We start from the raw sequence: 282,207 nt of genomic DNA, 5'->3' as shown, positions 1-282,207 counted from the left end.
TTTGACGCCTAATGAATCCACAATCAATCATCGGGCGCCGTTCCTAAACAAGCGTGTGACTGGCCATGGAGCAAACAGCGTCGGATGTCGTATTTTCGTCAAATCTCAGGAGTCCATCTTTCACCTCCTGCCAACCTCATCGTGAGAAGTGCTTCTGCTCTGTTCTACCTTTCATACAGCGAGCTGACAAGACAGACTGATCGCATTGTGCTTAAGCTCAATCAAAGAAATGAACCATATGCCACGTTCAAGGTGCTGCGTGAAGTATCAAGACGACGAGTTGAGCTCCCATGAATGATGTATAATGGGGTAAATATGGCAGGGAAAGGTAGGATGAGATGGATCAACTCCCACAAGAAGCTGCTCTGATGTGATGTTCAGGGGCACAGGGCATGGAAACATTGTCCTCAGCTGATACAAATGTTTTGGTGTATTTTAGGATTTCCAAACCCAGACCAAGTGCAATATCTCTCCAGTTATGTAGCAAACACTGACAGTTATTGACTGGAGTGTTGTCAGCTACGTGTAAGAGGCCATTACACAGTCACTACAGCAAATGATGTTTATGTTCTCACACAAATTTGTCGTATAAATCAACCAGAAGCAATCATTACAGTGTCGCCCTGAGTGGAAATCACATTACTGTGCCCGTCTTCCAATTTTTTAATTGGCCCATTTACAGTGGCCGTTACATTTGAAAATTTGAAATGACTGGTTTGAGAGAGAGAGGGTGTTGTGTGTGTGTGTGAGAGAGAGAGAGAGAGTGTGTGTGTGTGTAAGTAAGTGAGAGGTGATGCATTTCCTCTTGGTAAACAACATGGATTTTGAAGTGAATGTCAAGTGCATCAAAATTGAATGTGTGTGACGACAGTCCTTTCAATGGAACACACAAACACACACAGCACACACTGCAGTGAGACTTCAGGTTTGTGCTTAGTTTAGATACGACACATTCTCAATTTTTGATGCTTTTTCCTCACACACTTGCTCGAGACACCAACAGGGAATTTCTTGTTCTGTGCATCTGACGGCTTCATCCAGCCATCCCAGCGGCTCTCAAACTGTGGTTCGTGTACCACCCGTGGTACCTGAATCTCCCACTGGTGGTTAAGAACGGTAGTGGTAATCAAGAATTAGTTCCATTCATCCCCGAGAGATTTCTGCCGCCAAGCACAAATGCATCCGGATAAGGATGAAGAGGAGGCGCAGCCTAATAATAAATGATTAAATTAATCAACAGCTTTTGTTATGCACTCATGTATGTATTCACAAGACTTCACCTCAGCAGAAAACTGTGCAACAAATGTGCTATTCCTCTGTTATGGCACCACTGTCACCATGTGCACTAACACCTCAGAACAAAAACAGTGTGTCGCTCTGAATTAAAAGCTCTAGAGGAGGAGGAGGAGGAGGAGCAGGCAGAGTGGAGAGATTTACTATTTCTCAGCTATTTCTTATCCACAACGATCAAATATGTAAAGGATCTTCGGCATGCACATCAGACAGACAGACTGTGAGTTTGTCATCCTCGTTTGTAACAACATGGAGAATGCAAACAGATGAAAACTTCTGATACTGCCGCACCCAAATGTCAAATCCGACAAATATTACGAATAATTTGACACCGTCTCCAAGGCACTGTCTGAAAATGACCCGTCCTGCCATGTTATGACCAAGCACCCTTTAAATAATGAGCCGACAACCGTTTAGCACATTCAGCAATGAGAGGACGTCACATTACAACGAGTGAAACTTTCTGACGGTCCCTTGCCAAATGTTTGTCTGATTAGGACTGCAAACAAATCTGGAGTGGACAGCGGCGTCCTGAGTGGAGATTTCCATCCACCCCCTTAGCTCGGTTTGCGATTATTGCCGAACGACTCTGTGAACCGTGAAACGCAAACCCACCAAAGAGAAATTTAATCTGCAGACAACAAGAGAACAGAAGGAGCCTCACATTGAGTTTCTGTCTGTGGATATCAAATCGAGTTACTTCATTTGAATAAGACAAGCGTGCACAATGGACGGACAGCAGCTCACTGAGGGACATTATTATTACCCCCCCGCCCCTCCGGCTGCAGACCCACACTGACCGTAACAAACATCACAGTGTGCTCCCAGACAAATTCAATAAAGTTGTGGTGTGTTTTCATCTTGTTGCCTATAAAACAGGATACTAGTTTACAGGTGTTTTACACACACACAAACACACACACTATTTAGATCATCACAATCTCCACCAGTCTCAGAACACACACAATCACTTTTGCAATAGATGTGATGTTAGAGGGAGCATCATCATGAATAAGGCTCAAGTAAATACGGCAAACAAAAACAGCTGTGATTCTAAATATAAAGACACTGTTAATTGAACGTTTAACATTTTACAGTCCATTCTATTTGTGAATTTGCCACAAAGATCGATTTTAATTGGTTTTTATCTTCTACAGACATTTCCAGGGGCTGCCTCAAGTACCACCAGTGGTGCGCGTCACATAGTTTGAGAACCAGCCATCACCAACCATTAACATGCTGTGGTCCATGCTGTCAATGTTTTAACTTTCTCCCTTCATCCATACTAGTTTCTATTTTGGCATGTGTTTCTATTCTTTGTTACACCATTTTAATAATTTTGCCCAATATTTCTAATACTATACTATAGTTCCTGAACTTCAATGGAGCTTCATTTTCTCTATTAAATTAGAAAAGTCGCTTGCGTTTGTTCTCCACAAACTACTGAGAGATGAAGTCTGTAACGTAGAAATGATCAAACATGACATTTTCTTATTAAAGAAGAGAAGCAGCTAAATGTTTTTGATCCACCACAATCCAGAGTGAGGAAGATGAGGGACTGCTCTGCCCCACACACACACACACACATAGAGAGGAACTGAAGAAGGACATGGGTATAGAGATGCGATGCCCCCCATCGCATCTCTATACGAGCGAGAGAGAGAGAGAGAGAGAGAGGCACCGATCTAAGCGGCTCCAGATAGTGTGTATCACCAAGTCCACTTTGCCGGAGCGAATCATCAGTTCAACAGTCAAAACAACAAACACGGACACGACGCACGATCACGGAGCCACGCAGCGAAAGCCTGATACATTTAAGCAGAGAAGGCAGTTTAACAGCGTGATGCCTCTGTGTGTGTGTGCGAGTGTGTGTGTGTGCGTGTGTGTGTGTGTGTGTGGTAATGAGGCTGTGTGGAATGGAGCTCGTAGTTGGCCATGGTGGTGGACAGTGTGACAGCATGCCGTAGGAGGAGTACGGGCTGTGCGTGATAAAAACACGGAACTAGAAAAGCCCCCCATCATCAAAGCCCCATTAGGAGCAGGTTTCTGCGGGGAATGATCGCCATTAGGAGCGCGCGTGGTGATAATCGACATCCCATAATCTCCAACTGTGACCGGAATCACAGCCGCGTCGGGTTGTTCGTGGATTTTCCATCGTTACCTTGTGTCCCGTTGAGGAAATCACAACCCCTGCCGTCCCGGTCCTCCTGGTTCTTCTTCTCCTTCTCCTCTGGTTCCCGGTCCTGGTTCTGGCGTGCGGTCTCTCCGCGGTCCTGCTGCGTGTCGATCCGCGGAGCGAGCAGCCTGCCGGGGCCGGAGACTCTGCACATCGCGGAGCGGTGACCTACTTCCGAAGTGGCACGCTGGAGATAATATTCATGCGCTGCGTTCGTATTCGCGTTGCGCCGGGACATCCGCCGTCATGTCCCCGACATAATCCGCCCGGGACTCCGCCGGCTCCGACCTGTCTTTTCACACACTTTCAAGGCTTTTTCATGCCCGTTTATATGCCTAAAACAACGCCAGGCACTTGGTTTAAATTTTTATTTTGAACCGGAAAATGTCGTTTAATATCGGTTTAAATATCATTATAGCATTAAGAAGGACAATTATAAATAACTTCCCTCAATCTTTGATCATTTCTTCAAACTGGGGTCTGATTGGAAAAAGGCCGAAGCACTATTTAGAAAATTCTGAGGTCATATTGAATCCAAATATATGCAAAAAAAAATCTGATTTCTCTTCTGTTAATAAGAATTTTCCATTTCTCTGCTTATCTCTTATGAACCTCAGAGTAGCAGGGGCGTATCCAGGATTTTGGAAGGGCGGGCAGCATACCAGGGACCCAAGCAACCCTCAAACAAATGCAATATTCATGCTAATTTAGCGTTAAAGTTAGATTTTTTTTCATCAGTGGACCGTACTTCAGCACATTAGCAAACAAGGAATCAAATCCTCGTCATGGAACAATGAATCTTTATTTTGCCTACGCACGCTCCGATTATAAAGATAAGAGGCCTACATGTGAGTAGGAAATTTAAAAAATGTAACCTGATGTGGCCTGAAAACAATCGGATGACAGCGAGGAAGAGGAAGGTGGAAACAGTGATGAGTTGTGCACATTCCAGTATCCATACAGTAGGTCTGCTGGAGGACAGATATAGGAGCTGCTGGAGTATTACAGTGCCACCACAGGAGACACAAAGTATATATCAGTACTGCATAGAACCACAACGCCATTAAACCACACTGTAAGCCCGAGTAGGAGAGGCTCTGTAATATAAACATCATCCAGTCCGATATCACTATCATCTCATTAATAATCACCACACCCATAGTATTAAAGTCTAAAGAATATGGTAGTGATTTGTTTCTGTCAGACAGCAGATGATGGAAGCATGCGTCCCTCTTAATTAGGCTCATTTACTGTATCCTCTTCTCTTAATGATACATGGAATCCAATAATGTTCATGAATGATCACCACTCATCATTTATTAGCCCGCTGTTATCATGACACACACGCACGCGCACACACACCCACATGCCTGCTGAGGATGACGAACACTCTGCAGTGTATCACCGGTTTGATAAAAAAACTCTAATATTTGCAAGGTTAACAGCAACCAGCATCAGAAGTCGCCGCGTTATCAAGTTGGCATCTCGTCAGAATGAAGCTTAATTGGGATAAATGCTGATTGTCCTCATCAATATCAGCTTTACAGTGTGTAATTAACAGCTGTAAACGAGCTGAGTGTGTTGAGTTTAATGAGGCGTGAGCACCGGGGAGGCGGAGGGAGCATCGACTGCTGAGAGCTGACCTGCACCACATTAAACACACTGCCGAACACCAACACATACACACATACACACACACCGCGGAGAGAGACACACAGCACCAATCGGCAGAAATCTAAATTAATGACGAAAAGCTAATACAAATTAAAGCGTCTGACAAAAGACAATTTGCAATAATTAGACAATGATTTGGACATTATTTCTTCTAATTAGACACTTAAGCATGTGAGTCTGAACGATAGTAGATGCTGCTGAGGATTGACATGAAAACCTTACGGTACGGTTAAGTGCAGCCTTTAATTTGTGCACATCAGTCAGTCTGGGCACTGGCTTCAGGCCTGTTTGAAGGTGTAAATCCCTTTGGAGGAACATGCAGAGGCTTTGATCATCTTAAGAGTTTTGATCGTGTCTCACTAATAGTGAGCATACCCAGCGGTCGGTGCCCACGTCTCCTGTTCACGTCTAGATGTGATTTGTTTCCTCACACATGAAAAGTCAGACAAACTATTTTTTTTGATGTAACAAATACATGGGAGAAGACACGTGCAAGAAATATCAATAACCATGATGAATCCACACAGTGGGAGGCAGATGATGTGTGAAGTCACACCTACTGAAAAGGGAAATTGCCATGGAAAAACAAGATGTAATACAAAAAAAGTAGCAATCTCTCTAAATTGAATAGCAGATTTGCTTTCGTCAAAACTCAAATTTGGCTCCCAAAGTGGATCTGATTGGATGGTTTTGTCCCCTCTGCTGTCCTTAAGAGACATGTATGACATGTAGTCTAGATCTACAATAAACCATAGAAATCCATACAGCAAGCTAAAGTAATCTGACCTAAATATGTACACATCTGCCTTTGAAATGCACAAACAGGTCAAATGTGTCCTATTCTCTGTCACATAAAAGGCCTACATCTGCATCCAAGCTCCTCTGAGGTGATCTGACTGTGATAACACAGCACAATCAACACTACCTCGACCATCTATGGATGCATTAGGGAGAGCCAGCCTCCAATCCGCTGATACTTTAGTTCCTTCATACACTTAAAACCCTATTGTGATCAAATCCAAACAGGAAGCGCAGAAACCTCTTCCCAGCAGCACGCAGCTGGGCTGGGTAGCAACAAACCAGTTACACTCGGCGAAGGCACCAATGTGTTTATCATGTCAGGTTCATAATACACCAGGGGGAGGAAACGAGGCGCACGGCATATTTTGGAAACAAAGAGACACGTCGAGCTGCTTAATAGAGTCTAGGTTAGGTAATCCCATTAAAACCATCCCAAGCATATGCACAAGTCTGATACGGATGAAATCCCGCAAAAAGGACAATAAGTAGAATATAGTTTAGACTATAAAATGACAGGAAAGGCTGCAACGTACTGTCAAGGGTGAAACAGTGATAAACAGCAATACAAGAATAATCATGTGGATGAGGTGGAAATGAAGCTCCCGGGCTATAAAATGATGTTTAAGCCTGAAAACAGCCAAGACACTGAAGGTGTGAAAGCGTTTCTTTAGACGCAGCACAACAATGTATAATAGGCGCTATAGTGTGCAGATACTGTATGATGAAAACAGGAATCTCCATGCACACAGAGTTCATCCGCATCATCAGAACACGGAGCAAAGCGTTCTTTCTGAGTGTCAGCGTGCAGCCTACAGATGTAGACATGACAGTTGAGCAGCAGAAGGGAGACAGGACAGGAAGTGTAATTAGCTGCTTCTACTGTTCCTCTTCAAAGAGACGGGGCAAGATGCCAGACAGTCTGACTGGCAAAGAGGGAGAGGGAGGGAAAAGAGAAGAGAGCCAGCACCAGAGAGGAAGAGATAGAGAGGAAGACTGAAGTCTCTGAGATCGAGGCAAAGCGCCGGAGAAGAGTGGCAAGGTGGAGAGGGAATCTAACGCCTCACATCTCATTCAGCAGGGAATAGAAAAGTCAAACTTCACAGATATCAGAGGGGCAGATTCTCCACATTCACTCGCCGGGCTTCTTTGCTCGACAGGCCCACATACTGTAGATGTGACAGAGCCAGATCGAGCAAACCAGGGGTAAGAAAAGTTAAGTCTGTGAGAGAGAAGTACATGGGGGGAAGGGAAGGGAGGAAAGAGAGAGAGAGAGAGAGAGAGAGAGAGAGAGAGAGAGAGAGAGAGAGAGAGAGATGAATCAGGACAGCACAGAGAGGGACGGAGAGTGAGTGAGAAAGAGGACGATAGAGACAGAGTGAGATTGTCATCATCATTGTGAACAATGACGCTCTGATGCAGGAGGCCTGTCGCTGTATTTTCAACCAGCTGAGGAAGGAGAGAGGAGGAGGAGGAGGAGGAGGAGGAGGAGGAGAAGGAGAGCGCCCGCCTGCCCACCTGCCAGGGCCTCAGTCAGGCTTTTAGCATCTGCCAAACTGAAGGACGCTTGGTGCCATGTGCTTTTCACTGAAGGAGCCTGACGTTTGTCAGTCACACTGAGGGCTTCTGTTCTGTTCTGCCTCAGCCAAACAGGCTTTAAACCCCCCCCCACACTCCCACCCCATGTAAACAATCCCAGTGAGTGATAAGTGAGAGAGAGCACGGCTCTATAACCGCCACATCCACTGCAGCTGTGGGCTGACCGACAGCTGACGCCTGTCTGTGAGCCTCTGTGCTCGCTCTCCTTCCTCCCCACCAAGCCTGCCTCCTCTTCTTCTCTGTTTCCATGAAAAAGACCTGTAATTTTCACAGCTGTGACTCCAGCACAGTGCCAGGCTGAGTCAGAGAGAGAGAGAGAGAGAGAGAGAGAGAGAGAGAGAGAGAGAGAGAGAGAGAGAGAGAGAGAGAGAGAGAGAGAGAGAGAGAGAGAGAGAGAGAGAGAGAGAGAGAGAGAGAGAGAGAGAGAGAGAGAGAGAGAGAGAGAGAGAGAGAGAGAGAGAGAGAGAGAGAGTTTGGGGCTAATGGGCTTTAAGAGGGCTACAGACAGCAGAACTTTGCTAATCCTGAGCCCCCATCGCGTTTTCAATTCAGTGAAACACAAAACAGACTGCAGGACTCATTACTATAAAACACACCAGTACAAAGAGAACGGGTGTAAAGGTGCAATCTGTGACCCCTCTGTGAGCCTCAACCAAAGGGACACCCCACCAACAAAACACAAACCAATGCCAAATGGAAGCAACAGATGATCGACAGCTATGACAACACAGGATGACTAGAGAGCAACAAACTGAGTTCATAAGCAGAATAATGTGGCAGAGCAACAAATGTTAAGGATACTTGGCAACAATTATCGACAATTGACCAAAAGCAAGACCCTGTATATGCCAAAGCGTTCAAAAGCAACACACCATGCGCTTTAAATTAGGAGTTACTAGGCCTGATGCTTAAATGTTTGTTTACATCACTAAAGCTTGAGTAAACAAGCTGATATTTTCAGTTACGATCAGCTGACAAATACATGAAATGCCACTTTCCCGCCTAAAATCAACTCATCTGTTCAATGATGTATGTGAAGTCTTCTCAAATTTGGAATTTAAGAAGATGACGATGATGCCGAAGAAGAAGAACCTGTACATTGATGCTATAACATACAGTATTTTACTAGATTCATATTTAAAGTTTGGACATCTGAGTCTTTGGACAAAGATCTAATGGATCTATATCAGATAAACCTCATGAGCCTGCAAATTCATCTGATCCAAATTGAGGAACATCAACAATCCCAAAGCCCATGAGCCTCTGCTTTGGGGGATATCTCTGTTAGTTTCACATATCATCTTTTCCTACACATCAATAGTTTAAATGTGGGGTGGAATTGACATTAAAAGCTGGTGTTGTTTGTTGCTTCGACTCTCTATAGTTACAGTCCAGTAACACCCATCGCTTTGTCTCCTCGACTCTATTCTCTGCTGTCCTTTCATCCAGCCACATGCAGTCAGGACGCGTTTGTCCCCGCGGGGAGGACGACGACATGTTCGGGTGACATCCGGGCCACAAAGCGACACTCTGAAGTAATGGGATTACATGTCCACGATCCATGTGGTGTGGTCGTGCACTTCGAGTCAACATGTTGCTCTGTGCTGATGATAGACTCGTCACACTGACTCGACACTAATCTGCCTCCCAAACTGTCACAAGATGCTTCAAAAACACTTTTATAATACAAAATATAGGATAAAATCGCCAAAAACACACAATGTACACGCATTTCATCTTCGTGCACAAATTATCAGGAACAATCTGGATTATTAAAGTGTCTGCGGAAGTTAAAGACTTTGTTGCGCTGTTTCAATCTAAATCCCCTTCTGAAAATATTGACTACTAAGTTCTTAGTATCTTTCATCAACAAACTCCACCAGATACCGACGAGCCTCCCGACTAGTTTAACTCGGAGCGGCTTGTGTGACATTTTTCAAGATCGCGAAGTGGAGAGTGACTCGATCGGAGCTGTACTCACCATTTAGAAGAGGAAGAAGAAGAGGAAGACGGTCGAGCCACCTGCACAAGTGACGGCGGAGACACGGGAGGTCTGGAAAAGTTGCTTTTTGCGGGATGTTTTCTACGGACGCGGCGGGAGGGATCCGTTCATCTCGCTGACATGTTATTCCAAAGAGTCTCGTCGCACGATCTTGTCGGTCTTGACACTTTCAGTTTTTCCGTGTGTGTGTTTCACTGACGAGGCGATCGGAGTTGAGGTCCAAAAAAGAGGCTTTTTACAAATGAAGATCACCTCCGCGGGGCTCAGCGAGATGCGTCAGGTGTACTGTTCCCGCAAATGAAGCAGGAAAACGGAGAGCAGGGCGCCCCATGTTGAGTTGCGTTGCTCGGCAGAAGGCTTCTCCTCTTCCCCGCTCGCTCACTCTCTCACTCCAAACTGCGCCGCCCGGAGCTCCACGCGTAACAATCCCCCACTCGTTTCACGCTGTATCCCGGTTGTTAAGACAAAATGTGGCGTAATAAGCGTCCAGCGGCGTTACGGCGAACTACGACTTCACTTCAGCGTGTTTTTACATAACAGCATCATCCGCTTTTTTATGTTGACGCATCATGTTGCGAAAACATGGAGTTTCTTAAAGGGCCACGGACGCACCGCCCGGCCGTCCACATGTCGCGGTCCACGGCAGCGGCGGCGCGTTGGACAGATGTCTTCCACCGGCGTCACGCCTTTAATACCTGTTGTCTCTTTTGGACGGACGTGTGGAAAGAGAGCGCCGTGCTGACAGAAGGAGCTCTGCCTGTCACTTACACACCACTCCTGTGTTGTGACGTGATAATGGCGTTCACTCATGAGCAGAGACTTTTACTGTCTTTTATTGGACTTCCTTCGCACTTCCATTTTCCAAATTGAACTTTTGGGGAAATATGGGATATTGAGTTTGTAGGCTTAATTTGTACATGACCGCAGGGTATTGTAAACCAAGGGTTCTCAAACTGTGAAACGTGTACCTCTGATGGTACTTAAAGCGCCCCCCTCCCCTAGGAAAACAAATCTATCTGTGCTATCTCTATCTGTTATTCTATTCTAGGTCAATCCTCCTTTAATTAAGAACTTTAACTTTTAACGACATGGCTCTGTGTGTGTGTGTGTGTGTGTGTGTTTGTGCCAGTTGTTCCACGTGGTTTTGAGGCATTTTCAGGCAGATTTAGATTCAGTGTCTGTACTTAATTGGTGCACCTGTTGTTTACAAACAAACTGCAGCTTCAAAGGATTTGAGCTGTCACTCAAACTCCTCGTAACTTCTTCATGCATTCCCATTTTTCGGGCCTTCAGGCATAATTCTTTCAGGGTTTATTCCTTCGTACTTTACCCAGGCCTTTCGAAGTTCTTCAATCTTAAAAGAAATAGAATTGTTACACATAGACATCATCCATCTACTCTCAATATGGCTGGAACCTCTCTCTCACACACACACACACACACACACACACACACACACACACACACACACACACACACACACACACACACACACACACACACACACACACACACACACACACACACAGAGCAAACATTTACGGAGCCCTACCAGATAAAAGAGGAAGGCTAGAGTCCTCATCAGGTAATCACTGTGTCCTTGATTTTCCAATTAGACAGTTGGACCACATTAACTAACAGAGAGCGAGGATGATTATGTGTGACTCAAGGACACACTTTTGTTACTGGAATCAAAACTGAAATACTCCTGTCAATGGTGTCGTGACTAACCTGCAAACCCCCCTCAGTCTGAAAATTGCTAAGAATACTTTACATCGACTCAATCCACAACTATAATCCACGCATCAAACCATTTTGGAGAAATGCTGTTGCTTCTGTGATGATAGAGAGTGATGTTGACAGTCCAAACTAGATTTACAGGCGGGAATGATATTTCTCAGAAGATTACTGTCTGCCAAAATGTCAGCAATGAACACAAACAGCATTTTTCAACTTTGCAGCCAGTTGCACGACTAGCATTTATCGTAAAGTTCAAGTGTCTTACCAAATCATTTCCAGAGAGTCATGTCGCCAATTAAGAAGCTTTCCCCTGCTCTGGTTTACAACTCATCTCCAAGACTCGCAAATATCAATGCAGTAGCGCCAGGTAGGAGGCTGAACACTCGCAAGGGAATGTTAACTCTCAGAGCCCACGATGCAACAGTTCCTTCCGTGTGAATGAGAGAAGACATTAATGTTTTAACCTGACTGAACCTGACTTATTTGCCTTTAAGGGGAAAAACATGAAGGAGAGCTCCCATATATTATTCAAAATGCACTTGAAATTGTTCAATCATTGTCTGAGATAATGTCTCCCTAATGGATTTTCAGGAGACAAGTGTGTTCAGTGGATATGGAGGGACTGAAGAGATAGCCATATACGTTTGTGATGGTTTGGGATGATGATACCCCTGAAACACAAATGTATCCACTCTCTATGGCAAGCACAGATTCCCCCCCCCCCACCCACATAGTGAATGGAGCAGCCTCTCTCTCCCTCTCTCTGTTTGAGCTCTTGCATTTCTGCAGCGTGGATGTCGAGAGCTGAAATGTCACTCTTTCATCTCCACTGGAGGGTTTAACAAAGCAAAGCAAAAAAAAAAAGGAGCCCTGAATATCGTTAATCCTTCAGCCTACAGTGCAGTGTTTTATCAAACAGAGTCAAACATCGCACTGTGAAAAACACTCACTATCAAAACCACACAGCAATCACCTGCACATCAATCAGCCCCGGAGTCAAGAGCGGCTGACAGTGATGTAGAGGCGGCAGATGGATTGGAAGCAAAAAGCTGACGATCCATCACGCCAACAGGTGGACGTGGCTGATCTGTGGTGACGGACAGCAGATTAGAGTGGAATGAGAAATGCCGGGTGCAGGAGAAACCAAGCATGATCATTCAAGATTAATTCATTAGAACGATACGGCTGGATCTCGCTCTCGACACCAAACATAAATCGTTGCATCTCTATTTGTCTCTTTGTGCTTTTATCCGCTTCCTCGCCTATTGCGTTTAATTCCACGCGGCTGTCGGAGGAGAGCGGGGTTTCTCTCTGAACCGCCTCTCCTGAGGTTTCCTCCTCCTTTCTCTTTTATATTTGAGGTTTTTTTAGGGAGCCCAGGGTCAGGAGCCCTTGGAGAATTGACTGCAATATTAAACTTCACTGAAAAGATTATTTTCTTGTAGCAGAACCTTTAGAATGCATGTAAAAATAGAATCCGTGTTGGAACTTTTTCAATCAAATCAGAAGACATGGCAAAAACCTCATTATGTGTGTGCCTGCTAGAATTGAGAAGAAGCCACAGACTCTTCTCTTTATGACCTAAACGCAGGATTTTTTGCCATAGTTTCAGGGCAATGACGCATTTTCTTCATGTGGGTCAATATTTGTGCTGAATTGCAGTTAAAACACTGTAAAAGATCATTTGAAGAGCGACAGGATTGACCAAAGGAATTTGGGAAACCAAAGCGGCCTCCAGTTCCTCCGGGGCTCGCTGGAGAAGACCCACACACACACACACACACACTCACAGTATGGCTTTTGTTTTGCGTTCTTCCCTGTAATTGCCACTGAAACATTTGTAGAGCAGAATGCATTAAATGGCAGATTTTGAACTCCTTCAACATGCAGGATTAATTAAAAAGTTTCGAAATTGATTCTGAGAAACCTTGGTGGAAGAACAGAGAATAGAAATAACCTCTTCAGTTTGGCACCAGTTTATAAATGAGGCTATTCAAAAAGACAACATCCAGTTACATTGTAAAAACTGTTAGTTGGGTCAAATATAGCGACCTTGTCTGGGCCTGTCGAGCCTTGGCAGAGGTCTGAGCTTTAATGAGAGCTCTTCAAGTTTTCACATCAGACGAAGGAGCAAATGTCACGTTTGATTTGGATTCAAATGAGAGTCGATTTCACGCTCAGTTGTGCTTTAACTTGGAAATTTATGTTTCCTTATGCAGCAATCGAGCAATTTTCGAAGGACAACGATGCACAAGGAAGACCAGAACAGAAGTTACTCCACAACAAATGTAAATTGGATTCTCTTATTCAAAGCAAAACAACTATATTTGTTACATATACCTAGATGATCAAAACACAAACATCGTACACATTTCTCCTCATTTAAACTCAACACAGTCAAGTACGTTTGCTCCCACAGACTAAGAAAAAGGTTTCCACTTTAATTCTCCCCTTCTAACTAAATAAGCAACCTAAGCTCTGCTGCCTTATTGTTAAACATCTTTCACTTGAAGAAAAGGAATTCCAAAGTATTAATTATGATTCAGTTCCAAGTTATTTACAAAAAACAACTTAACAATGAATGATAACATGAACGGAGTCTTTATATCTATTTTTTTACCAGATACAGGAGTGCATTGTCAAATTACTGCAAACCCCAGAAGTGGAACAGAGAGCGTGTACCGCAGTTATTAGGTGATTAAAACGTCGCTACAGGCTGAGCGTCTTCACAGCCATCCAGTGTTCAAACACACGGTTCCATGTGATAAATGATTACAGCACACATTAGATAGGATCACTAGGAGCACGAGAGAGTTTCCACGTTTATGTAAAACAAAAAGGCTTGGTGTGAAGTTAATCATTGTTCAGGCGAGAGGAAAACGTTACTGAATGTTCTCAGGTTTGGTTCCGCACCTGAAATACACCGAGCTCCTTCCTGTTATTCACTATCACTTGGTAAAACGTTTAAATAAAGGCTGGGCAAGTGGATTAGGATGTGAGTGGATTAGAACCCCATCTGGGTCGAGTGGCCAGTTCTAAAGGGAGTGTTATAACCAGACCCTGACATAAACAACAACAGATATGTTTGGAGAAATGTATAAAACAGTAACTTTAGCTTAATTTCATCCCGTGATAGGAAAACCTGTGAATCTCAGAGAGTATATGTTCAGTCAAATGTTTTTGCCTGGGGAGCAGCTGGTGTTCCATTAGTTATCAAGTGACGTTGAGACACAAGACATCCTAATTCAACACTTTGACACTTAAATACTAAATCCATGATCAATATACAGGGATGGTTAATCGATAGCAGAACAGTGGAATGGACATTGCTTTTGTTTTACCTCTTAGTTAGTCCGTGTGGCCTTTTTTGTGTTAATTTGTACTGTAAAGAAAAGCTGATTTCCAGGGTCAGGACAGCAGCAGCAGCATTATCGGTTCATATAAGGCCCAGGGTGTGTCTACATGTGATCCTCCTTCACATCAGTCCGGAGGATTTTCTCTCCACCTCCGCCTACTTGAACATGGAGTTGAACCCTCGGCCGATAATGAGCCTGCGGATTTCACTGGTGCCCGCGCCGATCTCGTAGAGCTTGGCGTCCCGTAGGTATCGGCCCATGGGGTAGTCGTTGATGTAACCATTCCCGCCTGTCGGACAAAATAAAAGGGAATGCGACTGAAAACGACCGATGGGACAAACGCGAGACGCTTCTGTGACACAGAGCGAGTTGTAACAATATTTTAAGAAATAGATAGAGAATAGATGAACATGTCCTTCCTCTACAGATAAACACCAGGACGGCTGCCTTTCACTTACCCAAACACTGAATACCATCCAGAGCGACCTGAGTGGCGTTCTCGGCACAGTACAGGATCACTCCAGCACAATCCTGTAACAACAACGACGGTCAATGCAGTCACTGTGGGGTCGGATGGCAAAGTCAATGGGGATTCTGTGAGAAGGTGAAATCTCCTCACCATTGCACTGAAGTGTCCTCTGTCGCAGGCCCTGGCGACGTTGTACACGTACTGCCGACAGGAGCTCAGCCTGGTGTACATGTCGGCCATCTTGCCTTGCATCAACTGTGCGGGGTGAAGCGGACAAATGTGTCACGAACTGGAATTCGGCTTAACCCAACATGAAGCTTTATTACAGTTTCCATGAATGTGTGTATGTATTAATGTACGTATGTATGTATGTATGTGAGGGTTCAAACCTGAAAGTGTCCGATCTTCTGTCCGAAAGCTTCTCTGACGTGCAGGTAGGGAACAGCGAAGTCCAGAACTGCCTGCATGATGCTGAGCAGTCACCGTGAACAAATCAGTTTTGGAATAAATAAAAAAAAAAGAATAGATCACATCAAAGAAACAATAATTCCTCCAATCCTGTGTGAACATGATTAAACAGTCATCATCATCTGAGTGGGCGGCGCTGCCATGACCCTCTCACATCATTTGCAGTCGCTGCCTCGGGGGTTGGAGGGATTGTGAGACACAGATGTCAGTGAATAATGTGGATGACGTCATTGCCACCTTGTCAACACAGCTCGGACCAAATTGCTAGGATTATTCAGGCACACACACACACACACACACACACACACACACACACACACACACACACACACACACACACACACACACACACACACACACACACACACACACACACACACACACACACACACACACACACACACACACACACACACACACACACACACACACACACACACACACACACACACACACACACACACACACACACACACAGCTCCCTTGTTGCTGTCGCAGGCTCTTATTCATTCAGTGATTGAATGAATGAATTGATGAAGAGAAACATTGACACACATTTGAAATGAATACGACAGAAAATTGGGCGAAACGTAATTTTACATTGATGTCTCTCCTCCAATACAGCACAGATGAGGCTCACTGATTGGCTCATTGATTGTTTGTTTTGACTCATTTTGGCTGGATTTCTGGTGTGGACGTACCCGAGAGGACCCGACGACAGGACCAGCCTCTCCAAGTCCAGGCCGCTCATCAGCACGTACACGCCTTTGTTCAGCGGCCCGAGCACGTTCTCCTCTAAAAACAGGACACATTCCACATCAAAGTCATATAAAAGGACCCCTACATGATAAAAGAGAACGAGGCTTTTCCATGTGGCTTACCCAACAAAAAACACACACCCACACACACAGAAATGAGCCACAACTACAGGAGAGATTCATGGACTCTTCTATTTTAGTGCACAAACACACACACACCTGGGATTTTGCAGTCTTCAAAGATGAGCTCACAGGTGTTGGATCCTCTCATGCCGAGTTTGTCCAGTTTCTGTGCGGTGGAGAACCCTGGCGTCCCCTACAGGATGCAAACAAAAAGCACGTGCGGCGTTTAGGAATCTTCCATTTTCCCCCTTTATGTTGATACTTGTGGGCCCCACACTCACACACCTTCTCCACCACGAAGGCTGTGATGCCTTTCTGATGCTTCTCTGGTTCCGTCTTGGCGTAAACGATCAGGACATCGGCGTCCGGCCCGTTCGTGATCCAGAACTTGTTGCCGTTCAGAATGTAGTGGTCGCCTGTGGCAACAACACGAAATGGAGATTAACTGCCAGCTGTGACCCGATCCAGTTATTTAATAGGGACGGCGGCGGCACTGCAGGTCAGACTGAGTGAAAACACACACAAGGCTCGCTGTGATTTTCAGCTTTGTGTGCGAGCAGCCCCTCATCACCTTTATTCACTGAGTCATCTGGACAGGAAGTATTAAAGGGGGAGGCGGGGTCTCTCTGATGTGTGTTTGTTTCTAAAGATTTGTTCTCTTCTTTGAGGGACATGCAGGCCTCTGATCTCCTCCTTGTTTGATCTTTCTTTGTCCTTTATGGCAGTCGGGTGAACTGCAGTGACAACAATCATGGCTTCTTTGTCAATTTCTAGGTCTACCTGTGCAATCTACCCGCCCCCATCCTCCCTTCCTCTTATGTTGCCTTCAGGGTGTTTGCATTTCCAGTTCCATGCCAATTTGAAATTAGTGTTTGTTTATCTTGCAGTTTGTTGTTTTCGTTTGCTCTGAGCCATTTTGAGGCTTGACGCCGTTTTTATTTCCATTTTCTGGTGGACATGGCTGGCTGCCATGGCACCCTCCCCCCCCCCCCCCACACACACACACACGCTCAGCCCATCCTCTGCACCCACTGTGGCATGGCAGCACAGAGGAAATCACTAAGTTGGAATTTTATGGAACACATACAAGCTGTTGATTTCATTTAAGCGGGGTCGGCAAAAAGTACTGCTCATCTGTGCAGCGATGTGGGCCCGCAAATTGTTTCATTTGTCTACACCAGTGGTTCCTTAAAGCACTTTTGAACTAAGTACCACAAAAACATCCATGACCCGCCGCAACAACCAGTCCCCAACTTCACAAACAACCCGTAAATATTCCTTAATTAAACCCATTTTATTCGTAAATATCTTCCACATGTTGCATAGTTTGAGAACCAACAGCCTGCACACCGACCTCCAGACGGGAAATCTATGAAGTGGAGCGGTCGTAAAACTAAGACCTTCAGCACACACATAAATACTTGTGGCCATTGCTCACTGGCTGTTACAATGAGGCAACAAAGAAAGAGTGAAAACAAACTGCCGTGAGAGATAAACATCACTTTTTATCCCTGAGCCGCCCGTCAGTAAGCAGTTATCCTCTGACGCCTGCTTCACACTGCCTGCATCTGCAGTGCAGAGGCGCCACTGCTGAGTGACTGCTGCTGCTACTGCTGCTCCTGGAGTGTGTGTGTGTGTGTGTGTGTGTGTGTGTGTGTGTGTGTGTGTGTGTGTGTGTGTGTGTGTGTGTGTGTGTGTGTGTGTGTGTGTGTGTGTGTGTGTGTGTGTGTGTGTGTGTGTGTGTGTGGCATGCAGCAGCTATATGGTCTGAAAAGTGCTCATCTAGTCTACGTCATTACATCATAAATTGTCCACAAAACATCCGCAAATATGCTCAGGAATGCAGCACGGATCCCTCAAACCTGTTAAACCTGAAGCGAGAGGTGAGGCGTCCCATGCTGCCGATGAGATGCAGACACAGGCAGCACAAGAGGCTTCAAACTACAAACCTCAGCGACACAGCGTGACATAACACGACCAGAGGTTATGTTACACATGGGGACATTGATATTTGCATTTACAAAACCACACATTTGAGGTTAAACATACTGTTTGCTAGTAACGTTCTCCGTCTGTGAAGTACAAACATGCCACTGTGTCATAGTCTCAGCTTCAGCACTGATCTTACCTTGCTTCTTTGCTTTGAGTTTCATGGACACGACGTCAGAGCCGGCGTTGGGCTCGCTCATGGCCAGAGCTCCCACATGCTCGCCTGTCAGTAACTAACAGGGAAGACCACAGCCAGAACAGAGGATCAGAAATCAGCATCTTTTGCGCTTAAGACACATTTTCAAGTCATGTATAAACAAAGGGTATTAGCTGCATGGTGCTGACCTTTGGCATGTACTTCTCCTTCTGTTTCTCGTTGCCATGGCGCACCAATTGATTGACGCAGAGATTGGAGTGAGCGCCGTAGCTGAGGGCGACGGCCGCTGACACCCGGGACATTTCCTCCATCACTATGACATGATCCAAGTAACCCAGGCCCGTCCCTCCGTGTTCCACTGAAGACATGGAGTGAAAGAGAGAAGATTCATTGTAAAAGCCTATAAAAGATTTCCAATAACAATAAAAATCCTCCCCATGTTGTACCTGGAGCGGTGATGCCAAGGAGTCCCATCTCCCCCATTTCTTTCCAAAAATCCTGGTGGAAAGATGAAGCAGCCAGTTAAACTTCAGTATAAAGTGAGAAGTAACAATATCATTAGTTGGAGCTCTGATCTGTTCAACTCACCCGCATTCTTGGAAATTCATTGCTCCTGTCGATGGCGTCGGCGTGGGGAGCAAGTTTCTCTGCCAGGAACTTACGAACCATCTGTCTGAGCTGTGCAAAGGACGCAACACGAATATTAAAACCACAGTACTAGGTAGCAGTACAGTACATATTGTATCCAGTACTCTACATTATGCGTCCAGAACCCGAGTGGCTGTTCTGTGGACTCTGTGAGCAGATGCACGTCTGCCAGGGTGCAGAGCAAAAACATCCAGATTTAGACATTGATGTACCAGGTCCCATTATGTCATATGGAGACTTTCCAATAATAATAAACTACTTTTGTTTTACCCAAATCATGCAGGCCGAGTTCAAAGGTAATCTGAAACTCTAAATAAACACTTGCTGATTAATGTATCTGTTTAATTGCATCCGACTTGGCTACAGAGTTTACACATGAAAATACAAGAGAGTTTCCAAAGCATCAGATCACTGTGAGGCCGATCACCAATAACAGTGGAGAGCTCAGGGTATGACATCATCATTTCTCCCTTTCAGATTGTTGAAGAAGACAGACCGGGGCACTTGTGGAGACAATTACAAGGTAGAAGTGCAACAAAACCACATGCTGACTTTTATAAACACTCAGACTGGAGGTCAGACATGTTCATCCAATCAAAAGCTTCATATGAAACCCACCCACAACATCCGCCAATCACTCTGCTGCCTCAAATACCTTCCTCATAACAAACATACCTTACCTTAGGCGATGCATTTCACACTCAAATTACACCATTTATGTTTAATCTGCTGGCAACCTATCAATCAATGCGTTTGTTGCTGAGTCAAGTCGTTCATCTGGTCTAATATGAGCTGGAACTGGTCTGCGTCACTGGTTATATTGTGTACAAACAAACGTTATGAAAAGCGACTGTTGTTTGTGATATCAGTGGAGTTAAATCTGCTTAAATTGTCGCAAAGTGCTTCTCTCTGCTGATAGCTGGAGTTGCGTAACACCGATACGTTGGCTGCGTCCTTCGGTGACCCTATTCAGTCTGCCAATGATAACACACAAGCAGAGACACACACACACACCTGGCTGCAGTCGGCTCTTACTGAGACAGTTCTGGACTTGTTGTGTTCACCCTCTCATGCATGTTTAGCGCGTTTAGCTGATGCAGCTGTGATGCTAACCTGTATCTGCTCGTCGGTGAGTCCATTCACCACGTCGTCCACGGGCACCGCAGATCCGGCACAGCCTCTCCTCAGAGTCGGGAGCCCGGAGATTCTCGAGCCGAGACGGAGAGCGCTTCTGACAGCAAACATGTTGTTGCTTGAAAGTATATTTATGTTAGTGTAGAGACCCCCGGCTCACTGTCCTTTAGCTTACTTTCCTTCTTCTACGTTTGGCTCACGCAGGCAGTTGGCAAAGCTTTGAAGCCGCATTACCGCCACCTACTGGTTTAAAGAGGGAAGTCAAGTCAAGCCATGTCGAATTTAATAACAAATAAAGTGAAGCACATATAGATAAATTGGTTGAAAGATGGGTGGATGCGTATTGAGAGAAGGTGTAGCTTCAACATGACAAAAACACAGTGTCTCTGCTGCACTATAACATGAAAATACTTTATTACATATGAAAATACATGTTACATATGAGAAACACAAAGATATACTACCAAAGTGTACTGGCACATTATGCAACATACACTTGATGTTATGCAATACCAATGATTACAGACAGATATCAGACAGTATCTTATACACCACACCACAGTATGACAGATAGTATTCATTACAGTCTGATATGGTGCAGATTGAGTCAGTTGATCAAACCACAGTTTAAGCCACATGGGTGAGAATAAATCACATAAGTATTATTTTTAAACAGCTGGAAACAATAACAACAATCATAATAAAAATGATAATGTAACATGATTGATGCTGCATGTTGTAGTTCTGTTTGAACTGCAGGAGGCAATGTGCTCCTACATTACAAACTCAAACTCAAACAGGAGTTTTTCTAACATCTCAATTAAAGCAATAAAACGATGTATTTCAATTGTTGTGTTTTTTCATATTTGCTTCCTTTTTTTCTGTAACCTTTACAGCAATGTAACATATTTCTACCTGAACATACTGGAGGTCCCAACCACAGCAACTTCTCATCCAAGCAATGATAATAAAGATACACTTTTTTTTTTAATTTATCATTTAATTTGGCAGTTACGATATGTCAAATATGAAAGTATGTGACCCCTGTAGTGTGTTAGTGTTCTTGGATTATGGCGGATTTTGTGTCGTTTTATTTCGAGAACCATAGAATGGAGTATGGAGATGATCAAAATGAAACTTAATATTGGGTTTGAGTTTATAATCTAAATAGGAGAAACCTTCATTCTTACCACCTGAGTTATGAAGTGTTTACTAACTCTTCCAAGCTAAATTTGCATGAGCTAAGGATTTATTTGATTTCCAAAAAGACGAAAACAACAAAACTGTGTGTAGATTTTAGTGTTTGACAGATTCATAAGAGTGGATAATGGTTTGAGTTAGACCCTTAAGCAAGTTGTATCAAACTAATTGTGACTCTTTAAAATCAGGAATCGAAATGATTCATCCTCTTTCTATACATTTTAATGTCACGAATAAAGACCTTTTTATTTATTTTACATGAGGCATTATTGACCTTGATGCACACTACACTGACGACAGTTTTGCCAAAAAAACAAGTTGTTGTTTTTCAGGGGTAAGTTTAATTGAAAGTTTATATAGGAGGTATGACACAGAATGAGGAAGTAAATCCTTCGCGTGTCTAAATCTGTATTTTGTAAATAAATAAGTTAAAAGTTAAAAATGGTGGTGTTTTTTTGTTTAATAGAAGAAACCGTCTCTCGTGAGCTTATTTCTTTTAGGCAGGAAGCGAGAAAAATAATGCGGAAGATGGTGAACCCTATGTGCTGCAATTCTGTGTGTGTGCGTGTGTGAGTGCAAGTGTGTATAACCGCGTAAACAGCCAAGCACGCCGCCAGCACGCAGGGGTTCCCCAGGCGAGCAGCGCGCAAAGAGCCTGCATGCAGACTTTTTGACGAGTTAATCAACAAAACAAAGCTACGCGGATTCGCTGAAGCCGACTGGGCTGCAACACCGGAAGATCAAACAACCCGCAACGAGCTGAGCGTTTGTGAAAAGTGAGATGACCAGATTTGATTGGACAAAGTGACTCGGGATTGCGCCTCCGCCGTGCGCTCTCGCCTCAATCCAAATGCCCAAAGAGTGCAGAAGAAGGTCCTCCAAGGAGGCTGGGCTTCCAGGGACTACTGGAGTACACGACGGCTCACGCTCAGAGAGAAGAACGTCCAGCAAGCCGCCCCAGACCTGCGATGAGCGTGCACAGAAAGCCGCTCTAGTCGCCCCAACGCCCGCAACCCAAGCGCAGGCTGCGATGACGGAGACGCGCCCGGTACCCCAGGTCACCATCACCCCGGAGGGAGGCGGCTCCTCCCGCGAGATGCAGCAGGCGGACTGGGAGGACGAGGTGGACGGGACCCTGCGGAGAAAACTGTCTAACTCCTCCATCTCGTCTACAGGTTCTTCCGCGGTGGAGTCCGAGGATGACCTGCTGAGCGACAACGAGAGCAAAAGCAAAGGCATCGTCGACTTGGAGCACCTGGTGGACCCCGGAGAGGTGAGCTGGTCCATGACCTGACGTGGGTGGGGGGGCGAGACCTTATAGGGAGGCTGTAAGAAATTTGAGTTAACGCTGTTTCCATGCGATCACCAGCAAGTAGGAACATGTTATTTCCCCTGTTTGGTTTCATTGATTTGATATTACAAAATAGGAACATTTGACCCCTTTAGTTGACCTCCAGACATCATTCCATCATAGGCATTCCATTAAAACCTTGTAAAGAGGCAACATTTCCCCTCATCTGACAACTTCCTGCAGTGAAGCCTGTCAGAGAGACGAACTGATGGAGTTTGTAGAGAATCAACAAACCCCAAAAGAAATGTCTACTTTCTATTTGTAAGTGTTTTTAAATTTTTCTGTTTGTAGATTTGGGAGATTTCTTCTTTTCTTAGGCGCCTCGGCCAGATTTGTGTGTTCAGACACGGATCAGATCCTCCAGGAGACAGGAAATTCAATTATCTCCTTTGAAATCCAGTTAAACCTGCGTATATCTGATGGGCGATCAAAGCCTCTCACATCACCTTTATGTCCCCTGCTGGCATGTTATGAACTGTAAGCAAGGAGAGACTTTGACTGCAGAGGGTCAGTATGCTGAGGTTCAAAGTCCTCACTGATCCATACAGAGTATTTGATAATAGTCAGCAGTATTTGAATGATGAAGTTGATCAGAAGTAGACCCGTGCTTGTCTTTCTTTACATTTGGCGTTGGCATATGAGCAAAATAATGTAATTACATGGGGTGATGAAATGTTTACACAGTGGATCCCTTTTCATTAATCCTTTATTTACAAATGTGTGTTTTTTCTTTACCTTGGCATCGAATCTCTCGACATTTAACTCTCCCTCCTTCAGCAAACACACTGGAGTGTTGAAGGTTCGGCCTTTAGTTCAATAGATGCTGAGGGTGGAAGTCTGTTTGCTTTTAACATTCCTGTCTGTCAAACGCCACAGGTGTGTGTGCGTCCATTCAGATGTGTCATTTTTGCATACATACATGTTGTTCAGCTCATGTTGTCTTAGGAGCTTTGGGGAGGAGAACACATGAATACAGCTTTGGGGCTTTCACATCATCTTTTTGTGTGTATTATAGGGAAGTGGAGAGTGATCACCCTGACTCACACTGCTGCCTCTGCCTGTTCGCTCGTTAACAACACAACCTGCTGTTCGTCTTTATTCTCACTTCATTAGGCTCAGGTTCAGTGTGTGTGTGTGTGGGAGAGAGTGTGTGTGAGTGTTTTTATGGTCCAACCACTTCTCTTTGCCTTCTCCATACAAGGTCTGTAGCTGTCACTTTCTTTTAAACAGACTGAATACACATTGCCTGTTAGGCCACTGTGTTACTGTGTGTGTGTGTGTGTGTGTGTGTAAGAGAGAGTGTAGAGTATTTTTCACTGTTGCCTGCATGCGGGGTCGTCCAATCGGCTGAGAGTCGCTCACAAACAAAAGCCCCCTCTAGCCTTTTTTGACTCTTTGGTCTGTGAGACATCACAAGTACAAATGGAAATATGTCGGACATGTCCGCTCTAAAAATAACCACTTTTAATGGAACATTGTGGCCCCGTCAGCCCCCTCCGCCCACCTACAGAGACACGGAGAGAACATCTTATTGGGCAATTATGTTTTGTGGTCCTTTGCCAATTTGAGCCTTGGCCTTTGACATTTCACAAACCGCCACTTCAGGAAGTCAGAAACGCTGGCGTATCAGCACTTAAGCCCGCAGGCGCACATCCACGTGTAACAGAGACGAGGAGGTGAATCACATTAGAATGCTTTCAATGGAACTATCACAGAGGAGAGAATGGAGTCAGACAGACGGACTCAGATTCATTTGATCATATTGCAGGGGTTTGCGTTCCACTGGTCTCCTCAAAATTCAGCCTCTTCATAAGTCAGCCCACATAAATGTTACTTTCGACTTCTGTGATCAGATCTGTATGTTTCTCTGTAAGTCCATCAGGCATTAGATGCAAATGAAGTTGATAGGATCCTACAGAATCCAACAAAAAAGCAAGTCAGTTCCTTTACCTTTACATGATTTGTTCACGTCTTAAGTCTTGAGCGTCACTCACATTAATTCTGGTCCATCTATGAGAGAGAAGCCAGCATGATCCTAATCAGTCTGAACTCAAACGGCTTCAGCCATCCGGGCTGCTCATGACATTGATGTGTGATCAACAACAATTCAAAAGTTTCAATGTCAAACTTTGTGTGAAATATAAATACAAGCCAGAGAGCTGCATGGTGTTTATGTTTATATCAAAACAGATCCATTCCATTCCTCCACTGGCGTTATGATGATTGCAGCGGGCACACAGCACCGCCAGGCCTGGACAAAAGACCTCTCCTTCCAATAATATAATGACATAAAAGACAGAGTAATGACTGTAATGAACATAATATTTATACAGATCTGTCACTGCAACTGTGCATCGTACAGAATCAGCATCATCTCAGCTTGGTTGTTAGATTTTAGCACTTAGCTTCATCTGCCAGATCCATAACAGCAAACTGCTCTCAGGCCATAACAACAATATTTAGGATGAAGCAGGGTAACTATTCTATAGAAAACAATCTTTCTTCTTGGCCTTTGTGGAAGTCGGCCTCTCACGCCTTTGCGCTCAGATATTATCAGTAAACAGCGCGAGTCGGTCAAACAGAGTTAAGTAGCAGCGAGTGAAGCGTATCGCCTGACATTTCACACAGACTCTGAGTGCTGCGGTTCTGCTGTTCACATGGACGGCAGAACAGAAAAACACTTAATCACTACAGGCAGAATGTTTCACTGGCGTCCCCGTTTCATTTCCTGTTTTAATCAGAACACGTAAAGAATGAAGTGACCTCACCCGGGAATTTATTTATTTACATCTTCTTTTATGTTCCTTCTGAGAATGATGATTATGTCAGAGGTAGAGTTTGCAGTAAGTGAGACGGTTTTAGTTGTACAGACTAAAACAAGCAGTTTGGAGCTGTTAAACATAAGTGTGAAGCACTTGTGAAACACGCAAGCTGTTGCTGTGTTTGTTTATGTGTGTGTGTGTGTGTGTGTGTGTGTGTGTGTGGGAGAGAGAGAGAGGGTGTGACAGAACTCTTAAAGTAAACAACCATTAGCCAGTATAATTTGAGCAACAAAAAGAGAACCTAATCCTCCCTTCTTGATGCCGTTCCAGGTTGTTTAGGCTTCATGCCATCATTTGTTTTTTCAGCTCAATGTTTTATTTTTTAAGGAGACACCAGATACAGTTGGCTGGTCACGGGGAGCTGTAGGGGGCGCTGTGCAACGTCAAAGGAACTGACCCGACCTGAGGACATCACGAGGGGTTACTTTGTGTCCATGACTTAAAGCCACAGTAGTCGTCTGCGAGTGCTTTGACCTTTCAAAGTTGTTGTGGTCTCCAGCTCCGACTTGAAATGACTCTTGTGATGACATAAAGGTCGGGTTGCCAGATCTTGCAGTATAAAGCTCCCTGTGACCAGTCAACTCAAATTCAACCTTCACATCTCACTGGAGTTACGGCAGTTTGACCAAACATCACAGATCATGCCTGGTTGCACCTGTGACTCCCTTTCATTCTGATTTCCTGTTGTACGTACGTTGTAAATGTAACAGAATGATGCCCACAGCAGACAATGGCGATGATGTCGTTGATAAGTGCTGATTTCGATCTTCTCTCGAGCAGCCAGGCTGGAGATGCAGATACGAGTTTCCACAGAAGTGGCATTTAACTGGCCTAGTTTTCTGGTTTCACATAGTGGAAAATCAAAGCCGGGCATCAGCGACCTCACGCCGGGACCTCACAGAATCTGATGGTTCTGGTGAATTAGCCATCAGATTAGCCTCTATACCCCAAGCTCTAAGAAATGTGAATTTCTGGACCGACAGAGTTAACTACACGTGGAAATCTCAGTGTGAAATGTTTTTATCTAACCACGATTATTTAGAAAGAAGCTGATTGTTTTGTTCTGCTCTGCTCTGTTCTGCTCTGCTCTGCCAGCTGACCAAGCCGTGGTGGAAGTTAAAGACGGTCGTCTACTGGCCCTTCGGCGCCACACACAGGAGACGATTAAACTGGGTTCAACTAGCCGGACATAAAGGTGTGACGTGTTCAGATCACAGTCAGGTTTCATTTTGAGTCCAGGCTCTTCATCTTCATCATCATCATCATCTCATCTCAGGTAACTTCAAAGCAGCAGATGAAGGCAACATCCTGAAGAAGTTCTCTGAAAATGAGATGCAGTGTTTTGAGAAGCTGAGAGTGGACGCACTGCTCCCGTACGTGCCCGGTTACCACGGTGTCGTGGAGAAAGATGGGGAGTCTTTCCTGCACATGACTGACCTGCTCGTGAACTTTGACCTTCCCAACGTCATGGACTGCAAGATGGGAGTTAGGTAAGAAAACCGTCCTCTTTTACATCCTATTTAGTGGTTGATTGATTGATTTAGATTTTTTTAATATATAATAATAATAATGTCAGATGTGCTTATTTATGTGCTTATCTATTTATATATTAATGGAGATCTGTTGTTGGAATGAAGTGATGACAGCCTGATGTCTGTTTGTGCTGCCTGAAGCGTTTTAGTTCTACAAGGGAACACCTGTTGTAACTGCAGGCTGTATGTTTGGCTTCCTGCCACAGCATGCATGGTGCTCCACACACACACACGCACACACACGCACACACACATTAAAGCACACAGTGTTTTTGCCTCCATATGCAGACAGGGACAGTCACTTTGTGAGCTCCATTTCCGGTTCAAACAACAAGATAGACACACACACACACACATACACGCGCATACGCCCACACACACACTCACTCACTGCTCTCTACCCTCTGGTTCTGTATCTGTATTGTATATTTATGAAACTATGCATTCATTTACTTGTTTGTATACACAGACACATCCAGTTCATAAACACACAGTAATGCAAACATCAATGTAAAACTGTTGCTTATGTCTCATCAACATCTGTGTGTCTGTTTTGTATAATTAGTAAACTACACAAACATATATACACACACACAGCGCTCATATACGTGCTCATATACTTTCACACACACGGAGTGAGAGAGAGAGAGAGAGAAAGAGAGTGAGAGACAGAGACAGAGCGGAGAGAGAGAGGGTGTCCCTGGAGACTCCCCTTTGTCAAAAACAGTCAAACCACACAGTTGCACAACCGCTAATTTGCACAAACACACACTCAGGCGTTTACACAGTGAAGCAGGCAGTCGCTGGAGTTTCCTCTCAGCTTCCCTCTTCTGTACAGAGGAAGTTTAACTCACAAACTGAAACTGAAATTTACCTCTGTAGGCCATCATAAACCAAGTGTAGCTCTGCACTCACACGCTGTTCAGCAACAACATCTAACAACCATACAGGCGTTCAGATAACAATAACTTTGTGATTACAAATTGGGCCTTTTCCTCTGCATCACAACACAACATTCCATGTGTCTAATACAAATTTCTTGGGGTTGTGAATGCAACACAAAACCTGGAAATGGAGATTTTTGCAATCCTCTATGCCGTTGCAGGACGTACTTAGAGGAGGAGCTGGTCCGAGCGCGGGATCGTCCCAAAATGAGAAAGGACCTGTACGAGAAAATGATGGAGGTGGACCAAGACGGGCCGACGCCCCAGGAGCATTCACAGCGGGCCGTCACCAAGCCCCGCTACATGCAGTGGAGGGAGACCATGAGCTCCACACGCAACCTGGGCTTCAGGATAGAAGGGATCAAGGTAGAATCTCAAGTGTGTGCAATCTGTCTGTGTGTGTGTCTGTGTGTGTGTGTGTGTGTGCCAGGGACGATGTTATTGAGGATCATCTTTCTTCTGTTCAGAAATGTGACGGCACGTGCCGCACAGACTTCAAGAAAACCCGATCGAAGCAGGATGTGATCCAAGTGTTCAAGGACTTCACGGGAGGGAACGTCGGCATCATCGTATGTGACAGTTACACACATCAGACGTTCTTGTATGCACAGACACACAAAGCAAACTCGTAAAGCCTCACACACACACCAACTACAAACAGGCCTGTTGAACCACCATCATGTGTGTGTATCAGTGAAATGATCACACAGCGGTAAGTTGTGTGTGAGCTTCTGTTAAGCCGTATTGTGTTTGAACAGCAAAAGCAAATATACATCTCGTTACAAAGTGAAGGCTGGAGTCAACACCGATTGACTCACAGTTGGAGGTTCCCAAACATGGCGGTGATGGCCCCATTACATCACATCGATATGTTGTTGTTCATCATGAGTTCAAATCGTTCAAGCACTCAACCTGCAACACACACACACACACACACACACACACACACACACACACACACACACACACACACAACTGCCCAATGTTTATGAAGTGAATCTGTCTCTGTTTCCCTCGTGGTGCAGAAGTCCTACCTGGACAGACTGGTGGAGATCCAGCAGGCTCTCAACAAGTCAGAATTCTTCAAGAGACATGAGGTGATGATTGATCGCCGTGGTGACTGATGAACGTCTACGTAAACACAGAGAAACAGAGAAGGAATGATGAAGTCTTTGTTTCCCGCAGGTCATTGGCAGTTCTCTTCTCTTTATCCACGACCAAACGGGCAAAGCAGAAGTCTGGATCATTGACTTTGGAAAGACCACGGTTTTACCAGAGGGCAGGACGTTAAACCATAACGTGCCTTGGCAGGAGGGGAACCAGGAGGACGGCTACCTGTGGGGACTGGACAACCTCGTCCAGACGCTTGAGTCTGTAAACAATGAAGACAGCAGCCGGACAGAGACGGATCATGCATGAACTTTGACTTGTAGATAGGTGGAAGGAAATTTGAAGTGTTGATTTGTTTGGGGAAGTTGTCAAATACAGTAAGATACGAGCAGCACCAATTGTAATCCTGGGCTCTCTTCTATGAAATGACTACAAATATTGAAAAAGTAGGGAGACTGTGACACTGACACAAAGCAGAGGTGGAAACGCTGCAGAGTGGAGGACAGCCGGTGAATTTGTCACTAGTTACTGAACGAATGAACAAAGGAGCTGACACTAATTCCACCTGGAAGCGCAGGGTTGCTGCTTTTTAGCTTGGGAGGATGTGACAGAACAGGAAAGGAGCAGGAAATCAAAATCAAAACAAGATTAAAAAAGTGAATAATCACAACTCAAACTGTCACAATCCACCTTCCATTCCTCAGTGTAGCGTTAGAGGAGGAGAGCTCAGCCATAACACTGACATATGCATCAATCTATGCTTCATCCCCTGATTCAATCCCTTTAATCAGAATCATAATTACAATCATTTCATGAACACAGATGCTGCATTGTATGTTGTAGTACATTTTGTATTCTAGTATATGTTTTGTTCAGGTCGTTGTCATTATTCCTTAAATCACGACATAGCAAATGTTGTATAAATAAATAAAATGCAAAAGTTAAGGGGAAGTTAAAGGGAGAGGATAATGTTTTAATATTAAATAGTAAAACACTATTGTGGTATCCACATATGTTAATGAGGGCTGATATACTGTACAATAAAGACATGTAGATCACTGCGGCTCTTCATTTCTGCAGCATGTAAACTGTGTAATGCAGCTGTGACCGATGAAAGCACGGAGAGAATGTTTATGTATACATAATGAATATGTATGTTCATTTATTTGTGGCACAGTTAAGATGAAAACATGAAAGACAGGAGATTGCATAGATGGTCTTTGCTCGTTTTGGTTGAGGTATCACACACACACACACCCAGATAGATAAACAATAAAGGGGACAGGGTTTACAATGAGTGTTAAATTAAATGTTGAAGGACCTGAAAAAACACGCGCACAAACAGTGAAGGGAAATGTGTGGATGGTTGGAGGTGTAAAAGTCATCAATCAATCCGTATTTCTTAATGGCACATATAACTGTAGGAAACTAAATGAGCCTTATGGTTATCTACCTTTTCTAAAAGCTGAACTGGAGTTTGTTGTCAAGGGAAACGCTTCTGTCAAACAGAAACCAAAGTAAACAACTCTCACGTCAACAGGCCTGAGATAAAAGCTACAGCTAACCGACAGAACCCTCCACACGATGTCACTTCTCTCTCAAAATACTCAAAAAATAAACTATATTTAGGATTAATATTTAGATAAATATGAATATCACTAAAGCTACAAGCATGAGGAAGATTAAAACAAGCGGTACATCAAAATATCAACAGTAAAATAGATTTTCACAATTCAATCTTTCCGGACTGAAGCAGCTGGTTTGGTATCCTAAACTTGACTACCGCCCCCTGCTGAGTAAACGTAGGTACTACCGGTGGCGGTAATTAATGGCAGTGATCGACTATGAACGGATCCATACTAAAACACACAAATCAACACGAAAAAACGCTAAATACGAAACAAATGGAATGGGTTAGTCCAGTGTAAAGACGTTTATACAAAAATAGCTAATATTTTCACAGCTGTGTGGTCGTCGTCTGCGTTTCCTGTTTGGAAATGTTTGGATGTCGGCACAGAGGAGCGAGTTGTAATTTAAATTCTGTAAAGCCGATAAAGAGATGAATCTGTAAACATGAATCACTGTCAAACATATTTCCAGAAATAAACCTTATTGTGATGTCACATTTAAGGGGTCAAAGTATACAAGGGTCACGTAAACAAATGCTCCATACTATTCACACAACTATAGACCAATGAAACGCTGCATTCTATGTTTGGTGAATCCACCAATTCAAGTGATTTGCTACCCTAAACTAAGATTAAAGCATGTGCATGGACATTATAGCAATATTTTTAGGCTTTTCATGGTGTTAATTTACATTAGAAACAACAAAGTCCAACTGACTGATCACCAGAACTAACACGCAACACAAACTAACACACGGAAAACACAAAGAAACGTGTTGAAACTACAGCAGGTCTATACAGCCGCCCCTCGCCGCCATTGTCCAGTGTTCTGCTACCAGAGAGCCGAAGCCAGAGGAAGGACTCTTATTCCAGCTCTGCTTACATAATGCTGAAGGCCTTGAGAGAGTGTGTGTGTGTGTTCCAGCATTGCAGGAGCTCTAATGAGTTTCCTATACGCTCTTCCCACAAAACTCCAGAACAGGGTGCGTTCATGTTTGTGTATTAAAATGCCGAATCCAGCATAAAAAGAGGCCCTGGGCATCAGAGAGGAGTTTGATCCTCCATCCAACCCCCCTGTGGAGACGCTGTGAGCTCTGTCCTCAGATTGGAGTGACGCTCAGGTCTTCAGACAGAGAGAAGCCGGAGTCTCGGTCGCGCGTGGGTTTTTCCGGTTTGGCGTGTCTCCTCACATCCTCGTGGCCGTAGCTGGCGTGGCGCTTCAGCAGCAGTTTGGGCATACATGAAGAGGACGTATGGTGGCCTGATGAGGCTTTGCCAAGTCCCAGGATGGAGCCTGTGGAGACGCTGGGGGCGGAGCTGGTGTTTGTGATGGCCTCCCGAGCTTTAGGCACAACCAGTGGCAGGCTCTCTGCCTCGTAGCTTTGCTCGTCATAGGCGTAGTTGACGTTGCCACAAGGGAAACTCTGGAGCTTAGCAAGGTCCATGCCAGCTGCAAGGGATCCAGCCGTTATGCCCCCTGCTGGGCTTTTATGGGAAGACATGGCTGGGGCAGCTTGAGGGGGCGCTGTTGAGGGGGAGCAGAGGGTGGAAGGGCTGGGATGGGTGCTATTGGTGCCATCGCATCTTGGCTCAGCGCATTCTGAGGTGCGAGTGCAGGCCTGAGGAACCTCTGGGTTTGGGGAGCTTGAGAGCGGCATGGACTGAGTGTGAGCCAGTGTCTTCTTCCCCCTATTGAAGTTCTCCAAGACCCAGGAGCCGTAAGTGGGGTTCCATAGGTTCTTAGTCTTGTTCTTCAGCCTCTGACTCCCTGAGGAGGAGTTGTTTCTGGAGCACGGTCGGTGTTGGAGCGGCTCGGTGTGGAGCCACGGGCCTCCGGTGCAGACGCCTCCAGGGGCGGGGACGGGCTCGGCCCAAGAGGGCTCCGCCGCCTTGTGATGGACAGGCTGTGTTTTCTGGAGGAGCAGATGTGACTTTGTGGGTTGAGGGGTAAGTGAGGTGGGACACAGGCCCAGAGCGGAAAGGCCGAGCTGGGAGGAGGAATCCTGGGAAACGGGGCGCGAAACCAGGAGTGGAGTGAGGCTGCTGGAGGTGTGATCAGAGGGACGGATCACTGCGCCGCCATCGTCCTCTGTAGTGGGACCATACTCCACTGGCAAGGGTGTGTTGATCACATCTGGGTCCTGATGGAGAGGAGGAGGGGTGTAATACCAAAAACATTAACACGGAAGGACAAAGGTGTGGGAAAACAATAATTGGCTTAACAAACAATGACTACTGGCAAGTGATGCAGGTGTTGACAGGTGTGATGTTAAGTTTACCTGAGTGCAGTAGTTGATTCTCTCCAGGATGGTTGAGAAGTTGGGCCTGTGCTCTGGACAGTGCTGCCAACACTGAGTCATGATCCGATAACTACACAGCAACAAAGCAGCGGTGGGACATAAACACAGTGTGAATATGTACAGATCAGCTTAGAGGTTATTTAACTGTTTATCTGATAAAGGTAAAGGTAAGATTGTGTAATATTCAAAGTAAAGAAAGGAAATGGAAGTGTATCAAACATTCTGGAGGTTTACATTGGTGTTCTGATACTCACACGGGCCCTGGACAGCCTTTGGGAGGATCCATCCGGCCTCCGCTGGTGACGAACTCCAGCACCTCCTGGTTGGTCTTGCAGGGATACGGCATGTAACCCAGAGAGAGGATCTCCCACAGCAGGACCCCAAAAGACCTGCAGGGGGAGCCAAACGGACTGGATTGGCTGAAATGTATGCCTGTGTGTGTGTGTGTGTGTGAAATAAGTCTGCTCACACATTCATTCACTCAAATTGTTGTGCCTCTTCCCTTCCCTTTGCGTTGTAGGTCTTAATCTAAAAGATCAAAACATGCCTCATCTAGAATATAAATATAAATGTTCATAATTGTTTTGTGTCTCTTCTTGTGTGTGTTTTGTTTACCAGGTATCAGTCTTGCAGGTGAAGATGCCCTCCATGAAGGCCTCGGGTGGCATCCATTTGACTGGCAGCATGGCACGACCACCTTTCCTATAATAGCTGGCCCTGAGGAAAAAGAGGGAGAAGAAGAAGAGCAGCGCCATCAGGAATGAGATACGGGCATTTATTACCCATTTCAAAGAAGAGGCAAACATCACCAGGCCACGAACCCTCTAAGTACATTTAGAAACTGAGACCCATGGAGGAAAATTAGATCTCTTTTGAAACGCTCCTCCATTTACCATAATCAGTCCGGAGCTGCCTGGACTCCTGCCCCCGCAGAGACGCATCATCATAAAGCATATTGACGGCTTTACTCCAGTGTGCGGGCTGCATACATATTCACCTGTATATGTCTCTGGCCATGCCAAAGTCCCCGATCTTGGCCACCCTGTCCTGGCCGGAGCAGGTCAGCAGGCAGTTTCTTGCAGCGATGTCTCTGAAAAATGCAAAGATGGTTTAACGCCCAGACCCCCAGACCCGGTCTCTCTGGGTTCAAACATGTCCTCACCCTCACCCTCATTATATTTCACTATCATACAATAAAAAGACCCAGGCCTGGATAACACACTGTTATTCTATACTTGTGTGTGAAAAGTGGTCGACGCCCACACTCAGCTCCCATTCAAACTAAGCCCTCTGCAGTGATGACAGAGGGTGCGGGGCTTGAACCTGTGTATGAAGTGGTTCTCCTCCAGGTAGCGACAGCCGCATGCGATGTCTCTGGCCATGCGCAGCAGCTCCCTCATAGTGAGACAAGAGGACTGGCCCTGGGGAAAGGACAACACTTATCAGCACCGGATTTCAAATCACACACACACACACACACAGAATAATGTGTGTAGACGTACAGCTCGCGGCCTGTTCTGTCTCAGGAAGCTCTTCATGTCCCCGCCGGTCATCAGCTCCAGCAGGATGAAGCGAGGTAGGATGTTCAGGCTGACGCCGATGCAGCGCACAATATTCTCGTGGCTGAACTTACTGCATGGGGGAAACAGGAAACAGTGAATGACAAGTGGCTTTGCATGGGTCTGCAGACAAGTGTGTGTATGTGTGTGTGTGATTGTGTGTAGTGTGAAGACTGTATATGTGTGTTTGTTTATAGTCACAGGAAATCACTCCCTGAGATCAAAGAATATATTTAAACACATTTAACAGTTGTTGATTTACATGTTCATACACACACACACACACAAGCATGCTGTGAATGATCTAACTAGCTAACAGGAAACAGCTGGAAAATGAAACCCAGAACAAGCAGCAACCTGACGAGAAGCTGCGACACCAACCAAGCTGACTGATGAAGATGATGGATTTTGTTTTGGTTTCCATCTTGTCTGGATGCACCTGTTGCTTATCTGAACAGTGTGTGTGTGGGTGTGTGTGTGAGAGGTGTGATCGTGTAATAAACTGCTTCAGGTGTAGTGATGTGTGAGCCGGGTTGCACAGCTGCAGTTTGTGACTCAGCGTGTTTCCATCCCAGCGTACCTCATAATCAACGCCTCCATCAGGAAATCCATTTCATCCTGCTCCGAGCAGATTTCCGGGAGAGTCTGTGTGGAGAAGAAAAAACGGGGAGAAGCAGAGAGGCATGTGTTAGACTGTGTGTGTGTGTGTGTATGTGTGCAGGTGCTCATCAGCAGACCATTGAGAAGCTGGCACCCCCCTGTGGAGTTCATTGTAATGCTGAGCTTCCAGCACCCTGCTGCTGCTTTTACGTAAGAGTGCCTGGAGGCCTCTAGGGGAACAACTCCGTGGTTTCTCCCTCATTGGTTTCATGCAATCACGCCGTCGCCTGTGGTGTTTAGTTGAGGAGACACTGACCTTTATGGCCACCTGCATGGGGACGTTATCACTGCTCATCCCGAGAATTCGTCCTTCGTAGACTTCACCGAAAGCACCGTGACCAAGAGCTCTGTATAGAAATAACACGGTCAGCTTCCAATGCTAAACACAGCCTAGGACCATCAGTGTGTGTGTGTGTGTGTGCGTGTGTGTATGTGTGTTTTGTGTACCTGAGGAGTGTGATGTTCTTGCGCGGCACCTCCTTCAGTTCGTTGAGCGAGGCGGCCTTCCCGGCGAAGCAGTAGTTGGGGTTGTAGTCCGTCATGATGGTGGAGGAGCGGATCTTGCTCAGTTTGTACTCGGGGCTCTGCAGACGGCCCCTCACCGCTTGCAGGTCGTTCTTCCGCCGGTACCACACTGAGAAACGGCGACAAAGGCAGAGAGGCAAAGTGGCGTTATTTGGAAAGAAAGTCACTACCTGAACTGTAACCACGACGACCGGCCGGTTAGGAGCGGTAACACAAGGAGGGGAGGAGCTGCATGGTAGTGCTGGATGCTTGTGTTGATATGGGCGATAAGACCTTTGTGACATTATGAGGTTCTATCTGTCATTTAACAACAGAAAGATAACGTGCTTGATAACGTGCTTAACTAATTTGTCAGATAGAACCTTTGTGATAGTGAGGTCAAACTGTCCTCTCCTTGGTTACTGCTCCCACACTGTCTTTTGCCAGGGAGTTTGGACTCACCCGCCGTGGAGGACGGCCCTCGTCCCCGATGCAGGTTGGTAGTCTGCCAGGGAGGGGCCGTTGCGTGCAGGTAAGGGATGCCGTCGAGCCTTCGCCCGGTGCAGACGCTAGGGGTGGCCGGGGGGGGGGAGGGAGGGGAGGGGGGGTGGTAGATAGGGTGGGAGTGGGTGTGGGTATGTTGCGGAGGAGGGGGTGAGTGAGATGGGAGGGGAAGAAGAAGAAGTAGAAGAAGAGGAGAAAGAGGTTAAGAATGGGGAGGAAGAGGAGGGAGAGGAGATGGAGGGCAGGAGGTGGGGCACCCAGGGAACAGACTACCTCCCTGCATTGGGGAGAGCTCAGGTGAAGAGACACCATTAACCTGGTGTGTGTGTGTGTGTGTGTGTGTGTGTGAAGCTCGTACAGTGATAACAACAGCAGCACAAATCATTCAGTCATATTCAGTCAAGGCTCTTTGTTTGTTTAAGTGCTTAATTTATTCACTGACAAACTCAAACTCACACACGGCTGCTACACACAACGCAGTTAGTCAGTCAGTTAGCTCAGCAAAGTGTCACACACAAGAACACAGTGTGACAAAACAGCCGTGTTACCAAGACGTGTTTACACCAAATCAAACCTTGCGTCACGTTGTGCTTTCTGTCTTTCATCTGAAAACCAAACAAATGACGAATATCTGCTGACTCTATCGCTTTTATATCCGCAGCGTATTCTAGTGCTAGACAGGGTTCATCCTCTGAGGAGCATGAATGCCACTGGTGATATCTGGCTGAACTCCGACCCATGACGCTGCTTTTGTATTTGTCGTGCTGAGGCAAAAAGGTGGAAGGTAATTTGACGACCCGAGTACAGGGAAAGCTTTTGCTCCGCTTCATACTAATCAATCAAAATGTGAGGATTTCCGTCCCATTTCTCTTCAACAGACGAGTGTCAATAAGGCGTCCGTGGTGCAAAAGCTGGTAGTCCCTCACTGTCCTATATTCCTGCATATGTGGCTGTTAATACTACATACATACATACATGCTGCATCATATAAAGTGTCTGTGGTTAATAAAGCTGCTAAATGGATCTGGATTACAACATAAGTCAATGTGAAATATTACACCCTAAGTTACATAGCAGCTTTTCTACCTCAATGATCTTTTTTGAGACGAAAGATAAAAAAAATGAATGAATGCCATTACTATATTTAGTTATTAGCTTTGTGTCTCTTATCCCTCAAATGTTAAACCCATCAAAAGTAGTCCATTGTTAATTCCCTAATGATTCCTATATTAAAGGTGTGTACTTGTGCAAGAGACCTCGGTTAAGCATTTTACAGAATATTTCACTTTGATCTGTCGATTGTAGATATTACATCATATTTCTAAATGCTAATTCACTCCCTGTCCTCTCATCACATCCCAGTGTGTCGTTACACTGCACAGCTCAGCCGACACGCCAGGGGATTTCTGTCAATCAAGGAGAATCTTTTTACATTCTATTCCCCCCCCCTGCTGTGCGTCACCATCTTCTCACAATTACGTCTGAGCCTCACTGTCGAGGCAAAGTCTTTCAATTTCAACTTCAATTTACACTGAGGCGTTTGCAGCGCGTTCTCCTACCACACCTCCATTCAATGACAGAAATCAATCATGCGCTTGTATCTCCTCGTTATCACATTTTCCAAAACATCACCGCCGCGACTTGCTGGTGATGAAACTTGTCACAATGCGGTCGATACATTTTGTCAGTACGGTGTCAATCATCTTTCCCACAGTTCCTTTATCCGCCAGAGTCAGTGGAGGACGTTTAGAAGCTAATCGAAGGTGAACGCGGGACGTGGGAGCGTCTGTGCTGTGCTCATAGGCGGTGGAAGGTGGAGGGCACAGACTGGACACAGAAGTGGACGAGTCTCTTACTCAGGATGACGCCGACGCAGATCAGCGCGATGCCGCTGGCGACGGTGGAGGCCATGACCGCCAGGATCAGCGTGGTGGACATCTGAGAGGCTGGACCCTGAGGGGCTGCTGGGGAGACAAAGGGTGAAGTCATGATGAAGACGAAGGTTGGTGACTAGACTGGTGTTTGGTGTTGTGTGTTAGCCGGGGACGATGCTGGTGTTTCCGTACCTACAGCACCTGTACACGTCACATTGTCACTGGCCAGGACTTCGTCATCGTGGCACAGACAGAAGATGAGGTGTGTGTCCTCGTCTCGCTCGCAGCTCTGCGTCTGACAGTGGCTGCAGTTCAGCTGGACTTTGATCTCACACTCGCCGTGACTCTCCATGGCTGGGAGGGGATGACACACACACACACACACACACACACAAACACACACACACACACACACACACGGTTGTAATGCAAAGATGAGGCAATGAGTTTGAGAGGGGACTTGATGACTCTGCAGGTTTCTACACCACAGAGGGAATACATCAGCTTCACTTTCAAGAAATCACAATTTTGCATGTATGTGGTAGAATTGATTGTGTAGATGTGTGTAAAACGTGTTCTTTGCATTGTCCTGATGTCAGCTGCATTGTGCTCTATTTTAAAATTTCAAATAAATTCAATGAATCAATCAATGGACAACAATGTCTCGCTCTTCACAATGGAGGTCTGTTTGTGTGGAACTCAAGGCAACGAGCTCCATGAGGCTGTGAATTAGCTGCACGCACACACACAAAAACACAACTATGCATGAGCACGAGGGTGAACGCCTCTCACTCCGTCTCTGTCTTTGTCTCTCATTGCGTGTCCCATATTATTACATCCCTAATGTCTTCTGTCCCATGGATTCTTCCTTTTTTCCCATACTCATTAAGGTTTAGGGAGTTTTTCCTCGTTTTCCCACAGAGCTTTGGGCTTTGATATAGTGTGTGTGTGTGTGTGTGTGTGTGTGTGTGTGTGTGTGTGTGTGTGTGTGTGTGTGTGTGTGTGTGTGTGTGTGTTATGAGACTCAGCCTCACCCGCTAGAGGTTGGAGGAAAATCTCTCCCATGGGATGGATGAACGAGACTCCGTCCTGGCCGTCAGATGTGATGTCGTCGGTCAGAGCAGCGTCACCTCCTGTCAAACAAAGAGTCGTGAACCGTCCAATCACACGTCACTACTCGTCTCCTCCTCTTCCATCCACCCAAACACAGACATGGAAAAATGAAACGTCTAATTATACTTTATGTCTGTAGATGAGTCATACACTTAAAGTGATGATATTTTCTGAGTTCTTCTGCCAGGAAGTGGTGATTAGCATGGCAGTGAATTATCTAATTATACTCTATAATCAGGAGTCCTTGAGGACGCGTGAAAATATATTATTGCAATACGTTGTCTCAGTCAAGATCATCTATCTCTGTTAGGACACACTAAAGCCACTGAACATAATTGAATTTTGAGTTAAGTATAGATATTTAGACACTTAAATCTGGACGCTCTGACTGATTGACGTTACCTCTGTACCCTCCTCCGCCTCCTCCGGCGGTGCAAGCCCCGCCTCCGCCGCCAAAGCCTCCGAACGTGGACCAGCTGAGCTTAGAGAGAGCCAGGGGACACGAGGACCCGCCCTGGGCACCCTCCACCAGAGACATGCCGGCCCTCACATAAGGACTCGGGCCGTCCCTCCATCCTCCTCCCCCACCTGACAGGAACAATCAGAACAAAGCTGTTACAGCAGAAACTTTTATTTGGATCAAAATCAAATCATGGCGGTGTGTGTAAAGTTATGTTCTTGCAACCTGTGAATCATGTTCTGCTGAGGATTATGGTACAATATTGAATCAATATAGATCTATAGTAAATAGAAGGGAAAATGTTCTTTTGCAAGGCATTAAGAGTTCATTAATGTGGAAAAAGCCTTGAAAATGACAGAAATCCAACAAATAATTTTCTTGTTTATGGATTGATGTGATGCTGCTGTGTGAAGACAAAATCCATTCCATAGTTTTGAGAGCGAGGAAGGACGCAGAGGGAGCATTTGCTGGCAGCGGCGTAGATCAGAGGACAGGCTGCTGGATTGCAGCCCAAAACTATGAGCAGATTGGATCCCGTCATGGAGGTTTTTGTCTCCTGGGTTTTGAATCCGGTACGAAACAGGAAGCCAGCAGGAGGCGGCTTACAAGTTCATCACATGGGGGGGGGGGGGAGCGAACCTACAGGATGAGGCTTTGGCTCCAGCCCCAGCCTGGCAGTGAGTTTTGATGAGTCTGACACCACGACAAAACTAAACCAGCAGGTTGTTGTTGTGATTGTGGCGCCCTCACTGCCCTCCGCTTGTTCAATGTCAGCTTATACAGGAATTAACATATGTTGATAAAAATGTATGTCAGGTGTTTTGTTGTTGTAGTTCTACACAGCTGCCAGTAGATGTTACTAAACGGCCACATGCAGCTTATTACGTCCATAAATCTGAACATGTGACTCTTTACGGTGACACGCAGAACCAGATCAAATCTCATGTGACGCAGACTGATCAGGACAGAGCTGGTTAGCAACGTTCTGGTACACACAGACACAAAAGAAGAACATACATAACACACGAGCCCCTCGAGGCTCAGATCTTATCTACACAATCCTACAGAGGTTTCGATAACGATGAGGCTGCAGACAGTCGCAGAGGATTTACGGATTAACAGAGAATGTTCCAGAAGCATTTCCAGACACATGCAGATCCTCTCGGGCAATGAAGAAAGATCAAGACCTGTCAAGACACTCAAACACACTCCAGAGAGCTTCCAAGCATCCACACAAGCCAGACATGTGTTCTGTGTGTGTGTCTGTGTGTGTCTGTGTGTGTGTGTGTGTGTGTTTGTGTGTGTGTGTTTGTGTGTGTGTGTGTATACAGAACAGACTAATCCCCTGGCAGCATTCAATTTCACCTTCTAGAGGAATCAAAGAAATGCACATGAGGCATCACATTCTAGAGGAGAAGCGTTGTCGCCGTGCAAAACTTGCCGGGAAAAGCAGGGAGAGACTCTGGATCGGGTCACAGACGCGCTGCATGATTTTATGGCCGTAAACGGTGATTATCTGATGCATAAACTGCAGAACTGTGACCAAACCCAAGCTCAGAGGGCCTCGGTTTTTATCTTTGGATGCATTTTTGGAAAATAAGCTCACTGTGAAACCAAACTGCCTCAAAGCCAACGTTTGACTCGGCCCATCATTTCTTGTGTTGATTCCATTTTTCTTCATCAAACCGTATTTACATCCGTGCAATTTTTTTCACCTCATGTCTCATCTGCATTAGAGGCATTAGTGTTCATGCTTTGACAGCATCAGTCGTACCTGCGGCACTGGTTCGTCCGTTGGTACTGGGCGCTACGGTGTCGTTCTCGTACTGCTCCAGTGGAAGCTGGTCCAGGTCGGCCTCTGGGTCCTCCAGGTAGGCGTTCCCTCCTCCGCCAGCTGCGATCAGCAAAGGAACCAGATGGCCGCCCTCCATCTGAGCATACGTCAACATCAACATAGAAAGAGTTTCACCTTTTCTCAGCTTTGTACACGCTCAGGGGTTTAATCACAACATTGGCAAAGCAGATGGGAAAAGATTTAGTTTTGATAAAAGTGTCAGTATCAGCAGCAGAGAAGATTCCTGAAAAATGTGGCCAAAGATAGCTCCAGTTCTTAGAAGAGAGCACGTTTACATTCTTTTTATGCCTCAGACACAACTCTAACCTCTGTCCCGTCCATTTGAAATCAAGGGTGACAGTCTGAGACACTGCTGAATCGTTTCAGTACGCCTGTAGACATTTCCGATGCCTATCAGTGTGTGTGTGTAATGAATGGGCACAAAGTATCACACAGACTCTCCATGCAGATACACAACAACAACCGGGACCACACAGAGTATTCTTGAGTACCGACGCTCACCTTAAAGATGTAGGTGGCTCCCCCTCCTCCGCCTCCTCCCCCGGCCCATTCCGCCGCGTTTTCGCCCCTGAAGCCGTCTTCAATCTCAGACGACTCCCCCAGGCAGATCTTCTGGGTCAGGGGGTTCCTCTGCACCCCACAGGAGAGGGAGAGTTGTGTGTCAGGAGCACAGAGAGCAGGAGGAGAACATCAATCTAAGCCACCTCGGACTTGGAAATGCAATCCCACTCGGTTACCACGCGTATGAACAAATCCCTCCACCCTCCCTCTGACCCCACTCACCCCCGGGCACGCGTCCTCTCCCTGGTGACCCACCAGGATGTAAAGTGTATCTCCTTTCTCCAGAGGAAATATGGCAGAAATGAAGACGCCGTGGTTGCGCTTGTTGTGGTTTTTGGCTCCTTTCCCTCCTGCAGCCCCATAGGCGGAGATCCTGCAGGACGCATAGATCAGCTTGTTTTGGCTTCGGGTCGCAAAAGTGTCATTGCACCACAAAGCGATTAATGCTGTGACTAGAAGAAATCAATGTTTGGGACGGCTTCTACATCGTAATGGCGAGACAGCGGCGTCCACGAGCTATGGATTAGACAGTTTCCTGAGGTTTTATATGGATTTGTTCTTTGCAAACAGATGTACTGTGTTGATAGTGGCCGAGAGAAAGGTTCCATATGATGTAGCACGAGTACTTCAACCCGAGTTATATGCTGTGATTTATGGGGTGTTGTTCTCTTGCAGCAGGTCCATCTATTTCTCTGTGGCTGCTGTGACAATGAGGTCTCATGATCCACGCCGCAAAAACAAGAAAAGTCCAAAGTTCAAAGTCTGGATCTGGCAGGATAACAATCAGTTACACACAGCATAACTGGATTAGTTTAGTCCTCAAGCATAGAGTCACACCTATCAATTCACATGCAGTCCAGCTTTCTGAGTCATGCAAAGACACAGACACATGAACGTCAGAGAAGAAGCTGGAAGGACAGAGATAATAAAAGTGGAGACAATAGTTGAACCCTTTCTGTTCCAGCGAATCAAAGCCGTGTCCTCTGTTACTTACATGTATCTGTTAGTCGCAGGTACCCTCCATGTTTGGACTCCTCTAATGGAGCCCTCCTTCCCCACGGTCACGTTGATGTTTTTGTTCCTGTAGGTGCTGTCACACTGGGCCTGGGTCGGGCCATGGGGACCGCTGGCACCGCAAGAGTTAAACCACCACGTCATCAAAGAAACCTCTGGAACACGAGGGGAGCATAAGGGCAGGATTGTGAGACTGTGGTAAGTGTGAATGTGTAAGGAGATTAAGGAGAAAAAAGGAGGAATCCATGAATACCAGCTCTATATACTTTGAACAGAATGCGAGATTAAGACGCAAATTTGCACATCAGAGCGCCACATGTGGGAGACCATCTGCTAGGCCGCTGCAATTCTACGAAAACACTGAACGCAGAGCAGATTGAGAGAGCAATTCGGGCAAAAAAACCCCAATGCATCAGAATAAATTGGACGAGCGTACAAACCGCCTTGTATGTAAAACGCAGCGTGCAAATCGGATTAAGAAATGACACGGCAGATAAAAGGACGGCAGGGAAGTTTTCCAGGTAGCAGGAGGTGAAAGCTGGAGTGGCTGCACACTAACCTGAGGCCGACGGCTCCGGGAGGGGGCTCAGGAAATCCTCTAAATTCGCCAAGGGCAGATCTGAATTGAGATCTGAGGAGAGAGACAGAGAGAGAGAAGCCGAAACAGATGAGAAAAGAGACGAAGGAGTTAAGGATTTATGGAGGATGGTAGAAGTATTGAGATTATTCCTGTGCATCCCCGACCGACCAGAACGTGTTTATGATTTATTGGTGCTTGTAGTTTCTCTTTTCAAAAGGAAACCAATGGAACCAAACCAACCAACCAACCAAAAACCCAGGCAGAGGTTTCCGCACTGCCCAGAGATCATAAAAGCAGCCCAGCAGCATCAGAGGGTCGTAAAAGTGTGAGGGCCAGACAGTAAACTACGTTAAGGCTTACTTACATTAAAAACCGTAAAGTGACCGCAGTCGACAAAGCGTTAGCCGGCTGTTTCTCCCCTCGTTCGACTCTAAACATCCAGCTGCAACCAGACACAGAGCCAGCGCCGACGACTTTCAAGGCAGCAGATCAGTGAGAGAACACAGATGTATGAGCTGAAACGCAGAATAAATCTCCTGCCAAGTTTGGAGCGTCAAGAGACTGAATCTAATCCGAATCCAATCCAATACCACCGCATCAAAATTGGATGTAATTCATGTCAAGGGAGATTTTTTTGACGGCTTCTTTCCCCCAGCAGAGACAGAGACTTGACTTTCTGCCCTGAAGATCTGCAGAATTTATTGTGGATACAGTGATTCAGACCAAATGTCAGCGAAAACAGCCTATAGCCAGGAGGACTTTCCAGAGAAAACACAGACTTTATGTTTATCATTCCTGAGTAGGACGCCTGAAGAAGAAGAACCCAGTAAACTGTCTTTCACTGCTTCCTTTGCTTTCATCCACTATATGACACCGAGCCCGTTCGCCTGTCTGCAGTAATAAAAACACAAAAGTAACGTCAACGTGTCGCAACTTGATCCTGTGTGTCGCAGCGTGGTCCTCACATTACCTGAGTCAAAGCAGGCCGCTCCGATTGCGGAATCATCAAGAGCCACGTCGGCGTTGGAGCCTCGTTCCCACTTAGCCGTCACCTTGATGTGGAACCTGAAAGCGAAGGATTCAGAAAAACATTTTGCAATATTTTCTAAAAGGCAGCAGCAGTAGTGTGAAGCCCAGTGTTTGTCAAAGGATAAATCACAAACAAGATGATTAGTACCGATGAAAGCATTATGCTGGTTGTGACTGTTAGAGACAGAGAGAGAATCCAGAGAAATGTGGGAAATCGAGGTGAGAGTGGATAAACGGAATGATTATGTCGAAAATTCACCCATGATGGAGGCTGGGCAGCTGCAGGGAAACATCTTGCCAGCTGTCTGTCCACTGACCGCTTCTCTCCCAGACCAGAAGTGAGGTCGCAGCCCCAGTCTCCTCCACAGCCACCAGCACCGTACCGTTAAACACCCCAAACAGGTACAGAGAGAAACGCAGCTGCACACACAGATAAAGGACCCAGATCACAGAGGAGTCTCTGGTAGAAGGCAATATGTTTACGTCTTTGCTTTCCATCTCTAAGCGACTGACCTGGCAGGCGTTGGAGGAGACGGGTGCAGGCAAGGAGGCGCTCTGAATGGACGCCACCTGGAGGGGATCGCTCCCTCGGACCGGCAGGAACAGGAAGTGTCCTGAGGGGGGGGGCGTATCAGAGAACATAAAGCTGAAGATTGGGGATCCAAAAAGTGTTCCTCACAGTGGGACGCTACGGAGAGAGTTGAACCCCCAAGTTTGTCTTCCGTAACACGACAGAAGGTGGCCAACGATCAGTAGCATTCTACTGACCTGGTGTACTCTGCAGAGTGATTCCCCGCACGTCCTCTCTCTCCATGACCTCGTCTCCCGCGACCCTCCTCCAGGCCGAGTGCTGGCCGTGCACAGACCAACCGCACGAGCCTCGCTCAAAGGAACAGTGGGAACCGAATGGCAACGCATCTGAGAGGAAGACACAGGCTATTGAATCCTGACTGAATCCTGCTCCTTAAACATCACACACAGTGCTCCACTCGGACCAAAGTTGTTTCCCTCTGGGTATCCATAACTCAAATCCTTTAAGCAGCTCGCACTGCATTGATTCTGTTCTTGGCTGAAGCCCTTTGATTCTCTGCATAATAAAGTGCCGCCTTTATTTTTTCTGTTAGCGAGTAGGCGAGCAATGCTTTGAAACAGACGGAGGAAGAGAATGAAAACGTTTGATTTTGAGATGGCGAGGTGGGACGGGAATGAAAGATGCTGATTGATTCTCAGAAAACATTCGTTCTGCTGGAGTTTCAAATGTATAATGAACCACTGGATTATCATGGTATGTTGTTGAACGTCTTGTGTTTGTGAATTTTGAATGCGATTTTCAAAGAGAATGCTGTAAAACCAGGATGAGAAGCTGCAAAACAGGAAACACTCACGTAATAGCGTCCATTCTGCAAATACACTGCATCCAGCCTCAGAACTCGCCCAGTAGCTGGTGCAGCCAATTTATCATCGCTTTAAACTTTAATACAGCTAATGCAAATGGACTCCAGCCTGCCAAAGCAGCACTTTTATATACTTTTCTCTGCCCACATTCGCACAAACCACAGCACTTACACACACACACCAACAAATTTGCTTTCGACACACTCAGAATCAGTCTAATTGTTTGGATTTATAGACGTCCAGATATAATTTAGATGCATTCATCATACAAGGGGAATTCTCCGAAGCCTGCAGTAAAAGTTGTGTGTGTCCATAAACAGGAGTATAAATAGAAAGTGGAGGGCTATGACGCAGCTCGCCAAAGTGGGATATCTGTAGAGAAGTAAAGTAAGTAAGCTCACCGCAGATGAAGCCCTCGTCGTCTCCTAAAGGACAGTCGGTGTGGAAGTCGCACACTCGGCTCTGCTCAATGCAGCCTCCCGTGTCACAGTGGAAGGATTCCTCGCAGGCTGCATACAACGGCGCCATACTGTTAGTGCTCATCTACTGTCACATGGAGAACTCAGACCCAACGCTCAACTCACCTGAATCACAGTTGCTGAGCTCCAGGGAGTCCAGGGCCAGCGTGGTTCCTCCCTCACCCACACAGGAGGTGTAGAGCAGGGTCACCTGGAAGGGCTCGTCCACCTGGCCAATGGCAACATCCAGAACCTCCCACTCAGCTCTGTATGAACCGATCAGAGAGACACAGGTCTGTTAAAATCATCTGGAGGACAGGAGGAATCTTGGAGGATGGGTGACCAATAGTGCTCTGTACTTGGCTTCATAATGAGATGGGTTCACTCCCTTAACAGAGGTATGTAGTGAAGTTATATTGACAGATACCTGCAGGATAAACAGCCGGCTGCATAAATGATGTCTGTTACTATTTCAAAACCTCTCTCATAATGGAATTGCTCGGCCCATTACTGCACAGTCTCTAACAAAGCCGATGCACAAATGTATTGCACATGCCCATCCATCCTTCTTCTGTCACAACCAATTATACATGAATCCACTTCCACAGGGTGCATTGAGAGACAAGAATGCTTTTAGGTCCTTTAAAGATGGCTGCGCTTCAACATGAGATCAATAGGAAAGATTGGGCTTGAACAATAGATAGACAGAAGACGGCTCTACAGTTCTGCTCCACGTGGAGAACCAAACCTTCTTGCCCTGACTTTCATCCCACAAAGGTAAAAGGTATTAGATTTGGTGTCCTTGCTCTCCCTGAATGTCTGCGTCACCTTTCATTGAAGTGAATTTCAGGTCATTCTTATTTTAACAGGCTTAACCCACAGCTTGAAAAGCACTTCAATCAGAGGAGATGTGGAGTTTGGTCTATTGACAATAATGAAATGGAAATTTTGTGTATAAACAAGGAAGAAAAGGAAATGCTCAAATTTTGGTTTTTCACCTCAGGTAATCTACGTGCAAGGTCAAGTGGAGATTTGCTTTCACAAAATGAAAGCGAGGAGGAAATAAAAGGTGATGAAATGCAAACAAGCTTAAAGTAAAATTTGTTGGAACTTTGACCTCTTTCCATACACTGATTCATACCAAGGCTTCTCTATGGCTGATTTTCATAAATTAAGTAATGAAATATATACAGGTTTTTAATAATTAACTAGAAATTTATTTATTTATAAACAACAGGTGCAACCAATTAAGCAGAGACACAGAGTGAGTCATTCTGATGGCAGAAGACCACATGTCAAACAACTGGCTCTCACGCAAAAACGTAACTGCTATCTGAAAACAGAATGAGCCGTGAGAACCAGGAGAACCTCCTGAACGTAGGGATGTATTATGGTCCAAAACGGCCAGAAAATAACCAAGAATCAGCAAGTTGAAAAAGATGTAAAAGATTTGTTCTCAGCTGAAAATGTAACATTGAGCTCGATGAGCAAAATTAAGGACCTGTTTTGACTTTAAGGCAGAAAGAGCAAAAACAATAACAATGTACCCTAAAGACAGTGAATGTATTTGCTGACCTGCCATGGTTTCGTCTGTGCTGGGTGAGGATCTCAGTTTTTACAGCAGAATCTGAGAGCCAAGGCTTCACCAGGACGCTGAGTTTCCCCACCGATGGACCGGCTTCGTACAAAGCCAGAGACAAAGCGCAGCGGCTGTCACTTCCTGCCAGAACAGGGCTAATCAAACTGTAGTCGCATTTCCCAGAAGTCCCATCCTCAGGCGACACATTTAAGAGCAGGAAGTGCCCTGGGGGAAGAGAACAGTGCAGCAAAAACACTTGGAGACATGTTTGACAGTTTTTCAGCAGCCTCAATATACTGACACAGAAATAGTTTAATAGAAAAATACTGAGATAGACAGATATCTTCAGCTAAAAAGATTTGTCCAGAGGAAATTCAAAACATGTCAAAGAGGAAGCACCTCAGTCTATCGCTTCAGTGGAATCAAATCACCTGAGCACTAGCACCCTACAGTCTCTCTTACCATCAGAGGTTCCCTCTGAGTGGTCTGCCTCAGGCATCGTGGCAGCCCCTCTCCCTGTTGGTTGCTGTGGCGACGTGGCTGACCAGTCGCTTCTGTCACCACGATTCGATGAAGTCCACTGACAAGGTGATTCGAAATCACAGGTAACTGCAAGAGAAACAGACGCAGGTAGAGGAACGGAAACAAACCAGAAGGAACACAAAGAAGTCATCTCAACTTGAAAGGGTTTTCTAGGATACTATGGTACACTTCAATCTTTACGTTCACATAGTTTGTCCCCATTCTGGAATCCTGTAAGAAGATGTGGTTACACACATGACCAAGATTTGATTATAGACACAAAATCTATGACAGCCACAGCCAAGCAACGACAAACCAGCATCTGTGATTCCAAAAAGAACAAACACATTCTCATGAAAGCTGGAGTGAAGAAGTGAGCAGGTCAATGATCTGATTTAGTTTCATAAGATAAAGACAAATGTGTTCTCTGGCTGTTTTCTTGAGCTCAGAGAAAGAAATTAATCATTTGTTGGCATGTTGGGCATTTCAGCGCATACCTACACCAAGGCCTAACAGTCATTGCATGATGGTTCCGTCTGTCAGTGGGGTTCCAATGTTATTGGCAAAATTAGACTTTTGCTACAGCGCCAACATCGGATCGGCTGTTTTCAGTTTTGTTTTCATAAGTAGTGTAGTCACTGAGTTTGTCTACAGCGGACTCATTTATTCATTTATTCATTTATTCCTTTTGAAGAATGAGCCACACAGACTCAGCTTTGGGATCCACTTATTGCCAAAAAGGACGAAATATATCTTTTCTAAACTAAATAGTAGGTGGAGATATTTATTAAAAAAAAACGGTGTTACAGAAAATGAAAATGGCGGTGGCCCAATGAATCCAGAGAAAACTGGATTTGATTCTGTGACTTACAGTTTAGACATTATAGGCCAGTTTCAAAATGTGTTGGGTTCTTCTCTGGATCATGTCCAGCCAGTCCAGAGTGAACAAAGGATGAGGAGGAGGAGGGGGAGCAGCAGGAAAATTACTGCTGCTACTACTGTGGCAAAACACCACAGGAAACACTCCAGGCTGAAGCATAACCTTTATTTAAGCATATTTTAAGCATCCTGCCATTCAAACCCTTTTCTGTCATAACTCAGATAATGGCGTATGTGTGAGCGCACTGACAAGTCCATAACTCTTACTTTGGCTGACATCTTCTGAGTCGGTGTGGTGGGGAAACTGCTGCACTGAGGTGTTCTCCTCCAGAAATCTGTCCAGGAGAGCGTGGCAGCTGCTGCTGACTGAGGAGCGAGAGAGAGAAACACAGAGCAGTTACATGTTTAGTTGATGAGGGCCGGTCAATTGTGTTTCAAGGCTGACAGACAGCACATGATGAGCCAAGTAAGAAGACGTGATGAGCTGCAGCTGTGTTCAACCAGCGCTGCTCTGCTTCTAGGCCGCCCCAGACCTAGAAGATGCTGTGATAAAACTGGGTATTAAAACACAGATATGGAGTTACTGAAGACCGAGCAAACACTCATCGGCTGACAGAATTGTCTTGAATCGAGGCCTTGTTTTGCCTCCAGGGCGACTGAAAGGGGACGACTATGGAGACGGCGAGCTTACATGTGACGTGACATTCACCACACTAATAAGCACGACCAATGGACAATGGGAGAGATGATATTCCAGAGGGTCAATGCAACTTCACCCCAGCAAAGACGTCAAACAAGAATATCACTGTTCTGTGACGCCTGCGAGGCAAGGTCCCATGGGTCAAGCAGGACAAATGTAATTATAAAAAAGACAATCCATGTAAAAAGAAAAGGAGAGGAATGATAAGGGGAGGGGGGGAGGGGCATGTGGGCGATTTACAGCCTGGCTATTCATATGCAATTATGGAATAAAGGCCGCTATGGTTGGATTTCTCAATACGGTAACTGGGGGGTAATAAAAGAGGGGAACAGAGCCCAAAATAAAACATCAGCAGACCAATGTGAAAATAAACTAATAATTTCTTTGGGAAGCCCCCAGTGTTAAACAACTGCCTTTTGATTACATTCCCGTTTATTCAGAAGGGAAACAAAAATAAATGGGATCCAGTTCAACATTGGCTTGTAGAGAGGCGAGTTAAGTGTGACTTCAGTTTGTGTTTGTGTGATGTGTAAAATAATGAGCAAAACACACATTGAAGTCATTCGCGCCATTCACGAGAGCATTTGGCACAAAGCACAAAGATGAGTCACGTTCACATCTTCACAGGAGCGAGTCTGGCATCAGAGGTGCATTCTAACGATGTGTCCGTCTCTAAACCCCGTCATTAGCGCAGCACTTAGGAGTGTAAACACGCACATAAACTTAATGACATGTCTGAAAACTAGGAACCTCCTCTTGAACAACATTTTATTGTCATTGACGGTGTAACAGTGTGCAGACTCTGACATCTCCCACATTGTCGATTCCATTCCAACTTTTACCCACAAATAATGACTCACACAACACATAAAGTATGTAAACTAAAATTTGAGAGCACCACAACATATTAATATCTCACTTTAATTGTATATTGTTTGACATTTTAAGTGTGAGACGTGTGTTTACCTTTAGATCACAGATTGTTGAGTACCGGTATTATTGGTCAGTGGGTCAGGAAAGACAGCAAAACACAATCTGGGCAATCGACTGTGCGGGAATGAGAGTCTCGGTGGAACGTCAAAAAGAAACAAACACTGCTACCACCTCCAAAAACCTCAGCTATTAAGCTCCACACATCACCACACACACACACATCATTTGGAGACCACTTGCACATACCAGCACGACCGTTTATCACAGATTGACTTTTTTTTCTCCTGTAATTTTAAATCACTCATCCGCAAAGGTTATGAGGTAATCGAGGAATCAGGCGCACATGGAAACTATCTGCAGATTTAACAATTGGACTTTAATGTGTTGTTGTACAGCTCTGAGGTTAAATGTGGTCGAATAAAGGAATAAAGGAGCACAAACAATCCAGCAATTTGGGACCAATTACTGACAGCTTTCATTACAACTTCAAATGTCAGCTGAACGCTCAGCTTGTGTTGGGGTTTAACTCGGTTCCATCCACTGGCTTTTACGACACACTTAGACCAAAAGAAATGTGAGCTTCCTAACTCTCTCATTCGTGATGGGGCTTAGTAAAATCAGAGGCATGTCATCCTCTATCAAGCGCAGAAATGGAAGAAATGAAACGTGGAGTTTTTTAGTGGAAGCACATCTCAAGGCCCTGGATTGTCAACACATAATGTGATACAACAACACAGTTTATGATTTATGTTTTCTTAATCCTTCTCATCACAGCGCTCGTGAGGGCTTGTTTAGGAATGTGTGTGTGATTTCCTTTGTCATCCGGCCTCCACTGCCATCTTTTAATCAAGCAACAGCTCAAATGATAAACAGCTTTTCTTCATCTTTGTCCTGTTTCAAATTCACTTAACAACTTCCTTATTCGCTGCAGACTCAAAGCAGACTTTGTATAACTTTTGTATTTTCACTTCCTGGGTAGTTTGTGCAATGTGACATGTGAAAGTAATCTTCATCCACTGTCCCTTTTTACTTTTTCTACAAAAAAACCTTTGTCCACTTCTGTCCAGGGGGAGGCAGTGGCTCAGTAGGTAGTGCTTCCGCTTGGGAACCGGAGGGTCGCCGGTTCGAAGCCCCTGCCGAGGTGCCCCTGAGCAAGGCACCGAAACCCTCAATTGCTCCCCCCTCTGCGAAGGGTGGTAATGTAATGTGAGTCGCTTTGGATAAAAGCGTCTGCCAAATGATCATAATGTAATGTAATGTAATGTAATGTCCAGTGCGGGCAAGAGGTACATTCTGTCCTGGAGAGCATCTTTCATCGTACTGTGTGATGGATCAGGAGTGTCCTAAGAAGAGCAGGTCAATATATCCATCACACCCTTGACCTACATCTCCATCCACACTCACTTCCTAAGACGTTTTCATGTGCAGTTAATCAGCCCGTCTGCATTTCCAAAAGAACTGAGGCCCATAAATCAATTTATAATCTAAGTGGCTGCAGCTTGTCTTAAATTAGGTCGTATACCATATGCAGCTCCTTCCCATCGCTCCCTTTACAACACAAACACCCTGCGGCATGACTTCACTTTCAGGCATTCGGCATGTTTCCCCTTGTCCCTGACAACCAGATATGGATATGAGGATAAAAGGCGGCATAACATAAGATAATATGCATTTTAATCCAAGGTGACTGGAGCCAGTTAGGCACAGTTGAGACGGAGGTTGAAATTCTAAGGGGGAAATGCTTTGACTAAAAGCTTATAGTGATGGTAAAAAGCTTTCATGATCATTAAGGTGATGCGTTACTACAAAAGAGAGACCACTCACTTCAAATAAATTAAAGGAATGAATTCATACACTGGATAAATATGTAAATAAAAAATACTTTTACCTGCAAAAACAGAATGAAAGATCTGTTCTATCTTCTCTGTAGCTGTCTTTAGCTCATTGACATCAGTTATGCTTATTAACAAGGGAATATGTGAAACCTACAGTAGGTTCGTTTGGTCCCAAACAGAGATTTAGTCCTTTGAGTAGGTTGCTGTGTGAGAAACGGGATTCCGTACCGTATGTGACAAATTACTTTGAGGGGCAAAGGGCGAGCCCCTCAAAGGGGCAAAGGGCGAGCAAAGTCAAACTTCCACTCCCACTGTGAAAGTGATGGAGAGCTGACCTTCCAACCGGAGATCAAACACGGCGAGGCCGCATGAGGACAGGTCGCTCGGTGCACTGCTGACTATGAATCATTGAAAGCATTGAGTCAGTGTCGTGGCTTTAGTGGACTTCAGAGAGGCTTTTTTCCGGCAGCGTGCTGAGGTGAAGCTCACCCCTATAAAGCGCAAAAGGTCTGTCACGGTTTAAGCAAGAACGACCAAACAATTCACTCTGCGCCGTCTGACATATTTGTGGTTTCCTTCAGACGGACGCAGAGAAGAACTGATGCTTCTTTATCTTCGCCGTGTTATTATTTCACACTGGAATCTGGTCAGTAAATTGGCCAGAGTGCAACTGGACTCGAAAAATGAAAGACTCCTGATGAATGAACATGTGACCTGTACACTGTGTTCCTCTGTTCTGTCCCTTCACTTCCTCTGACAGCAGCTTGTTTTCATTCAAGGGCGTCAAGATACTCCCAAGTTATTCTTCAGAACATGTGTGACTCAATGTCCCTGTTCAATGCAAGAGAGAGAAAGAACCATAAAAAAAACTGTAGAAATCCATTGATATACTTCTGCGCTTTCATAACTTAGACCCTGTTAGAGCGAAACCATATTTTGAATTATTCACATTATGTAATCTATTGATGTGCTTTCAAGTCTGATCATTTTTCTTGAATGAAATAATTCATCCCAGCACATTGAGGAAATGTTATGTTTAGTGATAAATATCTGCAAGGCTAAACATGTTTTCATACTGAACCTCCTGCCTGTCCTTCAGCTGTGTGCCTGTGTTTGTGTTTGTGTGTGTGTGTGTGTGTGTCATTCCACCTTTTCTGTCCTGTTCACTATCAGGCTCTTTCTGGTCATTTGAATACGAAAACATGTTAAGATAGATTCCACTGTACACAGACGTAGATGACAAATGTAATAGATGTTCGATGCCTCACTGTAACTTAAGCCACATGTTTTCTCTTTGCCCCAGGCTCTTCAACTACTGGACGGGTAACTTCAACATACTGTCCAGCATATTGGGAATACAAATTCAACCCTCCCCTTATATTGCCTTCTTCGGTACTCCGTATGACCTACACCGTTTTAACATCCCACAAAAGAAAATCATCATGTTCACCTCTTTGCTTGCCAGGCGACGCCTGCTCCTACATTGGAAATCCCTCACCCCTCCCTCTATTTCGCAATGGCTTAAGGATACAATGTACTTTCTTAGACTCGAGAAAATCAAATGCACTATGAGGAACCACACTGATAAATTCTATCAGAGATGGCAACCTTTCCTCTCCTATTTCACAGATCTACAGGCTATGCCTGACCAGTGACTGAATACCAGAACACAGAGCAGTTCCTTTTTATTTTATCATTTTATTTTGCATTTCAAGCAGTCCAGGATGGGGGTGTGTGAATGCGGGGTTGTATGACTGTGGGGTTGGGTGGGGTTTCGGGGTGGGATGCCATATCTCTGGTTCGTTCCTTTCCTGTTTGTTTCTCCCCTAGCTCTCTCTCTCTATCACAACCTATGATGTGATTTGTACTAGCCTACATTGCTGTTTGACATCATCCTGTATGTTCTGTATGTACCCTATGACATCATTGCAACTCCAGCCCACTTGTACTCTACCTCAGGGTCTATGTATAAAGGTCAACAACAATAGTAGGGATATCACATCCTTCCTCCCTTCTCTATTCCACTGGCTTTGAACATGAATAATTAATTCCTTTGCGTGTGATTTTCCTTCGCTACCAACCATATATTAATATGGATGATGCAACATTAAATTTAATTATCTGGAGTGTAATTTAGACCCCTTACTGCAGAAGGGTTGATTGACTGAAAAATCAAACTCACAGATCAATCAATTCTTCATTGTCCGTATCAATCTGCCTTTAATGTGACATCTGCGGCAGACTCGGGAGGGATTATGTCCAAGTTTCAAAGTTGTCCTTTGGCTTTGTTGCTTAAAAAAAGTCTGCCCAGCTGATATGACATCATCACGCTGCTAGCTTTCCCCCCTTTTCATGTTTAGGAATCAGGAGAGTAGGCTGGACACCGCTTTAGTTCAAAGGCACAATTACTGATGGCAGACAGAAACATTTTGAATTGCTGCATATTTTGTGTGTGTGTGTACCCCAGGGTGAGACGTGCAACTTACACACACTACTTTCAAATTCATGCAGTTGCTGTGCATAATCTGAAAAAGGAAAGTGCAATATTTCCAAAGTAAAAGCGATACGCGTAAACTACTGGTTAGATAGACAGGCCTGTTTTCACTCAGTGTGCACAGCAGCAAGGGATAGTAAAGTGGATCTTTTATTTTGCACATTACAGCATTTCAAAGGATTTAAAATAGACAACTGAATGAAAATAAGAGCACAGAAATCTGTACATAATTTTCCCTTTAACTGACAACAACTAAGTGTGAAGTGTTGACCCTAAAAGCATTCATGATGTAAACCTCACCGCAAAATCAGCGATGCCGTTTCAGTGATTTTCATTGAGTTCCACAGCTTCAAAGCCACTTTAGTAACAACAGTGGCTATGCAAATTGATTTGATCTTGCACTGTGTCCATCTACATGTCCTCTTGCCTTTCTCTGATAAGACACAAACAACTCTCCACAAGCTTTGCTGTGACCATCATTCTGCTAGACATGAGAAACAGCTTTGAGGCACGTGTCCAACAACTTAACTCCGAGGCCGGATAGCAAGAAACACTTAGAGGGAGTAGAGGGAGACTCATGCCTGTCCACAAACGTGCCAGGGCTGAAAAGATACAGATGTGACAGCAGCAGAGAGAGAAAACATCTTGCTGGGAAGAGGAAGGAAAAAACGCACACGTAAACGTCTTTGAGAGCAAAGAAGGACTTCAACATTCTGTGATTACAATGAGAAATCCACAAATCATCATCAATCACAATCATCAATCAATTCTGATTAAATTAAACTGACAGGAATTAACTAAGCAAACTAAAGTAAATGTTGAAGGTGTGTGTGTGTGTGTGTGTGTGTGTGTGATTATCGGCAAAAGCACTTGTGAGAAAGGGCAAATCAGACTTAATGGTTTAAAACCGTTGCAGATTGAGAACTTCAAAATGAACAGACGGTTCGATTGGGAGGTACACAGACACACACACACACAGAGACAGCGCCACGCTCATCAGTATTCAGAGAGTCACTGCTGTTCAGTCAACAATTAGGACAAAATCAGTGATTTGAGTTCTGAGAGCAGACAATGAGAGCAGCAATGCAGACTTTCATAAACTAGAGCTCTGCTGTTTTCTGAATGAGTAATATCCACTGACATCATCTCAAATCAGGTAGGACGTCTATTTGGAACGGCCAATGTTCAATACACCTAAAAGCATAAAGCAGGAGGATGAAGCAGAATAGGATGCAACTCCTCTGCTCAACATAACTCACAGCCCTGAATCCTGTGATACTCCAGCATGTAAACGTTCCATCATCTTCCCTCACCTGTCCTACTTTCTCTCCTGAGCCAAATTGACCTCTTAGAAAAAATGCTACTTTAACACTATCCACATGTTCCTTGTTCAACTGACACATTCAAAAGAGAAGATTGGCTGGCATATCTTGATGGAACAGGCAAACAAGGAGATGGAAAACATGAGGTTGTAGACCTCCAGCTGTGTTTGGCAGGCGGTGAAGCACTATTTCTGGCTTTCGTAGTTCCTTCCATCGTGAGCAGCAGCTTTCTAAGGACACCGACTACTCTAATTCCTACTGCCTTTATTTGACCACAGCTACATGCAGTAACTGAGGTGTGGTCTTTATTTGAAGGAACTGGGAAGTCCCATTAATCATCTGTTGTTTTTTGTCTTTTTTTGTGCCAACCTTTATTAAATGAGGAGCCATGACTATACAGCAAACTATAGAATGTGAATAATTTCCCAATAGTTTGTAGTCTTATTAAGGCAGAAATGCAAACACAAATCAGAGGATAGTGATAGAGACGCAAACACATATGTGCACACAAACACTCCTATATTTAGATTTAAATGTTAGATTAAGGCTTTGAATACCCAAATGTTTACAGCTAATGCCTTTTCCATCGCTTAACCATGGGGAAATGAGCAGATGCTTCCTCAGTGGCATGAGTCACTGTGAGGAGATGCCTGTTCTCAGTATAGTAACTTTCTGGCTGCATTCCCCTCTGTGCTATTCTGAAATATGCACCTTGGCATTTGACAAAGCGGTTAGAGAAACAGAGAATGAAGCACTTAAGTGTCTAAAGCAGTGACTGGATCTACTATACTTCATCACGCTGCAAATGGACCATCCAGTCCGGGAATGACTGCATTGCTGCTTTGTGTTCTTACTATTTAAAGCACGCTGGGAGAGTCCACGTCTAGGTTTGATCCTATCAGCTTATTCAGTAAGAATCACAAGAAGCACAACAGCAATTTAGGTTGATCGGACGTTCCTGTTGGTGAAATCCTGTGTCCAACTTTGACAAATTTCCCCAAACAACCAGCAGAACAGAGACATCGTTATAACATATGACCTGAGCTCAACCATGTGTTCTGTCTGAGAAGTTTGTACCTTCTGCTCACACATCATCATGACTCTCAATGCCACCCAGCCTGGTGGCAAAATCAAAAAGGCCAAACCGCACCGTCCGTCACACACAAACCTCTCACCCTCTCTCCCACTTTTTGAAAGTGCGACTTGGCATCATCTGCTTTTCAGAGAACAGAAGAGTGAGGCGATCTAACATCACAGCACAAGTCTCCGCAGAATCCAGTGTGAGCCAAACTCTCCTGAGGTAAACTGAGAAAACTCTTCCCGCTGTGATAATTACTGCTGAGGGTTGGCGTCCATGCCGTGCCTCTTCTCTTATGAGACAAAGGAGGTGTTTGTGGAGGAAAGTGGAAGTGCTAAAAATAAAGTTCTGCTTGGATGAGCTCATCTCCATTGGCAGATACAATCCTTTACAGCTGGGGGTGGACAATTTGGCGATAGCAAGGTGACACGTCGCTGATCCAATGCCAACGCACAGCTGCTCTCCAAAGGATCCTCATGAACAGAGATTATTAATATGCACGAGAAATCCAAGTAAAGGTTTAAAAGGTGCGAAATGCTGGAAAGACTGGGATTGGGGATGGCAACCGAGCGACCATTTGACAGTAATGGAGGGAAAATACGATTCAGAATTGAAGAATATGATTCAGAAAAGAAAGCGAACAGGACAACTTGATAACCACTACTAGAAATTCAACCTCGGGGGAGAGAAAGGAGTCGAAGGCCGACTGAACACTGTCAACACTACATTCTCAATGTACTGTGGGCCGCAGTAGTTCAATGGTCAAGGGTAGTTTGTGCACATGTAATAGTATTAGTTTTGTATACTACCATCTGTTTTATGTGTAATATCCCATCACTTACAATCAGACTCTTCTCCTCTCATATCCATACTTATTTTTCTCTGTATATTTTATTTGTTATCTATTTCCTATCTGCCCTTAAATATATAATTTGCGCAACAAATTGTTTGATTTATATTCTGTTACCCCTATTAAAATATGAACTGGACTTGGTGTCACAGTCAGAGGTGAACTAATATATACTAAGCCTGAACAAAGAACATTATCTTTATCAGAGTAAACAACACATAATACACCTATTATTAAATCAAATTAAATTAAATTATGTGTTAGTGATTCCAATTAACACAATAGTGATTTTTCAGAAACATAAACAGCATAAATAATGTGAACATTGTCGAGAGGAACAAACTGACTTTCCCTCCCTGCATGTTCTTGTTTCAGTTTTAAGTGTAAATGAATATAAAACTATAAATGACATTATCTGACTCGTGTTAAAGGAGAAAATGACACATTTACTGATATACCGATTTACTGATGATGGAACAAAAAACCTCTTTGTGTGTGTGTGTGTGTGTGTGTGTGTGTGTGTGTGTGTGTGTGTGTGCGTGCGTGCGTGCGTGTGAGGGGGCAATTAGATAAATCATTCCAGCTTCTTGAAGAAATGAAGCCACCGCAGTGCAGCCAAAGTAATTAATGCAGAAACTCAACCGGTGATTGCAATTAATTATCACTTAAAAGTGATTAGCTCGTAATTCCCTTCAAAGGAAAAATGTAAAGATGAGAGAAAAAAGTTTAACTTACCGAGCAGAATGACGATGGAGAGCGCAGTGTGTGTGTGTGTCCGTGTGTAATCCATGACTCCGTCTGTCCAAACACTCCGGGTGTAAGTTTGTTTGTCCACCTTTTAAGTCTTCATGGCTGCATCTCTCCAACACGAACGGGCTCGTAAAACGCAGAGTAAACGGACACGCACACACACACATACACAAACACACTCACACACACTGAAGTTGCTGCTCGCTGTTACTCATGACTGTGATGCTGCTGATGCTGCAGCGGCTTCTGCTGCTCCACTGACGACAAAGCTCCTCGCTCTCTCTCTCCCCCTCTCTCTATTTCTCTCTCTCTCTCTCTCTCTCTCTCACTCTCCCTGTCTCTCTCTCTCTGTCTGTCTGCCCCTCTGTCTCTCCCCTTGTGTGTGTGAGACACCAGTCAAACCAAACCATCTTGGTCCTAGAGGGACATTTATTTTGTCTCATTCTACTGTCCTGCTTGTCTTTAGTCCACAGGAGAAGTTTTCAGGCTGCAGGTGATGCTTGTGAACTGATTATGAAGTCCAAACAAAACGAAGGAAACACGAAGCAGCTATACACAAACAGACAAAGTTATGATTTTAAAGATTGAAGACATAAGAACGGTTCCTATGTTGTCATGGTGGGATCATAAACAGACCCATGCATGTTGTTGATCTGCCTCCTGTTTCTAATGGAGAACTTCAACTGGCATTTGTCACCTCAGTGTTGTGGTTTCATCGCCTCTGGTGCGCAAAGAACAAAGGAAACTACAGTTATGCATACATGGAGCAAAAGCAAAGTATACAATATTGTGCTTATTCATCAATGTACTTACAAAACCAAACCCCTGGGTCAAAAACTGGAAAGAATTCCAAAGTCTAAACACTCAAAAATTGGTCTAAAATCTGTTTTTTTAAAGAGCGAATTCAGCAGAACTGTGGCTCTACTGCTGCTTTTAAGGAGAGCAGGTACTTTTATTGTTAATTACCATATTCTGTATATTCTTAGCCAACACAAGCCACAATCCATATCATCTTATAATAACACGGCAATACAAAATGGATGAATGTGGTTCTTAATCAGATCTCAATTGCTCTGCCCAGCTGCTCCCTTTGGGTTTGGGTGAATTAGTGGACACCCTCTGAGACCACTCGCTGACTTCAAACAGGTTGTCAAAAGCCGGCAATAAGCACTTCACCGTGTTCTCAAGTGATCTTTCAATGTGGTAAGCATCTGTGATCCAACGCCACAGGAATGCAAACAGGAATGGGAACTCACAGCTTTTATATGAGTTTCATGTGATATAAACCAATAAACCAATAAACCATGAGGCTGAAACAGCTGAAAACCACAGAACTATCAGTTGTAGTGAGGATGTACTCGGTTGGAAAACACTGATTGGCCTTTACCTCAGAAGGCCATTTGAGAAAAACATGACTCCCTCCTCAGAAATCTTCAGACAGCAGAGCAATCTGTGCCAGCAAACCTAAAGGTGAGAACCATAGAGAAACAGAAGAGGGGGTGAGAAGAATCTGCAGAGTCTCTCTGTTGTCGACACAGGTACATGGCAGAAGAGCCAATCCTCTCATCTGAGGGTGACAGAGAGGCTGATGGCTCTGAGCAGAGTCAGAATCTCTGCCCGATGATGAAAGGAGCTTTTATACGGAGCGGCGAAGAGGCTAGAAGAGGACAGTTACCAGAGCCCACAGATGTTTCTTCTTATCAGCCTGATGGGGGACAGGAGGAGGACACCTTTCATGTCCCTGTAGTTGACTCTCTCCTGGAAGGGAAGTGCTCGGTGTTTAGGGTTGACAAACAACACTTCATCAAAGCTTCATCATGCTTCAAACGTTTATGTAAATGTTTTCATTGTTTCATGGTGCAACACATCCAATGACACTTAACAGGAGATTGATGTTTCCTGACTGCTTTGAAACATTTGACTTGAGATGCTTCCACCATGACTTGAAAGAGAGAAAAGTCGTATAAAATCGTTTTACTACCCTATTTTATTCCTTCAAGACTTTCCCGTTTAGAAGTGCAACTAATGACTCAAAAATAAATAGATAAATACTTTTCATTGAGGCTCGGTGGTTCAGGTTGGACATAATCCAGAGACGGATCCATTTTATTTTGAGTCTCTACTGCAGTTGTTCAATCTATGGCACTTCTTCCATACTCTTCCATACATATCTTGTGTCCTCGACTTAAAAGGAATACAGATGCAAACATTCATTACAGCTGCAATAGACCCACAAATTGGGCTCCTAAACACGATTTCAGGCTTCTTTTGTGTGTGTTTGTCTCCATGGCGATTGTGCTGCTTTCCTCTAATAGACTGCAGCTTTTCTTTGCGGCCTCCTGCGGTGTTGTGTTGCAGAACTCGACTGTTTGTGTTTTGCGTGGCGGTTGAAGTATCACAGCTGCCTTTGTGGCGTCTTCCTCCAACATACCTCACTGGACTCACTCATGGGCTTAGAATCGGTATCGAGTATTTTACGATCCTACAATATCGCCATCAAAGGAATCCGAACTCACAACAAGCTGTCTCCCAGCGTGATGGCACCTACAGGTCTGGTCTCCCGCCGCGTCCCCCTGACCTTTGTTTGACTATGTCCACCATTTCTCAGGACGATCTCAAATCTAATCATGTAATTTACTTTGAGGAACCTCATTACTTTGAATCGCCTGCAGAATTAAGTCTTTGTCTCGGGTCCCATATCATGACATTTGGACCTGGGTGGAGGGGGGGGATGTTGGTGGCAGCAGGGATGGGGGCCGGATAATGAAGGGGTCTTTCTTTTGTGGAGACAAACTCTAACGGGCTTCTTCTTATTAAACCAGCATGATGCACGTCACAGCCATTTCATAACTAACTGACGGGCACTGATTAGTCATACCTCCAACAAGGCCCAACAGTCCTCCAATTATGACTCTGTGTCTCTCAGTCATTAAATTTAACAGGTTGTTGACGAGTCCATCATCAATAACAATCTTTTGCTCATCCGGTTACAAAGTTATTGACAGAGGTTATTAACAGTTGTTGACTGTTGGTGTTGTAGTGCCACCATCAGGTCGACTGATGTTTTGTTGTTTTGCATATACATTAAGTGCAGATGTGACAATAGACAAATTCATTCAAGGGATGCAGCACCTTTTGAAGAATGAGCATTATTGGTCAAAGTGTTGGAGTGGTAATTACAGCGCCACCATCAGGCTGAACACTGCTAAAAATGTAGTTGGTTCCTCCCTGCGTCACGTCCAGCCTGAACACCAAGTATCATGAAGATCGGTTCATAACTTGGAGAAGTCCTGCTGATGAGTTGGCTAAGGTTGTGTCTGTTATCATTTGAGATCAAAATCTTGATAATGATTTTGTTTTTATGATTCCATGATGTATCGTGTGGACTTAAACTCTTTCAACAAAGCGTGTCTCTTAGGGAAAGTCTCTGACCATTTGACCGAACGCATCATTTGCCAGGAGAGAATCAGGCCCACAGGAACAGATCCATCTGTATTAACGCCACATTACCCACTGGGTTCTGGCTTTGCTACATGTTGACATAACAATGTTAAAACTAAACTATGAACATCCATTTTTCGGATTTAGAAAGTGAACGTTTGCAGCTACGGGCAGATTCTCTGATGCAGGGCTGCTGCCTTCAGACTCAAAGCTACAACTTCATGTTGGATCTCAGCGTTTTTCTTACTATTAAATCCTTCATAAATGTGTGAGCCATTCAGAGATGTCGATCTGCAAAGACAACTCAAACCACTAATATTAATGAGCTCCTCACATACTCAACAACACTGACACAGCAGAAGACTCAAGAAGAATCATGTTTAAAACATCACTTAGAATAACAAATTTGCCTCCCGGGAGCAAGGACAAGGACGTTTTTCTGTTATTGAAGACGGCTGCAATCAAACATCTGCTGCACATTTAAAGCACTTTTCCTGATGTTCTACCATATATCTAAAATATTTGACAAAATGCAATGAGGGCAGAAATGCAGCAGCATTAAAGCAGATAAGAATGAGTAGTTAAAAAAAAACACATTGATTTATCGCCGCATGTGCTGCTGTACTTTTCAAGTTCCATAACTTCTATTTTACTAGCTGAGGGAGTGACTGCTGTCATGCAGGTTTATCCACGCAGTCAAGAGGAAGCAACTCGCCTGCTCTTGATGTTTAATCTAATCATCAGCAGTCTGGGTCCTCTTGTGCTTGTGCTTGTGCTTGTGTGTGTGTGTGTGTGTGTGTGTGTGTGTGTGTGTGTGTGTGTGTGTGTGTGTGTGTGTGTGTGTGTGTGTGTGTGTGTGTGTGTGTGTGTGTTTCTGTGACAGCTCATCAAGTCTCTCCCCATTCCTCCTGTCCTAGTAAAGCAAGTCTCCAAAACTCCACAGAGGTTTTTATGTGAGAATGAAATCTTACACGTGCGTCCCATTTTTCTCAACTCTCTCGATTTTGCTTTTGTTCTCAGATTGGCACAAAATGTTTGACCATGTTGCAAGAAAGGTTCATGCCAAGCAGATCAGATTCCAGGTCTGCACGCATAAACAACTGAGTGCACAGCCCACGGCAGTGACGTTTGAGAGATTGTACAAAGGAGCACACACTAAGATCACACACAGACACAACTACATGTCTTTGATAATTAGACATGTTCCATTCGTTTCAATTGATCCCAGTGTAGTGACGCATATGATGGAGCATGTCTTGGCATGAAATCTCTGATAGTTTAAAGATAACAAAAGGGAGACAGAAGAATTGACATAATCAAAAACAATGAAGTCTTAAATCCAGTCTGAGACTCAGCTAACAGGAGTTAGAGAGACAGAGAGAGACAGAGAGGGAGCCAGAGAGAGACAGAGAGTGACAGGGGGAGAGAAAGAGAGAGAAAGAGAGAGAAAGAGAGAGAGAGAGAGAGAGAGAGAGAGAGAGAGAGAGAGAGAGAGAGAGAGAGACATATTCTTCTTATTTTGGGTATCCATGATAATAATCCCAAGAGAGTCTGACTCGCATATTCAAACGTCTAAACATCTCTGTCCTTTTTTTGTGCAAGCCTAGAAGTGACATAGAGGAGTGAGAGCAAACGCGGTCCTCATCAATAACACTCATCAGGGGCATGATGGGAAAGTTTAATGTCTGCCTTTAAAATACTGGGGCATCTGGGTTAAACATGTCAGAGGCCTGGTTAGGTACTTTGTATTACTTTAATAAGGAATCTGCAGAGAGAAACCATCCAGCACTGTCGTTTTAGAAATGTTTTAGGTGTTTTGTTTTTGGTTACTCTGATCCAGCAGAGTCTAACTGTTTACCAGGCAGGAACTCAAAAACTGAGAAACCCTCCTGATCGATAGTTAAGCCTTTGTTGTTCACAGGCAGGCTTTGGCATAATTGCCATAATTGCAAAAAGGTTGAGATAAGCTTGTTGACCTGCTTAAGTCTCTTCAATCTGTTAAAAAACAGGCCCATTAACGTGTCGATAGGAAGCCATCCAGCGGCAAACTGCCTCATTAAGGCTTTTCCACTGAATCACAGAGTGGTTAGCTGTGCGGTACAAGCCAACACACACTCACCCCAACACACAACGGAGGATTTAACATGAACCAACAATACAATAACAATACAATAACAATACCTTACGATCCAGTACCGAACATCAGAAGTCATGGCTTCTTCTTCTTCTTCTTCTTCTTCTTCTCTTTTTTTTCGGCATGTGGGAGGAAACGTTTGGAAACCTGAGATAATATAATAAAATGAAATATACAATCGGAGCTTTAGTTTCACTGCAGTAGGGTAATAAAATCAAATCAATCAATTCGAGACAAAAATAAATATCTGACTTCACATCAGAGACGTTTACAGGGGTGTAATATGAAACCACTGTTTCCCGGTGGGAGACGATAAGACTTATTACAACCTGAGGCTATTGAAGGAGAAAAGAAATTTCATAAATGTGCCAGACATGTTATCCTGGTTTGTGCTGCTTTAATGAGGTCAAAGGTCAGGGAGGTACCTAATAGCCTGATAGAGCAGCGTAGAGGAAGCTCACCTGTATTTGTTGCTTGTTTTGTGCTAATAACTCCATAAACACATCACAAAAATTTTTATAATTGTTGCAAATAATGTGAGATTCTATAAATTGAATCACAAAATTTTGCATTCTAAAAAATTCAAAGGTCCACTTTCAAAAATACGAGGATTGTGTTAGTAAACAAACTTGAAATTCTGATACCTTTATACCTCTAACTTCCATAGGAGCCATAGAACTCCCTATAAACACACAAATCAGTAAAGCTGTATTAACTGATGGAGCAGATTTACAGTAATTGCATCAGATGAGCAGAGCTTCAGATGTCTCTACATTAAAGGAGGCCATGATGACACTGAGTGCAGGATGAGACTCTGGCCTGTGTGTCCTTCACCTCGTCAGCCCGCCCTGCAGTGTTTGGCTTGAACTGGACAGCAGCTGAATCGTAAACTGAGTGATCAAAGACACTTTGTGTGTGTGTGTGTGTGTGTGTGTGTGTGTGTGTGTGTGTGTGTGTGTGTGTGTGTGTGTGTGCTTGCAGCATTACAGGTTTACATTACTGAAGCCTTTGAAAACAAATTGATTTCATATTTGGTGACCTGTAACCTCAGACAGGATGAATGAGCAGTAAATATTTTTGATTTACTCGGACGGGTCGGTTTGTTTGTTGTGTGAACTCCATGCCGTTGCTACATACCATCAGAGCAAATGTGAGTTTTGCGACGACTGGTTTCAACATTTTGTTCAGCTCCATCATCACCTTGTGGAGGGAAAGAATCTATAGTTGTTAAAGCCGCCGGCATGAATTCAGAGAGGAGAGGAGCTTTGTTTATCTCTATTCTTGCATCTTTTTTCTCCTCTCCTGGCAACATTAAAGGCTTGTAGGTCAATGGTCCCACATGTACGCACTTAACATAACAAAATACAGCTATATCAGGTATCAACAGATGATGTCATCCATACTGGAGCTTTTTGTGATTCCATAACCCTGGCTTGTAAAATGTTAGAAAAATAAAAAGGTTGGCAACTAAATCAGGCTTTCCAGGAGATTGAGACACAGTGATGCAACAGCTTAACAGAAACAAACAGAACCATATATGTATGTGTCACAATGTTTGTTTTGTTTAAGTGAGATGTTTCTGTTTCAGGCTATTCAGTCTCTTTGAACTTGAAGACTCTATTCTCTAAACCGCAGCACAAGAACACCAAACCTACGCGTCTTACAGAGGAAATGTTGCACTTTTTGGTATGACCCATTGTGTTGAATCAGTAAAAGTATGTTTTCATTCAGGGTGCAGAGTGGCGTTGCATCCAAAGAGAGTAAGGGTGGATCCTTGTGCTTAACGGCGCCTAAATGCAGCAGGAATCTGAATAAGTCACGTTGGACTGGAGGATTAAACATTAAAGATTTCAGGTCACAGCCGCAAATCCAGTTTCCACGGCTGCATTAAAACTTGGGACACCCTTCCTAAAGACTACACACACACACACGCCCACAATTTGGGCTTAACATGCAGCACTGGCCTGAACTCTATCTCTACATACTCACGTCTCCTTCGCTCATACAGTGAGGAGGAAATAAAATAAATCCAGCAGGAACGTAAACGCTCAACATACAGGAGCGAGCTTAATCTGCAGGGATGAGCCGCATGCACACACACACACACACACACACACAAACACACACACACACACATACAGCCCATATGCAGCACGCAGTGGAGAGGCATGAGAGGAAGCTGCAGCCTTGTGTCAGGGCTGAGGAGGGAAAGCAACATAGAGAAATCGAGAGAAATTGCTACAATAACACTAATGTATTGTTATTGATGACCACATAACTGTTTCATATGCATTCCATTGCTTTCTGATTATGATGGATGAGGGGTTGTGAGTGATGATAGAGTTGTCGTACCTCTTCGGCTCCACTTGAGGCACCGCGAGAGAGATCGCTCACGACCGTTTGCCTCCTCGTTCCTGGCGCCGTCTTTATATGACACACTGTTATCTGCAATCTCACTCAAGAAGCCAAACATATTAATCTTATCCTCAAGACAGCCTCATATACCAAATCTGATGTTTAGAGCGGAACGATACAGCAACAACTTGAGTGACTCGGTCAATGTGAGCAAATACGATAACCAGATTTGAAACTGGCAACAACATGCCTGATATTAAATCTAATGGAACAGAATTTGATTTAAGGCCGTCCAGCTTTACGGGGGCAATGAAACATTTGGACTCCAGGTTCCTGTTGGAGCTGTGAGAGTGGAAACTTGTTGTTGAATTTCATTTTACAGGACGCATGTTAATAAAGTTTAATATATCCCATTGGATAGAAGTTTACGTCATCTATTAGACTTGCATGTGTGTATTACATTACGGGTAATACATCCAGTGTGTCTAGGCTGCTTGTCATGAGTGTTTGCATGACCTAATTGCTTTTCTGTTGTGTGTTTACATTTGTACCTGGATGCAAAGGAAATAAACCAAATTTAAGAGAAAAAAGGGGGAAATCATCAAATTTTTGATGTGCAATGTGTGCCAAACAAACACACACACACACACACACACACACACACACTTGTATTTCTTTCAGAGGCGGCTCTACCATCAGCAGCATACATGACGGCGCCGTTATGCCACACGCAGCCCCAGAATACGGCCCATCACCCTTGGAAACGAGACCTTGTTTGTTCCCCACGGTGCATCGTATAGACGCGGCGCTTACACAGCAAAGGAATGTCACGGATGTCTGCACGTATGGAATGTCAGCACATTGCTTTCACACACACACACAAACATAATGTGTCCAGCTGGATGTGAGCCAGAGAGAGAAAGGAGGCGAGTAGGATCAGGTTGGAGACCCGGCTGTCGTAAATCATTTTCCTGTCCAGAATGTGGTGTGAATTTCACTTTTTTATGAACCCAGTAATATGTGTGTGAGTGTGTGTGTGTGAGTGTGTGTATGTGAGAGAGAGAGTGTGTGTGTGAGAGAGTGTGTGTGCGAGTGATGAAAGACAAGGAGATGAAGAAATCTGTCAAAGTGAGGTCGTTTTTATATTTGACAGTTAAATCAGAGGCGGTTTCTGACCCTTTTTGAATGAACCCGAGGCCTCGCTCAGCCAGCTGTGTCGTTTTAGATGTTTCCAAAAGTCTGCCTCAATTCAGAGAAGACACACACACACACACACACAGCTGCAGTCCAGTGTTACGCTTGGTCACAGTCTGTGGGTTCAGTAAATCCTATAAATCCTACAGCACGATCATCAGGCACATCCTCGATCAATATCTCTCCGTGTGTGTGTGTGTGTGTGTGTGTGTGAGGCGTACATGCATCACAACACATTGAGGTGGTTAACAGCTCATTATTAACACAAACCTCTTGTTCTAAAGATCACTTCAGTATCGATTGTATTAATGGGTTTATAAGGGCACACACACACACACTCACACACATTCTAAACAGCCTGAGCTTAGATCCAATTAGTTAGCGATTTAGTGACTCATTACCTCTAGGTCAGTGGCGTCCTTGCTGTAGGTTAATGGCTGTAATGGATGTCATGTCTTTTCTGCCCGGGTTCATTTCTGCGGATGTTGATGTGTTTTGAACGTTCACACGTCGGTTTGGCTCCACGCTCCGGATCCCTGACATTACACTGATCGCTCCAGATAGCAGCTGCAATTATTTACTGTTGCAAAATGGAGAATCTGGGGAACACATTGTCAGACAGAGGAAAAGTGCTTCAGGCTTACGGAGCCATTTGTCCCGTCTGATCGTGTTGTATGCTTTTTCCGTAATCGCGAGTTCAAAGGAAAAGCGACTTCTCTACATATACGTGACAACGTAACAAATAATAGAAGGTATTCAAGCTGTACAAAAGTTCCTCAGGTCCCTTAGTTTAAAGGGTGCAGACCTGAACGACTGAGGTCACGACCCAAGTGGAACATGGAACGTGATGAATCGCTCAGCGTGTTCATGTTCGGATGACGTCACAGAGGGAGAGGAGCCCGAGATCCTGCTGAGTGTGAACGCACTTAATCTAGGATCCACAAGATGTTTGGATCTATTCTTTCCAAGCACCAGGTGTCAAACTGGCACGTTAGATAGGGACACAGGACTCAGTGCTGATTGTTTGCAGTGGTCATACGTCAAACTAGCTGGGAGTTAGAGAACACCAACAGTCTGCCAAAGACAAAGTCATTCTCTTTATTCATCCCACAGTTGAGTGAGGAAATTCATCACAATAGGGCAGAGCTGGCACGCGGCTTCAAACCAACAACCTGCTGGGCTAACCACAGCATTAAAGAGAAGAAAGCACTCGTTTTATTGAGCCTGTTTGACAAAATTGTGAAATACAGGTTTGCTCAACATTCCTGGATCCAGATCAACATCAAAAGAGCGTGTTGGGTTCTTTTCTCAGGGTTTTTTTCATCAAAAACAACCAGTGGACGTGTGTGACGTGATCCCTAGCACAAACAGAGCATACACACAGTAGCATACACACCACACGTAGAGACGCTTTCATCCAAAGGTCCTCAGACAGGTTGTCATCAGAGCGGTGCCTGGCTTTTGTCTGAGGTTCGTTTCCCTGCCAGCAACACGTAAAGTCCAAACAGCAGACTCCGGTCCGGCTCCAACTCTGGTAAAACACTTCTTCTGCATGTTAATCTCGCACCTCTACACACACACACACACACACACACACACACACACACACAAACACCTCTATCAACACACACAGGGATTCTCAGGTGGTTCCAAGCTGCAAAACATCTCCTCTAACTGAAGCTTCTCGCCTTTGAAATAGTAATCTGGTGAATCCTGCCGTCTTTCATGCTGGGCCACAACCCTTCGGCTCCAATCCCAGCCTGGCTCTGCTGCTCGATTCCCTCATTAGCCAGGTGTTACATATTTCATGTTCCCCAAACAGTTGACGAGAAAGGAAAAGATTTAAGAAAAAGGGAAAAAAAACACAAAGAAACGGCAAAACCTGAGCTAAAGCGATGGTGACGACGAGTGTGTGTTATGCTTTAACCATAAAGGCTTCAGGGGTTTCCATGCACACCAGTCAGATAAGATCAAAAGCAGAGGATTGACCTGCATGAAGGGAGAGAGAGAGAGAGAGTGAGGTGGTGCGGTGACGGGCAGCTGTCCTCTTTGTGTGGGCCGCACAGAGCAGACGGTTGGCATTTGGTCGCGCTCACACACACACTCACACACACTGTCACACAGATCCGCTACATTAACATGCATGTATTCGGTTTCTTTCTCCAACGCTGAACTCGGGTGAGAATGCAGATAAAAGCATGAGTGTGTAAATATGCATGACTCTGTAGTTTACGCCAAACATTCGACATTTCTTATCTCCGTCCATCTCTCTGTCTCGGTCTCTGTCTCTCTCTCTCTGCTTGTTTTCCAGTCTGCCCGGGCTGAAGGCCGGCTTTGTTAGCGGGACACCGTCAGAGCATCGTGTCCTGCCTCTAATATAATCAGTTTCAGTGAATTACAACAGAGCCTAATGGCATTAAGACCTGGTGACACTCATTTAGTCCATTTAAGTCTCCGCTCGTCTCGCTCGGGACTACAGAAAGTTGGCATCTTAGTGGCCCCAGAGGGAGAAATGTCCAAACAGCGCCTCGCCCTGGTGGAAAAAGGGACAATCTGAATTCATAAGAAGTAAATGAATAGGAAGTAAGTGGCAAAGTGCAGCAAAAACTTCAAAGACCTTGTGTTGTATGGAAGTATTTTCCTTTTCAAGTCCTTTTATGAACTTGCTGATGTTTCTTGCTTCATTAAAATGCAGCTCAGCACCGTCCAGGGTTACAGAGAGACAGGAACACGTACACACACTTTCATTAACAATAGAGAATGTTTTATGTCTCTGTTATTTGAATAAAATAAAGTTATACAGTAATCATAAGGTATTGAAGTTAACATCGCTCCATCTTTGACACTAAAGCACAATTCTCCATTCCCTGCTCTTGTTATCTATTTATTTACTTATTTACTTATTGTCATATATAATATTCCTTTAGCTTACTTTTACGCCTCACCTTCTTCAGTTTCAGTTTGTTCTCAATGTCTCTTTAGATGGAAAACATGAAACATAACTTCAGCACATTTAATCATATATTACACTACATTAACCCTTTCAGTGCCACAGAGTCTAAATCCTAATTTCTGATGAAACGCATCAAACGCCAAAACATCATCATCATCATCAAATTCAAATCACGTCATCATCTAATTCATACCTGACGTCAAATCTATGCCGGCTTCTCTGCTTTGGATCCTTAAACTCAAAGGGTCGGCGCTCTTCAAAGCTCTTTTGGATTGGACGCCGTTCACTTGAGCAGCTGATGGATCTTCACACCGCACAACCTTTGGTCAGTATTGATCCTGACAGTTAAAATAGAAAATCAAATGATCACAGCCATCAAACTCTGCTGGACACTGTTTGATCATGCAGGACCTGTTTTCTCTCTCTCTCTCTCCCCCAAAGCCACATACTTACTGTGTGGATTGGTGACCATCAGAGTGTTGACTTATTGAAGCACTGACAGGTAAAAGCTACTTGGTTTACATGGTTTGAGCTTCTTCACAGTCATAAATCAAAGCTAAATGTCAGATAACCTAATGTGGTTTCATCTCCAGAGCTGCGGTTTGTGTTCGATTGCCTCTTGATTATTTTCAATTTCCTGCTCTGAGGCGGCAGAATGAAAGAGGATGAGATTAGTTTTCCAGCAGTGGGACGCAGGAGTGTGTCACAGTATTGTTCTCCAGTGTTCAATATGCCTGAATAATCCCGATCAATCAGAAGGGGGTGGAGAGGACAGGAAGTGAAAAGAGCGAGAAATGAGGAGAAACTTCATAAAAACTCTCCAAAGTATTTATGAGGCACTCTGTCATTGTTCCTCTGAGCCTGACTGGATTCCCGAGTGTGACGATAGAAATTCCAGTAAAGATTTCCCCCACTGTATCATTTTACCTAATGCTTCATCAACAGTGGCGTCTGGAAATAGAAACAGCTTAATCGTTGTCGTCATCATCAAAGCTATTTGTATGCAAATGAAGCGCTACTATCTGAACTTTTTTGACATATTAGGGGAACAAATATTAACAAGAACTGAGTTGTAAATTTGTGGGATTCTCAGAAGTCTGGACCTCGTATTTTATTATTAAATTACAGCCTCTCCCTGTGGATCATTTCCTTTTTCTCCACACGGTTCATTTTCTCATTTTTTTGGGATTTGGTTACCCGAGGTTGTTGTTGTCGCATTCGTCTTTCCCCTAAAGCGACAAAACAATTCTGTATGTTTCCCCCCAAAACTGAGGCCAGATGCGGAGTGAAGCGTGTGACTTCCATTAGTGCCCACAGGAGCGGCCGTTGTCTGTCACCGGGATAATTAGATGCCAACTAATTACTCCGGGAAGAAGAAGAATCTAGAGCAGCCGCCGTATCAATAGAGGACTTGTCTTTAGGATAAAAACTCTGGATGAACGTATAAATAACACGAAAAGCTGGACGATGGGGAAATGAAAACAAGAGGGAGTTTCCGGAAAATCCCTTCATTTCCTGGAGTAATACTATACAACACATTGGAAGTTCAGAGATGAAGGTTTCATAAGGGTTGAAGAGGATCCAGTCTGTGGTTCTCTTTGGGTTTGGACCAGGGAGTAAGCCCATTCCATTCGGTCTGGGATCCAAACCCAAGAGGTGGAATTCAGCGGTTTCACTGATTGATTTCTAAACAAACTGAGACAGGACTTTGTAATTCTGTTTACAAAGTTATACACCAATGAATCGATGACTAATCAGGCTTATCTATCCCGCCATGAGAAAGTTTAAAAGCTGAAGTCTGACTGGAGTCCAAGTCGCAGGTCTCCAGCTTCCGTCGTGATTGATTGAACATCGCCTTTGCTGTTTTGCTGCGGGGATCGCTGCCAACAAAACAAACCACGTCGCCAAAGTTGGTTATCTGATGAAGCGGTCCCGACAGAGCTACAAAAAAAGGACAGATATTGTTTGGCTTCATTACTGCGGCGATGACGCCTGACTCTGAATTCTCCTCCGTGATTAGATAATTAAAAGATGACACACATTCATCCTCAGTTCATTGAAACATTTTATGACAATCACAGGCACTTTTTAAAGACGTTTTTGTTTGCCGTCTGTTCTTTGTTTTGCCGGCTGCTTTTCCGGAGCAGCAGGACGCACGACGACTCCAAGCTCAATAAGAGTCACAAGGGAAAATAAACATGGATTGGAAGATTGGGCGGGACTCGAGTCAAACTGGGTCAGGGTTTGTGTTTAACCTTTGGTTGGGTCAGGCCGATTCCAGTTCACGATTCCCGTTCACGTGAAAAATCCAGCCGGTGGAGTGGAGACACTTTTCTGTGCCGATCTACTTACGTCTTCCTGCAGCAAATGCTTCTTGATCCCCTGCTGTCCCTTTTCTTAGAGTCACTCGAGGAAAAGAGCCCACATCGCATGTCTTACCATGTTGGCTCCTGATGAGACACCTCTAATGTGTCGGGAGAAGTGTCTCACTGCCGACACGTCTCCCGCCCTCGTCTCGCCTTCCATTCTTTCTCCATATACCCTTATTTGTCCATCCTCTGCTCCCTTCCGTCTCCTTTCCCGTCGCCGTTCTCTCGTACTCCCAGCACCCTCTCCAGGCGCTTCGCCCTAATGGGAGGCAACTCGTCGTAAGTGTTGAAGCCCATGTCGGAGTGCTGCTGAGGCAGGCGGAAGAGCAGCAGGTGGCTCCTCAATACCTGGACGTGAGGCGGAGAGAAGGAGGAAGAGGTGAGAAGAGAAACCAAGAAAGAATCAAGATGAGGCAGAATATGAAAGCGAAAGTGGCAATGTGGACTGAGTGAAGGGAGCTACTTTACTGAAATCAGAACGGAAACCAAGAGAGGAACTTGTTATTCCAAAGGTAAAAGCAGAGAAAGAAAGAGAAAGTAAATGACCTCATCTGTCAAGTAGTAGATTTTCCTCAGCATGCTGTGTCGAGCGGCTTCAACCTCCTGAAGAGACAAAGAGAAGAGAAGAACGTGTTCATCGCACCCACCATCTTCTCCCATCATAACTGTGTGGTTGATACTGATGAAGAGGAGCTCAGAAGGTGTTCACATCCGATATTACATCCAGTGACCTTTGACACACAAACATCTATGCACAGAAAATACTTTGCTTCCCTGTTTATGGCTTCATAACTCAGACCAACTTGTTTGACTTGTGTGTGTGTGTGTGTGTGTGTGTGTGTGTGTGTGTGTGTGTGTGTGTGTGTGTGTGTGTGTGTGTGTGTGTGTGTGTGTGTGTGTGTGTGTGTGTGTGTGGCGTACCTGCGCCGCGGCATTCTGAGAGAAGATGAACGAGTTGACGTGACACAGAGCGACCGCGTACAAAACAGGACACCAGCAGCGCTTCAGGGTCCCTGTGACTAAGGAGCGGAAGTAGAGACGGAGCAGAGGGAGCGACTCCTCGGGAGGAGATGTGAAGCGCTCTATGGGGATGGACAGCTGAAACGTGAATAGAAAGTGTGATTTATATTGGTAGAATATTGGATTTACAAACAGAAGACTAAATCATCAGCATCAGTACCTGTTCCAACGTGACCCCCAGAGACCTCAGCATGCCCACGTGCTCTCCAAAGACAGCCAGCCTCATGGTGGCGCTGTATCTCCTCTGCAGGGACAAGAGGACCCAGCAGCCGAACAGACGGTCTCCGAAGGACACGGCCTCATACTGGGCCACAAGAGCAGAGTACAAGTCCTGGAAGGAGGCCAGACCTGGAGGAGGGACGTCCAGGTCCAAAAGGTCGAGCCTGGACGGCCTGCAGAGGGAAAAGGTTTGGTTTATAAGGATCTTTGTCACATGGAAGCACTCCGTTGAAGACTCTGCTTTCTAACTCGGACATAAATGATGTTAAAATATTGACATTTAGTAAAGAATGAGAGAAATGCAACATTAGACGTTATTCCACACCTGGTGAGCAGTCTGAAGAGACCCCAGGCCAGTTTCTGAACAGGCCTCTCCAGGAACAAGTCACTGGAACACAGGAACACACAGGACAGGCGGGCCAGCTTGGCAACAGGGGGGATCACCTAGCAACAAGATAAAATATATAAGATAATTAGTTTCAATCAACCACTATCACTCTATCCCAGATTGTGTGATTCGGGTGTATTCTAAGAACACTCTGCTCCAGCTCCATATCTTTGTCAAACCTCTTTTATAACCAAAATAACCACATTTCATGGATGAATGGTGAATTTACAGACACTTATTAAACAAACCTTTAGTGCATCTTCCCTCCAAACCTCCAGCAGCAGCAGCCATTGCAGACAGTGGGTCACAGACTGCAGAGCCCCGGCTGGGAGCTCCTCCACCCGGAGTCCACCACCACTCGACAATTCTGTTCCTTCGTACAGGCTGACCAGCGGGAGGAAGGGCCAATCAGAGGGCAGCGTGGGACCCGTGAGCTCTGGGAGAAGGTGGGACTTGATCCAGGGGTTGCGTCCAAACAGAGCCCCTCGGGACGCCAGCACCGACGTCTCCAGGTGGGCCAGGTGTGTGAGGAAGCAGCCGCGGATGGACGGCAGCTGGACGCAGGCTTCCCTGAGGAGGGCGCCGACGGTCTGCATGGAGGGGGAGGCGTGATGGTGCGACTCCTCTCGCAGCTTCAGCTCCCCGAGCTCCACGGCTTCAGGCCCGCCGCTGTGACCCTCGCTGGACGCAAAGTGACATTGACAACAAAACAACAGCAAACATCAAGAATCAAATGAGACCAAATCAAGTCAGCTTCTGGTGGAAATGGTTTGACTTCTAATTTTATTCTGTGTCGTGGTAAAAACAGGAAGAGGTTCAATTTAACGGCAACTCACGATATGAAGTCTTTGCTGAAGATGACGGTGGAAAGCAGCTCATGGGCCAGGTGTTCACTGCCTGGTAATAACCATAAAAGAAGTACCAGCGCCACCTGGTGGTACAATGAAGTGTGCTTGGATACTTCTGGCTGGCTGGGAACCTGAGGACAGGGAGGAGAGAGAGCAGGGGGGGGTAATGAGGCTGGGGAGGACAGACGGACCTGCATCATAATAATGATGATGATCACGATGATGATAATGATGATGATGATGAGTCTGCATTGGAAAGTGTGTCAGACTGACAGCACAGTTGTCATGGGCTGATGATCCAATCAGGGTTGGTTTGAGGTTGGAGCCTACCAGTCTGTGTGCCAGCCGGAGCAGCAGATAGAGGAGGTGGTGTTCATGACGGAGGAGCCAGGCCCGACTGTGAGACAAGGTGGGCGTGGCCTGACTGACACTACGCAGGTAACCAATCACAGGCTCTGAGAGGAGGAGACCAGCGAACTACAGTGAGGAGAGACACAGAGAAAGGTGATTTACAATGTGTGGGAGTTCATATCTGTCGCCACACGATGGCAGCATTTCACACTGGTGAAGACTGAACCTGTAGCCTCTGTGTACTCCTCATCTTAGTGTGATGTAATATAACACATGTAACTCCTGTAGACCTACCTTGGAGCTGAGACCTTTGTGGAGGCCTGTGAGTGTGTCCAGAAGAAGACCCAGGCCTGTTAGAAGAGGGAAGGGGGAGCTGGGAACAACCAGACCTGGACGATCCCTCCATCCGGCACAGGCCAATCCAGGAAGGCTCGGCGTGGTCTCTGGGCCCGGATGACTAGACTGGACATGACAGACTACTGAAGAGGAGCTGATAGAGGAAGAGGAAGGAAAAAAGGGAATTACGTTGTTACACTAATTGCAATAAAAATGGATTCTAAAAGGCGTTGTAGATGTAGTAACACTACAGTGACTCCCCGCTAAATGACATACCTGAGATTCTTTACCAGGCTTTGCACAACATGGTGGGACATCAGAGGCAAAAGAACCTCAGACACCAGCAGCTCCAGCTCCTGAAGTGTCTCCACCGGCTTAAAACAGTTCTATGGAAGGAAGCGGGTCAGATTGTAGTAAATATCTGAGATACTGCAGGTTGTCAGATAAAACAGTGGCGGGGGTAGCAGGTATGATGGAGCGCGTGTGAGTCTGTATGGTTTGAGTACCTGTTTGGAGAGCTGGTGGTAGTAGGCCTGTAGGTAGAGCAGGTAGGCTGGTATCAGAGCCAGGCTGCTTTCGCTCTGAGACGGATTGTCGAGGCTCCTCACAAAGCCTTTCAGATGACCTAACAAGGAGGCGTGCAGCCCCGTCACGTGACCCCACGACACCGGAGGAGGAGGAGGGCTCTCTTCTCCCTGGGAACTGCACACAAGAACAGAAGAAGAAATCACTCCTCTGAAGGATCAATAGGTCCGTGGTTACAGTTTTGCTTAAGGGAAGAATGTTGCCGACACGTTTACATCCTCGTCCCTTCTTCATCAGTACCTGACCAGGCCGGCCTGGAGCTCCTGGTGGCAGCCGGCGGTGTGTGTGACCTGTGTGAGTAGAGACAGCAGTGCAGAGAGCCTCTGGATGTGGAGGGGCAGCAGGGGATCTGTGGGGGTCAGCGCTCTGTGGATGGACTGCAAGGCCTTCACCAAGGCTGGGTACAGGTCTCTGGAAGAGGAGGCGGAGGAGGAGGAGGAGGAGGAGGAGGAGGAGGAGGAGGATGAGGAAGGTCAAACTTGCATAAGATGGCAGCTCTTACATGTGGAGGAAATCAGTACATATACGGTTTATGGTAATGTTGTGGTTTGAGCCAAAGTATTTTCTGCTCCCATCACCATTAGTGCATGGATATTAAATGTGGCTGTAGTTCTCTTCAGTCTCCTGCCAGATCTTAGAATACAAGTAGCTGACATAACATTTAATGTGCTGTAAAAGCAAATCATAATAGAGTGGCTCTCTGGTCTCACATACACAAGATATCAAACGTTCTTTCATTTAAAAACCTCCTATAAGATCTACGTGAATTATGTCTATGAAACATACGTGAGGAATTAAAGATGCAAACATAACAAAAAAAAAAACGATTTTGCAAACTCTTAATCATAACAGATGGGTGCAGATAGCTGTGTTGTTGTATGAAAGCACGGTGTCATGCTGCAGAAATGCTCAGAGGAAAAAGGACAGACTGTTCCATTCAGACTCAGTGTCTCTTTTGCAGATCACATTTCCAGAGGCGGTGCATTTTAACCTAACCTTTGCAGTATCCTGACATACAGTATGTGCATCGGAAGGAACACTCACACAGATAGAGCTGCTGTGTGACCGATTTAGCTGGGAATGATTTTACTGTGACTGTACAAAACAAACTTCAAACTTCAAACTGGACGCAAAAAAGCACAAAGATGAAACTTCAGCTCTGGCATGCAGGAAGGTTAGAATGTTCACTCACATGTATGTTTGGCAGGCTTGTCCGTATCCGGCTGCCACGGCCCAAAGCCTGTAGGTCTCCGTGGCGACCCCGAGGGCCTCTGTCGGCTCCAGCAGAAGCTCGCTTGGCTCCGGGCTCAGCAGGCGGGACAGACGCTCCCTCACGCCAAAAGAGTTCAACTGAGGAAGAGGAGGAGGAGGAAGAGTGTGTTTCCATTATTCTGACCCGACATGAATATAAATGGGGAACAGAATATTGGGGACGCATTTTAATATACTACAAACTAATAAAACAACTACATAAGAGCATGAGAATCAACACCTCTGACTGAACTTTAACAAACTAAACATTAGAAGCTTTACATAAAGTTGTATAAAGAGACTATAAAAGGAGACTTCACATAAACATAAAACAAAATTGACTGAAACCCTATACATTGTTTGCACTTGCATTTTGTTGCACTTACCAGTCTGGCACAGGCGTGTCGGCCGGCAGTAGCCAATACTCTCACAAGCTTCATGGCGCTGGCCAATGGGAGTCCATAAACAGACTGGGGGAGGGGTAAAGATGGCATTGCCCAGGAAGTGGGGAGAAACTCTGACATCACCGTTTCCATCAGGCGAGGACAGTCGAGCACCTGAGAGGGTGAGGGTGAGGGTTTGAGGCAGTGAAACGGTGTGAATGTGGTTCAGTGATGTAATATTTGGGATTTGTGGTGTGGTTACCCGAGTGGCAGATGAGGTGGAGTGCCGAGCGATGCGGGTCAGGACCTCCAGGACATCCTGGACCACTGGAGGCGATGGGCGGACCACCTCAACGATGTAACGAAGCCTGGGGAGGAGTTTCATCTTCAGCAAACCCTGAAACCGAGAGAGCAACACTTATCACTCAACCTTCATCAACTTCAACAACATTTAGTATAAAGAAGTGGGATTCAGAAAATACACTGGAAAGAAATCTGTTTACTTACCTTAACCACATCCTGCCTGGCCACATCATGATCACTCTTCCTCTCCTCCTTCTCCTTGGCAGACATCCTCAGATGCTCCTCCAGGCCTTCATCCTCCTCATCTTCCTCCTCCTGAGTGGACGGCAGCATGGGAAAGGAGGCCAGACCACGAAACCAGGAGAAGGTGCAGTCCAAACATTCCTGAGTGGTAAAACAATTACAGAAGAGACATTTTTCGTGACATAATTTATGCCAAACGGCGTCCCCACGGCGTATTTGCGGTTTACTTTCAGGACCAAACCAAGAGCTTGGCTTCGTGTTGTGTTACCTCATCTTCTGGACACACGAGCAGAGCTTTGAGTGCGTGGGCGGCCGCTGACATCACTCCTTCCACCTTGTCGTCCAGTGCAAATCGCAGGAGGAAGAGCAGGCCGGCGTCCAGCAGAGTGGACATCACACTGCCTTTCAGGACAGACACGTACTCACCAGCACGAGCCTACAGAGGGACAAAGGCGGCTACATGAGTGAGCATACTCACAGGGCTGTATAGGTACTGTGTGTGTAGTATGTGTGTGTGTGTGTGTGTGTGTGTGTGTGTGTTTACCTTTGAGAGGATGTTGGCCAGAGTGTTGAGAGCCAGACTCCTCTGCTGGATGATTTGACTTCGAGACAGGAGGAAGAGTTCCTGCAGGGAGTAACCTGCACACTGGGGAGAAACTCTCTATGTCAGCATGGAAACAGATCCTAACTGTGCTTTAACAACCAAAACAAACCAGAAGAGTCTTAAAATAGTGTTTCACATTCAGTCTTGTGTGTTCGAAACTCCAAAAGACAAAGAAAAGACCAGGAGACATTTCTGTCCTCTGTTCTGTGTGTTTTGTACTTGTTGGGCACTGACCTCAGGCTCCTCCCCGTGGTGGTGCAGGCCCAGATGAGTGGGCAGATCCTTGGTGGGCGGGATCAGGGCTCCGGCGAAATCAAAACGAGCCTGCATGGCCTATCCAGGGTACAGAGCCACATTGTAGAGTCAGAACAGACGCATCCCCACCTCGACTCTCAGTGGCCGATAAAAGAGAAAACTTTGCACCCGTCACTCAGGCTTGACCCAACAGCCTTACCGTCTTGGTTCCTTTCTTCCTGGGAGCAGGCAGGTCTCCCATCCACTGCAGCTTCTCCGGCTCCAGTTTGTCCATGTGGATCCACTCTTTCTGCGGCTTCATCGGCAGCTCCTCTCCTGAATTTCACACAACGCGCCAACATATGAGAATGTAGAGAACAACAACAGCTCTAACAACAGCTCAGGATTAGTTTGTTTTTTTAGGGTGATGCAGTGGCATGAATGACTTGCCAGATCTCCCATCGCCACGGTTGCTCCTTTAGCTTTAATCAGGAAAACATTCTTTGCTTGGTCTGCGATAACTTTTTTGCAGACTGGGGCTTCTTCTGTTCCTTCTGTTAATAACACAAAGTGGAGCCGAGCCTCATCTGAGCTCTGGACTCCAGCCATGCAGCAGGAGAGCTCCACTCTCTGCGATACCTCATTAGCTAAACAACTGAGGGATGGATGTATGGATGGATGTGATGAAGCAGGAGAAGAGTGAACAGAGATGGAGTAACCAGACTGCCTCTCCACCACACACTGACCTCATGACCCGACTGCATCATCTGAGGTTGCAACATCAAATCTATCATACCTGTCAAAGAAAGTGCTGGTGGCTGTTCCTCCTCATCTATCCTGTTGCCCTCTTCCTCCTCCTCTCTCTCCATCTCAACATCTGGGGTTTTCTGAAGTGTTACAGCAGGACTGGGGGAGTCTGAATCTGGCTTCACTCTTTCAGGAGAGAAGTCTTCGATGGTGTCCTGAGGGGGCTTGGACGGGGGTTTAGAGGACAGGACGCTCTGGGGTTTACGAGCTCTGATAAAGTCCACCAGTCTGGGATCTGTGGGGTGGAAATAATCACTTTAATCATACGGAGAAGAACCTAACAAATGAGGTTTTATGAACAGTACACATTAACCCAATCATCAGCAATCAGTGTGGACAAAAGCACAACCTACCGAGGTGAGATAGGAGTTTTTTCTGTTCCTCTAGTATCTCTGTCTGAGACATGGCCTGGATCTTGGCCTGGTTTTCTCTGTGGATCCTCGTGGTCTCTGCTGAGCTGTCTGTCTGCTGGCCTCTCAGCCCCTGACCAGACACCAATCTGGGGTTCAGGACTATAGCCAAAGAAACAGAGAACAACAGGAACGTTATGAATAAATTGAGGAAGAGTGGAAGGAATTTGTATAATCTTTAAGCCCAGTCTACTTACGTTCACTTGTTGCATTACACTGATCTGTATCCATGCTGTTCTCAGGAGGGAGGCTCCGTTCTCTGGGTTCATTTGTGCGTCCAGCAGCTTCTGATGAATGGCGTACTGGTGTCTTGCCCTCTTTAAGTCTCTGAGCTGCAATCTGTCGAGCAAAGATGCTCTTCTTGCCCCCAGCTGAGGTCGTTGGCACCTGGCCAGAGTGAAAGGAAAGGTCAGAACACTAATCACTTACAGATAATTAACACTTTGAGAGATCAGGAGTGGGCGATGGTGTGTTTGTACCTTGCTGTCAGTTTGTGAGCGGTGTAGCACTTTAGGGAAAGCCACGCCTGTGAACGCTGGTAGAGATACTGGGGTTGAACTGGTGTCTCTCTCCTTTAAAGACAGAACATTAAACATTCATGGGTGAAACAAAAAGAGAAAAACATGTACATCCTATTTGCTAAATAGTCAACAGGCACTTACAATGATCTTGGATAGTACAGCACTGATGTGAGTGTCATGTGTGTCCAGCCTCTCCTCTGCATCCTCATCCTCAAAGGTAACATGGCTGGCTTTAAAGCGGGACTTCTTAGGAGGCGCTGGAGTCAAACTTGGGAGTTCATCTGGAAGATCTGCGAGAAGAATACAATGTAGCGAAACAGAATTGACTTCCTCTTAAATGTGAGATATCCCTTAGGAGTCAGCATGTATATTTCTGTTGACATATGCATGTGGCTTTATGAATTCAAAGGCCTCCTGGGACATTATTAGTGGGTCATCAACATGTCATCTGATTGCTCTAACCTTCTATCGTGACAACATCCTTCTGACTCCCTCCGTCATGCCCGTTGTGTCCTTCTACATCTCCTCCTCCTCCTTCTTCTCCTTCTCCTCCAGCCTCTCCTCTCCTCTTGTCAGGGCGGCGGATCACGTTGGCGGCAGACGGGGCGCCAGACATCAGAAACTTCTCCTGCTCCCTGAGGAGGTCTGCCTCAGAGTCGGTTGGCTTCGGACGACGCAACATGTTCCTGAAAGACACAGATCAGATCAGAAAAACAAGGTCCATCACTGGAGGGGAGAAAGGCTGTGGTGCTTCTACTAAGGACCGAGAACAAAGTTACAACCGTGGGAACAGATAAACTGTACCTGTAATACAGTGAAGATAATTACAATTAATTTATCAACACAACGCCATGGCTGCTTACAACTAGAGTGTGACCCAGGTTAGCATTGTAAGCTAAGAGCGTCGCAAAGGACTGAATAGCATTTTACCTCAGTTTAATAACTTGACTTAATATAACAGTTGAAGCCATAAGTAAACATTTCTAGTACACCGACATGCTCCCGGTTCACTACACAACATTAGCGAACAACACTTATCCGCGTTAGCAAGCTTTGTATTAGCGCTAGCGCGAAGACTTCCCTCGGTTTACTTAGAAAATACAAAACAATAAATGGTTCTTTTTCGTCGTTTTGCGTCTTTAAACATGCGCGAAGTAGACATTCGCTAACCTTTATGCAGCACGCAGGAGTCGTGATGGATGTACACAGAAGTCGGAAGAGTTTTGTTGTGACACACACAAACTCCACTTTCAAAATAAAAGCTCTCACAATACAAGTGTGTCGCCCAGACGCTCCTCCTAAGGGATGATGTCATTTAAAAACATAAACAGCATCCAGGATTGTGACAGCTAAGCAATTTGGATATGTTTATTCATTTATTATCACGTTTGATTTATTTTGTATTATATATTTTTATTATTACAGTTTATGAAATGAGTAGCGCACACACACAGACACACTCCTCCCACCTCCCCCCTCTACAGCGCATCTGGATGAATGCATTGCGGTGAGGTGTCCGTGTGCCTGATTTATGCCTGCTCCGTGTCTCACCGGGGCGGTTACGTAGATAGTGTGTCTGTTAAACTAGCGTGTGATCGAGGCCAGGCTTTGCTGATACCATGGTCAACCTCTGCTGCCTTTGCTGCGGTGAAATCCCTGCACCCCGCCCCCCTCCGGGACCTCGACGGGATCCCCGCTCCGTGCAGCAGCAGCCTGCTGGCCACGGCCCAGCCGATCCGGGTCTAAAGGGGACACAAGGACAAGGAGCAAAGGGAGGGGGATCCTGCGCCGAGGCGGTGAAGAAAGCGGACTGATCGTTCAGTCTGTCTGCCATGCCAACCGTGCAGCATGGTCTCCCCCGATCCAGACTCTGCAGAGGACCCAGCGGCAAGCGCTCCGAATGATGCTGCAGGAGAAGAAGCGCAAGAGGAAGAAGAGGAGGAGGAGGAGGAGGACTCACCAGCTGGCGTTGATGTCCTGGAGGAGGTACGCATAGACAAGCAGAGATACCCGCAATATCCAACTTCAATTTTACAAACAAAAATGTTACAGAAATGTACAAACTGAGGGTGAGAATAGTCTGACAATGTTTATGAATGAAAGACTTGAAGAACTATAATCAGTAACAGCACAGCAATCCTATCTGGCTGTGGTGCAACATAAACAATCCCAATCGAAAATGACAGTCAGTCTTATTCATATATGACTTGTTTAGCTTTATACTGTACAAACATAAGTTAATATAACAGTAGTGCTCTTTGATGGTGTATCTGAGACTTTACATCCTGATTTTGTGCTGCTGGATTTTTGACTTCCTTCTCTGTGACATCATTTGAATGCTTCCACCTGCAGCAAAACACCATTTCTGCAGGTTTTCACTGAAAAGAACATTAATCCAATGATGTAGAAAAGTAACTTTGCAGTATTGTGCTTCTTCTATGAATGAGTGTGAAGCAGCATCATAGATAGTAACAGTGTAGTAGATTTAATTATGTGTCTTTAATGATATTATCAAAAATTGGATTTCAGATAAACAAATGCATTCTTTATGTACAACCTCAGGCGGTGCAGATTATTGAATAGTCAGTCATGTCTGTGGTGTAGACCAGAACTGAATTCCTTTTTGTTCCATAAATAACTGAGGTGGAACCGACAAAGTGACATCCCCACCCCTGAGCCTGTGCAGTAATGGATGGCAGCTTGTCAGCATAAATCCACTCACTCCATAAAACACCAGACATAAGTTTCAGCTAAACAGGATCTTTGCTCTCACGTGGGACAGAGCGTCAGGCAAGCATGTCCAAGTCCCACAAAGTATTACAGAACTATAATTGCACCAAAACAAAATGGGGCCGGATTCATATTCCTGTGATTCAAATTCCACAAATGCTGCACTCCTGTTTCTATTGTTTTATGGGTAAAAAGTAGACATCATACAGCTTTGTTTACTCTCCTACTTAATGATAATAAGTTGTACTGTGAAAGCGATAGTGGGACATAGAATAGCTTTAGGTCGGTGTTTTTGCTGAATGGAACAATTTGACTTCTGTTCCGCAACTGCAAGTGCATGTGAGCACTTTCTATACTTATCTGCACCATCCAGTCAGTCGTCAGCAGAGAAGTGTGAGGACAGAGACAATGTGTGTGTGGATGAAAACGTGTGTGTGTGTATAGCAGATTGAATTCACCTGGGGGTTGGAAGCATCTTTCTGTTCAAGGTGCTTATGTGATTCTGTCCAAAGCCTCATGTTCAGCTCCATTGCAGCCCCTTCTGGCCATTTGGAACTATAGGCTTTTAGAACAGCATCACTACTTTAATCAATTTTCCAGGATACAATGGGAATTCTATTCAACCCAGAGATGATTGTTTTGGTAACACCTCCGTAAAAATATTTTGTCTGCCATCTGCATTGACACACAGCCTCTCAGGGACTCTGTATGCTGTAATTGATTTTCGGGTGAGCATTCCCTCAGTCTGATTTACTTTGTGCTTAGCTACGGAGAAGCTTTGCAATTTATAGCCACAGACGTATTCGTTTGCATTCGTGCTCTAAGTAATGATATCACTGCCATGTTTCAGAGAGCCTCATTGCTGTAAGTGCCCCATTTCTCATGCCCCTCTTTGCCTCTCTCTCTCTCTGTTCCTCTCTGTCTGTGTTTCTGCAGCAGCATCCAGTGAAACAGTCCCTGGGTGCTTGTGTCTGCCGTGAGTCCCATTGGCGCTGCCTGCTGCTGTCTCTGCTCATGTACAGCTGCCTGGGCGTGGTGGCCTGGTGTCAGCTCACCCGGGTCACCAAAATCAGCTTCAACCCTGCCCTCACCTCCTCCTTCACAGCTTCCATCACCTCATCCATCCGTGGGGCCTCTGGGATAGGCATAGGAGGACACTCAATGATCTACCATGACAGCCCCTGCTCTGACGGATACATATACATCCCCCTGGCCTTCCTCCTCATGCTCTACGTGCTGTATATGGTGGAATGCTGGCACTGCCGAGCCCGGAGCGAGCTGCAGTGCAAAGCAAACGTGGACAGCGTGTATGAGCGCGTGCTGCGGATGCGCCAGGCCCAACCGTGCATATGGTGGAAGGCCATCAGCTACCACTTTGTCAGGCGAACACGTCAGGTCACCCGCTACCGCAACGGGGACTCCTACACCACCGCACAGGTGTACCACGAGAGGGTCAACACACATGTTGCAGAGGGCGAGTTTGACTACAGCCGCTGTGGGATGAAAGATGTATCCCGTCACCTCAGAGGCTTGGAGGGACTCCCGGCAACCCGTCTGCGCTTCACCAAGTGTTTCAGTTTCACTGAAGCAGGTCCAGAAAACGATTACCTCAACCAGCGGGCCAGGTTCTTCTCTGAAATTGAGGGTTTGGACGATTACATGGAGGCCAGGGAGGGGATGCTGCTGAAGAATGTGGACTTCAGAGAGAACCTGATTGTGTACGTAGATCCAAACAGAATGCCTTGGTACACCTCCCAGGTGGCCTTCTGGCTGGCGGCCCTCTTCATGCTGTCCTGGCCTCTGAGAGTGCTGACAGAGTACCGCACTGCATATGTGCACTACCGCATCGAGAAATTATTTGGCTTGGACTACACACACAGCAGCCCCTCTCCTCTAGATGAGGCCAGGCCAGTACGAAATAACGGCTGTGCTATTCCAAGGGTGGACACACTGGACAGCACTGAACTGGAGTGGCACATCCGCTGCAACCGGCAGCTGATTCCCAGCTACTCAGAGGCCATGCTGATGAACGTGAGCACAGCGGAATCATCCTCTATACAAGACACTGAATTCACCACGTCCTCAAACTGCTTTCTGTTGGACGGCGGTCAGCCTGCACAGAGTTACGGAGCTGTGCGAGGCCAGGATGACTGCGAGCAGTGCTGTGAGCAGCAGAGCGGAAGGGGAGATGTTGGTGGAAGGCGCAGAACCGTCACAAGCTCCAGCTGTTCCTCCATCTTCTCCTGCCGCGGGGCGCTCTTGCACTCCCACCTCTCCTTGAACACTTCTCGTTTCTCTCTCTGCCGCATGTACGGCTCCCATCGTACCGTGGGTCTGTGGAGGAGCCGCAGCAGCAGCTTAACAGACCACTGCTGCGTGGACGAACAGTGCAGCAGGTCCAATTCCAGCCAGCTGGCACTCAGTGAAAGTCCACCCACTTACAGGGACGCCCGATTCTTCCCAGTGCTCATTGTGCATAGGTCAGATAGGCGTAGCAGCAATGAAAGGAGGGAAGTGCAGCATTACTACATACGGAGAGGATCCTCCTGTCTGGAGACCTCTCTGTGAAGGATTTATAAGACCAGATCAATTAAAAATTAGACTGTTATGTGAGTAATAATACCAGGCATCGCAGGGCTTGTTTATGATTAAATAGGACCAATGATTAGCTCATGACTGATCAGGATATTGCATTGTAAACTTAAGGGAAAGGAGATTTAAATATAGTCTTTCAAACAAACTTTCTATTTTTGAACACGTTTCAAAATTGGTATTGTTTTGCACGGTTGCATATTACTTTTAAAAAGATGTGGGACAAACTAATGCAGGACAAGCTGTGTGCTGTCTGCATTGAAAGGGTGTGTGTGTGTGTGTGTGTGTGTGTGTGTGTGTGTGTGTAACAGCCAACTGTGTGTTATGATGCAATGGTACCTACACGTCATCGGGGCACCAAACTGTAACCTGAGCATCCTCCTGTTTTCATCACCCATAGTTTTCTGAATGAACCACATTGTTACATTTAACTTGTACTGTGGGTGTGTAAGTTTACACACTGAAAATTGACCTGCATAGCCCATTTAGAGGCTTATGTAAGAATACACCAGTCACTGAATTGCATGTTGTTACCAAAGGTATTGTCTTTAAGCTAATTGATTGAAAGGTTAAACCAAAGACCTGTTAAATATTGTTGTGATTATTTTGAATTTAAACACTTCACCACCTTTATGGATGAGGGTTCTATGATGTGGAGAACATGGGAGTGAATCTCTAAATGTAAGCATTGACTAAAACATATTACATGGGATACTAGACAGACATCAATGACCTTTGTTAGGAATATTTGTGTAATTGAATGTGAGACGAGCTGAAGGATTGTTTAGCATCAGTGAAGAGTTTTTGATATGCACAGCAATCATCATACACAGTGTTCTAAATAAGGAACCATATCATCTATTTTTAATACTTCTGGTGAAGATAGAAGAGAATGAATGATGAGAGAGATCAGAGTTAGGTTTAGTCCTGTGATCATGTTGATCTAAGGTGACAGTGATCAGTGTCTCCGGCTCGCTGTCCTTAACTACAAGGAGAAACACTCCTGGACAGATTGAGGTGCGACTCCGCTGAACGAGCGTGTCTTCACCAGCCTTCAGCAGGAAGGTACAAAGCATACATGCATACATGTAGCATGATTCAATGTGTTCCTTCTTACTAAAGAGCCCTATACTGTCCTAAGAACAGTGTGGGGACGATTGAAAAAATAAACAATGTAAAGTTGACAGTGACTGTTATAAATAAAAAAACATTTCACTGAATTGATTGTATTTTCTTTATTCTAGTTCTTCAGGGCTGCAAGTGTCATGTCATGCTCGTCTAAAGACTCTAATATACATTATATGAAAGATTTACATCCTTTTTGGTGGTCTAAATGTATAATAATGAGAAGAAGAAAAAGAAGAATGTAAATACTTGTACATTAATTTTTAAATGTAAAGAAAGAGGGCGTCATTAGCTCTGTGTTGTCTATATGACGCGATCTGCCATATTCTACCCCAAAAAGGACATGTTGAGACTAAAAACAAGCCCCAAATAATGTCATGGTGACGCCACTACACGTGATGACGTCACTTCCTTTGCGCGGGACGCTAATGGAAGCTGAACCGCCGCAGTGAGCAGCGAAAAACGAAAAGTAGCGCGCTGTAGCTCTATTTAGTTTAGTTGCGTATCTTTTCCTTGTGGATGTTACCGAATCTCCCCGTGGACGGCATGAAGCGGCCGTGACAGAGCCGCTGCCCCGCAGAGGAGGCTGTGTTCACGGTCTGTCCCTCAACTCGGCGCTGTTGCTGTTGTTGACATCCATGTTGACAGCGCGGGTGTGTTAGTAGCTTTTCCCCCACGGAAGTTCGATTCTCTCCCGTTCGCTCTTTTCTTTACAAACTAGACCCCTAATCGTCCGTGGCTGCAATGAAGCTGCAGTGTGACGTGGAGGTGGTGAATCGAATGCTGCCCTCTTTCGGGATGAAAAGTCGAGGAAAAGGGCTCAGAGCGGTGGTTTCTATCGGAAAACATGTCGACAAGACGACCCAACGCTCCAACATATACATGATGATCTGCACGGCCAAAGACAGAGCGGGATCAAAGTACAAGGTAGGTGTTTGTGTGCTTGTGTGCTTGTGTGTACGTGTTCGTGCGTCACCGAATGTCCAGCAGCACGTGGTCTCTGGTGTTGCTGTGTGTTGTTGTTTTTTTGTCTCTTCTATTCATTCGAAAGACAAAGCAAACAAAAACGGAAAGGTAGAGGATCAATACTGACAATAATGTGACGTTATAGTCATCAAAACATTAACATACATACAGGATACCAGTCATCATAGTGTCTATAGAATAATGTCTGAGGCTGGAAAAATCATTCTTTTCAATATTTTTGATCAATCGCTTGCTCACAGTAATGTCTCATTTATAGAGACGTGTGTAATTATTCATTTTGATGAGGAATGGTTCAGACTTTATCTATCAGCTGCCCACTTCAGGTCCCTTTAGTGACGTATGGAGGCGTATCTATGGAAACTATACTATAGTCCCGCCTCTTAACGTGTTTAGTCTCTACTCTTGCCACAGCTGCTTGTTTTCACCCTGACGTTGTGTTTTTCCATTGCCGCCCTCTTGACTCATGCCAAATTTCTCTTACAGCTGAGAGACAACATAGAGAAATTCTTCACATGGTTCGTGGAGGAGGGCAAGGCCACCGTCAGATTAAAGGAACCCGCTGTGGACATCTGCCTGAGCAGGGTACAACCCACAACACCTTCACCAATACAGTCTGTGGAGCCAGAAACATGGTCCCATCCAGCATGTGTTAGCTCCAACTGTCAGGGAATGTTTCTACTATTAAAACAAGCATGAAAGTAATGAAGAAAAAGTTCAAACACTTTAAGCCATGTGGGTCAGTTTTAATCACACAGATGCAGAATGTAGCGGCGTCATTGTTTCCAGCGGCTGGAAAAATGCCTCGTGTCTGTACGCGACAATGACCTCTCACCCGGATTCAAAGCCAGCTCAGCCAGTCACATTGACAGAAGCACACGCACGCACGCAGACCCACATGCAGCAGGTCAGGGAGGTCAACGGTGAAAACAAGTTATGTCATTTACAAAGAAGTTATCCTCATCACACACATCAGATCCCTGTAGTCAGCGATTTTAGGGGGAATGTTCCATATTGAATCGAGTCCGTTCTGAAGATGATTCATTCTGCAGCAGTGTCATGTCACACACACACACACGTCACTGTGCAGGAACTGTCCAAAAACTCCATTTACACCTTTTAAACTGTCTTCTTTTCCATATATATATATTTGTGAATATAGGCTGATGCACATAGCTTGAAGAACTTCTTGTCGGCAGCTCGGTTGGCAGATAGAGGAAGTGATGCGAGCAGCCTCCCTCTCTCCACGCTCACTCCTGTGCGTGCCAGAGATGTGGAGCAGCCCAAGAGAAAGCTGGCCATCGTGTCCAGGAAGGACTACCCCTTCACCTCCAACTTCCCTTACTCGCTCGAGCAGCTGCAGGTGTCCTACTGCAAACTGTCTCTTGTGGACATGCGGATGCTGTCCCTTAAAGGTACAGTAGAGGGAGATGTTGCTGCGTTTGTTAGCCTCGGGGATTTTGCATTCGGTCAATGCGTTTTGATTTTGTGTCCGCAGCTCTCCGCAAACTCGACCTCAGCAACAACCACATCAAGAAACTCCCGGCCACCATCGGCGACCTGGGCTGCCTGGCTGAGCTCGTCCTCCACAACAACCACCTGGAGACCTTCAGCGAGGCGCTCTGCCTGTCCACGCTGCAGAAGACCCTCCAGCACCTGGACCTCAGTCAGAACCGACTGCAGTCTCTCCCGGCTCAGTTCTGCCAGCTCAGAGGACTGTCCAACCTCAAACTGGACGACAACAAGCTGGTTTGCCTGCCGTTCCACATCGGCCGCCTCTCCAAGCTGAGGTTCCTGTCGGCGGCGCACAACCAGCTCACTCTGTTGCCCGAAGACTTCCGAAAGCTTAGTCTAGAGAACCTGGACCTTTTCGGGAACCCGTTCCCCCAGGCCAACTCTCTGGACCACGTTCTGCAGCTCAAGTTCCCACTACCGCTCCAAGAACTCGCATCCAGAGCTGTGGTCAACCTCAGGTAAGGACTGACACACAAGTATCCTCACAATGCTTCACAAACTTTCTACCTGCAAGCCCCTAACCGTCGCCATCTTCCTGTTTAACCCCTCAGGATACCGTACGGACCTCACCTCATCCCCGCCCACCTGTGCCGGGAGCTGGAAGTGACCAAGTCGTGCACCTGCGGCCGCATCTGCATCAGCTACTTCGTCAGGACGGCCGTGAGCATGAACCTGCACCAGGTCTCGCACACCGTGGTCCTGGTGGACGACATGGGAGGAACCAACGCGCCGGTGCAGCAGCACTTCTGCTCCCTCACCTGCTACTCCCAGTTTTTGGACAACTGCCTGCAGAAGGGACTCAGATGAGGGGCGAGTGAGGGGAGGGGATGAGAGGAATCTGCAGTGGTGCTTCAATCCGTTTTTGTGGCCTTTGGGTGGAAAGACAGCGAACTCTATTGAGCTCGATGACACGTATTTGCAGCCAGTATCGATACACAAGCATAACTTTGTGCTGCTGCTCCATCTCTACACCTGCATTGCCTCTTTTGTTACTCGGGGGCTCCGTTACAAACTGCAGGTGGTCTTAAAGGCTCTTTTCTACGGGACAAACACTTCTTTTCCCCTTTGACTCCACATATCAGTGCTGCCTGTACCATAGATGTCTGTGAAAGGGTTTTGGTTTTTACTGTGATGATGACCCAACGTTTTTTGTATGAAACTTTGAATAAAAATAAAAGTATTCGCACTCCCAAGTCCTAAGTCTACGAGTTTTTCTACAATATTAAAATGATATTGAGATACATTGAGATGTAAAAGTCACGATTTTTCAAGTAAATCCTTTAATATTGAGACCTTCCGATGTCTTACAGACGGACAGACGGAGACATTACCTACTTGTGTCTTAACAAAAGTTACAAAGTACTACTTGCTGTATCTCCTCCTCCGCTCAGTCCAGTTCGTACATCAGGGAGTTCTGGAAGGTGAAGCCAGAAGACGTGGAATGATCGCTGATGACCGTCTCCTTCCCGTCTGCGTCAATCTCCCTCAGTGAGGCCGGAGGTGGTTTGGTGTCGAGCTCAGAGGCTTTATGGAAGATCTGCTCAGCTGGCAGGTCGTCTTCGTCGATGACATCGCTGTTCACAGGGCCTGTGGCGACTTCTTCGCTCTGAAATGCAGTGTGTGGTTCCACCTAGAATAGAGGAATAGGTTTCAATGCTAAATCGTGCCACTTTATTGTCAATATTTGTAATAATTGAATTTCTTACTTGATTTGAATGTCCTTCTGAATCATCCACGTCTTCTTCCAGCTCTCTGCTCTCGTCTGGAGCATCTTCAGGCTTCATCTGGGCCTCTGACTCTAAGCAGGAGTCCAGCTTCACCTGCTGCTCCTTTGCTGTGTCGCTGGGCCGGTCAGCTGTGGTTGAAGGTGGCTGGAATTCAATTTTAGGTGAATCCATGCACATGTTGTCAACAAGCACTGAGCTTTGATCTTGAGCTGACATGTGCAGCTGCTGGACACACAGGAAGTCAGAATCCTCTCCGCTCGCTGCTCCGTTGCGTCCGTCATCTCTCTCTTTATCGTCTCCATTCTCTTCATCTTGTCTTCCTTGCTTTTCCTCATGGCCCTTTTCACTTCCCTGCCTCTGCTCCTTCCACTTCTCTTCATCCTCCTCCTCCATCACTGCACCTCCATCAGTCTCTTCACGTCCGTCTTTTGGACGCTCTCCCAATTGCAGGTCCAATCCGTCCTCCTCAACTCGTCCTTCCTCTCGTGCACTTTCCTGTTCCTCCTTCCATTTTTCTTCCTCCTCCTCCACCGCCCTCACTTCCTCTTCATCTTCACCCTTTTCGCCCTCCATCTGTGGACATTTCTCTTCACCCTCCCTCACCTGCTCCTTCAGTTCCTCCTCTTCCTCCTCTTCTTCTTGCCTCTCACTGTCACAGACCGGCTGGTTGAGCCCTGCAGCAAACTCCAGGGCCTCCTCAGAGGGAAGCACAGGCAGCGTGACGGTCAGCTGGCCTTTCTGTTTGTTGAACTTGGCCTCTCCTTTATCTTCATCCACAGCGTAGGCTAAGGGCACCTCCACTGTGTACGCCGGCTTCTTGGACTCCAGCAGCAGCAGTTTCCCCTGCACCTCCAAGCTGGTGTCTGCAGCCGACTTCAGCAGCGGTAAGTCGAACGTCACCACGATCTCTTTGGGCCTGGGGCTCTGAGCAGAGTCTCTGGAAAGCCTGAAGTCCTGCACGTCGACGAACGACCTGTATTTGATGGAGTAGTTTGGCTTTGTTGGCTCTTTGGTTTCCTCTGGCTCAATCTCCACAATCATGGGTTTGGAACCTGTTTTGGTTTTAGTTTTGGGTGCCTCTGCAGGTTTGGTTGAGCTTTTGTCATCGGGGTATGGAAAGGAAAGAGGGTCGGGCTCCTTCGGGGGCTTCTTGGCTTTGAATCCAGCTATGGGCTTTCGGATCACGCACGGCTGTGGGGTTCCTTTATACTTGGTCTTCATCTCCGTCATGTTCTTCTCATCTAGGACCACTTTGAAAGTATCCCTGACCCCCTGAATGGCCGTGTTGTCCACCATATCCATGAATCTCTTGTTTTTGCTGGCCATGTGCAGCGTGTCCGGGTGGAAGATAACATCATAGATCATAAACTTGTTTCCTTTTGCATCTCTGTCCTCTCTCCCGGGGTGCAGGTTGTGCGGCAGGGACCACCGCTGTCCCCTCCGTCCATCCTCTGACACCCCCTGGCTGCATTCGGGCTTAGACACTTTTTCACTGGTACAGATGTTGATGTAGCACTTCTGCTTGCCGTTCAGACTCGTCCTCAGAGCCTTAAACGGCTGCGGGTGGATGAACTCAATGGTGCTCCCCCTCTCCTGCTCCAGAAGTGCGATTTCCTCCTCGTACTTCTTCCTATTCTCTGGATCCGCGAGTTCGGCAGCATAATCACGCAGCATCGACTTGAATCTATCATCTTTGAAAGCCTCGGCTAACCTTTTGAGCTCATCCTCCGTCATGTTGATGCCGCGTTTGTCCTCTGTCATGTTTATGCAGCGTTGAGCGGGAGGTTGAAACTAATTGCGTCACTTATGACCATCAGCTGTTCGAGCAACACAAGTGGGAAACAGCATGGACGCCTCCGATAAAGCGTCTGGTTTGCTTGCAATCTGAGTGATAATTGCATGCAACGTTTAGTATGAAACATCCAACACTCCAAAATGTAACTCAAAAGTAACTTGGTCTCACCTGACAGGTTAATTTGAGGATTCAATTTGGTTTGGTCGCGTTTGATTTCAACAGCAGCCCTCTGCGTCTCAGCGGTTTGAGGTCACCATGGTAACAAGAGGGACGTTGCAACAACGAAAGACTTCCCCCAAGAAACATGCGCTAGATCAGTCCAAATGTTATGACGTACAAAATTTAAATAAATGATTCATATGAAATACATATAATCATACAGATAGAAGTCTGATAGATATTTCATTTATTATATTTATTTATTTAATCTTAATGATTATCTGTTTTAATGTATTTCAATGAATAAATATATTTTCTTTTTCCCTCCAAATCTGTTCGTCGTTGGATTAATTCAATTAAAGTGTATTTATGTATTTGGTCACTTTGTAAGTACAGATAAAGAGCATAGGATGAATATATTAGTAGTAATTGTCGTATCATCGTATTTTACAAAGCAGGTTTGTTGAATTTGTTTGTACTGCAAAGCGACGTGTGTGTTTATCCACCACCAGGAGTCGCTGTTCTCCATTGCGCTGGTGGTAAGAAGAATAAGTCGGTCAGTAAGGCGAAGGGGGCGGGTGTTCAGAGGAGAGAGCTGATTGGTCGCACCCCCAACAGTTCATATTTCTCACCGTCTGATTGGAAGGGTTGCTGTTACTGGGTATGAGACCACCGTGCGTGTGTGTGTGTGTGTGTGTGCGTGTGTGTGTGTGTGTGTGTGTGTGTGTGTGTGTGTGTGTGTGTGTGTGTGTGTGTGTGTGGTATAGAAGTTATTGATTAGCTATTTAAAGTGAATCTGACGTGTTCTTTGGATGGAAGCATCCCAGCAGCACAGAGGACCACAATCAATGTTCATCCAGCATCGTTGTACCTGTTCATTTGACTGTTCACTTCCGGAATCGTAAACTAAAAATGTGTGAGGTCCTTGGGTTTAAGTCTTCCTTTATGAATATGATCAGCCTCTGTAATATCTAACATGGGGGGAGGAACAGAACACAGAGAGGTAAACATAGAGGTGGCAATTTGTGAATGAAACCCGATGGCATTCCTTATTACGCAAGACTGACTCCATCTCCTCATTGTCCCCATGTGATAGAGCTGAATGGACTAAACTCATCTCCTAATGAGCTCGAGTACACTCTCTGACTTTCCCATCAAGCGGTTTGGCTCAGAGCGATGAGCCAAACAGAGTGTCTCCAGATGGTCGCACCAAACAGCTTTTATTACAGCAAAAAGAATTGTACTCAGCCAGCAGGAAGCAACCCACAGGCCAGTCAGCACATTTAGGACATGAGTGCGTCAGCTGACCAAAAGAGGGTGGGTGGGGGGTGAGGGGGTTCGTCAGTGTGATGCAAACAGGATGTGGGAAAGTACTGCATTTCTGCTGGCGATGACTGGGAAAGATTGCTGACTGTACTGGGATCCCACGCTATGGTTACACTTACTGGAGAGGACACATGACTGCTGAGGGAAGTGGAGAGAATGAAACAACAAAAATGACTTGCTTAATATTATTTTTTATTACAAATACGTATTAAATAATATGAAACGTTAGACAGCGAGATATAATCAAGATATAATCATAGTATAGATGATTAATATTGACATTTACATTTGTTTTTTCCCCAAATATGACATATAAATGCATTTCATTGTATAAACAATACATTCACATACACATATACTGTACTGTATATCAGTATAAACACAATAAACCAAAAAGGGGCGGTGGGAGGGGAGGGGAGGTGCAGATGGTGTAATGAATAATACAAACGTCATACAAAGGCTTTGGCAAGAGTGCATACATATTATCAATTATATCAAAGTAAACAAAAAGAATCCATTTGAGAGAAATGCATGTACAAATTAGCAGTAAAGAGGAAAAGCGTCCAGTGCATGTTTTTTTCTTTTATTCCCATGAGTAAAGTAGCAGCAGCCTTGTGTGCTTGGCTGCTCCCTGTGTGTCCCTGTGGTATCTTGGAAGTAGGTAGGTTGGTGGAGCTTACAGTCTACTTTGACCCAGCAGGTACCAGCATGCTTAGTGTGGCAAGGCCGGGCTTAGAGGGAGGTGTTTTACCGGCAGGCATTTTGTTTAGACTCCTAACATCGGCCTGCCAGGAGGGAATTTTCTTTGTGGTCATGTGACGGCGGGCGTGCTTAGTGAGGTGGTCGCTGCGCATGAATCGCCGCTCGCACACGGGGCACACAAACTTCTTCTCACCGGTGTGTGTTCGCCGGTGTCGGGAGAGTTCGTCGGAGCGGGCGAACCTCTTATCGCAGCCCTCCCAGCTGCAGCTGAATGGCTTCTCGCCTAAAAGGACAGAGGAAGAGAGAGAGAGACAGGCTAAGTGAGAGGGGGTCAACAAGTGAGTCACAACGCAGTCATGAAAATGCAAAGACGTCACTGTGGCTTCTTTGAATTAAAACAATGAGCTCACTGAGTTCCCATCATTATGAATACTGGGAATGACAAGGCTTTGGAATGCTTTGCCAAGGCTTTACAAACAGGATGTAACAATCATTTGTGTTAAGTCCCATTTGACTTCACATTCCCGTGAGTCTGGGCTAAATCTATTTGGCACTGCACATGTCAGTCCACTGTAAAGTCTCACCTGTGTGTGTTCGAAGGTGAGCCTTGAGGTGTGAGCTTTTGAAGTATGTCTTCCTGCAGCCCGGGAAGTTGCAGACATAGTTTCTCCTGCGGGAGAAGTCCATCTTGGTGGTGGCTACACCACCGTTGGCCCCTGCAGGCACATAAACGGGGGCGGGGGCCAGAGGTAGCAACTTGGTATTGCCCAGGGTCATTACAGTCTGAGGGCAGTGAGAGGCTTGAGAGACAGAGGACTGAGGAAGAACGAGCATCACCGTGCCCTGGGGAACCGCAGAACCCACGATGAGGGGCTGCTGGACAGGGGTAGCATTAGCGGAGGAAGGCTGGGGGAGGATGGGCGTGGTGGTGGTCCGCATTCCAGAACTGGACGTTTGAACCGCGCTGGGGATGAAGGCGGAGATTATACCCGATTGGCTGCTGACAGGGAACATCTGGCAGATGATTTGAGAGCTGGTGACTGGAGGCGGGGAGAGGGTTACAGGAGCAGGAGTGGGTGGGCCGCTTTGCAGTTGAGTGTTGACAGGAGTGGGGGTGGAGGAACTGTCCTTACAGGGCTTTGATTGACTGGCCCGCTGCTCTGTTTTTGAGGCAGATAATGTGGGTGTGAGAGGAGCGGGAGGAGACGGAGGTGTGGCTCTACGCTCAGTCTTTGCAATGCACTGCTGCTGCTGCTGCTGCTGCTGACGGACGGTCGCAGCCTTTACTGTATCTCTGTGTTTCTCTACATTGGGGGCCACTGGAATGTGGTATTGGCAGGGCATGCTGTCTGCGGTGTGGCGGATGACGCTGGTCGCCATGGCTCTGCAGGGCTGTGACGGGAGGGAGGGGGTCTTTGCATTGACGGGGGTCGGGCCAGGTTGATAGAGGCCGGAAACACAGCATTGTGATGACACGGCCGGGATGGAGATGTGAGTGGACTGGGGCACAGCGCCTGGTGTTGAGGTCTCAACAAAACTGGGGCTGTGAGGTGGAGTCATGCACTGGAAAGAGAGAGATAGAGGGATAACATGTTAACACTGTGTGACCCAATGCTTGATCTCAATTACATATTCTGCTTTGGTCTAGTTCTATAGGGACTAGTGTGTGCATAGATAAGTATAAAAGGAGGTGAGTGGGTACAGAGCAGACTAATGACCACTCAGGTGTAAAATTATCTTTATGACTCTGCAGCTGAGTTCAACCTGCTTTACTGTATGAAGGCTAATCTTGCTGCATCACCTCACCCATCATGGTCATAAACCCCTGGTCCCAACATCCCCAGCAAACAGAAGCCAATGAGTTTACATGCAAACCTTAAAACCCCAGATATATATTTACTGAGTGATTTCTGTGCCCAATTTCAGCTCAAATTGCTTTTAGGAAGAGGAAGATCTCTGTGTTACCAAACCAATATATTTTATTCATGTCTATTCATATTTCCTTACCAGGGAGGAGAGGGACACAAAGTCCTTTGCAGGCTCTGGGAGTTCTATTGGCAGGAGGGAGTCGCAGGAGTCTGAGGCGGGGGTGAGGGGTCTGGGCTTGCAGGGGATCGACCTGTTCCCACCAAGGAAGTGACCCTGGCCCCAAGAGCTCATACACACCAGGGCCTCTGCAGCCTCCAGGTCTGTGTACTCCAGGACAGTGGTGCCGCCGCTGACCCCGCTGCAAATTGACTGCTCACTGTCATGCCTCCTTCTCTTGGAGGAGGACCCACCCTGGGCCATGTATTCTGTCTGAGGGTGAACAACAAGGAAACATCAGACAAAGGATAGGAAAGTACATTTAGTGCTGCCACATCATCGGGTTATCAATGCGTGACACAGAAACGGTGAAACGGCACGTAGAGACAACTCTGGAGATATGACTCAGGTCTGAGCCTGGCATAAACAAAGGAAAACTCTCTGTCTACTGCCAATTAGAATGTGAAGAATTTGACAATTTCTTAGATCATTTCCCATCTGCTCAGTCATTGTCCCCTATGACTCTGGTTTCCTGGTCCAAACCACCGGGCCCTAGCAGTAAGGCAGAGGGGGTCTTGGTGACTACACCCCAGCCCTGTTAGCCCTGCCTTTGGCTCCGTTCCAGGACGCCTCCCATTGCCAAATATAGACCAAACAGTGACGTGCTCCAGCGGTGAGCCATGTGAAATCCCCATAAAGCGGGTTTGCATCAGGAAGTAGTTTCTAAGACTACAACTCCACTATATAATTTGACAGTAAACAAAAATGTATCGCTGTGCCAATAAACAGACTTAAACGTGATGTAACAATGTGTCGCCTTGTGATGACCGCGTTACAATATCTGCCCGCTTCAATTTCATTTTTAAATTGTTTAATATAAATATTCAGCAACTAAACAATCAACAGGAAGGCAAAGGTGCAGCTGCGTGTTTACATTATATTGTTGATATTAGAACACTGCGGCGGTGAAGTGAGACACAATTATAATAGTAAATTCACACACAAATATCTAATTTAATTTATTTATTTGCAGTGGTGAAATACTAAAACAATCACGTGAAATAAGTGAAGTGATGTTGACTGAGCTGCTGAACTGGAGAGCAAGAGCCAAAACAAAGAGAAATATGAAGTGAAACAAAATTTAAATGCTCTTACCCCCTGCGAGTCTTCCATTTCTGTGAATTTTCGCGATGGCATGGAGGAAAAACACTGAAATATCACTTTTGGTTGTCAAAGCCAGTGTAGAACAAAGAGCCGTCGGCTGCCAGTGCTGCTGTGTGTTCCGAGGAAGGGTAAGGTTGGTTTTTTTTCTCTGACTGGCTCCCTTTTCTCTCAGCTGTGTGTGTAAAACATGGGGAGGAGGGAAAAAAAAGAAAAACAAAACTCACAACACGTACCGGCGGGTGGCAACACTCGGCCAATCGCAAACGTGTGTGTGCTGCGCCCTGGCCAATGGGAGGGGAGAGGGCGCGTGAACAGTGCATGCTTGCGGAACGGTTGGAGGAAATAACGAGCGTGTCCGTCGGTGGGCGTGGCCAGGAGAGTCAGCAGTGTCAGAGTAAACCCGGTGAACTGCCTTCCGCTAAACTAGGCGAAAGGGCGATCCAGTCTATGCTGCGTTCAGCGGCGGTGGGAAAAACGCCACGGAGGCTGCGGATAACAGCCTAGAAGTTATACAACACCGTTCCACCAAACAAACTAGATTGTTCTGTTAAATCATTTACAACGACAAGAATAAGAGAAGTGACAGCCTGCTCAGTGTGTGTTGCTTCTGGCCATTACTACTGTAAGGTTTTGGATTCGGACACAAGAAGACAGTACCTGCTATAATGAAAGTAATATAATATAATGTAAAGTTGGTGTGTAGGCTTATATCACCAATAAGGTTAAGAACGTATTTATTTATATATACAAATTGGTAAACGCCTGTGTGAAATATTACACACTATAAGAGGAATTAGGGGGAAAAATTGCTACCTCTGTGTTATTATGGCTTATACAAAAGTTTATAATAACAACAAGACAGATGTTAAAGGTCTGGTTGCAGAGGATTTTTAAGGAAGTAAGGTTGTTAGTTAGGTAGAGAGAAAGAGAACTCCATTCTTGAAGGAGTTCACGGTTTGCACTGAGCAGAAATGTGACTTCAATTACATCACAAAACACCTCACTTTCTTATGCTATAGACAAAGAAATATATTGTGCGTGTATTGACGCGGGGACATTAATCTTGTAGCTAAAAAAACATTGCATACTGGCGTTGTACTCAAGGGGAGGAAGCTTAAGGGGAACTCCATACAGGAAATTTGTCTGGCCTCTTTCCCACAGCAACTGAATGCAGCACGATGCCAGATGAACTGAGGGCTTCTCTCTTGTTTGTGACCTGCAGATTTCTCACTGAAAAAGCTGATACGCAGAAAGGAATTACTTGTCATTGCTTTGACATTTAACGAGGCAACCACAAAGCTACAAAGATAGAGAAATACTTTGTTTCCAATGTTGTCCGTTTACCGCTGCCAATGTAGCCAATCTCCATCCTCATAAGGAAAAAGATTCATGACCCCCAAATACCTTGTTGTTTCATAGTAAGCCACATCCAGGGCCTCAACCTCAAGTCTATTAATTGATGAATAACAAACAAATTAGGTTAGTGTCAAACAGCTGTTGTTGAGCTCAGGCCAAAGAAGCCGCCTGAGGTGCACTGCACACTTGGTCATGATCCTATAATGTGTTATGTCTTTGGGTGTAGCCTCATTTCAAGGAATTCTGGACTGGAACGAACCCCACTACCTCCTTGTTTTTATCCATCTGACCTATATTAGCATTTTTGCAGCAAAATGGAAAATCAGTGTCAGAACGGAACATTTCTAGTAGACATACACGTCTAAGCTGTAATGCATCAACAAACAGGTGAAAGTCAATAATGCCATGCTTTCCTTCTCTTGATAGTGAAAAGCTTGATCTACATATGTACTGTATGTGGTCTGCTTTTGGCAACTGTATTCTCTCTGTCAGTGAATTCAAATTAGTCTTGACCTACACATCTCGTTACATCACCGGCTAGGTTTAGACAAAGAATAAAATCTGTGTCATAAAAATCCCAGTGAAGTTATGGAAACTGGGATACAAAAGCAAAACCAATTTAATATCAATAAAATGACCTAATATAACTTAGAGACTTTAGTTCATATTCTGTTGTTTGCTTTCAGTTCCACAAACCTTACATGATCTCACTCTATCTCCCCTTTCTCTCTCTTAATGGTGTTTGTTTGTAGCTCGCCTGCAGCAGAAGGGAGTGAAGCAGGTGGGTTGGTCCACCCCTGGCACAGGCCGGGCCGCTAATGAAGGCCGTGCCCCGGTATGACTCACATAAGCATGACCTCAGGGAGCAACGAGGGCACGGAGCTGTGGCAATGCGGCTGCAGTGCCAGCAGAGAAGGGAAGAGGGAGGTGTTACGGAGAAAAACGAGTTCGCATGCAGGCATTGACAGGCAGCCTGCTTGTGATATAAGTGAGGCGGTCCGCTCGCGACTCAGTCAGGGAATCTGGAGGAAAGGTTACGCTATCTGGGCCGACACATGCACGCCTCCCTGTCGGGCCAACTCCCCTAACTGTGGAACTCAAGGAGTGGACTCAGAAAGGGGGGTGTTGCCCCTGCAGGGTTAAATATACCACCCAGGGGCAATATTCCACTAACAGCCTCTATTGCTCTGACAGGCAGCAATCAGAGAGTTCTGCATACGCAAGAGTGTAACTTCCACATAAAATATCTCTCCTCACAATGTCGTTATGGCGTTGATTTAATCAGATTCCACCTGTAACCGTAAATCAGATTGACGTGTACCGACAACTTTGCAATGAGAGAACGATGAGAGAAGTGTTGTTCTGTGGAGGAGGGTGGGGACATTTGTGTGCTTTTTGTTTAATTCTCGCACACATTTGAAGGTCGAAACCACAGACAATTACATGAAACATCATTAAGTTCCTAAGTGATGATATAGATAGACGTCGACAAGTCGCCATGGATACAATACCCAACAGCGCCTTAACCCCATGCTGACATCGTCTCCGCTGGCATGCGTAGATACAAAGATGATGTCACCGATAAGATCATTTCTGTCATTCAATACATGATGGAGGAGAGCAAAACTGATCCGCCCGAGTGAAAACCTCAGAGAAAATTCTTTGGGGTTGTGAAATCTTTCCGCTGAGCTCCTCTACACTTGTTTACACTTTGTTTTGTTGATATGCAGAGGGGGATTTTTGCAGATTATTGTTTGGGTTACTAATAAATGAAGTTTTCCCACGCAAGCTGGAGCTTTGGCAGTTTAATAAAGCTGCTAATGTAATATGAATATACAGGATGCATAATGTGTTCAACTGTACAGTAAGGGGTGGAAAAACACTGCTGGTTGCACCTCCTAAACACTGTGAACTGGTATCTGGGTGAAAAGACACAGCAGCAGAAAGAGGATCCAGACTGACCAAAAGAAGAACCTCCTTCCTCCTTGCCTCCTTCCCTCCTTCCTGCCTTTCTTCCGTCCTGCCTTCCTGCCTTCCTTCCTTCAGACTGACCGTTTTTCAAGTGCAAAACATTTCACTGAGGAGCTCCACAGTTCCTCTTCAGCCTTTGTGTCTTTTATGTATTTTTATTGTGTTTCCACGTCTTATAGCCGCAATAGAAGCTGAAAATGTCCTTCAAGTATTTCCACATCCAGTTGGGTGTTTACTTGCCGTGGCGCTGTACACTGAGCTGGAGAAGTTAGTGCATAAAATAAACAATGCCTTTGAATTCTTGGGCAGCGAAGCTCAAACATTTGTATTGTGCTGTACAAACTGTTAGCAGAAATGCGGTGGACCTCATGCACAGTAAGAAGGTCATGGGTTTGAATCCAAGTGGGTGAAGGATGATGGAGGATGTCTGTGGAGTTTTGACTGGAATCAGGGTTGTTGAAGTGTTTTGATTTTAGTTTTGTGTTGAATGATTACTTCAACACAAAGGCAGCCCAATGTTCTCAGTCTTTTCTCTCTCTCTCTCTCTCTCTCTCTCTCTCTCTCTCTCTCTCTCTCTTTCTCTCTTTCTCTTTCTTTGTGCATGAGCAGCCTCTTCAAGTCAACTCCTCGCTGGCTGGCGACGCACCGCACCGCCCCCTTCCTCCTCCACACGGGGATGGGAATGACAACATCCCCAGCCTCGCCTCCGGATTGGTGGGCAGGAGATTCTGAAGCCAATCTGTTGCTATGAGACTCGTGTGCTGCATCGTTGTCTGTTGTCCTGGCAACATGGGGAACAGGAGGCAGGTTTGAGGCTCCCTGGAGGAGCTCTTCAGAGAAGGTCTGGGTATGTGTGGTATTTTATGAGGAAGCTGGAGGCTTGTTAATATGTAAACGTGTGTGTCTGGCTGCAGTGGCTTTCCATACAATGTATGTATAGATAATTAAGGACCATATGGTTGTGATGTGTGTGTGTCTATTTTCATTCCATATGGGCTTGATTAGGCTTGTTGGCGTTTGTATAAACAGAATCACAGACACAATAACAAAGGACACGTCTTACTGCATTACACATCGATCTGTGTATATTACCATCCACATATACGGTGTGAGTATAGCAGGGACTTGAGTTTTATCTTTCAAATTAAATACACCTTGTCTGTTTTTAGGGCTATATATGTATATGAAACTTTGAAGCAGAGATTGACATCTAACTGCCTGCGTCAATGTTTATCTGGACCCCAGCCTGATACCAGATATGGAACACTTAATGTCTCGCAGGTAACCGGAGACAGATTACAGCCCTATGAGAAGAATGTGTTTGGTTCCCCCCCCCCAAGACAAAAAACAAACAGATCCTTTAAATAGGATGATTGAAGAGTGTTGAAGTAGGTCAGCTGAGATTGTAATTGCAATTTTACTACAGGATGAAAGCAAATACAGGTATGGTGAGATTGGACCCAACGCAGCTCAGAGCGTTGAACAAAGACGGGTGAGTTACTGCAGCATGGTGTGTAACAAAGTCTCTGCAGGGATGATGCAGTGGTGCAGAAATGACATTACTGTTAGTTTGTGATGAACAGGAAATGAGTTTTGAGGGTGTTTACCAGTAGTTTCCACATGTGTGGCTGTGGGTGTTAGACTCTGTCCTTGTTATCTTGATGTCAAATGTGAAGTGATATTCCGTGAGAGTGATACAGTTACAACTTTCCATCTGTTAGTGACTCAACTGAGCTGGAGTCTTTAACCGCATCTGTGACCCTAAATGCCTGGTGATGGGTGGGTTTGCAAGATTTTCCAGCGGCACTTTAGAATCCAAAGAAAAACAAGAGAGAGAGACATGTAACAAGATTAACCATCGAAAAGAGCCATTAAAGATGCAAACGTCACCGACACAAAGTCAATCAAGAAAGAGTGAAAGGAGCCGTGAGAAAAGCTGGTATTGTAAATCCCTGTTTGGAATAACAATTTGCTATTAGAATTACCGTGGAGAAACAGTGTGACAGCTAATAAGAAAAACAGAGAAAAAAGCAGACGTCAGACAAAATAGCTGCGGTTCAGGAGAGAAAATGGAAACATTGCAGTTCGTTCTGCTCTCTCTGCACGCTGAGCGTCAGCCATCATCCCTCACCCTCGATTGATATCACAGAGGTGAGTTGAGGTAAATCTCCTAATGTGTGTGTGCGCGGGGCTATGAGTGTGCGCAGCTCCCCGAGTCGCAGCTCACACTTCATATACGCAGGACAGACGCCGCAATTTGATACAGACTGTTGGTTTAAATGAGGACAACTCCGGAATAAACCGTCGACTGGGAGAGAGGACAAAGAAAGTGAAGGAGTAGAGAGAGCGGGAGAGGGAGAGGGAGAGGGAGAGCAGATGGCCTCGCACTTGAGGACAACAGGACAGCGTGGCAGCATTGCTGTTCCTGTTGGGTTAAAATGTAACCAGTGCCTCCGGGTTTACCTTCACTCCTCCACCCTATTGTTCTGTCTATCTATCTATCCTTTCATGCGTGAGATAAGCAGCACCCAGCAACTACACAGGCGATACATGAGAGGAGATGTGTTACGTGTGCATGTAGACGGACTGTGCTGAAGATTGTATTTCCGTTTGTGTGAATCCAGCTCTATGGTGCCTTTCACTGATCTGCCAGGGCGAGAGAGAGAGCAGAGTGAGAGGACGCTTGAATGGAGGTGTGGGAGTTCATGGCGCGGCGTCAGAGGGCAGAGCAGCTTCTCCCATCGTGTTTGTTTCCTGTCTGCAGGCTCGGTGCTCAGACATCTGTTGCCATGGACGCGCGTACGCAGGAAGCGAGGTGCTCGGCTCAGCGCCTCAACTACACATAACTGAATTTACATATACGCACCCTTGTTTCAGTCATTGCGCAATGATCCTTTTTATAGATAGAAAATCATAAAGGGATCTTTGTTATCGACACGTGGCTCACAAATTCACACTCAAAGCTACAGGAGCATTTTTATTGGGCACTTTGTGCATAAAATCCAAACACATTATTTAAAAACATTAATAACTTTTTTCCCTTGTAATGTTAGAACAACTTCATATAAAAAAAGAAACATTATATTAATAGAGAATAATAGAAATTTGGATATATACTGTAAAAAACAAAAACAATGACCCACATCCATTCACTTAATAAATATATACACATTAAGTACTGAGATACAAAAGGAGGGATCACTCAGATCCGCTGACATTTTGTCAGTGATATATACAATAACTTTCTGTTTTCATCCATTTTTAAGCATTATATAATTATTATGGCATTTGGAGATTGTTTCTCTGAACGTGTCCGAACCTAAATTTGGTATTGCACTTCCAGAACAATCTGCACGGTCAGCACGAGACATTCATTGACCTAAACTAATCAACACTCATCGGGGAGGGAGTGTGTGTCTCAGTATTATTCTCTCATGACTTAATACTTACTTTACAGGCCATTATTTAAATTGATCTGAGGACGAATATCCACTAATCTATTTAATTTACAAAAACCATGGACTCTTATGCTAAACAATTCATCAAACCTGTACAATAGGCTGTCCTATGGTATGATGATGAGGAACATTTTACACACTAAATACTGCCATGTTGTTTGGTATTAATACACAGAACCACTGGGGCCCCACCGGATCCTCCAGCATAACAAAGCAGCAACGATTGGCTGTCTTCATCTTGGGTGCTAAAGGGCGTCAGTGCCGTGGCTTTAGTGAGGGGAAGAATGCGCACGCGTCTCCGTTTAAAACCAAACACATTTCTCCTCATCATGTTCAAACCCATGTGAGAAAAACGTTGCTGAGGTCTGAGGTATAGCGGAGCAAAGATTCTGCACATTCTGAACTTTTTGAGGCAAGACTTTTGAGGCGCCACTCAAACAGAATCCGAATCGTTCTCACTTCTAGACTCAAACACATTAAAATTAACTTTAAAATTCATCAAAACGCATAACTTACACATTTAATCAGTGGTGTTTTTCTACTAAGAGCTATGGCTTTTTCGTTACTACTTGTGGGACTTGTAATAATACAGCACAGGGATGATATGATTTAAAGTTTTAGAGTCTAATAGGTGTGTAAACCACAACTCTTGGCACAGCTTGTGTCCTCCATCCTCCACGGCCTCGCAGCCTGGCGCCATCAGATTTCCGTCAGCGTGAGTTTGTACATGCCGCCTTGCTCCTCCATGGAGATCTGGAAGGTGTCTTCGTTGGAGTAATGCTTGATGATGTTGTCGTCCATGTGCACCAGAATCCTGACATCACACACACACACACACACAGGCGGGGGAGAGTTAGTGTCCTGTTTGGTTTCCGTCCTCATTTCAAAGAGTTTGCCATTTATTCAGAAGCGAATCAATTGCGAAATGTGACGATAAATGCGTTTATGTTTGGAATGATCAATGCTGAGTTCTGCACTTTCCTGCAGCATTTAATTAAACTTCAGTATACAAATGAAGGAGAGATCAATCAAGCCCTATATTGGTTACTTTGAGTCTATGATTGATCGCTAAAGCACAATTAACACAGAAATGAGTGACTAAGCTGCCATTAGTGACACATTATCATATCTCATTTTTGTTAGGTGTGTGTGTGTGAGGTGATATATTGCACAGGGAGTGTTTGATCTCCCTGCAATACAGCATTAATCAGACTAAATGAAGTGCCTGAAATGATGAATCTGGGGAAACACGTTCAGGGTTTGAGTGGCACTGACGCAATTTGCATTTGGAAAGAATGATGAATTAATGCCACACCTTCAACTAACTCTTCTGAATTAACTTAGTTTGTGGTTATTTATTCATTTTATCCTGTGTCGGCTTGTTTAGTACAGATTTAGAGTGTATTCGTCGTTGTTACTCACCCTTTCTTGCACTTCTTGTAGACTTTCCCAACCTTTTCCAGAGGCAACTCATACTTCTCTGAAATCTGGGGAGAAACACAAGAAAAGGTTTTTTTTATGTTTATAAAATGCCATCATCCTCATCCTCATCCTCACCTGAACACCAGACTCCTCCTGTGTCTCATCCCTCATAGCCCTGTTTACCTGCTTCAGCTCACCAGTGCCTCTGCTGGTTCTCTATACCCACTGCACGTGATCTATATGCTCCTTTTTTTTTTCCTTCTTCAAACTCGCTGACCCCCTCAAGTGATTGTCTAGCAGCCTCTCCCGCCTCTCTCTACGTCACACACACACATGCGCGCGTCCCTCCCCTCCCCTCAGCCCCTTCTCCCTCGCTCCACTCAGACCTGAACAGAAGGATACTTACTGCTTCCACCAGGCCTTGCAGCGTGGGATTCTTCAGCATGACTGCGTCGAACACCTCCTCTGCCTCCTTGCGCACGTACAACAGGACTGTGTGGGAGAAACAGGAGACGGGAGAGCGTCAAATCAGAGCACGCTTGTTTATGGATACACACAGTCACACAGTCACACACACACAAACCCAAATCAGAGTGCAGATGCAGTGGCTTGAAGGGTAGACGGCTTATTTGCATCAACGGTTTGACCGCAACGGCTGGGTTCATTCATGTGGGTTAACCACATGCCACCCATACCACACACTGACCTCTGACACATACTCACACACGCACACACACACATGCGCACACACACACAAACACACACAGGCACATATGTTTAATCCATTGCTAAATTTACAGATAGATTAAGCAGGGGGTCTATTTTTTAACTAAACACAGCCCCCGCCCCCTCTTAGCCTGACTGCAGGGGCTTTGATCCAGACTCAAAGCCCTGATAAGAGTCAGAGTGGCTCCCTGCCCAAACAAAGCCCACCTAAAATGTCATCACACATGACAACCCCCCCACACACACACACACACAGAAAAACAGACCCTCCTCTGAGTCACTATTCCAAAAATAAGACTGCTCTAAAATCCACTTTCTTGTATTATTGCACTCGTTTGTTGGTTATTCTTCTGCATCAAGTCAAAAAAACAAAACAAATAGGAAGTCAAAGCGGTGTGCGTAGATGCCGGTTGGAAAGCGGGAAGGGAACTGCTACGTTGCTGTATGTTGATGGGTTAATCACTCTGTTGTACTGACAATCTGCCCGCTCCATGCCAAACCACAGCTCTGCTTCAGTCGAGGTGGTTTGGCAGTGAACGTGCTTACAGACGGACAGACGTCGCACTCACACATCTACACCGGCTCCTGCTACGCCTGATTGAACGAGCGTACGATTGTGGGGTTGTAGAATAACAGCGCTTTGGTGGAAATGTTGCATCATCAAACTAATCAATCAAAAATCAAGCTGAATCCAATCTGAGAGGAGAAAGGAGGAGGGATCTGCTCTCATTACGTTCAAAGGTGGAGTCCAAAACTTATTTTCAAGTTGTTGTGCAAAAGAGTGCATAAGAGTGCATAAAAACAGGATGTAGGGTAAAGGTCACAGTCCTGTGTGTGCGTGTGTCTGTGTGTGTGTATCAAGTGAGCAGTGGTATTTTGTTGGTTCCATGGAGGCCTCTGGCGCATGTGTGTGTGTGTGTGCCTCCAAAGACTTGGAATAATCACATGGCCGAGGGAGTGTGGGGGTGGGTGCCTCCAGTGACAACAACAACAACACACAAACACACACACTCACACACACACAAACAGTGCTATAGCCTCAGAAAAGGACTTATCAGCATGTGGACAATCCAAACGCTGTACATTCACACACACACACACACACACACAATACCAGTACCTTTCTGTGGTTCGTCCACTCGAGCCATCTTGTTTGGAGGTGCAACAAATTCTTCGTCGCTGAAGGGTAATCTCTTCATGCTTGAGCTGCAGTGGAAACACAGAGCAGGAATCAGCACCTCGTTTGCACTTCACAAACAGCTTGTAGGTTTTCCACACGCACACACACACACACACACACGAGCGCACAGAGGCCTTTCCTAGAAATGACATATGCATCCCTAGGAAGGTGCCAAAGGTTGTCGCGCCACTAAAAAAGGGTGAAGTGTGAAGTAAACTCACCTCTCCTCTCCATCATCTGTGGGGAACGGCTGCAGGGCGAGAAAGAAAGAGAGAGAGAGAGAGAGTAATTAATACACAATGTTAAAGTCAATCTTTGGATGTCGCATCTGAAACAAACACCTAATTTATGATTTCAGTCTTGAGTGCAACTTCTGCCTCCGTGTTGGAACTCGGTACTGCATCGTCGGCAGAAATCAGTAAACCAGGTGAAAGGTTATGTGAGCCTGCGAGGCCCAGAAGGTCAAACACCGCGCTGACCCGTTTATTCTCGCGCTCATCACTGAGATCAGAGCCGAGTCGAGACAAACCTGCAGCTGAGCAGAGCAGCAGGTGGAGCACGCTTTGAAAACGAGGGCCTGGTTGCCCTTTAACTGTCTTTTGATTAACTTTTTGCTGTTTTTTTTAATGCATTGCAGGCCCATTGTGTCTGAAAGATGTTACAAAAGTAAGTTTGCCTTGCCTTAGTCCGTGAAAAGCATTAAACCTGTGCATAATCTGCAAAATATCGACATTTTTACCTCCTGGAAAGTCAACGTTTTATGGAAACTTTCACCCAGCACCTGTATCGATTCTGCCAGCTCAGCTGTTACAGGGACATCTATTCTGGGAGGGAAGCTAGTAAAAGCAGAGTTTATCTGAAACTGATAGCCGGGCTGTGACGAGTTCAGGCTGGTTCACTGTCAGCGGCAACACCAAGAATAATCCCTGACCTCCCTGAGCCTCAGTGGGAGCAAAGTTGAACTTGAACGAGCGAGTGAAAGCGCCACAGCAAGCATTCTACAGCGCTTGTGCTCGGGGGAAATGCTGAGATCCGCTCACGCTTCCACCAACAGGGGGCAGTGACGACTCAATAATGGACCATTTTCTCTTATAGTCTCACTGGAAACCAATGTACAACTCCAACACCTGCACGGTTATCGCTGCAGTAAGACATGCTTGTCATGTGACGTGGCCTTCTCGGGGCACCGTTGGGATGAAGATGAAGGTCTAGTGAAGCTCACTCAGGGAGAAGAAGGCTGCTGCTGGACGACTGATAAAACCTCACCTGTGCCCTGTAGTCTATACCTATGTGTTTCTGCCCCCCATCTACATCTGCATCACTCTCCTGACCTCAATCTCTCTCCTTCTGCCAGCATACAAGCAACCTTGAAGGAGTCTTATGAAGAAAATATTTTGGTTGGAGTAATTGGTCAATAACTCATCTTGCCAGTCCGTCTGAAATACAGCCCTGAGTTTCTGGGTCACATATCAGAGGCTTTTATTCCGGCAAACAGGTCACCTTGACCCTGCTCTATTTGATGAGTGGGAGACGGTTTCTGGCCCAACATTGATGCTACACATCCCCCAAAAACCCAAACCACGGCCCCAATGTAGAGAAAGGACACCGGGTTCACCTGCTCGGCACTCACATGGCGCTGGAAGGTAGAGAAGTGAATGTCGGGGATGAAGAGGACAGGCTGGGTCTCATGATCGGTCATCATCTTGAAGATGGTCACATCGTTGCGCTTCTGGAGGAGCGGCACTTTCACATCTGCAACTGGGAAAAGACACCCGATAAATGCTTCAGGTAATGCTTACGGACATCTTACTCTTTACATTCATCGATTGTAAATGTTTTTAGAGGAAAATGTTGTAAATTAGAGCGACTTAAAGTGACTTACAGGCTCCCATGCCGGTGTTGATCTCGGACACCTTCCCTTTCCGGCGAGACTGTTTCCGCTCCTCGTCGCGGATCTTCCTCTCAGCTCCTTTGTCGCAGAACACCTTGATCTGGCAGTAGGCGCGGTGGATGGGCTTGTTGCTGCGGTTGTTGTAGCTGTAGGTGTCGATCTGCAGGTTGAGGGGAAGGCCCTTCACCCCCTTCTGGGAGGAGAAGTCCGTGCTCAGACAGTTGACCGAGATGAAGATCTGAGGAGGAGAGGGCATATTAAAGTTTAAAACAAAATGATATGGCACAACTTTATCTGAGAAATTCAAATGTAAATGCAAAAAACATTCAACCGTTGTTTATGAAATGAAACCAACAGTGTTTTGTCTTGGATAATGACTTCTAAAGCAGCATTGTAATGAAGAGAAAGCTGGCAGGTTACATGTTAAATACTGAAGTGTGGCTTTCTGTAGAGTCAACAAACATTCACTGTTGTGTGGTTCCCTCTAGCGGCCAACTTTGGTCATCACAGGTTTAATGTTTTCTGACGCTTTACCTAATCAAGATAAGATAAGATAAGATAAGATAAAGTAAGATTCACCTTTATTAAACCTACATGGGGACATTGACACTAGATGTGTTTTTGTTGATTATGAATTTAAATATATAGATTTTTCTGACAGTATATATTCCTGTTGATTCCCTATTAATTCCCTAAAGTTTAAACTTTTAATTTAAATCAAATTAGTTTGTAAACTATAATTTCTATTAATGTTCAGTAAAATACAGTATAATTATAAACATATGATATACTGTTTATACACAAACACCAGTTAGTTACGAGGTATCAAATATATTTTTGTGGTAATTCCAGTAAACAGCCTCAGAGCAGGTAAACATTATGGAACGGCTGCCTTTAGCAAATACACCTGGTCTGTCCATACTGCAGGGGAATCACCAGGGGGCACGACACACACACACACACACACACACACACACACACACACACACACCTCTGCTTATACACACACACACTCACACATAGACACACACACTTTGTCAACTAAAAGTGTGTTGATCAGAGCCTCAAACATTTTTGGCAAGGGTGGTGCGCATAAGTAGGATGAGCACACTTACACTCACACACTCACACACACACACACACAGTGATGTCAAGAATACACACAAGGATGAACATCCTATGAACACAGGCCTCAAGTCATGAGACAGTTAGGCCTACATCCGGGTGTGACCGTGCACACTCGCGCCTCTGTGTGTGTGTGTGTGTCAGTTTGTGTATGTGGTGTGTTTATGTGAAGAGTAGCCCACAGAGATCCCTGGAAGAATTTGGGAGATGAGCTGCAGCGCCATTTTGTCCCTTGCCTATTCGTCAGCTGACATCAGCGGGGGAGTACAGAACTGCTGTACTTCTTCCTTCACACACTCTCGCCTTATAAGCTACAACCCAACTGACCCAGGAGGAGAGCAGAGGAGAGAAGGTGGTAGTGAGAAGGAGATGAGGCAGATAACTTCCTCATCTGAAGTCACCTCTCATTCCCGTTAAACAGGATTTTGTCCGTTTACTGTCCAATCCGGTCCCCGGGCCCCCTGTCAGGTTTCCTCATTCCTGCACCCATTGTCTCGCCTGTCTGGCGTGTAAAAATACCTCAACTCGCACACTTCTGCATCACAATGGGGGTGACAGGTCGAACCAGTCCAGATGGATGCAGACTCAATCACACACACACACACAAACAGAGACACACATCTCCACGCAACCCAACTCAACAACGCATAAGTGGAGGAGGAAGAGGAGGCGGGATGACAGCATCCTCTCTCTTCTACTTAATCCTCTCTTTTCCATAGCGACCGTTTTGGAGGAGGACAATGAACAAAGTGGGCGATAATCAGCTTTACAGTGTGAAAGCTGAAGGAAAACAGTCGCTCACAACACATCTGAATGATTGATGCTGGACAGGAGCGGCCTTGTGATCGGAGGGCGTGTGTGTGTGTGTGTGTCATGAGACTGTCTTACCTTTGCTTCCTCATTGGTGTCCCAGGTAAAGGAAATGGCGTTGTAGGAGATCTCCTCGATGTTGCCGATAGTGTTGAAGCTCTCCTTGTAATCGGCTGCAGATAAGAGATTCAGTTCAGTTAGAATGTTCTGGAAATCTTAATTATGAGCTTTAATGCAGGCTGTTGGATTGACTGATGTTGGTTCTTACCGATGTCCAGGCATCTCTGCTTGGCCGTGTGCTGCCTGGAGTGCCAGTACTTCCAGTGTTTCAGCTGATCGTCCCTGCACTTCTCCTCGCCAAACACAACCATCACCACACTCTGCAGGGCGGAACAGGGCTGGATTAGACGCACTTCTTCTCATTTAATCGCTTTCAATAATCCTAACGACGCTTCATTACTTCTAATGGAATCAAGTCTTTATTTCCGTCTCACCCTGACTTTGGTGATGGGCTGCTGCATGCCTTTGTTGTCGATCTCTCTCAGGCTGATGGGGTAGAACTGGCCCTTGTTTAGGTACGTCATCGTGCCGTCGCCTGTCTTCTGGCGCAGGGACTTGGATGCTTCCAGTGTGTACTCAAAGTTATTCCTTAAATAGTGTAAAATACAGACAGAGTCAAGAAAAGAACACAATCATAGGGTGTGTAGAAACGTGAGTCAGTGATATTCAGGAGAGTCAGAATGTGTTTTGGTGGCCGGAACATCAATTTTGTGCGATTTTTGTCACGGCGGCAAAACTGTGACCTAAAATCAGCCTTGGCGTTAGCGCCGGCTTGATAACATTGTGCGAAGCGTTGTGTCTTTCAAACACGGACGGGAGTCTGGTGTCTCCCCTGTGACCGCCATGAATGAGGCCATTCTGCGCTGTTGTGTCACAGCTGAATGGCGGCGTGGCGGTGGAAGGCGGACGGCGGGCCCGGCGGCAGTGCAGCTTACCCCAGCGCTGTGTCAAACGGAGTGTAGTCCTCGGGCGTGATGGAGGCCATACGTAACTGGAGATCCCCTGGGAAGGAAAACACCTGAGCCACACAAAGGAGGACAAAGAAGTAAGACACGGCAAAAGAGGATATTAAACAATTACGCCGCAGTGATTGAACTCCTGCTTTTCTCCATTTCCACAAATTGGATTCAGCACGTTTTCATTTATATCAGCTTACCAGGGGAATAAACTGTATTTTAGGGATTTATTTCTCTTTCTCCCACCACTTATCACAGTTTCTATAGATTTTCTGATTGCATTCTTCTCTCCTCCGGCCCACACCGTGTTTCATCCCCGCTGCTTTTTGTTCAAGTGGGGAAATAAGCCACTCGCCTTGCCTCTGTTGCATCCCTCCTTCCCTCCCCCCAGTGTGGAAGGGGTTTTGTTGGGTTAGTCCTTTTCTAAGGTAATTCCCCTCCAGGTTAAAAAGAGAAAGAGGAGAGAGAAAGGGCTTTGGCTATTGTAGGAGAAAAGTACAGCACTTTATTGTGTTGGTGAGACAATGGCATAATAACACACTGGCCGCTATTTTGGCATGTTCAAATAAAACCAGGGAAGGCTGAGCCCACCGCTGGCTCCATGGGATCAGGTGAATGCTCTATTGTCTGAGGGGAGAGATCTGAGAGAGAAGAGGATCGGAAAAGGGGGGTAGGAGAGCGTAAGGGCAGGGGGAGGGGGGGGGGGATCGGATCGGAGCACATCGACAGACACACACATACACACACACACCTCTTGGGAACTGTCCTTGTAGCTCTCGGAGAAGGTGGAGTCGGGGGGCGTCCGGGACTGCGTGCTGGGGCTGAACTGGTTGTGGGCGAGCTGCCGGTCGAAGACGCTGACGTGGCCGTCGGACTCACCGCAGTTGTTGGGCACCGTCACAGAGAAGCCGTGGGTGGGCACCTCCGTCTTGATGGGTGGGTAGGTTGGCACGGCGGTGAGGGAAACTGTAACAGTCGTGTCTGAATGAATCAACCACAAAGTCATCAGGCGTACGATCAAGCTGACTAATTCCCCTTCTTCTTCTGTTTGTATCAGGAGACGTGAACCCACCTGGTGAGGGGAAGGGGGGCCTCTTGTCCTGGGCCAGCTGCAGAATATTGAAGGGCCCCTTGAGCACCTGGATGCGGCTCTCCATTCCCACTTCTTGCAGCGGTGCGATGGTGTGTCCGGCCTGAATCTGGTGCCTGCGGAAGTAAGAAAGAAAAGCGTTTTAAAATCAGTTTAAACATCTCAAATAAAGCACGTAAGCAAACGACGGCCGCAGCTAAATAAAAAGTTGTTTGTTGTCTTCAATGAAAGTTATCAGCGGATCACGTGTGTGTGTGTGTGTGTGTGTGTGTGTGTGTTTATGTGTGTGTGTACTGATCTCATCCTCTTTAAATGGACAGATAAAAGGCCCTGAAGCTACACTCCACTCTGCCCTCCACCCCCCCCCCCCCCCTGCACATGCAAATACAAACAAGTTGAGATAATGTCCTGGAGTTTGAATCCCTCGCTCACGTCCTGATTCCCCTCCGCTCTGCTTTTTATTTACTTATTTTTTAAAGGGGGTATTAATTGAGGGCGGTCGCGTACCTTTTGTTGGGATCCACATCAGAGACCAGGGCTTCTGGCTTACTCTGGGGTATTGTTCTCTTCTCCCTGGGCACCTGTATGGGAGGGTAAACACAGCCGCTTAGCATCTGACCACATCACATCCAACAGCCTGGGTCATCCCGCTGTCTACACGGGCAGCTGGATCAGTTACATGACGTGCTCTGCCTCACAGATGTTGTCTAATGGGCTGATGTCACTTTGCGTAAAGGCAGGGAGCAGCACGATGGAGTCTGGGGACTTGTGTTGGTGGTTTTGATTGCTCTCTTATCTATAGGAGAGGCTCGTTTGTGGGGTTTGCTTGTGATTTGGTTTCAGTGATCTTCGGTTGTAGCAACAGTTGAAGGCGGGTGAGGGATCTAACCTGCTGAAGTGCCCTTTAGCCAGACACTGAGGGGGGAAGGAAGTATCGGTGGGGTGTTGTGCAATACCTTATAGTAGTCGTAGAGGAGGCCGAGAGCTGCGGCGCTGTCCTCGTCTCCATTTATGCTCATCATGGCCTTGGTGGCGGCTGTCAGTGGATTCTCCAGAAACGACTTCCAGGCTTCGTCTTCGGTGGTGAAGGAGCGTCGCTGACCTCCATAACCCGCCTCGTTCTGCAGAACCAGGACCGCACGCTTACTGCGGGAGAGGAAAGTTCTTTGAGTTATGGCGTACAAAGCGAGTGATGCAACCTTCCTAACGAACGAACGAATGAACGAACGAAGGACGGTGTGTCTTGAACTCTACTTCTTTACAGTTGAAGGAGTCAAGGTGGTGTGTGTGTGTGTGTGGGTGGGTGTGTGACCCGACCTCTGACTTTACTGCTCTTTTGTCAAGGATTAAGCGGATTCTTCCCGTCACTGACACGGTAAAGCCAAGACCTACAATCACGGCCTCGTTCAGAACAGACAAACAGGTTGTGAGACGGATCAACAATGAAGACGTTCTGTATGTGTGACCTGTTGTTCAAGCTTTTCAATGATTGTGCAACAAATCTCAGCCGTGAAACGACTCTGGGAGAAAGATGCTCTACTGGCTCGTCCAGTGTGACGACTCGCTCAATGGCGACGTGACCGCAAACTGACGCACATGTGTCCCTGCTGCATTCCTGCGTTTTCACACTGCCACGCTTCTGTTGTTGTAAGAGTAACCTGTCTCAGAAAAGTAATCCTTGAATTTTTTTTTGCTACACATGCAGTACCCGCCTGGGACGCTCCACTGCTGCTCTACGTTCCACCTTCAGCAAGGATCAGCTCTGTCAGTGTCAGTGCTTTGTAAACAGGCCTGTGAGTGGGATCAGTAAGAACCACACTTGTACTAAGCGTCTGTTTTCCACCCTGCTGAGTCTTGGAATGTGCATTTCTGTTGTATATTTGCTCACTTTTCATTAAGTTTATTACAATGACAACATTGTGGAATATGTAGAATACGCCATTAGTTAAGTTGTTGTTGTTAAAGTTGCAGCAAGGTGATTCATCTTGACTTTTAGATTCACGTCCCTTTAAGTCTCAAACCATCTTCCCACCAAATCCATCTGCAGATTCGCTGCCACAACAAAGTAATTATGACTAACTGTAAACGCAGTGGCTCGGTTTCCATGTTGAGTATCTACAACAAATGCTGCATTTTCCTCTCAATGGTCAAAGCAAAGTGATGATTAGTAATCCTAGATCTAATTGTGCCATTCACAAAACGCAACCCGATCAGATCCATTATTTACTGGACATAAAACACTAAGGACATGCAATCAGTACTAAAAACAAAAGAGCTTGATTGTCTTTTTTTTCCTCCACTGCATTGAGATTTAAGGAAGAACAATAAATACTTTCACTGATTTGTGAGTTTTAATGGACATTTGCAGGGAAAACAACACAAACTATCAGTTCTGTTTGACCATATGGCTTCATTTAAACAACTTTACATTTGTTTGTTTTTTCACCTTTTCCACTTAAATGATCAACTGTCTTATCTGACAAGTATGCAGAATATTCCAGCCTTGTAGTTTAAACCTTCTCAGACCTTCTATAGCCTATACAGCTTGCTTACATTGTCTGTCTTAGTGCTCGGGCCAACGCCTAACAGGTGTACAGTTTCACTCCTCTAACAAACTCTCCATGACATTGCCCTCAAAAAACCCCTCAAAATACACACCGATCATGAAAACATAGTATTAATCTTTAAACGGAGGAGTTTAGTGTGACCGATCACCAATAATCACCAAACGCGAGCAGCTGCAGAGGCGCGTGAGTCTCCTTTAGGGTGACATTTCAGAGCGTATTATTCCTGAACAAATATCATTAAGACTATCTACATAACTGTAAGAGCTTAGAGCAAAATCAAACACTAAACCGCCCTTGGGATCACGGGACGGGTGTTTTATTCTAACAGGCGCCTCTGCTCTCACGACAGGTGGAGGTACACCTGTACAAGCTCGAACATGACAGGTGAAATAAGCTCTCCCACACACACACACACACACCATGGGAAAGAAAGCGGCGAGATACGATCACTTTCCCACCCGCCATGCAGCTTTTAGTAGTAAACATCCCTCCATGAAAGCAAAAAGGAGCGATTATAATCCTGAGACAAATTCGGTATAAACATCAGCGCGCGCATTGCAGCAGCGCGAGGACTTCTGCTTCCCAAATCTCATAACAAACACTCCGATTCGAGGGCAAAAAGTTGGGAAAATTGCGTTAAAACTTTTAAAAATATCCTTTAAATTATTTACAGTCGGTATTGTAGCGTCAGGCTGCCGGTGTTGTGGCGTAAAAGTGGAGTCAGGACAACTTACTTGTCATGCTCCTGTGACATCTCGGTCGGTCGAACTGGACTTTCTAGTTGGTACTGAAAATCCGATCCGTCTTCTTTACGGTGGCAAACTCCTCCGAGATGAGGGCCGTGGCAACAAACAAGGTGTCCCCGACCGAGCGAACGGGTTTTGTCGGCTTTTCTCGCTTTTTGGGGGCAATGCGGAGAAATCCAGGCCGGTTTTACCTGTGACAGGGCCACGGATTGGATTACAGGTGGACGAGGGGGCGGGGCCTGGCTGTCAATTACCCCTGGACGCGCTTGTGATTGGCTCGCACGCTTCTCCAATGCTGCTGCTGCTGCTGCTGCTGCTGCCGCTGCCTGGGCTCACTCAGGGACCCGCACCCCCCACCCCCCCTCTACCGAGTAGCCGCTGAGCCCAAACAGCTGTGATTTGATCAGATGGTAACATTTTTAAACATGACGGAACATGTTTTCAATTATTTCCGGTGTACTCTATGTATAAAAATGCATTTTAATAATCGATTAATAAAACATTTAATGACAATGTAATTATTGTCCTCATTAATGGTATTTTGTGTCCCTTAAAATGTGAACAATAATATTTTCAAAGGATACATTATCAAGTTGGAGATCAAAATTGTGTGTAACTAGACTTAGTATACTTATTATTACATTATACAGTGTTATTATTGATAATCTATTTATTTATCTGTCAATAAAGCAAAAACAATGCAATAATTTGGCACCCTTTAACAACTTGAGACGGTTTGGATGTTTTTATTGCACAAAACAAGATCAAATAAAAATGTTTTTTAAAGAAGTGAGTAAATTATGTTCAGTTTAGTTTTTCCCTCCAAAACCCCAAAGCTGTTTCCTTGTTTCAGGTAACTGCTCTCATGCAAACCTTGACTTCTGCTTTGTATATAAAACACATTGTAAAATTTGTTTTCTTCTTGCTGGTTGGGCCGATTTCCATCTTGTGTAACCGTAAATGCAACTATAAAGAAATGCTCCCTTCACTTTCGCTGATACCCAATGATGGGACAGAAAGTTGTTTACATTCTCCTGGAGGACAGATTGCTATCAGCCTGAACTGCTGCAGGTAAGCAGCAGGCAAATCAGCCCTGAAACCTCCAGAATCAGAAAGCTTGGGAGTGATATGTGGCATTAGCATATAACCAAAGCAGGAGGCGACGACGGTAACCAACGGTTAAGAAAGCCATCTATCTATCTATCTATCTATCTATCTATCTATCTATCTATCTATCTATCTATCTATGAAGATGCACAAAATAAGATAAGATAAAGTTAAGTGAAAGAGGATAAAACTATGAAAATAGGAGATAAAAGCTCCTCAGTAACAGTCTGAGTTTAAACAAACAGCTCTTTCCTTTGTCAGCATCACTGAGGGGGCTTTGCAGATGCTATCAGTGATATTCAAAGTTTCTCCTAACACACAGAGGCAGAAACTATGCGATGGCAAACGGCAGTTCCCACTCTTTTCACTCACGCTCTTTGATACACACACACACACGCACACACACACGCACACACACACGCACACACACACGCACACACACACGCACACACACACACACACACACACACACACACACACAAACTCCTGCTTCTGGATCCTGGTTTACTGTTTATTTATCCCAGTGAAAGAGTGGAAGGACACCTGCTTCTCCTGGAGCTTGTTTGTGTTTGCACTGAGGACATGGGATATAACCGGGAGGGAGGGATACATGAGGATCTGTGTGTGCATGTGTGTGTGTGTGTGTGTGTGTTTGTGTGTGTGTGTGTGTGTGTGTGTGTGTGTGTGTGTAAGGGTGGGGTAGGGTGGGGGTAGAGCATGCCTAGGTTGCTGATGGTGGGTCTGTGTGGATGCTGACTCGACAGCGAAAGGCCAAAACACACAGACAGAAACAGAGTCCTGATCGAATCAAGAGATCAACCAGGATCAAAGCTGAGAACAGAGGAAGATGAAGCCGCCATCCAATGTTCTTCTCTGTTCCATGCAGCATTTCTGACAGGTCTCTCTGCTCGCTTTGGTGCAAATAAAGCCTCTTCTGCTCTCTAACGTAAGGGAACACACACCCATGGTTCTGCTTGCTTGCTGTTGTAATTAGTGTTGAATAGCCTGGGGCAGCACGGTGATGTCATGAGTGTTTGAGAAGAGAAAGACACACAAACAAAGACAGATGATAATCCACAATATGAACAAGTGGGCAGAGAATTCTCAGATGCAAGACATGTGTGTGTGTGCGTGTGTAAAGTAATATTCAATTTCAGAAACAAGGATGTAAAACGGCGAGGTAACAGTAGTTCCCAACAGTCTCTAACGACTCAAGCCCTCAAGGACGTGTAGGCGCTTTTTATCATCTCTGTCAATTTGCTTAGTGGGATGTACCCCCCACACGCACACACACACACACACACACACACACACACACACACACAAGAACACCCACACACACACACACACACGCACACGCACACACACATACACGCACACACACACACACACACACACACACACACACACCACCTCTTTCTCTTCTTCGCACCTCCTCGCCATAACTCATCTCCCTCCTAAATCGCCTCCCGATCCTAAAAACATTCGACAGTTGCCATCACGCCTCACTCTGGGCACTTAAGCCGGATGGAAATCAGATGCAAATCCGTTCCCACTTTTCTAACATGTAAGCACTTGTCCCGAGCCACAGGAGTGCATGTAACTGTGTGTGTGAGGCTGCGCTTGGAGTCACGCCGGACCGCCGGTCAGAGTAAATGTCTAGTTGTTGTTGGGTAAACGGCGCAGACAGTTGAGGATGAGCCTATAGGAACAATGAAGCGCTGTGTGATTGTGTTTGAAGATCAGTATCAGGCTGATCCCTCTCAGAATGTAACAGACAGCATATCTCAGGATGATGTCAGCCATGAGTAAGCAGGACTGTTACGTACACGTGTGTCATCTACAAACAGTGTTTTGACGCCATGGGTCCCGTTGAACGGCGTGGTCGCTGTACTTCATGTTTCTGTGTTAGGGGGGGGTTTGGTTGGAAACAAAGTGTTGGTTTGTGATGTTTCTCAGTGTTTTGCTGAGACCTGAGTTAGATGGTATCGTGTCGTTTCCTATGATGACAGTAAAAACACTCACAGACACTGAGGGCAAGGCTGACCCGCATGCCACTCCACAACTACTAATACCAGCCAGGGTTACATGCACGCTACTGCAAGTACCAACACACACACGGGAAGGAGAGAGGACTGAGGGATTCTGGGATTCTTGATGGAGTGTTTGTGTGTGTGTGTGTGTGTGTCTGTGTGTCTGTGTTTTGCTTCACAACATTGCTGATGTTATAGCCCTGAGCTGCAGATCTAACGGGCCATTCAGCCTGATTAAAGGGACCGTTATTGTTCACAGGGATGAGTAATCAAACCAAACGGAGAGACTGGGATGATTAATCATCTTTACTGGAGCAAAGGATCTTTCATTATGGGATGTTGGTTCCTGGCCTGACAATGAAGGAAACACACACACACACAAACAAATGTTGTGTACTCGTCAGCATACTGTGTTGACTTTACTCAATTCCCTCGAGGTTTAACCGTAAACCACAACCTCTATTCTTGACTAACCGACTAACCGAATCCTTACACAAACCTTAATCTTCATTCTAATCCTATACCTCAAACCAGGGGGGCGGGGGGCTGGAGCCAATCAGAGCAGCCCCTGCTCTCACCCAAGACAGGACGGTACACTAATAGAAAGTCATTCACACGCCCATTCACACCTTGTGGGGCAATTTAGTGTTTCCAGTTCACCCAACCTGCAGCTTTGTGGAGGTGAGAAGAAACTGGAGCATTCAGAAGAAACACAGATACCTGGATTCAAACCCACAACCTTCTTGTTTTGGAACACTGAGCCATTTCCCTAATGTTTTTCTCACCTTGTACTACGCAGCTCTTGTTGGTCGCATATCATTTGAAGTTTAAAACACATATCTTTGTTTCTCTTAATTGTGTGGTGTTATGTGTGTGTATCTTGGCCTGACTTTGGTTTCATTAACCTAATCAAGAATAGAGACGAGACGACCTGAGTCAAGGCCCAGACACAAGCAAATGTAGAAGGATGTTGACAAGCAGCGTTGGCCATATCATACTCGCACACATGTGATCCACAATCAAGAGCCATTTATAGTTACGTTGAACTGTAATTTAATCTGATCAGGTGTGACACTACGCTTACCTCCTTTTGTATTTACAGGCACATACACAGTAGGTGTGGTGTTGTTATAAGCTTGCTGTGTGTGCTGGTGTTTGCCTGTTTTTTTGGAATGCAGACAAACAGAACGCACGGCATTCTGACTCCATCAAGGAAGTTTGAAACTCACACCCATCGGGATTTTTTCACTCGCAAACACACAAACGTACAGGTCATGTATCGGGTGGCGTGTATCGCAGGGAAAAGTCAAGTACAACAAGCTGAAAAAGAGAAATAAGATAGATTCTGCTGCTTTACACACATTTCAGCTGAGGTTTTAGTGCATTTACTGTACGTGAGGCTTTCAATGAGTCCGAATCCGCCATAACAACAAGCTGAGTGCCGAGACTTACTCATATCAGACCTACAGGTGCCTCAGAAACACAGGAACAATGATGCATTATTCACACTGGCTGGAGAGATGGATGGGACCAGTGAGGCGACGTGACTGAAGGGCTTTATTGTTGAGGAAAAAGGTTAAGGAGATTGACAAACGAGCTCTGCCACTTGGTCACCTGGTTCAACCTCCCTTTCTGCTCAATCGAGTTTGGCGTCGCCGGGATTCGTCAGAATCGCTCACACGAGGAAGCAATCACAGACCTCTCACTGTTTCACCGATCAGAAGGTCGACGGGAAACGGGAGTTCGAAAAAGGAAACATAGTGGTGTGTGCTGTGCTGTGTCCTTATGTAGGAATCATACAGAAACACACACGCGCGCGCGCGCGCGCGCGCACACACACACACACACACACACACACACACACACACACACACACACACACACACACACACACACACACACACACACACACACACACACACACACGTAGAGAGAGACACACACACAGCTCAACACAGAAGAATCCTTCCTGAGCAGATTTGTCGTCCAACCTGAAATGTGTCTTCAAGAAGGAAGCAGGAAACAAAAGTAGATTCAAAGCGCTAAGTTTGAAAAAAAGGGTGGACATTTTTGCTTTTACGATTATACAACGATCCCAACATGAGCGGTTCCTGCATCTGTTCCTTCCTGTCTTGTTGGCTCTTATAGATGTGAAAATGAGCTGCCAAACATACCATGTGCTGACAGAAAGGCATGTTCTCCAGGGAAACTGTGGATGAAGGCGTAATTCTCTTGGCTGCCTGTAGGGACGAGGTCACAGCAGAGGTCAAGGTGTGATCAGGATGCTCTCTCTCCAATTCCCATCGATTTCATTTGACTTTTAAGAGACAAATTCACAGGCAGACTTGGTGGTAATTTGAAGAGAAGATGAAGATGAGAAATGAAGGTGCGGGGAAAGTAGAAGCAATCAAATCAGAGATGAAACACAAGCAGCAAGAAATTAATATAAATGCTTCACCAAAGGACTGTGTATTTGATTTATCACTACAATCACACACACACACACACACACACACACACACACACACACACACACACAGTGTCGCCAGGTTTATTCTGCTGCTGTGATACAGTCATCAGGCTCTCAGGGGGGCAAGTATGAACCTGCAAGAGTTTCTGTTGTCTTCAGGCCAACCGTTACTGCAGCGCTCGGCGATAAGCCTGATCTGAATATTGCGAAGGAATTGCTGCTGTTTGTCATCTCCTCCTCCTCCCCCTCCTCCTCCTCCCTCCCTCCTCCTTCACCCCATAAATGCTAAACTGTGCATTTGGGGTTTTTGAAGTGAAAGAAACCCGACGCTTTGAAGATCTGGGCTTGTATTTTTAGGGATCTGAGATGTGGTCACCTGTCTATCCTCCAAATTGTGTCTGGGAACATCTGTATAAAAAGAAGGAATGAAACAAATAACCTTTCAGCCAATATTAACGTCCAGCTTAACGCAGACAAAGCCAGTGTCAGACGCCATCACAGCCATGATCCAAACCCCCGCACTGTCTGCCTGTATTTGCTCCCATTACTCAGGGATTAGTGCCAGTGACACTGTTTGGAGGCAAGCGGCAACGCGGCCAGAAAGTCGATGTCAGGCCTCGACAAGGAGAAGGAGAACGCAGCTGAGTTTCACTTGAACTGGGGCCAAGCCTCTTCGCCTGAGGGGGGTGAACAGCAGCCATGTTTGCGCTCAGCTAAACACATTACGCTTATGATCATACAGACATTTCACATGTTGTGCAAAAACTATAGCAATAAGCAGAAATTCAGATGTGGTCTAAGTTGTTTTTTCCTTATTTGTAATGAATATTTATCCTAATCTTCAGCAAAGTTTGGATGTTAAAAAATATAAAATTCTTTATTTCTTTGGCAAAAATCCTAATTTCTTCATTTCCGACACATTGTTTTGATCTAAGCTGAATAAAAAAGTGTTTTACACAACAAGAATCCCTCTCCAAAAGCAAAAGTACATCTAGTTTGGTGAAGATCTGCAGTATCGAGTAAGATTTGATCAGATAATCATCCAGATCTGGCCACAAGTGAACATTCTTTGACCTTTATAGAAATATTTTACTTGAAATGTAGTGAAAAATTTAGTAATATTGTGGTTTCTACTGTGAAAATACATAAAATATATTATAAAGGTAAATTGAGTTCCTCATATCTGGTTGTCTTGATCCTTATTATCTTCTGCTTAAGGAAATGAAATTGAAATCTCAGTCCTTCCATAAATTAGGCTTTCGTGCGTGCGTATACGTGTGTGTGTGTGTGTGTGTGTGAGTGCTGGGTCAGAGGGAGTGTGAAACTGCAGCTAAAAACAACATCTTCACGCGGCTCTATTGTTAGGTGAACCACAGACCAGTCAAACCAGCAACACCTCTGCCCCGGTCCATCCCAGGGTGGAGCAGAGAAATCACAGCGCCTGACAAAGCTGGATTAAGATAACCGCCGCCTCTCCTTTCCCTCCTTCTTTCTTCACGTCAAGGTTTCTTATACTCGTTTACAATGTATGTTTTTCCCTCTTCAACTCTGTAAATTGCTTGGTGACGACCGTTTAAGTTTGCTGATGCACAAACTGAACAGGAAGAAGAAATGCTATTATCCTATTTTTTAAAAACACAACAACAAAGGCCACTCCTTCTGTACCAATGGAAGGAATGCAGGATGCAAAACACCTGATGATCTGTTTAAAACGGGCAACAACACCTTCAAAGTAAAGGAGTGGCAGAGAGAAAAGTGGATGACTACCAAGGATGAAATCTCATCGTGGCATCTTGTCATGTCACCTGATTTCATAATCAGTAGGATGTGTTAGTGACTGCACTGTCAGCGGTGTACCAGAGGGTGGCGCTGTATGATAACATTACTGCTTCCTCTGGTGCGGATGACAAATATCCACCTCTCATTTTGTTTGAAAGAAACAGGGTGTATTCTGTGTTTCTCCTCCCTTTGATTTCTTAAAAGCTGATTTCTGTTCCTGATTTAGACACATCTGCGTACACATACACACACACAGACACACACACACACACAGACACACGCTCACACACAACCTCACACACCAAAGAGGGCTTCATGCAGACAAGGCCTTCACTGACCCTCTATTTTCATGCAAATGTCTTCCTGTAGGACAGTGTAAAGAAGCTCTTGTCTATGGAAATGAGTGGCGGGCTGTAACTGTTCATAAAAGACATTGTTTGATATGAGGCCTCCCAGCTCAGAGGCCTCTCTCCCTCTCATTCACAAACTCTCTCTCTTTCTCTCTCTCTAGCTCTCTTTCTCTCACATTCACCCTCTCATGAATATTTCACCATTTTCATTCCCCTGTTGAGTTTCGCTGTCTTGTTTCCTGCTAATGAGTCATTTCAGTCTCTCTCTCTCTCTCTCTCTCTCTCTCTCTCTCTCTCTCTCCTCCCCCCTCTACCTCTACCTCCCTCGCCCTTTCATCCTTGCGAGTGTGGTTGGAGAGTATCGATCTGTTTGCATGTCCCTGCAGACCCAGTCAAAGCAAAAAGGCAGGATTAGTGATCACAGCATTACACCCCAAGAACAGCAGAGTGGAGGAGGCCTCACACCCCGGGGTGCCCACTTGATTCATCATCTGTGTCCTGGTGCATGTGATTCTGGAAGCAGACACACACTCCCCACCCCCACCACCTCACCACCACTCTCTCTCTCTGATAATGCAAAACGATTCCTGTCACAATTAAGCATCTATTTAATTGGGCACCACTGTGCGCTGCGTGTCTCCAGACGTCAGTGCAGGGAAATTGAGTCAAAGCGTTTAGTTAATTAAACTGTGGAGGAACACATCATTCAAAATGTAGCTTTGGTACAAATAAACAAGCGTTGGTTGGATTTCAGTTCAGTCTGTGTGAGGAATAATCCATGTACTGTACATGATTGATCATCAATATAAGGTACAAAGCCTGAGTGTACAGTGAGAGAAACAACGCACAATCAAACACAAAATAATACAAATAACACATAACAAAAATTTGAAAATAGAAATAGAACTGATAGAATAAAGAAAATAGAATGAGTTCATCTCCACCGGTGCCAAACATGCAGAGAGGTGGACAATCGCTGCTTAGACAGGCAGATTTATGGACAACAAGAGTATTTGACACAGCTGACACACACACACACGGATGGACAAAAAGGAGACAGACACTTCTCATCACAGGGGAGGAAACGGGAAACAGGATATCAAGACAGGAAGTGCAGCAACAACATTGTTCCTCTCCTGCTGTGCCTTTCCCTGGCCTTCTCTCTCTCTCTCTCTCACTCCCACACACACGTATACACACACACACACACCCCCTCATACCCAGATGTTTTCCCATGTAATTCCTCTCCTCACCAATTCTCTGCCCACTTGGTAACGGCGGCGTGCTGCTGGTGGCCATGGTAACAGCAGCTTGTCAGGCTGCTCGAAATGAATTTGCAGCATTCAAGCTACAAAAAAAGGGGACTATCCCACCGCCTGAAAGGAAAAGAGAGAGAGAGGGAGAGGGACAGAGAAAGAAAGAGAGAGAGAGAGAGAGAGAGAGAGAGAGAGAGAGAGAGGGAGAGAGAGTGGCATTCATCACCATGACGAGCGCAGTGTCGGGTGTTAATATGGCCGTATTGTCTGTGTATGTATCAGTTGCGTCCAAGAATATCACAGCCTCTTGTCCATTTGTTTTGATGGCGTACATGAATGTATAATCAACACTGTATAAAACCTATTTCACCGCATTATCTGTTTGTTCCTCCCTCTCCAAACCCCACCACACACACACACACACCCGCCCCTCTCTGTCTGGTCTCTCTCATTGTGTCTGTGTGCAGACCGCGGTTCAGTTATCACCACGTTCACGCCCTGGGACAACTGTCCTGGCAGAGTGCAAACACAGCAGACGCAGTCATATCAAGACCCACGATTAGAGGGAAAAAGATACAAATGGAGGCAAGAGGAGAATACAGGCTCCACCTTTGTTTTGTCATTCTTCCTGCATATGTGTGTGTGTGAGTGTGAGTGTGTGTGAGTGAACCAGGTGTCAGCCAGATTACAGACCGCTCGCCTGTGACACATTCTCCTGGCATCCTCGCTCTGTCTGCCTTTCCCCATTCTCTTTGTACCTCCCTCTCTCTCTCTCTCGCTCTCTCTCTCCCCACTGTATGGAACACATGACCTCATAGCAGCCCAAAGATCACACAGAGATGCCAGTCAGCACGTCAGCCAGTCAGCTTTGAAAAAAAAAAAAAAAAAAAATTTTTTTTACTGCCCTTGGTTTCCATGGCAACAGTCAAATTGAAAGGGGGAGGGAGGGAGGCAGGGGGTGAGGGAGGGAGGGAGGGACAGAGGGAGCCTGGGAGCTTATGAGCAGGTTTGTGAAGATGAATCATGACAGGATACAGACCATTTAAGGTGGCGAGATTGCTTTTGGGTGGAGGTGAGCTTCAAAATGCTCTACAGTTCTCCCTCTGCTATGGATGCTAGATCTAATCCGTCTAATCTAAAGAGAAAAAAGGCCTACAGAGGTGCGAAACAACAGGCAACAGGGGAGGAAAACGGCCTCTAAGTAGCTCACTGCTGCTCATCACTTATAGAGTCACCTTGGGAGGAGTGGAGAGGAGAGGAGAGGAGAGGAGAGGAGAGGAGAAGAGAAGAGAGGAGGGGAGAGGAGAGGAGAGGAGAGGAGAGGAGAAGAGGAGAGGAGAGGAGAGGAGAGGAGAAGAGATCTGTATCCAGGCCTCAGGTCACGTTCTGCTCTGATGACGAGCACCCCCCTCTCCTCTTCTCTCCTCTCCTCTCCTCTCCTGTTGCTAACCTCCAATCGCTGTATCCTTTCCCCCCCCATATTTGGGCCTTAAATCACTTCCTGTTGAAGCATTGTTTGCAGGAAGACAGTATGGCAGCACTTCCTTCAGGGATATCCTTTGTGCGATTGTGGTCGCAGGATATTTGTACCCACTCTGACTCTGCAGCTCATCCAAAAATAGCAGCTAATAATATCAGTAATTTCTCAGGTGAAGTAATAACTATAGATTTGTTACGTGATAACTATAGGTCCATACTTATGGTATATGATATGGCCTCTAATTCCATTGTGCTGTATTCGCTCCATGCTGCCATTGTTTTTAAAAATTATAATAGCGAGCGTAGGCAGGCAGCTTGCATTGCTATGGTGACAAGACCGCAGGAGGTAAGAAAGGCAAAGGAGTGAGAATCTGTTAGATAACAGAGAAGCGGGAGCAGATCAGATTGATGAGAGGCTAATAAAGGACATCAGATTAAAGTACGAACGAAACCTGAAAAGATGACAAAGGGCATCAACCTCTTGTAAAATCCCTCGTCAAATGTCAGCGTGTGTATACACAACAAACACTTTTGAGCTGAAGGTGTGTGGGGCACTCAAATGCAGCCCCCCCCCCCCCCCCCCCCACACACACACACACACACACACACAAACACACAGACACACACACAAACATACAAAGCGCTGCTGTGGGTTGCATTTGAGTATGACAGGGTGAGCTGCGTAAACTAGGATGATGTGTGTGAGTGAGAAACTGAATCTCTGCGCTCCGTTTTGTCGATTCCATGCCAATGCCTCGTTTCTCCGTAAAATGCTCAGAAAGGAGCTAGCAGAACAACCTGTCCTTCTGCTATTTACGCTGTTTCACCTGCTGCGTCTCATTTTTTTGCCCCCCCCTTCTCTGCTCCTCTTTTCTCTCTTTCTCCCTCTTTACCTTTTTATCAGGGCAACATTCTGGCCCAGGCCGGCTAGCTGTTGCTAAGTTTATCTCCGTGCCAATCTTTGCCCCAAAGGCATACAGAGGCAACCCAGAAAAGACAGAGTGCACTGTCAGTTAGAATAAGCGAGGGAGGGAGGGGGATGGGACAAAAACTCATGATCGCCCGCTCTGTTTTACACAAGCTGCTGTAATGCACTGCAGTGATGAGGGACTGTGGGCGAAAGCGTGTGTGAGCGAGTGTTTCTGCGAGTGTGTGGGTGTTCGTGACGGCGAGCGAGCAAGCGAGCAAGGCCCTACAGATCTGCTCTTCTGTCCCTAAAAACACGGATGACTGCGGCATCGACATTGTAGCAGCAGCCAAGGATGTAAATGATTAGAAACGATCTCGACGTCGCTCTGCTCTGCTTCGTCCTGCTCTCCCTCTGCAGTGACCTGAAAAGCTCTGAAACCGACTCAGCCATTGAATAATTAATTTAACACACTCTGTATTTTACATCAAACCGCTCTAAGAGCTGTCACGTGATGAATCTAAGAGCAGAACATACTATACTGCATATTCACACATCAGAGGAGGAGGAGAAAGCAGGAAACCAGGGTATTTATAGTGGAGAACAGGAAATGCACCACAATGCTGTTTTGGAATACTCTAAAGCTATCAGTCAATATATTGATCGGCAGCTTTAAAAAAAACAAAACAAGATGGAGGCACCCTGGTGAATAATTGAGTTTGTGACCTCTGCGCTGCCAGTTGACATCATCATTCCGTGTCTGGGGCCGAATGTTCTGCTGCATTGGAAAAGCCCCGCTGGTCATGAATATGAGCGTCCAGGAATAACACGCTGCTCGCCCTTCAGCCCTGCTGGCGAGGGAGGAAGACCTATGGAAGAGGCGCTACAGCGTGTGTTGATATTCAATACCACGGGTGATATTACGTTTTACCCTCTAAGATGGATAGAAAGGGGGAACTGTCCACATTGTCCTTTAAGAGAAATACGATTGTTTTGGGGACTATTTATGAAAATCCAGGCAACAGAGACAGTGGAAAAACCATTTCCAACACAGCCCTGACAATAAATCTAACCAACCAGCATGTCCATTGGCCTCTGGTTTCTTGCTCTGTGGTGTGGCTGAGACGGAAAGTTACTAAAACAGTCTTTATGGTACCTTGTTTTCTACTTAAAGCCACTCCCTGTGGTTCACCCAAAGGTGAAATGACTGCTGCGCTCTGTAATGTTCCCTGAGTGACGGGGAGTGACCCTGGTGTGACTGCAGCACAGACCTGAAGCTTAAAGGTGCCAAATGCACGGGTTTGACACAGAGGCAGACACCATTACAAGCTTGCACAATCACATGCGGATGTCCTCTTTTCTGGGTCTTTCTGAGGGCTTTCTGAGTCATCGGAGGGCGGGGTTTAACCGCTGGGGCCAATAGGCAGGCAGACTGTGCCCGGACATGCCCAGAGAGAAAAGCTCTCACTGCCAACGTCCTGAATCAAAAATGAATCATAGCGGTGTGATTTTAAGGAAGGATTTGTGTCACTGTCATAGATGTGAAACTATTCAGGAAGTTGGTTTTGTGGATAATAATCTCATGAGCAGGTGACAATAACCTGCAAACCAAACAGATGGAGGAGATTGACGTTTTGTTTCTCATCGCACTTCATACGTGACATGGGAAAATGTTCTCTCGCACTCCTCCCCCAGGTGAAACCATTTGCTCTCTGCATGGGCCTTCCTGCTCGGCCGCATTCCTGTTCAGTGTGCTTCTCTGCCTGGATGCAGGCTGACACAAGAACCTATATGGCCTAGCGTCAGATCTGCTGACAGCAAGCATACAGACTATTTGGGTGTGGATCTGACGAAGAGAGAAAGAATGCTTACTATACGCAGAGAAAGGGACGCCTGTCTTATCCAACAATGGACTGTATGTGTGCTGCAGAAGGAAGTTGACGTGGGCTTCTAGAGAAATGGGCTAAAAAAATGAGAGAATGATTTATGGACAGATGGTAAATGGCAGATAGAGAGGAGCACTTCAGCCTTCTCCTATCAGTGTTCCATTTGGCTGAGTCTCTGGCACTGCAGCACCCTGGGTGGGAGTATTGGAAGCCCACTTGTTGTGTAACACCTTTTCCCTCCTCCACACCGTATCACTAAACTCTGCAACAACAAGGTTGTATCACTCCAGCTTTTATCTTCTGATGCAGGATATTTCAACTTTTTATGATTTTCCTGCTCTCCCACCTCCCATTTACTGTAAAAAAAAAAATAGAAAAAAAGAGTCCAATCAATCATCAACCAACCAACCGTGCAGGAGCGCTCAGTCAAACAGAACAAAAGGACAGGCCCAGTTAGTAAATAGGCTTTAAAGTCACATTTATTATTTGCTTAATGCTAAAGAAACATAGGTGAGCTGAATTGTCAAAAACATTGTAATGTCGTAATATCCAGAGAATCAAATAAGTTAAAACTACTAAGTACTGGAGAGAATTACTAAGTACTGGAGAAAGTATTGTCCCAATTGTTATTCTGGTGGCGCAGATCACACAGCACTGTTTTAAAGTAAGGGAACAGTAAGATAATCTATGCAACCAGACTGTTTTTAACTAATAACATTGAAACCACACCGCCACCACTTCAACAAATCTGTAGTTAAATATGAGACACACACTCTCCACCATCTTCCAGGAGCATCTCTAGATATTCCCAGACCAGATGGGATATTTAATACCACCATGCAACCGCACGTCTTGTATTTCAGTACACCAAATTCTTCATATACTACAAAATGAGGCAATCTGGCCATTACATTGCTATATTGATCTAAAATTGAGGCAAATGACAGCATGATCCTCAGTATTGTGCTTACTGTTAAGATATGACATATTCACATTCTTGACATTTTTTCAGATCCAACCAGAGATCCCAACACGAAGAACATTCCATTGCTGCCGTTTCAAATCTGCTCTGTATGATGCGACATTCTACACTTCTCATTATGTCCTTCTGTCTCTGTCTGTGGCTTCTTCTGCAGCCATCTGTCGCTCCACTATTTACTGAGGTGGAATGTTTCTTGGTGGCTGAGCTCCTTGGCTGAGAAAGCTGTGGTGTGTTGCACGCATGTGTGTATGGGACCGTGAAGGGAGGGGCCCGCATAGAGACATGTTCACTTAGGTGTTTCTTCCATGCTTGTGAAAAGAGCAGGACGTAGAGAGAGTGAACATGATGGGGGGGAAAATGGGCACATCTCTGAACATGAAGCACGATTCTCTGCCAGTGATGAGCGAGTGCTTGCGTGTGTGTGTGTGTGTGTGTCTGAACAAGTTGGAGCATTGAGCATCCCTGGAAAGGCTGAGTCAGTGCTGGACAGGCGGGGAAAGAGAGGGAGAATGAAAAGACAGGGACGTGCATTATAAAAGCAGAGCAGGAAAAGAGAAGAAAGGAGACAAACATCACAGTTTTGTTTGAATTGCACTGCATCCTGTTTAAGCACAATAAAAGTGGGAATGCATCCTAAATATTTACTTACTAGCCATTTCCTCTTAAGCACACAACTCAGATTTAAACTGCACCAAATCGTAAAACTACTATTTCAGCGGAAGCCTCCAGGGATGCAAGATGAACGGACCAATATGTGAGCGAGAGTAAAATGAAATCAGCATTTAAGTGCATCACACTCTTTCAGCTCCACTTGCCCGTTTGACTAAACCGAGGAGTGTGCAGCAGATTAACGGATCAGTCATAATGTATGTATGTATAGCGTACAGAATCCCTGCTGATTTCCCGCTATTGTCGACAAGGGATTACAATGACTGATGGAGAATACGTCTGCCACAAATCTGATGGTCATAATCATAATCCCATAACGCCTCTTTAGAGCTAAATATAAATTGCATTGCTCATTGAAAGTAAAGCAATATGTTTACATTTTCAATGAATGTGTTCTTCATCCCTGAGTGTAGTGGTCTGGGATAAGAGGGCAACAATGTACATGTATTGTTTTGCCAATATGTAATCAAACTGTAAATCTGCCATCTCCATTGGTTTGAATTTCACTGGGGCGACTTAAACATAATGCACAGCACTGAGCTTCAAATCTGGTATTACAGCCACGTCACCTGACAGGCTTCACTTGGCTTTACAGGTGAAGTGCTGCCATCTTTAAGCGTTACATGTTGTACTTGTTCCTTCTTCTATGAAAGTAAAAGCATAAAAGTTGAAATCATCATGGCATTCGTTGGTTGTTATTCAGTTTTTTAGCGATGATATGAAGGTCTGTTCTACCCTCTGGACAGAGATGATCCAAGAACGATTACTCATCCATCTACAGCAGGTGCTGCATTTGTATTCCCAAAACATGGTAAGCTACTGCACAGACTGACTGATTAAACTGTAAATCTTTCATAGAAGGAGGGGAGCAGAGGAGAGAAGAGAAGAGAAGAGAAGAGAAGAGAGAGCCATTTTGTTGATTTTGATGCAGCTTGTGCATACAGTACTGTGAGGTCTGCAGTGAGGCATAGACATGAACATGTGCACCACACATACACAATCGTACACACACAAACACACACAGAGCTTTAGTATGGAGACAGAAAAATCTCTCTGGTGCTGTGCACATAGTGAGCCCAGTTGGTGCATTATTCACACAAGCAATCAAAGTATAAGAAGGTGCATGCATCCTACTTGATAATTCAGTGACATTCTTTGTTGGATTTAATTAGAGCCTTGCCATACTGAAGTACTGGTGTGTGCTTATGTATGTATGCATGTGTGTGTGTGTGATTGGATGAGAGGGATAGAGAGAGCCTAAGTGTGTTATAATTACCTCTAATTAGAACCAAGAGAAAGGCTGTGAACCAGAGCACAGAGGTCTACTTACCATCAGATGACCTCCCTCTACTGCCCAGTGTGGAGTGGAGACGGCGTCCATTTCCATCAGCTAACAAACACACAATGACATTCACAATATTCACATGAAAACACAATCGCAGCCATCGCTGATTTTATGCAACCGTCTACACAATATCTGCAATATAAAACCTGTACAAAGGGCTAGTGAGGAACAAATACTTCAAACTGAACCAACCGTGCCCCTTAAATACAGAAAAAGACTCCAATGAGCTCCATCTCTCATCTATTATTCAACCTCTTGCAATCAGCAGCTCCACACACATTCTGTAAATGTGCGGTAGTAACCTGCAAAGTCCATTTGCAGTAGCACATCAAAAGCCTGCTGAGGCTAAATGAGAGCCACTGTGAAAGTATACCAGCGAGTTTGCTTCCTGTGTGCAAAGTACATGTGGTCACGTGTGCACAGCTGCAGCCGCCGGTGTCCACATTCTCCTTACATGCAGTAGAAATTATATTCTCTAGTGGATAGTCTGTTATAGACTTGACCTATCTCTGAATGATTCCTGATCTATTGCTGCTGTAGAGGAGAAGTTGTGTGTTTCTGCACAGCTCATGCATCCACATAAGAATAAAGAATAATAGAATGCCCATAGCATCTCCTTTTTATAAAACCACACATATATGATATTGATCAGATGAAGCAACAGGAAACGTGTACCTGGGCTGTGGGAGCAGAGGATGCTCACTAATATCCACACATGCAGCTCAAAACTAGAACTGAAGCCATGGGATTTCCCAACCTATTAAACATTTCTATTAATAGCCATCTGATCCTCTGTGGACAAGAAAAACTTCATCTCAGAATGTGTCTAATAGCAGAAACAGCGTCACAGTTGTTAGTCTGTGGAGTATAAAGTGGCAGTGGTGGTTCAAACATAGATGATTAAGTTCACAGAGAGGATTCGTGTTCGAAACGAAGCAGTCATACAAATGAAAGTCAAAATAGAAACTTTGTCAACATCGACATGGACAAACACCAGATCCCTGGCACTCACACACCTGTGTAGAATTTAGGCGTCATTGGTGTTAATGTTAGTGCTTTGAGAAGTGCATGTTTGATCTTCATCTTTCATAATAAAAGTGTTGAAGGTCTGTCTCATGGTGTCTCTCACTTCTAGAACCATATCATGATCACAAGATGACATCTGACCTCAACAGGCTTGTCTTATGTTTTTTTTTTCTTTGACACTGATGCTCACATGACTCCTTGTGTGACTGGATGTATTGCTCTATGCATATGTTGAACTTTAAGCAGTGGTTACTGTATACATGTAGGCTAGCTTATGCTACTGGGACAATAGGAAAGCAGGACTTTGTGCACAAACAAACCCAGTTTACTCTGCCTGTATGATGTCATCTTCCATATTGTACAGCATTTAGCCAGGTAATGCTTACAACATTTAATAAGCAATAAGAAGAAAATGCACTTTAGGTCTTGTCTTATCATATACTTTACAATGGATATATACCCTGCAAATCAGGCAATGTAAGTTAATAATCAGTCAAACCTGGTAACAAACTGTTATGTTATCGCACATCAGGTTTACATTTTAGATTCTGTATACTTTTGGTTTATTTTGAGATTTATGCTGTTTTAATCAGCAATTGAATTAAAGCAAAAAGCAAAATTAATGAGGGGTGCTGGCAGTATCATGGTTGACCTGTAACGTGATACTCTGGCCCTTATAATTCCGTGGACTGTGTTAATCCCCAAACTGTCAGAGAAGATGAATGGGTGCAGTATCCCGACAGACAGGTTTCATAGGAGACCAACCACACATAGGGGTTTCTAAGCATTACGTAACCCTCTCTTTAAGTCAGCAGTTAGCCGATCTGTCTAACCCCTGTGACTTAGCTGTTAAGTAAGGCAGCGCTCAGACCTGAAACATGAAGTGTGAAAAGTTTAGGAGAACCATCGGGATAATGAAACGCATTTGTGGAGGGTGATTAATGGCAGCATTACACAAAATACTAGGTACGACAAATTAGAGGAAAACACAGGGATACCAGCACTCGCCCCTCCTTTTATACTCACCTATATAACTAAGAGCTGAACCAATTTTTCAAAGGAGGAAAATTCCATAGCTGTAACTGATACTACCCTAGATGGGATGTACAGAGGTCATTGTCATACCCTAAATACAACAGGGCATAGTTATAGCTGGACACAGTAGAGGATAATCCTGGCAATTTGGGGCCTGATTTACTCCAGGCAATCTGAAAATGTCTATTGGTTTGAGGTGTTCAATCTATCTATCTATCTATCTATCTATCTATCTATCTATCTATCTATCTATCTATCCATCTATCTATCCATCTATCTATCTATCCATCTATCTATCTATCTTAGTGGCAAACTCTTATTGTTCCTGCGGTGTCACATATCCCTGTACAAATGCAGTTTTCACTAATCATTTTACAAGAACTAAACCAAACCAAAATACAATTGTCAGTCTTTGTACATGCAGCTACTGAGTGCCACGCCCGCCTTCAGTGCCCTCTTCCCACAGTGTGTGAATTTCGGGGAGTGATTGGAGGAGCATCACCATGGCTACACGGTGACGTCTTCTCCCTTGCTCTAATTGGAGGAAACCCCGTGGCCCCAGCCGCTGCAGCGTTCTGGCCTGTCTAACTATCCCCAAGACCCGCCCCGTTCCTTCTTGCTTAACACCTATTGGTTCAAATGGCTCCAAAGCACTGTCAATCAATAAGAAATACGATTAACGATTGGACGAACGACATCAAGCTGGACCGCCCTCTTAGTCTGTTCCGTTGGCTTTTCGTAGCTGCTGCCATTCTTTGCCTTTCTAACCGAACTCTCGATTCACATCAATTCGTGGAGCAATTTTGGATCTCGGCAGGTCAGCAACAACGACTTGTTTGATTTTATATCATATTATTTAGATATATAAGCCCAAATTCACCGATCAAACGACGAAATTTGGCGCATTTTGTGTTTTTGTAGCAGTACCGTAAATTCTACCGAAAGGAGTGGCCGTGTAGCTATGCTAACTAGCTTCTGCTAGCTAGCTACAGCGGCCAGCTTTGTGGCGGGTTTGCCTTGTGAATCAATCTCCGCTCTCCTCTAGTTTTACTTGTCGGGGTTTTCTCCGTTATGTCGCCCTGCTAATAACCAGGCGTCCAGCGGAGATAAGCGTTGGACGTTGCCAAATTAGTGGTTAGTTAATGCTTCTGGAATGAAATTCTAGCAGCCAAATATTTTAATCGGTAACGATATCTAGCTCGCGATCCAGCGTCCAACCCACTTCATCCATAGCGATCGAGTGCTTGTTCTTTCCCACCATGATTGTTGAGATATGTTCAGTTATATCGACACTGTACTAATTGGATCAACTCTTTTCACAGCTTTTGACGTCACCAAGGAGAAGGGGACGATCGCCGTTCTTGACTTGCATTCCTGGGATTTGTGATTTCTTAATCCCCCTCGCTTCTAAAATATAAACTATGGACACGGCGGCTTTAATTCACCAGGCCAAATTGGCGGAGCAGGCGGAGCGCTACGATGACATGGCAGACTTCATGAAGTCGGTCACAAAGTCGAAGAATGATCTGTCAAACGAGGAGAGGAACCTACTGTCCGTCGCCTACAAAAACGTGATTGGGTCGAAGCGGTCAGCCTGGAGGGTGATACACAGCATCGAACAGAAGGATTCGGTAGACGGAAAGCAGATGATCTCCGAGTACCGCGCCAAAGTGGAGAAGGAGCTGGAGGATATCTGCCAAGACGTTTTGGTAAATAGCAACTTTGACCTTTTTGTTGAATCGTTTTTGTCCCGAAGCGTCCGCATGTTACCTGTGTGTGTGCGCGGAGCGGAACGCCTCCCTGCGACAATGTCGGGTCGAAGCGCGGCGGTGTTTCTGTGCAGCGTTATTGTAATTCACTCGCTTGATTGAGGCGCTAGTTGAGTCCGATTACCTCATCGGTTGTCGTTTTTGATGTCAGGTTAACGACACAACGACTACAAATCGAATATTAGCGTCTCTGTCGTTACGTTTGTACTATTTATGAAAGCTGTTTAAGATCAGTTCGTTTGCTTGAACGTGCCTCCTTTACTCATGCCCCATCTCTAAACCACACCTTTACCAAAAGCCACAGTTGGATCCGATTTAGATTTAGCCCAATACGTTGTCTCAAATATCCCCTCCTATTTCCTGTGAGAGGCTCTTGTGCTAAAATGGCCTCTTCAACAAGAGAGGACAAGGAAGTATTATGTAGTCCTCCCACAGTTTTTGCCTTTTGGGAATCTGTATTTAGAACAATGGGCTCAAATCCTGTAGGGCGTGAACTGAAAAGGTTATAGTGACTACACTAGCGAGGTGTGTCTCAAAGGGTGGGGGAAGAACACAGACGTATGAGAAAGAATGACTTCATTGCTGTGCTCAGCTGAACAGGTAGCTACTTTGTCCAAATCACCAGAAGTGTGACCACGCTCACGATCAGACACTCCTCACATTATTTGTAGTTGTGCTATGCTTTCACATCTTGTTTAATCTAATGCAGGCATTGGTGCTTTACATTATTTCTAGCCAGCCTTGATAATGGATTAGGAGATCTGGGTTGAAGCTTAGCTGTTAGACTGAAATGATTCCCCTGAGCTGCTGACACTATATAGGCAATTCAATTTCAACTAGATTCTTCTTCGACTTGAGTGGGTGTGTTTGTAAGGCCCTGACTCAGTCTACACGATCTCTGCTGGTAAGTGTTGACGGAGGGTTTGACAGCAGAGGGTGTGTTTCACACCTCATGTGTTAGCTTGTCCACACTGGCCTGAAAGGTTACGTATGCGTCGACGAAAGCGTCAGAGACTGCAAGAGACAAGTCTGCTGCATTCATGCCCCTGTGTCTTCCTGCAGGACTTCCTGCAAAGTGCAGTTTGCGAGTAGTCACTCATGTCTCATGTCTGTGTGCAGTAGTAGCCTGGTAAATGTCTGATAACTGATGTCTGACAATGTAAGATGTAGAGGTTGCAGCTGATAAGATATTAGTTTCGCAGATTTGGGCCGTTTATAATCTTGTTAGAGCACTGCAATGTAGACACTGAAATTGGAGAGTCTTTTTTTTTTTTTAATTGGGGGCTGGACCCATGAACTAGCTGAAATACATGTTCAGTCTAATCTTCTATGATAACTATTACACTTTAAAATCACCTTCTTGTCTGGGCTTTCTGATTACGTTGAATTTAAACTCAACTGCTCACAGTGCTGTTCATTGATCTGGAGATAAGCAGTGATTCATTCAGGCTGGAGGCTTCTAACAGCTCTTACTAGATGAGTGAAGGTATCTAGACCTTAGCACTCTGGCTTTATCTGTTTGCACTGTCTTGTTGGTGGCTGAAATCAGAGCTTTGTGTGGAATCTCTCTGGCAGATAATTTTCTTGTCTATTGTGCAGAACATGCAGTGAAGAGGAATGCTTTGCTCTTGAGACATTTGAGGGTTTTAGCTGAGCCAATCTTTACATTGCAATGGCAAGGGAGTGGCTGCTGGGAAGGGTTTGGCTCATGAGGAGGCCAACATCTTCTGCAGGTTTTCTAAAGGAACTCGTCTTTAAATCACTTATCTCTTATACCTATGAGTTGTGGGGGAAAACATCATTTTAACTCGGATCACCATACTTGCCTTTGGATTAGGCCCAGACTCATTTTTAAGGATTTTCATGATTTAAAATAGATCAGCAGCTCTCAAACGGTCACTGACAGATTAGACGGTGCAATCTTTCCATATCCACTGACAGGGTGATGGCTCAGCAAAGAAAAAACCAATAGGGTCTGAATTAGATCACATGTATATTTTACAGCACGTTATTTAAATAATTTCATTAGTACAGAGGCCATCATCAGCTAATCCTATCAACACATCACCAACCATGTAGAGAAGATCCCTTTAAGTCCAAATGAGCAAAGACATTTCCATGTTTCAAGCAAGGCGTTTCTGAAATGAAATGGCTGGTTGTATGATGTAACACACACAGACAGTACAGCACGACACGGTGTCATTACTTACACCATCTCTCTCTTATACTGTGGAAAGTGGTATGATATCAAGAGTGTGGAATCTGGGGCAGAAGACTGAGGGATACACAAGAGACCTGGCCTTATTGTGTAGAACAGTTTGGAAAGACTGGTGTGTGTGATATGTCACCGAATAAAATGTTTCAGGATTTCAAACTGTGCATATGCACTTTGCTCCTGATTGAGCAGCCTGTACTTGATAGCTGTCGGCCTCTTTGATTGATAATTGATGAACAGCAGCTGTGGCGGTGCTCTCTGGTGGAAAGAGGCTAATGTGATATGGGCACAACCCATCTATTTTTATATTGCATTGAAAAGGGCAGGTTGGGTGTTTAATCTTAATCCCGTTCTGTATAGTAAGTGACTTAACGTCACTGCTGTTTGAGTTCTTTGTTCTAACGTGATTGATGTGTCTTTCTCTGTCTACAGGATTTGCTGTCTGTAAATCTAATTCCAAACGCCAATGGTCAGGAAAGCAAAGTCTTCTACCTAAAGATGAAAGGAGACTACTATAGATACCTGGCTGAGGTTGCCGGTGAAACTACCAAGATTGGTGAGTGTGCAGTTGTACTCTTTTGTTCAGATGTGATTTCCTCAGGAGGTATGTATGTTTATTTATTATGGGCATCTTTAACATGTCTAGTGTCCTTTTAAAATTGTATGTGAAATCTAAAATAAGCCGCCCTACTCGTTTAGGCTGGACATCTGTATGCTCCAAATAGGAATGTGTCTTTGTGTTGCTGAGAGATGGAAATGATGTCAAGTAGGTCAGTACATCACAGCTGCATGAGCACCGAGCTCCAGTTTTTAGGGAGCACAACTCCTTTAGGGGACATGATTTGTTACAAGTTTAAGTTTAATATCCCATTTAACTCATTATCTACATTGTTTATGCCAGACTTATCCTCTCAACCCAAGGAAATCAGCATGTTAAAATGTTCAAAGGCATATTGGTGTGTGTGTGTGTGTGTGTATACAGTATATATGCACCTGTGTTGATTTTACATTAATTATTACCTTTTGTTTTAATCTTTTGTGTTTCCAGAGATCATAAATAACTCAGAGGCGGCCTACATGGAAGCTTCTAAATTCAGCCAGACAGACATGGAGCCCACACACCCCATTCGCTTGGGCTTGGCCCTCAACTTCTCCGTTTTCTACTATGAGATCCTAAATAATCCAGAAAAGGCCTGCGAGCTGGCTAAACATGTGTGTAAACACTTAACTACAAACATGTTGTGTGGATTTATTTCCCACATTATTGTAATCATGGTAGGTCCTCTTTTTTTATTTGACTTCCAGTTAAAGTTATTGATGTTCTCCCTCTTGCCAACAGGCATTTGATGAAGCCATTGCGATGCTTGACAAGCTAAGCGAGGATTCCTACAAAGACAGCACTCTCATCATGCAGCTCCTCAGAGACAACCTGACGGTGAGTCGTCCGCTCAATGCTCATCAAATTTAGATGTAGCCATCCTGGAATGTTATGGCAACATGACAATACAGAAAGCTGAATGTTTGTTTGTCTGACGAGCTTTTTTAAATATGAATGTTTCTGTTTCTCATTAGTTATGGACATCAGACAACGCACCCGAGGAGGCTGATGGTGATGCCGGAGATGCGGCAGAGAACGAGAACTAAAAACCTTCAAAATTTTGGGTCATCTCCAAGAAAAAGAAAAAACTTTGTACACATCCTTCATTCCTTATTGCTCCACTCAAAAATATTGTACCAATAAAAATCATTGCTGAAAAGAGTTGCGTAAAAATGTATTAAAAAAAAAAAAAGTCTTCACATCGAGTAAGACAAACTGGAGGAGAGGAAAAACTTCTATTCTTTTGTTTTGTGTTTCGTCCTTGCCTTCCCATATGTGCAGATTCAGCTGTAGAAAATCTCTTTACTTTGTATCAAACTTTTAGAGCAATTAAGAAGGCAGAATAACTTGAGGCCCATCATTAAAGAACTGGAAATCTAAATCCCATGAATTGAAAAAGGTTTGGTATCCCCCCCCCCCATAGGAAATGTTAGATTTAAGGATTAGTTTTCCCCCATACCTCGTTAGTGTGTGTCTCCTGTTATGTGGTACGGATACAGCAGCTGAAGTCCAACTTGAAACAAATTCCATACTTGCAGGGAAAGCCAATGCGCTAAATACGCTGGCAACAAGTACTATAATATACTGTTAAGTTGTGCCCGTTGGTTTGATCCTCTCTATCTGCTCTGGTTAAGATGCCACTTTTTTCACTGAAGCGTGTCTGTTTTGGGGGAACACAGTAAGGCTTATGTGACCAAACGCAGGGACCTTTTAATGGGAAAAAGACGATTCTGTCATGCATGTCTTTTGAGATATTACACTGGAATGGGAACAAATGCTGTAAGACACACAAGTCCAAGTGTGAAGATTAATACTTCTCAATGTAGGTTATTACTCCTAAAAGATTTTTTTTGTTTAGTCTGTCCAGTGATTGTCATTAGAGATTGGGACCACTATTTTGTTACTCATCCATTGTATTCCTCAAAAGCCTTGTGGAACTGTTTGATTCCCTATGTATCGGCTATGTAACACAAATAAAAACATTTTATAAACCAAATCCACGTTTGTCCTTCTGTTTGTGCCTTTGACTTGCAATTGTCTGAATCTGTGATTCTTGAGCAAAGCACCAACTACACAAACATGGCAGTTCCTCATGCTGAATTGGACAAAATCTACTGAATGAATGAAGATGAACATTTTGAATAATAGCTACTTGCAACTACATGGTTCTTATAGTTTTATACCATCTTCCACGCCTCTGGAGGAATTTAACTTGTAAATCTGAACAGAATATCACTGTTGTTGGAGACTTTTGGAGATTGTGTTTGAATTATTCACCATAATAAAGGAATTTCCACCAACTTGAATAGTGATGGTGTAAATTGCTATGTGGTGGAGGATTCAAGGACCACTGGTAACACACGGTCCTTTGAAAGGCCAATGGTAGAACGATAACTACTTTTGGTCATTGTACATTATCATAATTATAGTTATATGAGTGCCAGATATAAAGGATGGAACTCGAGATTGTATGCATCAGGAAAAACAATAATAAACGTTTAAACGTCACATTCCCACTATGAACAGCGGTGTGTTCGTAATGTACTGTACGTTTGGGCCGAGTGGAATGGCTGACAACAGAAGAGAGCACTGAATCTATCACCAACAACGGCAGCATCCATTTAGCTACAAGAAAACAAAAAAAAGTACTATGTTTCATTAAATCAAACTAATGGCACACATTGTCGCGCTTGTGGTGTGATGAGTTTGTGTAACTGACCGACAGCATTTGGAGAAGAGTCACTTTTAGAAGCTAAGAAGCGGATGTTTTCTACTCGGTGCACTTCCGGGTAGCTTAGCTCTACGGGCATCAAACCACGACAATGATAGCGCTTCTGTAGTTGTACGCGCCGTTTTAAGATGAAGTACACACTGTTCGTTGTTTTCATTGCTCCTTATTGGGTCAACTGCGCCGTCAAGACGAGGATAACTGAGGAAAACAGTCGCAGCGAAGAAAATCAAGAGTTTGGTGAGTAGCAAACTAAGAAGCTAGCGTTCATGTTAGCCACTCTGTGTTCACCGCTAACGTGTGTTACTCTTGTTTACGAATACGTCGATGTTCGTAGTTTATATGTACGTTGGTAGCGCATATTTGTGTATCGGTTGAAAGAGGTGACGTCATGTTTGTGACTATTGAACAGGGCCGATGTGATGTCATGCTATTAGCTGATAGCACGGGGTAGTCTCTAATGTTGCCTTCACTGACCTGATTTAATAGTACACAATGTTGCTACTGTCGTTTTAAAACAACTTAATCAACGTTTCTTGGCGGCCATGTATGATTTCCCCCGTCTCCCTCCCCGTCCTCCAGATGATCTGAGCTCAATCTTGACGGATTTTGAGGTGCTGCCCCGGTCAGGCCTCCAGCTCCACTCGGTGAGGAAGAGGGACGTCCACACCCAGTCCCACCTGGAGCGCCTGGTGAGCTTCAGAGCTCTGCACAGGTACAGCAGCACCCTCAAACCTTCCACAGGCTCCCACAGTGTCACACACAAAGCGGTTCGCTGTCATGTTTCACTTTATATATACGTCTTATCCTTTTCTCGGCTTCTTTCAGGGATTTCAAGCTCTACCTGACCACCAACACAGACCTGTTCACTGAGAATTTCAAGGCAGTGTTTGTCGATAAACATGGCAGGGAGGAGAACTATGATGTTCAGCTACAGAACTACTTTGTTGGACATGTTGTAGGTGAGTATAACACACACATTTAAAGACGAGCCTATGTAGGTTCTGATATGGGTACAAATATTTATGCAAAACAAGGAAAGCTTTAGAGAAGCCCCAGCACAGATCACAATGTACAATTGACACATCGTCTATAATTTTGGGCTTCTTCCTCTGATACTTGACTATTGATAGTATGACGACCATGGCCATAAGCTGTACCCAGTATTTGCATGTGAATGAAATAATTTTGTTTGCAGGAGAGGAGAATTCACGCGTGCAGGCACACATGGACGAGGATGAGTTTTCTGCGCACATTCTCACTGATGAAGCAGAGTACAATGTAGAGGTAAGGAGACGTCATGGCAACCAAGCAGCCAGCATCGACATGCCTTTCACCAGAAATAACGGTTTAAATTCCCCCCATCCTTGCCTTTCCTGATGTCCCTTTTCTTCCACATTTTCAACTTCCGTCCTCTTGCCCGGTCACCCCACCACTTTGAGATTTCTAACCTCTTCTCCTGTCTGACTCTGCCACCTTTGTTCTCTCTACCCCATCAAGCCCTTGTGGCGGTTCACAGATACGTCTGACGACAGCCGCTTGCTTGTTTATCGCTCCGACGACATCAAGAATCTGAGCCGCATCGTCTCTCCTAAAGTGTGTGGCTACCTCCATGCAGAGTCCAAGGACCTCTTGCCTGAGACTGCCAGGGGCCAGGAGGAGGAGGAGGTGGTGGTGGTGGAAGAGACTGGTGAGCACAGCCGCCCGTTTGCCTCTCTGGGGTTGGAGCGTCTTATCTTCGTGTGTGTTATCTTCGTGCTGGTAATACGGAAATGTGTAGGAGTAAGATTGAGTAAGAGGAGGTTGCAAATAACTAATGTTGTACAGCTTAGGCTCTATGTTAGACATGTGTTTGGGGTTGATTAAGACGAGATGGATAGAGTAGGAGGACAACAAATGTTAAAGGTGGATAGAAGGAAGGAGGAGGCTGTAGTAGTGAGACAATGGGAGGTGGGTGTTTGATTCTGTAACAGTCACTTTAATAAAAGACTTTTTGTTAACTGTAAAGCTGAGCCTATGCTGCGCGCACACACACACACTCCTGACAAGAGGGTATTACATAAAAACCAAAAGCCTTTTGATTCTTTTGTGCTGCGTTGGAAACCTAAAGCATTTGCGAGAGGAGGAAGCACTCGTTGGGAATATGAGCCGAGGTGAAGGTTCTTATGGAGGAGGCATTAAAATTCATGCAGGCTGTGCTGCCCAATGAGCGGACTGGGAGTGGAGTTGTGCACACCCACACAGCAGAACGGCAGATACAAGAGAATACTGTACCGCTCCAATGCTGCGTCTTCCTCTTTTCCTATTTATTCTTCTACAACTGACAGTTTAGAGTTTACATCGTTTTATTATCTGAAGTCCCTGCAGAATTCCTGGGTCGGGTAGAGCTGTTATTTGCTATCTGCCTTTAAAGTTTCCAGTCTTTGCGAGGAAAAGCAGCAGCATTGTGCACGTTGTGGTTAGGTGACTCTTTCAGTGGTTTTCCAGGTTGTGTGTAGAGAGCTTTTCATGTTTGCTCTGCTATAATCTTGCACTGGGGTCTCTAGTCTACAACAACCCGGTGATACAGCCGAGTCCGAAGAAAAACAGAGGGAGAGTATTCAGTTCACTGGCAAACAGAAAAAGACAGGTTGCTAAATATGAAATTGAGGCCAATTAACAGTGGGATAATGGAGCCATGGCCTCATTCTTCTACTGTCTTTATGCAGGTCTACCTTCACTCATATATGCCTGGCTCTGTTTGCCTGAGATGGAACCAAGGTTGACTGTGGTTTATTGCATTTCCTGTACTTGTACGCAACCGTTTTCTCCGCCTACCCGTCTGTCTGACTTCTTCCTATCCACGTACCTGTCTCACTGCGCCCTTTGCAGAGCCCCACCACAGAGAGAAGAGACAGGTCCACAATCACAAGAAGAACACCTGCCCCCTGCTGCTGGTCGCTGATTACCGCTTCTTCAAACACATGGGCCGTGGACAAGAGAGTGTCACTCTCAATTACCTGGTCTGAGTCCATGCCCTCATTTCTATGTCCATATTTTAGCTCCACATTGCCTTGGAAAATCTGTAATCGTTCTGGAAAACACTGAAAAAATGATTTCCGCTGCTTTCTCCCTGCTTCAGATCGAGCTCATCGACCGAGTTGATGACATCTATAGAAACACAACCTGGGACGACGAGTTCAAAGGCTACGGGGTCCAGATCAATCAGGTGTGTGTGCCACCTCTTTTTGGGATAAGATTGAAAGAATGCACCGATATTGGGGCGTTTTGGCTTCAGACACCCAAGGCTTTCAGTGCCGTGTGACATCTTCGTTTCATGAAAGCGATTCTGACCGCAACATTGTCCCTCAGTGTGTTTATAAGCAGCGTGTGTTGGAGGCTCTGAAAGCTTTCCTGCCTCATGGGGGTAATTCATTTTGTTCCACAGGCTCTTGGAATGAATGGAGACAGTGTTTGTCACACTGTGCATCGCAGGCTTTCTCACTGAAAAGATATGCATTCATTTAGCTCCTCCAACCACTGAAGAGTCTTGCCAGAGATTCAGTCTAACATTATTAATCATTCATAAGAGATCTGAGCAAGTTAATGTGCCTCTTCACATCTTCTGCACTGAAGTAATAATCCAAAAGACTTGAAACGCTACAGCGCCGCTAATGAGCCTCAACGCTGTTAAAACAGTTTGAGCCAAAGTTGTAAAGCACTAAAGATTACACTGTACTCTAATGTAATGTAATGTACTCTACGCCATGCCTTAATGAATACTGTTCTTCTTCTCAGATCATCATTAACAAAGAGCCCACCAAGCCTCTCCCAGGTCACGGCGGCAGCGGCTGGGTCCACTACAACATGAAGAACAGCCCAGTGAAAGGAAAGGAGGTCTGGGACGTCAAGAAACTCCTGGAGGTGGGAGAGAAAGCATTCGCTCCGATTGATTCAGATTTTTATTCACACATACGACAGCAATGTATATCTATTGAACAACAAGGTACACCAAGCAACACTATGCCAGCAGAATGCCAGAGTTTACTTAATGTAAACCAAGTGCACTTAGTCCTCTGGCATGCCAGATCAATCACAAGACCAGCAGACTCAGAAGGAGCTGGGATCGTGTTCACACTCCAAACAAACCCCCTCAAGACTCAGTTTGGAGCCGGACCAAGAAGTCTGGCTTAGATGCATCCTACATGTTAAATGAAGTGTTGCTGCTAGAAATCTTTGTTTTCTAACAGTGTAAATGTTTGTTATTCTTCATCTTCAGTTCTGTGATTGGTGTCAGGGGGGATAAAGTGCTGTTCTCTGTCTGCCCTTTAAAGCAATTCAGCGCAGATGTAGCTGACAACGCCTCCACCGTGTGCCTGGCCCACCTGTTCACCTACCAGGACTTTGACGAGGGCACGCTGGGCCTGGCCTACGTGGCTCCTTCAAAGCCACAGGGCCTGGGCGGCCTTTGTCCCAAACGTAAGGACTCACTATAAGGACTGAATGTGTTAGTTTATCAGCTGGACAGACTAGAGGCTGATCTAATAATGACCATGGAGACAAAGCACTGAATGATCATACATTCACACTGTCTTCCTCACATTTTGTCCCTCTGCAGCATACAGACCATCTCATTCTGTTCAGAAGCCCAGTTACCTCAACACAGGCTTGACCAGCACTAAGAACTATGGGAAAACCATCCTCACAAAGGTCCATTTTACTTTGTCGTCAGTCATACATGAAGCAAAAGCAAATGAAATGCTCGGTGCACAGCTTGTGAGTAGACACAACTTCAGTATCGATACTTTGCTCCAAGATTCACGCCCTTATTTTGTTCCGGTGCCCAGTGACGCCTCCACATCTCCAAATGTTCTCTGCTCAGAGGAAATGTGGCGATGAGGGGGTGATTGAATTAAAGGAGAAGGTGTCTTTAAGTCGTCGTTATTTGAGCATGTTTTATCAACTTCATACTTTCATAAAGGTTTTATTCTTCATCCCAATGTGATAGACGCTGTTGATTATGTAAACAAGCAGCTCGAGCGTTTGACAAATATCTAAACGGCTCCTTCCAAGAGAGAAAGACCGCCTGAACATATTTTACTTTATAATAAATGTAATTTATCATGAATAACTCAAATGTGTGTGTCCCACCAGGAGGCAGATTTGGTGACCACCCACGAGTTGGGCCACAACTTTGGGGCCGAGCACGACCCCGACAACATCGCCTACTGTGCTCCCAGTGATGACCATGGCGGCAAGTTTGTCATGTATCCCATCGCTGTGAGTGGAGACCACTACAACAACAAGGTGCAGTCCTAATGATGGATCCAATAATGAAAGGGATACAACCAGGCCATTACTAGAGGGTTTAGCCTAAAATGTTCCAGTATGCAACGAGATATTGTTAGTTAATGTCTATAGAATGATATGTGAAGCCCATTAAATGTGTCTAACTAACATCTCCTCTTTCTCTTCCTCCTCCTCAAGCGCTTCTCCAATTGCAGCAAGATCTCCATAGGAAAGACGCTGCGTTTCACAGCTCCCGTCTGCTTCAAGGAGCGCAACAGCAAAGTGTGCGGCAACTCGCGAGTGGAGGAAGGGGAGGAGTGCGACCCCGGGCTACTCCACCTTAATGATGACCCCTGCTGCACCGCAGACTGCAAGTTCAAACGTGATACACAGGCAGAGTGCAGGTATGAGAGCTGACACACACACACACACACACACACACACACACACACACACACACACACACACACACACACACACACACACAGTGAGGACTGTTGCTGTAATATTTGCTCACTTCTCTGAACACTTATGAACTTAACCCTCTCCAGATATTGTGTTTACATCAGAAAGCCTTTGTGGTGAAGGTTAAGAGTCTCACTCTCGTCTGCTCTCTTGTCCACAGTGATAGAAACAGCCCTTGCTGTAGGAACTGCAGGTTTGAGCAAGCAGGAGTGAAGTGCCAGGAACCCATCAGTGCGACATGCAAAGGCATGTCCAGCTGCACAGGTGAGCTCCCCCTGCTGGTCACATACAGCCACTGCGGCAGTCGCTGTCTGCAAAGCCATTTTCTTTTCCAACTCGGGTTACTCCAGCCTCTAACACTGTTAAACCTCTTGATCTTCCCTACATATTGCAGGCAACAGCAGCGAGTGTCCTCCCCCTGAAAATGCCCTAGACAACACCGTGTGTGTGGACAACGGCCTGTGTCATAACGGGGAGTGTAACCCCTTCTGTGAGGCCACGCAGAACCTTCAGTCCTGCGCCTGCAACGGTACGGAGCAACTCCATCTGTCCCAACAAGGGACAAATGCGTGATTACATAAAGAGACGGTGTAGTTGAGGTTGCTCGTCCTTTTCTCCCTTTTCCAGAGACGGAGGACTCTTGTAAAGTGTGCTGCAGGGGCAAAGATGGCACCTGTACCCCCTTCACCCAACCTAACGGCAGCTTCCTCTTCCTGCGCAAGGGCAAACCCTGCACTGTGGGCTTCTGCGACGAGGGCGTGAGTGGATCCACACACTGCACCATTCTACAACTTGTCATTACATCCAAATTGCTCACGAGATTGCTCACGTTCCCGTCTCATTACAGGGGAAGTGCATGAAGCAGGTGCAGGACGTGATCGAGAGGCTGTGGGACTTTATTGACAAGCTGGACATCAATACATTCGGTAAGTCCAATTGTGTGACGATATAAAGAGAATTTCATTGCAAACGGCATGAATCAGAGCTTTGTGCACTCTTTCCGTCTCGTCGTATTTTCACATTCCTGTTTTGACTCTTTCTGTCTCTCTACCACCATCAGGTAAGTTCCTGGCTGATAACATCGTGGGCTCCGTCGTGGTGTTTTCACTCATCTTCTGGATTCCCCTCAGCATCCTGGTTCACTGTGTGGTAAGTCAACACCGAGTTCCCACTATCCTCCAGGGGAACAGAGACCCGGACCGTTTCCTAAGTCTGGTCCTTCTGCGTTTCTATATTACAGGACCAGCGACTCGATCAACAGTATGAAGAGAACACCAAGTCCTTCTTCTACCCTCCGAGTGTAAGCGCCTCTTACTCTCACACCCTCAAATGGTTTGCTCTTGTGTCCATGTCTTGCTGTCACACTAACCTGACTAACACCACAGTCATTTCTTTAAAAACACACTGGCATCGATGAGGAAGAGGGATTATTGACCTTTTTCTAAATCTATATCTAGGGTTAGGCGTGACCATGTTGGTTCAGCTAAGATTTAAAAAAAAAAAAAAGTATTTTGAAACTTGCTCTCAATGTGCAGTCAACATTTAATCAACTATACTTAAAGATATTCAGGATGAATCCTGCACTGATTGGATGCAGGGGGTGATGGAGTTAGACTTAGAAAAAGGTGGAACGTAAAGCAATGTGACTTAATGATCAGGTTATGGATCAGTAAGGGCCTCAGTCTCACTGCTGGGATCCAGCTGCCCAAATGACCTGTCCATCACTTTTTGCCTTGGCCCCTCCCATTCCCATTGGAACTGCAGCAGATGGTGGAAGTTTGTAGTAGAGCTCCCGCCATAGGTGAGTGCGTGTGCCGTGGCTTTGGTGTTGCGATTGCGTTGCCATTGAGTCCATGAGGATTGCATGGTCGGTGGCCCACGTTTGGGATACTCCTGCAGTCGCGCCTTTTCTTTGCCGTAATCGCTGAGCCTCCGTTCCACATATTCAGTCTCCTGCGTCTTTCACCTGACAGATGAAGTGAGAGAAGCTGGGCCTGAGGTGAGAATGTGTGGAACGTGTGACTGTACTGGCTGCAGAGTGGCGCCCGGGCAGAGATTACTCACAGAAAGCAAGACTGCGTTTCAGGAGTATTCAAACTTGAGTGGAGAGGTTGCACCGTGTTGTCGTTTGTGAGGCCCGATGGAGAGTGTGTCAAAACATTTTACGTTTGCATCTGCTGCTGTTTAACGCCACTACAAGGAGGAGGTAATGTCCTTTAGGTGGTTGTTTCCGTTTTCCTTTCGTTTGTAATGGCTGCACAGCGTTGAGTCCTTTTTGGTTTAATGGGAGAAGGCAGAGACTGAGGGTACGTTCCATTTTGTTTTGAATGGTATTTTCTCTTGCATATAACACAAATAACCTCATTACCATAATACACTTATGCTATGATGTAACCTATGAAGATCAGACATGTAGAACGTTCTGTTAGATTAAAGTAAAAATGGAATGGATCCCAGCCTCAGCTTCACACAGGCAGCTTTGATGTCTTTGTCTCACGACGACCTCTTCGCTCCTCAGAGTCAAGAAATGCTGAGCAGCCTCGAGTCGGCATCCGTGCGCATCGTCAAGCCTCCTCTACCTCCCTCCTTCTCCACCGGCCGGACCGTGCCCTCCTCCCTGCCTCTGCAGCACCAGCAGCTGGTCCAGGCAGGGGCCCCTCCCACCGGCAGCACCAGTACCCCGGCCCCAGGCCCGAGCTACGGCCTCACCCCGGACAGCGTAGGGGGGCCGCGGATGGCCACCATCCAGGAGGACACCAGCAGCGACTCCCATCTGGGCGAGGAGGGCCTGTCGGAAGATTTCACAACCGCCGGAGTCTACTCGTCGGCTACGAAATCCTCCTACGAGGATCTGACCGATCAGAGCCCGCTGGCCAGGGGGCGGCGCCTACAGAGGCAGGCCTGCATTGACACTAAAGAGACCGAGTGCTGAGAGGAAACCATCAGCACTGGGCGCTTACATGCAACCTGATGTGTTTTAGGGAACAATCACTGCATTTGTCAATCAAATTCCAACTCAAACAATTTAGATATTAGTAGATTTGGATGAGTTCTCTGAGATGCCAGACTGCAGTCAAAAAAGGCTCCTGAGTCAAATCAAATCAACAATGTGGTGCCTTTTCCAGTCTCATGCAATGATTTAGAATTCTACATACATGTGCTTTCATTGGACCCAGGGCATTTTCAGCTTTTGCCTGTGTGTCACAAAGTTACACTGTGGCTCATAAGTGACAAACAAAATGTCGCTTTTTTTTCTCCTCTGCTCAAACGCTTGTGCACAAAGTACCGTCCGTACAGCAACGCAGCCTCACAGCCTTTTCTAATCATGGGTTAAACCTTTAAAAGGTGCAAACTAAAGAACACAGAATCTTAACTGAGATGATGTCATAATAAGCACTTACAGTATTTGTTCATACCACTGGATGATGTTGTTAATGGTTTGTTCTTTTAAAACATTGCAGGTTTGTATAATGTTGACACTTTTTTTGTACCTTTTTAAATTCAACATTGTGAGGAGCGAGCTGTGGCCTCTTCAGTATTGTGTTTTTGTTGAACATTTTGCAAAGTGTGGGACCTTTAGTTAGTCACGTTGTCATGCAATCGTCATAATGTGGTTATTTGAATATTAGGTCTCATTTCCCTTCCTCCTCCTGAAACAAACGGGTGCCTTTTCTCATTTTGTGCCTAAACGTTCCACACCTGCTTATCTGAGATTTTACAGAAATCTAGAGGTCCTGAGTTTCATTTTTGTAGTAATTATCCGAGGTGATTTGTCATTTTTTTTCCAACAGCCCAGACTTGATGAGCTTATTTGAGCCAAGCACCGCTTTGATTTATTTAACGTCTTATCACTGTTTCCTCCAAGTCCCATTATTGTACAAGTATTTACTAAAAGGTCAAGGAAACTGTTACACAAGCAGCAGATTCCCTGTGTTGTGTAATATTATTAAGTTGTTGCATTATCATGTCCCAAAAATAAACATTTTATTGTGCAATTTAGTCATGCGTGTCTTACATTTCACATATTCAGCAATTTCATCTCATCGTTTTAGCAATGTGGGATCAATGCCCGAGTGCTTTTGATTTGTTGGTGAGCGTTCTGTTCACCTTTAACGTCCAGCCGTGTATATAAAAGACTCCTTTGTCCTCATCTTCACTGGTCAGACAGAAGGCTGTTCTCTGGGCTTTTGGGGTCCACGTCCCCCCAGTAGGGCAGGATGAAGGGCAGGTCGGCCACAAGCTTCTCCAGCAGCCCCCACAGGTGCTGGGCCACAAACTGGTTGCCCTTCTCCGAGAGGTGCAGCCCGTCGGACAGGTAGAGCGTGTAGTCCTGTGGACCACGAGACGGAAACGTGACACGTCAGCCATCAAGGTTTGATTTTAGAGAAGTGACACAAGAGATACTGCACACTCATAAAAACACTGAGAAATACTGGCAACGGGTCAGATAAATAAATTATTGTTCTTGGCCATGACACAGATCCAAACGTCTTAAAATGAAACAAACAAATTTAAACTTTCATACTTAAACTAACTTTTTTGTGACGATTCTACAGTGTGATTCCTAGGCATTGTGTTCTATGTTCTGTTCTTAAAATATATATATATATAAATAACTTTTACAATTGACAACAAAGTCTTGTATGAGATTGTAAAGATATGAACAAAACAGCTCAGGGGTCATAATTAGTAATCCCTTCAAGGGATTACTAATTATGACCCCTGAGCTGTTTCGCACAGTGACATTTTTCAAAGCCCCAAATGTATCAACAAATACTACTGTTACTTAAAAAACCACCACCAGGAAGATTGGCCACAGAATTTAGTCAGTACTATCTCATTTCCTGCTTACAGTCAGACCCTTTTGCATGTCATGTGCTCCAAGTTTTATACATTTTCAAAACTAAATCCCCAGGATGAGTTCAGTAAAGACGACACACAGCGGTGATACAGACGTGTTGTGCGGCGCTTCACCCACCTGTCCATCTTTCTGCATGAGCGTCCAGAGGTCAAGGACGTCAACTCCGCACTGACCAGCCGCAGTGACGCACGCTTGGGCGTACTGACCCGCAACCGAGTAGAGACGGTTGAGAGGACATCCTGTAAGAGACGCATGCAGAGTGGGAGGCGGCCATGAGCTGTGACTGACCTCTACCTACAGGGAGACGACAGAAGAGGAACCGTGCAGGTGTGTGTGTAACCTTTCAGCTTGCACTCCTTCTCCCAGGCTGGCTCGTGAATAGGAGGAGGGGCGATGAAGATGACTTTGTCCGGCGACACCCCAGCTGAGGCCAGGAGCCGGGTTATCTCCTTCAGGTTCTCTGCGTACTCCTGCAGGGGGACGTGCTGCCGGGAGTTTTTGTCTGGACAACAGGGACAGACAACAAGAGACACAACTGAGTTTATCTGTGTCCCAAACAAGCAGATGCTTAAAATGACATCAAAGTAAGAAAACATTTACTGGAACTGAATACATACAAGCATGCAGACGAAACTTTTAAAACAGAAGGGTTAAGATGAGGGTCGATTGGTAAGTTCTGAGCATAGAATAGTATGTAGTTGCAGTTCCTCTTCCAACTCAACACGTACCAGTTGTGCTGGAAGGATGTTAACCTACTCACTAACCTAGAAATCATCTTATCAATCAATGCACAATATGTATCCGATCATTTAGAGCAGATTTGATCCATGCAGGTACCTTCCAGAGCAGCGTCGTTGGCTCCAAAGAAGACGGTGACCGCTGCTATGTTCTGCTCAGCCGGGTTCTGGTTGTTGATGAGTCGAGGGAGGACGATCTTGGCCCATCTGGAGTTGTAGCCGGAAAGTCCTCGGTTCACAACGTCGCACTTCCTGAAGAAGAAAAAAAGAGGAAAACACGCAAGACGCTCACAAGACGCTTTACAGGGACGCGAAGCCTGGGGTAGTTATGGGGACACTCACCTCGCAAGTTTGTCAGCGATATCGGAGCCCCATCCTTTGGCTTGGAATGAAACCTGACAGAACACAAACACACACACACAGTCACAGGCTGCCATTCATCCACCCGGTTAGCAGCTAACGAGGGGGGACAGAGTGGATCACGTCAAAGTCTGAAGGACGGACTGACCTGTGTGATGGAATCGCCAAATAAGATCACTTTTGGCCAAGACACTGTTTTGAATTTAGACATTACGAACCCGGATTTATTTCACGGATGTTTAAAAACTGCTCTTAGTTCTTGTTCTTCTACTATAATTCTGACAGCTCGAACTTCTGTATGTGTAATGCTGTCCCCCACAGGACGGTAGAGGAATAGATCAGATAAATACTACAGGAAGTAGAGGGACCAAACATTCTAAATAGTGAAAAAAATGTATGAATACATTGACGGAGTATTTGATTTTTGTATAATTTGATTATTTTTCTTGGCCTTTGTTTACTTTATTCATATTGCGTTACCTTCTATACTTGATCTCAGCGTAGTATTGGCGCCTTGTCGCTAGGGGGCGATGGAGTCATACGACGTCCATAATTGCAACGTCCTTCTTCGCTCCCGGTAACATGGCGGGGGTCAAGCTGCAGTTAGGTAAAGGTGTGCATAACTTTGTAAACAAATCATGTAATCGAGATTTTATGGGGACTTTCTGCGTACGAAACAGGACTTCAACGTGCAATTCATCTTTACCGACGGGATTTCTGTTAGCTGGTGTTAAAAATGACGAAGTATCAGGGACGAGAGCGACACACCGGCAGCAGGACAGTTACACAACAAAGTTACTACTCGGTACCGCTGAAAATGGAGTCGGTGCTTGTGTCGATACCTCACAGAGAAGAACCCAGAAGTACCTAACTACCCGCACGTCAAGGTCTCTATGGCGACAGCAGAGCTTGTTTCGGGGTCACGAACAGTTCGTGTGCGTCCGGGCGTACAGCGGTACCGGAGAGCGGTCTGAGCCCCTGTACAGAACCAAAACCGGCTATTATGCAATCCTCCAAGTTACGACCACCGCCACCCAGGCTCAGATTAAAACCGCCTACTACAAGCAGTCCTTCCTCTTCCACCCGGACAGAAACGCCGGGAGCCAAGAGGCGACGGTCCGCTTCTCCGAGGTGAGCGAGGCGTACTCGGTTCTGGGCAACAAGACGCTGAGGAGGAAGTACGACCGGGGGCTGCTGAGCCCGGCGGACCTCAACGGAGCGACCCGACGCTCCGCCGAGGGGCCCGGCGCTTCCGCAAGACCGACAGCGACTGACCGGTCCGTGGCGGGCATGAACAGCCAAGATATATTCGACTTCGACAAGTTCTACCAGTCCCATTACAACGAGCAGCTCCAGCGCGAGAGGAACAACCGGGTCCGTAAAGAGGAGATGCAGCAGAAGAAGCAGGAGAGAACCAACATGGCGGACGTGTGCTTGGCTCTTCTGGTGCTCTCGGCCCTGGCCATCATGTTCAGCATGAAACGGGGCTGAAATCCATCTGAGGGGCTCAACGACATTGTTTTTGTTGTATTAGTCGTTGAAGTTCCTTAAAGCCCCAACTTGACTGTTTACTTTGTTTTTATTGATGATGAATCAGGATCCAAATGTTCACACTAAATTCTGAAGTGGCTGTTTGGGTTTTATTATTTGTGATCAGATCGGCTGGCATATTATCCACCTCCATCCAATTGATTTATATTTGATCTTTGTCTGTCTGTGTGTGTGTGTTTTGACGGACGCACAAGCAAGGATTTCTCTGCAGGGATATATAGTGTATCATATGTCAATCATGCAACAGTGCAATATTGTGTGAGATGCTGCTGTCCTCTGGAAAACCCAAGAAACTAAATTCTGGACATGACTGTCTCCTCGGTCTGTGAGTACGTATGAATGCAGTGTTCTTGAGTTTGAATCCGGAGGCGTTATACTGTTTTAGCCATTGTACATAGTTTTACTGGGGTAAAGGGCAAAAGTTTGATGTGTTGTCACACTGATATTATGGTGCCTGGATCAAGCAGAACGCTGCTATCATGAGGAAGCTTTACTGGTTGATTTGGCTTTTATAAAGTCGTGTGTCAAGCAGATTGTTTAAATTTGTCTCTGAATCATGTCATCATTGTCGACTGACTCGTGTTGACATTTGTGAAATACATGTGTAGAATTGTGGCTGTACTGTGTGATGATTCTGTCTGGAGAGGCCAGTGAATGAGGTCATAACAGGAATGTAACCTGGATGATATTTATTAAAATTATGAACCGTGCCTGTTGGAGCACAATTAAATCAGTGTTGCTTGAATCTTTTATCACACACCATTAACTACATTAAACATGAAAATAACTGCAAATGTTAAAAAAAATGATTCCATCAATAGCTTATTAAACACAGTATAACTTAAATAAACACATACTAGTTAACACTACAAGTGTTAAGTGCATTAAGGTTGACTGTTCACATCATGGATTAACGTAAACATCTGCAATCTAGACATAAATCGATGTCACCAGATAAAGCGACAGTGCTGCTACACAAATACAGTAAACACAAGTGCATTAGAGTTAAAAAGGACTTTCTCCTCCTGCCCACATCAGACTACAGTTATAGAAACAAGGCCGCTGACTTGATTGGCTTCCTATTGGATGACGGTATTCTCAGATGACGGGGTTGAGGGCGTCGTAGAGCCTCTGCACCGCCAGCTCCACCATCTCCCTCAGAGAGTCGTCGTCCGAGCCGTCGTCCTCATAGCACACAGCCTGTCGGGGGAGGAGAAAACTAAACGAATAAGAAAGCGTCCAAAAGCAGCGGCGAAGGGTTTCTCACCGATCACACAAAAGCGTCTCACCCTCGTCTCCAAGCAAATCTGAACCGTCTTCCCGTCTACTGTCACCGCCACGTTTTTACCGTCTCTGAAGTCCACGCATTCCTCTCCAAACATGTCCCTGAAACACACAGAAGGGGGTGAAATAGGTCATATTCATATTCATTAGATCATATTCATCATCATATCATGGTACTAACAAGCACTCACTGCAACATCACTGCCAGTCGGGTGTGGAAAACATCCATGTCCATCACTGTGCTCTGGGTCTCCATGACTGTCGGCGAAACACAGTGTGGATTGAATGAAACACAATATTATGATATGAGTCATGTTACACAAAACCCTTCTGCACACACTATAAGTGTGTCCATCTACGTCTGTAACATGGAAAATGCAAAATGATAAAAGAACCCTCTGCAGAAGACAAATCCACCCGATGAATCATTGCCTAGTGATAACGTGTGAAATCCCAATGTTTAAAACGGGTTCAGAGTTAGAGATACAGATTATGCGGTTATTCAATTCTTCCTGTGGCCGAACCTTTCTGAGCCTTTGGGTTGGACTGGACCTCCAGCACCACGGTGGTGACGGCGTCAGCGTACATGTCGTTCAGAGGGTTCGCGATCCACTGGAAGGAAGAAGAGAGGAAAAAGCTGAGACTAAGAAGAGAGAGACTACTTATTGCTATTTTGTGCACCCGATCTATTTACACCACCACCTCATGATGAAGAAATGTATGCCAGTGTTTACTTTTCAGTTCCTCTGAGCTCATGAAGTTGCTGTACAAATGACCTCTGCAGCCTTCTGTGGGACAGGATGAAGACATGAATGAACCAGAGGCTGCAGCTGGTGTTGACCTCTCACCTCCAGCAGCACCATGCCGACCTCGTGGACCAGCGTGACCGCGTCGAAGATCTTCAAAGTGTTCTTCTCCGTGCCGTCCAGCTCTTCCACGTCACCTGAGGCGGACGAAGTTGTAAAACGTGCTCGGCGAAACTGAGAACTGCCGCAAGCGATGAACGTGGCTGATCTTACCTGTGAGGTTCCTCAGGTGGCACACCAGCAGAGAGTAGGGACCGGTGAAGGGGATGGCCTGGGTCTGCTTCACCGTGCTCATAGCCAGCTCTGTGTATGCTGCAACACACACACACACGTCAGGTAGCGGCGACATCAAGCATCCATCCGCAATTCTCTTCAATATCTGAAATCTGGACTCTGTACTCACTGGACAGGTCGGAGGGAGTGAGGATGTGATAGTTGAAGTTCTTCTTCACCAGGATGCCTGACACCCTCTGGCCCTGGACGCACCTCTTATCAGCCAGAGAGCCCATCACCTGAGGGGGGGAGGAGCAAGTGTTCAGTCACGCCACTCGCAAGTGTGAGAGCCCATAAAAGTCTCCATACCCACCTTGGCCAGTTTCTCTCCTCTGAAGTTGAGCGTCACAGCTTCTGTGTTGCGGGGGTTGTGGACTTCGATGTGAACCTGATCGTTGTCCTCGTACTCCCGGATCAGAGCAGCTTTCAGACGGGCCATCTCGTTCTGCTCTCCATGGACCAGGATCTGAGGGTAAAGAGAGCAGGAGGAAGTCAAAGAGAGTCAATGTTTGGTATTCAACATGTGACGAAAATGAATTTCAAGATGGAGGAAGAGACGGAATCATCTAAGCTCCTCCTACCACGTGCGGCGGTTTGAGAGCTCTGATGAACTCGCTGGTCTGCTGGTAGTCGGTGTGGGCGGAAAAGGAGATGTAGTCCACTGACATCTTCAGCTGCAGCTTCTGTCCCGACATGGTGGTGATCTCCTCCGGCTCAGACATAATGTGCTGCATGGCGTATGAAGTCATTCTGTGTCATTATGAATTATCTTCAATCACTGTAAATCTCTGCACTGATCTGACCTTGGCCAACGTTCCCTCCACACAGTATCCAGCGATGATGACGCCGTTCCTCTTGTCAGTGCACCAACTCTCAAAAAGCTCCCTGGACAAGCCGCTCTGCATCATACCGGGCGACGCCATCACCACACTGGGACCGATGTCATCGAAGTGATCCATACTCTGGACGAAACAGAGCGTTATCAGCAGACGAGAGGCCGGAAAGAAGAGAAATGAATCTGCTCAGAACAAACTTTGCATCTCTACCTTAAGATTGCTGATGTGTTTGAAGACGAAGGGGTTGTTGATGTTGATGGCCTTGCGGATCTTGTCGTTCATGGCGTTGACGTAGGTCTGGTACACGGCCATACACTTCTTGGCCAGGGATGAGGCATAGTAGATGGGAATGTCATGGAGCTCCGGGTGGTTCTGCCAGTATTCGTCTGAAAGAGTTGCAACAGTGTCAATGTGTGGGCTCGACGTAGAAAGACAAGGAAACCGCAAAGCAAAGCATCTCACCCAGGATGAGCAGCAGTTCCTGGGCGCGTCCCAAAGCGAACACAGGGATTAAACAGCGGCCCTCCCTGTTGACGATGTCATGGACGGTATTACAGAACCGAGCCTCACGCTCCTCCCTCTTCTCATGGATGTGCGTCCCATAAGTGGACTCCTGCCAGATAAACAGATAACATTTACCAAGCTGGGTCACCTGAGAATCCTTTAAAACTCCTATTCAAGTTGATGTGGTTGTAAATCCGATTCCGTTTTCCCGTACTATAATGAGGATGTCAGGTTTGACACTGGGGATCTCAGCGGCCATTAGATGTCTGTCTTCTTGTCGGGAGAAGTCTCCGGTGTACAGCAGCTTTGGAGAGACAGACGTACACATAATTGTTTAAAGTGAAACAGTGATTGGAACATAAATCAAACCAGGATTTGTGTGCATCATTACTTTGACTCCTGCTATTTCGATCATGAACATGGCAGCTCCCAGCACATGGCCAGCGTGGTAACACCAGAACTTGATCCCGGCCACCTCCTTGACCTCATGGAAGTTGATGGTCTCTATCTTGTCCATGCTCTCCTCCAGGTCTGTCTCGGTGTACAACATGTCATCTGCAGAAATGTTGCTGCAATATATGAAAGATAACTGAAAATTAGACTGTGACACAATAGAATATTCCATAAAATGGGAATCACTCCTCCTTCCTCACCTGACTTTAACGTAGTCTGATAGCAGCCAGCGGTAGATGGCCTTGGTGGCGTGGGTCATGAAGGTTCTGCCCTTGAAGCTGGTCTTCTGGAGGAACCAGGGCAGAGCTCCACAGTGATCCAGATGGAAGCTGGAAAAATAAAAATGCACAACGCCTCGGATGTCACAATCACAAAGCAGAGACGCTTAACAAAAACAAAAACAAGACGGGACTCACTGGCTGATGAGCAAGAGGTCGATCTCAGCCGGGTCGATTAGATCTATGTAGGGGAGAGCGTCCATTCCCTCCAGCCCAGGGTGGATACCGCAGTCCAGCTGCAGACACCATTGGCCTTTCATTATTGATATGCACCATACACGAACAATAGTTGAGAAAAATACCACAGACACAATAATTTACCATGATTTTCCTCCCTTTAAACTCCAAGATGATGCATGACCTCCCGACCTCCTGACCTGCACCCCTGTGTACAACCATTATGATATTATGATTGGATACAGAAAACAGCCATGCAACAATGCACAATTGTTTTGCAAATTGTATTTAAATCCGTATGGCCATTTTAAATAAAGATGAGTAAATGTTATCAGTCTACTCACAGTGGACGAATGTGCAGCTGGTCACTTTCCTCTGCAGGGACAATCACCTCTGCTTTGCGCTTTGTAGTCATGACGACGTTGTAGAGCAAAAGTAAAGTTTAAAATAAACCTTAAAATGATGAGCAACAGTGAAGTTTTATTCAATCATGGTGCGGAAAATGAGAGAATATGACCCAATGGATCGTTTGTTGTCGGTGTTGGTGGAATGAATGAGGGACGGTGGCCGCAGTTCCGGTGCTACTCCAAAATACAGCCGACGAGAAACAGACTCATTTATTTCTGACAGAATTATAACAGTTGCTCGGTTGTTAAAATTGGAAAAATATCCATAAATCCCAATTAATAATGTCTATTAATCAAATATGCGCACTGGAAATAGCACAAATCACTGATATGCCTGCGTGCGATTTGATGTTACCGATACTGAATTTTAGCGCTATTTTTAATGGCGTACGGCCCCTTTAAGTGCTGTTGGGTGGAGGCTGTGAAACTCAAAGCGAAGCTGAAGAGTCAAAGTGTAACAGAAACTGTAAACATAAAGCCGCAACCCGCTCCTGCGAAGCCAAACGGAGGCGACGTTACATTCAGACAGTTACGGTACAAACAGGTAGGCGGTCAGGAACAAAACGGAGATTTTGCGTGTGTGGAAGTCGTCGCTTCTTAACTTTAGTGTGGCTCTGAATACGGAGGGGACAGATCATAACTGCGGTGTCGCGTTCAGGGTGTGTGCAAAGTACGGAGATGAAATCATCTAAAAAGCTTGTTAAAATAAACATTTTCGGGTTATAACTTGGTTTTGGCTTAAGAACAGCTAGCAGTGGCGTAACATGTTCTTTAGAGGGGCCTTGGTGCACACAGGGCCCCCAAACCCACCCAGAAGTCAGACAGTGTAACAAATGATCTGGTGTCCAGTTTATTTGGTGACATACGTCATACGTCAAAATAGACAGTTACAGTCATAGTAGCAACAAACAGTATTTGTAGTCGTGTTTTCTACAGGTGGAAGTTTGAAGATTTATTAGTTTTATTTTATTTATTATAGTTTATTTATCGTCTACTCGAGATAATTGAAGCAGCAGGTAAAGGATAGGTTTATTATATTTAAGGGTCCAAACTCTTCATCTTACCCAGGGTGTTGCCATCCATGATGTTAATCATTTTTAGGGTGGTCTTGGACGTGCGTGTGTGATGTGCAGGTGGGTCGTCATGGTGAAAGATGTTCCGAAAGGTCAAAAAGCGGCACAGCAGCAGCAGCTCCCAAAGCAGTGAAATCAGCACCAAAAGCAAGGTACACACACACACGCACACGCACACGCACACACACTGAGACACAGACACAGACACACACAGGACTGCCCTCCTGCTGAATCTAACACCTTGTCATGTTGCTGTTCCTCTGTAGTCCGTAGACTCCAGTTTGGGAGGACTCTCCAGGTCCAGCACCGTCGCCAGCCTCGACACAGACTCCACCAAGAGCTCAGGTTGGACTTCTTCTTAAACCGCCTTCTTTCTTCTTTACCTCCGTTCTTCCTCCCTCGCTCTTCTTCTTCTTCTTCTTCTTCTTCTTCTTCTTCTTCCATCCCTCGCCCAGCCAGTTGTCCTCTGATCGTCTTCTTGGTGGTTTGCGGCTCTCGCAGGTAACAGCACATCCGAGGCGTGTGCCGAGTTCCGGGTGAAGTATGTGGGAGCCATCGAGAAGTTACAGTTTGACATGAGCAAGACTCTCCACGAGCCTCTGGACCTCATCAACTACATCGACGCTGCTCAGGTAAAAAGCTGGGGCTCCGATGATTCTGGTAGTTTATGATGTCACATTAAAGCCTCCATAACTATTCCTCTTCCTCTCACAGCAAGATGGGAAGCTGCCCTTTGTGCCAGCAGACGAGGAGATGATTCTGGGCGTGTCCAAGTATGGAGTCAAAGTGGCCTCATTGGACCAGTGTGTGAGTCCCAGTCTCTGTTCCAAAGCCATAGAAATGTGATTATGAATCAGTTGGGTGGAATTAAAAGCTGCTGACCCAAACATTTTACACACAAACTCTTCTCACACACATTACGCATTCATTGTGAGCTGTTTGTGTGTGTGTGTGCTGGGAGCTAAATTTTGGTCTCAGATGTGTGTTTTAGCGTGCAGTGACAGTGATCAATCGGCTTCGCTCAGGTGTGATGCATCAGTAACAGTGTTCTTGTTTGTGCCGGTGACCAGGACGTGCTGCACCGCCACCCTCTGTACTTGATCGTGCGCATGCTGTGTTACGATGACGGCCTCGGCTCAGGGAAGAACCTCCTGGCCCTCAAGACCACCGACGCCGAGCAGGAGGAGTGCAGCATCTGGGTGTACCAGTGCAGCAGCTCGGTGAGACACGGAGAGACAACCCCCCCTTTGATCGGCCCGGAGTGAAAGATTCCACCCACTCATTATCTCCGTCTGTCTGTCTGTCTGTCTGTCTGTCTGTCCGTCTGTCTGTCTGTCTGTCTGAACAGGAGCAGGCTCAGTCCATCTGCAAGGTGCTGTCGGCCTCCTTTGACTGTGCGCTGACGTCAGACAAGTCCTGAGGAGGGAGGAGAGATCTGGTCCAAAAGGAGGAGGTGAAGAAGGTTACAACCAGGAGACCACCGATCGCCGCCATTTCCCCTTTTTCTTCACTTCTTTGTCGTCTCGAAAGATGCCTTTGGTTTCCCCCCCGAACTGTGAATATGTCAGAATAATTTCTGCCCTTTACCTCATGTGACACAATCAAAATCACGCAAAGATGAAGAACAAAACGTAAGGGAAGCTTAGGAAGGAGGGAAATGTTTGCGTTAGAGCACAATCCAGTCACCTTTCTCAGTGTTGTAACTTATTTAATGTATTTAATATGCTGGGTACTTCATGGTGTAACCCTGTATGCAGCTGTGTCACCCTGGAGACGCAGTGTTAAAGTGGTACACACACATTAGAAGTCCTGTGTGTTCAAAATGATGCAGACAGTATTGGTACGAACATGAGTCACAAACTGACTTACAGGTTTATTACAAAGATGCTTTAACTGCCTTCCTGTTTTTATTTGTCTTCTGTGAATGCTTTTAGTTTGACTTTTTTATTTCTTTGTACTCAGTCGGTACTCAGACGTCTCCTGACCCTTAAAGCATTACATGTTTGGATTCTTCTGCCTTTTCTGTTTAGTCGAGTTTGTGTGCAGTGATTTAAATCTCAATTACTTTCATTACATTTCTAAATACCTAATACTTATTGGCTCTTATGACCATTATGAATGGTTTTTGTGGAAGATTTTATTTTATATTTTTTACAGTTCAGGTACTCACTTGGCTGCACTTTGTACGTAAAGAGTCTCTCCTCTGGGTGGGACTGGAGCCAGAGGATGAATCCAGAAGGTAACAGAAGTTGATTTGGTACAAAAACAAATGTGTAATTAAAGTGGACTATTTCTCACCTTGTTTGCTTCATTGTCATAAGTGAGCTTTTACTAGTTTCTATATGTTTATTTATAGAATTATTTTCAATTATAATTTTCCAAGCACACTAAACTAAAGCAAGCATGTGTTGCCCAGCAGGGGGCGCTCTGCACACACCAGTTTAACACCATTTCGATTTGTACTACAACAAAAAACTATTTAGAACTAAATAATATATTAGAAATGCTGCTTAATGACACTATACAGGCAGCTGGCCACTGTGGACTTTTTTTGTTTTACAAACAACCGGAGCTTGTCACTAACGGGAATGTGGAGAGATTTCTGTGGACGCGTAAATTACAATTAGCGTGCAGCAAAGTCAAACAACCCCCTGAAGATTCAATAAGCAGAGATAAGAAAGTGTTTGGGTCTGACATTAATGGTGACGCCATCTGGAGACACTCTGCCTGTCTCTTAAACGTCTCCACAACAGCAGGAGAGACACTTCTACTCTTACCTGCAAAATCTAAACTGTTTGATATGATAACAGTTTTGCCAAAAGTATTATACATGTACACATTTTCAACAAGGACAGCTGGCTCAGGTCCAATCCCATTCATGGACTAAGGGACTGCATAATTTACCAACTGTCGGTGTGCTGTTTTCAAAAGTCACGTAATTTCAGCTTGAACACTGGCCGACTCTGCCAAGAAAGGAATAAAGTTTAAATTTGAATTTTATGGTAGAATTCCTATGGTGAACTTAAGATACGAGTTCTTCTCAATTCTCAATTACGCTCATCTTCTGCTGTTAGGAAAAATTTTCTCCCATCTTTGTGCTCAGTATAACAACCTTTTTTAAAAAAGTGTATTGTGACCCCTTTGTAGCTATCAATGCAGATGCAGAGTGCAGATGTTATGCACGTACCTCTTGCTTGCTGATGTGGATCGGTTTTGTAACCACGTCGCAGTTGTTCACAGGAGCAGTGTGTCCCAGTGACAGAAGACTGAGCAGTGTGAGAACAGCAGCCCTCCTCATCCTGCAAGTGGTTCTTGATAAGTTTCTAAGGCGTTGCTTCAAAATCTCAGATGTCCTCCGTTGATCTTTGCTGGCTGCTGCTCACCTAAAACCAGCGCTGCATCTCCTTTCACCAGTGATTTTGGAGAGCCTCAGAAAGAGTATTTTTCAAATGAATCCCATATTTCACCCGCATTCAATGCATGAAGTGTGTGTCATCGCCTCTTCAATTTGCTTCTGAAAGATAACACATCGGTTTTGTTTAGATTTATCGTGTTTATTCCTTGTCAAAAGCACATGAAAGCACAACATGTGGTATAACGTCTGAACAGCGAATGGGGAGAATGCAGCATTACTGATTTAACACCAGTGTGTTCGTCCTTTTTTTGTACCGACTTTAAGATAGACAGATATTTACAACAATTACAAACAATATGGCACACACAATACAAACGTTCATAGAGACATGTGCAAATACAAAAAATAAAATAAAATAAAACAGAAGGTTAGAATTTTTCCAAAACCTGTAAGTAAATGTTTTTAGGTCTGGTACTCATAAGATTTAGAATTTCGATTAATAAAAAAAACAAAAATAAAAATGGTAGCAGGCTGCCATAGCGCAAAACTGCAGGTTAATTCTCTTGTCATCATTCTCATCAAAATGTTTCATACCCAGATTCAGATTGACAAAATCAATACACTTTAAAACACTCTAAACAACTACTCTTTGATCTGTACTGGAGCTGGGAACCAAAAGATTTCCCAGCACACAGCGCATACTGTGTAAGATTGTGTGTAAGATCATCCTTTCTTGTCTATTTGACATTTTGCGCAGATAGCTTAAGCTCATTTCCAGCACTTAAAATTATTTGATTATGTTTGTGGACTTCCAAATTTAAACTTCTAGCAGCTTTATTTCCTGCTGCTGTTCTCAACAACACTGTGAGTTGTAATCTGTGACTGCTGATTGTGTGTTGGGCCTCAAATAAAAGCCCAATTATTTTGTGTACATTGTTTCCCACTTTCTGACACTAGACAACTACATTTTCTCCAAAACATGTTTTCTCATGTGTCTCCTCAGATTTCCTTTTTAAGTGAAGTTTTTATCACAAACTGAGCAGCTATGGCTTCTCTCCCGTGTGGATTCTCATGTGGATCTTCAGGTTTCTATTTGTAGTGAAGTCTTTACCACAAACTGAGCAGCTAAATGGCTTTTCTCCTGTGTGGATTCTCATGTGGGCCTTCAGGCCTCCATTTTGACTGAAGTCTTTACCACAAACGGAGCAACTAAATGGCTTCTCTCTTGTGTGGATTCTCATGTGGACCTTCAGGTGTCCATTGTGACTGAAGTCTTTACCACAAACTGAGCAGCTAAATGGCTTCTCTCCTGTGTGGATTCTAATGTGGGACTTCAGGTGTTCATTTCTATTGAAGTTTTTACCACAAACTGAGCAGCTAAATGGCTTCTCTCCTGTGTGGATACTCATGTGGACCTTCAGGTGTCCATTTGAAGTGAAGTCTTTACCACAAACTGTGCAGCTAAATGGCTTCTCTCCTGTGTGGATTCTCATGTGGATCTTCAGGTCTCCATTGTGACTGAAGTCTTTTTCACAAACTGAGCAACTAAATGGCTTCTCTCCTGTGTGGATTCTCATGTGGATCTTCAGGTCTCCATTGCAACTGAAGTCTTTTCCACAAACTGAGCAACTAAATGGCTTCTCTCCTGTGTGGATTCTCATGTGGGAATTCAGGTGGTCATTTTTATGGAAGTTTTTACCACAAACTGAGCAGCTAAATGGCTTTTCTCCTGTGTGGATTCTCATGTGGACCTTCAGGTGTTCATTTTGACTGAAGTCTTTACCACAAACTGAGCAGAAGTAAAGCTTCGGTCCTGTGTGGATTCTGATTTGGACCTTCTGGTCTCCATTCAGAGTTGAGATGCTGGATGCTGGCTCAGCTTCTGTGTTTTCATCACTTTGACTTTGATGAAGCTGAGAGGACTCAATTTTCATTTCAGCATCCTCACTCTTCACAGACTCCTTCAGACCATATAGCTGCTCTCCCTCCTGTCTAATCCAGAGCGCCTCCTGTTTCTCTCTAATATGTGGGTGTTCTGGCTCCTCCTGGTCCAGACTGGGGCTCCACTTTTGCTGCACAAACAGCTGCTGGACGCCTAAAGGCCATACTGAAAGAGACAGATACACAATGGAAAAGGTGTGGTTATATTTGCCCAAGCTTGTTGGGGTACAATAGTTCAGAAAGGTAACGGTTCGCATGGGATCAAGGTCATAGGGTCATGGTGTTCTTTTGATAGGGTGTTCACTCAGGTTGTCGCAATACAAAACTTTTGACTTTAATACCGATACCGAGTTCAGCGGGGCAATACACTATAGATACAATGCCATTAAAAAAACATTCCAATCTCTTAATACATTGTGTTTAACTGTCGATCTGTGTGCACATTGGAAAGGTATCCAGAGGGCAGAATAGTGCCAGTAACAAAACATGACAACACCTTACAAGTCCTTAGATATTAACAAAGGTGTTTGAGATCATTCTCTGAAAATAAAAGTAGCCCGCTATAAATAAGATATTTTCTTCTAAAAAAATATATCATATATACAGTATATATATAATATTGATGGTTTGAGTTTGTAAGATAGTTTCTAAGATATATATGTCTTAGAATATATATAGTTTAAATTTTATAAACTCAAGCCATCAATTCATAAAAATATTTTCATCATTACCACAATATAAAGTTAAATACACAAAATTGGTAAATATAATATATATATTGCCATGCAAAACCTTTACAGTAATACACTATAAAACATATTGAACAAACAATAACTTTTTATGATATTAGTGATATTTTTACAATAATTGAAACATGTTTGAGATTCAGTCCTTCAGCATTCAACATGTTATCTTGAAATAGTTGAGCATTTCAGATTTTTACAACATCCCACACAAAAAACTTTGTAGTGATAAAATGAAACTTCCACAAGATGAATGAGAGTTATTCTGTATATAACTGTTTACCAGCCAACCTTGGAAAGCTACAACTTGAGAATACAATTGCCTCCCACTACATCAAACACGCTAGGAAATTAACTTTTAGTCAGTCCTTTTGTTTGTCTGTTCGTTGCTAGAAAACCAGCATGTTTACAATGTCTTCTGTCAGTCTCTTGCACGACAGTTGATTAAGCAATGTCTGCTCCCTCCCCTCACTCCCCTCCCTTCCTGTTCGTTAAAAAGTAGCAAAGTTGAAGGTGCTCATAACAATCCTAGTGTATACCATAATCACTTTGAATGAACTTTAACTTTACATGAAATTGTGAACCCCTCTCTTAATATTGTCATTTAAGGGAAGGGAACTTTTAAATCAAAATAAATTAATGTAAATTCATGAACTATTGAAATTATGATCTTGCTTTTTAGTTCAAAATAATGAAATTACTCAAACATCATCATGTTCTACTTGTGAATTACATATTTTACAGTTTATGACAAGGTTGAACTTTTTGAGATATGAATACAAAGTGAACAGACCTGTTCTATGCAAACGGACTTCAGGGTTGAGGGCGTCGGACAATCTTTTTCGCAGTCCGTCGTTCTCCTGCTGTGACTGGGACAATTCTTCTTCTAAAGCTCTGATCTCTTCCAGGACATCTTCCACAGACATTTTCACACAAAGATGAAAACTTTTCCGTTTTTTTCATGTGCTTATAGTCGAAACCCTGAAGGTCGAAAGTATGTGTCCCGTTTCGCCACACAGATTCAGCCTCACACACAGAGGATCTAATGCCTCTAACAGTTGAGTGAGGACAGGACTGGGGATTTCCTGTGTTTGTTAATTTCCTTCCTTGAACGTTGGAACTTGAGGGGGGTGGATTAATGTGCTCATAGTCGAAACCGGGAAGGTCTCGAGAATAATATGATTAAAAATAATCTTTTCAAAAATAAAACGAGTCATTTCTGGATTCCTGAGGAAGAAACAGACTGCATTGTCTCTTTTTTCATGTTTAATTATTCATGTTTCCTTTTCCCATTTACTTGTACAATAAGAGTTTAGTCAACGCAGTGATCCACAGTAAATGAGCGTTAATCAGGTCGTGTGTGTGTGTGAGTGAGTGTGTGTAACACTCACAGGTCCCATCAGCTCAGTGCATTAAGACATTCACAGCCCAGATTTACTCTTTTTTACACTTCAATACCCCAAAAGAAACCAAATCTATTTACACTTTAATCTTCCCGTTTCCAGTGAGTTAATATTCAACATGATGAAGAGTATCAGATAGACTTTCTCATGCATCTCTTCCTCATTCACAAATCCCCGGGAGGATCTGGCTTCAGGTTAAATGTCTAAATATTAACATACAGTATTTATACACAGAAACAAAGAGTCGCTCTGCAACCAAAATGACGTTAATCACATTGAATGTTCGATATTTATGCTATAGATAAACTCAGCTTTCTACATTATTGAACCCGAGACGCACAGGATTCACTGTCGGCGTGTGAGGCTCTTCATCGCACTCAGTGTATTATTTTCCACGCACGCACACACACACACTGTAAATATATGAATGTTATGGCTCAGGTCCTATCCCATTCATGGACTAAGGGACTGCATAATTTACCAACTGTCAGTATGCTGTTTTCTAAAGTCACGTTGTAATTCCAGCTTGAACACTGGCCGACTCTGCAAAGAAAGGAATAAAGTTTAAATTTGAATATTACGGTAGAATTCATATGGTGAACTTAAGATACGAGTTCAACTCAAGAGAAGAGCAGAACAGAATCAAGATTGAGCTTGGTGGATTTCGACTCTCAGATCAGTGCAGTGAGATGTGATTGGCTGGAAAAAAGAGGCCTAAATGATAAGATTCCTGCAAATGTACAAGCTTGCAATCTGTTTTGGCGTATTGTTTGGAGATGAATGGTGAAGTTGTGGCTTAGTGGTGGTTTGTGATGGTTTGGTGTTTGCTCATGTAATCTGCGTTGTGTGTTGCATCAATAAGGAGCTTGCATCTGGTATGAATAGAACTTTATTCTGCAGACAGAAGACATTGATTGTCTTTTTATCTAAAGTATAGCAAAACATATAAACCCATAATAAACCCATGTGGCCTTGAAAGGTACTACACCCGGATCGTTAAACAAATTGAAGAATTAAACGAGTTAAACACACAATTCACACGAACTACAGAGCACTACACTACATGACGAATAAGCACTGGTATGAGTCGGGAACAACAACAAAATTGTGTTCGTCCTTTTTTTGTACCGATTTTTAGATAGACAGATATTTACAACAATTACAAACAATATGGCACACACAATACAAACGTTCATAGAGACAGGTGTAAATATAAAAAATAAATAAAGTAAAACAGAAGGTTAGAGTTACTTTTTTTCCAAAACCTGTAAGTAAATGTTTTCAGGTCTGGTACTCATTAGATTTAGAAATTTGATTAATAAAAAAAACAAAAACAAAAATGCTAACAGGCTGCCATAGCGCAAAACTGGAGGTTAATTCTCATCTCATCATTCTCATCAAAATGTTTCATACCGATTCAGATAGACAAAATCAATACACTTTGATAAACACTCTAAACAACGACTCTTTGATCTGTACCGAAACTCGGAACCAACAGATTTCCCAGCACACAGCGCATACTGTGTAAGATTGTGTGTAAGATCATCCTTTTTTGTTTATTTGACATTTTGCGCAGATAGCTTTAGCTCATTTCCAGCACTTAAAATTATTTGATTATGTTTGTGGACTTCCAAATTTAAACTTCTCGCAGCTTTATTTCCTGCTGCTGTTCTCAACAACACACTTGTGAGTTGTAATCTGTGACTGCTGATTGTGTGTTGGGCCTCAAATAAAAGCCCAATTATTTTGTGTACATTGTTTCCCACTTTCTGACACTAGACAATTACATTTTCTCCAAAACATGTTTTCTCATGTGTCTCCTCAGATTTCCTTTTAAAGTGAAGTTTTTATGGCAAACTGAGCAGCTAAATGGCTTCTCTCCTGTGTGGATTCTCATGTGGATCTTCAGGTTTCTATTTGTAGTGAAGTCTTTACCACAAGCTGAGCAGCTAAATGGCTTCTCTCCTGTGTGGATTCTCCTGTGGACCTTCAGGTGTCCATTGTGACTGAAGTCTTTACCACAAACTGAGCAGCTAAATGGCTTCTCTCCTGTGTGGATTCTCATGTGGGACTTCAGGTCTCCATTGTGACTGAAGTCTTCACCACAAACTGAACAGCTAAATGGCTTCTCTCCTGTGTGGATTCTCATGTGGACCTTCAGGTGTCCATTTTGACTGAAGTCTTTACCACAAACTGAGCAACTAAATGGCTTCTCTCCTGTGTGGATTCTCATGTGGATCTTCAGGTGTCCATTTTTAGTGAAGTCTTTACCACAAACTGAGCAGCTAAATGGCTTCTCTCCTGTGTGGGTTCTCATGTGGGACTTCAGGTCTCCATTGTAACTGAAGTTTTTATCACAAACTGAGCAACTAAATGGCTTCTCTCCTGTGTGGATTCTCAGGTGGATCTTCAGGTCTGCATTGCGACTGAAGTCTTTTCCACAAACTGAGCAGCTAAATGGCTTCTCTCCTGTGTGGATTCTCATGTGGACCTTCAGGTGGTGATTTTTAGTGAAGTTTTTACCACAAACTGAGCAGCTAAATGGCTTCTCTCCTGTGTGGATTCTCATGTGGACCTTCAGGTGTTCATTGTGACTGAAGTTTTTACCACAAACTGAGCAACAGTAAAGCTTCGGTCCTGTGTGGATTCTGATTTGGACCTTCTGGTCTCCATTCAGAGTTGAGATGCTGGATGCTGGCTCAGCTTCTGTGTTTTCATCACTTTGACTTTGATGAAGCTGAGAGGACTCAATTTTCATTTCAGCATCTTCACTCTTCACAGACTCCTTCAGACCATATAGCTGCTCTCCCTCTTGTCTAATCCAGAGCGCCTCCTGTTTCTCTCTAATATGTGGGTGTTCTGGCTCCTCCTGGTCCAGACTGGGGCTCCACTTTTGCTGCACAAACAGCTGCTGGACGCCTAAAGGCCATGCTGGAAGAGACAGATACACAATGGAAAAGGTGTGGTTATATTTGCCCAAGCTTGTTGGGGTACAATAGTTCAGAAAGGTAACGGTTCGCATGGGATCAAGGTCATAGGGTCATGGTGTTCTTTTGATAGGGTGTTCACTCAGGTTGTCGCAATACAAAACTTTTGACTTTAATACCGATACCGAGTTCAGCAGGGCAATACACTATAGATACAATGCCATTAAAAAACATTCCAATCTCTCAATACATTGTGTTTAACTGTCGATCTGTGTGTACACTGGAAAGGTATCCAGAGGGCAGAATAGTGCCATTAACAAAACATGACAACACCTTACAAGTCCTTAGATATTAACAAAGGTGTTTGAGATCATTCTCTGAAAATAAAAGTAGCCCGCTATAAATAAGATATTTTCTTCTGAATAAATATATCATATATATTTATAATATTGATGGTTTGAGTTTGTAAGATAGTTTCTAAGATATATATGTCTTAGAATATATATAGTTTAAATTTTATAAACTCAAGCCATCAATTCATAAAAATATTTTCATCATTACCACAATATAAAGTTAAATACACAAAATTGGTAAATATAATATATATATTGCCATGCAAAACCTTAACAGTAATACACTATAAAACATATTGAACAAACAATAACTTTGTTATGATATTAGTGATATTTTTACAATAATGGAAACATGTTTGAGATTCAGCCCTTCAGCATTCAACATGTTATCTTGAAATAGTTGAGCATTTCAGATTTTCACAACATCCCACACAGAAAACTTTGTAGTGATAAAATGAAACTTCCACAAGATGAATGAGAGTTATTCTGTATATAACTGTTTACCAGCCAACCTTGGAAAGCTACAACTTGAGAATACAATTGCCTCCCACTACATCAAACACGCTAGGAAATTAACTTTTAGTCAGTCCTTTTGTTTGTCTGTTCGTTGCTAGAAAACCAGCATGTTTACAATGTCTTCTGTCAGTCTCTTGCACGACAGTTGATTAAGCAATGTCTGCTCCCTCCCCTCACTCCCCTCCCTTCCTGTTCGTTAAAAAGTAGCAAAGTTGAAGGTGCTCATAACAATCCTAGTGTATACCATAATCACTTTGAATGAACTTTAACTTTACATGAAATTGTGAACCCCTCTCTTAATATTGTCATTTAAGGGAAGGGAACTTTTAAATCAAAATAAATTAATGTAAATTCATGAACTATTGAAATTATGATCTTGCTTTTTAGTTCAAAATAATGAAATTACTCAAACATCATGTTCTACTTGTGAATTACATATTTCACAGTTTATGACAAGGTTGAACTTTTTGAGATATGAATACAAAGTGAACCGACCTGTTCTATGCAAACGGACTTCAGGGTTGAGGGCGTTGGACAATCTTTTTCGCAGTCCGTCGTTCTCCTGCTGTGACTGGGACAATTCTTCTTCTAAAGCTCTGATCTCTTCCAGGACATCTTCCACAGACATTTTCACACAAGGATGAAAACTTTTCCGTTTTTTTCTTCTGCTTATAGTCGAAACCCTGAAGGTCGAAAGTATGTGTCCCGTTTCGCCACACAGATTCAGCCTCACACACAGAGGATCTAATGCCTCTGACAGTTGAGTGAGGACAGGACTGGGGATTTCCTGTGTTTGTTAATTTCCTTCCTTGAACGTTGGAACTTCAAGTGGCTGGATTAATGTGCTCATAGTCGAGTCATTTCTGGATTCCTGAGGGAGAAACAGACTGCATTGTCTCTTTTTTCATGTTTAATTATTCCTGTTTCGTTTTCCCATTTACTTGTACAATAAGAGTTTAGTCAACGCAGTGATCCACAGTAAATGAGCGTTAATCAGGTGGTGTGTGTGTGTGAGTGAGTGTGTGAAACACTCACAGGTCCCATCAGCTCAGTGCATTAAGACATTCACAGCCCAGATTTACTCTTTTTTACACTTCAATACCCCAAAAGAAACCAAATCTATTTACACTTTAATCTTCCCGTTTCCAGTGAGCTAATATTCAACATGATGAAGAGTATCAGATAGACTTTCTCATGCATCTCTTCCTCATTCACAAATCCCCGGGAGGATTTCAGGTTAAATGCCTAAATATTAACATACAGTATTTATACACAGAAACAAAGAGTCGCTCTGCAACCAAAATGACGTTAATCACATTGAATGTTCGATATTTATGCTAAAGATAAACTCAGCTTTCTACATTATTGAACCCAAGACGCACAGGATTCACTGTCAGCGTGTGAGGCTCTTCATCGCACTCAGTGTATTATTTTCCACGCACGCACGCACACACACTGTAAATATATGAATGTTATGGCACAGGTCCTATCCCATTCATGGACTAAGGGACTGCATAATTTACCAACTGTCAGTATGCTGTTTTCTAAAGTCACGTTGTAATTCCAGCTTGAACACTGGCCGACTCTGCAAAGAAAGGAATAAAGTTTAAATTTGAATATTACGGTAGAATTCATATGGTGAACTTAAGATACGAGTTCAACTCAAGAGAAGAGCAGAACAGAATCAAGATTGAGCTTGGTGGATTTCGACTCTCAGATCAGTGCAGTGAGATGTGATTGGCTGGAAAAAAATGGCCTAAATGATAAGATTCCTGCAAATGTACAAGCTTGCAATCTGTTTTGGTGTATTGTTTGGAGATGAATGGTGAAGTTGTGGCTTAGTGGTGGTTTGTGATGGTGTGGTGTTTGCTCATGTAACCTGCGTTGTGTGTTGCATCAATAAGGAGCTTGCATCTGGTATGAATAGAACTTTATTCTGCAGACAGAAGACATTGATTGTCTTTTTATCTAAAGTATAGCAAAACACATAAACCCATAATAAGCCCATGTGGCCTTGAAAGATACTACATTGGATCGTTAAACAAATGGAAGAATTAAACGAGTTAAACACACAATTCACACGAACTACAGAGATAGACAGATATTTACAACAATTACAAACAATATGGCACACAATACAAACGTTCATAGAGACAGGTGCAAATATAAAAAATAAATAAAGTAAAACAGAGGGTTAGAGTTACTTTTTTTCCAAAACCTGTAAGTAAATGTTTTCAGGTCTGGTACTCATTAGATTTAGAAATTTGATTAATAAAAAAATCAAAAACGAAAAATGCTAACAGGCTGCCATAGCGCAAAACTGGAGGTTAATTCTCATCTCATCATTCTCATCAAAATGTTTCATACCGATTCAGATAGACAAAATCAATACACTTTGATAAACACTCTAAACAACTAGTCTTTGATCTGTACTGGAGCTGGGAACCAAAAGATTTCCCAGTACACAGCTCATACTGTGTAAGATTGTGTGTAAGATCATCCTTTTTTGTTTATTTGACATTTTGCGCAGATAGCTTTAGCTCATTTCCAGCACTGAAAATTATTTGATTATGTTTGTGGACTTCCAAATTTAAACTTCTCACAGCTTTATTTCCTGCTGCTGTTCTCAACAACACACTTGTGAGTTGTAATCTGTGACTGCTGATTGTGTGTTGGGCCTCAAATAAAAGCCCAATTATTTTGTGTACATTGTTTCCCCTTTCTGACACTAGACAATTACATTTTCTCCAAAACATGTTTTCTCATGTGTCTCCTCAGATTTCCTTTTAAAGTGAAGTTTTTATCGCAAACTGAGCAGCTATGGCTTCTCTCCTGTGTGGATTCTCATGTGGACCTTCAGGTCTCCATTGTGACTGAAGTCTTTACCACAAACTGAGCAACTAAATGGCTTCTCTCCTGTGTGGGTTCTCATGTGGACCTTCAGGTCTCCATTGTGACTGAAGTCTTTACCACAAACTGAGCAGCTAAATGGCTTCTCTCCTGTGTGGATTTTCATGTGGGACTTCAGGTGTTCATTGCTATTGAAGTTTTTACCACAAACGGAGCAGCTAAATCACTTCTCTCCTGTATGGATACTCATGTGGACCTTTAGGTGTCCATTTGAAGTGAGGTCTTTACCACAAACTGAGCAACTAAATGGCTTCTCTCCTGTGTGGGTTCTCATGTGGGACTTCAGGTCTCGACTGTGACTGAAGTCTTTACCACAAACTGAGCAGCTAAATGGCTTCTCTCCTGTGTGGATTCTCATGTGGACCTTCAGGTCTCCATTGTAACTGAAGTCTCTACCACAAACCGAGCAACAGTAAAGCTTCGGTCCTGTGTGAATTCTGATTTGGACCTTCTGGTCTCCATTCAGAGTTGAGATGCTGGCTCAGCTTCTGTGTTTTTTTCACTTTGACTTTGATGAAGCTGAGAGGACTCAATTTTCATTTCAGCATCTTCACTCTTCACAGACTCCTTCAGACCATATAGCTGCTCTCCCTCCTGTCTAATCCAGAGCGCCTCCTGCTCCTCTCTTATATGTGGGTGTTCTGGCTCCTCCTGGCCCAGACTGGGGCTCCACTTTTGCTGCACAAACAGCTGCTGGACGCCTAAAGGCCATGCTGAAAGAGACAGATACACAATGGAAAAGGTGTGGTTATATTTGCCCAAGCCTGTTGGGGTACAATAGTTCAGAAAGGTAACGGTTCGCATGGGATCAAGGTCATAGGGTCATGGTGTTCTTTTGATAGGGTGTTCACTCAGGTTCTCACAATACAAAACTTTTGACTTTAATACCGATACCGAGTTCAGCGGGGCAATACACTATAGATACAATGCCATTAAAAAAACATTCCAATCTCTCAATACATTGTGTTTAACTGTTGTCGTGGCAATTTCAGCATAAAAGATACCAAGAATAAAGTTGTCCAAAAGAGAGTCAGAGTTCGTCTTGTTTATTTGAAGCTTCAAGGACACAGATCATACAGAGAGCAAAGCTGTCTGCTGGAGAGTGCGAAGATTAGGTAGAAACACATGCCTTTTATGTGGGAGTACGAGGTGCCCAGAGAAGACAGTCAGGTGGGGGCTGAGTAGCTCATCGTAGATTTAGGAGCTCTAATCTACGATGTGCCCAGAGGAGGCAGGTGTTGGGGGCTGCCCTGACCTGGCCTCGACCCCAGAGAGGAGTTGCCAGCCTTCAGGGCAGTTTGTCACAAAAAGGACTTTGTTGAAAACTGATAAAAACATAGTTACATATCATACTTTGAACCAAGGGCATTCTGTTATAGAACAGAATGTTCTCAAGTCATACTATAAATCTACAGACATTCTTATGTTGAACAGTTTGGCGACAGACACGCAAGATGTTCAACCAAGCACGTGTTATGCATTTTTCCATCACACTGTCGATCTGTGTGCACATTGGAAAGCTAGCAGAGGGCAGAATAGTGCCATTAACGAAACATGACAACGCCTTGCAAGTCCTTAGATATTAACAAAGGTGTTAGAGATTATTCTCTGAAAATAAAAGTAGCCCGCTATAAATAAGATATTTTCTTCTAAATAAATATATCATATATATATATATATATATATACAGTATATATAAAGTATATATATATAAAGTTGAAGGTGCTCATAACAATCCTAGTGTATACCATAATCACTTTGGATGAACTTTAACTTTACATGAAATTGCGAACCCCTCTCTTAATATTGTCATTAAAGGGAAGGGAACTTTTAAATCAAAATAAATTAATGTAAATTCATGAACTATTGAAATTATGATCTTGCTTTTTAGTTCAAAATAATGAAATTACTCAAACATCATCATGTTCTACTTGTGAATTACATATTTTACAGTTTATGACAAGGTTGAACTTTTTGAGATATGAATACAAAGTGAACCGACCTGTTCTATGCAAACGGACTTCAGGGTTGAGGGCGTCGGACAATCTTTTTCGCAGTCCGTCCTTTTCCTGCTGTGACAATTCTTCTTCTAAAGCTCTGATCTCTTCCAGGAGATCTTCCACAGACATTTTCACACAAGGATGAAAACTTTGCCTTTTTTTCATGTGCTTATAGTCGAAACCCTGAAGGTCGAAAGTATGTGTCTTACAGTTGAGTGAGGACAGGACTGGGGATTTCCTGTGTTTGTTAATTTCCTTCCTTGAACGTTGGAACTTGAGGGGGCTGGATGAATGTGCTCATAGTCGAAACCCGGAAGGTCTGGAGTATAATATGATTAAAAATAATCTTTTCAAAAATAAAACGAGTCATTTCTGGATTCCTGAGGAAGAAACAGACTGCATTGTCTCTTTTTTCATGTTTAATTATTCCAGTTTCGTTTTCCCATTTACTTGTACAATAAGAGTTTAGTCAACGCAGTGATCCACAGTAAATGAGCGTTAATCAGGTCGTGTGTGTGTGAGTGAGTGTGTGCAACACTCACAGGTCCCATCAGCTCAGTGCATTAAAACATTCACTGCCAAGATTTACTCTATTTTACACTTAAATACCCCAAAAGAAACCAAATCTATTTACACTGAATCTTCCCGTTTCCAGTGAGCTAATATTCAACATGATGAAGAGTATCAGATAGACTTTCTCATGCATCTCTTCCTCATTCACAAATCCCCGGGAGGATTTCAGGTTAAATGCCTAAATATTAACATACAGTATTTATACACAGAAACAAAGAGTCGCTCTGCAACCAAAATGACGTTAATCACATTGAATGTTCGATATTTATGCTATAGATAAACTCAGCTTTCTACATAACTGAACCCGAGACGCACAGGATTCACTGGTCTGTCAGCGTGTGAGGCTCTTCATCGCACTCAGTCTATTATCTCACTCACTCTCTCTCTCTCTCACACACACACACACCTCCTCTAATAAGGCAGGGGGCAGGTGAATACGGTCCCCAGGTGTCAGACTCGGGTAGGAAACAGACTCAGCAGAAGGTAATGACCGTCTGCAGTCAGCGCCATCATTTGACCTAAATATAGCAAAGCGGGAAGCTTGAGCGCGTTGCTGATGAACGTCAACCTCACACAAACAGCATGGACAGAGCTGGTGTGTGTGTGTGTGTGTGATTGTGACAGAGAGCGAGAGAGAAAGCAGATTGTCAGTCAGGTGTGATGACTCCAAGGCTATATATAGTTGCAGCAGCAGCACCCCCCGTCTTCATGCCCGCCTCGTCTCCCTCAGGTGCCCCGTCTAGCATAATCCTGGGTTAGCACCATTAGGAAATGTCAGAAAAACGTGAAAATGTCGCACCCTAGAAGGAGCTCCACTCACACAAACACACTTATATACACACACGCACACACACAGAGGTGGAATGTATTCACATTTACATTTTTATCTCTGCCGTATAATGCGCCTGAACACAACACGTCTGACAGTCTGTAAGCAGAACGAACCTTCATGAGGTCATTGAACGCCTCCTCATTGTGACCAAGATGAAGACGAGCAAAGTGCATTTGTTTGGTGTGAGGTCATTCTCTAAAATACGTGTCAGAAATGACATTACAATCTGACTCTCTCACACACACACACACACACACACACACACACACACACACACACACACACACACACACACACACACACACACACACACACACACACACACACACACACACACACACACACACACACACACACACACACACAATCCCAAGAGTCCCAGGGATTTGGTCAGGAGAGGAGGGAGACCAAGAATTCCTGTTGCCCCTGACAACAGGCATACCAAGTTGTGGACTCCGATAAACGATGGCGGTCAAAGCTCGCTGCTGTTGTTGTTGATTGCTTATGATGATGATGTTGATGATGATGCTAATGGAGTCTTTGCTGGCAGCGGCTCACACACTGACAGACGGCGTGGTGCAGTCCGGTTGGGGTCGGGGGTCCAGGCGCACTTCCTGTGACCTATGGCGACCTCTATTTTTTTTTAGTCTGCCACGAAGTGGACAAATGTAACCGGGAAAGCTCCTCGTCTCATTGGCTCGCCTTCAATGTGGCCCAGCTGCAGAGAGAGAGAGAGAGAGACACACTGAAGCACTACAGCGCCACCTAATGGAGCACATACACTCACCGCAAACGATAGCTTTTTCAAAGAAAACTTTCCTTTTATGTCCTTTAAAGTCAATTTAAATGTCTCTTATGTCTGAAAGTAGAAAGCTATAACATTTACACTCCGGTAATATAGTGTAGTGTCATTTCACAGGATGTCATAAGAAGGATTTAAGGCTGAACCATGGGGGATTGTGGGTAGGCCAACTGACAGAGCGACTTGAATCTGCGGCTCGGGAAAACAAGTTGCAGCTGGTCTCCGTTAACACAAGGGGCTCACAGAGGAAGCAACAACAGACAGAAAGAGAAGAAGAGGAGGAGGAGGATGGGGATTTGAGGGTTCTGGCCAGAATGAGGTCATGGCTTATTCGATTCTGCGTCCATGGTTACAACAAGCACACCGACATCCGACAAGCGGGACTTTGGGAGCTTTGACTCCGCCGACGTTGGGATACTGACCCACCACTCCTGGTCTTCCTCGCCGTCCACCACGATGACCTCGCCCTCGGAGAACGTCAGCTCATCCGGGTTGTCGGCGATGCAGTTGTAGATGGCTTTGACTCTCTTCGGCCTCTGCTTCTGAGAGAGAGAGAGAGACGGCAAATGGAGAGAAGAAGTTGAGATTTTGCTACACGACCGGTCCAGCAGAGGGCGCACAAGTTACACAAACTCATAAAGACAGATCATTATTACCTAACAGACTTTGTCAATGAGCGAATGAGAAGGAGAGACTCACGGGATAGGCCTTCCTGGGCATGGGGGCCGGAGGCAGAGACTGACCCACCGAGTTCTGAGGGCATCCTGGTACTTCCTTAGCTGGAAACAGGAAGAGGAAACTATATCACAATGACAACATTTCCTCAGGACTCGGGGCAGATAGCAAAAGCGGCTCGCACGCCTTCTGTGCAAAATGGGAACAAACGCGTTGATAAGATACAGATTCCCACTTCCTGTCTTTTATCCGTTTACTCACCAGGTCGTTCCATGGATTCCTTTCGGTTCAGATGTCCTCTGCTGAAGCTTTTATCGTTCCTGCAAAGCCATAAAACACAAAAAGTTATCCCTGCGCGCTGCCATGACAACACTAGCCTCAGCCCAAACAGATGCACCGTTCTACCGGAAACAGCGGCGTCCTGCTAATTTTACGGCGTTCCCGGCTTGGTTACAGATTTATGACGCAGCTACATCCTCTGGGTACGGAAAGACGCGAGGGCACCGTAGAGACGAGTTACTGCTGGGAAACCTAACGATCCGGCTAGGAGACGACGGGAAAACACAAAACTGCAGACGCTCTGCACTTTCTATGGCTTCTGGTTGTGGCCTAATGAAGCCAAGTGTGTGTTTGTGTTGTAAATTCAGCTTTTTATGTTCTTTCCTTACCCTGCGGGGGACTTGGGGGGCACGGATCGGGCCCCCGGCGGCCCCTGGCCCGGCTTGGGTTGTATATTCATGGCCTCCATCGCGCTGGCTGTCTTTGCGACAGAAAGAGGGCCCAGACCTGGAACGCACAGAGATGCAACATAGTGACAAAAACAGATAGAGAATCCAAAAGGCTTCACGTCTCCGTCTCGTGAGGGTGTCCGTACCTCCGGTTGAGGTGAGTCTCATGGGGGGGACGGGCGGGTGCATGTTAGGCGGGTCGGAGGACGACCTCTGCCGCCCCAGCAGGTCTAAAGAACCGGGCTTCCAGTTGGGGGAGGACGAGGACTGACCGATCCCTCCCAGGCCGGACAACTGGACTGAGGAAGAGAGAGAGAGAGAGAGAGAGAGAGAGAGAGAGAGAGAGAGAGAGAGGGATGATTAATCGGGAAGAAAGGAGAAGAGGACACTAGAACTTTTCCCGTGAAGACAAAAGGTGAGAGGATTTGCCGGAGCGAGCATCCTTTTTATACGCTGCTTACGCTCCGGCGTAATTAAGGGAGACGGTCAGCGTGGAGACGGAATGTGGGGGCGAGCGAGGAGGCCGACGCTCCTTTGGCAGAGCACCAGACGGCCTCTAATGTTATTAAAGATCCAACAGCGGTGGACGACGGGAGGCAGAGGCTCCACGAGAGCAGCTCTGGAATTCCGTCTTTCCACATTTATTACTCATTTTCATCGGCTTTAAGATTGCAGGTAGAGAGAGGCGGTCGAGATCCTGGACGAGACTCGAGAAGCGGGAAGGTTTTTGGAAAAGCAGCTGTCAATACTTCGCGAACGATGAGGTCAGACAAAGCAGAAACCTCATGGGGCGTCCATGTCCGTGTCACTTACCCAGATTCCTCGGCGGCAGCGGCGGGGCGGAGGTGCCGGCGGGCTGAGCGGTGCCGGCGTTGAGGATGGTGCCGTATGTCTCGTTGTTGACCAGGCTGGGCATAAAGGTGCGCTGCTTGTCCTTGCCCAGGCCCGAGGCGTCGCGGCCCCCCGAGGCTGGGCTAGACTGCAGATGGGAGTTGCTGCCCGGCGTGTAGCAGCTGACCGGGCGCTCGTCCCTGCGGTGAGGGCTGGGCTGCAAGGGGGCGGCAGGAGGTCAAGGTTCAAAAAGGTCCAACACTCTGTAATTTGGGATTGTTATAAAACCGTCTTCTCCCTCTCACCTTCTCGTCCAGGTCTTCGTCGCTCTCGTCCAGGTCCTCCGGCTGCAGGCACCACTCGTACTCCACGTGGACGTGGGCGTTGAATTTACCCGCCAGCGCTTGATTTAGCTGCACACACAAACAACAAATGTAAACGTAGCCGACTGAAATGCGATGAGGAAAACGGAAATGGACTTGGACAGCGCCGGCTCACCAGCTCCTCGCACTGCAGGTGTTTCAGCCTCCGGGCGATATCCAGCGGCGTCTCTCCGGCCTCGTTAGCTGCAGAGGCAAACAACGGAAACACATAATCACATCTGTGTTCGACATCAGCGCAAACACACAACCCACTCTCCTCCGCGCCACTGTGATGAGGGAAGTGTGTAATTAGAGTCTCTCTGTCTCTCTCAGAGGACAGTGAACGCACCACTGCAGGCCCATTCAGAGCTCTGTGTGTGTGTGTGTGTGTGTGTGTGTGTGTGTGTGTGTGTGTGTGTGTGTTCTTACCAATGTCTATAGAGGCTTTGCCCCGCAGCAGCAGCTTCAGACACTCGCTGTTGTCGGTCAGGCAGCAGTAGTGCAGCGCCGTGCTGCCTTTGGCCGTCTGCTTGTCCAAGTTCACACTGCAGAGGAGACAAAAGACGGAAGAGAAGGACAGACAGAGGGGAGAAGATCAGATCACAATGATGAGAGGCTGAAAATGAAGACTCGCTCTCTCTGTGCAGCTCTGACTCTCCTGCTGGACACCAGATGTTGGGATGTTGAGTCTCTCACCTGTTCTGAGTGAGGAAGTCCACGATGTGCAGAGACGTCCTGTCAACCAGACGGACCGCCAGATGAAGAGCCGTCTCTCCTTGTTCCTGCAATCGAAGAAGAAGACGACACATCAGGGGTCAGGAGGTCGTGGAAGAATCAGGGACACATTCCAAAGGTCTTTCTACTCACGTGTCCGTTGGCCAGAGGGATGGGCTCCATGAGGTCCAGGCCCTCGGCGTAGACCTGGACCAGGGTGAAGATGTCCCGGGCCTTGACGGCGTCGCACAGCGTGTGCAGCCTGGACGTGGCGTCGGGACATTTCTTCCGGGCGAAACGCTTCTCTGTGTATTTGGCTGTGATGAAGTCCTTCCTCGCCTGCCTGGAGGAAGACAAAAGGGTGGCTCAGTTTCATGCGAGTGTGTGTGTGTGTGTGTGTGTGAGGGCAGAGGTGAACTCGACTATCCCGACTTCTATTCTAATCATATGATGTCACCTAATACACTTTAACATTCATTCCTATGGGAGCTATATGAACACACAAACACAGCCAGCGCCCCCTTGTGGCCTGTAAGCTGTTGGCAGCTGAGGTGTCACCAGGCTATGGGTTGAAGTCGAGTGTAAACAGAAGTCTGAGACAGACGAGAGTGGGAGGGAGGAGATGTGTGTGTGTGAGAGAGAGAGAGAAGGACAGAGAGACAGGAGGGGCGACTTACATGTCACTGCCAGGGTTCGGTTTCACCACATTTTCGGCACTTAAACAAGCCTCCATGATTTCATTAAAGCCAGCATTCCCCACATTCTTGGCCAGCTGTGGAATGAGCACACACACACAGACACACCAAAACAAACTAGTTACACAAGAATGTCATTTTCTGCACAGCATGCGATTTTTCTTATTCATTTATTTAAAAACCACATCATCATTTTTGCCACCAACAACACTGGGACACATCATGAACTCTGTGTGTGTATGTGTGTGTGTGTGTCTGTGTGTGTAGCCTCATGAACTGCGTTTAACATAGAGGGATGCACGGCTGGAAGCGTTTAATCCCGACCGTTCCTCAGGCAGTGAATCCAACACCAAACAGCGATTAGGGAAAGGGACTATCAGCTATTTAGTGTGCAGAGACATCCAGAGGTCCTCCCGGCTCCGCCCACTGTCCCCTCGTGTCCTCATTCCTGATCCTCGCCTCTACTCCTCCTCCTCATTCTTCCCGCTCGCCTCCCCTCCTTTCTCCTGCTCTAATTTTATCCTGCCGCACACTCTCCCAGGAGTGTTTTTAATAACGGGGAAGTCAATGCAATCAAATAAATCAAAACAGGCAGCTGGGAGGAGATTGAGTGTGAAAGCTGGACTCAAAGGTTAAATGTACCAAGAGCTCTGAGGTGCTGAGGACATCCAGAGTGAGGGACTGGATCCTGGAGTAGTGGACTCCCAGCTCCCTGTGGATCCCGGAACATTCGATACAGGTCAGGATGCCCAGGTTGGTGGACAGCCACGTCGGGTCTGGAAGACGCAACAGGGAAAAAGGGAAGCGAATGAATGAAATGAGAGAGAAGAGGAAGAGAGAGAAAGGACAGAAAGAAAGTGACACGTCGTCCTGCTCTCGGGCGAGCAAACAAACTTTCATGTGTCCTTTGGAAAGCTGTGGACTGTGGAAATTTAATAGCTGCCTGAAGGACACGTTATTATCTCACACACACACACACACAAGATTGAGTTTCCTTGAATTTCATAAAGACCCCAGCTGTTTTTTCACATTTGGTTTCTCTGAGTTCTGCATACATTACATCATCGCTTATGTGCTCCACAGTGTGATCATAAAGTCTTTACATTGACTTCCTGTGTGCACTGGTTTCCATTCACTCCAGCGGAAAGTGGAAAACCGACTTGCGGAGAGTCTTAACCTACACTTATTGAGGGAAAAGTGTTTAGAAATGTTCTGCACCTCTGCCTGTGTTAGGAGTGCAAAAAGATCTGGAAAAACAGCGGAATGCTCCTTTAATTTCCCCCTGAGGCCTTCAAACGTTACACATTGGTTTCCGATCCGCGGCGTCAGACTCACTGGGGGCGCCGCAGTCGCAGCACACGTCGTTGCCCGTCATCCTCTTCACCTCTCCCAGGATGGCCTTGGTCAGCTCCTGCACGATGTTGTTCTCGCCCACGTGCTGCTCCCCTTTGAACGCCTGGTTCAGGGCCTCCTCCTTGCTGTTCTGCAGCACTGAGATCCATCTGGGGGGGGGGGACGCATGCAGGTAACGGGCACAAAAGGTCAAACTTTGAGCGGGAGGGCGGAAGTATGTAGGAAAAGTGATCCAAAGTTGTAAACAGGATACACAGAGAGAGAGAGGGACTGGCACTTACATCTGACAGTCCAGGTCGTCCTCGGCCTGAAAGTGATACGTTCTGTCGTCTAAAAGAGAGGAAGCAACAAAAGAAGAGAGGAAGAGTTGGAGAGGAAGCAGTTGGATATTAACCAAAGAGCAGCAGAGACATAATGTGATTTATATCTTCTAAAGTGCCTTTTTTTTTTTTCTTTAAATCGTAGCGAAACTGACTTTTAGATGAGAAACAAACGATCAAATCCAATGTTATGCCACAACGACAAAGATGGAATCAAGAGAGAGAGAATGAGAGAGTGAGAGAGGGGGCGGGGCGAGCTTACGGGAAATGAGGTCAAAGCTCTTCTTCTCTTCGGGATTGTGTTTCACCTGGCAGGTGAGCAGGTTGAGTTTAGCTGGCGGCCGGTTCGCCTGGTGGAGAGAGAGGGAGGGAGAGAGAGGGAGAGAGAGGGAGAGAGAGGGAGAGAGAGGGAGAGAGATTAGAAGGGAGAGGGCGAATGAGTAAAGAAGACTCAAACAAAAGAGCGGATGTGTGATCGCTGTCAGGGAGCCAAAGGAAACATTTGGCCAGTGAGGTTGATCGGCATCTGAGCTCAATCTCCATTTCAGGGACAAATGGCTTGTGTTAATTAAGGCTCAGATAAAGTGAAGCAGCAGCACCAGCAGAATGCTAATGGAGCTGAGTCCTGTTCCTACAGTCACACGGCTGATGCTTTGAGACAAGACCCCGGCCTGGGGGGGAGCCAAGATGCATTAAAAGCATAATCTGGGTAATGACCATGTGAAGTGAGGGGCCGTGTGTGTGTGTGTGTGTGTGTGTGTGTGTGTGTGTGTGTGTGTGAGAGAGAAATGCAACAGTCTAATGATGTCATCCAGATTCCATGCCTGAAAATGCTGCCAAAAGTCAAATCCTGCGTGAGATTGTGTGAGATTCTTACGGTGCCGTGTGAGATGGTGAGGTAGCCGTTCTTCGCTGTGCACTTCCTCTTCTGCCACACTTTCCTTAGCCTTCAAACAAACACACACACACATAAACACATATTAGGAACAGAGTCTTTGGCATAATAAATCACACACTTTAAGACGACCCCTCACTGTTGCCTGTAACTGAACACTGCATTACTGTGAGTGTTGTTTTCAGACGCTCCCTTGCGGTTCTACTTTCCCCTCATTGTCATTCCGAATTCATCAGATTACATCACATCTATCTATCTCCATACCAAAGAGAGCGATACTAACTCGCCAATACAGAGCAACGTGTGTATTCAAATAAAACAAATCTTCCTCAGCTGATCTTCATCTATACAAATCTCACCCGTCGCTCTTCTTGAACAGGAAGCCGCTGCGCTCGGTGCCGTGCTCCTTGTTGCCCTGCGGCTGGTGCAGACTGTAGGTGGTGCTCTGCCGCACCTGGGAATCCTGGGAAAAACAAACTCAGATGAGATCCGCTGTGGGAATGAGAGCAAACACGGAGGCATTGTCTTACACTTGAAATTGGAGCCTCGTCTTAAGCGTCTCCTCGGAGGATTTCCAGGCAGGGGAGGAACAATGGGAGCGTCGCTGGTGTGGGGCTGTGGCTTTTGTTACTCTAATTACTGCTCTTCTGCAGCTGACAGCGTTTTTCAGCTGGTCGCTTTTGTTTTAGCGTTTTGAGACTTCTAATAAGAGTCATCAGAGAGAAGGAGCGAACAAAAGCAGGAGTGATGTCAGTTCCTCTGCAGGGAAACACTACAGGAAGCGGGGAGGGTGACCTCTGAACGCCGTCTGACCGAGCTTTCACAGCTCTACTGGTGTGTGTCCTCCTCCGTTATCACCACACACACACGCGGTCAACAGGAAGAGATGAGGAGAAGCAGGATTCTAGCTCAAGCTTTACTGACTGAAAATTAATGCTCGACTAAACGGCCCATGGATCAGCCACAAAGAGCTGAAAATGGAGACGAAAGCACCGATCGGGCAAAATTCACCACCACACAGGAACAACAAGAACAACAACACAGCAACATGCGAAGGAGCACAGAAAAGGCTTGTTTGTCTTGACTTTAAAGGCGATTCACTTACTCTCCTAGACTTGTTTCACAAAAGAGCGCGGCAGCAGAGGAGGAAAGAGAGCAGTTCAGTCTGGAGAACATTTCATAGTTCACTAAGCACAGCAGGTTCAGGAGGAAAGAAACGTTCAAGATGCATTCAGAAGAGGAAACGAGTTCAAAATCTGCCTCTCTAAATGGGAAAATTAAAACTGATGTTGTCAACCCCCCCAGGGATTGTCCGTTCATTGGATTTCCTGCACTGAAACTAAAATCTGTTTGCGTGTGTTCTTGTGTGTGTGCTACCTCCTTCTGCTCCACCTGTAGCGACGACTTGAGGACGTCTCGTAGCTGAGTCAGCTGCTTCCTCTCCTCGTCCTGCACCTGCTTTATCTGTCGGCGAGAAAGAAACAACGTGCATGTCAGAGCGCGGCAAAGTAAAATGACTCCGGCGAGAATAAAGAAGACGCCGCTGCTCTCACCGTGTGCAGGTCTGTGGCCAGCTTCTCTATCGAAGGCTTCAGGTTGTCCACGGCCTTCAGACCGTCCTGGAAGAAACTGAGAACGGACAGCCACATGAGGATTTCCCCAAACACAGCATAGAACACATGGACTGTGTGTGTAGATAAGGTGTGTGTGTGTGCACGTGTGTGTTTGTCTTACTTGCACTGTGCGTGGAAGTATTTGATGAGGTTCTGCAGCAGGTCCACCCCTTTCTTGATTTTTATCTCGTTCACTTTGAGCAGATACTGTCAATGCAAAAGAATAACTTATGAAAGCGTTACTTTAATGAGATTGTTTTCACTCCTATGATGAGCGGCGCTCCTCTCCAACACACCTCGCACATCTGCAGCTGGAAGAACCTCCTCTCCTTCTCCATCTCCTCGGCGATCTCCGCCCCGCTGATCTCCGTCCTGATCATCCCGTGCTGCCTCGCGTGCTCCTTCTTCTCCTTCTCTATCTTGGTGCTGGGCCCCCCGGGGAAGAAGTGACATCGTCAGTAGGGTCACAAGGAGTGCACGGAGATGCAAACACACACTTACACACACAAACAATCTGAGGCATTGTGTAAAATCAGCTACTACCGGGCTTCAGACCTACTCGTCCATTTTGCCTAACAGTCAGTATCCAGGGCTGATTCTTCACAAGACCACAGTAAACACCCCCCTCCCCCTCCCTCTCTCCCCACAGGCAATCAGGAAAACACGGCACACAAAGACGGGAGGCACCGTTCCATGCAACAGGGCATTCTTTTCCATATGCTGTTCTTTTTTTCAGACAGCATATTCCCCACAAAAAGGATGCAGCAGTTTGTTCCCTCTCAGAGAGACAGGAAGTGTGTGTGTGTGTGTGTGTCGGTGACCTTTCGCCACAGAGCGGTCAGGCTCGACTCGAGAGCTGTCCGGCCTCGCTCATTCATGCGCTCGGGAGTCGACAACAAAACCAGACTTCGATCCGCCGTGTTCAGCGCCACCGCAGGCAAAATAAAGGCGAAAAACAAAAACAAAACAAAACAATTCTGAAGCCAAACAAAAGCTTTTCCATCTGTTATGACCTCATGGCGTTCAATTACCCACTGCACACCTCCTCCACTGGCCTTTAAATTGTGCCCAATGGTGTCAGAGCCATTTGTAGGAGCTTTAGAGCTTCACTGCTCTTCATCTTGCACAACAATTATTCAGTCTCCCTCGAGCAAAACGGCTAATTTGCTTCTTTATTTACTCTTCATATCTCAGCTCATATCAGAAGCTACAGCCAGTTGCATTGTTAAGACACTGCTCTGCTACAAATCTAACTCCATTTTCCAGCTATAAACACCACCTGTGCTTTTCTCAAGGTTATGTTTGGAGAAGAGGACACACATATGGATATGGATGAATCCTGCGTCCTGACAGCGTTATCGTAGCCGCGGCTAACACATAGACACGTGTTAGCCCGGCTGCTTGGCCGCCAGCCAAACTGACGTTTGTCCAAACGACGACGGGCCTGGGGATGCGTTCACGTTCAGGCCCTTTCAGGAAGTGATCTGCAGTTGATTTGGGACTTTTGTTAGGTTGATTTGTGCTTAGACTCAGGCGGGGAAACGACGCTCACACTTCCTGATTAAGTGGCACTGAGGGCGAGTCGATCCCCCGATTTAAAGAAACACAAAACTAAAATCCAGGGTTGGATGCAAAAGAGCTCGGAGGGGGAAAACAAGTTTCAGGAAGCCGGATTCAAATCTCATCTCTCCGTCTGTCTGTCTGCGAGCATGAAAGGACTCTTGTTACTGTGACAGCGGAGAGATTATGATCGCCGGGCTGATCGACGGCGACCAGAGAGGATCGAGGAGGAAGAGGAGCAGCAGGTTATGAGGCAGGAGGAAGACAACCGCTCTCCATTGACAGCAGACGAGAGGCCGTCAATGGAGTCAAATCATAGCAACAGGGAGGGAGGGGGAGGTGGAGGGAGCAGTCGCACAGCCTCCGAGCGAGCTCTCGGCGTCGGCACGGAGACGAGCGCTCCGTCCGATGGAGTCGGTGCGGGTCAGAGGAAATGCATTACCCTTTCAGTAAAGAATGTCCTTTGCAGCTTGTAAAATACATGAAAGTGCCATAAAGTTTCACGTGTCCTTGCATGCGCAGTCAACAGTGCAAACAGTGAAGACGATGATGAAGATGATGGTTATTCACAGAGAAGGTTAGAGGTTAGTCGAGACAAATAACATGACGAGACACATGACCAAAAATCACAAAGATAAATTCCAACTTTTTTAACCAATCAACAAGTCAAATGTAAATAAATACTTAATCAACTGCTTTATCAACAGCTGCTAGATATGTTAAGATACTTACACTTTAGTTTCGTAGTCCTTCCAGGCTTTATCAAAGGGCTTTTTCAGATCCTGTGAAGCAAAACAGAAGAATATGACCTGTTAATTATAATATAATACTAATAATAATAATAAACAACAATGCTAGGCCCAATTCAATCGTTCAAAGTGTTTCTGTTCATTGTTCATTAAAGGGAGACGCAGCAGTAAGACAGACAGCTCATGGCCATAGTGCGGTTGTGGCAGCGCCAGAGAGGGCCGTGATCCCGCTGTTGACCTCCGCCTCGGCAGTGTAAGAGTGGCAGCGTCAGTGGTTTGGTTCGCTGGGTCGAGTCGAGGAGCACTCAGCCTCTCAGTCAACCAGCGTGAGGGCGGAAACCACCAGAGAGCAAAATGTGACAGAACAGAGAGAATGTGAGAGAAAGAGAGAGGGAAGAGAGAAATAGAGAGAGAAATAACATACTGTAGTGTCACAGAGAGCCAGGGAGAGAGAGAGAGAGAGAGGGCAAGCGGAAGGAAACATCAGGAGAAAAATGGCAACAATGGCTCAAAATACACACAGACAGATACACACACACACACACAAACACAGGCATTGCTGGGCAGGGAAGGGAAGTACAGCGTGGAGTGAAGCCAAACACACACACACTTGCAGAGGAGGAAACTCGATGCACCGGATCCCCGTCTGGGTGAACGTGAGGGACTGAGGGTGGCCTCCACACGCAAACATCATAGTTCAGACTTAGTGTGAGTGTGCAGCTCTGTGTGTATAAATGTGTGTGAACCTACTAGACACAATGTCATTTTCACTCAAGTGGAGGTGAAATAGGGATTTGGTTTGACGGTTATGACGAAACGGACGTTTTTTGTAAGACTGTCACAACTTCCTGCTCTCGTCACGTCACTACATCCTCTTTGGTGGTAAAGCCTCCTAATGAAAGAAAGCCGCCTTGTGATCAGTGAACAGCGATCTGGTCTTATCTCAAATCCGGCGGTGAGCCCCGGCTGAGCCACAATGAGGCGGGGCGCAGTTGAACTTGCACCACTCGGACCGAACGGCATTAAGACCACAGGGCCTCCTGACCAATGAAAACACGGCGTAGGCGCTGCGGGCCGCCGTGAGGCCGTGTGACTCGGGGAGATTAGAGAGGCAGAAAGCGCCGGCTGGCCAGTAAGCACTGGATGTGAGGTTCCGCTGCAGCATGACATCATGCCGGCGTCCGCTCTGTAAATCCGCTGTGAGCAGAACGGTCTCACGGCCTCAGCACTTTCCATTTTGTGGGTGTGTGAGCGTGTGTGTAGGGGGGTGTCATCGCAGCACTGCAAGGTCTCTCAACGATCTCCGGATTGACTTCTGTCTGAGGGACTGAGGGCGATTCATTCCCTTTCCTTCATGCACCTACATAACTAAAATTTCTACTTTCCCGAGTCGCCTTTTTCCACATGAATTCCCAGATTCCCTGCTGCGACATGGCCGCTGAGGTGGAAAATGGGAGCGTTCCTAAGCCCAGTAACACTGGTGACGGGTTGCGCGGCGGCAGCCCTGTAATCACAGACCCATTAGCGGCTGCTCCCCCCCCGGGTTTGCTCATCAAAATCCGGAATATTAACAACCTCCGAGGGAGCAACGGCCACCGGAAAGCCATTAAGTCCCACGTTTAATCAAACACATGGAAAAGTGACTTATTATACAGAAGCTCGCACAACTGCATAAATTAGGGGGCATTTAAGATACAAGATTACGTCTTTATCCCCATTAAATGAGAATTACGAGTGACATTTACAGCTTTTTATGGTTTCCTGGATGTGTTACTAGGCCGTATGCCTTTAGGAACCATAGCTGTCAACCCTTCCTCCTCCTTAAATATCCCTCTCCCTCCTCCTCCTCCTCCTCCTCTCGCCTGCAGTCTGAACAGTCGGTCTTGGCAGGTCTGGACAGCTTCCTGCTTCCTCCTCTCCCCACAGGTACTACCCCTGAGAGAGGGACGAGAGCGATGGAGCGGGATAATGACAGGGGAGGAAGAAGATGAAGGGGAGGAAGGAGGGAGTGACGGGCGGACGGGGGTGGGGGGGGGAGGCTGTGGAGGTGAGCAGCAGGTTGGGAGAGAGTGGACGGCCGCATTTCTCTGTCACTTCCTTCCATTATTTCCCTTAATTTCTGCGTTTTATTGACATTAGCCTTTACCTACAGCAGCTGTGGCATTTATGTGTATGTGTGTGTGTGTGTGTGTGTGTGTGTGTGTCATGAGGTATAAAATTACTTGCAGCTCATTAGCCCGGCGTAAGTGGGGTAATGAGAATCATTGGAGGGCTAATGAGCAATAAGCGAGTAAGCATTACTGATGTGACCGGCTGGCACGGTAGTGCTGCAGGGACGGCGGCAGCGGGCAAAGCAAGAGGAGGAGGAGAAGAAGAAGAAGAGGTATTGATGAGGAAAGGAAAGAAATGAGACAAAGGAAGAAAAGAAAACGTAACATGCAGATGACAGAGCAGAGGAAGAGAGGGAAGAGTTCAGAGGTCTGGGGAGGGTCACGGGGTGTTTCTACGGCAACGGCCGGCACAACGGACCAAGGGTTAATTTGATCTGGCCAATCACGAGCCCCAGAGAGTGAAATGTCACAGACCACCGTGGACGATTGCATTACAGGGCTGAAGAGGCCGATAATGAGCGACTGTCTGCCTCAGGGACACACACACACACGACCGACTGGATGACCGCCTAATGAGTTGGACCTAATATACGGGCTGGGGACGGGACGGGGGACCTTTAGACCCCTCAGTCCTGCCCTGTGTTGACTGACAGGTGAGACGTTTTAGCTCAAGTTTGTGTCTCTTTGTTCCCTTACCCCTTTGACTCCTTTCAGGTCTCCTTTCAGCAGGCTGTCCAGAGGAAAGGTGATGATGTTGTTCATGTTTTGGAACTGAGGAGGAGAAGAGAGAATGGGGGGGGGGGGGAGAGAAGAAAATGTTACATCAGAGGCTTTAGAGCTTGAGAGCAACACAAACCCAGGAGTGACAGAGACGTTCCAGAGTCCGTCTGAAGGATGGTGGTGACACCAATATGAAAATGTTTTGATACATCATCCCTGTAGAGAAGGTCACACATTCTAATAAAGCTTTAAGAGTCACAGTCACAGTCACACACACACCCACACCCACACACACACAGAGAGAGACAGAGAGAGAGAGAGAGAGAAACTCAAGGGGATAGAGACAATTAGGGACGGGAAGGAACTTTATCCCAGGTGGGTTTTTAACCCTCCGTACTTCATCCACCCTCTCAACCGCACATAAACACACACACACAAAACCACACACACACACACACACACACACACACACACAGACTCACCAGGTTCTTAAAGAGTGCAGTGAGTTCCTTGGTGAAGACAGAGAACTTGAGGAAGGCCGAGCCCAGGTCAGGATCGTCTCTGTACACGCAGTTCTCCCCAAACTTCTCCAGAGCCTGAGTGTACTGCTCCTCGTTCTCCACATGAGCTGGAACATTCAATACGCACACACACACACACACACACAGAAACACACACACATCAGCTTTGGCAGGTAGTAGCAAAATGGCAATCAAAGCAAGTTCATTGACTTCATCGTGGAGTCAGAAATGAATCAGTGGTAATGAATAATGAAAGAACCGACTGAGCTCCACTTTGATTGGCTGACAGGAACAATTAGGACCAAACATGCAACAATGCTTCCATTTGCACCGCGTGTCTAAAGTCGCCCTGATCTACCGCCGGTGAGCCTCTCTGCTTAATACGGTTCACGCCACACCAGGCAGCCGATAACAACCAGTGCCACTGGGACGACGGCGGAGCGAGGACGGATACACAACTGAGCACCAGGGGCCGTTGCTATGACGACGCGGGCTGGAAGAAGGGACAGAGAAAGAGGAGAAAGGAGTGTATGTGTGTGTATATGTGTCTTTCTGAGCCTAGGGAAGTCGTGATGATGTGCACTAAAACACACCTGCGACCACACACCTCGACTCCTCATATAAAATGCCACACACACACACACACACACACACACACACACACACACACACACACACACACACACACACACACACACACACACACACACACACACACACACACACACACACACACACACACACACACACACACACACACACACACACAGATTAAGGAGAAGGCAGACGTGGGATCACAGATATGGAGCTGGATAAGCCACCATATTAAAATGGAAAGCAGAGAGCTACAGAGTCACTACCTGCAGACCTGCTGGCACAGGCGGAATCTAATTTAAGAGTTAAGACACTAAATATGAACTGTGACGTTACGGGTGAGCCAGACGATGAAGCTCCTCTGAGACCTGCAGCATAAGGAAAGGAAAGGAGAGGAGAGGAGAGGACCACAGGCTGGATGTCCAGTCTACATTGACAAAAAATTAATTGTTAGCTGAGCTGTTAAAGTGGCCCAGAATACCACAGTACGCACATCTTCATCAGTATATATAGTAGTATAGTATAGACTACTTGCTGGCACCTACACAAAAAGTGCATCGTACATAAATGTTCTACAGGCTATATTTATCACTAGAGGTCGACTTTCATTCAACTATCTCAGGCCCAAAGCTTTGTGTTGCTAAAAAATCTTGAATCATTGTGAGTGTGTGTGCGTGTGTTAGATGGCGACCCCTGACCCACAGTCTACTGTTTACACATCAACTCCAGCTGTTTGGTTGCGGCTCTGCTGAGGCAGCAGGGCGGCAAAGTGCTGCTGCTGCTTCTGATGTGGGACATGAGACGGCGGCGAGCTCCACCAGTCAGCGTCGACAACACTGTAAACCCCCCCCCCCCCCTGTTTAGGCTGTTTAGTGCCTACACGTGTATTTGTTGAACCTCAAACAAGCGGGTGGCAGCGCAATGAGCTAATCCAGTTTGGACAGTTTGACATCCGGTGCCTCGACTTGTCGTTTACACTGTAAACACTCATGGTTAACCATTGTCCTGCCAGTGTTGCCCAAACATTCCCAGGAGGCGTCTAGCTAAAGTTCAGACCTCCTGAAGGACAAACCTGTCACCAACCACTGATTGATTGATGTGCAACACCTGAAGGCGATAAAATGTCCAATAATAATGAATAATAAAGAAGTCTGTACGATCTAATAGACATGATGATGGGGGAGGGAGAGAGAGAGATTCCTGTTGCTTGACCCCAGGAAAAGCTGCACACAAACACAAACACACGGACACACACACCTCTTTGAGTAGAAAAACAGCTTCCAGAACTCTGCTGGGGATTATCCAACATCCCAAAGCTCGGCTTGTTTTCCAGCTTCTCTTTCTCCTCATTATCTATTCCTCTCTGTCCGTTTCTCTCCCACATTCTCTCTCACTCTCTCACACACACACATACACACACATACACACACACACAGGGTTTAATCACCAGATAGCAGGCTGGACTCTGCTTCCTCTTTTCCCCTCTCCCACACTCTTGTCTCCCTTGCTCGGGGCTGCATCAGGCCTGGGTGACCGACAGTCCGGCGCTCACAGACACTACGTGTGTTCCACCTCGGATCAATTCCGTATCTCGCCGTGGAAAAACACCAGCGTCCACACTGAACAATGTGGCCTGTGGCACGCTCAGGGAAAAGATGACAAAGGGCTAAAAGCATGTGTGTGTGTGTGTCTTTTGGCTTCTTCCATCCATTCTTTAATTTCGATCCATGTCTGGTTTTCTCTCCTAGGACCAAGGTGCTGCATTATTTAGTGACTCCATCCTTCCCTCCATCCATCCCTTCTGCTTCACCTCGACTGCGGGAGCACAGCCTCACCAGACTCGTTATCTATTCAGCGTTTATTTTTGCAGGCCCCGTCCCAGCGCGGCTCCGTCGGCCTCCGAGCTTCCGCGGGTTTCGAGATGCTGCTGGTTTATTCATCAAAACCTCACAGGCTGACAGTTTCCCCCCTTCAGCAGCACAGCCACACAGTCTCGCACCTTTCCACCGCTTTTCCCATCTCACCCTATCTCTCTCTCTCTTTCCCACTCTTGCACTTTCCCATTTTGATCCCTTTCCCACTTTCCTGCCTCCCTATCTCTCTTGTGCAGGCCGATTCCAGCCCCTCAGCTTCTCACCAATACGCAATTCTTGTACCCAGGTTTACTTTTTGCCGCGATTCTAACAAAATGTCCATCACCCTGTCTAAAACTAACAGCCTCTTGAGACTTTCTTAGCACCAGTGCTGGAGAACATTAACAAAAGCCAATGTATTTTTCATTTAGGCTTTGGTTTATCACTTCAGGTCCTCGTTGAATCTTCCAGACAATAAAGAATCACTCCATAAACACTTTTGAAAGAAAAAATATAATTCCTGACAGCTTGGGACTTTATAAGATTCCTACATATCTTCAATGGCAGGGGAAAAAGGCCTTTACGGTTTTACGCAGCCACCAACATGGCCAACCTCTGTGTGCGCACACACACACACACACACACACACACACACACACACACACACACACACACACACACACACACACACACACACTTCCCTGTTAGTGCCACAAGAAAAGCACAGAGGGGGAGAAAGGCCTGATGGGTTTCATGTGTGAAAGCTGCATCTATCTCTCTCGCTCTGCATTTAGATAGCAGCGTGGCGTTTAGACATAAACCAGAAGGTTTAATGGAACCTTACTGGTTCCACTACAAACAGAGTCTGGACAGCTTTGACTAAACGGCTGCAGATACGACAAGCCGGCTGTTTCTACTGTAAACAATGATAGAAATCTGGACATAAAATGAAAACAACGGCCTGAAATACCTGCAAATCACTGTATAACCCTACAGACACAGTAATATGGTGGACTACTACACTCTAGTAACCACATTAAGGCAATAAAAGTGAGAATTGCGAGTTCTTCTTTAGAGTGGGACACCGAGTCTCATGTAACTTTACTAGTTTGAACATTTTCAGCAGTAAATCTGTAGCGAACTGCATCCAAATCCCCTCTGTCGTTCTGCGATTGTGATCTGGGCACTTGTGGGCTCATTGCTTGGTACTTAGGACACAACAACATAATGTGATGACGATTATGAGAAGTAAATGAGCCAGACTGATGTAAGACGCAGCGCCAACAGGTGGAGGCTCCGGCAGTGACCCGGCCATTCAAATGAAGGCAATTTATCAAGAAATGGAGCATTAAGGTTGGCAGCGGGAACGCCGTAGAGAGAAACTATGCAGCTGCACTTGAAAATGAACACACACACACACATTTTCTGCACATACACACACCTGTACACACACAGCATCTGCTTGCCGTGTTAGGGAACGAGAGCGTAGCAAGCAGGCAATATTTTTGGGATATTTTGACAGTGTGTGAAGTGAGAATAGGAGTGTGGCCATGTCCCCTCATGCACACACACACACACACACACACACACACACACACACACACACACACACACACACACACACACACACACAACAGTGTGGGCCCCTCCCCAGCTGTTCCTGTGGGGGTCTGGATCAGACAGCTGTCCCTCTGCCGTGAACAGAGCCGCTACTGTTACCAAAAAGACACCCTCAGCACATTGTTCAGACGTCTCCCTCTCCACACACACACACACCACACACACACACACACACACACACACACACACACACACACACACACACACACACACACACACACACACACACACACACACACACACACACACACACACACACACACACACACACACACACACACACACACACACACACACACACACACACCAGGGTTCTACCATGCAAGCCAAACAAAGGACAGTGAACACTAGGAACACCCGACACTGGCACAACCACACACACATCTATTCTCTTGCATAAAAGAATAGGGCAACAAAGAACGATTTCTGTTACATTATTGTACAATTGTTTATGAACAATAGTAATTAATCATTTGTTCAGAAACCCAATCTATGAGGTGGACAGGTGCCGTTTCACCCTCAAGTTGACCTTCCAACAGTGTTGGAGATCGTGTTTCTAAAATCAGAGTGATGTGATGAGGGACGTGACGACTCACCCAGGCCTGACGTGTAGATGGACTTCACTGACTTCTTCATCTTGTACAGAACACTGCGGTCCACGTCCAGAGCCTGAGACAGACAGACAGACAGACAGACAGACAGACAGACAGACAGACAGACAGACAGACAGACAGACACAGAAAGAGGATGTTCATTTCAGCTCAGTTAACCTGTTACACAGTACAGTGGTGATCACTTAAATTCTAACAGGTAAAGTTACAAATGAGTTCAAAGAGGTTAAAGAAGCTGCATACTTGAAACTGTTCAGAAAAAAGGCCACATGCTCTTTTTGGAAGAATTTGGGTCTAAAGGTTGTTACTTTGAGTTCAGGGGTAAAAATATCATTGTGTTTGCTGCCAAAACAAATTTAGGCAATTTGAGTTATTTCCTGCATGGAGTTATTGGAGCTGCTGGTGTTTTTGTATCAGACTGCATTACATCATTAGATATCTGCCTGCGGTGGGTACAGTGTGTACTCCTGTGCGTGTGTGTGTGTGTCTCCACTCTGTCTGCAAGGTGATGCATTATTCAAGGAAAAGCTAAGAATAGAATAGATTGAACTCTCTCTCTGTTCTGTGTGTGTATGTATGTGTGTATGCGTATGTGTGTGTTTGGGTTAGTGTAACAGTGTGTAGGACAACAGCAGGGAGCACCAGAGGTCTCCTACATAAATGATCACTGCAATGAGCAACACACAAACAGGTCACAAACGCAGATTCGCAGACTAAACGCTGCACATGCAATGAGTGAGGAGTGTCTCGGGGTGCAGGGGATTGTGGGTAATGAGTGTTTGGGGACTTTGGTTAAGTGGGTCTGGCTAAGCAGGCCAAAGCCGGCGCCGCTTTCACTGCTCCACTTCTCCATCTGACTGACTGACACATATCGGATCCCCTGAAGCGTCTTGCAACAAAACACACAATGACACCCATTCATCGGCAACACAATACACACACACAGACACACACAATACCAGTAGTTGTGATGAAAAAACATTAAATCTATAATATCAAATATCAAAGTGATGAGTGGTTTCGCAAAAACCTCTTTACCATTATTTCCTCACACACACACACACACACACACACACACACACACACACACACACACACACACACACACACACACACACACACACACACACACACACACACACACACGTGACAGCAGTGACTTTAAAGGGATATGACAGACAATTTATGTGTCAGTGGGACGAGGCCGAACCGACAGAATAAAAGAAAGAACAGAGGCAGAGGAAGACGAGATCGCTGACAATGTGCTCATTCATTCTTCTATCGGGGTTGAGTGTGCACAGGCGGGGCCACCTATGAAGGGAGGGGACAGAGACGGGGACGGGGACAGAGACGCAGCCCGCGGGATGGGGAGTACGCTTACACCAGACAGGAGAGATAATGGAAGGAGAAATCTAAATTATGCAGGATTAATACAGACTGTTCTTCAATGGTGTGGCTGTTTATGATGCGTCTGTATCTGGCAGATTAGAGTCTGTTATCGCAGGAAGATCAGTCTGAACAGGCAGGAGTCAAATCTTTAGACCAGCAAATGTGATTTTTAATGATTCTTTACATGAAAATTCTCATTTGGTTAAAACAACAAGACCAACAGCGACAGCATCAATCTCCATTCTCCTCTGGAACAGGAGTTGGATTCGGAGGTTATTCCAGCAGTGAAAGTCTGAATCTCATTACCGTCTGCTGCATCTTTCACACATTTAAAGTGAATCAGACACATCAGACGCTGTGAGCAGGATTCCAAATCAAGGAGTTGCAGTCACACACCTTTAGTGGTTAAACCTCGACCTCCCAGCTGAAATATTCTTCCTAAATCAGAAAGTGGCAAGCTGAAGGCCAGTAAATAGTTAACAAAAAAAGCCTATAACGAGTAAAAAGCGAAGAATAACTATAAATAAACTTTAATTAACCCTAAGAAAACCTGTTAAAACACACAGACACCTTGTTAAAAGTTGTTTTACCAGAAATTTGTGTGTTAAAGTAGCAAGACGAGAAGCTGCTTGTCCCTCTGAGCAGACGCAGGTCTCTGGCTGCGGTTTCAGAGCTTTGAGCTTCGTTAAGTGACTCATCTCACACGTGCCATTATCTCATTAGCTCCGTCTGGCTCAGACACACACATACACACTCCAGCTGCAGGCTCAGACCTCACACAGGCTCGCAGATGCCAACTTCATACGGACGAAAATGACACTTCTCTACAAAGCGCCGCACACGTCTATCCCGTCTGTACAAACCAAAAGCACTTCTGAAGGTAAGTGGAGACGGCCGCCGAGAGACGATACCGCCTCGCTCATTAAATCTGCTAGAGAGGACCAGACGTGGTGTTTGGGAGCGAAGCCTTGAAAGCCTTTCTGCTGGTACCCGAGCGTCTGTGAAGAGCCTACCAGCTCCGTGTGGGAGGATTCCAAGGAGCTCCATTGATTTCCTCTCCAACACCAGCATCTGGCTTATTCTGCACTTTGTACCAGATGAGGACACAAGTGAGACTCTACAAACCTGTAGAAATGGCGGCTCTTTTGTTGATCCGTTGACGGGGAAAAACACATTTTGTAAGTGAAATCTCTGAACCGGAACGATGCCTTCCGACTCATTTCACTCTCTCTCCAACCTCTCACTCCTTTACTGCAGAATTAGAGCCTGAAGAGGAAGGGTAAACGCAGGAAGTATCAAAGGAAGCAGCAAAGTGAAGTCCAACTCCGTAAAATTGTGTGTTGCTGGGCTCGCTGGCAAGAATACAAATGTTTGCCTTCAGGACGACGAGCCAAATGGACCAGAGATTTACAGCAATCTGCTCGCTTTGTGGCTGCAGCATCTGTTCCCCATGTTGCATCAGGGCAGTCAGATGGCGGCTAGGCGAACTGCAGCGGCATCGTGTTAATGCCTTGAGAAACACTTTCATCCACGCAACACTTTTTATTTATCTCCCCAAACAGGTTTTTTGATTTCCCTTTTCGCAATTGAAGGTGTGATTGCCACCGAGAAAGTGTGTCATTTTGAAGCAGGTTGTTACTTGCATCATGAATAGTCACATTGGCTCACACACACACACACTCGCTCTGAGTCAATCTGACCAGCAGAGGCATTACGAGCGTATCGACCCGAGGCCTCACTCCCTATTCTAGTCTTGGTCTCCCGGGTGGCAGGGGAGGCAGACAGTTCTGCACTCACCGATTGAGGTGTGGGGGTCTATTAAACCCACTTGGCGACACTTTAACGTCTAATTTCTAATAGAGAAACTGCTGCTGAAGGCCTTTTGCCTCCTATGTCGACATGTGGTCTGTCTAGATTTGCTTAGAGATCCTTTTCTTCACAGCTGACTCCACTTACTGCTGCGTCTTCCTCCAAGGATTTCATCATTCCAGGAATCTTTACCATCACAGCCCTCCTCAATCCCTCGCCAGTCTTATTTCCACTTTGATTGTTGGATAACTCGTTTAAAAGGTTAACAACCGAGGTATTAAGGATTATTTCATACCTATTACATGTGAACTTATTTATATTTACAGCTATGGGGGGTCCTCTTAGTTGGCGGCCCGCGGCAAATGCCTGCCTTGCCTTATGGTAAAGTCGGCCCCGGCTCTGTCTGAGGCACATAATCAGCCGCCATCACGCTTCAGCAGCCCCTTTCAATCTGCACAGAGTGGTTTGTCAGGGAAAGGGGTAAGACAAGTGGGGTGGGGGGGGGTGGGGTGGGGGGGGGGGGGGGGGGGGGTAGAGGGGTGGGGGACAGACAGGGGCAATAAACCAGTCCCAGCTGAACACAACAAACCCTCTACTCTAAATCATTCTCACTCTCATTGTCACACACACACACACACACACACACACACACACACACACACACACACACACACACACACACACACACACACACACACACACACACACACACACACACACACACACACACACACACACACACACACACACACACACACACACACACACACACACACACACACACACACACACACACACACACACACACACACACACACACACACACAGCTCTTCAATCACTTTCACACATTTCCCCTCAGACACTCACTCTCTTTGAGGTATTCCAGTGAAAGCCTTTGTGCAGAGCCCGCGTTAGAGCTCGGGCTGCTCTAAAATTAGACACTTTTAACCCAAAAACTATGCGAGAGGGGAATTCCGTGCTGAATCCTCACACAATAGATGAGCCTCTGAGCCGGCGCATGCCCCGCAAGCATGCCTCATACGACATTACTGCAATGTCAGCATTCTTTCGCTCCCGATAGCGGCACGGCGTAAACTAGCCGCGGCGGCGACCCCTCTTCTCCCTTCCTGCTTCTGGCCCCCTGAGCGCAAAATGCAACCTGAACCGGATTGAATTAATCCTCGTCTTTAATGTACGACACAATCATCATCTTTGTGATTACTGCCGGGCACCATCTGCTGCCAGCCAATGTGCAAAGATTATTAGAACGCTGCAGGGTCACGAGGGGTCGTTGCCAGGGTGATCCACTCACTTAGGGTTGCCCATTTCCCGAACTGTAGATAAATGCGTCTCGGGTTACGCATTTCTACGAGCACAGATCAGATACTGTGGATCTAATATGTGTCCAGTGCCAAGTAGAGAGCAAAAGTGAAAGAAGATACTGGTGAGCTAATGAACGATCAGAATGCCACAGAATGAAGGCGTGAAGAGGCGAGAGGGTGGATTCCTACTCGTCTCCTCACCTCTTCTGGGGAAACATCCAGCTCCAAAATGGTCAAAAGAGAATTAGTCAGTCTATTTACTTTGCGTGTGGGTGTATAGGTCATCAGAATTGGCAGCGTGGCCTCAAACCAGAACCAATAACTCCAGCATGCTTGGCCCAGCATTTGTCAAGGTCTTCCAATCCCAAACAAGGAGAAGAAATGAGCAGAGGAGGGTCATTTAGTCTTTTCATAACGGAGCCATTGTCCACTTTGAGTAGCTCACAGCTTCGCTAATGCCCCTCTAGCATGCAAAAAGACTGTGAAGCAAAAGCTGGATACAAACAAGGTTTCCTAAGAAATGACCTATTGATAGACAGTCAGCTACTTCCTATTGGTGGTATGGACATAGAAACGCAGGCAGAAATGATGAGGTGTTGGTTGCTTTTCGCCGTCTAGTTCAAGAAACCAACATTACCTCTACATTTCAAGGAAAATACCAAAAGGGGCTGACATCATTACAGAAAAGGCCACTTTGATGGAAACAAGCTGGAGGCGCCTTTTAATTTTGCTGTGAACAGCGAAAACAAGTGAGAAAAGTGGATTAAATCTGGTGTAATGAGGAAAGCGAGCGAGTCCTTTTGCACTTTTCACCTCGTTCCCCCTCCGCCTAAAGAAGAAAGGCATTCCAGGATGATTACATGCTGGAGTGACTGACAGACAGGCCAGAGACCCGGCCCCATTGTTCCTGCTGTCTAACTATCTGCTGATGACAGCATGTCTGCCTGGCAAGACGCTGTCCTACTTAACCTCAGAGGCTCAATCACACACAACTTCAGCTCAAAACAAAACACATGGCAGTATGGGGGGGTGTCGGGGGTTTCTCATCTGAGCAATCGTGGCTGAACACACCTGTTTCCTAACCTTTCCTTACCCCATCAAACGCTCCTCCTACAACTGCCATGACAGTCTGCATATACAGTGGAAAGGCATGAATAAGAAGTCAGCAGTCTGGGATGTAATTATTAATTCATCTGGTTCATGTAAGGGCATCTGTCATCATGCTGGGTTAGAATCCATGTGTTTAAGGTGGCAGATGTTTCAGGATACAGCCAACCACTCACTTCCCGCTGGACAATCACACACACACATCTCACCTTTATAATATACATTAAATACTGTAAATATATCAAATGACTCTTATGCATTATCCTGCTGTGGTGTGGTAACCCAACACTCAGGGGAAGCAATAAGAAAGTTCTCACTGCTTTAAAGTGAAACTGCATCTCTCAGGGGGGACACGGATCTCATCCATTTCACGGTTTGATTGATCTTTAAAAATCAAAGACTAACCCTCTTTCAGGCACCACACGCACAACATCTTTCCTACGAATATGGAGCATGACAGCGAGCATCACACTTTTAGAGACGAGCTGTGATAGTTTCACAAAAAGTCACAAGACGCCTGAGAAAAGGCTGCTGTGGTGCGGATGTGGCACCTGTTCCTGTGACTGCGGGCTATTAATAAGCTCGCCGAGATGTCGCTCCTCCACTCTCCCACCTGTCTCTTCCTCCTGCCATCTCTGTGGGAGGCTAACAAAACACGGGGTGAAACGCAGCGGTAAAGATAACACACAGCCAAAACCATATTGACAAGGGAACCACGCGACCTAAAGGATCCAGGTTCAAGTGTCCTTAACCTACAGGGTTCATCTGCAGCTGACCTTCAACTCCTGACCTCTATCCCCCTCTCTCTCTCTTTCTCTGCCAGGGCACAAATAGAGGCTTTACAGGCCACAATCTAACTTTACTTCCACCCTTATGTCTATTAATATAAATAATTAATACACAAATATTGCACAACAAGTTAAATTGTGGAGTAAGATGTATAAATGTTCTTGGGTGTTTCCTTTGTAACAGTGTACATGTGTGGTATTGTGCACCATACTGATGTCAGCCGCACATAAAAGCCTCTGCTACACTACACTACACTACACAAGAAAAGGGCTTTAAATGAAAACACCTCATGGTAAGTGTGCACAGAAGCAAATAAATCAATTCAAGCAAGTAATGTCAATGTCAAAGTTCCATAATGTACCTGGAGGCATGCTTCAGATTACCTTCCCAGATGTCTTTGTACGCATTCTGAATAGCTGATGGAAAGCCACGTTTATGGAAATGTGCTTATATGTGGAAACAGAACACGACCATGGATGATAAAATACATCATATGGCGTGAGGCGAGAGGTGAAGGAAAAACAGTCAAAATGTTATCTGGTGAGAGCAAATGTCGTCAAGACATCAAATCAAACATCAAACACAAAAAGTTCACGTTAGGTCACTTGTGTGGACTCCTCACAGTGGGAATGAATCAAACGCCTCATCCTTAGTTGGAGAACTTCCCCTCTACTCTACAGAAAAAGCAGAGACAAGTCCGTCTTTCTGCAGGTGTGAGGCCCAAGCCGTGGCCTGGATCTGGATACAGTCTGCAGACCAATTCACACCCAGACACAGAGCTGCTGTCCACAGGTCCACATATGGCACAGCCAGTGTAAACACAGGAAGAACTCCCTCTTTCTGCTTTAATATCCACAGGGGCCTGGAAGACTGGAGGGAAATCTGTGACTCATTTGAAACATATGACAAATATACAGCAGGTATGTTCAGTTCAACCCTGTGAGCCTGTGACTGTACCGCAGACGGGTACCTGTAGAAGCTGAGCCTAACTCAAACTGATCCTCTCTCTTCTAAAGTAGCAACATATGTCAAATTGTCTTGTTTAGACTTAGATTAAAGAGTTGTCCAGCAGTCTGACTGAAACAACAAATCCACTGTGAAAACAAAATCAGAGTGGAAACGCCCTTTCAACTGCTTCATTCACAACTTTTCCCCGTGCTGAGTGAGTAAAGTCAATATTTGGATAGAAATGGGTTCCATCTCGCCAACCACTAACAGGCCAAGGTTCCACGGTTGCTCTGTTCTCTCACACAGCTGAGATGTGTGAAATCACCCTGCCCTGAGGCAGCATGGAAAAGTCCAGCCTGAAAGCTCAGAGGGAGTGTGTGACGGAGGGGGCTTTTTACTGTGTCATAAGACTGTTTAACACGAGCTCACACACTCAAACTCCAGAGACAAAGTTGATAACAGAGACCGCAGAAGAGTCCTCCGATCATGACTCCTTCTCAATGACGACTTGTAGCAGGTTATTGATTAGACCGTGGTAAAGACCTTCTCCCCCCCACTGACGACCCAACAACCTTTTGATTCTACCATGTCTAGTTCCAAAGTCACTGATAAAATGTAACCGTTACAGTGGTTAACCGCCCCAAGACAAACAACGAGCTGTGCCGTTTCCTTTGATATGATCAACTTCGTTCCACTATCAAGCTGTCCACAGTTTTTGTGGTCCTCGTATCAACATTGCATTTGACTTTTTAGTACATAGAAACTTTGATGTGATGTTTGGTTAGTCTGCCAGTCTTCCTGCCCGTTAGGTTATTCAAACAGCTACCTATATAAGCCCTCTGGTATTTCGCCAATGAGACACTTGGTGCTTTACAGCTCCTCAGTGAGCACTACAAAGACCTCTATTGGACCACAGCCTTCACCACCAGCTGCCAGTTCTCACACTGAGATGACAACGTCAACTGCAGTATTTAAAGTGGCAGAGAAAACAAACCTTCATGTTGACCACCGAGGTGTTATTCAGCACTTTTCACATTTAACTAGGCGAGAGACCCGGGCTGAACCTTCGTTTCCGCTTCGTTTTCCCACCCGGCTGTGCTATCGCAACTGGAATCCTGTGCTCAGTGGATAATGTATCACACACACTTCAGGTGGGATCACTTTTATTGCGCCTCGTCTGAAGGATCCACTGAGTAACTAAGTATCTATCTCCCCATTCTACAACCTGTCTTTCCCCATTTCTCAGTCCTCCTCAGAGTTTCTGTCACCATCCTCCAAAAATAACTTTCATGTAGTAAAAACAAACTTCAAACAAACACGACTGTCAATCACCAGAACACTATCGTTGAAAATTACAGTGGAGACCTGATGGCGCAATGTTTAAAACCTGTTAAAGCGGTTTGCCCAACTTTAAGGGTAGTATTTAATGAAGTTTATAAAGTAGCAGGGGACTGATGAAAACCAAGTTTGAAGGAGGGGCTGGGAAAGAAGGACCAAATGTGCTGCACTTCAGTTTTCTCTTTGGCTCTTTCACAGAGGTGTAAACGCAGAAGTGCCACAGGGAAATTGCCAAACCCTTACACCAGAGCCCTACAGAGTATAATAATACCTGGAAGAGAAAGAGGGAAAATGACCTGATTTCTCCTGGAAAACACTCCAAAGAACATGACTGTGTGTGTGTGTACTTGAGAACACACCTCAGCACAAGAAGAAAGACCTTTACTCAAACAAGTCTTTCTTTTTTTGACTTGGAGGGAGCTTTGCTATATGTATCGCCTTTCCATGAAACTGTGAAGAAGACCTTTAAAGAAAGGCCCCTAATCCTTCTGTGGCTGCTTTCCCATGATAAGCAGTGGGGGTGTCAAGAGTACCATTACTTCAGAACTGTAGCAAAATATATAAAATGTTACAGTAACAGTTTTACTAGAATACCAACTTGGCTCCGTACTAATATGGTACTTTGCCCTCAAGGCAAATGAGAAAAGAAAAAATCTAGATTTATAGCAATAAAGGGTAATGATTCAGTGGTATGAAGTGTGTTGCTATGTCTGCACTGTATTTTGTGTGAAAGCAGCCAAAAAGTGGAGTCTTAAAGGTAGCAAATGAGTCCGATGATGCAGTGACTAAAACCTCCCTGGCAGTCTCAAGGGGGACTCATCTTAAAACATTTGCTCAAGTGGTCCAGGCCACTTTCTCTGAGTGAAAGTGACAGCGGGACAACACAGTTGTGAGGATTCACGCCTCCCACCCCACCGCAGCCCTGAGAAGAACAGAAAGAGTGACCAGGACTACAAATCAATGGCAGAGTTCATTAATGGAGAGGCAGGGCCTGTCAGGAAACAATAGTAGTCGTCGGTAGCTGTCTGAGGCAATCTGGGACGGGACACCCTGATGGATGACTGGAGATTTAGGTTCCCCCCAACCAACCCCCTAACCCCTCTGTGGGACAGAGAGCGGCCGGCCTCCCCTTTAACCCCAGACCCCTTCACCGAGCTGGACTAGGACTATTTACGCCATTGTTTTTTGCTCCGACGTCTCCTTTCCAATCCACTACCAGCTCTGACAAGAGCCAATAAGGTTCTTACAATATTGGCAATCAATTCTTCCCAGCATGCAGACCACCATATTGGGATGGATGGCGTACAAAAACTCCTATCGTACCCTTGCAGTCACAGCCCACTGGGAGATGAGGGATAAAATGGCTTTGCATCGATTGAGACAGGGCCCTGACCTCTGGCCCTGGTAGATTCATGGGGAGGACTGCCAAGGCATAATGAGGGCTTGGGAAGAATGTGCCTCAGGATGATAAAAATTAAACCTGATCTTCACAGGCCTGGAGGCTGGATAAACACCTCTCATTTCAAACAAAGATCCCACGGGAAACATTGAGGTAACAATCTGGCGGAAACGGAAAAACTGACATCCATTATTAAACAGAAAATGGCTTTATTAGAACTGAATGGAAAAATCGACGAGTCTCGTACAGAAACTAAAAAGAAATGGATTTTGTAGAGTAGCATGTGCTTCGATGTATTTTGCTCATATAATGTACTTGCTGCAGGAAGGCGGCAAAGGCAAGGACACTGCTGATCCCGCCAGAAATCCCATTTCAATTATAGGAAGCATTAAGCTTCTTAGGTGGTATAATGAAGATGAGCCAAAGTGGCTGGGGGTTTGGGCGTCTCATTTGGGCCAGACTACACATTTAAATTACGTGTGCGTGAGAGCCCATCAATCCATCCATGTGTCTCTAAAGATATTAGCGGAGGATTGTGTCTGCATTGATAATCTTGTCTGAGGCCTTGTTAAAACTTTCCTCCAGGCCACCTGTTCCAGGGGACAGCTGCTGTCCCCAGCCCAGGCCACAGCCGTTCCCGCCAACCATGCCTAGAGCGGGAGGGGGGATCTGGGCTGAGGAAGGGCAGGCCTTCCCTCAGCCTGGGAACAACTTCAGCATCAACACATGCTGACGGACTGACACATGAAGAGTTATGACGGCACACTTGCCTTCAGAAGTCAGCACTTCAGTGGTAAATCCTTGCACATTAAGTGAGATGTTCTAGCACAAGGTAATGGTCGAGTGGAACAAGTGTTTGGTATTGCAATAAGCGGTTGTGCAGTGACAAAACTGCAGAGCCATTCCGGCAGCTGAAAATGAAATGAGATATAATCTGATGCTAACAGACGATAAGAGTCAGTGTCAGCTTTGAAACTGAAAGCATGCACCCACAACTACAGCTGGCCTCAGAATTAAAGTGAGATGAAGTGATGAGTTGAAGTAAAGATGGACAGACTCAAAATAGGCAATCATCCAGTACTTTCTGAAAACCAATGACCTCATTCAGAACCCACTTTTGGTACTCTACAACTCAATTTCCTTACTGTACAGTAATGACTGCCAGGGAAACTAGGAAAAGTCCCTGGGAACCAGACTGGAGGCTTGGATGGCATACAGACCCAGTGCCAACAGTTGCCTCTGTATGCCAGGAATACCGCTGCCATTCCCAGAGGTACTCCCCAATAATCTCCATACACAATCAAGCGGTCAGGCAGCATGCATTACCAGCACATAGTTGGCATACCAGTTTGATGGACCTTTGTCAGATGAAATAATAGCCAGATGGAAGAATAATGAGGGTAGCCTTCAGACTGAATCAACCCACCAACCCCCTTTATGCCAGAAATGGCCCATGAAAAGCTGACTTGGCTATAAATAACCGTTATTCATCAGAGAAAAATGAACAAACTGGACAAAGAGATATGGGACAGAGAGGCCTCCTGGGAGGGAGGGAGGGGTGGGCTTCTGGCAGTACGAGGAAAGGACAAACCAAGCAGCATTTCTGTTGCCTCTCTGCGGGAAAGACGTCCAACAGTGGCGCGGTAATTCTGAGGGTCATTTATGCACCAGTGGTTCTTGCCATACACATTTCTTTCAAAAACGGATGACAAGTGTAAATGTTATGAGCAATGAGGGCCAAGGACAGCTGAGAAACACTATATACGATTTCTCTTTGTGTGCAAATGACAGATCAAAGAGCTACAAAGTAGACAACACAAACTTGAGCCTTTGAATGGTGCATGTTGATGTCTGTTAGGCAGTCAAGCTCAACTACTCAGCAGTCTCCTGTAGCACTGTGACTCATACCCATTTCATTAGAAGCATGTAGTCACGAAACACTTCAACAGGGCTGCAGCTGTAAAACATAACAACCCCAAAAGCTGATCCACTCTGTCTGGGTATTAATACATCATTAATCACTAAACACTTGCTACAACAGCTCTGAGGATTGTCAGAAACACACTGGAGAGAGGATGCAACACTGACGCATTAGACGCATACACCTTTGTCATCATACCTTCAGCTCGAATTGGATACACTAAATATTTAATCAAGGAGAGAACATTGTTGATATGGATTGTTCTTGAAGTCTAGCCTGGCGAATGTCAGACAGTTGGCAGACTGACCCAGAACGGGGGTATATCTGGGGTATCACAGAGGCAGAAATAGGTCTAAGATGACTGCAACGTGTGCCAGTTTTGGCTTGAAACATCCTGCAGACGCCTTTGAGTGAGACAAAAGCACAAGGGCGTTTTAGCAAGATCAATACTTAACGCAGAGGTGAGGTCAGCTCATGCACTGGAGTGCTAATGCAGCTTTCAAATTAGACTTGTGAAGTTGTGTTTCAACCAATGAAGGCTGAGTGCACTAAATGCTTGTCTGTCAGATTCTAATATCGATGAAAACACCACTGCCAAAAAAACTAATTTGCATTGTTTACCTCTCAAAATAGTGAATCATTTTGTGATTTGTGAATCTCCACATCACACCACATTTCCACTGATTAAGTCATGAAATCAACAGTGGGTTGTTGCAAAGGTCTTTCCGCCTTATGGACAACACAAGCGAGGACTGACAATCTAGTAAATAAAAGTCAAAAGTGTGTAGGACAAAAGGTCGTGTTTAACAGGAGCACAAAGGGGTCACGGCACAATGACCAAACATCCCCTTAGTGGATAAACTGGTTTTTATTGCTGTGGTGCTAATAATACATACACGCGCGCGCACACACACACTGAATGGATTCTGATAGCCAGCACTTTACAACTACCAGCCTAATTAAGGTAGTGTCAGATCCAATTAGCTGTAGATAGAAATAATAATACAAATTTGTGCAGCCATTTAAACATCTAAGCGGTCTCCTCTCCTGTTAATGGGTTTAAAGGCCTCTCATAAACACGGCAGATCGGTGCAGTTTCAAGCGTCTTTTATTAAAAGTATGAGTCCATCAGCGACCTTAACATCGCTACAGTACTCCAAATTGGAAGCCAAGAATATTGAATGCACTATTTCATACAACTGTGATAAGATGGCAAGTCAGTATCAATTATGTGACAGTTCTGAAACACATCACATTCAATGTTTAGGGGTTATTGGCAATCTGACATCCAATACTGTATTTGTCAATGATGTATAATGGAGGTATTACTGATGAGTTGAAAGGCTTTCACCTGTTAATGTTAACCTTAATCTGTCTCTCAATGATGAAATTTAAATATGTCCGGTTCCCAAGTGGTGAGTACATGTGATCACCAAGCTTGGTTTGATTTATATATCTTTGTAATGTGGTAGCACCATCAGACCTGACAAATCTCTATGGATATGATAAAGGTAGATTGTAACAAACTGGCAAACCCGCTCCAAAGGTATCCTGCAGCATTACAGAACAACTGTCCTCAGATGTCGGTTCAAGGGTAAAATCGAACACGGGAGCTCTAAAATAACAAACCGCTGCTCCAGAGAAGGACAGAATCAGCACAATGTTGGGAACTCTGTACAATGCTGAAGACAGCAGTTCAATATGTGCGCTTGCTTTTGATGTCTATGAATATAAAGCAGACGTATAATAATTCTCAAAGGTGAGTGATTCTGAAAAGTGACCTTCCATTTCATAGAGCGTCAGAAATCCCAGTATCAGGAAAGGAAACACAATATGAGCTACTTGTTCATGCGTCAGTGTGTTTTTGTTTGTGTTTGCGTGTGCGTTTGAGATTCCAGACAGGCCAGCCGCACAATAGGTGGAAGTGTTCTCCATCCACTGCAATGTTTAATTGGTCAAACAGACGACAGCGTGTGAGGCTTGGTTTTCCTAACAATACAAACTTGTGCTCTCCAACCCCGAGTAAGGAGGAAGGTTAATGTGAAACAACAACACAACTCTCCACCACGCTACACACACTGAAACAACAGTACACCAGCTTCAGCAGTGGATGGCACAGAAGTCCAAAACAAAGTTGCTGAATTAGATTTTCAACCCAATGATTCGACCTCACGAGGCAAATATTACTGCTGATCTACTCCCTAACTCAGTAAAAACCAAAACACTTACTCGCTTACTCCTACAGGAAATGCTTTAAACCATTTTGCTGATTCAAATCATTCGAAAGGAGTAGATTAATTGCTATTTTAATGTCAGCAACAAAAGGCTTCAAAGATCAGCAGGCAAATTGTTGCCTGAAGCCAAAGGGACGCACCTGTCAGCCTGAGCAGGTGTACGTCTGGTCGAGTCCTGCACAAACACAGGTTAAAAATGAATCCACAGACCTCACCAAGGTGTGGAGGATCAAGGAGCTTAGCCTGACACAGAGCCTAGATGTGGATTAGGAAGAGTCCAACTGACATTAGGATCCAACGCCTGATCTTTCCCCTGCGCATCACAATTGTCATAATGTCTTTTTATAATTTAAATGAATCCGCTTGGAGCAAAACTGTTCAGCTGGATGGAATCATTCTGTTTGTACGCAGCTAAATAACAAATCTCCTCTTACTCAAGGTCTCTACAATCCTAACCTAACTGACATAGCAGACAATCACTAAAACACACATGCCGGTACACAAAGCTGCTCATGTGGGAAATTCTATTTTTACCATCCGGGGCAGGGCGAGGCTCTGCTATAGAGCACACAAAGTAGGGAAACTGTAACAAGGGAGGGGAGCAGTGAAGGGCAGGCAGGGAACAAAGCGGAAGTGTCCTTCCTCATAATGACCTGCAAGTTAAAAAAGGGAGAACACAAAAACACTGGCCACATTCAGCACGACGCAGGTGGCTCACTGCAAACTGGATAGGTAGGTGTGTGATTCCTGCATTGTTTAGGGAAAGATCACAAAGTGCTGCTCTGGTGCTCACAGATCACTGTATTCCTCCTCATCCACGTGGGGACGTACAGTAAATGCACCTTAGTCCCCTTTAATGACACATTACAGTGGCACTATTACAGACCTGATGAACAATGGCTGAGACAATGTGGGACATGGAGGCTAGAACTGTACAGGAAGACAGTTTTCCTCCCAATTTGACTCTGTTTTTGTGGGGATGATTGCTATTTTGATGCCCTGGATTTGAAGTGAAAAGTCTGATTCTCCCATGTTTCATTTCCCAAGAGAGTTTCGGGAACACTGTCTATAATCCCAAATCCCATCAGATCCACTCACCTCTTCTAAAGCAGCCACAGTGTTCCTGCAGTGGGACATTCTGGTGGTGAAGTTAGAGGCAGTGGGCGATTTATAATCTTCATTGGTCTCCGCCACAAACTCCGAAACCGTGATTTGGTCCGGCATAATTAATCCCTTTATTGATCACAAGCACTTCTTCCAAATCCCCGGCGTATGTTCGGTTTTGAGGGCGGAACACTTCACAACAGCAGCAGCAGCGGTGTCTTACGAGGCTCCGGAGAGTAAACCATCGCTGGGGTTGTTTGTGTCATTCCCTTGTTTGTCTCCCAACACTGCGATGTTGCACGTTGCCGCTCACACCGGTGATGGATCGCTTATATCCCTCCTTCCTGAGCGCACTTCTTCCCCCTTTCCCATCCACTTTACGAGCTCGTTCTCCGGGCTCAGGTCGAGAAAGTGAAGCGGGTCCCTCTCTGGTAACCTCCGTGTGTCACAAAACCTCCAATTTGACCGGAGGTGAGGTAACTTCTTTTTCTTCTATTTCTTCTTGCTCTCCGTCTTTCTCAGAGCCCGGGGAAACAACAAGCAGGCAGTTTCAACGGGAGCGCAAGAAATTGACAAAGGTAGAGGAGGGGATTCAATGGGCGGGCGGCAGCCAATAGGGAAGAGGAGCTCGTAATTGGGAGCCAATCAGGAGTCGTGGAAGGCGTGAACTCGTGCTGCCTTCGCTGACCCTCGGAAATATCTCAATCTTATCAACCCTTAATGAAGTTTTTTTCAATAACGAAATAAATGAAGAGGGCAACCATGTTTATTAGCTCTAGTTAAGTTTATTTTTGTCAAAGCCAAGCATTTGTCGGGATTGATCCAGATCACTTCCCCTTACACGTGTATACTGAACATTTGAAAATAAGGATTCTGTCTTAACCAGGTTAGAATTGAGGTTTTGACATGCACATAAACCTAGCTGGTGTAAACTTCCAGGTACCTTAGTCATAATTAGTATCCATTCTTTTCCCTGCTGCTTATCTTGGTCCGGATCACAGAGGCACCACGTTAAGCAAAGCAGCCCAGGTGTCCCTCTACTGGGCCATGTTCTCAAGCTCCTCCTGAGGGATCCCAGGATGTTCCCAGGCCAGCTACATATGTTATCGCTCCAGCGTATTCTGGGTCTGCCCCGTGGTCTCCACTCAGTTGTATGTGCCTGGAACACCTCCAAGGTAAGAGTTGGAAGATAGATTGATCGGTAATACGAGCGCTTTGCCTTCAGGCTTGGCTCCCTCTTCACCGCAACAGTTCAATACAGCATCCAAATCTGCCTATCGATCTCATAGTCCATCCTACCCTCACTCATAAACAAGACCCCAAGATACTTGAACTCCTTCACTTGGGGTAGCAACAGGGAGAGAGGCAGGGAGTGAGTGGGAGGTTACTGTTTTATTCCTACAATAAATCAGAACAGACAGCTGTTCTGTTCTGATGAAAAAAGAGCATTCCTCTACCTGAGTAACACAAGCCTTCAGCAAACAACTAAAATAAAACTTACACTTAAATAAACTACAGTGCATGTTTTCAGAGATCATCATCTGTTCATTTGTAAAGCGACATATTTCCATCAGCACTTGAAAGCACCATCTTGATTAGAGCACCACTAATAGTTCCGTTTCTAAAGGGTAATTAGTAAATGATGTTTTGTTTTGAAAGAGTTGTATATAAAAATGTCAATATCACCCATAACAAATCATGTAATAAGTGGAGGAGTTGTACCAATACTTTAATAACTTTCATATTTACAGAGAATCATTTATGTTGAGTGGCAACAACTTTGTTGACTCTGTGGTATCAAACATACCTTTGAATTTGTTTCCTAAGGTGCTTTAACTTCATGTCTGCAGCCAGTCATGCATGTGTTTCATGCTTGGAAACCTCAAAATGACAAATACTGTCACTTATTTATTCTCCTGGGGTCTCCGCGAGACTGTGCAGTCATCCGTACAAACAGCCTTTTAGCAGACGCCTGTATCTCCCTCTGGTTTTATTATTAATTTCATGGAGCGTAACTGTACAGAGGACACAGTATATGCAGTCACATACAGTATGAGGCATTGTTGTTACATGTGGTCAGTGGGTGTGTACCGACGTTTATTGAGGCAGAGATAAGAGACCTGTGATAAGCAGACGGAGGACAGTCCAGTCACATGCACTTCCGCAACAGCTAGGGTTTTTCTTGTGTATCCTTGAATCTATGTGTGCTCCCAGAGTTTCAGTTGACATAACAGAATAGAAGAGCCACTGTATCTAGGCGTATGGGAGAAAACGCTTACTTGTTCTTCTTAGACCACAGCCAGGAGTAAAAAAGGAAGGAAAAAAAGCGCATTTCTGCATTATCCTCAAATCCTCCTGGGAAAATAGCAGAGGAGAAAGAAAAAAACTTTCTATCATTAGACACTGCCTGAAACGTGTGAAGGCTCTCTCCCATCCCTGATTTTTTTTGTCAAGAGGAGCTTGAAGGAACAACAGGCTCCGCTCCCACAGCGCTCTCCCTTTTCCTGGGCTTTGGGGGGAAAAATCTACTGATGTTTCCAAGCTCATCCCCAGCAGGGCAACTACCGGTATAAATAGTATCTCAGTGGCTGAGGCGAAACCCCGGGCAGGCTTTAAATCACCAACTCCGGGCAGCTTCACACATTCTTTCAGCTCTGCAGCGTCTCCTGGCAAGCTGCTAAATGAAGAGCCCAGGACCCAGACTGACCCTTGAAGGCTGACAGGCAGGCCCGGGCTCTCTTATGAAATGAACACACACACACACACACACACACACACACACACACACACACACACACACACACACACACACGTGATGAACATCTGCTGTCCAGAGCCACAGCAGCAGAGTCAAGGAGGTCAGGTTCCTGACTGATTTGAGACCGTTCAACACCATCTGCTTTTTTTTTTCAAAATTCTAGTTTAATCCTTTATGATCTGAATCTGAAACAGCAAAACAGAAGTCTTTCCCCACCTCCCTGTCACTGTGGAATACATTTAAAGCCAGTGGACATAGATTATTAAGGCTCGGCCCATTTCTATAATAAGAAAAGCAATTTTTTATTTATTTAATAGGATCTGGCAACCCACAACCAGGCGTACCCATGAGTGTACATAAAAAAGAAACTGATGGAAACACCGTTAAATGGAACGACGTCATGAATGCAACCTTTGTATAAATGTCCCACAAGTGATGTTAATACATCATCTAATTATCAAGTTTTACATTTTTTACAACCAGGCTGTGTTTGCTGCAGTGCGTGTAAAAGGTGCCAAACAGAAGCTGTCAGCATCTCTATCAAACAGAACAGAGGCCTTATTGACTCACAGAGAGCATCGGAGTAAATCTTATTTGCATGCAAAACAACTCGCAGCCTCATGAAATTACTCATGAGGCTGCGAGTAGATATTGGAGCGCTGTATTTAAATGTTTCTCAGGGCGAAAACGAAAAGGAAACTATTGATTGCTCTGTAACACAATCCCCACACAAGTTCACTTTCTTTGACGAGTCGCTGGAACATGCAAATTTAATGACGAGGTACTGAAAACCTGAAACCAAACGTGATCAGGCAGCTGCCAAGTGAAGAACAGCCAAAGCAGATGTCAGACTTACACTCAGAGCCTCTAAGAGGAGAGGTTTGTATCGTGTATTTAATCAGAAAGGCTCAGGGTGTTTCCATAACGCTGTACATCCAGTTTGTGAGCGTTGTGAGAAACGTACAAAATCCCTCTGCAGTAAAGATGACTGAGGTTTGAGTAGGAGTCACTTTTTCCGAATTGTGCTGCCATACCTTCACCGTTGTGTAACAGGTGGAAGAACCTTGCAGGCCAGGCCTCTTAGGTTTCTAATGAGTGGACTGAATGATTTCTTTGTTTCAAACCGTTTGCAACTAGGTCCAACCATCCTGCAGCTAAAAACAGGATACAGTCGTGTTTCCAAAGCGTTAAAGTAGAAGAGAAGACATGCCAGTAGTTTGGTAAAAGTACACAGAGTATAGTTTTGCTAGTGTAGGCTGTATGCTTATAACTGCATTTTGTATCATTTGACTCTACCTGGAATGGTAAACCATGTTATCCAGCGAACATACAGCAATGATATCAAACTAACATCAGTGATGTCACTCAAACTAACAAGATCACTTTAATGTAATCACTCTCAATGTTCTTTCTCTACTTTGTTTATTTTTTTTATTTTTTAACCAATTTTCCATGTGTACAACTACATATGACTTATTGTTATTGTTTTTCGGTCTCTATGTATAAAAAAAGTCTCAAAAATGTTCTGTAACTGTATGCTCATTGTTAAGACTTCAGATGCTATCTACAATAACAATATTGCCAAAACATATATGTACATCAGTTAACTTCCCGCTGAAGAGCTCAGTACATAAAGCCGAAAGCTGAAAACAGGCATGAACTGATCGAGCAAAAGCTGGTGAGCCTCGGCAGCAGCTGCACAATGGGAGTCCTGATGGAGGGGGGATGAAGAGAGGAGGTGAGGGAGAGGAGGGCAGTCAACTGTAACAAGCCTCCTCCTCTCTCACAATAACACGGAGTCTCTGAGAGGAAGCTCGGTAATAAGTTCAGAGAAAACTATTTTGGACAAAGAGCCGTCTGCCGTGGATGTGAATGGCCCCTCTGTGCAGAGAGGATGGAGCTTAAGCCTTTAACAGCGCAGCACTGATTAAGAATATTCTGGTGTAAAACTTTTTTTTGTTGCCAGGCAACAGCGCGGTACATTTGGGTGGTTGGTATGCTGTTTTGAAGCCTGTTTTCCATGCTTCGGGGTATACAGCACTCTACAAGCAGAAGATAGACCCAGTGATGGATGACGTCATCGGCAAATATTACAACATAAAGTAATTAGCTCCGCCTTGTAACATTCTGTTGTAATTCTATGAGTTCAATGACTAGTGGTGAAATTTGAAGTCAATCACTCACAAACTATTTGAGAAAGGTGAAAAGATCAATAGGGTCAAAGGTCGAAATGACACGTTGTTCAGTCATCAATGGAAAATCAATTAGCAGCTGGAGATTAAGAATTGACTGCCTATAATCTACAACCTGTACACTGCACCATGTGATGGATGACACCTTGATGAGAATACGAGTGGAACGCACACAATGTCGTTTGATTAAACATTTATTGGCGCTTCAAGTAATGAAACAAGTATTTTCAATCAAGCGAACAGCATGGGAACACTTCTAGTTTTACACCTGTGAGTCCTTAGCATGAACAAAGCCGCATTTTCTCTTAATGATCAAACTCTGAAGACACCCAGACCAGGTTTTTATATAACCTTAACACGCTTCAAGGACGCAGAAGAAATAAGGTTGTGTCAAATAATTGCTTGACATTTTTAGCCACACCCCCCCACACTGACACACATATAGACAACCAGTTGAGGGATGATGGCAGAAAGCTGGAGGTTTGCAGCTGCTTCAATGTCACCATTAGGAGCAAGTGGCTTTTACAGTAATTATGGCTTTGCCCCCGTGAGCCCGAGCGTATCGAGTGTCCCTGTGCTTCATTATGTCCTGACAGGCAGAGTGTCACCATGTCCCATACTCTCTCAACACGCCTAATCAAACACTTGGGAGAAACTCTGCACCCCAAAGAAAGGAAATTTGTTCTTGTATATTGCAGTAAAAAGGAGATTACATTCTTATTTTTGCACCCTTTTCCATTTTATATAAGAAAGTGTTAATGGTGTAGTGGCCTCATACCACTGAGCATAATTTGGGAGATACAGTTTGTCTGTATTTGTAATGAAGGTGATTTGTCATTTCAAGCTCTCTGATTGGTTCAGAGTGTTATCTTGCTGTGGTATAAATGAGATGTTTGCCATGGAAACAGCTGCCTTGTTTACAATACTCTGCTGGAAATGGTTGGTAATGTCTTTTTAAGGTAAACAATAATGGCAACATCATAGCAAAGTCTGCTTATAACTAAATTTACTGCAACTCCCAGAATTGGATCTCTGCACATTGATTCAGTGCAAACCCAGGCTAAACATTCTTCCCTGAGCGATTGCTGCTCTTACCCCACGCAGCCGTGATGAAAGCCTCACAGGCGTTTCCACCAAAAGTATGAAAGAACCAGAGTGACGGATGATGACGGCGTGCGCTTGTAGCGGATCAAAGTGTATCAAACAGGTGTGTTTGCATTCAGCTCTGTGTCGTCTCAATTAGAAGATTAACTCCACAACCTTGTTTCCCAAGATTTGCATATCGCTCAACGTGACTGGGGGAAGCTTCCACAGGAGAGAGGAAGAGGAGAGAGGAAGACACATCATTAGGTAGCCTGGATGTTCTCTCAAGGCTGCTAATGGAAGGAGGCCACTGAGTTCAGCAACATGTAACTCCATGAGTGTCTCTCTCAGTTCAGACAGACACTGGTGTAAGCCCTCACATCCATCACATTCTCTCATGTAATCCACTTAATGCAATGGATGATTAATGATCGTAGAGGAAGAATGTGGAGAAATGGGAACAAATGGTTTGCTCTGTATTTCACATAAACGTTTAAGACTTTCCTATCTATCACAGCCTCATTATTAAAAGCCAAATATCAGTGATTGATCGCTTCATTTGCTTTATCAGTTTAGCCCAAAGATTAGTCTGACAGAGGCCGATTGTCTATGATAAGACACTGCCTCACTGCCTCACTGCCTCACTGCCTTATTGATAACATTGTTAAAAGTCACCTTGAAAACAGCAGCCGGCCAAATCTGAACCTGTTCATCATTTGGGAATTAAACAGCAAAGGTCGCCATTTAAGGATTGTTATACTAATTTAAGTGAGTGGCAGAGGGGAAGCATTCAAAGTGGAGAATGAAATCAATCCATTACACTGTTTTCCATGACTCAAATCAAGTCTGAGTATAATGAGAATATTAACAGGCCTCCTTAAGTTTCTGAGTGCTGTACTCCCATCGAATTACTCTTCCTCCTCCTCTTCCTTCTCCTCCTCCTCCTCTTCCTCCTGCAGCTTCTATTGTGTGTCCACTTTGCATGCTGCGTTGGTTTGTTCTGCTCAGTTGAACTTGGCCGACGTTGCATGGAGTGACTCCCATCCTTCAGGTCTCCTCTCCTCTCCTCTCCTCTCCTCTCCTTTCCTCTCCTCTCCTCCATAGTATATTTCTTGATTTGTGGATGTCACTCCATGATTTTTGCAGGATGTTTTAAACTTACTCATCCAAGAATTCTTAACGATATTTTCCAATACTCCAATTGGAGGGGTTTGTCAGAAGAGGAAGAGCTTATCGACTGGGTTACACTCTCTATTGATTGAACAATATGGTCCACGTCTTAAGCAACGTCTCAGTGATCTCCTGTGGGTTGAACTGACTTATTTTGAGTGATGATGATGATGCTCCCAGAGAATTCCCACTGGAATCGCAGGAGCATTAGCACGGCCGACGCTCTGCTGTGCTAAGTAAGCTCTGTGCCTCTGAAGGCCTCACGGAACCAGGAGGGAAAGGAAGAGCAACAAGACCCAGAACAGGATTCATAAAGTAGTAAATAAACATCACTCGTCCATCTCTGTGGCCTCGTTCTATTTCTAGAAGCTGCATACAGATGGGGTGGGGGGAACTCTGCTCCTGACCCCCAAGCACAAAGACACTTCCTGCCTCATCTCTAAAACAGAAGGGCAGCATGTCCCTCGAGGAGCACGACTGAGTGAAAAAATGAACTGTTGACCATATAAGGAGCTTACGGTCGTTGTGGCCACAATACAGATCGGCCGTGCAGATTAGCCTGTACACAAATTTCACGGAGAGCATTTTGGGAAAAGAAAAGGAAAAGGAGTGGAAAGCGAGGGCTGAGGTTTGTCACACACTCACACGCTGAACTGCCCGTCCCAGTGTGTGAAAGAGTAGGAACCTCAATTAACTCATCCACCATTCACACACCCCTGCAGCCCTTTGAATAGATTAGCGGAGCCCTTTTTGTCTACCCTTTCTCACCGTCTGTTTTCCCTCCATTTAAATGTGTACGCCTTACATGGAATATCAAAGGCTGTGTGGAAGGGGCCAGGGGGGTTGCCATGACGATGCCAACTTAACAAACTGCGCTCTCTGCATGATTATGAGTTTAATTGGCTGCCATTGAGGAGTAACAAAACCACAGTTGCGTGTGGTGACATGAATGCAATAACTCCGCCTGTCTCCTCCACTTCTCTCTTCCTACTGTTGTGAATGTTTAATAGTGATTATGCAGAAGATGGTGTACATCATTTGCAACAGGAGATGAGTGCGCAGTGGTGTAGCTCATCAGTGGGTGAAGAGAAATAATTTTCAAAGGGGCGTGATTATGAACAAATAACGCACGCAGAGCACAAACTGATTCCTCAATAATTCATTTGATTTCTTGTTCACGTGATCTGACATCAGTGGAAAACCATGTTTGTGTTTATTGACTGTCAGTGATTATCAAGTGGTGGATATGTTAGGTGGTGATTGTTCTGACAGCAAAGCAGCTACAATTACAGGATGAGTCTAGAGTTTCTTGCGTTTGCCTTCACTGCATTCTGCCTCGCTCAGGAGTAAGAAGAGCTCTGGTGACATTTATTGTATCAACATGCAAACACTGGCCTGCATCTGGACTGGAGATGTGGAACATGAGACAGACTGACTCTATGTATAACTCTGAATCAATGTGATCTTTGCTGTAGAATAATAGGTTAGCATGCAACGCCCTCTGTTGACTGCAGGGACTCACTGCAGTAATCATTTTCTCTAGTTGATGTTTAATGCAAAAGTCAGTAATTACAAGTATAATAACAGCTTAAACAAATCAAAAAAACTGGAGAAATATTTACAAGTAATACATATAGTTTGTATTATTGTAGTACTGTAGATAGTATTATCAGTGTTTAGTAACTAAAATATATACAATATATTTACTTTTAATGTGTTAAGCTTAATTTAAGTCCTTTATTCTAGACATATTTTACTGACAACGTTCACAAATTGAAACAAACTACTGGAAAGGTATCGTCAAAGCGTTGCAAACCATGAAATCGTCTAAAACAATCTGTGTACCTTCAACGCCACCAGGGGATGCTGATAGTCTGCATCTGTTGGTTAATTCAGGTAAGCAATAATAGACTGCTTCTAAATACAGAGCAGACATATTAATAATGTATATCTATGATCAGTTACCTTCCTTCTTTAGATTCTCCAGTCTAAATAGTAGAACAGTAGAACTTTAGAAAATGGTCGTCTACTCAAAAACATACAGTTTAGTGCTTTGCATGTACACAAATACCCGAACTAGAGCTTTGATTAATTAAACCAAATCCCTGTATATTGTCAGTTTGTGACTCTGGAGATAAAGTAAAGAATTAAAGGTGGCAATTGAATGTCAACTATGTGTATGAATAGACTGGTACATTTGCGGAGACATAATGACGTAGTGCTGATGCTTTATTTCTTTACTTGTGCGGTTAATTGACAAATCTGAGCCCATAGTAGAAAGCTCTTCTTCAGGGGCGTTGCAGTTGTTTTATTTTTTAGCACAATTTCTAACAAAACACACCTTTGCCAACAATGCTGGTGGGATTTTATTCCAGTGTCATGGTATTCTTTTTTTGGATCTCAGAAAAAAGAAAAGAAAATCTAGTCTAGCTGATTCAGCATCATGTTCCGTAACAATACGGGTTCCAGTAAAACAAGCTTTCGTGTTTGGGAAGTTTGAGTGGGTCAGATCGGATGTAAAGGTGCCTAAACTGGTTTCCACAAAGAGCAGACCAGTCCACTTTATGTGCCAGGCTCAAAAATTACCAATCCACCCCGGAAAAGGCAGATTCGAGTCTTGTTTCCCACCCTCTGTGATCGCATAGTGGTCCTTCCCACAGATGAATCGTGCAAAATGTCTCTCTTACGTCACACTTTTCGCCTTTATGTGTGGAATGTTCTAAAAGTGGGAGGGGACCCGCACAACGGTGTCGTTTGCCTCATATACAGTAAATCATCCTCCTCCGCTCACTAAAGTGGGATTGGTGGATAGATTTCACTTTCTCCACACTATAGGTCAAACAGAGAGTTATTAGCGAGGGCTGGGCCGCCATCTCTCCACCCACATTATCGCCAGCTTTATTGTTATCAAAGCTCCTCTGCCATCAAGATACTGCCCGCCCTGTCGCAGCAAAAAGGAAACCGCTTTATGCTGGGGGAAGATAACGTTTGAATGTCCGACATTTGGTGAGTAGCGAACAAAGAAGCTCGCTGTAAAATATGTATTATACATTTTCAGCAAAAAGCATCGCGTATATTGATTTTCAAGGCATACACATTGCGCATGCGCACGTCAAGAACGCCTGGCAACTCAAAATTTTGCTATCAAATAGACAAACGGGCGGCTTGTAAATTAGCGCGGACATTAAAAAACATTGTGATTGTTTAGTAGTAGTTTTATAGTAAATATGTCGTAGTTGTAACATCACGGAACAAATTTGGGACACTAAATGAAGCGATAGCGCGAGGTCGTAACGGGCCTCACACGAAAGGGAAAGTGAGGGTGTGAGGGCTCTTTCATCAGTTCAGTGCTCTTTGGTTGATCTGTAGATGACAACCGTCCAGCTCGCTGCAACAACAGCAGCAACACCAGCAGCAGCAACAGCAACACCACCAGCAGCAGTGTATTTATCACCGGAGCAACCGAGGGGAGTGAAGTGAGCCGGAGGAAGGAGAGAGAAAGGATTCGCGGACGCCAACCAAGCATGGCTACCCAAACGACAGCATCATGCACTGGATCCACACTGCTGCAGCCTATCAGCGAAATTATCAATCTCCCTGTGGATCAGGTATGTTTTGGAGCAACAGAACGTTTGGATCCATCAGCCGCTCGTTCTGAGAAAATTTTACGTTTAAATCGGCCTGTTAGCTTCTGTGGTTGTTAGCGGTAATGCGCACCAAGCGTTAGCCTAGCCCCTTAAAGAATAGCGGGGCAGTTGTAAATGAATAGACAAAAAAATACAGTTGATGTTTGATGAGCGTAAATCAGCTTTAGCCGGATCATCCATACAGCTGGCCTTTATGGTCTTTTGTCTCTTCCCATCGATGCACTAAGAGCCTAATCCAGCGGTGGCCAAACTGGGGTTTGAGGATCGTCAAAGATCCCGGAGGTGCATCCAGCGGGTCCCCATTATGATACGGATTAGATTAATTTCGTTGCTAATCTTCAATTGGAAGTTCGTGCTATGACAGGGTGTGTTTGGAGTCCAATGGCTATTCTAATGATGGTGATTTTTCTTTATCCTCCCCTGATGCTACAAAGAGACACACATATATATTTATTTATACACACACACACACACACACACACATGCATCATGAAGGATGAAAAGAAATGTGCAGTCGTGTCTTGGTTTTTTGGGCAAGGTCATGCAGTTCATTCAGCATTAAGAGGCACTGCACAGCTGCAAATTGCACATCCACAGCTGTAGTTGTGCACTTGTAGGCCGGTCAGTAAGCCTCAATAAGGTCAAAGGGAAATTGATAATCTGCAATCTCTGCCTACTGTCGGCGTCAGTGAAACGGTCCTGAAGAGAAGTTGGATCACTATAGGAAGGCTCGTCCATCTGGAATTACTGGATTATTACATTTTTCTGGTGATTTTTCTAATGTGAGATTTATTACAATGGATACAACACACACACACAAACACACACACAAGCTCCAATATTAAGAGCTACAAGTAATGATTGTTTTGTGTACTGATCGATCTCTCGTTTGTGTCTTTGAATAACTAATCAATCATTCTTTGTGCCCAGTGCCAAAAATATGGTAACAGATGCTCAGCAGCTTCCAAAGGCCAAAGTTCTTCAGTTTACAGTGATAATAGGAAACGAAGAAAACGTAAATCCTCACATTTTGACACCAGCAGGTTCCCATGATAGATTACAAAAATGATGAATGGATTTCTAAAACTGTTGGGCACTCATTTCCTGTCAATGGACTGTTTGATTATTAATGAGTTAATTGGAGCTGTACATGTGTCTGCAGAGCACCACAACAGTGATTTTTAAAGCGTATACACCGGGGACGGCCTGTGGCGGTGGTGTATAGTAACATCCAGTTATGTCAGTGTGGATCAGGGGGCTCAGGTTTCCTTCTCCAGGGCCAAACCCCCTCCACTGTCACACAGAGTTCACTCCATTTCTTCTCCCATTCTCTCCTCGATCGCTCCCTGATTTGTGGCGTTACCATGGCATGTCTGGGGATTAGTGTGAAATATGTGGTTCTCCCTCCGCTGGTGATCAGGTGTTTGTACAGCACCTAGATTGAGAATTTGCGGCAGGGAGCTTTCCCTTGGGTCCACATACATGTCTGGAACAGCTGTTTAGCCACACACGCTGTTTCTTGTCATGAGAGCCCCCCTGGGATTCTTCTTTAGATCTATTAAAGCAGAAAGTACATTTTGTTCTGGCATTTATGTCTTCCAGTTTGTGTGAGCACTGGGGAATCCACTGTCATGTCCCTCGCCAATTGCTCCCATCGGTCTGAATAACCCTCGTGGAATAGAGCAGGAATTGATTTTTCTCTGACCAACGGAACCAATACATAAACTTTCAGTGGTTCCGTGCCCCCACCTTCATCATCAATGGTGGAACATCTTCTTCTTCTTATCAGTATAGGGGTCACATACAGATGAGCCCAATTCCTCTGAGTGGCGCTTTTATCTGCTCACCTTCGGCTCATTCATAGATACCTGAATGACTCACCCCTGCTCCTCCCATCGGAGCAGAGGGGAATCTATTGTAAACACCTGAAATAGCTCAGGTGAGAGGGGCCGTCTGGTATCCTTGAAAGAACTCTGAATGGTCTGATAGCGTGATTCTGCGCACAAACGACAGCCCCGGCACGAATCAGCTCCGATCCCACTTGGTGACCCTGCTCCTCCCACCTGCATGTGCTGACTGGAATGCTTTATTGTGGGTCCACACCCTCAGTACCCAAGCCTCCTGGAGGAATGCTGCGTGGCAGGGAGCTCATGTTCGCCGGGGATTTTGCCCTTCATGTTAAACATTCAGTATATAGTAAATACAAGACAATTGTGGGAAAAGAGCCTCCAAAGATCTCCCAGTTTGATAAAGCAGAAGCCCGACTGATGAATGCCTATTGTTGTTAAACCCCTTTGAGACATTATATGTGATACTGAGTGATACTATACAAAAGCAGAAACAGCACCTTCAAATTCATCATTAGCTGCAGCATAATGAGATTGTAAATTCTCTCTAGAAAGAAATGCAGCCACAGATTGTATGAGATGTCAGGTTTAATTATTTATATTATTATTATTGTATTGACATTGTTGCTACAGTTTAATATTCACAGCGTTTTTATACATTTTGTGTATCCTCACCATCCCTAATGTATTCCAGCCCTTTTAGCACAGCGTGGCAACGGCGGAAGTCCAGTAAGTGCAGCGCAAGTAATATATTTTCCTATATTTGTTTATGGAAATACGAGCGTAGAGACATATTGAATGTCTCCGGCTGTCCTCACTGGGTCCCCCCCTTCCCCTCTGCATTTGTCCCCCCCCCCCACCACCACCATTTGAATGCTCAGCCGGGCGAGGAAGGGAGAATAGCATTGTCCAAACGGGGGGACACATAATCTTGGATTATCGTGCAACGCGCTATCTGTTGGACAGGTGTCACCCTTGTGACCGTGTGGTTTGTTATCTTCCTGCCAACGGCGCGTCCCGCTGTGCCAGGGCCCACTGTCAACAACACAGAAATCAATACAGCCACTAGCATACAGCGCAATCTGTGTGGCCCACGGGAACACATACTCATTTTTATAACACAGCGTAGGCGTGCGCTTGTGTGTGCGCGCGTGTGCGTGCACCTTATGTATGTCTGTACGTGTCCCAGGGGAGAGACGGTGCCCCTGCACTGGCTTGTGTCAGAGCTATAAATGGGAGATGTGAAATCTGAACTGACGCTATCCTTCTGCCTCTCTTTTCCCCTCTTTTTATTTCTCTCCTTCACACACACTACCCCCCCCCCCCACCCCGCCCCCCCTTTTTGCACATTACTGTTACAATTTCTGACAAATCCCCCCCCCCCACTACTGCATCATTCTGCGCCAACAGAACTGCACACGTCCCGATTTTGTTGTATTTAACCATCAACTTCATTTCCAATCTGAAATCCTTCCTCTCAGCCTGGCAGGCATTGAACCCAACAACCTAACAGGGAAACGTTTGATGGTTGATGGTGCTACTCTGACCCGTCCCCAACCTCTATAACATCGTTTCTTCAACTCGGATGAGACGTTGTGAATATTCCACCGGACCCCGGGAGCTACAGGCCTGTAATTGTGCCTAAAAGATTGGAACATTAGCTGTCGACATTGATGATGAATGCTAATATGCAATACCAGTATGCTATCATTTGTGGTGTGGCATTAGGTTTCCTGTTCCATTACTGTCTTTCTTCCAGTAATGCATCCACAAGGCAATGTTATTACAAAGCCCCATATATCAGCCTGCAGTATGAACAATTATAGTAAAAAGCACAGTATAGTAATATAATATAGTTGCCTCTCGTCCCCCTGAGACTAGACCTTTGTGCGGGCTGGGTTGGTGCATCTGCTGTGGAGTTTACCCTTCTCTGCTGTGACTTGTGTTTTGATCTAGGCCGAAACTGAAAGGCGAAGATCCTTTCACTGTTTTGTCACATAAACTTCATTCACTTTCCATCAGCGACCGTGTGAAGAAAGTCTTTGTGTTGAGAAGCGCTCGCTCTGTAATGACAGTTTAGACGAGGGTTTTGGTGTCGAACGGAATTATTCAGGAAATACCTGCTATTTAAGGCTCTTAAGTAAAGATGTTGGAGGGCACTGAGGCTTTAAGTCATCAAGTGCCGCTCAAGGACTGACATCAGTGGTGGTTCTGTATTTTAAAATCCAAGAGTAGACTTATTTCCCTTCTTTTATTGCAGAAACGGGATTGGCGAGGGCGTTTTCTCTCCTTGGTTATGAGACTCAAGGTGTCGTTATCATGCATCCAGGTGTAGCTGCAGCCGAGAGGATCCTGTCAGGTGATTATCGTAGACAAGAACGTTCCAATCTGTTGAAATGACAGACCAGCGTTACCGCCTGGATTATGAGAGACGACGTCCGACAGGCCAAATGCGTCGCCTTCTGTTTTATCCTGTGATTAAATGACACAACTGGACAAACGACGCCCTTTCCGGGATCACTAGTTCATCTCCGTTTAATACATCCATTGGGAAATTAAACGGCCACAGGTCTGCGTTTTAGCTCGCCAAATCACTGTAATGTCTCGACACCGCTTGAATCTCCGGCGCAGTAACATCTTCTTGGTCTTTTTCTTCCTTTTCTTTACCATCTTCATCATTTGTCTGACGTTCTAGATGCGTCCTTATGGTACAAGCTCGCACATGCAGGATGCAGCAGATAGCACGGCTGTGTATCCTGCACGCACAATGGGGCTCACTGCTCAGCTGTACAATCACTCCACTGTTTATGTGACATATTGGATTGCAGTTTTGTCATAGTCAGCGTCACGTCTTTTATCACGATAACAATCCTTTTTGTTGTCGCTGCTGCACTTTCCACCAAGCTATTGTACTACGGGGCTACAGAAGCCTCCCAGTGTGCCGTCTGACTACTAGCTTTGCTTTTATTGTCGTGAAAAGCTAGGTTAAAGAGTTTAACCTAGTTTGATGCACGTAAATTGGCTCAAAAGTTGCACCTAATATCCCTGAATGAACTTGTGAATTGTTAGAACTATGGAACTACGGTAGGAACTCGCGTCAGCTTCCCAGTAAAGTCCCCAGCCACTGACGAAGCCTCCAAAGCGCCTCAGCTCAGGGCCGCTGGTTTGACTTCAAGCGCACAGGTCTCATCACTACCTCCCCTTGGTCTTTAATTGGTTGCCCTCTCGGGAGTCTTATCCCTCCAATTGATTTCCCCCCCCCCCCTTGGCTATCTGTAATGGAGTGCTGCTGGCTGCTGCTGTTATTATGGCACACAGTCAACACCGGCATGTGTGATTCCTCTTGGGGGAATATGGGGAGCCGGGGCTATAATGGCAACGTCATTAGGCGTGTGTTAATAATATAACAAACAAGTGTTTCTTCAAACAGATATCGCAGACTTTGTGGGGTTTCATAGCATTTGTACTGTGTGTCGTGTGTGTGGAATTTAATGCAAGGAATTGTCCAAAGAGGAATGGTCTTTGATACGGTTTGATTGTTTTCAAATCTCCCATGAATCCTCCCTCTCAGGAATGTGAAGGCCAATTCAGCCGGTTCATAATGTTAAATTGCCTGTATTGATTAGATTCTGTGTAATTACATACAATTGAAGTGGATAATTTTTGCTCTGGTGTGGACTAATGAGCGTATAAAGCGGCAGATCGTGTTGACACACTTTGACTGATTCTGCCTTTGTTGATAAGAGGGGGCTCCCTAACTAGCTCCCATTGGTAGCCACTTTGCGAATGCTTCCATGACGACGCCCTCTGACCCCTGCTCCTTTTTGATAATCCTCTGTGAAGTAGAACCCAAGATACATCAAGTCAGTACAACCAAGCTTGTGCCAAACTAGTTGCATCTACAGTTCTTTAAGTATGTTTGCATAATCAGTCAACAATAGAAACGGTCCATCATTAGACATCTTAAGCAGGTGATTTAGTGTTTAAGAGAAGGCAGAAAGCAGAAGGCAGAGGCACCATGAGGCAGCTTGCTCGCTCTCTAGTCTCTAGTTTTACGAGGGTGGTTTCAGTTTCTATGCTAAAAAAAACCTTGCGCGGACTGTCCGCTTGTATTGCCAGTTTAATGTTTGGATGGCCCGACGCAGAGTCAGCACACAGACGGAAGAGAGAGAGCTTCAAATCACACCCAGACATATCTAATGTTACAGTAGTTGTACATCTAGATTGCGGCGATTGTCTTTACAGTAATTTACAGGCTGAGGTTTGCTTGCCTGTGGAAAGCTTTATTAATGAACACAGGCCTCAAATCTGTGCACAGTAGCCTTTGTCCTGTGAGATGAAGGGAATGCATCCAATATAAATATTTATCAGCTAGATTTTTGCAATGTTGCTTCTTCCTCCGCCGAGTCAGTAGGAAGCAAGTCACCAAGGCAGGAAGGAAATGCAGCCTATATCGCCTCTTGACTGAAGCGTGTAGGTTCACACATGTTCTCCAAACCTCCCGTCGCTGCGTCCTTCAGCGACGACGATCCAGCAGATGGTGAATCCGGGTATCGATCATCCTGGCAGAACAAGTTGCGAGGTCATCTGAAAAAGTTAAGGCGACCTTCTTGAATGAAGCATCGATTCAAGACGTTTCCTCAAACCTGATGACCTGTGTGATCAGGGCCTGGAAAACAAATTGATTATTGACACGTTTCAGTTCCCTTTGCTGTTTGGCTGAAGTGGCAGTTTGGTTAATAACATAGAGCCAACAGATCACTGGTGACTGATGAACTGGCTCATGCCGCAGCTTTCTATTTATACAGAGACGCATGTAAGGGCTTGAAGTCGCAGCTCTCTAGAGGCGGCAGATGCGCTTGCACAGCAGCAGAGAAACCACAGTACGCTCACCCAGGTGGCAAATGTCAGTCACTTTGCCTGCTTTATGTAACTTTAGTCTAACATGTCAAAACCCGGGTTGGTGGCCTTTGCTGCTCACTTCTGATTCTCAAACATTTTCCAGTAGCGGAAATTTCCAATGAATCTTCATCGCGAGTCTCCCAGCGCCTGTTTTGCTCCCCTGCAGATGTGAACTGACGCAAACAGAGATCTGAGCACTCGACTGCTAAGTGAGCCGCTGTTCAAAGATCGTCTCCTCACTTTTAGCAAAACCATGAAGGACCTTTTGCTGTATCATAGCAACTGCCGGCTTTCTCCTTCTAGGTAGCGGTTGCCAAATCTAGCGCTAATTGTGTGGTTTTCGTCTTTAGGATCGATGCCATCCGCTTTGCACACACAAGCCAGGGTTAAATCTACACGGGCATACGTTAACCAGATTTGGGCCTCACAGGCTAATGGCCGCAAAGTCCATCTGACTCTTGAACTTCTGACCTGGTTAAATGCTCTGTTTCTTACTGAGCTAAGGAGCAGACAAAATGCCTCTTCTGTCTCTATGGTGAGACCGCTGACCTTTTGGTGAAATCGGGCAGAAGCAGTCCGGTGGTCTTCTGGTTGGCTGTCGAAAACAATTAGACCGTTCGGTTTGCTGAGCGCCTTTTATTTTGTAGCGGTGGATCTTGGCTCACCGATCACATGTTTGGCGCCATTGATTTGACTCGTTGGCCGATATGGCTTTGATAACTGCATTCTGAGTATATCACGCACCATCCAGGTTAGACTGATACTTCCACCTTATTACCGGGGCTGTCTATTGCACTCACGTAATGGGCTGCGGTACGTCGTCATTTGTATTCCGTGACGCCTGGCTGGAACCTGAGAAAACAACATTAGTATCCAGTGGCAGACCTGGGACAAAACTTCCCGTTAAGGCTAATTACAAAAGTATCTGTCTCTCCCCACTCTCTCTCACGCTCTCTCTCTCTCTCTCTCTCTCTCTCTCTCTCTCTTTATCTCACGCTTTCTTTCTCTCTCTCTCTCTCGCTCTCTCTCTCTCTCTTTCTGTCTAGTTCTGTCTCCATACGTGTAAATCATATTATAAATCCTATAGTAGCACCGCTGGCAGAGGACCTTGGCCTATATACTACAGGCTGTGGCAGAGACACAGTGGCAGAGAACAGGAATATACTGAAATACGCAACCTAAGCATTCAGCGATCACATCAGTTAGATTCGAGTTGATCTACATTCTTCAACATACTTTGTGCTGCAATTCTTTCAACTTCAATTCGGGCCTACAGGTTTCACTTCCTCTCTCGTCCTCCCCTCCCCTGCCCTCCCCTCCCCTCTCTCACTCACTCACGAAGGCCGATATATCTGGCTGTAAATCATACAGCTGTACCACTGTGAGTTGTTTGCCAGGACTTATGGGCAAAGCAGAAGGGGCCTTGCAGCAGTGTTCTTCCAGGAATGCAAATGCGAGCGGCCAGCGGGGGCAACGACAGAATAAAGTCATTGTCAGAACCTACAGAGAGACGTGTCTGGACTGGTGGGCGGAGATGCTGTGCAGTGGTTGGTGCGCTGTGTTGGCAGTTCCCACACAAGAGAGGTTTGTCAGATAATGTAAATGACGTCTTTCTTACTGTCTTCCTCTCTCGGTTTCGCTCTCGCTGCCCTCAAAGCCCTCAGCATGTTAGCGTGAACACGCAAGATGTAAGTGTGGTGCGCCTGATTACTTTGAACCGACCTGTAACTGGGTCCTGTTGTGATACGGTTACTTCACCTTAACTCAATGTTCAGATAGCAACAGAATGTCAGACTTAAAGCAGTCGTGTAATCTTTGCTTGGGTCGGGTTGCTGCATTTCAAGAATGGAGTCTCTCACACACACACACACACACACACACACACACACACACACACACACACACACACACACACACACACTGTGGACCTGGTTCTGGCCCAGTGCTGCTGGCAGCCTTGTGGGGGAATGGCTGATTGTTTGGCTATTAATAGCCAGCCTGACCACAGAGCCTGACTGGGATGTGTGGATGAGCTCAAGAGAGGAGAGCGTCACACTGCAGGCTTTGTATCACTTAGTGTGTGTGTGTGTGTGTGTGTGTGTGTGTGTGTGTGTGTGCGTGTGCGTGTGCGTGTGTAGGAGCGGGTGCTTTGTTGTATTAGCGGAAGGAACAGGAATACTGCTGTTCCTATAGTTTCATTATACACGCACACACATTCTGATGCCTAACACAGGCAGGCGAGTTATCACTCTCATGTCCCTCCAGCCAGAGACGGGCTGGAATGGCAGACGTGGTCGACAGCAGAGGGGTCGAGATGGGGTTGTTTCATTCTCTACTTGTTCTTTCTTGCTACAAGCTTCTGTTTTGTTTTTTTTCCAGTCCCAGTAAGTTCACTGTGGCTTCTTCTCTCCTCTGCATGACGGCCCATATATCTGTATGTAGGATAATAACATCGGCACAAATTGTAGTTTTGCAGATGAATGAGATCCAACAAATAGGTTGAACTCCACAATACGCTGCTACACCAGGTCGATGTGTATATAATTCAGTTTTTGCGCAAAATATTGGCTTTGCCTTTAACTTCAGTGATGCATTCACTACGCCAGGGGTGCTGTGAGTCATTCTGAACTCCAGCTGATGGAAATGAAGTGTGTGTGTGTGTGTGTGTGTGTGTGTGTGTGTGTGTGTGTGTGTGTGTGTGTGTGTGTGTGTGTGTGTGTGTGTGTGTGTGTGTGTGTGTGTGTGTGTGTGTGTGTGTGTGTGTGTGTGTGTGTGTGTGTGTGTGTGTGTGTGTGTGTGTGTGTGTGTGTGTGTGTGTGTGTGTGTGTGTGTGTGTGGTAAGGATAGAGCAGAGGAGAGGGGAGGGGTGTGACTTAATGACATGGAAAAAAGGGCTTTATGCTAATGAGAGTCTAAAATTATCTTGCACTTTGCACAGACAAACAGATTCATGCGTACGCACACAGACAGGATCCCACCAGCTGTGAACTGGGCTTTGGTACGGAGGCTTAATGGGAATATTTCAGTATCTGGGTGCTAAACATGGGTCGTGCACAGGGAGGGGAGAGGAAAGTGTTTTTTTAAGTGATATTACCACAGGAGTGCGTTTCTGTGACTGTGCGTGTTTGACAAACGCTACTTTGTCAAAGTCCTCACCCACCTCAGCGAGCAGGTCTCTGCCACAGGAAAGCTGTGTATCATAGAAGCAGGTCAGACTCAACCAGCCACTTTTCCACAGGTGTTTACCTTGTGCGGCGCCCCATGGGAAGAGGACACGTCACATTTTGACACACCTTCTGATTACACACACAAGGACACACACTCGTCGCAGAGTAATAAGCCTTTTCAAACAGGCCACCTCCACCAAAATCAAAAAGGGTGATGTCAACCCACGATGGCGCCTGTAATCATGTCACGCAAACCCAACCGGGGTCGCCTGCTTTTTTCTTTAGAGGCCTCGTAGATTTTCCCTCCAGCAGCAGGTGAGCAGAGTGAGAGCAGCAGCTGAGGGTGCTGTCTGTATTCACGCCACCTTTATGGGATGGGCTTTGTTGACTTTTATACAGTTGGATAGAGGGAAAGATGTGCTCGGAGGAACAATACTTTCCATTTCTCCTTCTCGCACACAAACACAGGGAGAGGAAGAGAGAGAGAGTGGGGGTCTCAGAATGGACGGTGACCTTTTAGCTCTGCGTCAGCGTGTTCGAGGTGGAAACGCTTCTTCTGGAGACGGGAAAGAGACAAAAAAGATGGAAGTGTGATGTGTGAATGGGAGGATCAGTGAGGCAAAGCTTTCAACCTGAGGGGCCTCCATGTTCCTCTCTCTCTCACACATGCGCCCCGCATACACAGACATGAGCACCGGTTCACTCCATAATGAGCTTCAGGAAGCTGACTTATCTCTCCCTTCCACTGCATCCACAATGACTCCCCCCCCCCCCCCCCCGTGCCCCTCCCCCTCCCCCACCACCCCCCAGCTTGTCAGTCTGTGTGTCAGTCGGTGTGCGCTGCAGCTTCTTAAAGCTGCCAGGAATAAACTGCCTGACAGCTTATTGCCTTTAAGCACTAACCACTCACTGGCACTCGCTACCCACAGAAAACATCTGCATGCTCTTTGCCGGTCTGTGTCCCTCTCTGACGTAATCGATCTGCTGTCTCGTTCTCCTGAGATGAGACGATGCTGGATACAAAGGGAGCAAAGAGTAATTTATGATCGACCGACTGTAAAGACAGTAAATAGGAGCCTTTGCTGTGAGTTTAAACGCTGGTTAGTTGGATTTCTATTGCGGCGTTGGAAGGCTTTGGTGCATTAATCTGACTTTGTGGAGCATTGATTCAGTTTTGTTTGCACGCGCCTAAGAATATGTATTCTAATCTGATTTTGCAAACCTCACACGAATGTCATAATTAGATTGAAATTGGCTTAAATCAACATTGGCACTCAGTAACAGTAACAGACCCAGATCACATGTTTCCACTCTGATTCACTGGAGCGTGTGAACACTGCCTGGGCTGACAAGAAGCGTAAGCATTCTGTGCCTGATCCTCCTCACCTGCAGGGCTTCCTCTCGTAAATCCATTAAGCGGCGAGTATATTATATTACAGATATCCAGTATATAGCTTACTGTGCACTTTGTCTCAATCACAGCACCGAAACTGGAGTATAGTGCCCGTGAACACAGTGAGTATTCCAGATTGTCTGATCAGAGAGAGGAAAGGGGAAACTAAAATCTCTTATGCTGTAATTTTGTAGTTTTTGATGTTAACATTCATGAATTGCAGGACTGCAGTGAGTTGCTCCAGTATTGTGGCGTCTCCTCTTCCTCCCAGCAGCTCCTCTCCTACTAACCAGTATGTTGTACATAAACTCTGGATAACATTCTCAAACAATAGCGTTGGCCGTACCCCAGGGTAAAGTTCACTTCAGAATGAATCAATAATTGAAGAGGATATCCATCTATTATAAACGGCACACTCTCGCACCTGAACTTGTCTGATCCAGAAGGTTTATTCATTAAAGAGTACACCAACCATGACGGCGGGCTGAGGGAAAACACATTTCCATCCTGTGAACATCGGTAACATGGGAATATTCCGTCTCTTCATTGTGTGGCCGCATATTACAGTCGCTAACACGCCCTTGTTAACATCCTAGTTGCAACACCTTTGCTGTAAAGTGCTCAGTGACCCCTGGGTTCTTTTGGTTATTTTAATATGGAAGGCATCATCCGTTTAAGGCTAAAGGCTTGCGATGGGGAAATAACATATTTAGAGCAAACGGGAAACCCCAGTTGTCAGCAGACACTTTCTGTTTGTGCCTGAACCACTCACTTTCTGATTTCCTTTTTATTTTAGGGATACAATTAATGATAACATGGCGCATACGTGTGCATTTTCAAGTGGAGATTGTGCGTTCTTGCAGCGGCTTGGAGCTTAATGACTTTCAGCTGTGCCATTCAGACGTGTCCTGGACATTAATCAGCCGTGTCCCCTCTCAGCCGGGCTGTCCAGCGGCTCCGGGAGCAGCTGAGATCTCTGATAAACCGTCCAATAATCAAAAAAACGTCCAATTACAAACCCTGTGCGAGGCTCCATCCCGGTCGGGGGAGGAGAGCTCGCGTCTCGTCACCACCAAAGACACAGTAGGCGCGGTTTTTATCTCAGTGATAGTCAAAGGACGCCGGTCTTGCCAGGAATCACCAGCAGCTTTACACACTGTTCTCCTGAACAATACAGTTCCTCTGACACACCCTTCCACTCGGCCACACCAAATTCCTTCCTTACAAAGCAATGTTTTGATATCCGGCCAGGGGCTGATTTCACTCTGCTCCCACTCCGGCTTTCCTTTAGACCACGTGCCACTCTTCCCTAAGACTTTTGTGAGGATGTGGTCCATACAGGATATTCGTGGATGATTTGTTTATTCAGGTACATTCACGCACACAATGGCTACTAATACAAGTCACTCAGCTGTGCTGGCTCGGGTGCGGTCATGTTTAATGACTTGGCAGCTGTTCTCTGCCTCACCACATGTGAGGAAGACGTCGTGTTGAGCAGTCATGTGAGCGGTGCAGTTGTTGCATCAGTCAGTTTTCCATTGTCCTTGTTTGTTTTATGGGCTGCCTGCTTGCCTTCTTAACAATGCAGAATGGTGCTAAAGGTGATTTCTGAAAGCACAAAGCATTCTCAGCAGTTAATGAGGAAAGCAAGTATGAATTTTAACACCCGGAACATCAGTGGAAATGTGTGCTATTTTGGTGTAGTATGGAAAATAGGAGACGTGCTTTTCAGTCTCCTCCTGCTGAATAGAGGCACACTAGCTTCTCCTCGTGCTGTTACTCAACTCGGGTCCGGTCGACAAACCATTTTTGACAGCGGCGGCTATTTTTGCCCCTGTGGGTCGCTTTGATTAATCGGCGACTGTAGTAAGCGTGGAATGTTCTCTGGTTAGCAAATGAGCCAGTCAGGCAGGCGAGTCAGCCCGTCGCTCGACCAACCAGCACTCGCCTCTCCACCCTGAGAGCAGTTTGAGGTAATCAAAGCGTAAAATGACATCTGAAGCCGAGGGACTGGTAAACAGTGTTTGAAGTTAGAGGCCTGCAGGAGACGGGAGGAAGCAGAAGTCTTTATTTGTTGTGATTCTGTGTCAATACCAGGCCTCATATTTTATTTTTAGAGCTTTAGATTGGAAGGAGGCGGGGGCGGGTAGGCCTGCCAAGTAATCTTTACAAACCTATACCACCAGAGGCTTTGCAGAGTCTGAACGACACTAATTTATTCACACGGGTAATTGATTTAGGCTGCAGCATGCGACAAGGATGAAACAAAGAAACAACAGTCCAGTGAACCTACAGTATTGTCTTATTGTAAGCGTGTCCTTCAAGTACCTAACTACAACCCTGGAGTACGTCCTCGGGGGACATTCTATGTCATGTTGGCAGCTCTCAGGGGAAGTCGTCATGTTTTGCGCATAATGCCAGTGAGGCTAAGCCAGCAACGTGTCCCTGAATGAACCATAACCAGAATCAAACTCTGTCACTGGAGATGCAACTAGCTCTGCAATAAAGGGACCAATTACAGCCATGAGGGAGGTATTGGAAGAAGAAGAGGCTAAAGTACTCCTGAGTATGCATGAAATCAGGAGTCTGGCGCATAATTACAGTAGGATTGATATACACTCCGAGGTGGTACACTCCAATTTAGACTGCTGAATAAATGCATTTGTATAATCTAGGTCTGTTAGTAAGCGTACTTTGATTAGTGGCAACATCGATCACATTAAGGCAAATGCAGTGCTTGACAACTGGAAAAGATGATTTATGGCCTTATTTGCAGTATAATCAAAGTTTTTAATAACATGTAAATCTGCTGAGAGGCTCGCTCATCTATTCTTTATAGATGACTAATGAAAACAGGGCCCAGTATCAATAATCAATGATCATTATCAGCACTCAGCTGGATTGGATTGTTTGCCTTTGGTCCATAAAGTCACAGCAGCTCGCAGTCACATATCTCCATCCAACCTGCCACGCCTTGTTGCATTACTCAAGTCTTTGATTCTACTTGGGTTTGTACCAACTCCTGTTGTTAACTCTCATGTTCTTTGCGCGTGTGCATATGTGATTACACGGACACACACAAAAGTCTGAATCATGTGTCGCTGGTGCCGTCTGATTTGATGAACGGAGCCTAGCGCTTGGGATGATTTGACGGGACATCTGTTAGCCATGCCGACTGGAGGACCTACATACCGCCGGCTGGATCTGTTCCCCTCGCTTGCTTATTAATCATGCAAGATGCGTAGATAATGGATGCCGCTCAGATGTGTCTCTAGCCTTTCACTGTTCGCTGGCCAGACGGATCTGTTAACATGACCTAAATACATGGATAGGCCATTGTGTCTTTAGGCGTGCATCACTGAACATGACATCAAATAAACAGGGTGGCTTCATGGTGGATGGATGTGGATGATTTATCTCTTACATGATGAGTGCAACGTTCAGGCTATACCAGTTCTACATGATCTGTAAGTCGCCCACAAGTTTGGGTATCCAAACCCTGCGGGGTGTTTGGATTTCTGCCATTACCTGCATGCATTGGATCCTAAATCATTATGTTTTTTGGTAAATAGTAAGAAATGTAATAATTGCTTTTATGATGCAGTGTAGTTCGCATGGGGCTTTGAGGAAAAGTAGTGACACTGCAATTACTCATACAGGGTGTGTGTGTGTGTGTGTGTGTGTGTGTGTGTGTGTGTGTGTGTGTGTGTGTGTGTGTGTGTGTGTGTGTGTGTGTGTGTGTGTGTGTGTGTGTGTGTGTGTGTGTGTGTGTGTGTGTGTGTGTGTGTGTGTGTGTGTGTGTGTGTGTGTGTGTGTGTGTGTGTGTGTGTGTGTGTTTGCAATGGTATAGAAAGGCAGATTGAAGGCCGAGAGGATTCTGTAAGAGAGTAAATGGAGAGAGAAATAAATCTGTAAGCTCCTAGTTGGTGTGCGCACGCAAGTGTGTGTTTGTGTGATGATGAACAGCTCAGGAGCGCTGGACTGACTGACCCTTAACAGCCAGACGTATCGACCATCATCTGGGAGTCGCCCCTCCTTACAGGCAGGATGCACAAAGGCGCGCACACATGCACACCACGTATTAGTTTACTTAATGATGTCTGATGGTACCAATTGGTCGAAGTGTCGACTGACTGAAAGGCACCCGTCTCTAAAGAGGATGGGGCGTAGCGTCAGAGTATCATGCCTCAGAGTGACAGGATAATAGGGACGTGTGGCTGTGGGTGAGAGACGAGACTGGTCTGCAGAGGGAGGTCTCCCGGATGTTTGAGTGCCGATCCTACAGGCTTTCCTAGCAGGATATATTTTCCCGACGATCCTTTTGAAGAATCACGTAGGAATCATTCTGTCGGATTGCTTGTGATTTTGGCCGAGCCTTGTGACGCAAACAGATACATGACTACATCAGGGTGAAGTGCTCCAGACAGTCATTTGTGGAAAGCTCCACCACATTGCTCCACTACCTTCCAATTGCCAGGTCACATGTAAATAGCACTGAGAGCAAAGGGCCTGGCTACAAACCAACGACATTCAAATACGACAAGAGTCAAACACTCTTTATGCAGATAGGATCGGCGGCGCTTGTCAGCAATAAACCAGAATTGGATCACATGAGCCTGGCAGTGTAAATGTAGTCAAATCATTTGCAATGAAAACAAGAAGGTTTCCATTGTTCTCTCCTTGATGGATCCAGTCAATCTCACCACTGCTCCCAGGAAAGCCTCTTTGCTGGCCCGTTTGGAGGCTTTAAGGATCAAACAAAGTCTCAAACTCTAACTCCACGGTTTCCAAAATGGGAGGAGACGTTACCATTCTGGTGTAGACCAACTTTCCAGGGTGAAATCCTGCTGGGAATTGGCCAAGGTCACCAAATGTCACATAATTAAACTAAAAGGATCATGCATCCAAAAACCAGGTCCTTCCAGAAATGGGAGGACTGGCAAGCCTCAACAAAACGCTCATTTATCACTACGGCTGTTAGTTTTTGTAAGGAAACCAATCACCAGTGACCTTTTGCAACCTTGAAGTTAATGACTTCTAAGACAGCGTGATGGTATGATTTATTGATCACGTTTCCAATATGGCTTGTTAATTAGCACCTCTGTGTGTGTGTGTGTGTGTGTGTGTGTGTGTGTGTGTGTGTGTGTGTGTGTGTGTGTGTGTGTGTGTGTGTGTGTGTGTGTGTGTGTGTGTGTGTGTGTGTGTGTGTGTGTGTGTGTGTGTGTGTGTGTGTGTGTGTACGTGACAGTCAACAAAATCACAGGCTTACTTAATGTGAGGATCAAGGGAGGCTCAAATTATGATAAAAGGAACATTTACAGTCGTCTCAGATTAGATAAGGAGTTATTAGGTCAGGATTGGGTAGAAAGCTTGATTATGGTTCCCGGCTCTGTCTTCTGCTTTCCACACAATTTTTGATATTCATGACATTTGAATTGTACCCCTGGGAGACGGGGGAGTTGGTTCTATATCCTACGGCAGCTCCATGTAGGCTCTGCTTTCTTATCTGCCTTTTACTATTGCCTTAGTACCACAATGGGCTGCAGGTCCCTCTGGTCTACCTTGATTTAATTCTTCAATTCATCATTTGATTCGCCTGGAGTCGTCTGTAACAGCCTTGTGTCCCCCCTGTAGGTGAACTTTGTGGCGTGCCAGGTGTTTGCCCTGCTGATGGCCGTGTGGTTCCGGATCTACCTCCACCCCAGCAAGACCAGTCCTTTCATCAGACATGTGGTGGCCACGCTGTTGGGCTTCTACCTGGCTCTCTTCTGCTTCGGCTGGTGAGTCCCTCTCTGTCTCTCTTTCTCTCTGTCTCTGTCTCTCATCTCCATCCCTGTGTTATCTCAACCAGATCTTTGCCACAGGTCCCGTGGCAGTTCGTGGCCATGTTTCACTTTACGGGCTAATACTGTACGTGTCCAGATTGTTGGATGGGAATGTCGGTGCTTTGCGTGTGAAGGTGGTGTGCTGTCACGTTTCTAAGTCAAGCAAAAGTCCTCCAGGCAAAACACATGTTCTTTGTTTGCTGGAAAATCTGTGTTATGATGGACTATTAACGCATCACAGGACGCTAGAATTGCTGCCTCAGCGGATTCTTTTGCACTGGGGGAGATCTCACATTACTTGGATTTGATCGCTGCACTGAGTGAACAACTCTCAATAATTAAATGTTGCCCGAGCAGAGCGTTGTGAGGTGAAAACGGAGCAGCCGGCAATTAAGCAAAGAGGATGATAAAAAAAAACAGATTCCTAAAAAAAATATTTGAAATGATTTTAAATTTAAATATTAATATGTGGAATTTTAATTTAATCGTTGCTTGAAGACAGAATAATTAAGTGTAATTATTAATTAACTTATTAATTTAAGTATTTTTTAAAAAATTGAATGCAAAGATAATTAACCCCTTATATGCTTGTTTTAAAGGCACATGTTTACTTGCACAGCTGGTTCTTTGTGGAATTAAACATTGAATCTTTTAAAAGACGATCTGTTGCTTTAAGTGTGCATCTCGTCTTCTGCTTGCCATCTAATCGTCCTCATCCTCGAGCCACTCTTCTGCCTTCTTCACCTCAAACACCCCGCCCTCTTTTCATCCTCCTCTTCCTCGCCAAACAATGGCTCCATCTGTAACTGATACCCAGTTAGAAAGGAAATGCCCTATAATAAGACAAGCCACATACTAAGTGGCTCTAAATGTACCGTGTGTGTGTGTGTGTGTGTGTGTGTGTGTGTGTGTGTGTGTGTGTGTGTGTGTGTGTGTGTGTGTGTGTGTGTGTGTGTGTGTGTGTGTGTGTGTGTGTGTGTGTGTGTGTGTGTGTGTGTGTGTGTGTGTGTGTGTGTGTGTGTGTGTGTGTGTGTGTGTGTGTGTGTGTGTGTGTGTGTGTGTGTGTGTGTGTGTGTGTGTGTGTTAAGCAAACTTTGGTAATCCTAGCCGGCCTCCAAGCTGGAGATAAAATTCCATCTGGGTGAAATGTTACCTGGGTGTCATGTGATGCCTCTGTGTTCTCTGTTCCGGGGACACTAAACTGTGGATCGGTGTGTGGCAGTAGTTATGATGTTCGCCACAATTTAGTGTCGTCCCTGAATCTGAAGACAGAGGGGGTGAGACTCATTCTGCTAAAATGGTGAGGGTTATAGATGATATCAATCCACCCTGTTTATAGAAGATGACATTAAAACGTGGACTTCTCTGTTTGAAAATATGTCTGTATTATCAGTGTTTATGTGTAGATATCAAATGGAAAGAGACGTCTTCAGCACTCCCTGCTCTATGTTTCACACTTCTGACCTCCTGTGCTGTTAAACAGGATGGAAGAGTAAACAAATAAGATTCAGCAAATTTAAAATGAGGAACAAGCAAGATAAGGAACTGAGAATGAACATATTAAGATGTGAGCTGGTTTGGGTTTACGTGGAGGTTGAAAGAACGCATTTTTGGCTGCTTATCTGGGTTTGTTCCGCAGAGGCAACATGTAAGGCAGTGTAGTCCATATGTTCCTCTCTCATGCTACGTTCTCCAGCTGTTCCCGGCAGTGGATTCCAACACGATCCCAGGTCACACGGGATACATAGTCCCTCCAGCGTATTCTGGGTCGGCCCCGTGGTCTCATCCCAGAACTCCAGACCTATAACGTAACTAAAAGCTGGACACTTTCCATCCTAGTCTAACAAGGATGGAATGGAATACTCGATACTACTCACTTCACCACCGCCATCGTAGGCCGACCACCTGTGAGGGAAGGCACATGGCTCGGGTGCTTAAGCCGGTCATAGGTGCCAAGGCGCCGATCTCTATCAGGAAAAAAAATGCAATAAAGTGATCGACTACAGGGATGAAAAATTCATCATGCTGAAGACGGACAGTCCAACTTGTTACCGGGCAGGAAAGCCTCTCTGGTTAAATGGACTCCCAAGAATCAATACATGAATTTTACGACAAATGCAATTCTGACAGTGAATTTTATTGGCTACAATTATTAATACAGCTTAAACCCATAAACATCTAAGAGCGCCGAAATGTTAGAAAATATATACTGGTGCGTATTATATTTATTGTACTTGGCCCTGTGTTCTACAACTACAGGAGCAAAAAATGTGCCATAAAAGACTTTTTATGGCACATTATGTGAATTTAGAGATTTTTTTTTTAGCAATAGGGGATATTCATGTGTGACGTTAACAATAAATCCGAGTTAACATCCCTGTAACTCTGTCGCTGGTGATTGCGTGTTGGCCCCAGTGAAGCGGCCTCACAGATGTGGACAGGATTTGGTTTTATTGTTCCTGTTCGTGTCTGCGAGAGAGAGGACTGAGTTCACTGTCGCGTATCCCAGCATGCATTCAAACCTCCCCCAGCTCAACGGGTCAGAGGTCACCGTGTCCGCATTTGTCTCCTCTCTGAACGCCGTCCTCCTTTTATCCAGTCCCTCTCCTTGTTTTAGCCGCGGCGACATTTCACACACTTTTATTTGCCTTGTCGTTCTGTTTGGCTGCCTTGTTTCCTGCTAACCCCTGCTGCCCTTTACCTCCATGTTGACTCACCGCCAACACAGTGTGGCATCTCTTCTGTCCTGGGAGGTTTGACATCACACATGGCGGCCTTCAAAGGCGTCCACGTGGATGTGACCTCTGTAGCCAAACTGACATTGTGTGTATGTGTGTGTGTCTACTTGAAATTGGCAGCTCAGTCACCATGTTGTGTGCATACGTGCAGTCATTCAGTCTTGAAGAAATTAGTATTGGTTAAAAATATCAAATGACTCTGGTCCTCACTTTCAAAGCAGACCATGGGACTGAAGACATTTGTGGTTACATCATGTGTCTGGTGGCATTTCCTAATGCTGTTATTTCCTCTTGACAGTGGGAGGACAGGACGACAGAGCAGGATGTGGAAATCGGTGCAAAGATCAAATCAAAGTGTCCGTAAAGGGGAGCGTCTGTGACCGAGCTTAGACTTACTACAGTAGACTGCAGGACCAGGGGTTTGGATCTCGGGATGTCAAAACATTATGCCCGGCCAAAGTGTTATTTAACTGAAACCCTACCGGCACCAGAAGTGCTCCTGTGAATTCTAGACGAGGATCAATAAAGTATCTCATTACAGCTGTCTGTCCACAGGTACTCCCTCCATTTCCTGGTGCAGAGCGGTCTGTCCTACGGCGTGATGGTCTTCGCCGGCCTGGAGCACATGCACAAGTAAGGGCGTAAAATGTGATACGCTTCCCAAATTTGCTTCCAGAATTACACAACGTAATCTAGTACAAACAAATAGTAAAAGGCTTCCCCATGTGAAGTAATGTTACATAAAGCTGAATATCCTTTCCCTTATCAGCGTATGCACCCGATATGAATCTGGGGCATGGATGTGTATGTGCTGCCCTGTATTTGCTGCTGTATTCATTGGACCATCTGTGATTTTGTTTTAGGGCATACAAAGCTTGGGTCACGATGACAGTAATTCCGCCATCAGGCTTCCATCTGTGTCAAGACATCACACGCACACACGCACACGCACATGCACACCCACAGTGTTGCCTTTGCTGTTATTTATACCAGAATCCAAGGTTATGAGGGCAGACGTAAGCAGTAGATTGTGCCCTATGTGCGAAACACTCGAAATAGATGCAAACAAAACAGTCATCACAGCCCGCAACCGCTCTCAGGAAGTAAACAGCCGTAATCCCGACGAGGCACGAAGCGTAACGGGAAGGGACGAGTTAATAAGAATGGAACGGCGTACAGCAAAGCTTGATGCCAAATTACGCAACATATCTGGAGCTTTAATCCCGTCCCTGCATGTGGGCACGTAAGCGCCCCTCCCCCCTTCTCTCCTTTTTGAAATTTGTTATAAAACATAAGGTGCGGCTTTTCCCCAAAGTCAAACCCAACGCAAGCTGGAACAATCCCACACCTTTACCGGTTTCAGAGATAAGAGAGACGTTAAGCCAGCGTCCAACCCAAAGAGCAAAGAGGAGAGAGAGAGAGAGAGAGGGCGTGCTGACCTGCCCGTGTTTGCAGAGGGCGTTGAACCCACTGCCTGGGGTTATGCATAAATAATGTATGGTTATTGTAGCAAAAAGTTAAGATTTATCTTCCCCGTGTTTAACTGGTGGCCTTTGCTCTTTGAGCGACCCTCGCCATGGCAGCGTAGGCAGACGTTTGGTGAAATCAGCACTGCGCCTCCTTGTGCACAAACCTACACAAGAACATTTGACCTCTCAGCACTTTGCTCAGCAGCTGCCCTGCCTTGTATGTCAACCATTTCTTATTTTCATCCCTTGTTGTTCCGTTCATTTGTTCCTTTCGATCACCTTTCCGTCTCTCTCTCTCTGTCCAGTCCCCAACTCTATCATCGGCCTCACTCAGGGCTGAAGCGTGCTCAAAGAAACACTCTCTGTATCAAACATCACTCTCAGGACCAGGGTGCCGCGCGTCACGTCCAGACTTGTGTTTCTCCTTATTTGCAGTTGTCTCCAAGACTCCCACTCAGACACCCTAGGGGAAGAGTACACAGTGAGTGCAGCATAACGGACAGATTTATGGAGCTGGTAAAAGCTTTTTATCTGAACTGGGGTTGAATGGCTGCGAATATGAACTGGGCTCGCTGTGGCCGTAGAGCAGCTAGAAGCTCTTTGTGGCTTTGAGGGCATCATATTTCATGCCATTCTCTCTCTCTCTGGCACAGCTGCAGATCTCTCTTTCGCTTTCGCTCCCCCCACTCGCTCTTGTGGACACAGCTCGTTTCGGCCGTCCACCTGTTGAATGCGTTGCGCTGACGGAGGAACGCTCAAGACAAAGGGCCGACGTACGCGTCGGCCCTTTGTCTTGTCTCGACTGCAAACACAGCGCTGCCTGCTGGTTGATGAGATGGAGAGGAAGAGGAGGGAGGAAGAGATTATTATGGGAAGAGTGAAATCTGGGGGATATGGTGTACGTACGCAATGAAGAAAGCTGAAAGTAAAACTGTTATTTAAGGGCCAGAATTAAATAGATATTAGCTGAGACTGTTGAAAAAGCGACACAACAATCTGTCCAGAATCAATTTAATGTTTCATCCATTCATGTACGACCAATTCTACCTAAAGCAGTATTCTCTTGTACATTAGAAATAAAGGAAGTACATAAACTGATTCAAAAGTCGTGTTAACGCCACAATAAAACAGAAATACATCAACGGCGTCCTCCTGCGGAACAGACCTCCATTACGCAATTGCAAACCAATTTACTCTTAACACGTAAACGATCTGATGGCGCGCAATCAGTGTAAGCATTTTCTGCACACGCATTTGCTGAAACTGCCGCGCTTCCCCTCGTAAAACCGATTAATCACAGAGTCAGAGGAAAGGCCATTCATTCCAACCCGTGGAAATACAGCTTACTCCACATTTTCACCTTAATTGCAGCACAGGTAGAAATGAGTATAGCCTAGTTTAACCCTAATGCACATGTGAAAGCTCTGACTGGGTTCGGTCAGCCGCTCTGTTATCCCGTGACTCCAGATCCAGCAGCAGATGACCTTCAGGAAAGTCTGTTATCTGTACACAAGCATGTTCTTTATACAGTAGTATGTAAATAAAGTTGAATTGAATTGAACTCTGAATTTAGTGGCAAAGACACGCCTGCAAAGCCGAGTCTTTCAGTTTCTTCATAAATAGCCCGTGGTTGCAGGCGAGTTTGTGTATGTGGGCAGATGGAGGGAGCTGAGTGTGTGAATTTCTAACTCCCTCACAATTCCTCACCGAGCAGATGGAATTTTCCTCTGGATCTGTGGATTTATTTGTTCTTGCGTGAGAGGTGCATAAAAGCAGCGACTATGTGTGCACACTCTGGGGTTTTGGAGTGTCACTCAAATGTTTATTTATAGCTTGTTTATTTTCATTTCACTTTGCACCCGTCTGTATTCTGCCAACGGCTCCCATGCGGCTCCTTGTCTTTGTTTTCACCCACCCAACTACCGCTGTCGCACAGTGGGACGTCGTCCTAATTTAGCCCCAGGCTCCGTGGAGGCCCTGCGTGGAGATGACACAGCCTCCCTCTGAGCTGTGAATTACACAAACATAAATCATATGAGACTTAAGACAGGGTCCCTGGTGGACACACTGCAAATAGAGCCTCTGCAGCACCTATAGCTCATATCTGCGCTGATAATTTTAGCTGTGTGCCGCAGATGGAGGCAGCTTGTTGTGGGTATATAGGGTTGTGGCTGAGGAGCAGTATAGGTGCTGGAGTCAATAGAAAAACAGGATTTCGTTTAGTGTTATTGAGCATATACTGTATAATGTTATTATCACGACAAGTAGGGGGAAGAAATCTGCCAGAGGCCATAACGTCTGATCTGTTAATGCAAATCACGTTGTTTCATGAGTTTTCTTAAATCATTTGACATTATCTTCACACCGCTGCAGGGAGGCGCCTGTGTTATCGTAGGATTTAGTCCTAGACCTCACCGCAGATTAAACTGCAGGGTAAACAAGTGAAACGGGACAAAGCAGCGGTTAGTGACGTCGCCTCCCGGTAAGAAAGTCTTGGTTTAGAATCCTATCAGGCCTCAACTAGGTGTAGTTGAGTTCTGGCACTAATGACAGAACAGCCTTATTCCTTTACCAACCGGCACAATCCTCTTATTGTTGGGGGCAGAGGGACACTAACTGGCTACAGTGGCTGCAGCACATTAGTACCAGTAGGCTGCAGTCCTTCTCTGTCTTGGGTCGTCTCTCTTAAAGCGTTCGTTGTCTCTGCCTTCCTTACACTAACAGTGACACATTACACCAGTGTCCGGCCCCACCCGTCCATTGGTTGACCCCACTACCCCCTGTATCAGATCATCTGTGTGCCTGAAATGCTGTGTTTGACTATGCAACATAAATGAATTGTGAAATAGCAGGCAAATCTGACACCCTGTTCCTCTTTCTGTCTTTCTCAATAGGTACTGCTTCGTTGTGACACTGGGTTATCTCATCGTGTGTCAGATCACACGGGTCTACGTGTTTGACTACGGCATGTATTCTGCAGATTTCACAGGGTGAGCCACAGCAACACTCACGGAGCTCAGCTGATCATTTGGGGGTTTTTTAAACGCCACAAGCTCAAAGAGAATAAACACGGCGCGGACGGGGAGTGTAGTTTTCTCGGTTCCCACTCCTACAGACTGTCTGACAATTCCGATTCAATACAGCCCGCACAGGCAGCCTGGTGGGGGTGGCCAGTCACTAAGCAACCTGATCCAAACCCATATGCCTCAGCGAGCGCAGAGATTTCTCCGTTGCAAGCAGCCTCGTTCTCTGTCACGCCATTTCTCTTGGAAAATGTCAAATTTGTAGTTCAGGGTTTTCAAAATGTCACTGTGACCCATATACCCAAATATACTGTATGTGTAGTTGTTATTTTTAAAAGCCATAAAATGACCAGACTAGACCTGGATATATCCGGCGATGACCGTGAAGCTCGACTGTGTGCCGCCACCAAGGGATTTCATGTGTAAAATTATTCAACCCTCTAAACTTTATTGCTGATCCAAGCGTTAAGAGAAGTTTTTATATATCTTAAAGGCGGCCAACAGACTGCACACTGAGTTCTGCACGGCACACTTATGGAGAACGGGTCAAGAACCAAAGTCTCCATAATTATGATGTGGTAGAGAAATGACTAATGTTACTATTCATAGTGGAGAAGTTTAGATTGAAGGCCACAGTATTTTGCTCCAGTAAGGTGAAATGTAAATGTCACCGATTCAGTAAAGGAGAGCGAGATGTTTACAAGTTCACTGACTGGTTGATTAACTTGAAAACTACTCGTGAAGTTTTAGGATGTAGGAGGAAATGAAGCGGAGAGGATCGCCGCCTAAGGTCCAAACACTAACTTGGCTTATTTTCTTTGTTTTCCGTGCTCTTTTCCCCCTCAGGCCCATGATGGTTATAACACAGAAGATTACCAGCATGGCATTTGAAATACACGACGGTAAGTACAGCGTTTGTGTTGTGTTTGGGTGCGTGAATCCACTGCGATGGACTCGACGGAGGAGAAAATGTCAGTTCAGTTCCAATTTGAAGTTAAAACACTCATCGTTTCCACGGCCTCGTTTCCAACCCGGCCAGGACTTCTGACAATCGACTAATGAACCGGAATGGAGCGTAAACGCGATTATGTAACGCAGAGCAAAGAGCGACTCTGCACTCTCTCTTTGTCAGTTTAACAGCAGCTCTTTGAACGCAGCAGCGACAGTCCGAGACAAACCAGGCGACGAGTTACAGAGTGAGGAAGAGTAAGACTCATACTGGGTGCACTTCAAAGCAGCGTGATCACTTCTTATTCTTCTTCTTCTTCATCATCTGCGCTACTTTGTTTGTATAATAAGCTGTTTATCCTGTATCCTCGGTTCTAAATTTAGCTAAATAATTCAATGTGTGTGTGTCTGTAGCAGTTATTGTGAAATGAGCATTTAGCTCTGACAAATACTGGACTTTCTGCAGGTCCACTAAAGCGCTGTTGCCTGTAATTGTCAAGGTGCCCAGATTCTCTCCCAGTGGCTGACCTGGATACGAGTTCAAGCTTGCTCTCTCTCTGTCTCTCTCATTCACTCTGTCTCATTCTCTGTCTCATTCTCTGTCTCATTCTCTGTCTCTGTCTCTGTCTCTCTCTCTCTCTCTCTCTCTCTCTCTCTCTCTCTCTCTCTCTCTCTCTCTCTCTCTCTCTCTCTCTCTCTCTCTCTCTCTCTCTCTCTCTCTCTCTCTCTCTCTCTCTCTCTCTCTCTCTCTCTCTCTCTGTCTTTCTCTCTCTCTGTCTTTCTCTCTCTCTGTCTTTCTCTCTCTCTCTCTCTGTCTCTGTCTCTCTGTCTCTGTCTCTCTCTCTCTGTCTCTCTCTCTGTCTCTCTCTGTCTCTGTCTCTCTCTCCCTCCCTCTCTCTCTCCCTTTCTCTACCTCTCTCTCTCTCTCTCTCTTTACCTCTCTCTCTCTCTCGCTCTCTACCTTTCTCTCTGTCTCTCTGTCTCTCTACCTCTCTCTGCCTCTGTCTCTTTCTACCTCTGTCTCTCTCTCTCTCTCTTTCTCTCTCTACCTTCGTCTCGCTCTCTCTCTTTCCCTCTGTCTCTACCTCCCTCCGAGTGCGTCTGATGTTTGGAGTGCAGCTATAACGGAAACGCCACACTCGCTAATGAGCAATAAATAAAGATGGATACTTGACACCAACTTTAAAATAAACAAGTGTGATCAAGTATCATAAGAGAGACGAGGCTTAGCGATTAAGAGGGTGATGAGAGTCCCTTAACAGGTTTTTAAGCTGCCACCAAAACGACTGCTTCCAGCTTCCTCGCATGCGGCGGTATTACACGTACAGTGAAGCGTCCCTACTTCACAGTCCGCCGCTGTTCGTTTAATTAGGGATCGGAGGTGTAATTCCGAGCGGCGGAGCGCTAGCTTGTAAAGGCAGCGGCCCTCCCCGACAAACCATATGACCCCAACATGTGCCTCATAATAGTCTGACAGAAGTTCAGGAGCGGGTTTCATAGCCGGGTGCAGCACAAGTGTCTCCTCAAGTGTCCATAAAAGGAGAGCAGACGAGCGAAGACGAGAGTAAATAATGAATAATTAACCCCCCGCTTACCTGTCCTGTACGCTTTATTACTGTGGTCGCTCTCTGAAATGCACCGGCTGATTGGCTCACGTCTGCTGCTGACCTCTGACCTCTTTTCTTTGTTGTGGACATAAATCGGGTGACAAACTTCTCTCTGTTTTCTCTTTAGGTTTGGCCAAGAGGGAGGAACAGCTGAGTACCAGTCAGAAATACCTAGCTATCAGGTATGTGACTCAGGTATGTTTTTACTACACCTGATGAGGGATTCATTGCAGTCAAACTTTTGCCTATTTTTGTATTTAAATGTTGCCCTGGCTGGAGTTTTCCCATGAGCTCAGTCTGAATTGGAACTTTCGCATAGGAAATCACCAAGCCTCCCTCCCTTTCACACTCTGGTGCTGTCGAGCATTTGGTACACACTGCGTATCCAAGCAACCGCACGTTGGCCGCTCTCTTGTGACCGGTGTTGTAGGAATGCCGTGCCATCCGTCCGTCCAGTGTTGCGACAGCAGATTGTTTTTTTTCCTCTTTAGCGTTTCGTCTGTGGCGGTGGTTGTGTCAGCAGATATGCAGGAAGAATGCAAAGAAATGAGGAAATTACGAGGAATCTCTGTTTTTGCCCTTGTAAATTCACAGAGCGATATTATGACGCCACTACTTGACAACAGATCAGAGATGTAATACAGACAGACGGATCACCTGATGAAGAGCTGAGTGAGTGACCTTATAAGGCCTCATGTGAGCCACCCAAAGCTTGTTTCATGAACCTTTGCTTTGCTCAGTTGCTGTGAGTCAGCTGCTCGCGCCGTCATGGCCACTGGGGAGGTGAGGAATTAGCAGTCGGAAGAAGTACTCCCGTCCTGGCAGTTAGGTTGCTACCTCCAGGCAGCAGATTAGGTTTGGCAGTGACGGGATGGAGGAGTAGGTCCACCTTGGGCCCTCCCCGCTTTATTAGCAGTATGCAAACAACGTTTTAAATGCTATGATTTGGAACAGAAAATGTTTAAGAATGTTTCCTCCCCACGATAATGGAAGGACGGGTCAGGCCTCAACCAGGAAGTGCTGTCCATTAGCGGTGAGAAAGTGCACGTGTGTGTGTGTACAAGTGTGTCTGGCTGCGGCCTCTACGTGGAGATGTGCAAAAAGCGGTTGCCGTTTTCTTCTGATGCAGTCGCTGTAAACTGGCGTCTTGGGTCCTTTTTACCGTATCATTAAAGTGCAGCTCATAATTATTTATTCTGATGTCTGGGCTTTCCTCTGATCAATCTGCTTCGGTGTCTCCCTGCCGCTCTCCAGGCGGATGCCCAGCCTGTTGGAGTACCTGAGCTACAACTGTAACTTCATGGGCATCCTCGCAGGCCCCACCTGCTCCTACAACGACTACATGGGTTTCATCGAAGGCACGTGCTACGAGCGGCGCCACCTGGAGAATGCAAACGGCAAAGAAAACGGCAAATACAAGCAGAGTGAACCCTCGCCAAAGGTACCGAACGCCCTGCTCCTTCTTCCACTTCCACTCCGCCTCAATTCAGTGTCCAGATTCATTTGAGTGACAATAAAAACAGAGTGCAGACATCTTGCCAAATATGGACACAATCTAAAACATCTGATCTCTTTTTGTAGTTTAAAGTAAGAGACTTTAAGCTGTTTTAAAGAGTACATATCTGTGTAATACTTGAAACATAATCATAAAAAAGGAAATAACTAATTCATTCTGATGTCTTTAGAGGAGCAGAATCACAGGGAATATTGCAGCTGATGTTGCAAATGTCACGCTCCTCCAAGTTAGGACTGTTTTTTGCTGCATGATACATTAATAATTGAATTACACTCCAGGATTTTGAGTGTTTTGATCTCAGAAGAGAATGGAGTTGAAGCCAAGTGATGCTAAATATAACCTAAGAACCGATGCGCAAGGACTCGGGTTAACCTTGAGTCAGTGTTTGAAGCTGAAGCGTCTGCTAAAATGACACGGTTCCGCTTCCTTGTGTAGTATATATATATATAGTAATATATAGATGTGATACGAGCGGTTAAAAGAGCTGAGCTTTACGAGTCCTAATCCTTTGTTAAACCCTCTCTTTCCTCTCACCTGCACGCCAGAACGACGTGATCTCCAAGCTGTGCACGTGTGCCATCTCGCTGGGCGTCTATCTGTCGCTGTGCAAGCTGATCCCTGTGGAGCGCTCCATAGAAGATGACTTTGTTGCCTCCACACCGTTCTACCTACAGGTCATCTACCTTTACGTGGCCATGCTGGCTCTGAGGCCCAAGTACTACTTCGTCTGGACGCTCGGTGAGTCCGTCTGCGACTCGATTACCAGGCGCGTTCAGAGAGAGAGAGAGAGAGAAAAAAAAAGGGAGAGAGAGACTAAAGCCTCCACGCCCTGGTGTGGAGACTTAATGCTTGACTGGTCCATGTAAACTTCTCCAGCACATTGAGTTTGCATTGAGTATTATGCAGCACACGGGCAAGTGCTGGGGTAATTGCCCAACATCATTTTTGATTGATGTGTTCTGGGTTTCAGAGAATCGAATTGATTGGGAAGCCATCTGTATTCTGTGATGTGGCCTGAAAATGGAACCCGAGCTTTAATTTATGTCACACTGCCATCTAGTGGTGATAAGTGTGAAGATCAGCCAGTTATAGCAAGGGCAGATAGCTGATGTATGTTGTTGTCTTCATCTCTTTCTCTTCTATAACCGAGTCACTTCTCCTTTTTGTTCTGCAGCTGATGCCATCAACAACGCTGCAGGATTTGGCTTCAATGGATACAACAAAGATGGCTCCCCACGATGGGACCTGATATCCAACCTCAGAATTCTGGACATTGAGGTCCGGCAGTTTTAAACAGAACAATCTTTTTCCTGATAAAAGCGAAAACAATAGTCTAAAAGTATTTTTTTTCTGTTTTCAATTCCAGTTTGCCACCAGTTTCAAGCTGTTCCTCGATAACTGGAATATCCAGACGTCACTTTGGCTCAAAAGGTAAAAGCATCAACACTGCAACACTGTACCTGCTCTTCAGTTTACACTGCAGACCAGCCCTGTCTGCACCTGGTTGCATATTGTGTTTGATGCATATTACACTGTACTGTAATTACACTGTATTTGCAAATCTAGCCTTGCACTTACGATTGCACCAAACTAGAACAAACATGATGTTCTCATCACACAAAATGCTGCTGTAAACTCTTTACTTTCATGCCAGCCTTCCTATATTTCATCCCAGTTCAGAGAGAAGGCTGTGTTTCTACTTGTCCATGTGAACTGGTTTGATCTAACACAGTATGCGTTTGTCCTGTGACCAGGGTTTGCTATGAACGTTGTCGCATCAACCCCACGGCTGCCACCTTCCTCCTGTCAGCCATGTGGCACGGGGTGTACCCCGGCTATTATCTGACCTTCCTCACTGGCATAGCCATGACTATGGCTGCACGTGCAGTAAGTTCACACACACACACACCTAAAGATCACTGTTGATGTCGACACCTAGAGCTGTAGGAATCATAACATTGAGGGTGAGATTTACCAATATTTGGACTGAGGTTTAGCCGAGCCTCCTTACCAGAAACAAACAGAACAAAATCCCTTTATGGCGTGTAAGGAGATAATAATAATGTAGTATAACCTCATGTTTACACAAGAAGCCATCATGGCTGAGCTCGGCTAAGTCAGATCTCTTAATGTTAGTCTTGTGAAAGGTGTAGACAAGGATCTACAGTATATATGTAGAGAGAGTGGATTGATGGCACAACAGGCCACACAATGTTATTCTGGGTAAGCTGATTTGGAAAGCTTGATGATGAACAATAACGCCCAACATAGTACATTTGTGCAGGAGAATGTTTGCTTGCAGAGGCTCTCTTCTTCTTCATCTAAGACAGAACACACAGATCACTGACCCAGTTACAACATGGAAGCATAACTGTAGTATAAAAGCAGGAGCCATGCAGCAAGAAACAGGAGATGAGCAGATAATGAGCAGGATCGGCTGTTCATGCTTGTTGGAATGAACATTTTCGGAACTAGGTCACTTATTGGAATGTGATTGAAAGTTCAAAGCTTGGTTCAGTAGAAATGCACTCACTTGATTGATTCTGTTATTAAATCTCTTTCTTCTCTTCCAGATAAGGCACAACATCAGACCATACTTCATGGTCTCTGACACCTACAGGGGCATCTATGATGTCATCACGTGGGTTGGCACTCAGGTTGCCATTAGTTACACGGTTGTGCCGTTTGTGGTACTTGCTGTGGGACCCTCACTCAAATTCTATAGGTATGTGTGTGTGTGTGTGTGTGTGTGTGTGTGTATTGTGTGTATTGCTATGCCTTGCTGCTTTGTCGCACTATAATAATTGTAATAATTTGATAGCGTTTGTGTGCGAAATATAATCTGAGGCTGTCTGAAGTAATTTAGACCACAGGTTGTTCACAGTCCACAGGCAGCAGGATTCTAATGTTTCAGTTTCTCCTATTGTACCCATTGTTGTGTAAAAGAATGGTAATATTAACTATCCAAATGAAGTTACGTCCCACAGTGTAGAAATTAGCACTTTTTCATTATCCCGGTTCTCCCTTGTCAGGCAGCAACTGTTAATGAGACAGGTTAATGACTGAAGGGTTGCAGAGGATTAACGAGGAGGACATAAAGAGAGTGGCCTGAACAGGGGCCGGGGCCCGACAGCCATGCGTCATTCAGAGGAGGTCTGCTGTTAAATCAGCACGTGGCCGCTAGAAGGGCAATAAAAAGGGATGGAATAAAGGAGCAGGGTGGGGGAGGAAGAGGAGGAGGTAGAGGTGCAGCACTTTAACATTAACCCCTAGTCATACAGACCCTGAAAATATGGTTTAATACAGGTCTACTTAGGCCTTATACTGTATGGATGGATACAGGAAAAATGAACTTGATTTAAAGTACTTCTCTTAATCTGCAGGTCCTGGTACTTCTGCTTACATATCCTGTGTCTGCTGATGGTGTTTGCCCTACCGGTCAAACACAGACGCCCACAGGCCAAAGATCAGCAGGACGGCCTACTGAAGGACAGCCGACACGAGAAGCAGGCAGACCACAACAGGAGCCACTCGACCACAGACAACAACTGCAACCAGAAAGACAAAACTACATGAGGATCAGGACAGCGAGGCGCAGTCCCTTCAGCAGCAGAAACACTGAAACAAACTAGAAACCACTGAGAGCTGGAGCGTGGCGAGTTTGCTTGAAGAACCAAATATTGCAAGCACTGAGAATCCTTACAGACAGAAAACACAAAAGTCGACGTCCTGTCAAAACTTCCAGTAGCAAGGATGACGGCGATCATGCTTCTGACACGGATGAGAGAAGAACGGAGTGAGTGAGAGCGAGCGAGCGAGAGACTAAGACTAACTGACCTGGAAGTAACAATGACCACACAACTAACGAGTGATAGTGGTTAACGTTTTATTAGTGGAAATGAAGATAAAGTCAAACTGACTTCCAAGTTGCCTTAAACCCTCTATGTACTCAGCAGGCGAAATAACAATTTGGATGTCACGCTGCAAAGAAACCGAGAAGAAGAAGAAGAATACAGCTGCACCATGAAGGTGTGGGGTGTGGAGGGGGAAGTAAACAGTATGTGGAGGGTTTTTGTCATTGTCTGGATTCAAGCCTCTGTTGTATGAAAAAAAAAGAGTGTGTTTATGTAAAAGAAACATTACCTTTATCATCAGCTGCCAATCTCAAACAGGCCTTAGGATCCTCAAAACATTGTTTGGTTTCTGTCCTTTTTTTTTTTTTAAACTTTATTCACATTGTACGTGTTTTGTATGTAGATGTTTGTGAAAACACAATTTGAAATCCATTCTAACGGTTATTGCTTTTTTTTCCTTGGAGGAACTGACTTTTCCCGACACAGCGAACCTATAGTGTTCCCGAAGTGGAATTCCGCCTCCGTCATCCATCTCCAGGCGTGGAAAGTCTAAAATAAGCACTGAGAGTAACTAAAAGAATTTCACTTTTTTAAGGTCGTTTTCATATCTGCTCCGTTTTTGACACAAATGGTCATCAGTTACAGATAAATGTGTGCTAAAGGGAAATACTTTACCCCGTCGTGATTTTAGAGTACATGTTTCAATGGATTTCTGACTTTGGTCTTCAGGGTTATGATGTTTTCCTTTTCATGTGTTCATATTGTTCACACCACAGGTTTCCTCTGTCTTCAAATGTCTTGCCTCTGTCATAATGATGTAAAGTATCCGAACTTTATAGATCCTGTATACTAAAATGGTATTATTAGAGAAGGACAATGGATCTAATCAGATTACGTAATTGTCCCAAGTCAACTGAATGTAAAAATTTATCCAAATTGATGCACAGTGCATAAATGCACTTTCAGACTGCAAATGATTGAAATTGTGCAATTTGCATTTGTCTGCGAGGAAATCTACTATTGTTATTTATGTGACATACTAATATTGTACAAAATTCCAAAACATAGACCAGTAGTTGTGATAACGTGTCTGACTTCATATTGTGTGCACTTTTGTTAGAATAGGGGATGTTTGGGGTCGGGTTTATCGTATGGTCTAGGAGACACTGGTTCCTTATGTTCTTTTGGTCTAGGAGTCACCTTAAGCCTTTCAAATCATCCAGTTTACTCTGCTCCATCAAGGGGCATTTACAATACACCGCAGTTACAATAACCATCCTTTTCTGTACCATTCAAGAGTTTTATGGATTTAGCAAATACAGTGTGGATGTGACAATGTAGTGCAAAGGAGGCAAAAATAAAAGGCATCTCACTGTTCTTTCTGCAGTCAGAAACCACACACACAACATGTTTTCCTGTCTGTTAGAGCTAGAAATGGTACAAGCCCATAATATCATTTCCACTCTGAAGTATTACATTTTTATGTAAGAGAGCCTGTCAGTGATACGAGCTGGTTTGGTACATTTGTGAAACGTAAAAATTATGACCTATCAGCAAAAGGTGTGCTTTGAAGTATGGACTTCTTTTAATTTCTTTTAAAAATATTTTCTAACATCTGCATATTCCTGCCATAATTGTGTGTACTGGTATTCATGCTATTCATACAAGTTGAGGTGGACTAAGCTAAGTTTGTAGCCAGGGCCCTGTGTAGATGAATATGGCCCATGTAAGGGAAAGGGATGTCATTCTACCAACACGGCGATTATTGCACTGCATGGCCACCTGAACCAGCAGATCAATGCAAACTGCTCCATATGTCCAAAGTGCCAAATCATGAATGGCGCTTTTTTTTTTGTGTACGTGTCTGTATGCCTGCGTGTGTTTGTGTGTTTGTGGTTGTGTGTGTGTGTGTGTGTGTGTGTGTGCACCTGTGTCCATGTATGTTTGTATGTGCCTGTGTAACATAACGTTATTTTTGTGTCAGAAGGAACTTTATGGAAAGATTTGTATAACAGTATGTTAAAAAATCTGATTTATGTGGCAAAATAAAGAGAAATTATTTTTAAACACTAAAATTGTTGTATATTGGCCATCATATTTGGGAAACAATATCTATTTTGCTCTTATCTAATGGTGGGGGGGACATTAATATGTAAGCGTCATATTGGTTAAAAACACCTAATTTTGTTCACATGTTAAGTGGTAATATATGATATTCATGTATAGGAAAGAATATGTATAATACAATATAAGAAACTCATATTTAGTTAACCTTTACATATAATATGCTATTTAGTTGATGTACCTTGGAAGTGATCAGTAATTCAATTGAGTCAAATTGCTGTTTTATTTGACTATGACAACATACAATATATACATTGTGTGTATACATGTACATATACAGTGTATAAACAGTATATAGACATACAGTATTTATAATGTATAGAAAGAAATGCATCTATTTAATAGGTATGCATATAGCATGATACTACATGGTGTATAGCTGGGGTAGCACAGTGGTAGAATTGAGCTGGGAGAAGGTAGCAACATGAAGCTGGACTGAGAGCAGGAAGCTGGATTCCTCAGACAAGTGCGAAGAAGAGCTGCGAAGATATAAACAAGAAGCCAGGCAGAAAACAAGACATTACTAGAAGATGGACAAGAGGTTGGACAGTGAGAAGAAAATACAAATCATCCATCAGAAGCTGAAGCACCCTTGTATTTATTGTTTAAAAACAAAGAACACATTTTAAAGGGCCATCCTTATATTGCCTGGGGGGGCTCGTTGACAATTATGCGCCCGCGACATGTTGCGCCCCTGTAATAATGCAAGAAGGGGGCGGAGCTTGTTCACGGTAGTAACAGGAACAGGTTACTAGCAGACAGCGCAACATGTCCTGAACAAAAACCTATTTATTTCACTCTATTTCCCGCAACGGAATCACAAGACAGACGACTTCAGAGCAGTCCAGCACTGGTGAGAGCGCTTCAAGTGGCGAAATGTATTTTAATCTCTAAAAAGTTGCTGAACGTGAGCGGGTTGAAGGGGGGAGCTAGGTGTTAGCTTGCTAGCCCTTTGGGGAGTTTAGTCTTGCTGCTGTTGAGCTGTTGCTACTTAGTTACTAAAGACCAAACTGTCACCACTGGGAGCAACACTGCAGCAGCCAAGCCAGAGTGTGTTCCAGAGCAAAACAAACATTTATGGCTGCTTTTTCTGTGTCAAGACTTATGCGGGGGCCGTGTGATGTTCGTGTGAGTTATGCAGATGTTTACTTATGAACCAAAGAAACGCTGTTAAAAGTTTGCAAATGCAGCTTAGACACACGGTTTGTTTACTATCATTTTGTCAATATGCTCTTATCGCTTATCTGCCCTGTCTGTCTGCTTGGCTTGTGTGCCTGTCTGTCTGCTTGGCTTGTGTGCCTGTCTGTCAGTCAGACCTTCCAGCAGAGATCCTATGACCTGCATGTTGAGTCCTCAGCGCTTTCATAGCCACATGACAGGTCCACATAAAGCTGACTGGTTAAATTTAGAGATGGGATCCTGTTTTATCTCATAAATCATGTGTGGTGTGTGTTTTTCCATCACACTGGCCTGTATGCCCTTGAGCGCATGGCTGGGTGGGAAATAAGTCAATTCGAGAGAGCCAAAGATCAGCGAGATTTAGGGATGTGCTCTTTCTAGTTTGGATGACATCAATGGTGTAACTTTGGTTGGCTTGGATGACATCAATGTTGCAACTTTGCTAGTTTGATGACCTTTAGAGTCCGATGCCATACATTTGACTTGGTAATTTCATGTTTTCTAACTAAATAGTATAAAGGAAAGTTACTCAGGCTTGTCATGTGCGTGACAAACGCTAACCGAAGACGTGACACACATGTATGCTGAGGAGGAAACCAGACTTGCTACTGCAATTAGTCCAAAACATTGTGATGAAATGAAAGGAAGTTTTGTAATTGAAAGAGCACACGGACAAGGCAACCATGTACAATATCAGCAAATGCAGCACCAAGAAAGACACCAAAATGAGGGTCCGGGCCTTCTCTATGACGACGCATACGTCGAGGATATCTGGGACCCTTTGAAGAATGCAATCCAGGAGATTCAGAGGAAGAACAACTGTGAACTGAGCTTCATGGAGCTGTATAAGAAAGCCTACACAATGGTGCTAAATAAACACGGAGAGAAGCTCTACACAGGCCTACGGGAGGTCGTCACTGAGCACCTAGTCCACAATGTACGAGAGGAAGTCCTTCAATCCCTAAACTCTAACTTTCTCCAGACCCTCGATCAGGCCTGGAATGACCATCAGACAGCGATGGTGAAGATCAGAGGTATTCTGACCTACATGGACCATGTGTATGTAGAGCAGAATAATGTGGAGAACATCTACAACCTGGGTCTGATCATCTTTAGGGATAAGGTGGTTCGATATGGCGACATCAGAGATCCTCTCCAACAGACCCTGCTGGTTATGATCGGATGTGAAAGGAATGGGGAAGTGGTGGACAGGAGTGCAATCAGAGATGCCTGCCAGATGTTAATGATCCTTGGCCTCAACGGTCGATCTGTTTATGAAGAGGACTTCGAGGCACTGTTCCTAGAAATGTCTGCAGAATTTTTCCAGATGGAGAGTGAAACGTTCCTGGCGGAGAACAGTGCCATCGCGTACATAAAGAAGGTGGAGGCCAGGATCAACGAGGAGATTGAGCGGGTGATGCACTGCTTGGATAAGTCCACAGTTGACCCCATTGTTCAGGTGGTGGAAAGGGAGTTCATCTCCAAACACATGAAGACCATTGTAGAGATGGAGAACTCAGGCTTGGTCCACATGCTCAAGAATGGCAAGACAGAAGAGATGGTGTGCATGTATAAGCTGCTCAACAGGGTTCCTAACGGGCCGGCGACCATGTGCGAGTGTATGAGCTCCTACCTGCGGGAGCAAAGCAAAACTCTCATGTCCGAGGAGGGAGAAGAGAAGAACCCTGAAGAATACATCCAGAGTTTGCTGGACTTTGAAGAGACTTTTTAAAGACTTTCTTCAGGAATCACGAATTCAGGAATAAACAACCTTCTCTTCAAACAGAATACAGCGGGCAGATTTGGGCCTTAAATCCTAATATTGTTTTTGATATCGCTGTTGCTGATTCTAGTAGCTTTAGAGTATGACACTGTTGTAGCTAAGCAACACAGGTTTTTGACCCAACATTTGACTTTGTTATTTTGTGTTTTCCAATTGAACAATACAAAGGAAAGTTACCGTGTGAAGGGACACATCTATGTTGTGAAGGAAACAAGACGTGTCACTACAATACCATCAATAAAATCATCAAAAATACGACTTTTCCTTTTGTTAATGTCTCCCAGTCTCAACATTTCTGCTTCTGTTTGCTCATGTTTATTTATTTTTTAGTATTGTCTGAACCAGGTGCAAACAGAATCATCCCCCCTCTCCCCGAATGTTCCACTAACTCATTTCACATCTAAATCCTCCCCTCTTTTATTCGTATCCCATTTGTGCCAAGCCGGTGCCTGCAATGGGAGGTAATTTGCAGCGTGTGTCTATTGTGTGGGGGAGCAGTAGGCGTAGGCCAGCCCCCTCATCCAATATTCAGCCGGGGATGAAGAGGGGGATGCTGAGCCTGAGCACAGCGGCGCTTGTTGATACTCTGTAGGAGTGAGTGAAGGATAGAGATTGGCGTGTGTGTGTAATAGTCAGATATTGGTCCCACCCTGCACCAAGGTAAGGGCTCCTCTCTTTAATGGATGTTTTTACCTTTGGCAGAGATTTGACTATTCCATCTTTAGTGTGGCTTCACTCTTTTGTACTGGTTTCTAATCTTGTGTGCTGAGCGTATGTTTGAAAAAGAAAAAAAGAAAACTGTGTGAACGTCCCATCTGATAATTACTCATCGGCGAGGAAAGCAACGCGCGTACTGATTGGTCCTTTTGAAGCCTTATTGTCCACCCATTGTGCTTGGAGACCGGGAGCTTTGGAGGGTGTGTCAACAGGCTCCTATTGCCTTCACTGTAAACAAAGGATTTTTTTCACATATGTGTGCGATTGTCTGATAATGTAAAAACAATAAGTTGGTGATTCTGGGTAAAGAAATACGGTCAGACTGATAATATGTAAGCACGCTTCAGTTGGACTCTTTTAATTTAACAGTTCAACAGTTTTGGCCTCTTGTGTTAACGGCTCAGCATGCTGATGACATTTAAGCATTTACTGACCTGAGCTGGTGCTGCTGTGTGCAACGGATTAGGTTGAAATTGAATTGTTATGCTGTTTTTGTGTCCAACGTCAAGGTGGCTTACTAATAGTGAAAGCTGCTCATCAGTTCTCTGTTGCCGTGGCAGGAAATCAGGCTGAAATGACGGACGAGCACAACTTGATGAATCATTAATGAGGGCGGTATTGATCGGTTGAATCCTTAGCCACAGTGAAAGCAACCTTCTTAATGGGGTTTCCTGTCAGGTGGACAAAGATGCGTGATGCATGAGAAGTTGCGGCAATTGATATTATTTACATCAGAGGGGATTTGGTCTGAATATTGGAGGCAGTACAAGTTGCATAGTTACAACAGAGACAGTTTTGCTACTGAGCAAGGCGCTAACCTCTATGTTGTTTGACTGGAGATGTTCAGTGGCCAGCAGTTTGAGAAGTCAAGAAGTTAAGATACAGTAAGTAGAGGAACATGCCAGTAATCTTCAGGAAGTCTGGGTTTAAAGTGTCAGTGCCTAATTGAAGCTAATGTCCATAAAGCAGCTGTTTGCATTGATTTGTCTGATGCAGACGGTTATCCAACACTGCCTGCCCACTATTCACCCATCAGTGGAAAAGCTGTTAGAACCGCTGTACATCAAGGAAGTCAACATCCAAAAAGATCCGGACTTCTCTCTCATCTAATCTCTGCTACACAGAGCTGCTCTCCAACTCAGACAAATCCAATTGAAGGCAGAGTCGATGGTGGAGATGGGAAACAAAGCTGTGTCCTGATATAATTGGAGCACACAGCTGAGTGCACCCATTATCCAACTCCTCATTGCTTTAAAGGACGGATATAGAAAGACTGTTGTGTGTCTTTAGTGATGACTTTGTGCAGTTTATTGAGCCAAACATTGTTCCTCTGGCTTCATTATCGTGAGCAGACCAATTCCAGTTCATGTTTGCAGCCGAGCAGGCCGACTGAATGCCCCTGTTAGCTGTTCTGTTCCATGCTGTGTGCTAAAGGTAACCATGGTTTTACACACTTGTAGGAAGTAAGTATCACTTCCACAAAACACAGCATTTCTCAGGGTGCAATATTTATTTGTGACAGTAACATTGATATTAACAATGTTCCTTGTCTTTGTTGTTTTATCTTCCAGTTTTAAATGCATTCATATCTTTAAGAATATAAAAATTAAGTATAAAGTGTGTGGTATGTATGGGTGTGCCTCTTATGTGCTTTTGAGGATGCTTATGCTTTAACGTCTCACCTCCTATTAATATGAGCTGGAGTGTGTGTTTTCTCGTGCAGTCTACAGGTAGAGACCTGCCATTGCTGCTGTGAATACTCATCTGCTCTTTTCTCTCCCCACAGTGGTGTACAGGTGATTAGTTTGCAGCCATGGACACCACCACCTCCCTGAAGATGACCTCTCTGGCCGTCCAGAGTCTTTTCAGCTTTGTGGAGGAGGAAAACCTGGCTGCCATCAAGGCCCATTTGGATAAGTTTAAGGATGTGGACAGCAGGAGTGATGTAAGTCGGCCTCATCAGAGCACCATCAGAGTTTGTGTGGGAATAACAGAGATAAAAGGCTGTTAGGGATCGTGAAGCATTACCTTGTTGGGGAAAGGGATGCTTTGACTCTCTTCTATCTCACCTCTTCCTTTCTCCCTGTCTCAGAATGGACAGACTCCCCTGATGGTGGCGGCAGAGCAGGGCAATCTGGAGATATTACAAGAGCTCATTAAGAGGGGAGCCAGCGTCAACCTGGATGACGTGGTAGGTATTCACACACACGCACGCACGCACGCACGCACGCACGCACGCACGCACGCACGCACGCACGCACGCACGCACGCACGCACGCACACACACACACACACACACACACACACATGCTTTGCTTCCAACTGCAAACACACACACAGCTACACGTGGAAATATTTAAATAAGCACAAGAATCCATGCACAGGTGAAAAACAATGTGGTTATTTGAACCACATGGTTGAGTTGACACCGTGTTAGCCTTGATGTTCCATCTGGCTGAACTCACCCTGCTCTGGCTTAGTTTGCCTCTATTATGAGCCACCATGAACCATAATGACCACCTATTACACACTTTTACCTTCCCTTGTTTAAGTAAATGACAGTATCCACACTCTGGCCAACACCCCTCGCCTTCCGAACTCCAACCCCACACGCGCACGCACTCACGCATGCATACACACACGCTCCCAGACGAATGCATGTTCACACACTGCACCACACCTCTCATTAACATCTTGCACACACATAACCTACTATTACACACTGGCACACTCAAACCTGCACTCATTCGTATCACTAACACCTGAGGAGAGGCGCTGTCCGTCACACTCGACTGTCTTACACTTCTGTACCCACGGCGCCCTGTCCACATGAGCACCTGGTACGACCAGCTGGTAGGTACAGCGGGTGGACCATTCCCAGGCTGCAGTTGGCCTCTGAAGGACACTTTGTCCAAATGTAGTTGAAGTCTCGGCGGGAGTTGACAAGGTAACACCTTTATCCATGTGCACAGGACTGCTGGACAGCGTTGATCTCGGCATCCAAGGAGGGTTTCATCGACGTGGTGAAGGAACTGCTGGAGAACAATGCCAACCTGGAACATCGAGACATGGTGAGGAAAGAGAGATTTAGAGTCGCTGGGAGGCAATCACTGTCTGAAGCAAGTTAAATGATCCGGTTCTTACTGTTTTATGCATGGGAAATTGAAGTTTAACAGGCAGTTATGCAAATTCAGGTTTTAGTGTGAAAGGCCATACAATAGGATAATAGATAAGGTCAAAGAACATTTCGAGATAAGAAGATAAGTGATCATTTAATAATAAATGAAATGTGGAATTGTTTTTTATCTGGATAGAGATCTGCAACATAATACCGATAGCGACCAAAACACAGTAACAAATGAATAATTCCGGACAAGCAATATGCTATATCTCTCAAAATAAGATAATTAAAAACAAAATTCCTGGCTCAGGAGCCCATGACCTAACTTGCATCCAATTTCCAATCAAAACATTTAATACATTTATGAGAAAACCTTCCGACTAACAAAGAAACGACACAAAACGTATTTCCAAGTGGAATTAGAACAACAATATGATTTTTATCTATTCGTTAAACATTCAATAAATAACTCTGGTTGTGAATTACCACAGCGCTCAGACTTCCTCTGTAACTCCACCATGTTCATGTAGGCTCCATATAATTCAGGGTATAATGAAATAAAATACGAGGTCTTCGTCCCATGTAATGGCTCTTATTCAGTGTGATGGCCCTTGCGCTGGTTGGACTGAACGACCCATTAGCCTTGAAATGGACATAAAATGAAATTACCTTGGGCGCCATGGCTCCTCTGCAGCCGTATTACATTTACTGAGCTCTGCTTGTCTGCTTGTGCTATGATTCAGCCCTGATGATACAGACCTCTCGGAGGCAGGCTTATTGTAGCACCTATTCACCGTATTCATGAGTGGAGTGGCAACAACACGGAGGATGAGGCGCAGCTGCAGTATTTAATGGTGGCGGATGTATTGTAGAAGTCTTTTGATATTTAGTATGTTGATGTCGGAGCTCAGGAGGCAAAGTACATTTCCCTTTAATCATGTAACACAGATTAAACAGCAGCCAAGAATGTGAAAAATGTAATCCGCGCTTTGACTCCATCTGCCAGGATAATCTGAATGCCCTAATTAGGGTATAATGTGGACAGATAGTGAACTTTCCTTTCTTATTTATATATTTTAGCATGTAACATATACGTATAAACTGTAGTTATTTTTCAGGTTAGAGTCTCTGTTTTTGTATTTGTCCGGGAGCTTTTAAGAGCCCTTGCTTCTCCGTTTCATCATGACGCATGGTTTCCATAAGCGTCTTGCTGGAAGTGACTCGGGACATCACCTGAGTCATCACAGTGTGGGCTGTGTCTCACCCGCTGGACAGGTCGCGGCCCGTCATAACAACAGGATTATAACCAAACGCCCTGCGTGACACTGCACACTCAGTGGAAAATGTGTCACATTGACTGTAAATAACACATTTTCCTCCCACAAAATCTGCGATTATTTCTCCCTATTTTGTTCCAGTGACTTACAGTGAGTGCTTTTCTTTTTGCTGTTTCCTCTCAGTTCTCCTATAAACATTACATAAACCCAGCTGTGTTGCACCTGTGTGTCTCTCTATAGGGAGGCTGGACTGCTCTCATGTGGGCAGCGTATAAAGGTCGTATTGCCGTGGCTCAGATGCTGCTGGAGAAAGGTGCCAACCCCAACATCACTGGTCAGGTACTTTGGCAACACCAACCTGTATTTATTTACTGCACAGAATTCCCTTTGCTAAAAAAGCTCAGATGTACAGAAGCTTTCATCTAAAGCCAGTAAACATCAATACTTACCCCATCATCTGCCGTTACAGTCACACAAGACGGCTTAAGGCACTAGTGCTCCCACAGGCGTGACACTGGTCATTAGTTATTGTCAGCATGACTTCATCCCTGTCCTCTGTCCCAGCAGTACAGCGTCTACCCCATTATCTGGGCGGCAGGTCGAGGCCATGCTGAGATTGTCCGTCTCCTGCTGCAGCACGGAGCCAAGGTCAACTGCTCAGACAAGGTAAATACACGCTGATTTGCATAGGTTAATTATTCAGTTGTTTTTAATCACACGATTGATGTTGACGCTGTTATGTGCCTGAAAGATCCCTGCAGTCTTTCCGCCCTGCTTCTTTTTTAACCTTACAAAGTACAAAGCAGTGAGTAGATTTGCTTAGTGTTATGCTGTCGAATTCATATACTTGCTTTGCTTGGTGAAAAATAGATAAATATGCACAACATCAACAGTTTAGACCCCCACAAAAAATCATTTTAAGTTGATACAGTTTAGACCCCCACAAAAAATCATTTTAAGTTGATATGTCATATTGATGGAATTATAAAATCTCTTTCATCTACACTTTCATCTCATTGTTTCCCTCTGTTCTCCTCAGTATGGCACCACTCCTCTGATCTGGGCAGCCAGGAAAGGTCACTTTGACAGCGTGATGCATCTGCTGGCCAACGGAGCCGATGTGGACCAGGAGGGAGCAGTAAGTGGAGTGTGAATCTTCTGCGTGTGGACATGGCAACAGAAATCCAATAACACCATCCATCCCAATATCAGGGCAACAGAACTGTACAGATGACACAGACAATGCTAAAATAGAAATGTTTTTCTATTTAGAACGTTTGATATTGTCGTACACTAATTTATTATTAATTGATATGAAGCTGCTATTATTAAGGCCTTTAGAAATGTCTGGAAAGTTTTGAACGAAAGAAGTGTGGAAGGTTTTAAATGTTTTGATTTTGCTGCGTCATGCATTACTATACTGTGTGACTGTGCATTTTATGTTGTTGTTTATCCACTGTTATTTTAAATCTTGTTATTTTCCATCAGTATGTACAGTTTTCATATTTGGGTTGCCTGCACAAGTACATACCCAGTAAGTCAAATTCAGATAAATCACTGTGGGTGCCATGACACGGGCTGCTGACTGTTCAAGTGCCGTTTTCATACTATCAAAACTTAATGCTGCCAACGTCCAAGAGTGTGTTTGGAAGGTGCAATATTGAATCTATGACGCCTCTTTTTGAGACACTGCTGTTGTCATTTCAGAACTCCATGACGGCTCTGATTGTTGGGGTGAAAGGTGGCTTCACTGGGGTTGTCAAGGAGCTGTTGAAGAGGAACCCCAATGTCAACATGACCGACAAGGATGGTAACACAGCCCTGGCCATCGCAGCCAAGGAGGGACACACGGAGATCGTACAGGACCTGCTGGACGCTGGCACCTATGTCAATGTCCCTGACAGGGTGAGGCCACCCGACCTAATTACCAGGCCAGAGTTTGACACTAACAGGATGCTGTAGGGAGTCGTGCAGAATACAGTGTGGCGTGAGTATGTAAAGGTGTGTATCATCTCTCTCTCTCTCTCTCTCTCTCTCTCTCTCTCTCTCTCTCTCTCTCTCTCTCTCTCTCTCTCTCTCTCTCTCTCTCTCTCTCTCTCTCTCTCTCTCTCTCTCTCTCTCTCTCTCTCTCTCTCTCTCTCTCTCTCTCTCTCTCTCTCTCTCTCTCTCTCTCTCTCTCTCAGTGTGGAGAGACGATGCTGATCGGCGCAGTGAGAGGAGGTCATGTGGAGATAGTCAGAGCTCTGCTGAACAAATATGCCGATATTGACGTCAGGGGCCAGGTTGGAGCTGCTCTCCCTCAATCTCTGTTATTGATGATCTCAATATCTCACCATAACTCTTGTTTGTTTCATACCTTTTCTAAAGTAAACCTTAATCTATGGGTTAATTAGACAGTTGTGTTATACAAACAAAACTCCTAATGTCTAGTCTATATATTTCCGGTGTATTTATTTGGTCTGTTTTCATGTCAGGATGGAAAGACTGCCCTCTACTGGGCAGTGGAGAAAGGCAATGCTACCATGGTGAGAGACATCCTGCAGTGTAACCCTGACACTGAGAGCTGCACCAAGGTATTGCACACCCAGCAGCCAAATAAACACAGTGATATTTTTGTAAAATACACTCTTTCCAATCCTTGCAAATGCTTCCTCCAGTGCATTTATATAACTGCTCTATTTGTTGTTTTAGGACGGGGAGACCCCTCTTATCAAAGCTACCAAAATGAGGAACATAGAGGTAGTGGAACTGCTGCTGGATAAAGGCGCCAAAGTGTCTGCTGTGGACAGGGTACCGTTTAAAACACACTCAGACATTCAACATACATGTACTAAAGATCCTCACAATAAAAACAACAGGTATTCATGATGCTATACAATGATTTGTAATGATTTCGTTTACTCCTCTGACACAGAAAGGAGACACAGCACTCCACATCGCCATCCGAGGACGAAGTCGCAAGCTGGCCGAGTTGCTGTTGAGGAACCCAAAAGATGGCCGCCTGCTGTACCGGCCAAACAAGGCCGGAGAGACGCCGTACAACATCGACTGCACCCACCAGAAAAGCATCCTCACACAGATATTTGGAGCCAGTATGACCCATTTCCCCCAAGTCATTTATTTAAAAAATTACCTCATATCTTAATTGTTTTTAAGTCCTCACTGTGTTTCTCTGTTTCTCCCTCCTTCTCTCAGAGCACCTGTCCCCCTCTGAGTCAGATGGGGATATGCTGGGCTATGACCTTTACAGCAGCGCTCTAGCAGACATCCTGAGCGAGCCAACTATGCAGCCACCGATCTGCGTCGGCCTTTATGCCCAGTGGGGCAGCGGCAAGTCTTTCCTTCTGAAGAAACTGGAGGGTAAATGAGCCTTTAGCTTTACAGTACACCTCATGCAGTGATCAAAAGTTGTATACAATTTGATTTTAAATAGGATTTTCTGCCCTTTTATGCTTAAACCTAAAGGTCATGACACTTTCATTTTAATTCCTGACTTCATCTCATTTCCCATCAGATGAGATGAAGACATTTGCAGGCCAGCAGATCGAGCCTTTGTTCCAGTTCTCGTGGCTGGTGGTCTTCCTCACTCTGCTGCTGTGTGGCTCAGTGGCTGTGGTCCTTGGCTTCTCTGTTGATCCCAAACTGGCAATCGCGGTCTCCCTCAGTCTCCTCGCCCTGCTCTTTATATTCTTTGGTGAGGAGACAGTCAAGCTGCACAAAGCATATCCTTGGTGCCTCGGCTTAACTTTAACTCCTCCGCCTTTCCAGATGTTCTTTGTTTTCAAACCACCTAACTGCCCACTCACGCCTCTCCAGCTAAATCCAGAGGGAGTTTATAGATGTGTGGGTGTGTTGCAGACATATTTATGTAGTTATTTATCCATGAAAACATACCAAACAAGTACAAAAACAAAGAGTAAATTTGGAAAATACTTTGCTCACTAGAGGGCGCTATTATACAACTAATATTATAAGCTGACTTCACTTGTGTCATCAAAATGAAACTTGCCTTTTCTTGCCTGTCAAAAGAGAGAGTGTGCAACATAACCTTCATAACATGAGTGAAGTTAGTGAATGTCATTGTTTGACCTCAGTTGACCACGTCCTGTGTTTCTAGTTTTGGTGTACTTTGGAAGCCGACGTGAGGGGGAGAGCTGGAACTGGGCCTGGGTAATCAGCACCCGCCTGGCACGTCAGGTCGGCTACCTGGAGCTGCTGCTTAAGCTGATGTTCGTCAACCCCCCTGAACTTCCTGAACAGACCACACGCGCCCTGCCTGTCAGGTACAACTGACAACCACACACATTATATGCTCAATCTTTAGTACGTCAAAAGTAAACTAAGTGCACCACTTCTTTTTTAGCACATAAAGGTGACCTGAATCCTTGTTTTGGTGACTGATTCAGCCCCAATCCCACCTGCACAGGGGACTGAAACTGCATCTCAGTAAGACATGTCTCCCTCCCATGCCACGCAGGTTCTTGTTCACGGATTACAATCGCCTGTCCAGCGTTGGAGGAGAAACGTCCATGGCAGAGATGATCGCCACCCTCTCAGATGCGTGTGAGAGAGAGTTTGGCTTCATGGCCACCAGACTGTTCAGGGTCTTCAAGAAAGATGAGATCAAAGGTGATTCAACATCTCTGTCAATCTTATATTAACTAAATTAATATAATTAAATAAAATTACATTTTAATATTAAATTTTCAATTTAATGTTCATGGGATAGAAAGTTAATCTAGATAGAGAGAGAAAGAAAGTTAATCTAGAGAGAGAGAGAGAGAAGGGTATAGAGTTTGTCTGCCCTTGAGAAACCTGGCTATTGGTCATAGTGCAGTTAAATGAGGGCGAGCTGTATTTTCTTTATCCTTGGATGGATAGTCAGGATAGTCATAACAGTGTGAGTGCAGCTATGCTATTTCTGTAACTTCAAATGCAAAGTACAGAAATGATCCATGATAGTAAAAGTAAGTACTGCATGTTGCCACGCTTTTGACTTTAGAATGTAGAGTATGAATTTGAAACAAGTGCTAACGCCTGATGATTCACTCTGGAACATAGTTTTTCTTGGTATTTTACACCCTCAGTGTTTTTCCAGGTCTTATTTACTTTCTCTTCCTTTCTGTTTTCCCCCTTTTCACTCTCAAATTACCTTCTTTCCACGCCACAGGAAAGAAGTGGAAGAAAACATGTTGTGTTCCCTCCTTCGTGCTGTTTGCCTTGACACTAGGCTGCCTGATCACTGGTATGGCCCTGCTGGCTATCTTCAAGGTGGGTAAGAGCAGTGAGAAAAGCTTGGCCACGGTGTGTGTTTGCATTGGCTCTGAATCCTTCTGACTCCACCTGCCAGAACACACAGGCTTTAATGTAAAACTGTTTTTACTGTATTTCTGTATCTTCTACATCTTTTATTGAGCAAACATTGATTCAAAACTTGTTTTAGTCCGATTGTGAGTGGTCAAGCTGTACCTTTTTATATTTTTGATTTAAACAATGGGAATTAAAATGGGAGAAAAAGGAAAGGAGACAGAGGCCAGAGGTCTCTGGACAGCGCTGTGCTCAAATTTAATAAATGTGAATCTTTTCATTTCCCCAGGTGAACCCAGATAACCTGACGGTGAACGCAGTGCTGATAGCCATGGCCAGTGTGGTGGGCTTGGCTCTACTGCTGAACTGTAAGACCTGGTGGCAGGTGGCCGACTCCGTCCTCAACTCCCAGAGGAAACGCCTGCACAGCGCTGCCAATAACTTGCACAAACTCAAGAGCGAAGGATTCATGAAGGTAAATGTAACGACCCTTAGTCATTGGATCTCACTGCAAATCAGTGTAAAACCTTAGACAACCTGAATTAAGGGAGATGAACAGGACTGGTTGATTAGTGATATTACATAGAAGGAAGGGATGATTGTGGACTATTTAACAGTTGGACTTTCTCACACACACTTTCTCACACCAGGTTCTGAAACATGAGGTTGAGCTCATGTCAAAAATGGCCAAGACCATTGATGGCTTCACCCAGAATCAGACACGCATGGCCGTCATCATCGACGGGCTGGACGCTTGTGAACAAGACAAAGTGCTGCAGATGCTCGACACGGTTTGTGTTTGCACTGGCTTGTGTGTTTGTGCCTGTGTGCATAATTTATGTGTGCCGCTTCCTTTAGATAACAAGTTAATGTGAAATAATTAAATTGTTCAATATGTGTCACTCAAGTAAATTTATAGCCATGGGAGAAACTGTTTGCACAGAAGCTGCCATGTGGCTTTAACTTTAAGTGGCTCTTTCACCTGCACACGCTGTGCTCTCAGAGCTCCAGTGCGGCGCTGCCACCCCGGTGTTCCCAGCTGTCTCAACTCACCTCCAAGTTCAGATTCCTCTTCCCAGCTGCTGTAATAGAATTTCCTTTAGCCAAATGTTATTATTTGGTGAAGTAACCCCCGGGAGGACAGCAGCCTCCTGTGTGCTAATGCAATCTTCTCATCTCGGCAAGCAACCCCTATCTAGACCATTCTCTGTTCTCTCTCTCTCTCTCAAGCATAGTACGCTGAAATGCATTTTGTAGAATTCACAAATGACCATATTGAGTCTATTGTTTATTCTCGCGACACAATGCGGACATGTGATCTGGTCGTCATGTGATACTGCCTTAGTTGATGATGCCGAGCTTCACCAGCCTGTGAGGCGAGCCTGAGGGTGCAGTGCAGGGGTTAACAAACCATGAATGTATGTAACACAAATCAGTGTCCTGTGACACTTGGACAATGTCCCTTAGTAAGCAGAGTGGAAATCCCCAGCACCATGTGCCACAGTCACTCTCACAACAAATGAAGTTAAAGTATTCCAGACTACTGGCGCTAGTTGTCAAACCCTTGATTGATTCGATTGTAAAAATCCCATTTAGACATTAAAGCATTAAACACAGCTCAGATTGATCTATTGTGTAAAAAAACACTCTTGACTTAGAGATTGCTGAATTGCATTTCAAAGCAACAGAGCAGAAACTAGTTTGACAAAGACATTGTTTACATTCACAAACATTCGGTGGTAAGACACACCAGCTTATTGTCCTTTCTCCTGACAGGTGAGGGTCCTCTTCTCCAAAGGCCCATTTATCTCCATCTTCGCCAGTGACCCCCATATTATCATCAAAGCTATCAACCAGAACCTCAACAGTGTGCTGAGAGATTCCAACATCAACGGCCACGACTATATGCGGAACATCGTCCACTTGCCAGTTTTCCTCAACAGCCGAGGCCTCAGTACGGCCAAGAAGCTCTGCATGGCAACGCCCACCAACGGAGACCCGGGACCTTCTGAGGGTAAAGGACTCACTAGCATTTATATGCATGTTATATACGCGTTGTTTGGGCAATTTGACAATTTAACTAGTTTAGAATTATACTCTTTTCTCCAGGCTGGCATGAAGACGGCGAGAGAAGAATGTCTCAGAGCGGCGCGACCCCAGCAGATCAGGCCAAGTTTGGCGGCAAGAATGCTCTCAACCGCAGGGTAACTGCCATTCTACATGTCTCTCTAAGTCAACACAATCCACATTCACAGCCCACAACAACCAAAACCAACAACATAAACAATAATAAACTCCAGAGAAGCTTCAGACAGTAATAAATCGGAGGCTGTCATTTCCTTTACCAAACTACGCAACATAGATTTGACAGCTTTCCCACCACGCCCACGCCGTCCACATACTGAACATCATAGAGCTGGAAATGAATGACTGACTACTTGACATTAATCAAACTAAATTAGAATACAGAGCGTGAAAGTGTTTAGCCTGCAGACACTGAGAGACGGCGGTGTAGAAACCCTCCACGTGTGACTTCTCAGCTTCTTCAGCTCTGGCCGGGTGTCAGCAAGCAGGGCGGAGGGAAAGGGCAGAAGGAGACGGAAGGAGAGAGGTGCTCGGTGTGCGGCCAAGGTTCCTGGTGTAATTGATATAATGGCTGTTTATCCTTCCTGCTGCGTTGCCACAGCCTAATGACAAGGCCTAGCAGCAGTGGGTCCCTGTGACAAAACACTGGCACCAGGACTGCTGGCAGGAGGCTAAGTGACTCTGCTGCTGTCGCTGCTGCCCCGCCCCACCCCCCTGTGAGACCTCCTCTTCCATCCCACCTTCCTCGCGTGTGTTTATTTGTCTGACATTTGCTTGTAACTCTGATTTATCTCTTAGCCTCTATTAGTGGAGTTGGTCATTTTTTAACTACGGGGGCGACATGCTCCTTTTTTTATTTGCTCTCGGCAGTTTGTGTTACAGCAGGACGGCCCTGTTTTTACACTTAGAGATGAAATCAGAGCCAAATGAATGAGCCGCTTTCTGTTTCTTTTTGCTTCTCAAATTGTGGATGAGATCCCTCTACCAGCTCATTTCCAATGACTCCACACTGCAAATATGTACGGACCGATCCCGATGTAAATCAGCAGAATACTTCACGGCAAATGATCGTTGCTGAAAATTGAAGTCAGCCACACGGGGCGATCTGCACGGCAGACCTTTTTCAGCCCTCGCTGAATGCGACCCATATGTTTCATCTCTCGAGGAAGGAGGTCATGAGACTGGCGTTCCAACTTCAAAGTCAATCAAAAGCCTTGCCCTGGCTCATGACCGTGGCAGCTGTCTGATAAATTCACAGATGTTCTCTGATGGATGTGTGTCAATTGCGAGCCCGTGTCGTGACTGCTCGGCTTTTGATATTGGTTTTCTTTGATTTTCCTCGGCACTCGCGACAAATTAAATATTGTGCTCGTGTAGAAACGATCTGCAAGGGAAGACAAAGCGAGAGGAAGCAGATTATTTGATAGTGTGAGAAAAATAGCTGTTAATTGGTCGCACCCGCATACCCACCTCGCAGGGTTAAATTGCAGCCCTTTCTCTGATTATCTGAACAAGCGACGAGTGCTTGTATGCTGCTGAACAGATAACATTTAGAACATCAACACTTCCATGAATGTTTTATCAGGTTACATGCAAGTACAGCTAAGCACAGAGCTGAAATAGAAGCAAGCATAAACAGGCCGGAAAAGGCAGAGAAATGAGGCCCCATCCATCTGTTGTTGTTGTTGTCTGTTCAAGGATGAGATCCCATGATGACCTTTGATCACATTGTGACCCTGAAATTCATGTCCCATGATGAACAGCATGCAGCAGTGACGAGCCATAAACTCCTCTGCTATAGGTTTCTTTGTTTCTTTGAGATCTTAGAATCTCAGAATAGCATTTATGATGGAATATAAGTAAGGTTTTAACATTTTTACATTGCCGATATATTTGCCTTTTTGATACATTGCTTATATTCACGATATGAAGGCACCATAGTGGTTGAAGGTCTAATTCTTATTCTGTTTGCCTCTCCAGGACACATATCGGCGTCGCCAGATGCAGAGGACCGTCACCAGACAGATGTCTTTTGACCTGACCAAGCTGCTGGTGACAGAGGACTGGTTCAGCGATATCAGTCCACAGACGATGCGGAGGCTCCTCAACATCGTCTCTATCACTGGTAAAGAATAAAACACACTCTGCTGTAGTGTTTTTAGCCGGGGTGTTTTGACTTAATCAGGTAAACAAGGGCAATGGCTCGTCGGTAAATTAGGATCTAAAATACAAAGATCTCTGACTACATTGTTACCAGATACTGAAATGGTAACAGAGAGCAGAACGGCAGTGCACATGACACCTTTGACAGTGATTTGCCACGGAAACCAATCCTCTGTGTGATGGCCGGCAGGTCGTTTACTTCGGGCCAATCAGATCATCTTCAACTGGGACCGACTAGCGTCATGGATCAACCTCACAGAGGAGTGGCCTTACAGGACCTCATGGATCATCCTCTTTCTGGAGGAGTCTGAAGGAGTGTCTGACCAAGTCGCTCTGAAGAGCATCTATGAGAGGTGGACACACACACACACACACACACACACACACACACACACCAATTTTATCTTACCTTCTCTCCAAGATGGACTCTCTAGCGTCCCTTGTATATTTCCTTTGTATGGGCTTGTTTTCTTTCTTTCTGTCTTCCTTAATTTATTCCTATCATTCTTCCCTGTCGGTGACATTGTCCAATAAATTTGGTCGGAGCGGCTGAGCTGAAGGACGCAGGTTACTGTGCAATAAACCACTCAGACTGAGCGTCAATAAAGAATCCTGTTGTTTCTGCTTCCCTCCCAGCAAATTACTGTCATACATAACTTTGACCAGTAGGTGACAGTAAAGGACTTGTGTTTTCAGTGTCGTCTTCTACATCATCTGGTAATTGTTGCGATTGGAAACAGACAGACAGGTTTTGGAATTGATGATAATGCACAAGACAGAATAGTGTCTGTAGTAAAACCTGTAGTATCCTGCTGTAGCTTAAAATAATATAAAATCAGACATGTTAGACATACGCTCTTTGGTGACATACAAAAGGAAAAGCATTGTGTGTGTATATATTTGGATATATGTTTGTATTGTACATTCTGAAGTGTGTAGCCAGGAAACATTCGCCACAGACTCAAGCAGACTGAGTTGTGTGGTTCTGGTTGCTGCTGCCGCCCATCAGTCGCCGGCTTTTAAAGGTTGCACTCTGTCACCGCGCACTTGCGCCTGCAACTCCTGCGGCGGGAAAGTGTCGCAGACGATTACTGTCAGCCGGTCAGCCAGCTACAGTCAGCAGACACACACAGACAGACACAGATACACACACACACACACACACACACACACACACACACACACACACAACCGCCCCCGCACACCACTGCCTCATTATTAGGTTTGATTTTTGCTGTCGATTTTCAAAGGACAATAGATGCACCTTCCTTTGTTCACGCAGCAGAGGCGTGTTGCGTGTAAAGCAAAAGTACAACGTGTACAATGTGTCAGATAAAGAACCGACTGTAACCCAAATAACGATGTATTCTTATTTCTACACTTAGTTAGATTTGTGTTGCTTCTTTCCACACATCTGCAGTGCGTACTTATCTTGCTTATCTTGACCGGGACTTAACTACTTATTCTACAAATGCCGATTATTGTGGAAATGTGAGAATTCCAATCTGACACTTTATGAATAAGCAGGCAGCCGTTACATTCCGCCTCGCTTCCACATCCGACAACTGAGCCGGATTGACTGTGTTTTGCTTTTACTGCAGTGTGGGATTTGGCTCCAAACTGCTCGGTAGACCTGACATAGCCACAATCGTCTCTCTGACCAGCGGCGCCGCCTTTCTTTATCTCCAGCGCTCGTTTCCAAATGGCTGCTCTGTTCTGCAGCGGACGTCGGAGAAGCAGCCTTAATGGTGATGACAGGAAGCCTCCAACAGACTAAACACAAACGCCTTGCCTAGAGGCCTTATCTCCCTCTCCGATCCACCGCTGATAAGACAGACCTCTCTCTCTCTGCGTCTCTATCTTTGTCTCATCTCTTTTCTTCCTCTTTCTCAAGATCAGAAAGACAATTTGACCTCTTTTTTAGCATTAGATCGGCACTTTGCGAGGCCCCAAACCACAGCCGTCCTCACCTTTACTCTCTTACTGGTTGAGAAATGTCTTCTGCTCGCTTTCTTTTCTCAACCACGCACACAAACACACACATGGGCTTCATTTGTAGCCGAGACAGAACCAGTCGACGTCGTCCTGTCCCTGCTTAAACTGCGACATTACAGTTCTTGCTTGTGAGATCATTTCCCCTTGTTATGACAGGATAAGGTATTTCCAACTTGTGT

The 282,207-nt window shown here is 45.2% G+C and overlaps 20 protein-coding genes and 1 pseudogene across 32 annotated transcripts in view; 10 read left to right on the top strand and 11 right to left on the bottom strand.

Annotated features, from left to right (window-relative positions):
* The window catches only part of bahd1 (bromo adjacent homology domain containing 1), a 21,000-nt gene extending 10,845 nt beyond the window's left edge, over positions 1 to 10,155 (bottom strand). Inside the window, exon 1 of the mRNA XM_076165539.1 lies at positions 9,522 to 10,155. The gene's annotated coding sequence lies outside the window, so the exon portion shown is untranslated. The remainder of the gene's footprint in view (positions 1 to 9,521) is intronic.
* Positions 10,156 to 13,463: 3,308 nt separating this feature from the next.
* ivd (isovaleryl-CoA dehydrogenase) lies at positions 13,464 to 20,591 on the bottom strand. Its single transcript, XM_076165555.1, has 12 exons — positions 20,364 to 20,591; positions 19,191 to 19,280; positions 19,049 to 19,100; positions 18,791 to 18,960; positions 18,585 to 18,678; positions 16,742 to 16,872; positions 16,553 to 16,649; positions 16,277 to 16,370; positions 15,497 to 15,578; positions 15,258 to 15,362; positions 15,097 to 15,169; positions 13,464 to 14,927 (listed from the first exon to the last, which is right to left on the bottom strand). Exons 1-12 carry the CDS (start codon positions 20,493 to 20,495, stop codon positions 14,794 to 14,796), a joined length of 1,254 nt encoding a protein of 417 aa, XP_076021670.1. The 5' UTR covers positions 20,496 to 20,591; the 3' UTR covers positions 13,464 to 14,793.
* Positions 20,592 to 22,140: 1,549 nt separating this feature from the next.
* itpka (inositol-trisphosphate 3-kinase A) lies at positions 22,141 to 30,401 on the top strand. The gene is made up of 7 exons (XM_076165570.1): positions 22,141 to 22,857; positions 26,853 to 26,952; positions 27,034 to 27,247; positions 28,395 to 28,599; positions 28,701 to 28,802; positions 29,259 to 29,330; positions 29,419 to 30,401. Exons 1-7 carry the CDS (start codon positions 22,435 to 22,437, stop codon positions 29,650 to 29,652), a joined length of 1,350 nt encoding a protein of 449 aa, XP_076021685.1. The 5' UTR covers positions 22,141 to 22,434; the 3' UTR covers positions 29,653 to 30,401.
* Positions 30,402 to 31,765: 1,364 nt separating this feature from the next.
* ltk (leukocyte receptor tyrosine kinase) lies at positions 31,766 to 59,899 on the bottom strand. The gene is made up of 29 exons (XM_076165564.1): positions 59,765 to 59,899; positions 50,085 to 50,183; positions 48,879 to 49,025; positions 48,413 to 48,641; positions 46,960 to 47,103; positions 46,781 to 46,908; positions 45,753 to 45,902; positions 45,498 to 45,598; positions 45,244 to 45,404; positions 44,926 to 45,020; positions 43,935 to 44,006; positions 43,356 to 43,530; positions 42,584 to 42,734; positions 42,302 to 42,430; positions 41,720 to 41,876; positions 39,888 to 40,073; positions 39,407 to 39,505; positions 38,565 to 38,726; positions 38,355 to 38,459; positions 35,938 to 36,124; positions 35,747 to 35,837; positions 35,411 to 35,475; positions 34,774 to 34,903; positions 34,595 to 34,692; positions 34,269 to 34,361; positions 33,887 to 33,988; positions 33,526 to 33,660; positions 33,251 to 33,341; positions 31,766 to 33,112 (listed from the first exon to the last, which is right to left on the bottom strand). Exons 1-29 carry the CDS (start codon positions 59,817 to 59,819, stop codon positions 32,072 to 32,074), a joined length of 4,578 nt encoding a protein of 1,525 aa, XP_076021679.1. The 5' UTR covers positions 59,820 to 59,899; the 3' UTR covers positions 31,766 to 32,071.
* Positions 59,900 to 74,262: 14,363 nt separating this feature from the next.
* On the bottom strand, positions 74,263 to 83,961 carry rpap1 (RNA polymerase II associated protein 1). 2 transcript variants are annotated; one of them, XM_076165620.1, is made up of 27 exons: positions 83,899 to 83,961; positions 83,191 to 83,414; positions 82,870 to 83,018; positions 82,687 to 82,779; positions 82,405 to 82,594; positions 82,151 to 82,309; positions 81,787 to 82,032; positions 81,211 to 81,326; positions 80,991 to 81,089; positions 80,697 to 80,798; positions 80,421 to 80,588; positions 80,114 to 80,293; positions 79,869 to 80,003; positions 79,610 to 79,780; positions 79,165 to 79,322; positions 78,213 to 78,383; positions 77,894 to 78,089; positions 77,664 to 77,773; positions 77,346 to 77,541; positions 76,974 to 77,177; positions 76,689 to 76,831; positions 76,101 to 76,533; positions 75,790 to 75,908; positions 75,406 to 75,637; positions 75,147 to 75,323; positions 74,772 to 74,828; positions 74,263 to 74,573 (listed from the first exon to the last, which is right to left on the bottom strand). In XM_076165620.1, the coding sequence occupies exons 2-27, from the start codon at positions 83,408 to 83,410 to the stop codon at positions 74,400 to 74,402; spliced, it is 4,398 nt and encodes a 1,465-aa protein (XP_076021735.1). In that variant the 5' UTR covers positions 83,411 to 83,414; positions 83,899 to 83,961; the 3' UTR covers positions 74,263 to 74,399. The 2 variants fall into 2 exon arrangements, with proteins under 2 accessions (XP_076021735.1, XP_076021736.1); XM_076165621.1 differs by having other exon boundaries at positions 77,031 to 77,177.
* Positions 83,962 to 84,576: 615 nt separating this feature from the next.
* Positions 84,577 to 88,026, top strand: LOC143012492 (transmembrane protein 151B). Its single transcript, XM_076165630.1, has 2 exons — positions 84,577 to 84,714; positions 86,395 to 88,026. Exons 1-2 carry the CDS (start codon positions 84,577 to 84,579, stop codon positions 88,024 to 88,026), a joined length of 1,770 nt encoding a protein of 589 aa, XP_076021745.1.
* A 1,585-nt stretch (positions 88,027 to 89,611) lies between these two features.
* lrr1 (leucine rich repeat protein 1) lies at positions 89,612 to 92,861 on the top strand. The gene is made up of 5 exons (XM_076165641.1): positions 89,612 to 90,102; positions 90,646 to 90,744; positions 91,322 to 91,574; positions 91,658 to 92,132; positions 92,226 to 92,861. Exons 1-5 carry the CDS (start codon positions 89,920 to 89,922, stop codon positions 92,479 to 92,481), a joined length of 1,266 nt encoding a protein of 421 aa, XP_076021756.1. The 5' UTR covers positions 89,612 to 89,919; the 3' UTR covers positions 92,482 to 92,861.
* A 130-nt stretch (positions 92,862 to 92,991) lies between these two features.
* dnaaf2 (dynein axonemal assembly factor 2) lies at positions 92,992 to 95,499 on the bottom strand. Its single transcript, XM_076165535.1, has 2 exons — positions 93,330 to 95,499; positions 92,992 to 93,298 (listed from the first exon to the last, which is right to left on the bottom strand). The coding sequence occupies exons 1-2, from the start codon at positions 95,160 to 95,162 to the stop codon at positions 93,062 to 93,064; spliced, it is 2,070 nt and encodes a 689-aa protein (XP_076021650.1). The 5' UTR covers positions 95,163 to 95,499; the 3' UTR covers positions 92,992 to 93,061.
* A 1,353-nt stretch (positions 95,500 to 96,852) lies between these two features.
* On the bottom strand, positions 96,853 to 102,647 carry LOC143012465 (Krueppel-like factor 11). The gene is made up of 5 exons (XM_076165586.1): positions 102,630 to 102,647; positions 100,564 to 100,744; positions 99,391 to 99,681; positions 97,968 to 98,946; positions 96,853 to 97,666 (listed from the first exon to the last, which is right to left on the bottom strand). The coding sequence occupies exons 2-5, from the start codon at positions 100,603 to 100,605 to the stop codon at positions 97,365 to 97,367; spliced, it is 1,614 nt and encodes a 537-aa protein (XP_076021701.1). The 5' UTR covers positions 100,606 to 100,744; positions 102,630 to 102,647; the 3' UTR covers positions 96,853 to 97,364.
* A 4,216-nt stretch (positions 102,648 to 106,863) lies between these two features.
* On the bottom strand, positions 106,864 to 120,102 carry grhl1 (grainyhead-like transcription factor 1). 6 transcript variants are annotated; one of them, XM_076165580.1, is made up of 16 exons: positions 119,919 to 120,102; positions 117,574 to 117,763; positions 117,125 to 117,198; positions 116,600 to 116,733; positions 116,279 to 116,508; positions 115,507 to 115,589; positions 115,006 to 115,159; positions 114,780 to 114,891; positions 114,590 to 114,684; positions 112,568 to 112,814; positions 112,301 to 112,437; positions 110,907 to 110,935; positions 110,626 to 110,711; positions 109,186 to 109,271; positions 108,780 to 108,844; positions 106,864 to 108,171 (listed from the first exon to the last, which is right to left on the bottom strand). In XM_076165580.1, exons 1-16 carry the CDS (start codon positions 119,936 to 119,938, stop codon positions 108,057 to 108,059), a joined length of 1,857 nt encoding a protein of 618 aa, XP_076021695.1. In that variant the 5' UTR covers positions 119,939 to 120,102; the 3' UTR covers positions 106,864 to 108,056. The 6 variants fall into 6 exon arrangements, with proteins under 6 accessions (XP_076021695.1, XP_076021694.1, XP_076021699.1 ...); XM_076165579.1 differs by having other exon boundaries at positions 112,301 to 112,443; positions 119,919 to 120,101; XM_076165584.1 differs by having other exon boundaries at positions 112,316 to 112,437; positions 119,919 to 120,101.
* Positions 113,309 to 217,687, bottom strand: asap2a (ArfGAP with SH3 domain, ankyrin repeat and PH domain 2a). Of its 4 annotated transcripts, none has more exons than XM_076165575.1 (29): positions 217,133 to 217,687; positions 201,763 to 201,835; positions 197,061 to 197,206; positions 196,555 to 196,629; positions 193,731 to 193,780; positions 191,735 to 191,864; positions 191,560 to 191,645; positions 191,379 to 191,454; positions 191,203 to 191,289; positions 190,185 to 190,288; positions 189,808 to 189,877; positions 189,193 to 189,280; positions 188,892 to 188,940; positions 188,593 to 188,759; positions 187,900 to 188,033; positions 187,240 to 187,334; positions 186,716 to 186,905; positions 186,545 to 186,630; positions 186,278 to 186,393; positions 185,985 to 186,052; positions 185,792 to 185,899; positions 185,469 to 185,703; positions 184,802 to 184,954; positions 184,596 to 184,713; positions 184,189 to 184,247; positions 183,952 to 184,031; positions 183,675 to 183,794; positions 182,025 to 183,168; positions 113,309 to 113,567 (listed from the first exon to the last, which is right to left on the bottom strand). In XM_076165575.1, the coding sequence occupies exons 1-28, from the start codon at positions 217,256 to 217,258 to the stop codon at positions 183,094 to 183,096; spliced, it is 2,964 nt and encodes a 987-aa protein (XP_076021690.1). In that variant the 5' UTR covers positions 217,259 to 217,687; the 3' UTR covers positions 113,309 to 113,567; positions 182,025 to 183,093. The 4 variants fall into 4 exon arrangements, with proteins under 4 accessions (XP_076021690.1, XP_076021689.1, XP_076021687.1 ...); XM_076165574.1 differs by lacking the exon at positions 113,309 to 113,567 and adding an exon at positions 179,668 to 180,370 and having other exon boundaries at positions 181,048 to 183,168; XM_076165572.1 differs by lacking the exon at positions 113,309 to 113,567 and adding an exon at positions 179,668 to 179,758 and having other exon boundaries at positions 181,048 to 183,168.
* On the top strand, positions 138,963 to 144,753 carry LOC143012467 (14-3-3-like protein). Its single transcript, XM_076165588.1, has 6 exons — positions 138,963 to 139,071; positions 139,577 to 139,963; positions 142,671 to 142,794; positions 143,287 to 143,450; positions 143,578 to 143,673; positions 143,811 to 144,753. Exons 2-6 carry the CDS (start codon positions 139,676 to 139,678, stop codon positions 143,880 to 143,882), a joined length of 744 nt encoding a protein of 247 aa, XP_076021703.1. The 5' UTR covers positions 138,963 to 139,071; positions 139,577 to 139,675; the 3' UTR covers positions 143,883 to 144,753.
* On the top strand, positions 145,406 to 155,296 carry adam17a (ADAM metallopeptidase domain 17a). The gene is made up of 19 exons (XM_076165577.1): positions 145,406 to 145,804; positions 146,147 to 146,279; positions 146,393 to 146,526; positions 146,763 to 146,851; positions 147,065 to 147,254; positions 148,436 to 148,566; positions 148,686 to 148,772; positions 149,342 to 149,467; positions 149,878 to 150,022; positions 150,162 to 150,253; positions 150,698 to 150,850; positions 151,031 to 151,236; positions 151,458 to 151,561; positions 151,692 to 151,826; positions 151,925 to 152,055; positions 152,145 to 152,223; positions 152,358 to 152,446; positions 152,538 to 152,597; positions 153,816 to 155,296. The coding sequence occupies exons 1-19, from the start codon at positions 145,696 to 145,698 to the stop codon at positions 154,227 to 154,229; spliced, it is 2,607 nt and encodes an 868-aa protein (XP_076021692.1). The 5' UTR covers positions 145,406 to 145,695; the 3' UTR covers positions 154,230 to 155,296.
* Positions 155,091 to 157,564, bottom strand: iah1 (isoamyl acetate hydrolyzing esterase 1 (putative)). Its single transcript, XM_076165589.1, has 6 exons — positions 157,404 to 157,564; positions 157,238 to 157,290; positions 156,996 to 157,147; positions 156,499 to 156,660; positions 156,276 to 156,397; positions 155,091 to 155,627 (listed from the first exon to the last, which is right to left on the bottom strand). Exons 1-6 carry the CDS (start codon positions 157,464 to 157,466, stop codon positions 155,451 to 155,453), a joined length of 729 nt encoding a protein of 242 aa, XP_076021704.1. The 5' UTR covers positions 157,467 to 157,564; the 3' UTR covers positions 155,091 to 155,450.
* On the top strand, positions 157,824 to 159,509 carry LOC143012466 (dnaJ homolog subfamily C member 30, mitochondrial-like). The gene has a single exon (XM_076165587.1). The coding sequence runs from the start codon at positions 157,838 to 157,840 to the stop codon at positions 158,744 to 158,746; it is 909 nt and encodes a 302-aa protein (XP_076021702.1). The 5' UTR covers positions 157,824 to 157,837; the 3' UTR covers positions 158,747 to 159,509.
* LOC143012462 (cleavage and polyadenylation specificity factor subunit 3-like) lies at positions 159,873 to 163,967 on the bottom strand. The gene is made up of 18 exons (XM_076165578.1): positions 163,762 to 163,967; positions 163,562 to 163,625; positions 163,379 to 163,476; positions 163,163 to 163,291; positions 162,901 to 163,078; positions 162,724 to 162,813; positions 162,468 to 162,618; positions 162,216 to 162,391; positions 161,973 to 162,131; positions 161,751 to 161,897; positions 161,483 to 161,635; positions 161,300 to 161,408; positions 161,110 to 161,208; positions 160,939 to 161,033; positions 160,615 to 160,702; positions 160,282 to 160,348; positions 160,096 to 160,192; positions 159,873 to 160,006 (listed from the first exon to the last, which is right to left on the bottom strand). Exons 1-18 carry the CDS (start codon positions 163,830 to 163,832, stop codon positions 159,905 to 159,907), a joined length of 2,073 nt encoding a protein of 690 aa, XP_076021693.1. The 5' UTR covers positions 163,833 to 163,967; the 3' UTR covers positions 159,873 to 159,904.
* itgb1bp1 (integrin beta 1 binding protein 1) lies at positions 164,234 to 167,192 on the top strand. 4 transcript variants are annotated; one of them, XM_076165590.1, is made up of 7 exons: positions 164,234 to 164,368; positions 164,926 to 165,049; positions 165,164 to 165,242; positions 165,399 to 165,529; positions 165,612 to 165,704; positions 165,968 to 166,117; positions 166,246 to 167,192. In XM_076165590.1, exons 2-7 carry the CDS (start codon positions 164,978 to 164,980, stop codon positions 166,315 to 166,317), a joined length of 597 nt encoding a protein of 198 aa, XP_076021705.1. In that variant the 5' UTR covers positions 164,234 to 164,368; positions 164,926 to 164,977; the 3' UTR covers positions 166,318 to 167,192. The 4 variants fall into 4 exon arrangements, with proteins under 4 accessions (XP_076021705.1, XP_076021706.1, XP_076021708.1 ...); XM_076165591.1 differs by having other exon boundaries at positions 164,241 to 164,368; positions 164,958 to 165,049; XM_076165593.1 differs by lacking the exon at positions 164,234 to 164,368 and adding an exon at positions 164,383 to 164,483 and having other exon boundaries at positions 164,958 to 165,049.
* LOC143012429 (uncharacterized) lies at positions 168,431 to 176,922 on the bottom strand. The gene is made up of 4 exons (XM_076165533.1): positions 176,631 to 176,922; positions 174,127 to 175,270; positions 171,730 to 171,890; positions 168,431 to 170,359 (listed from the first exon to the last, which is right to left on the bottom strand). The coding sequence occupies exons 1-4, from the start codon at positions 176,761 to 176,763 to the stop codon at positions 169,296 to 169,298; spliced, it is 2,502 nt and encodes an 833-aa protein (XP_076021648.1). The 5' UTR covers positions 176,764 to 176,922; the 3' UTR covers positions 168,431 to 169,295.
* Positions 217,688 to 227,199: 9,512 nt separating the features above from the next.
* mboat2a (membrane bound O-acyltransferase domain containing 2a) lies at positions 227,200 to 262,352 on the top strand. The gene is made up of 14 exons (XM_076165540.1): positions 227,200 to 227,347; positions 227,711 to 227,949; positions 244,932 to 245,077; positions 248,416 to 248,493; positions 252,224 to 252,319; positions 253,199 to 253,254; positions 255,035 to 255,089; positions 256,162 to 256,348; positions 256,969 to 257,161; positions 257,598 to 257,701; positions 257,790 to 257,854; positions 258,178 to 258,310; positions 258,997 to 259,148; positions 259,807 to 262,352. Exons 2-14 carry the CDS (start codon positions 227,866 to 227,868, stop codon positions 259,997 to 259,999), a joined length of 1,542 nt encoding a protein of 513 aa, XP_076021655.1. The 5' UTR covers positions 227,200 to 227,347; positions 227,711 to 227,865; the 3' UTR covers positions 260,000 to 262,352.
* A 755-nt stretch (positions 262,353 to 263,107) lies between these two features.
* Positions 263,108 to 282,207, top strand: part of kidins220a (kinase D-interacting substrate 220a) — a 40,802-nt gene continuing 21,702 nt past the window's right edge. The window contains exons 1-23 of the mRNA XM_076165494.1: positions 263,108 to 263,254; positions 267,867 to 268,025; positions 268,173 to 268,271; positions 269,053 to 269,151; positions 270,719 to 270,817; positions 271,046 to 271,144; positions 271,518 to 271,616; positions 272,186 to 272,383; positions 272,662 to 272,760; positions 272,953 to 273,051; positions 273,170 to 273,268; positions 273,393 to 273,570; positions 273,674 to 273,838; positions 273,993 to 274,172; positions 274,596 to 274,761; positions 274,956 to 275,107; positions 275,649 to 275,749; positions 276,075 to 276,260; positions 276,436 to 276,576; positions 277,562 to 277,799; positions 277,895 to 277,989; positions 279,851 to 279,995; positions 280,224 to 280,386. Coding sequence (XP_076021609.1) covers positions 267,894 to 268,025; positions 268,173 to 268,271; positions 269,053 to 269,151; positions 270,719 to 270,817; positions 271,046 to 271,144; positions 271,518 to 271,616; positions 272,186 to 272,383; positions 272,662 to 272,760; positions 272,953 to 273,051; positions 273,170 to 273,268; positions 273,393 to 273,570; positions 273,674 to 273,838; positions 273,993 to 274,172; positions 274,596 to 274,761; positions 274,956 to 275,107; positions 275,649 to 275,749; positions 276,075 to 276,260; positions 276,436 to 276,576; positions 277,562 to 277,799; positions 277,895 to 277,989; positions 279,851 to 279,995; positions 280,224 to 280,386 — 3,032 coding nt within the window. The 5' untranslated portion in view covers positions 263,108 to 263,254; positions 267,867 to 267,893. The remainder of the gene's footprint in view (positions 263,255 to 267,866; positions 268,026 to 268,172; positions 268,272 to 269,052; positions 269,152 to 270,718; positions 270,818 to 271,045; positions 271,145 to 271,517; positions 271,617 to 272,185; positions 272,384 to 272,661; positions 272,761 to 272,952; positions 273,052 to 273,169; positions 273,269 to 273,392; positions 273,571 to 273,673; positions 273,839 to 273,992; positions 274,173 to 274,595; positions 274,762 to 274,955; positions 275,108 to 275,648; positions 275,750 to 276,074; positions 276,261 to 276,435; positions 276,577 to 277,561; positions 277,800 to 277,894; positions 277,990 to 279,850; positions 279,996 to 280,223; positions 280,387 to 282,207) is intronic.
* Positions 264,183 to 265,541, top strand: LOC143012480 (cullin-3-like; annotated as a pseudogene).

Source organism: Genypterus blacodes, unplaced genomic scaffold (assembly GCF_046128005.1).
Source record: "Genypterus blacodes isolate CSIRO-AG114 ecotype Tasmania unplaced genomic scaffold, CSIRO-AGI_Gbla_v1 ptg000147l_1, whole genome shotgun sequence".
Taxonomy (NCBI): Eukaryota; Metazoa; Chordata; class Actinopteri; order Ophidiiformes; family Ophidiidae; genus Genypterus; species Genypterus blacodes.
This window is presented reverse-complemented; position numbering and strand designations above follow the sequence as displayed.

Bases quoted from the DNA above. Each gene is read 5' to 3' on its own strand.
- LOC143012429 (XM_076165533.1), bottom strand. From the start codon at position 176,763: ATGTCTGTGGAAGATGTCCTGGAAGAGATCAGAGCTTTAGAAGAAGAA. The intron at 175,271-176,630 runs GTCGGTTCACTT...TGTCTCTTCCAG, and splicing joins AGTCCGTTTGCATAGAACAG to CATGGCCTTTAGGCGTCCAG. The intron at 171,891-174,126 runs GTAATTGTCTAG...CACATGAAAAAA, and splicing joins AAACATGTTTTGGAGAAAAT to ACGGAAAAGTTTTCATCTTT.
- rpap1 (XM_076165620.1), bottom strand. From the start codon at position 83,410: ATGTTGCGTCGTCCGAAGCCAACCGACTCTGAGGCAGACCTCCTCAGG. The intron at 80,589-80,696 runs GTAAACACACAC...GTCCCTCTGTAG, and splicing joins TGGCCAACATCCTCTCAAAG to GCTCGTGCTGGTGAGTACGT. The intron at 76,534-76,688 runs GTGAGTTGCCGT...CTTTGCGTCCAG, and splicing joins TTCAGCAAAGACTTCATATC to CGAGGGTCACAGCGGCGGGC.
- asap2a (XM_076165575.1), bottom strand. From the start codon at position 217,258: ATGCCGGACCAAATCACGGTTTCGGAGTTTGTGGCGGAGACCAATGAA. The intron at 186,906-187,239 runs GTAAGTCGCCCC...GTCTTCCTCCAG, and splicing joins CCGAACCCTGGCAGTGACAT to GCAGGCGAGGAAGGACTTCA. The intron at 183,169-183,674 runs GTCAGTATCCCA...CTCTCTCTGCAG, and splicing joins AGGAAGACCAGGAGTGGTGG to CTGGGCCACATTGAAGGCGA.
- ivd (XM_076165555.1), bottom strand. From the start codon at position 20,495: ATGTTTGCTGTCAGAAGCGCTCTCCGTCTCGGCTCGAGAATCTCCGGG. The intron at 18,961-19,048 runs GTACAACATGGG...CCATGTCTTCAG, and splicing joins CCTTGGCATCACCGCTCCAG to TGGAACACGGAGGGACGGGC. The intron at 15,363-15,496 runs GTTTGAACCCTC...CACCCCGCACAG, and splicing joins AGAAGATCGGACACTTTCAG to TTGATGCAAGGCAAGATGGC.
- iah1 (XM_076165589.1), bottom strand. From the start codon at position 157,466: ATGTCTAAATTCAAAACAGTGTCTTGGCCAAAAGTGATCTTATTTGGC. The intron at 157,148-157,237 runs GTGAGTGTCCCC...TTTCTTCTTCAG, and splicing joins ATCGCTGACAAACTTGCGAG to GAAGTGCGACGTTGTGAACC. The intron at 156,398-156,498 runs GTTACACACACA...CGTCTCTTACAG, and splicing joins GAAGGAGTGCAAGCTGAAAG to GATGTCCTCTCAACCGTCTC.
- mboat2a (XM_076165540.1), top strand. From the start codon at position 227,866: ATGGCTACCCAAACGACAGCATCATGCACTGGATCCACACTGCTGCAG. The intron at 245,078-248,415 runs GTGAGTCCCTCT...GTCTGTCCACAG, and splicing joins GCTCTCTTCTGCTTCGGCTG to GTACTCCCTCCATTTCCTGG. The intron at 256,349-256,968 runs GTACCGAACGCC...CCTGCACGCCAG, and splicing joins AGAGTGAACCCTCGCCAAAG to AACGACGTGATCTCCAAGCT.
- LOC143012492 (XM_076165630.1), top strand. From the start codon at position 84,577: ATGGTCTCCCCCGATCCAGACTCTGCAGAGGACCCAGCGGCAAGCGCT. The intron at 84,715-86,394 runs GTACGCATAGAC...GTGTTTCTGCAG, and splicing joins GCGTTGATGTCCTGGAGGAG to CAGCATCCAGTGAAACAGTC.
- LOC143012462 (XM_076165578.1), bottom strand. From the start codon at position 163,832: ATGACTACAAAGCGCAAAGCAGAGGTGATTGTCCCTGCAGAGGAAAGT. The intron at 163,626-163,761 runs GTGAGTAGACTG...GGTTGTACACAG, and splicing joins CAGCTGCACATTCGTCCACT to GGGTGCAGGTCAGGAGGTCG. The intron at 160,349-160,614 runs GTTCGGCCACAG...TTTCGCCGACAG, and splicing joins CAACCCAAAGGCTCAGAAAG to TCATGGAGACCCAGAGCACA.
- itpka (XM_076165570.1), top strand. From the start codon at position 22,435: ATGCCCAAAGAGTGCAGAAGAAGGTCCTCCAAGGAGGCTGGGCTTCCA. The intron at 26,953-27,033 runs GTGTGACGTGTT...ATCTCATCTCAG, and splicing joins TCAACTAGCCGGACATAAAG to GTAACTTCAAAGCAGCAGAT. The intron at 29,331-29,418 runs GTGATGATTGAT...TGTTTCCCGCAG, and splicing joins AATTCTTCAAGAGACATGAG to GTCATTGGCAGTTCTCTTCT.
- LOC143012467 (XM_076165588.1), top strand. From the start codon at position 139,676: ATGGACACGGCGGCTTTAATTCACCAGGCCAAATTGGCGGAGCAGGCG. The intron at 139,964-142,670 runs GTAAATAGCAAC...CTCTGTCTACAG, and splicing joins ATATCTGCCAAGACGTTTTG to GATTTGCTGTCTGTAAATCT. The intron at 143,674-143,810 runs GTGAGTCGTCCG...GTTTCTCATTAG, and splicing joins TCCTCAGAGACAACCTGACG to TTATGGACATCAGACAACGC.
- dnaaf2 (XM_076165535.1), bottom strand. From the start codon at position 95,162: ATGACAGAGGACAAACGCGGCATCAACATGACGGAGGATGAGCTCAAA. The intron at 93,299-93,329 runs ATTGAAACCTAT...TTCTAGGTGGAA, and splicing joins ATAAAGTGGCACGATTTAGC to CCACACACTGCATTTCAGAG.
- ltk (XM_076165564.1), bottom strand. From the start codon at position 59,819: ATGGATTACACACGGACACACACACACACTGCGCTCTCCATCGTCATT. The intron at 48,642-48,878 runs GTAAGAGAGACT...CTCTTCCCCCAG, and splicing joins CTCAGAGGGAACCTCTGATG to GGCACTTCCTGCTCTTAAAT. The intron at 35,476-35,746 runs GTCAGTGTCTCC...TTCTCCACACAG, and splicing joins CCATGCAGGTGGCCATAAAG to ACTCTCCCGGAAATCTGCTC.
- LOC143012466 (XM_076165587.1), top strand. From the start codon at position 157,838: ATGGCGGGGGTCAAGCTGCAGTTAGGTAAAGGTGTGCATAACTTTGTA.
- itgb1bp1 (XM_076165590.1), top strand. From the start codon at position 164,978: ATGTTCCGAAAGGTCAAAAAGCGGCACAGCAGCAGCAGCTCCCAAAGC. The intron at 165,530-165,611 runs GTAAAAAGCTGG...TTCCTCTCACAG, and splicing joins ACTACATCGACGCTGCTCAG to CAAGATGGGAAGCTGCCCTT. The intron at 165,705-165,967 runs GTGAGTCCCAGT...GCCGGTGACCAG, and splicing joins TGGCCTCATTGGACCAGTGT to GACGTGCTGCACCGCCACCC.
- LOC143012465 (XM_076165586.1), bottom strand. From the start codon at position 100,605: ATGCCATCGCGAAAATTCACAGAAATGGAAGACTCGCAGGGG. The intron at 99,682-100,563 runs GTAAGAGCATTT...GTTCACCCTCAG, and splicing joins AAATGGAAGACTCGCAGGGG to ACAGAATACATGGCCCAGGG. The intron at 97,667-97,967 runs GTGAGACTTTAC...CTGTCCTTTTAG, and splicing joins TCACCTTCGAACACACACAG to GCGAGAAGCCATTCAGCTGC.
- adam17a (XM_076165577.1), top strand. From the start codon at position 145,696: ATGAAGTACACACTGTTCGTTGTTTTCATTGCTCCTTATTGGGTCAAC. The intron at 150,023-150,161 runs GTAAGGACTCAC...GTCCCTCTGCAG, and splicing joins GGGCGGCCTTTGTCCCAAAC to CATACAGACCATCTCATTCT. The intron at 150,851-151,030 runs GTGCAGTCCTAA...CTCCTCCTCAAG, and splicing joins GAGACCACTACAACAACAAG to CGCTTCTCCAATTGCAGCAA.
- grhl1 (XM_076165579.1), bottom strand. From the start codon at position 119,938: ATGTCACAGGAGCATGACAA. The intron at 116,509-116,599 runs GTGGGTTCACGT...TGATTCATTCAG, and splicing joins GCCCCCCTTCCCCTCACCAG to ACACGACTGTTACAGTTTCC. The intron at 114,892-115,005 runs GTGAGACGGAAA...TCCGCCCTGCAG, and splicing joins AGCCCATCACCAAAGTCAGG to AGTGTGGTGATGGTTGTGTT.
- lrr1 (XM_076165641.1), top strand. From the start codon at position 89,920: ATGAAGCTGCAGTGTGACGTGGAGGTGGTGAATCGAATGCTGCCCTCT. The intron at 90,745-91,321 runs GTACAACCCACA...TTGTGAATATAG, and splicing joins TGGACATCTGCCTGAGCAGG to GCTGATGCACATAGCTTGAA. The intron at 92,133-92,225 runs GTAAGGACTGAC...TTAACCCCTCAG, and splicing joins AGAGCTGTGGTCAACCTCAG to GATACCGTACGGACCTCACC.